The sequence below is a fragment of the Ovis aries genome, chromosome 11 (assembly GCF_016772045.2).
Source record: "Ovis aries strain OAR_USU_Benz2616 breed Rambouillet chromosome 11, ARS-UI_Ramb_v3.0, whole genome shotgun sequence".
Lineage (NCBI taxonomy): Eukaryota > Metazoa > Chordata > Mammalia > Artiodactyla > Bovidae > Ovis > Ovis aries.
The window spans coordinates 39,451,085-39,739,442 of record NC_056064.1 but is presented as its reverse complement, the minus strand read 5'-3'; the positions used below and the strand labels follow the sequence as shown (position 1 = coordinate 39,739,442).

Here is a 288,358-nt window from a genome sequence, read left to right as displayed (position 1 = left end):
GCAGGAGGCTGGTGAAAGCTGGAGGAGCTTAGAGTGGCTGAGGCGCAGAGTTCAAGGCAGGGACAAACGTACACAGAGAACACCACAGCAGTAGTGGCGTAGTAGTCCAGATCCAGTAGTCCCTAAGAAGCAAGGCCTGATCCTAGGGGTGATGGGGAGCCACTGAAGGTGCCCGACAAGGGGAATACTACATTCAGATTTGACTTTTCCATAGAATGGGCAGGATGAACACCCCTAGTCCTTCTGAGGAAGCTAGAGGAGCAAGGGCCTGTGGGAAGTCAGAAATTTCCAGGGAGGAGAGGCTGAGCCAGACCCACAGAAGAGGGTTGAGGTAGTGGAGGTGGCTTTGGAGAGTAGCATCAGCAAAGAAGAAACGGCAGTGGGAGTTGGACAACTCTGCAGCGTCCTGGGACCTCATCTCCCGTCCCTGTGGCAAGCTGCCTTTACCCCATGCAAGGAAGGTGTGGGGTATGACAAGGGGTAGGAGAGGGGCTCTGAGCCTGCTGAGAGATATGAGGCCCAAGAAGGGGATCTGCTGCTGGGCAGGAATCCCCCAGGAGGCGGAGGCAGTGAGGGACCTCATGTGGCCTGAGTCTGAGCTTCGTGCCCAGGGAATGGGGGCCCAGCACCCCCAGACTCATCCTCCATGCACGGAACCCCCTCTCTGAGAGCCACTCAAAGGAAAACCTGTGACCCAACCCCCCATCCCAAGTCCTCCTCCCCAGACTGAAATTTGTGCAGAAGGCAGGAGGAGGGGTTTGAGGGCTCCAGGCTTGACCTGAGACCTTAGAACTTAACTGCTTTAGGAGATTCTCTGGAGAAAGGCTCCAGTACCCCAAACCCTCTAAGTCAGTTAGGCATTAACACAGGGAGCATTTATTGAACACCAACTCTATACAACCTGTGTGAAGCCCCAGACTACTGAGATATAAGGTAAGTAGCCACCACTGTCAAGTCAAGGACACATAGGTGAATGGTTTGTCCTAACAGTGGGTGGTAAGTACTGAAGTTGCCAGGAGGAGATCCAGGAAGACACCCAGGAGGAGGTGTCCAAGCAGGACCGCTCTTGGTGAGGAATGAGAATGAATTTGAAGAAAAAAGAGACTCAGAGACTAGAGCCCATTAGGGAAGGGCCCAGAAGCCAGAAGGCAAAGGTTATGGGGCACAGGTCATTGTACTTTTGGAGCAAGGGAACAATCCTGCGGGGGCTGGCTTTGCAGGAGGGCTAGTGGGTCTCCTCATGGCCCTCTGTCCCAGATTAGGGAGATGTGCAGCAAGGGTCCGACTCAGGACTTTCAGATCAGGCCTGGTGCTATGGGCAGGTGCCCACCTATCTTTGGATGGGGCCTGGGCCCAGCACATGGGAGCCCAGGGTGCAGGCAAAGGAAGTCAAAGAAAATCCTAGTGGTGAGCTGGAGGTCAGGACAGGAGGTCAGCACGGAGGATGGGGGCTACACCTCACTGGTCCTCCCCCGCCCCCTCCCCGGTGGCACCACAAGGCACGCAGCCGCATATCACCCGTGCCAGCCCTCACCTCCCGGCAACGTCGCCGCATTCTCAGCCACGCCATCTGGCGTGCCCGCCGCTCCCCAGAACACTGCGGCGGGCGGGGGGAGGGGGCAGGTGCCCACCCCAGAGCCAGAAAGACGCGGCAGGTTCCCCTCCCCCACGTCCTGTCAGACTGGAGGTGGACAGGGGGCTGGGAGGGGGCGGCAGGCTCTGCGGGCCTTGGGACTGAGGGGAGAGTCACCGCGCGGGCAGTGCCAGCCTGCCCCCTCCCCTGCCTCCTTCCCCACAGCACACTCAGTGCCAGGAGCACGGGCCCTCCGAGGATCCCCGCATTCCTGCCCTTCACCTCAAATCAGAGCAGACAGCCCCTCCTTGCGCTGCTCCGGCCCTCACTCTTCACCTGCCGACCACCTCCGCCTGGGAGGCCCCGGAGATGCAGTGAAATGGCTGGGGGGATGGACACCTGGGCTCTCACTCACTTGCTCCCCACGGTTGGCCCTTTGGTGGGAAATCAAGTGCCCTTCCCCAGCACACTTGCCCCCACCGGTCTTATTTGGAGCATGGTGATGTTGGTGGCAAGTGTCTGGCTAGGTGTCCTTCTGGGTGTCTGAATGGAATGGAGGTTTACAGATTTATGTGTGGGTTTTTTTTTTTTTTTGGTGTAGCAGGGGGCGTAATGAGAGCAGCTTTATAAAACATTCTCCAGTCCTCTGAGCAAGATTCCCTAGACTGCTCAGGAATGACCCATCCCCTCCAGCTCTCTCCCCTCTACACCCCCAAGGCCCCACCCCCCCAACCCAGGACCTACGCCTGCACAAAATGGCCGCCACCCCTCTGAGGCAGCCATTTTAGGTGCCCAGACAGTGGCCTCCCCTGGGATGGGGCTATGTCTCCATGGGAACCTCAGACCCTCAGCTTCCGGCTCCCTGGATGGGGGTGGGTAACAGAAATGGGAATCTTCCAGGCCTGCCTGAGATGCCTACCCTTCCGCTTTCCCTCTCAGAGACCCAGAGGGGACCAGGCCCCTCACCAACTCCCTTCCCCCAATGCCAGGGGGAGGAACAGATGGCATCTCTGGGTGTCCTTCTTCTTCCATCTCCTTCCTTCCATTTCTGGCTCTTTCTGTCTCTCTATCACCGCATCTCTGAGTCTCTGGGTGCACGGAGAGGAGCACGGGCGTCCCTGTCTGTTCATGCTTGTTCGTGTGTATGTGGACACGTGTGTTTTATACCTCTTTCAAGCTCATGTCTAAGGCGGAGGGCCCATCCCACACCTCCCTCTGTTCCAATTTTCCCCTGTTTTTTATTGTATCTTCTAAAAAAAAAGTTGAAATGTGTCGAGTGAGAAAAACTTGTTCCATTTTTCTGAAGGAAGAAAAGACAGGGGCAGCAAACAGACTGAGAGGAATGAACTTTTCCATACCCCCAGGCACATCCCCCCAACCCCTCAGGCCTCATTCTCCTGGGGTGGGGGGCCCTGAAGCAGGATGAGGTCATTCCTGAAAGGAGATAGGGGAGGGATGGAAGCCCTCCAAAGGGCTCTGCTGGAGTAGAAAGCAGAGCTGGTAGGGGCCTGTGAGGCTTAACCCAGGCTTCAGTGTCCAAAGGAGAGGGCAGGGGGTATCTTTCAACCCCAAGGAAGCATTAATTCATGCACTCATCCATTCATTCACACATTAATTCAACAAAAACTCAGTTCCCATGTAGACAAAGCAGTCTGAATATGTATGCATCAGGGGGTATGTGCAAGAAATTATTAGTGTAAAGCATATTACAGTTTAAAAAGTGCTTTAAGGAAAAGGAGAACTGGTATTTACTGAAGGTGCACTCTATTGCTAGCCCCATGCTCAACTCAATACACCCATTATCCTATTTCGTGCTAACAACAGCCCTATGAAGTGTAGCATAATTGTCCCCATTTTACAGATGGGGAAATCAAGACTGAGAGCTGTTATGCAACTTGTTCAAGGCATTCAGCATTCTTTAAGGACGGTAAGTAGGGTTGGCCAGGAATTGGAGCCCAAAGCGTATGCATGGAATCAAAATGCCATATGACTGAGGGACTCAAGAAGGGCGGTGGGTCTGGATTGAAGACCCCCAGCCTCAGTGAAGAAATAGGAAAGCCTTGGAGGCTGTACCCAGAAGTGGACAGGGGCCTGGCCAGCACTGCCGAATCTCTGCCCCACCTGAGGTCTGTCCTTTGGCCCCCTCTGCCATGTCCAGAGTGACCCCAGATCATGTGCCTTCCCAGGACCAGGATGAATGAATGGAGGAAGACTTGACATGGGCTTCTCATCCTTGGGGCGCCCTGAGGCAGACTGTGGGACTATAGAAGGAGCTCTAGGTTGGGAGTCAAGTCCCTGGGTTCTAGATCCAGTTCTGTGTTCCACTGCGTGGTCCTGGGCAAGTCAGTCCCCCACTATGGGCCTCAGTATAAGGACATTTGGATTGCCTGCTGGTTCAGACGGTAAAGAATCCGCCTGCAATGCAGGAGATCTGAGTTCAGTCCCTGGGTTAGGAAGATCCCCTGGAGGAGGGAATTGCAACCCACTCCAGTATTCTTGCCTGGGAAATCCCATGGAAAGAGGAGCCTGGTGAGCTACAGTCCAGGAATCCAAAGAGTCAGACTCAACTCAGTGACTAACACTCTCACTTTCACAGAAGGACGCTTTGAGGTGCCTTCTGGTACCTGGTCAAGTGCCTCTGAGCCTCACACAGTGGCAGCCCCCTTCTCCCAAAGCTTCCTTAGCCACTGTGTACGCCTCTGTTTAGAACCTAATTCATTCTACCAGACACCGAATCAGTGTCTTCTCAGCCCAAGACCCCTTTTTGAAGTCCTAGAAGGAGAAAAGTATTCCTGTGCAGACTGAGAACAAGACCCCTGCCTTTGCCCCACCCAGTGCTTGGCACGTGTTTGCCATCAGAGTGAGTGTGGTCAAGTATAATTGAAGTTGTCTTAGCATATGGAAGCTGGAGGATGGGGAGGGATAGGATATGTGGGTCTGAAACCCACTAGGAATTTCTGAATAAAGGTGTAGACCAGGGTCTCTCTACACCTGATTGTGACTGCCTGCTTACACATACGACTCTATCTGAGTAGGGGTGTGTATCCATTTTTTGTACACAGAGTGAGGAACAGGTGTGTGTGTGCCTGTGTGTGTAAAGCTTCCTCCCTCAATCCATGCATCTGTGTCTGGCCTAGGGAATCTGGGTTGAAAGGTGAGCTGTAAGATAAGACAGTAATTTCCTACTTTCCTCACCAAGGCGCCTGTTTGACCTACCTCCCCCTGGTCACTGGTGGACTGCTGGAGTTGGCTTCTCCACTTTCAGGATTTTTTGAAGGGGGAGGGGAATGCTTGCATCTCCTCCAGGAAGTTCCCCCAGCCCAGCCCCCTCCTCCCTCAAACAACCAAGTCAGAGGCCAGGAGAGAGACAGACTGGTGGAAAGGCTACTTGTCTTGCAGGGGGAGGGTATGTGGGGCTGGGAATTGGAGGGAGAGGAGGGAGAGGTTTCTGGGTTAGGAATCCAGACCCAACCCTCTCCCCCACCCCCAGACGGTGGGTACATAGTCTTATCCCAGGGGCTGCTTTCCATCCGGATCCCAACCTACATGTGCTCCCAAACACCCAAGAAAATCTTTCCCATCGGCTGACTCCACAGATACACACACATGTCCCCACAGACACACACACACACACACACACACACGCCCATGCAGAGGCACAGACATCCAGGCAAGTCTTTCCTTTTCTCTGTCTTTCCCTTGGTTTGAATTTCGTTCAGCCACATATGTTGTGTGTGCGTGAGGGTGGGTGGGGGAGGGGCAGACAGGGATGAGGGATGGCACGGTGCCAACATCTACCTATGGGGCTTAGGCCAGGGACGCCCCCCACGCCCACCCCGGGAAGAGGCCTCAGCTGTCCCTTTGTGGTCAAGCGGATCCTCCTGGGGGGGTGTGGGGGCAAGCATAGAGGTCCCCTCTCCAGACCCTAGGTTCTGGTTCCTGACCCACCTTTGGGGGCCTGCAAGGAAAGAAATGGACAGAGCAGGGCCCGGGGGGGAGCATAGAATTGGGAACATCAAAACCCCCCAATTTCCAGCCTCGCCACCCCATTGTTCCCATGTGGGGGACTCTACAACCAAGGGGGGCAACTCCTCCTGCCTCCCTCTCAATCCCTGCTTTCCCTGCGTTGGGCGGGGACGGGAGGGCGGCAGAGATATTTATTTATTTCCTTTATTTATTTAATTTTTTTTTTTTTTTTTGGAGTAGAGAGTGACAGATGGCGGCGGGTCCCGGGGGAGCCGGCTCTCCCCCAATGCAGACGCATGCCAATCACCGTCTCTCATGTGATAGCTGCTGCCCGTGACGTGCCAAGCCCATATGGCCTGGCATAGAGGCTGGTACCCCGCCTGGTAGAGATGCCACACTCGCTCCGCGGTTCGCATGGCGCTCTGAAGACGCCGGCGCCTGCCGCCTTGAGGAGCCGCTGCCCCCGCTCCCTGAAGATGGGGGAACAATGAAATAAGCGAGAAGATTCCTCTTCTCCCCCCTCTCTCTCTTGCCCCCCTCCCCCCCCTCCCCTCCCCTCTCCCCTTGACTCCTCTCCGAGGTAAGTTGTCCGAAAGGGAGCTAGATCTGACCCGCTGGTTGGGGGGGTGGGCAGCTTCTTCGGCCGACAAGACGGTCCCCAAATCCCCCCTTCCTGGGATGATGCCCCCTCATGGGGTGGGCATCGGAGGAGCCCCGGGTTTCCTCTCGCATAAGGGGCTGCAGCTCAGGGGGCTGCGGAGGGAGGCGTCTCTGCCCGCCTTGGGCTTGGGGAGGAGGGGGAAGCAGGGTCATGGGGGGCGTGAAGAGCCAGAGATGGGAACCCCCTATGGTTGTCCCGGAGGAACCTTCGGCCTTTCCCTACCACCGGAAAAAAAGAGACAGAGAGAAGCAAACAAACAAATTTGGATTTTTTTTTTTTCCTATCAATCTCGAAATACAACGAGATCTGAAGAGACGTGTGGGAGGGAGGCAGTTTAAAGGGGGGAAGGGGGTCCCCGACCGCAGGGGAGACGGACGGGGCTCGCTTCTCTGCGTCTCCTCCCACGCCAGGGTTTCTCAGTCCTCGCCGCCCGGAGCCGGCTCCGGGAGCTGGGGACGCCGGGCTAGAGGAAACGGTCCTCCCGCCTCTGGAACTGGGGCTGCGGGGGTGGGGGCCGAGCCGAGGGCGGCGCGCGGCCAAGTTGCAAATTGGATTAGGGAGCGTGGGGGTGAGAGCCACGGGAGGGTGAGGGAGCAGGGCGGAGGGGCCCGGGCCGCTGGAGCCGCCGAGCAGGGCAGCTGTCCCCACCGGCGGCCGCCCAGCCTTCCCCCAATGCCGGGAGAGAACAGGCTTTCCGGGCGATCGTGCCGCCTCCCCCCGGCGAAGAGATCTGCCCCCTAAAGCCTCAGCTCCGTCCCCAGCCACACCCGGAGATGACCCGGCGCGGGGAGCGGCCCCTCGTTCAGGCGAGGGGTGGAGCCGGGGCCCAGCGCTGGGGAAAGGGCCTGGGCCGAGATCCCGGGCGCGCGGCCGGGGCAGGGCTGGGCAGGCTCGGGGTGGGGCAGGCGGAGGAAGTGGGCATCCAGGGCCCCCCGGGCAAGAACCCGCGCTGGACTCGGGGGTGGAGGCGAGTGGAGGGGGCGCGGCGTGAACCCAGCGCGCCCCTAACTCTGTGTCCCCTGTCTCCCTTTCCCGCCCGCCGGGCGTCCTCAGGCACCATGCTGACCCGCCTGTTCAGCGAGCCCGGTCTCCTCTCGGACGTGCCCAAGTTCGCCAGCTGGGGCGACGGCGACGACGACGAGCCGAGGAGCGACAAGGGCGACGCACCGCCGCCACCTCCGCCTCAGCCGGGGCCCGGGGCTCCGGGGCCCGCCCGGGCCGCCAAGCCCGTCCCTCTCCGTTCCGACGAGGTGCCGGAGGCCGCGCTGGCCGAGGTCAAGGAGGAAGGCGAGCTGGGGGGCGAGGAGGAGGAGGAAGAGGAGGAAGAGGAAGGGCTGGACGAGGCCGAGGGCGAGCGGCCCAAGAAGCGCGGCCCCAAGAAGCGCAAGATGACCAAGGCGCGCCTGGAGCGCTCCAAGCTGCGGCGGCAGAAGGCGAACGCGCGGGAGCGCAACCGCATGCACGACCTGAACGCGGCGCTGGACAACCTGCGGAAGGTGGTGCCCTGCTACTCCAAGACCCAGAAGTTGTCCAAGATCGAGACGCTGCGCCTCGCTAAGAACTACATCTGGGCGCTCTCGGAGATCCTGCGCTCGGGCAAGCGGCCCGACCTGGTGTCCTACGTGCAGACGCTGTGCAAGGGCCTGTCGCAGCCCACCACCAACCTGGTGGCCGGCTGCCTGCAGCTCAACTCGCGCAACTTCCTCACCGAGCAGGGCGCCGACGGCACGGGCCGCTTCCACGGCTCGGGCGGTCCGTTCGCCATGCACCCCTACCCGTACCCGTGCTCGCGCCTGGCGGGCGCACAGTGCCAGGCGGCGGGCGGCCTGGGCAGCGGCGCGGCGCACGCCCTGCGGACCCACGGCTACTGCGCCGCCTATGAGACGCTGTACGCGGCGGCGGGCGGCGGCGGCGCGAGCCCGGACTACAACAGCTCCGAGTACGAGGGCCCGCTCAGCCCCCCACTCTGCCTCAATGGCAACTTCTCGCTCAAGCAGGACTCGTCGCCCGACCACGAGAAGAGCTACCATTACTCTATGCACTACTCGGCGCTGCCCGGCTCGCGGCCCACGGGCCACGGGCTGGTCTTTGGTTCGTCGGCTGTGCGCGGGGGCGTCCACTCGGAGAATCTCTTATCATACGATATGCACCTTCACCACGACCGGGGCCCCATGTACGAGGAGCTCAATGCGTTTTTCCATAACTGAGACCTCGCGCCTGCCCCTCCTTTTTTTTTTTTTTTTTGCCTTTGCCCGCACCCCTGCCCCCAACCTCCCCACCCACCCAGCGCAGGGGCATCCCCACCTACCCCGGCGCGGGGTGCGGGGAGCGGGCAGTCGGTTCTGCCGCTCTCCTGGGCAGCGCGGTCCTCTTATCTGTGGGTGCCCGTCCTAGGGGCCTCGCTTCCCCCAGGGGACTCGCCTTCTCTCTCCCCAAGGGGTTCTCTCCTCCTCTTTCCCAGGGAGTACTTCTACAGGGACCCTCTTCGGGCACTCTCTGGAGACCCCTCCCCCATTCCCAATTCCTGCACTGTCTCCTCTTCCCCTTTCCCCCTGCAGGCCCAAAGGCTTTGGTAAGGGGGGCAGCTGAGTTGTGGTATACTGTTTTCCTCCTATTATTATTATTATTATTGAAACAGTCACCGAGCTGCTGAGGAGCCGGGCGCCCCCTCTTTCTTGAAAAGGGCATAAGTCTGGGCTCCAAGCCTGGACCTGGAAGCCCTTATCCCCAACCCCTAGTCTCAGCGTTTTGTGAATTTAATTTTGGCGGGAGGGAACGTGGATTGAGAGGAAAGAGAGAGGCCAAGATAATTTGTAACTAGAGTCCATTCCCCCCTTTTTCCTTTTTTAAACAAACATACATACAAAAAAAAAAAATAAATCTGAGGCGACGGAGGCCGAACGCAGAGTCCGGATCAGAAAAAAACGCAGTAAGAACTTTTAGAAGCAATAAAAGGCAAAAAATACTACTACCAATAATAAAAAGACACAAATATCTATGCAAGGAGGTTCTGACTGAGCCTAGCGGCCCGGCCCGGCCCCGGAATGCCCCTCCGGGCCCGCGGGCCGCGCCGCCCAAGCGCGGATCTGTGCACTTTGGTGAAGTGGGGGCCGGCGCTGCCCCCTCCCCTCCCCAGGTTCTTACAATCAGAGACTCCGAGATTTGGGGCCCCAGTGCCACTGCCCTCCCCCGCCCTGTCCCCGTTGTGCGTCATGCTGTTTTTTAAAAATCTGTTTCCAAATTTGTATGGAATGGCAAACTGTTGGGGGGTCGGTTTGGGGAGGGAGGGTTTGCATGAAAGACACACACGCACACCACACCGCACGCACACGCAGGCCCAGAGCTGGCGTCGGGGGGCAGAGGGAGGAGAGCTCGCTGCCCCCCAACCCCCCTCAGGCAGCTCTATCCCTTCCCGGGACAAGGGTGGAGACCCAGACCTGAAGGCAGCCCCGCCTCTGCCCGACTGTGCCTCTTTGGGCCTCAGGCGCCCGGCGATTTCCGGTGGCTGGAGAGGGAGTTTTTGTCCTAGGCATCCTCTTGGCTCTGGCTGACAGGTGGGCAGGGAGAGGGCTGGGGACTCCTTCTGGAGGTTTCCCAAAATAAAAGGGGCAAAAGGAGAACCTCTCCCCACCGGAGGCAGGAGATCAGACATCCAAACACACGATGCAAAAATGCAAACCCACAGGCGAAACACCCACACACTCACACGCAATTTTACCTTCCTCTTGTAGAGAAGATGAAACTCCCGTCGGACACCCGAAGTGCATTGCGTGTTTCTGTTCAGTTTAATGACGATTAATAAATATTTATGTAAATGAGATGCAAAGCCGGACCGGTTTTTCACGGTGGCCTCGTTTCATTCCGGGCATTGAGCTGGGATTCAGCGTGATGAAAAAACAGTCAATGACTGTGTGGTGGCCAGGTAGAGGAACCCTGGAAATTCCTGGGTAGGATTCCCACACTACAAACCCCCTCACACCCACCCACTGGGCACCGAAACAGCTGCACTTGCTGCCCCTCACAGACCTTACACAGACTTACAAACGCCCCCCAGCACAAAGCATTGCGCTAATCTCATTACACTCCTTCAGTTCCCCAACATGCACACGCACCTCTTTTGAAAACAAAGTATCTTTTCATCACTGAAAAATAACTAAGATGAGAGCAGTCAGTCATTTTACAATCTTTTGCCCACTGTTGCAAAAAACAAACAAACAAACGAGTGTGTAGAACTCAAGAGACAACCATTTGAGCCAGACAGGGATGCTTGTAAATAGAAAAACTATCAGGTTATGAGGATGAAATATTAATGGAAGAAGTCTTTCCAGTCTTAAATTTAAAATTTCAGTGGACTCAAGGGAATCAGCCATTTTCAGCCTCAAGAATATTGAAATTTGTAGAGGTGTTGATGGAGTTGATGGAACACCCCCGGAGTTCTGTGAGGGGGCCTGAGTCTAGGAGCTCACCAGGTAGATAGAGTGGAGCTTGACATAGCCACTAGCTTCCCCTGACCAGACAGCGAGAAGCCTTCTGATACACACCGGGACAACCCCCTTCCTGCCTGGTGCTGCTCCCGGTAAAAGGAAGCCCTCAGGCAGACGGCCCAAGCTACTTCCTCCTCTCAGGCAAGGTAACCTCAGGGTTCTCTGTCTCTGAGCCTCAGGAGCAGAAGCTGCTCTGAACTGACTTCCTCCGCAAAGAACAGCACCCCCCCCCCCACTCCAATCCAGACGCCAGTGCTCACTGGACTATTTGGAGAGGGGTCTAAGTTCCAAACACCGGCCATCCCAAAGCCTGAACACACTTAGGAGTGCCACAACGGGACTGTTTCTGACTCTGCTTATTTAAATTATTTTTTCAAAAACACTTCTGCTCGTTTTAGAGCTGAAATGGAGGTTGTAGTGTTGAGTTTGGGGCTTGAAGTCAGGCATACTGAGGCTTTTAAAGGTTGGCCCCAAGACCCCAAAATGAAAGCACCCTGACAAAGGAGGAAAGGGAAAGGCGCTTGAAGGACTCACTAGGCGCGAAAGGGTCCATCGGATTATACTCTGTGACCTTGAACTCCGCGGCTCGCATAAAAGACCAACCCGAGAAGGCTGGAGGCGGAGCTGCGACCGGGCCGGGAGCTGTCCACTCCCCGGTGCTGACTCCCGTCCAGGCTCTCGCTGTCCCTCCCCAGAGGGAGGCCGAGCTTCCCTGGCCCCGGGGAGCGCCACACAGCGTGAGGCCCCTTCCCAATGCCCGGTATGCTGGAATTCTGGAAAGAATTCTCCCACAGTTTTTGGAGAATTTCACTGGAATCCTTTCAAAATTACACCTCCTTCTCTGGAATTCTCATAGGATTGCTTCTCTCTAGCGTGAGATTTAGAACTGGGCCTTTCGTTCTGAGGATTCACCCCTGTCGGTGGTCTAAGGGTGGGTGTCTTATAGACCTCAAAATCATCCCTACTTTGGGAAAGAAAGAAATCGGTTCACCTTCAACCTCCCTCATTTCTTACGTGGAGTATGGACCAAAGTGATCATCTCAGACCCAAATCTGGAGTCAGATCTGTTCATGGCATGGGGCATGGCCTGGCAGGAAGTGGGAGAGAAAAGGAACTCAGTACACATCCAGAGGCCTGAGTCTTATCCTGCTCTAAGAACAAGGTTAATTGGGTTTCTCTCTAAAAGCTAGTTTTCTAGAGCCTGCTCTGAAGTCCCAGTCTAGGCAGGATTCAAGTGGCTTGGGACCAGAGGCAAAAGATCCCTCTACTTGGCTCCCCTGGGCAGACCACAGACTCCAGAGCTCTTCACTCTTCCGGCTCCTCCAAGCAGCTTGATTCTGTTTTTGAAGCCGGATTCCAGCCCACTCCCAAGGATGCTGATGACTCTAGGGCCACTGTGTCTGTGGTTGTTACTTCTGGGGAGGGGTCACTTTGGGGAGGGGATCCCTAGTGCCTCCGCTTCCTGCGAATCCAGCTTACTCACAAGCTGCCCCTTTCCCAATTACTGACCCTTCCCCCACACTCTGCTCTCTAGATACAATTTGTCCGCCCATTGCCCCCCTCCCCAACACTCAGCTTCCCTGGTGAGACGGCGAGGTGAGCAGGAGAAGAAGATGCACGCCGACACGAGGCCCCAAACTCCCCCTCGTAGGTCTTTTCCTCTCCCGCTAGTGCGCGCACAGACAGTGAAGCTCCAGGAACAGAAGGACGTGTGTGTGTTGGGGCGGGGGCTGGGCGGGGGGAAGGGGTCAGAGCGGTGGGAGGGAGAAGGCAAGGGGAAAAGTTGCCGAGAGGACACCCTCCTCGCGCCTTAACCTGAGCAAAGGAATCTCCAAGCAGGAGCTAGTCGGCTCGGCTCAGCTCCTGGGGCTGGAGCTGAGATCAGTCTGGAGGGTGTCCTCCCCTTGGTTTTCTCACCCCTGTTCAAAGTTCAGAGTTTGGAAGCGACTGAGAAATAGAAGTGTCTCTGTGTCCAGGTCATTTGTATATCAGGGGAAAAAGAGAGGAAAGCACTGCTGATTGTCTCCTCTCTGTTTAACCCTATTCCACCCAGGATCTGAACACTGACCCCCCCCCCCCACCCAGTGAACCCCTAGCTCTGGTTTTATCACCCGAAGGGACAGCTCAAGAAATCACTGAGTACAATCCAGGGAAACTGAGCCCCACTGGCATCAGAGACAGGGAAGTCCTGACTCTCCCTAGATTCCGCAGGCTTGTGTTTACTTTTCTCTTCTTCCCTTTTATGGGAAGTCCACAAGCTGGGGGATGCAAGGATCTTTCACAGAAGTCAGAGATTTCATTCCCTCTTGGGCAACTTTGCTTCCTCCTCTTCCCTAAATCTTTAACTTGAAGTTACCTGCTCCTTGGAGAAATCTGTTGATTTGAGGGAACATTGGGACTGAGGGATGGTTCTAGATTCCACAGTTTAATTCTCAAGGAAGGTGGGAAGAAAGAGACGATGGAGGCCAGGCCTGACCAGCCTTGGTCTTGACCTCCACTCTCAGGTTCACTGTGTGACAACAGGGGTCAGTCCAGTATTCCTGCCCCTATGTGCTCAAAGGAGAAAGCTTTTTATTTTGCTGAGATGTTGGAGGGGGCAAATGGGCTCAGCCATCACAACAGGCTTCTCAGCTCACAGCCCAAGACATGGTCACTTTTGTTTCTTTAGTACTGGGTGCCCAGGCACTGGCCACACAGGCCCGTGACGACCTGGGATGTAAAAATAACCTAAAACACTGCTGCTTTTCCAGATCCTAAAGTGGCTTCTGCCTTTCTATTCCACATTCATTTAAAATTCTGGACCAAGTTTTCCAATTTGAGAAACAGTAAGAAAATGTGCAGACACCTTGGGAGGGTCATTTTGCTCTCTGAAGTTTTCTCCACCCTAAAGCACTAGGGTGGGAGCTCCTCACTTGCTCCAGAGTGCCAGCCTGAGAAGGCCCTGACCAAGTCTGGGCTCACAAGCAAGAAGGCAACCGTTTCCTGTGGGCAGATGCCAAGGGATGGGAAACTCAGCCCCTTAGTGCAGGGAGAGGAAGCTGGGGTGCTCAGAGGGGGAGAGAGCCAGGGAACCCCAGAGATGTTGCTGTGCCAAGGGAGCTGGGACACTGCGTTGGGTGGAGACGCTGCCCAGATGCGCGCCTGGGTGTGGCTCTGGCGCCGCCAGCTCGCCTGCCTGCTCCAGCGCAGGAACCCGGCACAGTCTCCCAGGGTTGACTGAGGCTGCAGGATTCCACGGCCGAGTGTATGCCTGTTGTTCCGTTTTTCGAACCTTTCTGGGCTTCTCTCCACCTCTGTCTGCGTCTCATTCCTCTTTTTGAAATTAATTGAATTAGGAACGGGTCTTTCTGGGGCGCTTCCGCTTCTCGCCTGAGGCTGCAGCTAGCCAGGAGGCCAAGGCTGAGAGGTCAGGTCCCGCCAGGGCCGAGAGAGCCCCCGAGCCCCTTTGGGGACCCGAGTGCCAGTTCCTACCCTCAGCCAAGTCTTCGCCAAGGGCACAGCTGGGCGGGGTCTGGGCAGTCCGCCCGGCTTGGGACATCTGTTCTCGCCAGAGTCGCATTAAAGGCGAGAGGTGGGGGGGGTGGGGGTGGGGGCTCAGAACCAACCCCTCATTCCCAGTTGATACCTGCTTTTTGGACCGCAGGCGGCGGCAGCAGGGGACACTGGACTCAGAGTTTTTTCTTTCCCCTTGGGAAATGCGAGCAAATCGTGAGGGGCAAGTGCGGATTTCTCTTTTCCTTCACCTCTCCTGCTTCTTAATCAGATGCCACATCTGGCCTCACTCCTGGGGGGCAACAGGGCACTCCGGCCTCGCGGGAGTTGCCCGGGAATCCCCAGAGGCGCCGGCGCCCAGGATACCACCGGCCGGCCGTGTGCGGAACGGATCCCGCTTGCAGCGAACTAGCGTTCGGCTGGGCTCTGAGGCAGAGGCCGGGCGCGGCGCGGGGGGTGGGTTAAAAACAACTCAATTAAAACATCGTAAACATTTGAATTTATACTGGGGGGAGGGATGCGCTTTTTTTTTTTTTAATCTGAGAACCACACAGCCCCTAAACAAAACCAAACAAAATCCTTAACTACTGATCATTTTGTAGAAAAAGACAGAAAAATTCCTCAGACACTTCTCCCTTGATGCTTCCACGAGAAAAATTCCCGACTGGCCAAGCCCGGCGCCTGGACACCTCTTTACTACCCCAGCGCCCTGGCGACGAGCCCAGGTCGCCCCCTGCCCACCCTTCGCCCGAGCGTTGGTGCCAGTCTGTGCCACTCAGCCGGTGCCCAGTGCCCGGTGCCAGGCGCGGGGGGGGGAAAGCGGGGAGGAGTCGAGGCTCCAGCTTAAATTCCATGGCATCTGTTCATTATTATACAGTGAGGATTTTTATATGGACAGCTAAATTAAAGACAGATTTTTGCCAGAATTGCAGATCCCATAAAAATGATGACACAGGATGGGGGCTTTTTCTTTAAAAAAGAAAGAAAGATTAAAAAACACAATCCAACAAACCACAACCCAAACCTGTGCCCTCTCCTCCAACATCGAGGAGTTTCTTTGCCCCCTTTGCCTGCCTTCTCTTCCTCCACCAGCATGAGCTGCCCCAGGAGAACCAAACCCCAGCGGCTCTTCATGCCCATCCTGCTCGCAGATGCCCAGTGACCAACCAGCTTGCTCCCACAGCCGCCGGGGTAAGGGTGGAGGGAAGACAGGCAGAGGTGGGATAGCCAGGTCAGATGTGGAGGGTCAGGATGGGAACTGTTGCTGGGAAAGAGTGCCAGAAAGGGGAGGAGTCAGTTGATCTGACCTTTCCACCTTCCTCATTCAAAGGGCATGCTGCATTTTGGGCTGGTTGCCAAGGTTGGGCTTTGTCTGGTGAGTACCAGACATGTGGGGTCCTCCATTCCAGGGCACCAGACAGAGCCCAGGTCTCCCCTCTTTAATGGAGAAGGTGATCCACGGATTGGGCACTGGACACAAATTGCCCTGGAGCGGGAGTTCAGGAATTTTTAATTTCAGCATTTCTAGAAGGCTGGAACCTACACCTTGGTAATATTCTAGAACTTGCAGGGATTTAGAAATTCTGAGTCCTGGGTTAGGACCCAGACTTCCCAGACTCGCTTGGCTCTGGTTGCACTGACTCTAGCTGCCGTCCTGAAGTTCGGATATGCTGCTGTGGGGCCCTGGGGGAGACTGGGAAAGTCTAAGGAGGGGAGGAAAACCAGCCGAGGAGGGGAGGGGTGAGGACCACTCCCCGGAGTTCAGACAGGTCCCCCAAAATTAGTGGGAGTCTTTCTTATTTCTCTTTCATTCATTTTTTTTTTTCAGGGAAGAAAAATAAATACCCGTGAAGTTCTGTGTCCTCCAGACAATCGTGCTGTCTGTATCTGTGTCCGTCTGTAACTGTCTGTGTGGCTGTCTGCTCATCTCCCTCAGATTTGGAGCTGACAGAATTCATATCAGAAGAGTGAGCGCAGGGACATCTGTGTGCAGAATGACTGTGCCTACTCGAACCTGCCAATCGCTCCTGGCACGAGCTGGGTAACAAATGCCTGTTACCTCGGAATGCTGGCGGGTGGGGGTGGGGTGGGGGAGGGCGCCTGGCGCCACCCGGCTGCCGAGCCCTGCCAAGGCCCCCTCCTGCCCTCAGCGGGCCCCGCCCCCTTCCCTGAGTTGAGGGTCCACGGAATTGGATTGCTCATTAATTAGCAGTGATTAGAAAATTTGGGTGTCTCTCAGCCCGGGCCGGCCGGCATCCTCGGCCTCCCTAACCTCGAGCCCCGCTCCCCTCCTGCCCTTTCTCCACGTTCTCCGGATTAACTCCGGGTTTCCACTGAGGGCAGGCAGGCGGCCAGCTGGGGATGGGGTGGCTCACGGAATGCAGAGAAAGGGGTCTCTGGAGGGAAGAATTCCGCCGAAGTTGCCAGGAGGAGTTTCCGTCGCGAAGTGTGAGGTTCTGTGGGGAGGGGGTTTGCATAGACGCGGCTGGGCGGTGGGGTGGGGTAGAGAGACCGTAGATCGAGGACGGAGGACTGAAGAGAGACAGGGCTGGGGAGATGCGGCAGGAGGGAAGGAACCGAGAGGCCGGGCAGCGCCGACCCGGTTCCCTCGGCGCCGGGAGTCTCCGAGACTCCGCCCAGCCTGCGGCCGCGACCCCGCGGGCCTCCGCAGACCCCGGGCCCAGGCCTCCGGCCGCGCTCCCGGATCCATCAGCCGGTTCTGCTGTCGGAGGTGGGGGAAGGGAGGGCGCCACAGCCGGTGCCAGCTTGGGGTGGGGGGTATTGCTAGGAGGGGCGGAGAGCACATCGAAAATTCCGAGACATCTGTTCACCCACGGAGGAGACACCGGGCGCAAGAAGGCTGGGCGCCCCCACCCCGCCGGCTCTGCCCGCGGTTCCAGGGGCAAGGGCGGGACTCCCGTCCCCACCTCACTCCCCACCAAGCTCAGCCAAGCCCCCTACCCCCAGCTATCAAAGCTGGCCTGCAGAGCGGGAGGAGGGGGCGCCAAGCTTGGGATCAGACTGGGGCTGTGGAATTCAGGAGCTGCCGTCCTACTGGGGGGTCCCCAGAAGGGGAGAGTCCGGGACCAGGGGAGGGCTGAGTAGGGGGGAGATCCTGAAAAGGAGGCGGGTCTGTCAGAATAGATCTCCACAGAGCACACACAGACCCCCCTCCCCCGCCCCCCCCCACACACACACACTCGGATATGGATGCTCCCATTCCTGAAAAAACACAAAACTGGTCCCCTTCACACTCAGTCAATCACTTACGCATTCAAGCAGTTTTACAGATATTTGGTCTGTGCTGGGGCTGGGCTAGATACTAGGGATACACCTTCTTACCCACCGGAAGCTGTGAGCACATTCAATACTCAAGTGCACAGGCCCAGTGCTGCTCTGACATTCACACAGATTCTTAGTGGGAGGGGCACCTGGAGGGAGGAGGTTCCAGGGGCAGCACCATCCTCCTCCTCATAAGCAGCTTTCCCAGGGGAAGCCAGGACAGGGTCTAGGAGCCCCAAAGCTGGGTGGGCTTGGGGGTTCCAGACTCACTGATGACAGGCACTTGTCATCTTCTTACCTACTCCTTATTGGCAAGAGTCCCTGCACCCAAATTTTCCCTGAGCCAGCTCCAACCCCATTTCCTATCAAACCTTGAAGACCACCTCTCTCTTTTCCTGCTTTGGCCTGGCACCTGCCCCTCCTCCAGGGCTGCCCTCACTGGGCCGACAGAGGCCAGGCCTCTCAGCTGGGAAATGTCCATGTGGTTGCTACTTAAAAACTGATTTATGAGGCCGTGGCGGCGGCGGAGGCTTGGCCTGCAGTCCTGGTAGTAATCAAGGGCATATGCCCATCTCGCCTGGCACTGCCCAGCTTGTGAGCCCAGCCCTGGCCTCTGCTCTCCTGCTGAGAAGGGAAAAACATGAAAGATATCAAGTCTTTTCTCTTTTCAAGTCATCTCTCTCCTCCTCCACTCTCTTCCTTTTCCTCCTCCTCCTCTTCCTCTTCTTCCCTTCCCTCTCTCCCTCCTCCCTTCATCCCTCCTCCTTCCCTCCCTCCCTCTCTCTTCCTTCTCTCCCAAGTGGCACGGACCAGCCTGTGTGCCGGGCTGGCGCTCACAGCTGCAGCCCATCTGCTATGATTGAATGATGACAGTGATGAGACAGGAGCTGGGGGGAATGAGAGGACATGGGGGCTGCCCTGCCACCCCTCACCCCTCCTTGTGCCAGCCCCCACAAGCTTCCTTGACCTCCAGAATGAGAGCATCCATTTGGCCTGTGAAGGGTGGGGAAATCCCGCCCCTCTCGGTAGTGAGGAAATCCCTTTTCCCCCAACTAGATTCCTAAGAAGAAAAAGGGAGACAAGAAAGAAGCAGAAGTGTAGGTAGAAAAAAGGCAAAGGGGTCAGGGTTGGAAGAGCAGTCTGGAAGAAATGCTCCACATGTCCACATTCAAACAGGCTTAAGCATTGCTGGGGCACCAGCACTGAGGAGGGTGGAGTGCTGAGGCTCCAACCTGGGTAGAGAGGCACTGATGTAGGTCCAGAGTCCAGATTTTTCAGGAATCCAGGAAAACATCCTCAATGGCCATCAATGAGCACTCTGTTCCCAAGACCATGAGGTTCCCCCCTGGACCCCAGAAAAAAATCCTGGCTCCTTCTCTTCAGGAGTAAAGCTGAATAGCTGGAAATATCACAGTCTTCCACAATGCCTAAAGTTTGGACCTGAGACTGTAGCAAGAAGGTCTAGTCAAATACGAAAGATTTCTCAACTGATCCTAGTATGAAACCAACATACAACGACAACATGGAAACTAACATATATTTGGAGTCTATTGTGTATCAGTAACTGACAAGCATACATGAGCTGACAATCATCTCGACCACCCTATGAGGTTGGGACTCTTGTTATACTACAATAAGGACACTGGGGCACATAGGCCCAGATTTTACCCTAGCTTCTGCTTCTTTTCCTTTGATAGGAAGAAAGAAACAATAATTAAGTCCAAAAATTTTAGGAATACAGCATCCTTTCTTCCCCACTTACTCCTCTCCTTCTGCCTCTCTTCTTCCTCTGTCTGCTCCTCACCCTCAGTTAAGTATCCACTCTCCAGTGAATATCCACACATGTGGCTTTCTCTTCCTGCCACTAGTGCAAATAGGTGTAAATACTCCCAAGGAGGCACCTGCTCTTCCCATCCCACCCACGGGGAAACCACAGAGGCAGATTTGATTGCCTCTGACTCCACCCATCCTCTTTGCTAGGGCAGCTGCTCCTCACATCCATAGTCCTGGTCCATGGGGTATTTCTGCTTGAAGCCCTGGGTGAAGGACGCCATTGTGAACAGCTGCAGGACCAGGCTGGACTTCCAGTCTAATCTGGGCCCCTGGGACGCTTGAGGGAAGCAATTTGCTCCACCTGGCATACTTCCCCTGACCTTTCCCTGTACACTGGAGTCTGTCTGGGTCATTCATGCCCTCTTTCATTTCTGCCATCAGCATCTCCACCCTCCCCCTTCCTCTTTCTCCAGTCTCTATCCTTTTTCCTTCCTTCCTTCATCCTTCTGTCCATATTCACAATTCTTTCTCTTCCCCTCTTTTTTCTCTCTCTCATCTTCTTCATTCTCTCTTGCCTAGATTATATCGTAAACATTTTGGCCCTTGAAACTCTTCCCTTCCAATCAGGAACCTGGACATTATTTGTGTGCCATAAATTTCATGACTAAGATGCTGCCGGTGGGAGATCCATTCTTACTAGACAGTTCCACTAGAGGGAAGTTTTTATCTCTTGAGAGGGAGATAGGAACCCATAAGCCAATCTTGTGGATAAGCATTAAGCAGTCACTAAATCCCTGCAATCCCCAGAACAAATCCAGATCAACATTGTTGTCCACTTGCCCAACACAAATTGGGATAAGGAATCATGTAGGGAGCTATTTGCAGGGTCATTATTGGCTTTCCCTGGGGTCTTTCTCCTTCCTCTACTATTTTATGATCCTCCAGGGCAAGAAGGCATCCTGAAAAGGACAAGTTGAGGTCAGCAGAAACCACGCATCCTGGATCCCTCACGTGTCATTGCACTTCTACCAAACTCTTCTCATTCTTGGCCCTGAAAGGCAAAGATAGATAAATACTTGAGCCTGATACTGCACTTGGGCAGGAATGGGGAGGCTGGGATCACCTTATGTTTATCATCTCCCTCTGCTAATCCCAGCGTTCACAATACTTTGGTTCCCCTGGTATCTTCTAAACTACCTCTGTCCCTTTCTCTTTCTCCCTTTCCCCTTATCGATGAATTTCTCTCTCCCTTCTTTTCTCTCTCCTCCATTTTTTCTTCTGGTCCATTTCCATCTCTTCTTTCTGTAAGGAGGTCAGTCCGGTTTCAGCACCACGGACAGAGGCCCAGGGTGGGTTTGCCTGACCCGGGCCAGAGCCCAGCCGGTCTACTGCCTGCTGGGATCTGTGCAAGTGGCGACTGCCCACGAGTTTCTTCCAGGGCGCGCGCGCGTGCATGCGTGTGTGCGTGTGACCGTGCCCAAGCCTGTGTGAACGCCTGTGTCTGTGCCTCTCTGGGGCGCACGCTTGTGGGCGTCTCCGGGTGCATCTGTGTGTTTGTATCTGTCTGTGCTGTGTCCCCGCCTGCTCCCTGTGTCCCTGGCTGAGAAAGGGGACGGGATGGGGACGCTCCGTTCTGGAGGTGGGGGAGGCAGCGGGTGGCTTGCTATCCCAGCCGGGCCTGGGGGCGTCATCCTTGCCCAGACGTGCGCCAGGCACCATGTGGCATGTGTGCCAGCCGGCACAGGCTGAGGGCACTCTGCCCGGCAATGGGGGGAGGTGGAGGGGGAAGCAGGGAGCTGGAGACAAGCAAGAAGAGGTGGGGAACTGAGCTCAGAATTCAACTCTGGGGCCAGGCCCTTTCCATCCTGCATGAACTCCACTCACAGTTACAGTAGTGAAGAAATGTACAAATTATTTGCCTTCATGAGTGCCTAGAGAAAGATAACCATCTCACACACACATATCCTGAAGCAAACGCACGGGAGGCAAAGCTTTTCTCGCTTGCACACATGTGCATATCCCCTGGCCCTTTTAGTACCAGGTCCTATACAAAGGCACACAAACTCCTTAGCCATTCTCAGCAGGAGGAGGCAAGAACCACCTCTTTGTGTCAAGAACGGGACCCCTCATCATGTAGGTGGGCACTTCCTTCCAGCGACACCAGGCAGTCACTATTAGTGTCTGGGAGCTCCTATAGCAACTGCTCCTCCCCCAACAAATGGTGCCCTGGGGTTGTCATCAAGGGCACCTGCCCTCTACACCCAGGTGAGTCTGGGAGGATAATGCTGCTTCTGTGCTTCAGCTGGGACAGAATGAGTGAGAGGGAGGGGAAAGACATCCAAATGGCAATTCCTTCCCATCAGTCATGCAGTCCTCATCCCCCTCCGAGAGGCTGGTGCATTGGAGACAGTCCTTGATGACTCATCTTGATTTCAATACTAACTCGCTCTGTGACCCTGGGCAGGTTATTTCTCAGTGAGATTTAAATATGACAGTTTATGTAAAAGGCTTAGCTCAAGAGAGCTGTCACTAAGTGGTCACTGTCAGTATTATTATATTAATACTATGGTTAAGCCAGATTGGTTGAAATAATGTAGCTAAAGCTTCCAGCACAGCGTCTGACCCTTAGTGGGTGTTCAATGAATACAAATATAGTACGGATTTAGTGGCAGAATTTGAGGAATTTAGGTAGTTAAAGGGAATTGAGAATGACAGTATTCTCTCTCCAAACTTGAGAGGCATGCACTCCCAAAGCACAGCAGGAGGAATGGAAGTTAGACCTGCAGAGAGGCTGAAGGGCAAGCTAGGAAGCAAAGGAGTAGGGTAGTGAGAGGGAATCCCCTTGTTGTGGGGCATCCAGATCTCTGCCCTTCCTAGATTTTCAGAAGCCTCTAGAGGGTCTCCATTCCAAGTCTGAATCCATTGTCCATGTGCCTTCCCTCTTGTTTCTTCTCTTAGCTTCACTGTCAATTGATGGCACCACCCAGTTAGTTGCTCAAGCCAGAATCCTGAAGTAATCCTTGAGTTCTCCTTACCTCTCAATCTCCATAGACTCTCACCAAGAACCACTGATGGACCCAAAGTCCAGATTCTTCTCTTCTTCCTCAGTGCTTCCCCGCTAAGCCAGGTCACATCACTTCTCATCTGAGTCTCTGCTCCTGTCTCCCACCTTGCCCCACTGCACTCTAATTTCCCAGAGAAGCTAGGGTAATCTTTTAAAAACATAAGCTGGGCCTTCTCCTCCTTGTCTTAAATTCTGCAACAGCTTCATAGCTCAGAGGGTAAAGAATCTGCCTGCAATGCAGGAGACCTGGGTTTGATCCCTGGGTTGGGAAGATTCCCTGGAGAAGGAAATGGTACCCCACTCCAGTATTCCTGCCTGGAGAACCCCATGGGCAGAGAAGCCTGGTAGGCTATATAGTCCATGGGGTCGCAAGAGTCGGACACAAGTAAATCACTGCCACCAACTTTCTTAGCACATAGAATGAAATCTAAACTCCTTACGTGCTGGGTCTGGTCCCTGGTCCCCTCCCCGTGTTGTTTTCTGCCTCTCGCTCTTCATGCTCCAGCCCCATTGGCCTTTCTTTTCACTCTGCAAGCACTGGAAAGGTCACTTTCCCACCCTAGGGTCTGGGCTGCTTTCTTGGCCTCATCCATCTCCTTGCCTCCTTTCCACTCTTTTTTGGGCCGGCTCCTTTTCACCCTTCAAGTCTCAATCTGTCCCCTCACTCACAAGAGAAACCTTTTTGGATGACTTTATCCAAAATGGTGCCCTGGCTATTCTCTAGTTCAGCATCCTGTTATTTCCTTTGCAGCACTTAACTCTTGACTTGGTTTTTGCCTGTCTCTCCTGTTGGCATGTAAACTCTCTGAGAGCAGGCTGGACTGAAGTATCTGTTCTGATCCCATGGGAAACTCTGGGCAGAGCATGTAATAGGTATTTAGCCAATGAGTTTGAATGGTTGAACTGATGAGGGCTTTGACATCTTCAAAGTGGGCAGGGAGGGTAAGCAGGTCCTATAGCCTGAGCTCCAGCCTGCCCCATTAGGGGCCTGCTTCATTAGGGGTCTGTCTCATTTCTCTTTCTTTCTCTCAGGGGACCTGTCTGCTGGCAGCCTCCTAATTATATTTTACTTGACTATAAATCTTTTTGTTAAATGTAATTGAAAGATACACCTTTCGAATCATCACATTAACCTAGCATCCACTCTAAGGCAGTAATTAAAGGCTTTCGAGGATCTCCCACTGGCTTGGGAAGAACTGGCTCAGACAGCATCCTCTGCCAATCCCAAATGTGTCAGCATCAGCCCTCCTGCTCCCAGAGAAGGTGGAAGCGCAGGACACACACTGCCCTCAGTTTAGTTTCAGGGGGCCTGAGATCTACAGCACTCCTCCTCCTCATTCTCTCCTGGGCTCCTGGCTCAGAGCTGTATCAGGTGAGGAAGGAAAGGGAAAGAGAAGGAACAAATGCTCTCCCAGTACCTTAAATGAGTCAGGTCCCAATCCATCTTTGCAGCTCCCTGAAGACAGGCTGAGAAAACTGATGCTGTGGAAGGCTCTGCAATACGGTAGGGATACAGTCCAAATTAAAAGGCCAAGTTCTTAGAACCTAACTCATAATATTGCCTCCTTTCAGAGTCCTGGTGGTGCCTTTTGTCTAGCCCCTCTCCCTTTCCAAGACTCTAGTTCCTCACCTGTTCTGGTTTCCTAAACCCCAAACTCTGGAGTCATCCTTGACAACGCCCTTTTACACCCCCATCTGATTCAACAGCAAATCTGTCTGCTCTGCCTTCAAAATAAATCCAGAATCTGAGCCCCTCTCATCTCCCCTCTGCTACCACCCTGGGCCAAGCTGCCATCCCCTCTCTCCTGGATGTGTACAGCTTCTGTCCTTGGTCTCCTTCAGTCTATTTTTGGTGTAGCAGCCAGAGTGATTGTTTTCTGTTTTAATTGAAAGACAGTTGTGTACAATATTACAATAGTTTCAAAGAATAGCATTAAAAAAAAAAGAAGTAGCTTTAGGGAATCTGTTGGTCCTGTGGTTAGGACTCCATGCTTTCACTGGAGGGTGCCCCAGTTCCACTGCTGGTCTGGTCTGAGAATTAAGATCCTGAACAAACCAAATAACAGCTTTATGAAGGTATGATTCACTTACTTAAAAGTATGCAAGTCAATAGTTTTTTAGTATATTAACAGAGCTATGTGACCACCACCACAATCAATTTTGAACATTTTCACTGCTCCCTAAAGAAACCTATACCCATTAGCAGGCACTCCCCATTTCCCACCTAAGCAACCAAAATAGAACATCACCTTCTCTAAGAAACTTTTCCTAGCTCCCCACACCCAAAACCGCACCTCCTTTCCCTTTCTTCCTTCTTTGCTTTGCTTTTCCTTTAGGGTGCAGTGCCACCTAAAGCACTACATATGTTACACATTTATTATGTTCATTGTCGAGTTTCCCCACTCCACATCATACACAAGGTCCCAGTGGGTGAGGGCCTTATTTATAGTAGCACTCCCAGCACCTAGGACCAGGTACATAGCACTCAGTAAACAAATGTTGCATGAGTGAATGAACTCAATGATTCAGACGCTGAGATCAGGAATTTCTAAAGTGCCATCCATTCTCTCTAGGGGCTGGCAGTGAAGACTCATCCAAAAAAAAAAAAAGACTCACTGGGGCCAGCTCTTGGTGACTGGATTTCTCTTTCTCCTCCCTCTTCCTTGCCTCCTTTTCTTTCCTGCCTCAGATGCTATTCCCTCCACCCTCTGGGCAATTAACACAAACTCCCTAAACTGTAGATTTGAACTTCCTCCTCCTCTCTGTCTGCTCTGACCAATCCCTGGCTCTTCCCTATCTCAGTCTTCAGACTCAATCCTGGAGAATATCAAATGGACAGTCTTTGGCAGGCTGTTGGGAGAATAGTCGGCTTCATTGCTTGAGTCTTTCAAGAGGGATGAACCCTCCAGTAAGTGTTCACTTACTGTGCACACAACTTGGGCCAGGCCCTGAGTTGAGAACTTTGGAGCAGTGCTTTCAGATATAACTTTCTGCAATGATGGAAATGCTCTATTTCTTAAAATTTATTTCAAGCATAGTTGATTTATAGTTATGTGCTAATTTCTGTGTATAGCAAAGCGATTGCTCAGTTATGGTTTATCACAGGATATTGAATAGAGTTCCGTGTACTATATGGTAGGACCTTTTTGGTTATCTATTCAATATATAATAGTTTGCACCTGCTAATCCCAAACTCCTGTGCCAGCCCTCCCCCACCTTCTTTCCCCACTGGCAACCAAATCTGTTCGCAGTGTCTATGAACCTATTTTGTAGATAAGCTCATTTGTATAATATTTTAGATTCCCCATATAAGCGACACCATATGATATCTGTCTTTCTGTTTATGACTTATACTTCACTTAGTGTGATAATCTCTAGGTCCATCCATGCTGCTGCAAATGGCATTATTTTATTTTTTTTCTTATGGGGGAGTAGTATTCCACTGTATACATGCACCACATCATCTTTATCCATTCATCTGTCGATGGACATTTAGGTTTCTTCCCATGTGTTGGCTATTGTACATGGTGCTGCTATGAACGTAGGGGTGCATGTATCTTGTCAAATTATCATTTAGTCTGGATTTATGGCCAGGAGTGGGATTGCTGGATCAAATGATAACTCTATTTTTAGTTTTTAAAGGAATCTCCATACTGTTTTCCATAGTGGTTATACCAATTTACATTCCCACAAACACCCTTTTCTCTATACCCTCTCCAGCCTTTGTTAGGAAATGTTCTTTCTTTGTTCTGTTCAATATGGTAGTCACCAGGCTCTTTGAGATTATTAACCACTTTAAATGTGGCTAAATGTGACTGAGGAAATAAATTTTAAATTAAATTAAATTTAATTTATTTTTTAAAAAATCTAAAGACCCGTTTTTTTCTAATTTTTTTTTATGGTCCATTTTTTAAAGTCTTTATTGAATGTGTTACAATATTGCTTTGGTTTTATGTTTTGGTTTTTTACCCATGAGGCATGTAGGATCTTAGCTCCCTGACCAGGGATCGAACCCCCATCCCCTGTGCTGGGAGGTGAAGTCTTAACCACAGAATCGCCAGGGAAGTCCCATAAATTTTATTTAATTTTAATTCATTTAAGTTTAAATAGTCACATGTGGCTAGTGGCTTCCAGTTGGGATTAAGCATGTTATTTTATTTAATCTTTACAATTATCTTGAGGAATAGGTATGGACGTCTCAATTTTACAAATGAAGAGTAGCTAAAAGTGGGTGGTGGTGGTGGTGGTTTAGTTGCTCGGTCGTGTCCAACTATTGCAACCCCATGGACTGTAGCCCGCCAGGCTCCTCCATCCATGGGATGGATTCTCTAGGCAAGAATACTGGAGTGGGGTGCCATTTCCTTCTCCAGAGGATCTTCCCAACCCAGGGATCAAACCCGGGTCTCCTGCATTGCATGCAGGTTCTTTATCAAGTGAGCTATAAGGGAAGTCCCACACTGGGGGGACCTACCCTTCAATCTAGATCACCTTTCCATGGCCTCACCCCCAACCATAGCACTTACTATCTTCTAATATTAATATTGGAGAAGGCAATGGCACCCCACTCCAGTACTCTTGCCTGGAAAATCCCATGGACGGAGGAGTCTCTTGGGCTACAGTCCATGGGGTTGCTAAGAGTCGGACATGACTGAGCGACTTCACTTTCACTTTTCACTTTCATGCATTGGAGAAGGAAATGGCAACCCACTCCAGTGTTCTTGCCTAGAGAATCCCAGGGATGGGGGAGCCAGGTGGGCTGCCATCTATGGGGCCACCCAGAGTCGGACACGACTGAAGCGACTTAGCAGCAGCTTAGCAGCAATATTAATATTAGAATGGCAAACCACTCCAATTTTCTTGCCTTGAGAACCCCATAAACAGTATGAAAAGGCAAAAGATATGACACCAGAAGATGAGCACCGCCAGGTTGGTGGGTAACCAATATGCTACTGAGGAAAAGTGGAGAAATAGCTCCAGAAAGAATGAAGAGGCAGAGCCAAAGCAGCAATGACACTCAGTTGCAGATGTGTCTGGTGGTGAAAATAAAATCTGATGCTGTAAAGAAAAACATTGCATAGGAACCTGGAATGTGAGGTCCACGAATCAAGGTAAATTGCACGTGGTCAAGCAGGAGATGGCAAGACTGAACATCAACATCTTAGGAATCAGTGGACTAAAATGGATGGGAATGGACAAATTTAATTCAGGTGACCATTTTTTCTACTGCTGGGGCAAGAATCCCTTAGAAGAAAAGAAGTAGCCCTCATAGTCAACAAAAGAGTCCAAAATGCAGTACTTGGGTGCAATCTCAAAAATGATAGAATGATCTTGGTTCTTTTCCAAGGCAAACCATTCAGCATCACAGTAATTCAAGTCTATGCCCCAACCACTAATGCTGAAGAAGCTGAAGTTGAATGGTTCTATGAATCAGATCTACAAGACCTTATAGAATTAACACACAAAAAAGATGTCCTTTTCATCATAGGGGACTGGAACACAAAAGTAGGAAGTCAAGAGATACCTGGAATAACAGGCAACTTTGGCCTTGGAGTACAAAATGAAGCAGGGCAAAGGCTAAGAGAGTTTTGCCAAGAGAACACACTGGTCATAGCAAACTCTCTCTTCCAACAACATAAGAGATGACTCTACACATGGATATCATCAGATGGTCTTTACCAAAATCAGATTGATTATATTCTTTGCAGCTGAAGATGGAGAAGCTGTATACAGTTAGTAAAAACAAGACCAGGAGCTGACTGTGGCTCAGATCATGAGCTCCTTAATGCAAAATTCAGGCTTAAATTGAAAAAAGTAATGGAAACTATTACTAAATCATGTATGACCTAAATAAAATCCTTTATGATTATGCAGTGGAGGTGACAAATAGATTCAAAGGATTAGATCTGGTAGACACAGTGCCTGAAGAACTATGGATGGAGTTTTGTGACATTGTTCAGGAGGCAGTGACCAAAACTATCCCAAAGAAAAAGAAATGCAAGAAGGCAAGTGGTTTTCTTAGGAGGCCTTACAAATAGCTGAGAAAAGAAGAGAAGCAAAGGGCAAGAAGAAAGGAAAAGATATACCCAACTGAATGCAGAGTTCCAGAGAACAGCAAGGAGAGATAAGAAAGACAAGTGAACAATGTAAAGAAATAGAGAAAGACAATAGAATGGGAAAGTCTAGAGATCTCTTCAAGAAAATAGGAGATACCAGTGGAACATTTCATGCAAAGATGGGCACAATAAAGGACAGAAATGGCAGGAACCTAACAGAGCAGAAGATATTAAGAAGAGATGGCAAGAATATATAGAACTATACTAAAAAGGGCTTAATGACCTGGATAATCACGATGGGGTAGTCACTCATTTAGAGCCAGACATCCTGGAGTGTGAAGTCAAGTGGGTCTTAGGAAACATTACTATGAACAAAGTTGAGGTGATGGAATTCCAGCTGAGCTATTTCAGATCTATAAGATGATGCTGTTAAAGTGCTGCACTCAATATGTCAGCAAATTTGGAAAACTCAGCACTGGCCACAGGACTGGAAAAGGTCAGTTTTTATTCCAATCCTAAAGAAAGGCAATGCCAAAGAATGTTCAAACTACTGTACAATTGCACTCATTCCACATGCGGCAAGGTAATGATCAAAATCCTTCAAGGTAGGCTTCACCAGTTATGTGAACCAAGAACTTCCAGATGTACAAGCTGGATTTAGAAAATGCACAGGAACCAGAGATCAAATTGCCAACTCCCACTGGATTATAGACAAAGCAGGGAAATTCCCGGAAAGCCTTTGACTGTGTGGATCACAACAAGCTGTGGAAAATTCTTGAAGAGATCAGAATACCAGACCACCTTACCTGTCTCCTGAGAAATCGATATGCAGGTCAAGAAGCAATAGTTAGAACCGGACATGGACTTTGAACAACAGACTAGTTCAGAATTGGGAAAGGAGTATGTCAAGGCTGTATATTGTTACTCTGCTTATTTAACTTCTATGCAGAGTACATCATGCAAAATGCTGGGCTGAAAGAATCCCTAGCTGCAATCAAGATTGCCAGGAGAAATATCAACAACCACAGATATGCAGATGATACAACTCTAATGGCTGAAAGGAAGGAAGAACTAAAAGAGCCTCTTGATGAGGGTGAAAGAGGAGGTTGAAAAAGCTGGCTTAAAACTCAACATTAAAAAAAAATGAAGATCATGGCATCCAGTCCCATCACTTCATGGCAAAGATGAGGAAAAAGTGGAAACAGTGACAGATTTTATTTTCTTGGGATCCAGAATCACTGTGGACGGTGACTGCAGCCATGAAATTAAAAGACACTTGCTCCTTGGAAGAAAACTATGACAAACTTAGTGTATTAAAAAGCAGAGACATCACATTGCCTACAAAGGTCTGTATAGTCAAAGCTATAATTTTTCTTGTAGTCATGTATGGATGTGAGAGTTGGACCATAACGAAGGCTGAGTGCTGAAGAACTGATGCTTTCAAATTGTGGTGCTAGAGACTCTTGAGAGTTCCTTGAACAGCAAGGCGATCACACCAGTCAATCCTAAAGGAAATAAATTATTAATATTCATTGGAAGGACTGATACTGAAGCTCCAATACTTTGGCTACCAGATGCAAAGAGCTGACTATATTGGAAAAGACCCTGATGTTGGCAAAGACTGAGAGCAGGAGAAAAAGGGGGCAACACAGAATGAGATGGTTGGATGGCATCATTGACTCAACAGACATGAGTTTGAGCAAATTACAGAGATGGTAAAGGACAGGGAAGCCTGGCATGCTGCAGTCCATGGAGTCACAAAGAGTCAGACGACTTAGGGACTGAACAACAGCAATATTAACATGAATATTATTTACTAATATATTATGCCTGTCTCCTCAGCCAGAATATGTTACCTGGAGCAAGGATCTTTGTCTGAAATATCCCAGAGCTTCAGGAAGTACCTGGCACATGGCAAGATATCAGTGAAAATCTGTTGGATAAGTGAGCGCACCTGCTCCAGGTACTTCTGCTTCTGAAGGAGTAGGACTGGATTCTCACTGGAGCCCCTTTGCTTCCAAAGTCGGAGTTCTTTCCCTTGAAGTCATTCTCTCTCTCTCTCTCTATTATTATGTATTCATTTCAGCTGCACTGGTCTTAGCTGCAGCTCACGGGAGATTCATTGTAGTACGATGGCCTCTTAGTTGCACCATGCTTGGGGGATCTAGCTCCCTGACCAGAGATGGAACCTGGTCCCCCCTGCACTGGGTGTGTGGTCTTACACACTGGACCACCAGGGAAGTCCTGCCATTTTCTCTTAAGTATTCTCTCCAGCTCCCTCCCAAAGTTCTCTTCCTTAGGGTGACCCTGGGCTGACCCAGGCGTTCCCTGCTCCTGTGATTTCTAGCCCAGGCAGAGACGTGGCTTCTTTTATATGCACTTGGCTATGATACCCATGAATTTTGCTAACTTTTTACCCAAATGCAGCGATCCTCCTCCCTCCAAGGCAGGAGCCTTGGATCTGTTTTTTAGGCTGTTGCGCCAGCAGGTCTCTCCTTTTTCTTTCTCCCTCATCAGACACTGCTGCTGCTGCTGCTGCTGCTGCTGCTGCTGCTGCTAAGTCGCTTCCGTCGTGTCCGACTCTGTGCAACCCCAGAGATGGCAGCCCACCAGGCTCCCCCATCCCTGGGATTCTCTAGGCAAGAACACTGGAGTGGGTTGCCATTTCCTTCTCCAATGCCTGAAAGTGAAAAGTGAAAGTGAAGTTGCTCAGTCGTGTCTGACTCTTAGCGACCCCATGGACTGCAGCCTTCCAGGCTCCTCTGTCCATGGGATTTTCCAGGCAAGAGTACTGGAGTGGGGTGCCATTGTCTTCTCCGTCAGACACTGCTACTCCTCCTGTTTGAGGAAGAGGGGCTGGACCAGGTGGCCTGGTCATTTCTTCCTCTCAGTGGGATACCCTGGGGAGCCTAGCTGCCTCCACCCCACCTCTGGGGATGCAGTGACGTGAAGGTACGTAGGTAGAACCTTCTCCATCCCCTGACTCCCACCCCAAGAGGAAGATGATGAGATACGTCCCCATGGCTGGATGCAGGGCCTCTTCTCTGAAACTGGCAATGGGTTATTCATGAGGCCTACTCTACTCTGGCTCATTGGAAACGACCCTGCTGCTGGGAAACATTGAGGGCAGGAGAAGGGGGTGACAGAGGATGAGATGGTTGGATGGCATCATTGACTCAATGGACATGAGCACACTCTGGGAGAGAGTGAAGGACAGAGAAGCCTGACGTGCTGCAGTCCATGGGGTCGCAGAGTCAGACGTGACTAAGTGACTGAACAACAGTGACCCCATTAGGAGAGACGGAAGTTAGACAGCAGGAAGGACTTCCCAAAAGTTAGGAAATGAAGTAAAGGCATGAAGCCTCTTTCCCACTTAAGGCCTAAGAGAATTAAATGCACTCATCTCCCAGTATACCCTCTTGTACATCTTCCTGAATGGCCAGTCACAGGTAAAAATGGCTGCCAGCTCTCCCCTCAGAGCGCCAGAGCTCATCCCTCTCCAGTTTCTCTTTTCTCCTCCTCCTCATCCCCTTTTCCACATCCCTCAGCTCAAGGCCACTTGCTGGGATAAAACAGAGGGCCAGCTCCCTGTGTATCCCAGGGAACAGTAAGACATGTCAAGAGGGAAGAGATGACTTCTGACATGTGGCTTAACCACCTTCTGGGAGTGAGGTGGGAGGGCTTTAGGCCAGTTCTAGCTCTTCCAGATCATAGCTGTCTTGTCCAGAGAAGTTGGTCAATCTCTCTGAGCCTCAGCTTTCTCATCTGTAAAATGGGATTAACAGTATTATCTCCATAGCCACAGCATTATATGAGTTGGAGATGGCTCATGGGAAGTTCCTGGCACAGAGTAGGCACTTAATTATAATTATTATTACTTAGGCTCCAAGAGGCCCTTGTCTTCTCACCATCGATGAGGGGAGGGCCTTCCCCTTCCCAATCTTGTTCTCCATTTAGACCAGAGCAACGATTTCCTTACTGGCTTCTCTGCCTCTAGTCTCACTCTATTCCAATCCAGTCTCTATACCCTGCCAGAATCCTTTTTCTAAAACTCAATTCAAACCCATCAATCCCTTCTGAAAATTCCTCTCAAGTTCCCCACTGCCTACCAGCACACAAGCAGCATAGTGGATTAAGAGCATGATCTCTGGGGCCAGACCTGGGGGTTGGGGGTTATCTGTTTATTTGTTTGTTTTTGGCTATGCTAGGTCTTCATTGTGGCATGCAGGCTTTCTCTAGCTACAGTGTGCAGGTTCAGTTGCCCTGCGGCGGGTGGGATCTTACCTCTCTGACTAGGGATCAAACCCACGTGCCCTGTAGAGGAAGCATGGAGTCCTAACTACTGGACCACCAGGGAAGTCTCAGAACTAGGTTTGCTGCTCAGCTCTGTTGCTTTCTAGCTGTGTCTCTTGGGCAAGTTATTTTTAATAACTCTGAGCCTCAGTTTACTCATCTTAAATATAAAATTACAGTACCTGCTTAGATGAAGAAACAAGGCAATAGGTATAAAGTGTTTGACCCACGGACGATGCTAACTCCACCTATTATAACAATGTGAAAAAGTCGTGACTCCTAAGAATGGCACGCATGGCTGTCTAAACCAGTTAGAAAAAAGGAAAGACTCCCGGTTTATAGGGCAGGAGTATCATGATGAAGCAGCGGGTCTGCCTGTCCAACCTTGCTTCTCCCCATCCTCCCCACGCACCCCACGTTTCCGTTGGCAACTGCGCTACCCTCCCCATGCTGAGGCTTCTTTCAGTGCCTTTGTCCCTGCTGCTCTGCTGTCTTGAATGCTCTTTCTCTCCTCACCTTCCTGGTAAACTCCTCCTCATCAGATAAGACCTCATTCAAGCCTACTGCCCTCTGCGAAGACTATCAAGGCCGCTGAGCAGGCTGGGTCATATTCTGGTGTTTCACCATTCTAGGCCTGACCTCTGCTCAGCACTGGGTTTAGAATCACATACTCCAGGACCAGGTTGCCTGGGTTGGAATTCTAGCTCTGTCACTTCTCAGCTGGGAGACCTCAGGCAACTTGCTTCACAAGTCTGGGCCTCAGTTTCCTGATCTGAAAAGTGGGGTAAGGATAGCAGTGCCTCTCTGATAATGGTGGGAGGAGCAAATGAGTCACTATGTATAAAGAATTTGCTCCCACATGTGGCGAAGAGTAAGTGCCCAGCAAGGGTAAGTTGTCATAATTATTTTTCTAGCCTTTCTTGCTTTTCGGGGCAAGGTTTGGTCTACATGCGGGTCTCCCTCGCTAGACTGTGAGCTCACAGGACAAAGGCAGGAAATGAATCATAGGCTGGTACAGAGTGGACATTTGGCACCTCCACTTGGATGGACAGTCACGAAGGCTCTCCTTCATCAAGAACTGTCTCGTTTGTCCCTTAGAGTAATTCTAAGCTGGGTACTAATATTCTTCCCATTTTACAGATGAGGAAATTGAGACCCAGAGGTAAATGCCTTAGAGCCCAAGTAAGTGAGAAGCAGCAGAGTCAAGATCTACTCTTGTACCCAGCTGACTCCAATCAACCCCTCCTTCTCCCACCCCTGAGCCTTAATTTCCTCATCTCTAAAATGGGGTGATGGCTATTCTTCCCATCTCTCAGGTTTATGGTGTGGGTCAACATAAGTAAATGTGAGATCTTGAGGAAGAATAGGTTGGGATCCCCGTTATCCCCGTTAGGAATGGGATAATGCTTTGTCTAGGATAAAAACAAGAACTTTTCTAGGGGTGAAACTGAGGAGTAGCTGAGTCAAAAGGCCCCAAAGCCCCAATTCACCTCTCTCCCTAGGGTTTGTCTGGAGCCTGGGGCCAATTCAACAACCTGGGCCCACTGCCAGCCCCTCCACCCCTTCCCCCCAACCCATTGCCACCGGAAGACAATGGTGGGCAGGCCCAGCCTTTGTGAGAGGGGTCAGGCCAGTTAATCGTGGGCTGGGCTGGGGAGGGCCCGTAGTGGGGACAGGGAGAAGGGAGAGGGGTACTACTCGTGGGGACAGACAACAGAGGGTCTGTGAGGGTCGGAGGATGTGGGAGGCCACGCGCCTCAGGAGCAAAAGCTTGAAATAGGCTTTGGGGAGCGTTTCCTCCGAATGTAGATTTGAGCTCCTATTAAACTTGCCAAAAATTTGTGTTAGCTAATGGATTCTTAATTCTGTCTAAAATGAGAGAGGGAAAATTATGCCATTCATCTTGTATTGGTTTGAAATTACATCTGACACCTAATCGATCATACTGTGGAACATTAACTCTTTGGAAAAGACCCAACTTTTCCTCTCTCCCTCGCTTCCAGTGCTCTCCAGCCGCCCCCACCCTCGATCCCTTCCTTTGTATTTCATTAACTAAGCAAAGCTCTGGCTGTCTCTGGGGGTGAAGGGTGGGAGTCGGGGAAAGGGTTCATTTGAATCAAAGCAGATAAGCAGGCCCCCAATCTTTTGCCCAAGACCAGAACCCCAGCTTCTAACCTTCAAGTGACCTCCTCTATCTGCCTGCGTTTTCCTGTGTGTCCTGAGATCTGGAAACACGGAATGGAAAGCACTGGGGTGTGGGGTGACCTCAGAGCCACCTTGGGGGCACCAGGGAGAGGCAGGGAGCCAGGCAGAGCTGAGCAAGCACCTGGGGCTGGGGCAGGGGCCGTGGCAGGGGGCTCACCTGCAACTTGCCTGGCAGATGGGTGAGGAGGAGGAGGGCAGATGACAATAGATTTGCCTCTGGGGATCCTGATAAGCTGTGACTGAAAACCCCAACCCCAGACCTGCTTTTCCAGGAGGAGGACTTTCTGGCAGCAGGGAGAACCCACTGGAGGCCGACAGACCTGGGCTAGGATCCTGGCTTCACTGCTGATGAGCTGTGTGACCTTGGGCAAGTTACATAATGCCTCTGAGTCTCAGTTTCCTTCTCTGTCAGAGCAGGATAATAACACTGGCACAGGGCTTGGGTGGGGACTGGATGAGACAATCCAGGTAAAACGGGATTTTTTTACCTGGATTATTTTACCCACCGCCTGGCACACAGTAGGTTCCCAATAAAGCCGACAGTCAGAATTCAGTTCACTTCTGCTTCCCCTCCTCCCTTCCCCATCCCCAACCCCATCCTTCTCTCCCACCTCCAACTCCCCAGCCCCTCCCTCAGGCAGACACTGCGCTGGGAAACCAGGTCAGGTCAGGTCATAAGGGCCAGTCAGTATCTCCTCCTAAGAGGACATCCAAAGGGGCCCCCAGGTCTCTGCAGGACTCCCAGACCTCTTCCTTCCCAAGCTCCTTTGTCTCCTCCAAAAGTTGCCAGGGTTGAGGCTTGCACGGAGAGCTCTCTTAGCCATCCCCTCCCTGCCAGGAAGGTAAGGTCTCTTGAGGAAGGGGCTCTCTGGGCAGTGAGACCAGGAGGAGGGGCACTCCAGCTGGGAGAGAGCCACTTGCTTCTGCTCAGGCATCTCTGAACTCTGTCTGTGGACTCCCAACAGCTCCTCCAAGGGTGTCCCTGATCCGGACACCCCATATTTATTGGGGCAGGGGTAGATTGGGTCAGGAGGGGGCTTGATCCCTCAAGAGGAAGGGAAGGCAAAGGGAGCCAGGTGGGTGTGAGAGAGGGGACGGGGCAGGACATGCCGCCACCTCTGTTCCCCAAGGGGTACCATGGCCTCTCCCTTCGGCTGACTTGGGCACTGTGGGAGGAAAAGGTTCCAGGCCCTTCCAAGTCAAGGGGTAATCATGGAAGGAACATAGCGTGCTGATGCTCCCTGGTGCAGGACAGCCTGGGGGGCTGAGATGCCCCTCTTGTGGAATCTGGGCTGTTGCTGGACCCTCTCAGTGTAGACTTCACTCCTGTTACACACCCACAAATATCAGAATAAATAACTGTGCAGATTAAGGGCACAGGCTGCCTTAAGTGACAGTCAAGGTCACACAAGAACTCATTAGCTCCTGTCAGGTACCTGCTCCAAAGACAGGAAGGAATGGCCTAGAATTCCCTCATGTGTTCTTGGGCTCTGTGGAGGAGCACCAAGGCAGGGACCAAGAGGGACCGGGGAAATCTCATCCAGTGCCCTCATTCTACAGAGGAGGAACCTAGGACTCAGAAAGGGGGTACAGCTGGCCAGGGCCGCAGGGCGAGGCAGGCAGCTGAGGATGCGGGCCTCTGGCTCTCAGTCCACTGCTCTTCCCCACCCACATCACGAGTCTGAAGGGACATTCTCCGGGTCACTTGTCCAGCAGAACCTACACTGTTTCTGGGGAGTGGGCTGGGGCTTTGGGAGTTAGTGAGGACAGGGCTGAGGGAGGCTTCCCCTGAAGAGTGGAGGGCGGAGGAGGCTGGGTGGGGGGTTCCTTAATTCCCTCTCCCACCCCAACACACACAAACACACAGAGGCAGAATTTTATTTCCAAATGTCCCTTCTCTGGGGAACTTGCTGTTTCCCAGGAGACGCCTGGTGGAGATGCCCCTTCCTGCCAGCCTCCCTGGCAGCCACTAGGCGGCTGTGGCTCCCTCTTCTGCCTAGAGACAACGACGAGGACGCCACAGTAAGGGTCCCACGTGGTCTGTATTAATAGACAGTGAAGCCCAGGCCTATAAGCGCCGAGGATGGAGCGGTCCAGCCAGGGGCAGGTGGGCAGCTAGTCAGTAGGTAGACTGAGGAAGCAGCTCACAGGGCCACACTGATCAAGGCCCTGGACAGCCTGGCACACCTTGATACATGTGCTGACCTGTCTCTGGTCACCAGAACGGAAAAAAATCCTCCCTGACATCTTTTTTTTTCCCCTAAATTGGGAATGTTTTTGACTGTGTTTTTACCTTGAATATGGAAGTAATACATGATTGTTATAGAAATAAGATTATCCCAATAAAACAAAATAAATAAAAGCTCCAGGCTCAAATTTCAGGATCTGTCTTTTCCTTTGAAGGAAGGTAAACAGCCTTTGGCTGAAGAGTCCAGGGCAAGAATCTGCTGTGTTTGGGAAGGGTGGGGGAAGCATCATGACACTGTGGACTGCTGTATAAACTTGAAGTAACTACCTTTGTATTGGAGAGGCTGACGTGTGTGTCTGTCTGTCTTCCCCCCAGATCAGTGGCTTCAGAGTAGAGCTCTTCCCACCTGCTCTGTGTTACTCCCACACTCCCACCTGCTAGGTGCCGCAGTGTGGTCACCCAAGACATATGAACTGGAAGAATAAATTAATGAACTCACCGATAAGGAAACACCCTCAGAAATAGACACTGCATTGCTAGAGTGGCTCAGGTCAGGTTCACAAACGAGACTGCCACAGGTCTGGAAAAACTGGCCTCCAATCCTTCACCAGCTTCCTCTTTCCCAGGGCTGAAGAAAGCTAAAGGTTGGAGTATAAGTTCTTGCATAAGAGATATTCTAGTTTGGGCCCTGGGATAGGACAGGGCCCAGGCACTAGAGGGAGACTGTCATGGTTTGCAGGAAAGAGGCCCCACTCAGAGAGGCGTGGACAGCCTGGTGTGAATTTAGAAATAAAGTCTACACTGGATTAAGCTCCTCAGCAGGAAGATCTGACAAGCTTCTGGGCTGATGAATGCATCCATGTGCCGGGAAGGTGGTGCACCCTAGTTCCACAGGGACCCTTCTGGACCTTGCCCTGGGTACCTCTTCATTTGCTTTCCGCCATTCTTTATAATAGACTGGTAAATGTAAAGAGAGAGAAAGAAATTAAGTCCATACCATGCCAGTGAGGTGGAGCGAAGTTTTGCCCCTCCACCCTGACAAGGAAGTAGCTCTGGTTGGCATGTTCCAGGTGTTCTTGCAATTAAAAAGGGATTTAAGCATAGGAGGTGGTGCTAGTGGTAAAAAACCTGCCTGCCAGTGCAGGGGATGTTAAGAGACACGGGTTCAAGGGAAACTTACCTCCTTCAAGGAGAAAGCAGGTATCCACCCAACACAGCAGCAGGGATGGGAAACCAGTCCTTCATCTCCTTTTCTCTTCCTTGCCAGAGAATTTAAGTAGGGCCTGGCCATCAACATATTATCCCATTCAGCCATCGACAACTGTCAGGGAAGTTTTAACCCCATTGGACAGATGAATAAACGAAGGCTAAGAAAGGTAAGGAAATGGCAACCCACTCCAGTGTTCTTGCCTGGAGAATCCCAGGTACGGGGGAGCCTGGTGAGCTGCGGTCTATGGGGTCGCACAGAGTCGGACACGGACGACTGAAGCGACTTAGCAGCTTAGCAGCAAGAAAGGTAAAGTGACTTGTCCAAATCACAAACCAAGTTGCTGAGCAAAGAAGACCCTCTAGTCTCAAGTTTGGCCCCCAGATGCTCTTTCCACTGAAGCCTCACCTCAGCACTTGGTTTCCTAGGGGCGAAGATTTCAGCCAGACCACCCCCTGCTAGATGTGGAAACAGGTCCTCTAGAGGCCCCTGGCCTTCCTTTGAGCTCAGATCCTTGAGTGTCCCGTGTGGTTTGTGCAGACCCTGTCCCCACTTCCCCTAAGAACAGTACGTAAGGCACCCAGGGAAATAGCTGATAAGGCATGTGCCGCCCTGTCTTGGCCCATGGATCAGTGCTCCTCGAAGATGTCACCTTTGCCATTTTGCCAAGGTTTGTTCTACCGAATTTCTCAGTCCATCACTGTGCTCCCTCCCCACCCAAACCATCTGTACCCTCCTGGGGAAGGGGCAAAACCTTTGCTGAGGGCAGGCCGGGAGGCCGGCGCGGCGTTGTTCTTTGCCCACAGAAGGCATCTTGGATCCTTGGACGGGAGTACAGAGCCGGACTCAGCTCCGCTCCTCGCCCTCCCCGCGCACCAGGGGGTAAAGGCCGGCCGGCTCTCCCTCCCCGCCCTGCCTGGCCTGTCGCAGCAGAGCACCGGCAGCCCGAGGAGCGACTGGGGGCAAAGGCCGAGGAAGGGGCCCGCAGATGCCGCCTCGGCCCCCCTTCCTTGGCCGGGGCCCCCACGGTGTCGGAGAGCAGGAGGAATCAATCAGGATAATGAAGCCGCAGCCTGCCACGCACCGCGGGGGCACTGAAGAGCCGGGGCCGGTGCCAAGTCCGCCAGACGGTTCGGAGGAGCCGAGTCCTGCGCGGCCCGGCGGCGGCGGCGGCGGCGGCGGCGAAGACGACGAAAGCCGGGAGTCGGCACGCGGAGGCCGGACGCAGCCCTGCGCAGGCCCCTGGCAACCGCGCCTTGGCAACCGGGACGCCCAAGAGAAATCTTAAAGCTGCAGCGCCTCTTTCCTCGCCGCCGCCGCCGCCGCCTCCGCCTTCTGGATCCCAGGAGAAAGGGTCGTGCCCTTGGTGGTGGAAGTCAAGCTCTGTGCCTCTGGGAATTTGGGGGTCCGAATCATACCCTCACTAGTCTGTTTGTTAAATTTAAATCGAGCCTATGCGCCCAAGCACGGGCTAGACACTGGGGAGGGGAATGGGCAGTGATTAAAAATTGAACGAGGTTCTGCCAAGAGGAGTTCACAGTCTAGCGCGCAAGGCAGACCAGACTGGCTGAGGCGAGCAAAGCCTTGTGTTACCCAGGATGAAGGGCTTCGCTGGAGGGCTGAGGGGCTGTTACAATATATTCTCACAGCACCTGCCTTGCTCCAAGCTATGAGTTAGCTGCTTTCTTGTTACCCACCCCCACCAGCTCTGTGAGATGGTATGATTATCCTTACCGATCCCATTTTAAAGATGAAGAATTAGAGGCCCAGAGAGGTGAAGGGACTTAGTAAAAATCTCATCGTACGTTTTGGACAATCTAGGACTGATTTACAGGACATCTTACCCTGGCCACTTTTCATTACATCATGATGTCTAGAAAGTTAGACTTGAGTGAGGACTTCCCCACACAAGTCGTGTAAGAAGTGAGGAGAATGGGTACCTGAAATCACACATGGCTACTTCTCCCTTCTGCTTCCCACTACCCTGACCCTGTCTGCCCTGTCCTCATGGGTAGACCTGTGTGTGGGCAGAGGGCTAGAAGCAGTGACCTCCAGATGTCCCTCTGGTTCTGTGATTTGATATTTCCTGCCTGAAGTCCAGGCATTGTGCCACCCCTCTGGGCAGCAGTAGTTGGCAGGGGGCTACAAACTGGGGGAGATTCCAGGCTTCTGAAACAAGGGGTCAAGGGTGATGGGGGAGGATTAAAGAGGAGGTAAAGGATCTTTGGCAAAAGAAAACCTGAGTCAATATCATTAGGAAGGCTGGGCCTCATCTTCCTGTCTCTTGCCCACCTATCTTTCTCTTTCTGCACATTCATTCAGGTAAGAAGTCTGTGCCAGGCCTGAGGTAGGCTCTGAAGCTGTCGGTGAGGCAAAAATCATGCCATCTTTGGAGCCAAGCTCATCTGTTTTTTTTTTTAATTATTATTAACTATTAATAATTTATTTTCCTTTTGGCTGTGCTGGGTTTTTGTTGCTGCATGTGGACTTCCTCTAGTTGTGGTGCCCGGGCTGCTCATTGTGGTGGCCTCTCCTGTTGCGGAGCATGGGCTCGAGATGCACATGCTTCAGTAGTTATGCCATGTGGGGTCTAGAGCGCAGGCTCAGTAGTTATGGCACAGCAGCAAGACCAGGGACTGAACTTATGTCCCCTGCACTGGCATGCTGATTCTTAACCACTGGGCCCCCAGGGAAGAAGTGCAAGCCCCTCTGGTTTTAGAGCCTGCTCTGTCCAGTGATCAGCTATGTGAGTTTGGCCAGAGGACTCACTCTCTCTGAGCCTTATACAGTTTCCTTATCTGTGGAGTAGAGGCATTACTATCTACCTGTCATAGTACCTTCACCATGAGACCTAAATGCAGTGAGAAAAATGTCTGTCTGGTGTCTGGCGCGAGGCAAATGCTCGTCAAATGGCACATTGAAAGCCATCTTTGCTTATTTGGTAGTCTAAAGATGTGTCCCCATCCTAATCCCTCAATCCTGTGACTGTGAATGTTACCTTATCTGGAAAAAGATAAGGTAACTTTTGCCACTGTGATTAAGCTAAGAATCTTGAAATAGAGCATCCTGGATCATGTGGGTGGGCACTAATGCCACAGTGTCATTATAAGAGAGAGGCACGGGAGACGACACACAGAGAGAGCAGAACGCAATGTGAGACAGAGGCAGAAATTGGAGTGATGCACCCACAACCAAAGGGAGGCCAGCAGCCACTGGAAGCTGAAAGAACAGACTCTCCCTGAGAGCCTACAGAGATAGCTCAGTCCAGCTTCCACCTTGATTTTGGCCCAGTGGAACTGCTGTTGAACCACTGGCCTCCAGAAATGTAAGCGAATGCATTTCTCTTATAAGTCACCAGGGTTGTGGGAATTTGTTACAGCAGTCTGGGGAAACCAATATACTTGCATTGGAGATTCCTTCTTGAACAAAACCCAGTACCTGCCCTCTAGGAGTCACATTCTAGTGGGAAATGAGAGAAGTACACAATGCATAGGGATGCCCAGAGCGTGGAAGAGTAAGGTAGGAAGGCTGTTGCAGTTGGAGAAGTTACCCAGGTGAAGGGCTAAAGCAGGAAAGCATACAAACAGAGGAAGCGGTGTGGGTAAAGGCATGGGGTAGGAGAAAACATTGCCATCAGGAAACTGCCCACGTTTGGAGTGGCTGGTGCGTGGGGATGCGGTGGCATGACAGAATTGCTGAGATGGGCGGCAGGGGGGAGAGAGCCAAGTAGCTTCCACCCCTGAATGGAATCAGCCCCTCTGTCCTGGACTGGCACTAGGCAGCAATCAGAGAACCCCAGACTGTCGGTAGTGGACAGAAGCCTTAGATTATCCAGTCCAGCCCTGCCATTTCATATGTAAGGAAAGTGAAGCCCAAAGAGAGAGTCCATGCAGGGAATAATCTAGAACAAGATGGCCACACTCTGGCCTCTCTCTCTCCTAATGGCATCCAGGATCCTGCTTCCCCAAACAGGGACTGAACCCATGCCCCCTGCAGCAGAAGAGCAGAGTCCTAACCACTGGACCATCAGGGAAGTCCCACTCTGGCCTCTGTGGAGCCTGGGTATCCCATGTCTGAGGGTCTCAGAGACACTGCCTGGTGGTCCCTCTATAGCCACGTCCAAAAAAGCACAGAGTCTTTGGTCTCTAAACAAAGAGGGGGTTATTTGCATGTAATTTACATGTTGCTAATTAGATGAGAGATGCAGATTCACTCAGCCCCTTTGCTTCATGTTCCCCTGTCCCATCTCACCCCTATTGAGTTCTTCACCCTCAACCATCTCTTGAACCTTAGTAACTTCTCCCATAATTCCAGTCCAGGCCCTCAAGTTCCCCTGTATTAAGTGCTTGGTCCTGCCTGGAAAAAGGCAGGACCTGGCGCGTCTTTAGTATCTTTGGCCTGGGTGGAGGATCTTGGAGCATGTTGCAGTAGAAAGGGAGGTGATGGGTTTTTTCAGCTCGAGTTTTTCTCTGAGAATGGGGAGTGGTGAGCTCTGACTCCCTGTAGCCCAGGGACCATCTAACTGGAGCTGCGGAGTGAGGAAGAAGGTGCTCCTTGGGGATCTGGTGGGCAGGTGCCAGCTGCATGCCCCAGGCCTGCCCCAAGCCTCTTGGCTGGCAGCCACACCAGCCCACAGAGGAGCTGGCTCCGTCTTTGAAGGAGGGGGGATCTTGGAGAAGGTCAGGGAGCATCCCTTGGCCTGGCGGCCTAACGTGGATAAGGTTGAGGTGACTGTGTGAGTTACTGTGGATCCTCCAGTGGAGACAGCGCATCCAGATTCTGGGGCTGCCATAACCCAGTGCAGAATATCACGAGGCACTGCGTGAACTAAGCACAGTGTCTCCCTGAGGGCAGGCACTCAATAGAGGCTTTCTGATAATGGGGGAGACAGGTCAGCAGGAAAGGGAGTTACAGAGAGGCGCAGATTCTGTCTCCCTCACTTCCCATCTGCCCCCTCTTCCCTCTGAAACCAAGGCTATGCCTAGAACCTCTCTCAGATCTCTGAGAGAGGTGAGATCTCCGAGCCTGTCACTGGTGGTCACCAGAGAAGGCACCACGCTGCAGCCATGACAGGTACAGAGGATGGGCTCAGGTACCCCCACCCCTGTCCTGGCAGAGTTGCTGTGGGGCCATGTCACCACTACGGCAGACTCAAGGTAGCTGCCAGGGGAATGTTAGTGCATTAGGATTCTTGGTAAAACCTGAGCCACAGCTCTGGCTAGCAACTTGCAAAAGCCAGCTTGCCCTGGTTAGAACAATGGACTGGATATGGGAAGAAGGACTCCTTGCACATGTGAATAATTTTTCTGCTCAGATGCGTAATGTACAAGGTACGTGTGTAGGTGCTAGGTGACATACAAGGCGTGTGTATAGGTGCCACAGGGAGACGCAGGAAGCATTCCGACCTGCATGCCTAGCTGTGTGTACATGTCCCAGGGTGCACAGGTGTATGCGGCATGTGAGTGTCTTCATGGGATGCCACCTTTCTCTCTGCTCTGCTCTGGGCCTTCACTTCTTGGTGTTTGGTAAAATGGGACATGAGGTAGGAATGCCAGTCTCACTGTCCCGAGCCCTGTTCCCTTGTGTAGAGCTTCTCTGCTTCCATTTGCCCATGACAGCAAGTAGTGAATCCCTTCCCAGTCCTGATCAGGGGAGAGGGAAGTTTCCAGCTCCTTACTGGCCTAGATGACTCCACCTCATACCGATTCCTTCTTTGACTAATGTGTCCAGTGACGCTCCCTCTTCTAGAGTCCAAATGAAGGGGAGAGGTGGGAGGAAGTGAGGTGATGCTATGGGAGTGGGGGTAGGAAGGGTGGATCAGATACTGTTCGATTTCGCCTGGGTCCCTCTGGAGCACTGCTGCTCATTTAAAATTCCGATTTAAAGCTGAGCGGCTCTTTAAATTTCCACATTAGCATGCCGCCCTGATGCCAGGCCAAGATGTTGGGATGGATTTGGCAGGAACGCCTCCAACAGCGGCAAGCAGCAGCATTTGCCAGCAATAAAACAACGCATGAATAAAAGAAGGCTGGCTTGGCAGCAGCAGCAGCCCAGGTAGCTGAGTGAATCAAGGAGGGGCCCTTGCGTTCAGAGGCTCAGAGGCATGAAGGCCCGCCCGGGCAGGGTAAGCATGAGTGTAGGCCTCTGCAGCTGTGTTGGCCCTCATTCTCAATCTGTGCCTGCGGTGGAATCTGGGGTGAGGGCCCAGGCAGGATGGGGGTTCCTACCCTGTGCCTGTCTCACCACCTCCCCCTCCACAGGATTATCTTCTTGGAGGGGACAGATGTTGCTTTTGATGAGGACACAAGGACTTGGCCCATAGCCTGACTTGTCCTACTTCATTAGGAGCCAAGAGAACAGGTAGGGTCAGAGAGCAACACTGCCTAGAATGGCTTCCAGATCCATGACCCCAGGTGCCCGCTGCTGAGGGGCATGGTCAGGTTAAGGGGGCTGGGTGAGAGGCTGCCATGGGGACCAGGTATTGGTCCTGTGTTGGGTGGGAGAGATGCTCTGGGCTAGGTGATTGGCTAGAATGAGGAGTGGCCTGGGAGAGCAAAGGGTTGCTGGGCTTGGTAACTCTAACTTTCTGCAGACTCAGGAATATTACTTGAGGTCAGATGGCAGGGGCAGCAAAGAGGTCAGATAAAGGCCTGGACTGAAAGCTGGCCACTCCTAGGGGCCATTTTGGCCACTCCTGCTTCCCAGGGTCTAGAGAGCTCAACTCCAGAGGACTTGAGGTTGTGGATCCTGTGTTCCTCTGTTCCAGTCACCTGGCTGAGGCTCACCACCAGCACCCCCGACCCCCGACATTGCAAGAACAAGCAGACTGTCCTGCTCTTATCATTCATCCCTGCCACTTGGTCAAACCATCCGCTTCCCTGAAGCCCAGGGGAAGAAGACGGAGGGGTGGGAGCTGATGGTCTCTACAGTCTCAGCTAAGGCAGAAAAGAGAGCTTTTATGCAGAGCACCCTTCCCCGGTGGAACTCCTCCTTCTGTCATGAGTGACTTCTGGCCCCAACATCCAGAGACGTTGTTAGGACCCTGAATTCTTTTAGTGTCTAGAAAAGCTGGAAAGCAGATAGGCAGAGCCAGGTTTCGGCAGAGCAAGGGCCCCATATCCAGGACCTGCCCTGGCCTGGCCTGGCCTGATAGCTTTTTCCAGGGAGAATGAGGTACCTGGCCTCCCAGGCACCTTGCTGCCTGTTCTACCCATTGCAGGAGTCAGCTCTGGGTGGGGGAGTAGCTAGGAAGCTGAGTTTAGGCCAGAAAGCTTTTTGTCCTTTTGTCATTTTTTTTCCCCCATTCATTCAACAAATATTTACTAAAGAGCTGCTTTATGCTAAGCACTGTGCTGGGCACTGGGAGCCACTGGTGAACACGGACACATATAGTCACTGTCCTTGCAGAACTTTCCATCTGGAGATGGAAATAGGATCATTATTCAAATGACTGCACCAATAAGTATGAAATAACTGTGCTAAATGCAATGAAAGAAGGATGTACAGTACATGAAAGTACATAGTCGGGGGACTTGGCTGAGTCTGAGGAGTTGAGGATGAGCTTGCAAAGGAGACAGAGAAAGAGCAGCCAGAGCGGTGGGAGACTGGCACTGACATCACAGACTCAGAGGAGGAGGTGGTCAACTGTGCCGAGAGAGGCTGCGAGCTCGCAGGACACCTATTTGCCCTGACTGTTCACCTGCTAGTTGCGAGTACAGGTATGGAAAGGCACTGGCGTGGTGCCTGGCTCACAGTTGGCGCTCTGTAATGTTAGCTCCCTCTCCCCCCTCCCTAAGCTGAGCCTCCTTCCAGGGACCCCCGATTTCTGGAACAAAGGAACTGCCTTGGCTTAGTCTCCTCTGTCAACTCAGGCCCCAAACCCCAGCCATCCAGTCCTCAGTGAAGGACTCTGGGTCTCTCCCTGCCTTTCCACATTAACCACTTTACATAGTGCTCTCCCATCCCCCAGCCCTTCTTCCTTTGCCCTGGTCTTCCATGAAGAGGGGCTGGGGTCTAGGTCTCTGAGAAAGATGGCATTCTGGCCCTGTGCTTCTGGGGCTGAGTCTGAGAAGAGAGTTGGAATCCTCAGCAGCTCTCAAAGCTGCCCGGGGTGAATCTGAGTGTCTTAGGTAGGGAGAGGGAGTAGTGGGGAGATGAGGAGGGGGGCTGCCCACCCAAGGCGGCGTAGAGCCCAGAGCCTTTTCCATTGCAGACACCCCATCTGTCTCCCACAGAAGGCTCGGGTTGGAGGAGGTGCCGAGAAGGGGGGTATAGAGGGTGAAATTGTACAGTCTGTAAGCGAGCACAATGGCAGGGGAAATGCTGACTGGGGATAAGGGTGGAGGGTCACAGTGGGGCACTGCCAAGAAGAACTAGAGGTCAGAGGTTGGGAATGGAGGTGGGGGGAAAGGACACCATGTGCTACTCTCCTTCAATAGCTTTGCTTTTGATTTAAAGCTCCCTACCCCACCAAGGAGAGGGCAAAGAATCACACTTTTCTGGCCAAAAAACTAAAGGTGTTCCTAAGCCCAGGGCCAGGCTGGACTCATGATGCCTCCCTCTTCCCAGCAGTCAGACCTTTGCCAAACTTTAAAATAATATTTTAGTTAAATCTGATAGCTTCCAAGGTGTTTCCTTTCACATTACGACTTTAACTGATCCTGCTAAAGTCCAGGGAGGTAAACGTTATTTTTGATCTACAGATAAAGCAACAAGGAGTTTAAAAGATGAAGTGAATCACTTGGATCACAGGACAATAGGAGAGGGGACCTAAACGCAGGTTTCCTGACGCTACCTGCAGCCTCTAGGCCACTCTTGGGCCTTCCGTGCTCTTCATTTTTGCCCATTATTGTACCGTTTCCCCTGCCAGGACAAGTCTGCCAGGTTTTCTAGTGGAGAGCTCAGAAGATCGTCCCTGAAAAATCCAGTTCTCACTGGACACACATCCACACGGCACCCTCTTCCTGGACACCAAAATCCAGACATTAGAAAACTGGACATCCCCAGAGGGATGACCCTGCCGTATACAGAAATACAAGAGTGCTCTAGCCGGGATGTGGTGAGGATAGAGGGGCAGGGCAGGGTGTGCCAGGTCAGGAAACATCCATTCCAGGTCCTGAGTGGACCCTTGGGAGTCCCTTTGGACACCCCCTCCCCACATTCCAAGTCCTAAATACTATACTTTTTCCTCCCTCTATACTTAAGAGAATACGATCTCACAGCTTTCCTACCCACTCCCCTCTGTTCTCCTACTCTTCCTTGTTTGGAAGTTCTTCCTCAGGTGTAACTTTATAAGGCTGCAGCTTATTCCTTCTAAAACAGGTGCCAAGGGAACCCAAGACAGGGCTTCAGCTATTAAATATAAATAGACAAGGGAGGGAAACTGAATATAGAGACAGATATTATATCTCTCAGTCCCTGTGAGTTATTAGGAAGAAGGCACCAGTGGTTGCTAAGCAACAGGTCTCCATAGAGGACAAGGCACCTAGAGGAAAAAGGCACCTAGAGGAAAAAGCCTCCTTTGACGGAATATTGGGGTGAGAGGGTAGGGAAGGTGGGGTTGAAGGGCTATAGCCTGGCAGGCAGGTTTTCTGGGGAACCGTGGGTCTGTCCTCCAAGACCAGCCCTAGTCCCCAGGCCTTAGCAAACTCCGCCTGTATAGCCTTCAGGATTGGTGGAAGGAGGAAGGCCTCAGGCACTCCTCCCTTCCTGCCAGGAGGAGGGAACCTGGTTTCCATAGCAACCCAGAAACAATCCTGGCCTTACTTTGCTATGGCTTCTCTATAACCCCCTCACGGAGCAGCACCTCTCCTACACCCCTTTCTCTGACCCCCAGCTTCTGATTTGAGAGGGGAGGGCACATACGAACGTTATGGGTGGGGATGCCACAAAGCTGGTCACACTTGGTTTATTAAGTGACTTATTAAGACTCTAAAGGGGGAGTGACTTTTAGGAGAAAGGACCTCCAGGTGTCCTCTGACCTCTGCACCTCCTAAGAGGTTGAAAAAAGCAGGGGCAAATGGTGGCATCCGATGCAAATTCTGGGCCCAGCTTTCCTTTCTAAAGGGCAAGTACAGACTGGGGTTGGAGGTCAGGAAGAAAGAAAAGGCAGGGTCTTTTTTTTTGCCCCTTGGCCCCCCAGGCCCCCATCCTCCGAGACCTGAAGTCCACTGTCGTCAAGCCGGGAGAATGGAGATACAGAACATTAACGTATGTCAAGTATAAGTGAGTGGCACCGAGGGGCATAATCTGTTTTTCTAATATGACCACAAGCAGAGTGTTAGAAGAATTAGGCCGACAGCTGCTGGTTTTCCCCCTCCCTTCCTACCCCCCCTCCTCGCGCTCCCTCTCCCTTCCTCCTCGGCGTTTGCACACACCAATGGCAGCCGAGCCCTGCTCGCGATTTCTCTTAATCTTCCTCCGCCATCCTGCGCTCTTTCCGCAGGCGGTGCTGCGAAGCCGGCAGAGCCCCGCGTCACACCTTACTGCTCTCTGAGATTGCTCCACAGAGAGCTCAAGGAGATGGCAATTCGGCGCTGATGCCGGCTGGCAGCAGTTGGGAGAGGGGAAGGAGGAGAGAGGGAGGAAAGAGGGGGGGGGGAAGTTGGCACGGATACCAAGTTTTTCCCTCGAGAGACGTGGTTGGGGGGGCGGGAAGTGGAGAAGAAGGAAGAAAATGACACAGAGAAAAGGAAATAAGGAAAAAGAGGCAGAGGAAGAGAATATTAAAGTTCTCTCATTCACAAGTGGGCGTCCTTGGCCCACCTCACTCATGACCCTCTACAAATCATACCACCTAGTTGGCCTTCCCACACTTCTCTCTCTCTCTTCCCGTCAGCCAACCTGGAAGTCAAAGCGGCCTAGGCATGTTGTGTGTAGTGGTGCAAGCGTGTGTGTGTGTGTGCGTGTGTGTACGCCTGTATGTTGTCTCTGTTTTGGATCGCAGTAGAATGCAGTATGTAAATGAGATGGTTATTACCGCAATGTTCATCAAGCTGAGCCGAGAAGACATTAATAGCCTGATGAATATGCATGTGAATTTGTTAATTAAGTTAATTATTCTGCTGAAAATGCATTCGTCTTCCAAGGACATTTTCCCAATGATTTTTACATGCTCTAGCCATTAGTCATGCTATATTTTATCAGGGAAATGAGTTTGCTTAAGTTGTAAAAAAAAAAAAAAAAAAGAGGGCGCAAGAAGAGAAATAGAGAAAGGAAGAGGGAAAAAATGAAAGAGGAAAGAGGAAAATGTGTTCAAGTTGAGAGTCGGAAGGCATCTGAGGCCAGCCTTAAGTTTGAGGCCCAGCTGGGCTTTTGAAGCCTGTGCTCGATTTATGGGTATCTCACTCTAAAATTTTTGCCCTTTTTTTTGATGACAAACTTTTTTTTTCCAGTGCCAAATTTCCAACACATTAATTAATTGTTGTAGCCAATTAACTGTAGTTGTGCAAATGAGTTTAGCACTAATTACCATGCAGTGCCTGTAATCACATAAAAAACTTGCTGAGAGAGAGAAAAGAGGAATGGGAAGGGAGTGGTGGCAGGAGAGGAGAGTACCTGGAGTGGAGGGGCAGCCGAGGGAAGGGCAGAAGCAGAGGTCTTGGGATTTCCTGGTTAGGTGCCATCTTGGCTTGAAGGGCAGGTGGCTGTTTCCACATTCCAGATCTCTGTAAAAAGTGGCCTCCTTTTGTCTAAGAACTTCTACCCAGGGAATTTCCTGACTGTCCAGTGGTTAGGACTCTATGCTTTCACAGCCAAGGGCCCAGGTTCAATCCCTGGTGGGGGAACTAAGGTCCTGTAAGCCTCACTGTGGGGCAAAACGACAAAAACAAACAAATTAAAAAAAAAAAAAACAACCACCAACTTCCACCCCCAAAAAAGGTTTAGAATGGATATCTCTGATTATTTCAAGAATGCAAAGTACTCCTTATAAATTCTGAAGCCCTCAGTGTTTATCCCCCATGGGTGGAATTGTTGGATAAGGATGGAGGGTGTGTTGGAAGATTTGCCATTTCTGATGGGCCAGGGGAGATGGAGAAGAATGATATGTGCTCTCAGCTTGGTTCCTGAGCTGTAAGTAGACAGGGAAAGTTGTTATAAGTCCACCACAGCCACTGGAATAGGCCAGGGGAGCAATGGTAACAGCAACTGTAAAAAAAAAAAAAATCCGGTCCCAGCAGGAGGTGGGAGGAGGCAGCCTTTGGCCAGACACAGCTCCCAGGAGGAAAGCCAAGCTTTCTCTCCTGAAAGCTGGCATCTCTGCCATTCATCACGTTTGGGCTGACTCTAGGTTTCCACCTGTCAGCTTCTGCCAGTGCCCAGAGGCTTAGGGATAGACCAAATGATTCTCTAGCTCCTTCTGACTTAGCTGTCCATGATTTGGAAAGAAACAGCAGTGGTAAAGGGAGGACTAAATGTGAACTGGCTTTTATTTTAGGCAGATAAAGACTTGCTTTTTTTTAATTGAATGAGTGATGCTTGTAGTTGCCAAGGCCACTATGTACAGAGAAGAGGGGGAGAATTTTCTTAGTTTCTTCCTTCTTGGACAGAGTCCTTATAATTTCCTCCTTCGTGGCCTTGAGCCGCTCTTCACGGTGCTTGTGGGCTTCCTTGGTCTTCAACCTGTGGGCCTCAGCCTGGTCCACCAGAAGCTTCTTGTAAGCCTAGTCTGCCTTCAGCTTGCAGATATGTTCCACAAGAATCTGCTTGGTTTTTAACATTACCCTTCACTTTAAGGTACAGGCTGTGATACATGTAGTGGTCAATCGTCTTAGGTTCACAGTATCTTCTGAGAAGCCGGCACAGAATTCTCAGCTTCCTCATCCAGGAGCACTGGCAGTACCCTTTCCCTTACCTATGCCTATGTGCATCCCATTCCAGTGGGTCAAGGTGTCTTTCTAGCATCGAGCCTGGGAATGGACCATCATAGTCTTCCAGATCATCAGCCCATCTTTGATCAGCTTCTAGAACTGCTGATGTGAGGCGGCACTGGTGATTTCATTAGTCTTATTGGGGCCTAATCAGACCTTCTTTTTGCCACAGTGGAGGATGCTGAAGGCAATCCTCTTCTGAAGCCTGAACACACTTTTGGTTGCAGCCGCAGAGGCAAAATGATGAACTGGCGTTTTTTTTATTCCACTCTGCTTCCCTCGTACCATGTCCCAGACACTGAGCCTGCCCAAGGTGTATGTGTCTGTGTGTAAATGACCTATAGTTCCCCACCACACTAAAAAAAAAAAAAAAAAAAAATTAAAATGCTATTTCTCCCTTACTATTAAAATGCTATTTCTGCCCTCCACCTGTCACCCCAGAATAGAAAGCTCACTTGTCATGGGACTCAGTTTCCTCAGACCTCATCAGAGACACTCAACTTCACATTTCCAAGGACAGCCTTGGCTATTTATCCTCTGATACATACCCAAAGGCTGAGTTTTCCCTTTCCCATTCCAGGTCCCAGGTCTGTGGAAAGACTGCTCACAGGCTTCATCCACTTCAGCCTTGAAGTGTCAAAGGGGAAATGATTTCAAATGCACAAGCTATGTTGCCCCCTGCTTCAGGATATGGGCACTTGGCGTGATCAGTTGTGTCCCAGTCTTTGTGACTTGTGGAGTGTAGCCTGCCAGGGTCCTCTACCCATGGGATTTTCCAGACAAGAATACTGGGTTGGGTTGCCATTTCCTGCTTTAGGAATCCCAACCCAGGGACTGAACCTGCGTCTCTTGCATTTCCTGCATTGGCAGGCAGATTCTTTATCTTCATGGCACTGCTCTTATAACCTATGAATCAAAGTTAGCAGTGAAGACCTGACTGACCCAGGCTGCTCCAGTGTTCTTCCTGCCTCTGACATCTCTCTTTTGGTTCTGCCCACATTGTCTTCCCAGCAACCTTAGTCAAGGTCTGAGAAAGCCTGCTGTAGTAGAAAGAGCCCTATTGTCTTGAGTCCCAAGCTCTTCTTTTGCCATTTAACAGCATGTGAGTGTGGGATAATCACTTATGAGCCTCAATTTTCCCTGTCTATGAGATGGAAGTAATAGTAGGTGCCATGACTGAAGGGTTAAGAAACTTAATAATCATGAATATAAAACAACACTCAGGACACCAAGAATAGGCTTTTTCATTAGTTGCTAAGTGAGTACAAAGTCAGAGCACAAAGTGTTCCTTTTTTCAAAAAACTTTTAATTTTATTGGAGTATAGCTGATTTACAATGTTGTATTCAGTATTCTTTAACAGACTAATGATTAAACATGGTACATCTGTGGTACTTCCATATCTTGAAATAAAATAAACTACTGATATATTAAAAAACTCGGATGGATCTCCAGAGGATTATGCTGAATGAAAAAAATTCAATCCCCAAAAGTTACACAGTGTATGATTCCATTTTCAAATGACAAAATTTTAGAAGTGGAGGATATATTAGGGGTTGTCAAGGGTTAAGAAAGGGGTGACATAGAAGCGTGATCATTAAAAGGGTAACATGAATCCTTGTGGTGCTGGAACTGTGGTAGCAGATTTAAGAATTTACAGAGGTAATAAAATTGCATAGAACTTAATATATACACATATACAGGTAAAACCAGGGAAGTATGACTAAGACTGGTGGATTGAAATAATGGCAATATTCTGGTTGTGATGTTATGCTACAGTTTTACAAAATATTACTACTGGGTCAAAGTGGGCAAAATGTATAAGGGAACTCCCTGTATTACTTTTACAACTGCAATTACCTTAATTTTTAAAAAGGATATGATAGATTATTAATGTTTCTGCTGGGTATAGGAGAGAGAAGGGCCTGCCCTTGTGTTCCCACTGCAGAATTCCAAAGAGGAACATTAAAAAATATTATTCTCATTGCATCAATAAAATGATTATAACTATGGGGAATGGGGTATTTGTATCTGTTGTACCAGTAATTCCACTCCCTTGAATTTACTTTAAAAATTACAGGAAGTTTTTCACAAGAAAAAAAAGAATTCTGTAACTATTATGGTGATGGATGTTAACTAGACTCCCTGTGATGATAATTTTGCAATATATACAAATACTAAACCATTATGTTGTAATCTGAAACTAATAAAATGTTACATATCAATTCTACCTCAATAAAACATGAACAAAAAACCCACAAAGTTTTATGTGATAGGATGTTCATCATGGTATCATCTGTAACAGTAAACATATCTAAATGATTAAAATAGTGGATGAGCTTTATAATTCATGACATATCCAGGTGATGACATAGTCTATAGACTTTAAACATACTTAAAAATATAATACACCAAGTACAATGCCAGGTAGTTCTTCATTTTACTGAGATGTTCTGGGTATTTAAAAGAGCTAATATAGGTAAATGCACTTACAAACTATAAAGTGTTTGGCAAGTGCTCTGTGTTGCTGTCTTTTTATTTTGGCTGTGCTGCACAGCATGTAGGATCTTAGTTCCCTGACCAGGGATGGAACACACATGCCCCCTGCAGTAGAAGCATGGAGTCCTAACCACTGGACCACCAGGGATTTCCATTCCTGTGTTGTTATCTTACTGGCTGTCTCTCCCAGTTCCATTCTAGATGAAGTTGTACAGAGGCAGGACACCACCCGAGGAACTCCTAGCTGAAGTCATGGGTATGGGGAAACTGACTTCTTCTGGAGTGTGACTCAAAGAACTGGGGCTACTTCCTTTCCAGGAGTCTGCCACCCTGTTTCAAATCATCAATAAAACTATGGACATTACCCCCAGCATTTGCACAAACTCACATTTGGCTATAATTCCAGGGGATGCATAAGAGTCTGAAGAAATGTCAGCCCTGATGACTCTGAAAAAGTAGTAGACTCTACTGTATCAACTGCTAGTGACTGAGCACCTACTCAGTATCAGGCACTTTCTGAGGTACTTTACACCTATTATTTCACTAAATTCTCCTCACCATCTTAAAAGGTTATCTGCATTTCACAGACAAGGAAACTAGGCCTAAAAGAGGTTAAGGGATTTACCAAGGTAGCACAGCTAGTAAACAGCAGCACTAGCTTTGGAGCTCAAGGCTGTCAGCCCGTAAACTTAACAATCTTACAAACTTACACCACACATACTAGGTTTAGAACTGAGGAGGAAACTGCACTGAGGTACATGTCTGGAGGAGCCCCAGAAAATTACCCCTGTTCTTCCAACGTCCCTTGGGTAAATACAGACTTAAAACCATCCAAGGCGAAAGAAAAGTCTCTAAAGAGAAGTAGGTCCATTCTGAAGTCTTATATCCCATGAGTAAGTTTTTCCATATATCTAGCCTCTATCGTCTCTGCTAAAATCCTATCCCTTTACCTCTCTTGTTTCCAGTGGGGATGGTGAATATATGACATGACGCCCCTCCATGAAAGGTCCTGGGACCAGAGGGGATAGAGGAGTTTCTCTTTCCCCAGGACTGTTGAGGCCTTAGTTCCCTGGGATCTTCCCCAATGTATCAAACCAAACAATGAGCAGGAGAAAATGGATTAGGAAACTAGACCAAGGAGATGAGCTTGGAGGGTGGCCTGGGACTCCCTCAGAACCTTAGTGCTGCGCTCGGGTGAAGTTAAGGTGGGCTGTTTTACCCACCAGGCTCAGCAGCCAGTTTCATGTTTGACATCTACTCAGCCGTGGAGGTCCAGCCAGCGTCGTTCATGCCAGAGCCTCTTGTTTGACTCAATATGACATCTCTATAGAAAGGAGGGGTCCAGGGGATTCTGCCACTCTGCATTTATTCCTCCTGTGTCAATACTACTTTGCTGTACTTGCTCAGGAGCAGCCAGTCCACTGGGGAGGGCGGCACTTAGAGATACCCAGGGAAGAGAATAATCTTGTGAGGAGAAGCCTGGGATCCTAAGACTCTTCTCTCAACATGACAGTCAGGAAGGAAACTGGGGCCTGAGTCCAGACATAGATTGGGAAGAAGAGGTGTCTTCCATCCCTCTGTCTTTCCTTCCCTCCTCCATGCACTCTTCTACCCTGCTGGGACCTAGGCACGCCCACTGCTCACTTTGGCTTCCCTTGGCCCACCTCTCTTATGGACAGGAGAGAGTTAAAGAGATGGTATGGGCAAGCCATAAATTTCCCATCAGTGTGGGGAGGGGAGGACTGTTGGCAGGGAGGGGGGTAAGCTGGGGGGGCGGGGTGGGGAGAGCTGGGAAAAAGCCAGGAGGTTGTCTCTAGGTAACAATAAACACTGCAAGCAAGGAGCAGCTGTTACACTTACTCTCCCTGCATCACAATGCTGAAATAACACTAATAAACCAGTGTGTCCAATGCACAGGCATATACACACTCAGGGCCAAATCCTGCTGTACCCCTAGAGCTGCCCTTTGCTTCAGGTCAGGGGCCTTGGTGCCAGTGGACATACTTGTCTTGGCCTTGCTATACTTATGTGAAAGATGAGGACTGGTGAGTCAGTCTCAGAGCCAGAGTGGCATTCTCAAAAGAAAGAGGGTTTCAGAGGCTGGGGATTCTGGGTTCAGAACCGGAGGGCTTTCACTGATGGGAAGAGGTCAAATGGGGTAAATCTTGGCTGGGAGTTGGGAGGAGCAGAGGAGAGTGACAGAGAAAAAAGTGTAGCGAACAGACAACTACTTACCGTGTCTTCTCAGACTGGAGGGCAGGAGGTAGCCAGAAGTGGAGTCAGCTAAACGGAGGTGGAAGTTGAAGGAGGGTTGAGGAGAAAGAAGGTTTAAGAGGTGGTATTGGGGAGTGATCCTTGTATCTCCTGAGGTTGAACTCCCCACACCTGCCTACACCCACCTGGTACGCCAAGCCTCCCTCTTACAGCACCACTTTCATAGCAGAGCCAGGTGATATGTCAGTTCAGTACAGGGTTGAGCTTTATTATGGGTGTTCCAGCAGGGGTCCCTGGGTTTCTGATGCTGCCAGGAGGAGCTGGGGGAGTGGAACTGGTCACATCTCCCTACACAAAGAGCAGCTGGCCTGACCCTTTGTCCAGTCAAAACTGTCTCTGGATTCCAAGGAGCATCCCAGCAGAGGGGGCCCTCATCCCTGCTGGACAGCAGAGCTGCCATCAGTGACAAGAATAGAAATAGGCAAATGAAAACTTAGGTTCTCTCAGAGAACTCCCCTCCACTTCTTCTCTGAGGTTAGGAGGAAGATGCTTATTAAGTGTCTAGATACACTGGTATCCAAGATCCCTATTTCCTTTCGCTGAAACAGGGAGGCCCCTGGGACTGTGGTCTGGGGTATGGCTAGTTCTCCTGGTCCTCTTTCTGGCCCTGTGCTGCTGATGTGACCTTAAACATAGTATTTTATCATCCCCCTGATTCAGAAAGTCTGGAGAAGATGCACATCGGCTACTTGGCCTGTAAGGGAAGAGAAAATCAGCACCTTTGAAGACCACAGTTTCTGTTTCCAGCAAAGAAAGTATAAGACCAAGTGGTAATCCTTCCAGGTTCCGGTCTTAAAATAGTGTCCCTCTACTTAAAAAAAAATTTTTTGGGGGGTGTCAGCTGGGTGCCCAGAGCTGTGGCAGGCAAGAGAGGACAGGGAACAGTAGCTGTGACTGCCCAGGAGTGCTGAGCTGCCCAGCACATTACCCTGTGTGTAGCCCAGGGATACAGTAGAGTAAGACTAGCCTCTCCTATCCTTTCCTCACTGAGAAGCCTCTCCCTGGGAATGCTCAGCATTCCCTGCCATCTTCTCTCCCTTTTCCCTCTCTTCTTTCTTAGCTGGGATCTCTCCTTGCCCGACAATCCAGATGAGAGACCTCTATCCACAGAGCACAGAGTTGGGGAGAAATGGGGCAAAAGGGAGTTCTAACAGGCCTGGATGCCTTCTCCTCTTATTGTTATGAGTCATCAGAACCTTGAGCTCAGCTGAGCTGCCAGCAGCCTTCTCCCTCCCTAGAGCCACTCCAGCCGGGCAGACAGGCACCTACAGGACCCAAGAGCCCGCCATCTTCCTACTTCCAGGGCCACAGTCCCCGTCTTCATCCCTAGGAATCTGCACCACAGACACACTGAGATGAGTTAGAAAGAAGTGTGAGAGACCCCAGCGTGTGCTCTGTGCTGTAGCAGAGAGCCAGCTGCCTGTACGGCAGAGCAGGATCACCAGCCAGGAAACCTGGCACAGCATGGGCACAGAGCCTTGTCACCATGTGAGAGGGTGTGTGAGACAGGATGGGGTAAGGAGGCTTTTTCAGGAGCAGGCATCTCCTCCTGGCACCCTCTCTGGTCACTGTCTCTTCTCCATGGCTTATCTCCCCAGGTATTGATGGACATCATGGCACTGCCACCTCTGAAATGTCTTCCTTCACCTCCTCCATGTCTTTGGGAGTTCTGCATGATAACCTTCGAGGTGTCAAGGTGGGAGGGTCAGACATCCAGCTCTCTTACCAACCAGTGGGACACACTGACGGAGAAGGAGGAAAGGAGCCCCAACAGAGTAAAAGTTAAACCTGGACCAACACAGAGTCCCTCAGCAACCCCTCTTCTCTAGAGTGCAGGGGATACTGGGTACTGCTACATCTGCTTTCACTTACTTCAAGTCTATCCCTCTTTCCCAGCAAAAGCTCAGGGTTACTTCTGGATTCCAGAGCAGGCTCCAGGCTCTGACTCCAAGGCTGTAGATGTCATACCCTTGGTTAAATATTGAGAGTGTGAGGCAGGGCTAGTGGAGATTGAGGGGAGAGAAGTCTTGTTCCTGAGAGAAACATCAAGAATCTATCAATAATTGAATGGTTTAAGGGCCTTTTAGCTCCTTCAGTATACCTCTAATCCTGGAGTAGGGGTAGACAAAGGGTGAGAAAGAAGGCCTTCAGAAAGCCTGACACCTCTTGTCTTTCTCCATGGAATGCTCTTCTATTGCTCTGTTTCCCTAAATAAGAGCCATCTAATAAATCCCCTCAACAACACTCAGTATGAATAGCCTGCTTTAAGTTAGGTAGCAACACCCCAACCAAAGGTGGGACTATAGGCCTCAGTTTCCAAATTCCCCCTCTCTATCTTCCCTCTTTCTGGCTTCTCCCTGACCTCCGCCACACCTCTTCCTGCAGGTTCTTGGAAGCAGGGGCAATGCAAGGCAGCCTTCTCATCTTGTTGGTAGTAGAAAGGGCAGAGAATCAGACAGCCAAGGAGATGGCTCTGAGGGTCTAAGAAAAGGGCAGAATGAGCCTGGGGGCACTTAGAAAGGCACATCTGGGTCTTTCCTAGGGACTTTGGGGATATTAAATGTTGAGTGTACTGAGATGAGAACATATTTCTGGGAGTAGGGGATACGTGTTGGGGGCTTGGAGAGTGTGACAAAGTCTCTAAAACTCACACAGCTTTCCAAGCTCTCTGCCCATCCTTGTCCAGACCTCAACTTAGTCCCATGAAGCACAGAACAAACAATGTTGAATTTTTTTTTAATGTTGACTTTTTTAAGGAAGGAAGGAGATGCCAGGAAATACCCTCTTTGGCAACGTAGTGGGCAAGTCACTTCTCTCCATAAGTCCTTCTTAACTCTAGCATCTGAACAGTGAAGGAGGTGGGGGTGGGGACAGCTGGAAACATGCCCCTCTCTCCAGTGTTCATCAATACCTTATAGAATTGGACGGGGCTTCACTAAGAGCTTTGGGCCATCAGTTCAGTTCAGTCGCTCCAACTCTTTGCGACCCCATGAATCGCAGCACACCAGGCCTCCCTGTCCATCACCAACTCCCGGAGTTCACTCAAACTCATGTTCATCGAGTCAGTGATGCCATCCACCCATCTCATCCTCTGTCGTCCCCTTTTCCTCCGGCCCCCAATCCCTCCCAGCATCAGGGTCTTTTCCCATGAGTCACCTCTTTGCATGAGGTGGCCAAAGTACTGGAGTTTCAGCTTTAGCATCATTCCTTCCAAAGAACACCCAGGGCTGATCTCCTGTAGAATGGACTGGTTGGATATCCTTGCAGTCCAAGGGACTCTCAAGAGTCTTCTCCAACACCACAGTTCAAAAGCATCAATTCTTCGGCACTCAGCTTTCTTCACAGTCCAACTCTCACATCCATACATGACCACTGGAAAAACCATAGCCTTGACTAGACGGACCTTTGTTGGCAAAGTATGGTGCTGCACAAATACAGGGGCATTTCTGACTCAGCTTTCAGGGCCTTAAGTTTTAATTCTCTCTTCTTGGCCTAGACATAGGACAAGACCACGCCTTGCTATATTTTGGGGCATAATTTTCTCTACCAGTTTTTACTGCAGTAGAAAAATCTGTCATAAGATCTCAGAAAAAGCTCAATATTTAGTCGCCATTGGGGAATCTATATCTTGGTTAAGGAACTGGGGAAGTTGATGTATTTCCTCCCCTGTGCCTTTTAGAATACAGTAAAATCTCATGGGAGTGGGTAGTTCTGGAGGATCTGTCTACAAGAAAGCAAGGGAATGGAGATGCCTTCTGGAACAGACTGTAAGAGGGAAATGTCCCCCCAGTAATGCACCCACCTTACTCCCTTAAGTTACTTTCAAAACTCAGGGGTCAGAGACAGGAGACTCCAAGAAACGGAAAATAATACGCTGCCAAACCTTTCCCCTTGACTTTGCTCCCAATACCCTACCTACCTACATTTTCTGGTGTTCCCAGGAATTCCCCAAATCCAGGAACAAAAGTAACTCCAGGACAAGATTCAACTGTTTCCCTTCTCTGGGTCTCTGTTTCCACATCTGTAAAACGAAAGGTTTGAAAAGATGAGCTCCAAGTTCTCTTCCTTACAACAGTAAGGGTCTATGATTCATATCCCAAGGCATCAGCCCTCATTTGCATGTAATTTCCATGGCACTTATTTTATGTCTAAACGCACAGAAATATCTCTGAATCCTGCCCCTCTCCTCCCTCTTACCAGAGTCTCCGGGTCTTTGGTCCTTAGCTCTTATCTTCACCCTTCAAGGACCTCAAAGCTCTGTCCTCACCTTCCTTTCACAGTTTTACAGCACTCACTGGGACAAGCTCAACTGCACAAAACTCGGGAACAAGAAAATAGCCTTACCTAATATTCCTGGCTGCAATATGGGGGCTCAGAAGTGAGTCAACTGGTGAGGTTCCATCCTTTTTGAAGGTCCTGGCAATTGGGGGGAAATCCCAGTGCCTCTCCTCCTCCTCCACCTTGCTATTCTCCATGCCAGAACGCAAAGTGGCCAGTGATTGATGGGCCTGGGTTCCTGGTAACCGCACCCAGTGGCCCAATCCTCCTCCCCTACCCAATCTCTCCCCTGTCCCTATTCAGAGATCAGATTGTCTCATGTTGGTCCCTGCGGTCCCATTAATTAAAAATACATCCAATTAAATGGCAGGTGAAAACGTGCTATTGGAGCTCTCCACCCCCCTGCCCCAGCTTGGTCCCCCCACCCCCCTTTTAAGGCTCAGCTGTGCTTTGAGCTGAGAAAAAAAAAGAGAGAGAGAGGAAGAAAGAGGGAGAGAGAAGAGGAAGACATAGAGGTGGGGGTATGGGGGAAAGCTATTTGAACCTCTGCCAGGGTAGCATGTGCCAGCCTGGGAGGGTGGCACTGTGCCCTGGTGTCTAATTTCTGGAGGTGTGAGTAGGTTCAGTCAGCTGGGTACCCACTTCCACTTCCCTTAAAGGGGCAGAGGGAAGTCAAAGGTTGCGGCTAGCTTTACTGCCCTCCTTCTGGGTTCGGTGAATGAAAGGTAGAAGTGTAAATGGTAGATGGCCCTTAAGACAGGGTGTGATGTTCAGGGGTTGCAAGAGGCTGAGGCTTCTATTCTTGGTATACTGCTCTTCCCCAAACTGCAAAGAAGATAACGAGAAGCATGGTGGGACCCAGGTGGCAGGACATGGCAATGCTCCCAAGCCAGGCTGTACCTACCCCTGCCCACAGGAAAGCTGAGAAAAAAATGGAGGGAGGGAGGAAGGAAGGAGCCATGATTTGGGTGGGAGCAGACGAGTCAAATAGGATAAAATATACCAGCATGGACATTTGCGTGGGCAGCACCTTATAAGTAAGAGGCTCTGGAGGGACCTACTTGTTCTTTCGCTGTACAAAAAGAAGCAGAAGTAGTACAAAGTCACCTCAATCTGGCAGGCTGTGGGTAGGGCATCTTTTCTCCTTCACATTTATGGTGTCCCCAGCATTTTGTAAGGCATTTGTCCTGTCCTCCACCCCTCTAAACCCTTCCGGCCCCAAGCAAGGCAAAGTTAATAGGCACTGAGAGCTGTTGGGTGAGGAGCTACAAAAAAAAGAGTAACCAAAAGTGGTACTCAGAATCCAGGCAGTACTGGGAGTATCTGCCAACTGAGGGCCCCCTCCTGGCCTCCCTGGCAGTCTCAGTACCTCCTCACTTCACTTTAACGCTAATTGGAGATTTTAATCTGCGCTGCTGCTCTGCTCGGGGTGCTGGGGGGAGCGCCAGCTGTGCAGCAATTCCAGCAGCACCGACTGTTTAATCAAGCTGTCCTCCTGGGGAGGGACCCTCGGGCATGGGGGTAGGAGGGAGGAGGAGAACCTCTGTCATCTCCCTTAGCCTGTTCAGCATAGAAGGGTTTCCTGGAGACTGAGGACCAAATGTGGGAGACCTTATCCCCACAAGGGCTCCATGGCCCTTGGATCCTTAGTGGAGCCAATACACATATGGGAGCACCATGAGGCTTAAGGGCCGAAGCAGTCCCCATCCCATCCTGCTTTCTGACACCTTTTTTGGCACAGAGCCCCAGAGTGTCCTGGGTGTCCTTTAGGCACGCAGGCTGTAAATATCTTTCAGATCATCTGAGCTCTGCAGGTTTGTGCTGGGAGAAGTGATGGGGGCATAGAAGGTTGAACTTTGCTACTCTCTCAGTCTTCTCAGTCTCTCCCTTTCTCTTAAGAGAGCTAACTCTTTAAGAGCTACTTCTCTTGAAACAATTATCATAAGAGACTTTTTTTTTTTTTCTCTCTGAAAACCCAGATACCTCCAAACTCTGGGCTGGAAAGTGACTGTCTAGAGGCTGACGACAGGTGGAGCTTGTTACACCCCTAAAGAAAGAAACACCTGTACAAGGTGTTTGGTGCCTAAAACTAGGAGGCTTCTGAGGTTTGACTGGGAATCGACATGTCAGTCCACTAGGAAGAGCATTCAGGGTTTCAGGCCATTTTTAAAGGAAGATCAAGTGCAAGAACAATGAACTATTCTTCTGGCTCCTTGGGCCTCTGAACTCAGGCTCTCTGGGTATTTTTCTCACCTCTGTCTCAGGGAAAGAGTGTGGTGCCCCCTTCTCCCTTCACCCAAATGCTATCTGCTAAGGGGCAGGAGTTTTAATTGGTCAGCAGCGCCCTCGTGTGGCAAAAACCAAGGCTATAGCAGCCCAAGTGGCCCAGAAGCTTTGAGGGATCAGACATCCAGACTGACAGAGGGGTAGGCACGGTACTCTAGGTACCCAGTACTTCCAGAGACATTTCCTACTTTCGAACACCTAACTCTCCATCCATCCCACCCTAACTGCCTCACCTCCAATTCAAGGTATGTGCCTACCAGGGGAGGGGGCACCTTACCCAGAGCTGGCATTTGCTTAGGCCTACTGCTTACACTGTCTGGATTGCAGGGGTGAAGAGCCATTGCTGACAGAGGAGATCTAAGGTCAAAAGGGTAAGCTGATATCAACTACAATGGCAGGAGAGGCTCTGGAACCCCTGCCAACTCCCTACAGGTGCCAGACAAGAGCTGCCTTCTGAGCTGGAGACTGAGTATTACTTACTGATGGGTTCTGCCCTACAGTGATCCATTTGCTACTCCCTGGATGTGTCTGAAAATGAACAGGGACAGACTCTTAAGAGTCTGAGATCCTTGTCCTCAGGAATGGACACAAGATAAGAACCTTTCCTTCAAAAGATTCAAGTTATTCCCCAAGGTTCCAGGCCATAGGGAAGAATGCACATTTGGGACTTCAGGCTTCCAGCCCTAAGAGAAGGGCTGCCTGTCATTAGACCCTAACACTATCCATTTACTGTTCCCTTCTTCCCTCACCCACTAAATGGGAGAAATGGTTTTGAATTACAGAAAAGAGGATGGTATCTAACATTAGGAATGCCGCTCTAAAAATTAGGGCTGGAAGTCACCAAGCCAGAGAGCTAAGTAAACATGGCCTTCCCCTTGTTTGGAGATATTTAACAATAGAGAGAAATATTTCCAGAGAGAAATATGATCCTGTTTGGGGTTGAAGGGTAGGGAGAGGAGAGGACCTACCTCGCCAGAAGAAGGGTAGGGGTAGGCACTGTAGGTTGGTGCCCGGCTCAGTTCTGGGCACTGAGGATGGGAATAAGCAGGCTGGCAGACCTCTACTTCTGGTGTCCTGCACAGTGTGTGGACAGGGGGCATGGCCCATCAAACCTGGGAAGGATGTGGAGAAATTGATGAGAAGTAGTAAAAAGGGACATCAATGTCCTATCCTCAGAAGAAAGAGAAAATAGCTTTTGAGGGAAAAAGAAGTCAGGGCTATATGTGAATGACATAGTGGATGAGTGAGGCAGGTGTTGTAGAGAGGCTGAGAGTAACAAATATTAGCATCACGTTATTGAGTAATAGCTGATCAATAAATAAGAACAGGGATGAAATGACCACTAATGTCAATAAAGGGGGTTACCCATTCTAGCCAGGAGGGAGGAACTGCTAATCAGAAGGTAGGACACTGGACTTCCCTGGTGATCCAGTGGCTGAGAATCTGCCTGCCAATGCAGGGCACATGAGTTCGAACCTTGGTCTGGGAGGATTCCACATATGGTGGGGCAACCAAGCCTGTGTGCCACAACTACCGAGCCTGTGCTCTAGAGCCTGCATTCCCAACTAGAGAGGAGAACCCCAACTAGAGAAATCTGATGCACAGCAACAAAGACCCAGCACAGCAATAAATAAATAAATAAATTTTTATTTTAAAAAGAAGGTAGGACACCATGGTAGAGTAAAAAAAAAAATTTAAAGATCTCCTAAGGCAATAGAAATAAAAGCGAAAATAAACAAATGGGACCTAATCAAACTTATAACCTTTTGCACAACAAAGGAAACAATAAACAAAATGAAAAGACAACCTACAGACTGGGAGAAATTATTTGCAAATGATGTGACCAACAAAGGCTTAATTTCCAAAATATACAAACAGCTCATACAACTCAGTGACAAAAAAACAACTCAGTCCAAAAATGGGCAGAAGACCTAAATAACCATTTCTCCAAAGAAGACATATAGATGGTCTACTGACATGTCTCTATTGATACATGAAAAGATGGTCAACATTACTAATTATTAGAGAAATGCAAATCAAAACTACAATGAGAGACTTCCCTGGTGGTCCAGTAGTTAAGAATCTGCCTGCCAATGCAGGGGTCATGGGTTCGATCCCCAGTCTGGGAAGATTCCATATACCATGGGGCAATTAATTAATGTGTCACAGCTACTTAAGTCTTCATGCTCTAGAGCCTGTGCTCTGCAACAAGAGGAGCCACTGAAATGGGAAGTCTGTGCACTGCAACTGAGAGAAACTCCCGCTCGCCACAACTAGAGGAAGCCTGTGAGCCACAACAAAGATCCAGGGTAGCCAAAAAAAATTAATTAATTTTTAAAAAACCTACAATGAGGTACCACCTCATACTGGTCAGAATGACCATCATTAAAAAGTCTAAAAATAACAAATTCTGGAGGGTGTAGAGAAAAGGGAACCCTCCCAACACTGTTGGTGGAAATGTAAATTGGTGCAGCCAAGATGGAAAACAGTATGGAGGTTCCTTTAAAAACTAAAACCAGAGTTATCATTTGATCCAGCAGTCCCATTCTTGGGCATATATCCAGACAAAACTATGATCTGAAAAGATGCATACACCCCTGTAAGTTCATAGTAGCACTATTTACAATAGCCAACACATGGAAACAACCTAAATGTCCATCAACATATGAGTGAATAAAGAGGATGTGGGACACATATACAATGGAATACTGCTGCTGCTGCTGCTAAGTCGCTTCAGTTGTGTCCGACTCTGTGCGACCCCATAGACGGCAGCCCAACAGGCTCCCCCATCCCTGGGATTCTCCAGGCAAGAACACTGGAGTGGGTTGCCATTTCCTTCTCCAATGCATGAAAGTGAAAAGTGAAAGTGAAGTCGCTCAGTCGTGTCCGACTCTTCGAGACCCCATGGACTGCAGTCCACCAGGCTGCAGAAGGCATCCATGGGGTTCTCCAGGCAAGAGTACTGGAGTGGGGTGCCATGGAATACTACTCACCCACAAAAAAGAATAAAACAATGCCACTTGCAGCAACATGGATGGACCTAGAGATTATCACACTAAGCGAAGTAAGTTAGAAACAGAAAGTCAAACACTAAATGATATCACTTATATGTGGAATCTAGAGTACAGACTTGCCATTGCCCAAGGGGAAGGGAGAGAGATGGATTGAGAGTTTGGGACTAGCAGATGCAAATTGTTAAATACAGAAGGATTAAACAAGATCCTATTGCATAGTACAGGGAACTATATTTAATATCCTATAATAAACCATAATGGATAAGAATTTTTTAAAAAAGCTAAGGTAACTCCCCTGGAGATCTTTGGGACTAAGAACTTCCCTGAGACTGTATGTGTGTGTATATAAGTGTTAATCCCTTATAAAAGCAGCCCAGTGACCTCTGATTAGCTTAAGATCCCTACCTGGCTCGAAACTCTTGTGAAAGAGAGTGAATTTGCCAGGACTCCGGATGTCAGGTAACTAATGGACATTACCAAATTCCTCAGGGGCCATTCCTCCTCCTGCTGCTGTCACCTGTAAAAGAAAATGACATGTAACATTAGACATGAGATAAGGGGCCAGACACCAAAAAGGGTATATGCTCTTTCACTCAAGGAGCATGGTCCTAGTAGGTAAAGTGATGACGATGATCACCACTCTACTTTACAGAGCTGAGAAGGATTCAGATGAACCTTAAGTACATGCCCAAGGACAGTTTTAAGTTTTCTAAGATTCCTAACTCCAGGCAAGTAGCTCCCAGTCTAGTAAAGTAAAAACTATGCTTCCTATAATTAAGAGAGAAATTGGGAATTCAACATAAAAGGAAGCTCTGAAACCCAGAATTATAAAGGGCAATGAAGGTTCGACATGAATGCAAAGTTAATGCAAGAAAGTGACTCAAAAGAGGATAACTAGCTTTAGATTAGATAATCAGATTGTTCTGAAGGCTCTCTTGTCTAAAACATCTTGAAGAAAGGCTCAGGACTTCCTATGACACAGAAAGGAGGTTTGTGGGACAGTAGATTTGACACAGTTTGGGCAGGTAGGTTTGTATATTCCCTATGTAGGGATGAATCTGCATGGGGACCAACTTCACATTTCTCCTGTCTATCAACCACGGTATGATGGAGAAAATGTAAAGATACGTACTGGGATCTATTTGTCATCAGCAATCGAAACTCATTTTGCAACCCCCATGCCTCTCTGACCTATACCTATAACCTAGACCTAGATCTATCTCTAAGCTGCCTTTCTCCTAAGATTTTGCTTCCAGTTTAGGAACTAGTTAGCATTCCCCTCCTGGCTCAGCAGCTCCCAGACTCATATACCCAGAAAATAAGCACTGGAAGGGACATCTGGGAGAGGTCCAAAGAGGGGAAGGGAGTCTCAGCACCAGAGTGAGATGACTTTAGAAACTTCCATGCCTGTCAGCCCAGTGAGCACACTATTCAGGACTTAGGTCACTGTGGAGCACACCACCTTCCTTCCGCTCCACCAAAGAAGAAAACCAACAATCCAAAACTAAAAAATAAGGGAGAGACTAGAGCTCCCCTAGCCCCCAATTTGCCTGTAATCTCAGAGTATCTTATTTTACTAAGAGTTCTATAATCCCTTCTTTCATTCAGCAGCTCCCCTTAGTTTCCCAGCAACTGAGATGTTTTCTTTCTCTTTTCCTTCTGATTATTTTCAATATGCTTTATTATAATGCAAAGGAGCATGAGTTGAAATTTAGGGTAAATTCCTCACAAAATCTCTGAGGATCTTTTCATACTATGCAACCCCTGGATGATGGCTGGCAACAAGCTCCCTGAATTTGGGGTAACTCTGAGGCATCAGGATCTTTGGTTATGACTTGCCACTTGCTTCCCAACGAGCCAGAGTTCTTGACTCTAAATAAAAATTAGTCATACAATTTGCATGTCATTGGGTCTTTGAGGTAAAAACATATAAAGCTTCCCAGTTTTTCTACTAAGTTTTTAACCTAACTTTCTTCCTCAATCTGTCCTTCCCCTCCTGACCTGCCCCTCAAATCTCACAGCCTTACTTTCTTGAGGAAGCATAGGACTGTCAGGAACTGATGATCTTAAAATTGGAGGCTCTATACTCAATAGGTTAAGATCCTAGACTCTTGGCTTCTAGTCTTGGCTGGCTGCCGCTAACTCACTGTGAGACTGTGGACAAGGCATTTCCCTTCCCTAAGCCTCAGTTTCTTTCTCCATAAATTGGGAAGTTGAATTAGATGGTCTTTAGTTTCCTTTCTAGCTCTGGTCATCTATGATTCTATCAGGAAGAAGACATACTGTCCTTCCATCAGGAAGTGAAATATTCCTGCCCTTCGTACTTTTCTCTCAGGGCTACAGCATAGAGAAGCTCCTCTGTAGATACCTGCCTTCTCAAACTGGCTTAAATTAAGGGACAAACAAGTGAGTTCCAGCAGGAGGCCAAACTCCTTTCATTATGAAGAAATGTTAAAAAGGTAATCTAATTCTAACCCTGAATCTTGACAAAGCAGATTAGACAAGGTGGGTATGGGGCACAAAAAAAGCATGACACCCACCCTGCCCCCAACACACAACTTACGACTGTTTAAGAGTCTGAGCACACATTTGGCCTTGCCCTAGGGAACTCTGTATAACCAGTGACTGCTTAAGCCAATACAACTGTGTGTGGATGGAAGAAAGCAAGGACATGTGTAAATACTTCCAGAGCATAGGTGTAGATGTCCAATCAATACACATACACTCATCCTGTTCTCTCTTACTTAAGCCTATATGTGCTGTTTGAGAAGCTATTGTGGGAGGGGACACCGCATCCTGGTCTTTCCCCTCCCCAAAGTCAGAAAGGAAGAGACAGTGAGGCAGGAGCTACTTGGCTTCCTATAAATTGTTTTGTCCTTCCTCACAGCTGCAATCAGAAGCTAAGGGCTCCCGCAGGCCTTGTTCTGATCTGCTGCAGGCGATGGAGGGTTTTTGAAACCGAGAGGACTTGGCTGCAGCCCCGTTTCAGCTGCCATTGGGGCTGGCTAATGGGCTCATTCTGGAAGACCCCCGCCTGCTGCACTAAAGAGTCCCCCGCCGACCCCCTCCCCAGTCCCAACCCAATTAATAAATGGGGGCTCCCACTTTATGGCTCTGGGAGAAGGAACCAGAGATACAAATGACCCCCAGGGAGGGAGAGAAAAAGGCCTTCCAAGAATCAAGCCAGAGAATTGTGCATCCACAGGCACATGCTGCCACAGGCTAGTCATATCTCATTTTCAAAGCATTAACGGGGAAGAAACTGGCAAAAAACTGTATTTTCTTTCCCAGATCCAGAGTGGGATAGCATTCTTGAAGTCTGAGGGTACACCCCAGGCATCAGCTCTCTTTCACCTGGTTCTCCAATCTGAAAAAAGGCAGAGTACAGGTGACCATCTGGGCACATAGCACACACTCAACTATTTTCCAGGGGCTATCTCTCCTACTAAACTCTGCAATACTGAACACAGACATATCCCATCAATATTTGGTTAATAAACATTTTCTACTTCTTAAAAACAAAGCAGCTACCTCTTTCCAAAATCTCATCACCATGAACAGTATAAATATGTCCTGAGGTTATCGACCTTAGCCTATCTTTTTAATTTCTCTCCTCACATCCAAACTATCATCAAGCCTAGCTAATTCTACTGACCCCCTCCCTTTCTTCTCCTTCCCCTTGTCTTACTCTAGTTGCCGCTCTTAGGGCCTTACATCTGGACAAGAACAATAATATCCTAGCAAGTTTTTCTGCTTCCATGACCTAGTATAGCTGCAAGTCCTGAACATTGTGTTCATCTCATCATGCTCTATTCTGTTACTGCTTACCAAATCAAATTCAAATTCCTCATTCAGGCCACCAAGATTGTTCCTTCATTTCCTAATATTTTTTCCTTTATTATCCTGACTACTCCATTCATAGCCCTCTGCACAAAACACAAAGAAACTTTCTATAAGTTTTCTCTCTCCAATCACCTTCCTCCCTCTGTTTCATGTCCTCTATCTTCACTACCTTCAAAGAATCTTTTCTGGTTAACTCTGCATTTTTCCCATTATTTCTTTGCTTTGCTTCCATCTGTACTAGGTTATTGTTTTATTTTATAACCTGCATCAGTGTGTTCACTTATAAACACCAATCTCTCCACTTCCCACTCAAGTTTAAGAGTCATCTCTCACTAGATCCAGAAGCTTCCAAAGATGAGACCCTCCCATAATCTTCCCCAGAAGTTGCCCTGTACTCAGGACGTGATCCAGCTAATGATATTATTGCTTCCCATAGAAGCAACCCTCATGGTATAACTCTTGGAATATCATATCAAACAACTACATCAAATACAAACTTATTTTTGTACAATGTCAACTCTCAGGCTGCCATATGCCATTATCAACATTGAACTTGGTACTGTCTTTCCAAAATTACAAATTGTTTCATGACTTCAAAGTGTGTTGCAAAACAAAACAAAAATATTGAAAAAAAAAAAGTACAGTAACCATAGAACTTTATCTTCTTAATGCATAGTATATATACTGCTTTCTTTGAAGCCCCCTTAGGATGAGAAGTCCCATTTTGTTCCCTAAGGTTAATCCTATATTCTCAGGTCATGACCTGATTTTCTAGAATGCAAATCAATCCCAGAGGCAACAGTAAGGTTGTTTCCTACCAGCCTTGCCTGTAGCTGGTCTCTGACCATCACATTTTTAGAAGGTCCCTTGGAATAGAGAAGTTATTCATGAGTCGTCTCAACTACTTAGGAAGTACTTCCTGAGAATAACTTCACTTCCAAATACTGACACCACTTCCTCTGGTTTAGCCCTGTGTGATTTTGTTGTTATGTCGCTAAGTTATGTTATGTCACTAAGTCGTATCTGACTCTTTGCAACTCCATGGACCACAGCATACCAGGCTCCCCTGTCCTGTGATTTGACAGGAAAAAGTGACCTGCTACCTCCTTTTATCTCCTACATATTGCTCAGAATAATAAGGATTTGCCTTTTATCCTTTCCATTCTTTAGCCTCAAGGTGCTTAATAGTCTAGATAATAAAAGCAAAGGTACTGTGATACCTAGTATATAGTAGGTTCCAGACAACGTTAGTCACCATTTTCTCCCTTCTTACTCCCAACACTTTCTCAACCTTTCTGGGTCTGTTTTTTCACTGCCTAACGATGCCACTAAACTAGACAAATTAATGCCCTTTTGTAGCTCTAGCATTCTCTGACTCAAATTCATATATTCTGGTTTGTTTGCTCTTCTATGCATCATCCTCGCTTGTATCTAAAATGAAGGGGAGAGGAATAATATTATAGTTTCCAGGTTGACCTAAAACATATACAACCACCTGCAGGGGAATGTTAGTACTCCAAGAATACAAATAATTTTTAGCTTGGTATATCCATATCATTTCCTCCTTAATCCTGGAATATTCTCTTGAACTACGTAGATAGCAGTGCTAAGCAAAAGGTCCTAGATATAAATTATTTGCTTAATATAATCTAGTTTCCCGAGTGAAACTGTCTGCATAGCATCCCCCAGTTTAAGGGTTTCAGGCCGATCCTCCAACCATAAAGGTAACACTACTGTAATCAAGGGGACGCTTTACTCTCTAATGGGGCCTCCTTGAAATAAACTGTGAATCTTTAATGCAATTATTCCCTTTCACTACCCCAACCACAATTTTACCTACCACTCTCATATCTTATCTCTTCTTTATAAGCAATTATACACTGTTTCTTTCTGCAGCCCCATTACCAGACTTCTCCAGTTCTCCCTTCTTTCCTTTATTTCCATTTCCTTCTCATATTGCTTCATTTTATATGAGAACTTTGGTCCCCTAACAGAAATTGTAAATACTAATTCAAGGCCAAACCTAGAAGCTCCTGAATTTATAAAAGGGATCAGACTCCTAAGTTTTCTCTAGCTCTCTGAATTCAGCCTCTTTTGTCCAGTGTCAAAAGCATTCAAAATTGCATTAGCCTCGGTGGAGAGGGTTATCCGTCCACAAGCTGATCCTAACCAAGGGTGTCCCTCATCAAACACAAGAAGAGGGATCCTTTCCTTAGACAATCCATCAGAAAGGCTCCTAAAAGACAAGACACTTAGCTGGGCTCTTCACTTTGCTCTGCTACACTGTAGCCTTTTAAAGGTCTCTCCATGCTGCTTCCCTCAGGGGTGATTTTGGACTTGGATAAAATGTCCTTCACTCTTTTGGAACTATCAACATGATCTTCAAGTTACAACCATACCAGAGCACAACATCCCCAAAACCAACTATTTTCAGGTCCGAAGGAACTTATGTCTAAATGAGTTTATTTCATGGTTATACCTTCTCATTCCAGAGAACTATTGTGTGGCTGAGGGCTGCATACGGCTTTATTAACAACTACCCACTTCAGTTCAGTTCAGCTCAGTCGCTAAGTCGTGTCCGACTCTTTGCGACCCCATGAGTCACAGCATGCCAGGCCTCCCTGTCCATCACCAACTCCCGGAGTTCACTCAGACTCACGTCCATCCAGTCAGTGATGCCATCCAGCCATCTCATCCTCTGTCGTCCCCTTCTCCTCCTACCCCCAATCTCTCCCAGCATCAGAGTCTTTTCCAATGAGTCAACTCTTTGCATGAAGTGGCCAAAATACCCACTTAGAGAGTATTACAGACTAACTGTACATCAATCTCTCTTTCAGCCTTGGACTACTAATTCTTGAGATAAGAGATATGAGAGCAATCCAGCGGTCAAGTGTTTTGGCAACCTAGTGGTTAATCATCAGGGCATCAAAGCAATCCTCATGTGCTCTCTCTTTCACCAAGCTTTACTTCCTAGAGACACCATCTGCAACTGAGCTACTAGCAAAAGCAAGTTTCAGTATATAAGGGAAGAGAATGAAGGTTGACCAGTTAAAGAATTTCTTGTACTCCACAACACAAAGTACTGCAATAATTATAAAGCTCCTTTCATAGCTCTTAGCAATAAGAAAGTTATTTTGCTTTTTCTTTCACCTTTCACCCCATTAAGTTTGTCTCCTGAATTGCTTCTCACTACCCTTCAAAACTACAAAGCAGCAGTAATTCTAAATTCCTTGCAGGATTAAGCAATCAATATCTCTGGCAGGACTAAAGCATGAGAATTGGGAAGTGAGTGGAGAAAAGAAAGATAGGAAATGCAGTGGATGGACAGGAGATGGAGAGCTAGCTGCACATGAGAGGTGTGGTAGAGTACCACAAGTGATTCCTTTAGGTGTCATACTTCCCCCACTGGCTTGGAGTAAACTCTCACTTGAGTTTATATAGGAACTATATAGGCTATATAGGAACACTAGAAATGCCACACCTGGACAGAAAAATTAAAGTGTCCAGGAATGCTCACCTTGCCTCTCAGGACAACCAGAAGACTTAGCAGTTCATTTCTCCTTTGGAATGTTTGACTATTTACTTGCTTGAGGAACTCCCCACATCCATTTCCCCTAGCCCTTCAGGATGACTAAGTTGTGAACAGAGAAGTAATTCAAAACCTTAAAAAAAAAAAGTGTCAAGCTACGGGGCAATCTTTAATAACAACGAAAATCCCAGTTCAGCAAAAACTGTTAACTTACTTGAGGCATTAACCTTACCATACAGTTAAGGATGCCTATCTTGGAAAAGATAGTGCCTAAGAAATTTAGGTACTGAACAGTATGGTTCCTACTTAGAAATAGCCTTGAGTGTGATGGAGAAAAAAAGTCCAGCTTAGATAGGGCCTCAGCTTTCGGCCAAGAATTGAAAATGGTCACTGCTACGAAGTAGAAATAATATTCTCTATTAGGTTGAAGTTCACACTCCTAGTCATGAACTTGCAGTATAAAAAGACTGAAAATGAATTCCTTTTCTCTGGAGACTAACAAGAAACACAAGACTCCAGGAACTGGAACAATCTTGAGCTCTCCATTCTCCTTGGGTAAAGATATGACAGCCCACAGGCAAGGGAACATCATACTTAAACTGTGGGGATTCAAAAATACACTGGCAATCCTCATCATCACCAGTTTTTGAATTATATTTCTTCCTAATTTTCTTGTTCTGCTGTACTCCTTAATCTTGTGATTGCTTATTCCACACACAACTTCCTGATACCTATGTCCCCTCTTCTTGTCTCCTGATAGTTTTTTTCCTGTCCTGTCTACTTATGTCCTAACTAGCAGGACTGCAGCAGACATTACAAGGGAAAGTTTAGTCTTCTGTATCTTAAACCATGACAGAGAAGGGAAAGCAATTTTCTCCTCAGTTGGAGACAGGAAAAGCTTTGGAAATGACAGGAATTTTACCCCTATCAACAATTTTGACTTACTTCCTGGATTGGCAATGTATCAGGAAATCTCAACAGAGCTGGGAACACTAATCCATCCCCATGCTGATCCTACTCATGGTAACAGAGGAACTGGTGTGGGGATGAGGGTCTCTGATTGAAGAGACTATTTTTTGGTCTAAACAGCCCCATACCAACTTCTTTTGATGATGGTTGAGCTCAAACCCACTTACCTCTCCTTTCAGAAGGAGTCAGGGTACATGAAGCTCAACTCTTTTGACAGCCTGGCACCATCATTACTTTTGTACAATGGTTTTCTACTTTAGAAAATCACATCTTATGGTTTCCCCCAATTCTTGTTTTCTAGTTCCCAGTATAATGTTTTGAAGCACCTCTTCAAACCCTAAGAACTTCTTCTTCTGGTAGTCTATGAGTCTACAGAGATTCTGAGACAAAGCACCCCTAGGATTAAGTGGAGGAAAAATGCCCTTTATACATATAATTAGATCTGCTCAAAGGGTACAAATTAAGAAGTAAATGCAATGGAGCAAAAGTGGTATAGTAACAGGAAATATTTAATTTTCCAATCTCCACTTTCCATTTTTATAAACTGAAAGAAAAAATTTAATATATTACAAAATATCTGTACATAAACAAAGTAAACCCAATGGGAGGCAAAACAGAGAGAGAAAGGAATACAGTGTCAGTAACCTAATCGGGAGAATGAGGTCGCAACTGACACTTTTCTGATGCAGCATTCTCTCTCAAAACCTGCTGGTAACCATTTTAGTACTGTAACTATATATGCATATTACACACACACACACACACACACACACACATACACACACACACACACAAGTGGTTTGGGTGATGTCTATGGCATAAGCTACAAGAAGTCCTACTTACAAGTTTGTGCTAACTGCCCTGCTTTTAAACTTATAGATTTGATGTTTTCTTCAAATTCTTATCATTCCAATGGACAGTTGAAGAAGAAACTAAAGAAACTGGGTCAAGCAAATTTGTTTTCAAAACCACAAAAATGATCATGGTCAAACCAGTTTTGCCTCTCACTTGTGAACAGAGTCAGATTTCTCATCTGTTCAAAATAATATGTTTCATGGACTTAATATCTCCCATGGTTCAATAATCAAAACCACTTCTGAATATAATTAATTTGGTTTGTAATTTTCTAATACCCAAGTAGAAATTCTGCCAAACCTTTACTTCCATCACATTTATAGATAACATAGCTGAAAAATTAACCAATACCTTTTCTTCCTCCACACAAGATATTCCAGGATATTTGAGTTTCTTTGTCCCTTTGCCTTTAGAAATAGTCAAAATTGCCAAATCTTTTCTTTTCAAAGGTTAGACTCCCAAATTGGGGGTGGGGGTTGAAATGGGATCATACATACACACAAACACACACCACACACATACACACTCACCCCATTACCTAATAGAAGGGATAGGGGAATGGAGACTTAAGTATATTATTTAGAATATTTGGCATAATTAAAAATAAGGGTTGGGGAGGGAAAAACATTATTGGTGACTGCTGATAACCAAAATACAATTAAAATACATAGAGATTTTATTCATATTCGATGGAAAACCAATTTTTCTCACTGGTACTTTTGAAAGGATCCAGGCTTAAGTTCTCTAGTCAAAAATGGGAGAGTTGGGCCCAATGTCTTTAATTCAAATATTCTAAAATACAAAGGCCCATGTCTGAGGACTAAGAAGTCAACAGACAAAAGGTTCAGATGAACTTTAATGCAATTTACCAACAGCATGTCAGTGAGCCTAGCAAATCTAACTGGACTCACCGGTAAGAAAAGCCATCAATGCCAAAATGGCTAAAGTTTCTCTTTTTAATCAATGATTGGCCCTGAGGGCAAGGCCAGACCAAAACCCAGAGGATAATAAAGAAATACACACACCAGATATCTGCCTATTTCAGTAACAGGGGAAAATAGTCTTCATGTAAGTATCAGAAGAGGATTCTTCTTTCTTTACATTTTTTTTTTTTATTAACGCATCTCTCTCTCACAAGTATTGTTTATTTTTTAATATATGAACTTGGCATTGAAACATAAAACTTTACTTGAGTTCTGTAAACTCTTCTCCAAGATGCTGAAACACATTTTGCCTTTTCTTTGTAAAGGGGGGCTAACCTACATTCCACAAGCATCTAGGTCTGTGCAGATAATTTCTATAAATGTGTATGTTTTAAAAACACATTATATGCTGGTACTCACACACAACTGGAAGCCAGAATGAGAAACCTCCCAGGTTATCCCACCCTGAAAGCCTTCCCCTCTTTCATTTTCTGATAATAAAGCAAAATTCTTGCCATGAAGTTATAATTTAACCCCTTTTACCAAAACCAAATCTCTCTAGAGGAAAATCTTTAAAAGAATTGACAGGATATTCATGCTGATATGTGTGTATGTCAATACTGTTCTTTCTTATGGGATACTCTTTTAAAATTACTTTTTTTAAAAAAGGTCTCAGGTAGTGATATATCTTCAGAAAAATATTCACCCTATACTAAGTTACATTTCCATGTATTTTCAGGATGTATTTTTTTTTCCTCTTTGACAATATTACAATGCTCTGTTTCAAAGGTTTTTTTTTTACATAAAAAAATATGTGTAAACAGTATGCTAACTGATGTTACTAACCCTCCAGGTATGGAGGGATCATCTCTAACCCTACCTCAGCAGCAATGTCCTAGGCTGTTCGCATCTACAAATCAACTTCACCATCAGAACATGGTTTAAAAAAAAAAATTTAGAATTGAAGATTTACAGAGAACAATATAGGAGTTTGAATTTCCTTTCCTTTATTTCAAAAAAAGTAAAGAATTATCCCAGGTTCTTGGGCATCTCAACAATTAATTTTTTTTCCAAACAAATGCCTCAAAAAGAGAGCGGTAGAGAGAAAGAGAAAGTCTATAAAGATGGGATAAAAAAGGTAAAGAGATGGGATAAAGTCTACCTACTTGCCCAAGAATGCCACTTTCTACAACCTGCTTCATGTGCAGGGAGGGGGGTGGGGGCATGTCTTTTCTCAAAGTGGAGCAAACTTTAAGAATAAGCAATTTATTTGGAAAAAAGGTATGTTCAAGATGCTCAATGGGTAAAAAAAAAAGAGTTCACTTGAAAGCAAAAATGTGAGATGGTGGAGAGGAAGGAAACATTTATTTAAACCAGCCAGTCACTCTGTTTCCCTTAAAGCAAAAGCCTAAGAGCAGCTCAAATTCTGTGAACACTATTCTCTTAAAAAATAAAAAAACAAAAAGGAAAGAAACCAAAAAACCTAAATTCAAAGGAAACCATTAAAAAAAAAAACTTTAAGAACCTCTCCTGAGCCATCTCAAAATTGAAACTGTTTCCTTCTTCTGCTCAAGAAGCACAGGAAATGAACTAATTAAACATTTACTTTTCAATTTAATAACCCTCTCCATATTCTCTACTTGTATTTACTAGGTAGAGTTGAAGTAAATATTCTGACTATATCCCATCCAGGAGGAACTGGTGCCAATATCACTATTTTATAAGTCGCTTGCTAGGAGCAAGTGAGCAAGGAATACAACAGATAGCTTTGCAATAGCCAAATGCAGATGATTACCTCGCTCTGGCAAATTATTTCATTAAAGGTTCAGAGGACTGGATGGAAGAATGGATAGGGTAGGGATCTTTCAGGACTCTGAAGTTTCTAGGTTAGTAAGGAACTCCTCTCCCTCTTCCCCCTCTTGGAGGGACTCTTGTAGGCCCCCGATACACTTTGCCATAAGCAGAAGACTGAGCTGAGGACCCCCAGTTAAGGCTTGCTCCTGAGCTGCTGGTCCCAGTGGTTCCTGGCCCCAGCTCCCCATAGTTTTGCAATTTGGTCTCTGCATGTACCACAGAGTTGCTGCTTCCCTCAGCCTTCAGGAATGGTTGCCCGACCACTGAGTGTAATGCTAAGGGGACCCTGGCAAAACGGAGGTCCTGGTCCCCTGGGAACTGCACTGACCCTGTGCCCTGGTAACTGCTGGACTCCCCAAGGTGGCTCACAGAGCCCGAGAAGGTCCTGTTCTTCACCAGGGTCTGGGCCAAAGATTCTGTCAAGGCTGGACCAGAGTTGCGTTCATCAGTGTCAGTGGCACTGAACCCTGTTTCAGGCCCGTCAGTGTTTCCGTAAGTCCTGTTAGGATGGGGTCGGGTGGAGTAATCCATTGATCTCAAGGCCTGGTGCTCATGTGGCAGGTGGCCAGGAGGCTCTGCTTCAGGCTGGGATAAAAGTTGCAGCAAGGCGGCTGTCACGGCTGGGTTCAACTCCTGGGGGGCGCTGGAAAGATCGCCTTCAACCAGAGGGGGTGGAGGTGGCGGCGGTGGAGGTCCGGGGGGCTCAGGGGGCCTCTTCTCTGGTGGAAGAATGTGAGGAGGACATGCTGTGGAAGGGTTACTTCTTTTAAACACCATCTTAAAAATCACATGTGATTATAAACACAAACACACACACACACACTGCCCAACATAAACAAATATCAATACAAGTAACCAAATATATATATAAAGCAAAAAACCTTGGGATCAGGAAATCGCAATTTATAAATAAAATCAAGCGATTAAAAGTAAAACAGTTGCATTTTGGATCTAACAGCTGGTGTTAAAATCATGTATTTCAAACGATTGTCCTGATTTTTGTCTGAGATCTCCTCCATTTCCTTCCTTAAGGAACTGTTCTAATATGTAGGCTGTTGGTAGCCTCCCCACCCCTTTTTGCTGTTGGATCAAAACATTAATGAAAATAAAGTAGAAAGAAGGAAGATGAGAGGAACAATACATATGCTGTGGTCACATATCTAGGACATAATATTGCTGTACAACAGGAAACTTTGTATGGACTTAGCTAACACATTTTACAGAATGTTTGATGATATCAGGTTAACACGTAAAATAAAGCTAGAAGAATATACAGGTGAGATGAAATTAGTAAAAACCTTTCATTACCATCATGTATACATATACACTTGCTTCTCCCAGTTTGAGCTCCTTCTCCCCATAATCACAGTCTGAGGAAAACCACCGTACTGTCATTCAGCTTCCTATGTACAGTAATTATAAAAAGTCACTACAGCAATGTCATGCAGAATGGGCTGTTGATAAACATTTGTTTATCTTGGAGACAGTGAGAAGAGTATTTAGAAATGTATTGAACTAATACTATACTCTGTCTTTCCAAAGGTCTTACTAGAATCATTCCCTAGACATTTTGTTACCCACAACTGGATTAATTTGCCTAACCATGGCAATCATTGTCTGATAATGAACTCCTGCCAAGGCAAGAGACTAGAAATGTAAAATGGTGTGAGTTTGAGGACACACAAAACCAAGTAGTCAGAAGCATGCCTTTAGAGTTGGGAGTTACCTTGCTGAAGAAAAAACTGTTTGGGGATATCTTTCAAATGACTGATTTTTCTGTTCCCTAATGAAGCATATTTTTAAATGTTCATATAATCAATTCTTTATTATGAGACAGTGATATAAAGTCATTACTCAGGCAAGCCAAAAGTAGTTTTTATAACAATTAGGTATTTTGGTAGCATATATACCACAATTCTATTTTGCAAAAACAATCAGTAAAGTAAGCATACCCTTAGTGGGCAGATGAAAGTATTCTGAAAATACTACAAAATTGTTGAGCAGTGGAGGATAAGGTCAGGTGCTATATGTAAATACAATTAGGGTGACCAAGAGTCCCAATTGCCTGAGACTGAACAAGGTTCCCAGGTTTAAAACTTTTGGTTTTAAAACCAGGACAGTACAAGGACAAGTTGATCATCCTATATACAGTACCCACTCAATTTTTTGTTAACAGACTGGCTGGCTGACTAGATGGTAGAGAAAGCTAAATTAAAGGATGAAAAATTAGCTATAGAAAACTCACAACTTGAAAAGTAGACATCCAAAAACAGGAGAGCTAACTGGACTACAAAAATCTATAGATTTCAGAGTTTTTCACTATCAACACTACACATCTCACTACATAAGAACATCACAGTACCAGTTATTTTAAAAACTATTTTTGGTCCATACATGAAGTGGAACACCAGTTTTTTTGGTTTTTTGTTTGTTTGTTTGTTTTAACTAAGGGCAAACAACTTTAAAAATGCCTAACTGCAAAAATGGACAAAGCTAAACTTATTTTCTTCCATCTATACTACATTTCATATTCAAACTTTGCCTTTCATACAAATAGTTTTAGTTGTATTTCAATAGAACTAATTCTTGAGCTCACATTCTTTCACATTTATGAGAGGATGAAAACTACTTCAAAATAGCAAAGGCAGACTGGTTGCAAAGAACTATTAAAGGCTAATAAAACATCTTAAGAGTTAAAAATAAAGATCACATTAAAAAAAACATAGTTATAAGATTTAAAGTGTTAACAATATTGCCAACCCTTAACAGTCTGTACCAGTGGTCAGAGGGATCAATGAAATATACAAATAACTGAAAATTTCACTTTAGTAATTAGATTCAACCATAACCATTTCTCAACAAGTACAGAATAGCTAAGTGAAGTGAAGTCGCTCAGTCGTGTCCGACTCTTTGTGACCCCATGGACTGTAGCCCACCAGGCTTCTCCGTCCATGGGATTTTCCAGGCAAGAATACTGGAGTGGGTTACCATTTCCTTCTCCACAGAATAGCTAAATAGTAGCCAAAGTGATAGATTTTTACTTTCTCTGGCTAACTCAGTCTGCCCTCTGGTGGAAGTGCTGATGAACAGCAAAACAGCCACATAAGAGGTAGCAGGAGCAAGATAGGCACAGGAGAGTCACCAACTGGATAATTCAGAAGTGACTGGAATAATTAGAGATGGCATTTTTACTCTCCTCTGAAAAGTAAATCCAGTAATTTCTGGCCATGAGCTAGGCCTAAACTTTAGTTCATTTTCACCATTTGGCTGATAGCTTGACTTAATTACTGGGCGAATTTCTTTCAATCACTATGCCATTTAACTTGAGTAACTTCTTTCAGTTATTGATCATAATTTTTTTTTTTGGTTGGTGAGGGGGTGGGTGGTGGTACAAGGGAGGAGAGTATGAGAGATGAGACAAACAGACCTGCTTTAATTCTAGATTTGCTTTCTCTGTTATTCCACATCCCAGAGTCTCTTAAAAACTATTGAAATTGTTATGACAAAATAGCAAAGTGAATTAAGAAACACATTCATTAAGAAAGTACAGGAATTCTAGTTCTGTCTCTGCCAATAATATGGTGACAGTAGTGGGACCATAGATAGGCTTATTTAAATTCCCTAGATTGCAGTTTCCTTATCCATAAAGTAAAGAGGGTAATTTATTTGTTATCTTTTTTTTTAAAACTTTACATACAATAACTTATTTGATCCTGTACCAGTGGAAATAAGGCATATACTCTGCACCAACCAATTTGAAACGTGAATGCAACACCCTAAAAATTGAAGGTTAGTGTACTCCAACAGCCCTTGTACATCTTCTCATTTCCCCAATTCATGGGGTCTTCATGGACAGCAAAAATTTCCAAGGAGTTGAAAGCACTTACAAATAAGTAAAGATTTTAGAAATAAAGACTGTGAATCAGAATTGACTAGAAAATTTAAACTTCTTTTCCCTCTAATAAATTGCATGCTGTGCTTATGTAAGATCAAGTTATACATATTTCCTTTTTTCGATTTAAAAAAAAAATAATAATGTTCAGTTTCTAATCTGGGGTCCATTCACTTATCCTTCAGGAACACAGATTTAAAGAAATCATTTTTATATGCTATTTTTTGGAAAGGAAATGTACGGTGTTAATTACCTGCTTAGAAATCTTCTCAAATCATTCTTTGGGAGATTAACAGTGATATTTTATTAGGGCTTTCTTGACTGTATGTTTCCAGGAACTCAGTACCTAGCATCCACTGTTCTAGAGTACAAGTGGCTATTTGTACAATCTGATAATGATTTGCTTGGAAGGCAGATTTTCAAGTGCTAGTACTAGTTGACCACCACACACACAGTGGTTCAAGATGCATCACTAGCTATGGCTGTGGTTTTCTTGTGTGAGAACACAGGGACTTTACTTACCTACTTCCTAGGAAATGGAAAAATGGAAAAACAATCAGTATACAAAAGGTGCTTTAAGAAGCTTTGAGACTTAAATAAAAGAAGTTGGGCAAGAAATACATCACTTGGTGCTATGTTCTTCTGTAGACTAAGTTACAGAAAAACTGAAACTGAGGCCACTGATGTGAAAAAGAAAACATTAGAGACTTTTAAGAGGATCAACAGCACCTGAGCTCAATGAGATTCATGACCGGTCTGTTTACCTGCTGCCTCCTCCTGTGGCATTGTGGGAGTTCTTCGGGGCCCCTGTGGCCCACTGTTCTTGTCACTGTTGCTTTCCTCCAGGTTGCCTGCTGGCTCCTGGGTTTTCATCAGTTGACTCAAAAGAACTGCCAACATATTCTGCATGTCAGCTGGTGTGCTTGAAGCTTCAGGGGTTGTCTGTTCTGCTGAAGGTTGGACCGCTGGGGCAGGGGCTATCTCCTTCAAAGATTCCTCTGGGGCTGTGGGCTCTGAGTCCTGCTGTTGGGAAGTGGCAGCCGTTAGGGCACTGATGGATTGGTTCAGGGCCTCCAGCTGCTGTTGCATCTCTGGGTTGGAGTGGATGTTAAGCAGCTGCGCCATTTGAGGGATGCTCAGGTCCGTTTGGCTCTGCAGCAGGTTCAGTAACACTGCCAATTCACTTTGATTCAACTGCTGTGTGATATCACCGAGGCCTGTGGAGAGACAGTGGAACCAATATAAGAGGATGAGGCAAGGCAAGGCAAGGACCTTTGCCGTCTTCAACTGACAAGAGCAACTTACAATATCCAATGAATGAAGTTTCATTTTGAATATCTCATTTTTCATGCCTCCAATTGTGAAACATTTGTTACTCTTTATATTTTCACTTAAAAATACAGGGACTAATTAAAATATCTCTGTATTGTGAGTAAAAGTGACTTTATCTATATTCTTCAAGGTCAGTGATTTTCAGCCCTTACTGTACATCAGGAGAGATTTAAAATTCAGAAGCCTTAGGTCCTATCCCTAGAAATCTGGCAATTGTTCGGAGGTGTTTATGTTTAAAGCTTTTTAGATGATTATAATGTGTAGCCAGTGTTGAAAGCCACTGTTTTAAATAGATAATGAAGGAAAAGTGAGCCAAGGAAGGAAGCTGTAATTCAGAAAAAACAGTTGTACCACAGGAGAGCTACTTTGTTGCTTATAAAAATTCATTATTACACAGTTTTGGATATATTTAGATCAAATAACAGTCCACAGAACTAACTGCATTTAGCGACTATGATTTAACATGATTAAATTCTAAGGTCTTATCAAATCTAACACAGACAGGGCTCTAATTATATGTTAGTGAGCCATGGGTAAACTAATCTTTAAATTCAGCTTACCTAATTTCACTAATTTATGCCACACACTGAATTGAGATATTAGTTTTCAGGATAGGGAAATAATCTATTTTAAGTTTTCTAGACCACACGTATAAAACTGGGCTTATCTCCTTTTCCCCTTACATAATGAGGATACCAAACTCTCTACTAATTTTTCAGTGGCTAAAAATTAAAACACACACACAGACACAAATCCTTACACTTGACCTTCAAAATCTGCCAAGTGCTTAATAAAAGCACTGACCTATTGCATCCCCAGCCCCAGGTTCCACCTTGCCAGGAGCAGGCTGAGGTGGTGCTGGGCTGCTGTTCTTTACAGGCTCAGCACTTGTCCCTGAGATAGTTTCTTTTCGAGAGGCTTTGGGTGGAGGTGGCTCTTCTACCAAAACACCACTTTGTCGCTGCCGTCGCCGTTTCTTACTCCATAATTCATGGCAATCCTGCCAGTGGGGGAGGCTGGAAAAAGACAAAAGGGGAAATGTGTGTGGGAATGTGCACTACTGAGTGAATGGAGGAACAAGAGATTAAAATGGGAAGGCAAAGAGCAAGGGGAAATGGAAAGGATAAAGAAAATATTAAAATAAGCAGAAAAGTTAGTAAACAGCAGCAGCGTAAATAGAATCACGGCATATGGTAGTCTGAAGAACTAAAGATCCAAATGCCCAAAGGATTTCTTTCTACAGTGAGAAATGAAGATCTTGCTAATAACAGAGACACACCTGCTCTATAAAAATGTCCATATTCCAGTCAAATGGTTAAGTTTTATAACTGTTTGTGCTTAGCATAACAAAAATTAAGGAGACTTTTTTTTTCTTGGTCAAATTTTAATAGGGAATAAACAGAACAAAGGTGACTGCCTTCTTAATATTTACAAAAAGCCCAGGCAAGGTAGTAATTTAAATCTTGGAACCACATGAGCACATTGTAATTAAACCATCTCTGTGTAAAATCAGTTTATGTGTTACTTGGTCTCTAAGGACCAAAAAACTGGTTCTTTTTTCTTTCTGCCCACTGAATTTCCATGACCGAATATTTTCATTTGTGAGGTTTAATACATTTCTGGACTTTCCAATACTCAATAAATTCCAGTAAGTTAAATCTTACCACAACACAGATTACCACAGCCAAAATTTCCAATTTTTGCTAAAAAGCTTACATACTTCAGCCACATTCAATGCATCAAAATTCAAACACAATAAATGAATTAAGATATTTCTTTGGATTATCAGATTTGTAGTTATTACCTGTTCATATACTAACATCTCATACATTTAAGATACAGTATTCCTATAAGAAAGAAGTGCCCGTAAACTCGGACGTGAAAGTTATAATGCTGTCAGTGAAAGTCCAAAGGTTTCTATCAGAATGTGAGATGGGGAGTGTAGAACCTCTGAGGATCCCATACAATAGAGAAAATTAACAAAATTCTGATAGAAGAAAGACACATTCAGAGACCATGTTTTCTATATAAAAATTCAGGACATATGGCCTGACAGATAAACTACTGGTTCGATCCCTGGTCAGAAAACTAGATCTCACATGCCACAACCAGAAGTTCTCATGCCACAACTAAAGATCCCACATGCCACAACTAAGACCTGGTGCAGCCAAACAAATAAATATTTTAAAAAATAAATACATAAAATTAGGACTGTTCTTGCACATATGGGGTAACATGATCATTGCAGATATAAGGAATTAAAAAAGATGAAATGTTTAAAAACCTCTCTATGTGGTTGGCCACTGCAGCTTCTTTTTTAAAAAATCTATTATTTTTAGTTTCTCAGGCTTAGAGTCACTACAAGGCCACCAGCACTTACTCTGGAGGATCCATTTTGCTGAGCTCAACATCTTTAAGGAAATCACTCTGTAGAGTCTGTTCAGCTGTACAACGTTTGCTAGGATCTAACGTCAGCATGTGGTCGAGTAAATCAAGTGCTGCTGAAGGAATGCTGTGGAAAGGAAGAGCAAAAGAACAAGTTCACAATGACTCCAGTTCTTAAGCCTGTAACTTTATGCCAAAGGTCTCTGAATTTCCAACTCCATGTAAAAAACCATGGGAAGGGAGTTGGAACCTGGCTAAACAAGAAAGCAGATTTGCTTCCACACAGGATTCAAGAAATGCAATAGTACCACAGGTAGAAAACATGAAGCCTTGAATGCAAGACTATGATGAAACTCATAATGCTCAAAAATAAAATGTTTTCCTACAGTGTGTTGGCATAATAAACTGGGATAGCACTAATTCCCCAGGACAGGAAAAAGCTAAGTCCAAACAACAGCCAAACACATAAACAAATAGATGTACATATTTGTCAAACTCACAAAGAGAATTCTTCTCGTAGGCGCCTTCTATATTGCTTCTTCGGTTTCATTGTATTGAAGTAGGGCAGCTTGATAACATCAGGCCACACAGCTGGACAAGGGCTACCACAGAGTCGACTGAAAACAAAGCAAAAAGCAAGAACAAGGAAGTGAGTGAGCATTATAAATTTTAGCAGTTCTAGAAGCAGAAATGATTACCTGCTCAGGTATGGGGGCTTTTGGCTTATTAAACTAAAAGGCATGCAGAGAGGTAAAACCTGACCTCACTGCTTTAAGGACAGAAGAGTTGGTTAAAAAATAGTAATGAGAAAATACTGGCACAATAGTCTAAAATGATTCACACATTTGGCTTTGTAAAACATGTTCTTAATGTCCCACATAGATTTTCATTACCAGTTTTGTTCTGTTCAGTTAGCATTAATTTCAAAGAGCTGAACTGGTCCTATAACATCCTTGCTGAACTAGCAGAGGAGAGCTTAAGACTGGAATTCTGATGGAAAACTGAGTTTACTGCATAACACATAATGGGTTATACACTACCTTTTTAAAAAAGTGTATATTAGCTTGTCATATTCTTCTCTTTAATCTTATTGCAAAACAAAACAAAAAACAAAATTCAAATTCCATCCCAATCCCAGACCTTACCCAAACCCTCTATTAAAGGCTCTTTTTTATAACTATCTGTTTACATGATGCATCACTTACTAAACTCTGAGTTCTTTGAAGGCAGGGACCTATTTCTGAATCCTAAAGTTAAACAGTGATAGGAATTTGTTAGAGAATAGGCTCAGTGAATGTTTGCCGAATAAAGTTGATCTTAATCTAACCTAAATAAGAATAAACAACTACTCTGAAAACAGCATGCTTTTACATGAAGAACTAATAAAAACTATGCAAATTAAGTAACTGAAATACACTTACTTTTATATATATAAGTATGTATATGTGTGTGTGTATATGTGTATGTATATATATATACATATACATACATACACACTTTTTGTATACAGCCCATGACAAAATATATGGTAAACCTGACTGAAGAGAAACTTACTTGGACATAAGGAGCATAAAATCATTTAGTAGAATGAATGAAAAGTATTAGAAATTAGAGGATGAGATTACTGATCAACCTTGGGCACTCAGAGCACATACACAGCTATACCTGATCAGTTCTAGCTGAGCCAGTTCCAGATTGGCTTGAAAAATAGGCTTCTTTGTGAATAGTTCCCCAAGAATGCATCTAGAAAGAATAAAATTGAGAGGTCAGAAGAGAAATCCCTGGAGCTTATTTAAAGTGTATTTCAATTAACTTCAATAGTGTATCAGGTTGCATCTAATATACTAAAAAAGCCCAAAACTAAGGGCCTGACTTTCATAAAAGAAAATAATTCTTATGGTGAAAATAATATTAAAGATTAAGATTTGCTGGTAGATCAAATTTTTGCCACCTATAAAAGACAGTCTATAAGTAGAAACAAGAAGTCAAGGGACTTTCCTGGTAGTCCAGTGGTTAAGACTCTGTGCTTCCAATGTAGGGGGCATGTGCTTAATCCCTGGTGGGGGAGCTAAGATCCTACGTGTCACATGGTGTGGTAAAAAAATAAAGAAAAAAGGAGTCAAGAGTCCTTTTCTACCAATTCCACTGTAAATTTAAGGAAATAGCTAAACACTAAAAAACTCCTCACTTCAATTTTACAAAGATGCTGAGCAATTCCAATAAGAATAATATTAGCCTTTTTCTTCATCTACTCTGCAGAATGGGCACTATATACAGCCCTCTTGACATTATATTTGTAAAGTTCATTGTCATCAGTTAGAATCAGTTTCAACAGGACTTTCAAATATGCTTAAATTCTTTCACCATTTTGAAAAGGCCTTTCAAAACTATATTGACATATTTACACAGTCTCCAAGTATCTCTCGATAAATTATTTATTAATTATAAAAGGAAAACTAGTAACTATTTAGTAGTAAAGAAAACAACACCTTAGCTAAGTGACCAAAGTAACATCGCCAGAAAAAGGTAAGCAGGGTTCATGTGAGTACAAATGTAATACCATGAAAAGAACACTTCTGAAATATGAAAGAATGAAATTCTGCCATCTGCAACATGGATGGACCTAGAAGGTATTATGCTTAAGTGAAATAATTCAGACAAATACAGTATATTACCATTTATATGTATAATCTAAAACATAAAACGAATGAAAGAATGTAACAAAGAAGGAACAAACTCACAGATACAGGGAAAAAACTAATGATTACCAGTGGGGAGAAGAAACTGGAAAAGAGCAATCTAGGGGTAGGAGACTATGTATAAAATAAATAAGCTACAAGGACAGGAATACAGTCAATATTTTACAGTAACTTGAAATGGAATATAATCTACAAAAATTCTGAATCATTATGTTGTATACCTGCAACTAATATTTTAAATTAACAAAACTTAAATTTCAGCCAAAATCAAAACCGAAAAAAGCCAAGTAACTGTTCCAGATTAAGAATGAAAACTAAATGTAATATGTGCTACTAAACTGGATCCTCTATTACATGAGGTATCGTTGCCAGGACATCATGAGCGTACTGACAAAATTAGTGTGTGAATATACAGAACTACTGGAGAAGGAAATGGCAACCCATTCCAGCGTTCTTCCCTGGGAAATACCATGGACAGAGGAGCCTGGCGGGCTACAGTCTGTGGGGTCACAAGAGTTAGACATGATTTAGCAACTACACCACCACCACTACCATATAAAATTACTTTCAAATGGTTCTGGAAAAAAGATATATATATATAGTACACATATACAAATATACATTTTATTCTATGAATATACTGTATGTTATATTACATATAAGTACATATATATATTATATATACATACAACACACACACATATATAGGTATAAAATATATGAATATAAAAGAAATGTAGGGTTTCCCTGGTGGCTCAGTGGCAAAAAAATCTGCCTGCTGATCAACGCAGGAGTCACAGGTTCAATTTCTGATCTGAGAAGATCCCACATGCTGCAGAGCAACTAAGCCTTTGCACCACGATCACTGACACTGTGCTCTAGAGTCTGGGAGCCGCAAGTACTGAAGCCCATTAGAAACCACCACAATGAGAAGCCTGAGCACTGCAACTAGAGACTAGCCCCCGCTAGTCACAACTAGAGAAAAGCCCATGCACCAAGAAGTCCCAGCATAGCCAAAAATAAATAAATAAAATTATTTAAAGAAGGAAATGTGGCAAGTTAAAAATCAGTAAAACTAACATAAATAATCTTAAAATAATTATGTTGAGTAAAAGCTGCCAATGTGAAAAAAGAACATGTACATTATGCTTTTGTTTACCACAAAATTCTAGAAATATAAATCAATCTAAAGAGCGAGCAGAAGAGTGGGTGTGGGGAATGGGATGATGTGGACAGTAAAGAGGGACTACAAAGGAACACATGGATAATTTTGCAGCACATTACTTTGGTTGTGGTGATGGTTTTACCAATGTCAAAACTTAAATTATACACGTTAAATATATGCAGTTTATTATAAATCTCAATTGAAAGGTTAAAAAAAATAGTAAATCTGAATAAAGACTATACTAACATTCTTCGTACTATCCTAGTATCTTTTCTAATTATTTCAAAATAAATTTAAAACATGAAAAAAATTACGCCAATACTCTATACTTTTTTATACCTGAAATATTTTTTCAAAATGTGAGGGAAGAAAAAAACAAAAAAAAGGACAACAAATCTCTTTTCTGGCCTGTGTTCTGAAATGAGATTTATTTACAAATACTTCTGAAACCAGTGTTTACAGTCAGCCCTCCATATCTGTAGGTACCATATCCACAGATTAAACCAACCATGAACTAAAAATATTCAGAAAATAAATTCCAGAAAGTTTCAAAAAATCAAAACTTAAATTTGCCACACTGGTAACTACTGGAGCATTTACAGTGTTTAGGTATTATAAATAATCAGAGGTTATTGAAAATACAGTGGAGGATATGTGGGAGGCTGTGTGTAGGCTATATGTAAACACTATACTATTTAATATAACACACTTGAGCATCTTGTAAACACTACACTATTTAATATAACACACTTGAGCATCCCCAGGATTTTGTGTGCAGGGGGTCCTAGAACCAACCCTGCTGTGGGCACAGAGGGATGACTATAATACAGTTTAACTTTGAAATTCTTTAGCTTGACAAAATTTAAGAAAGCAAACAAATGTAGCTTTTAAAGTTTTCAGCAACTTTCTTTTAGCATTTGTTAACCTCAAATTCTTACTTCCAATAGTCTCTCAAACCTTATCCATAGAAAAAAAAGCATAAGCAAAATTTGTTTCTAATATTAACTGCCAAATCAAATTCCAAATACAGTGTTATCACAACAGGTAAAATAAAACACAGAAAGAACAACCCTGCTGAGTTTACAGACTCTAGGTACAATGTGTTGTACTAGTCTGTGTGGTTTCTCCCTTGATTTTCACCCTGAACTGCTCTGTTCCATCGATTAATTCTGCCAAGAACATCCCACAAAAACATCTTCAGAGAGACTACCACAATCAACAAAGTATTAAGTGCACATCAAAAGTCAAGCAAAATCTCAGTTCAATGAGTCACTGAGCTTTTAAAGAAAGCATAATTTTCTACAATTTTAATTTGCAACTGTGTTTTTGTGTTTTCAGTTTCTAGTCCTTCAGTGAGGAAGACATTGTTATGTAATCAACACTTGGCTACTGCATTGAGGTGGTAGATTGCACAGAAATAATACTAACAGAGCTATGAACTTTCCCTGTGCATCTTAATGGGGCGTTAACTTTACAGCCTAGCTGTGACAATTTAAAAGCTAATACTGTTAAAGCAAATAGTCCAGAACACAAACACACCCAGCTTGAGTCAGTAAAATTTAACTAAAGCTTCATTTGAGTTGGGTAGGCTACTACAGAAATTAACCTCTTTCTCCATCACCCTTTTCAATTTTGAAATAAAAGCCCCGTAGTTCTCCTCTGAACGAATGACATTAATAGAGGAGAGAAAGGATGGAAAAAAGTGATATGCTCCCTGTTTAGTGTATGTGTCAGAATCCTAAAGTATGGAGGTCAAGGTCAGTGTGCATAAATAATACAGCTTAAGAAACAATTAACTAACATGACCCATTTAAAATGTTTATGCCCCTAACATACAAACTGTGGTCTCTAAATATAATTTTCTACTAAAAGGACACCTTAAGAGAAATGGCCGATTCCAGGTCTGTGGCAGGAAATGAACTAGATGAGACTAGAACCAGAAAACAATAGAGGCTATCAATTCCACTATGGTTGAGTCAAAAGGTCCCAAGAATTAACCTGAATAAACTCCCAATGACTGAAGTCTAGACAGTTTGAAGAGGAATAAGGATGATAACTCTAATGAATTAAAACATGTCAAATATGTTTAAATCCATGAGTTCATAATGAGACTAAAAACCAAACCCCAAACAACCTCTTCTTTGGTCATTTTTGGAGGATAACAGTAAGCTATCTTATTATTTTGAAAACTAGTAAATAAAATGAAAGATTTAAACTGTTAATAAAACCCTTTAAAAAACTTTTTTTTTGGCCCCACCCAGGTGGCTTGTGGAATTTCAGCTCCCCAACTAGGGGCTGAACCCATGCTCTCACCAGTGAAAATGTGGAGTCTTAACCACTGGACTGCCAGGTAACTTCCTAATTAAGCCTTTTCAATATCATTTGTACCCAAGGTTAGCCAAATAGATAACCTTTCTCTATTCCAAGAAAGAATGAAATGATTAGAATATCATACCACAAAAATCCCAAATGAATTGATGGATGCAGACCACTAATAGCTAACAACACTTCCAAACGAGACAATTATATATTATTACATAAAGTGGTGTGTGTACATGTAATTCCACTCCAATAGGGATGAATATTTTATTAGACATTGTTTAGAACTGCCTGTGTAAGAGGATAATAAAAGTTGACTAATTTGCAATGAATTTTTAATTGTTTTTAAATTTTCTACAGATAATGCACCCAGTTATTGCCTGTACTCTGGACAAGAGGCTCCCACCGCTTTCTACCCCCAACTAGGATATACAAGTAACTATGTGATCTGTCAGAAGTATATAAAACCACCTGTAAAATAGTTTCAGGGTCAGTGGGTATTGGGAATCAGACCTGCACTTACCTACAATTTATAGGAAATAAAAATAGAGAACTATGCAAAAAAAACCACCATGAAGATGTAATAATCAGCAAAGTCTAGATGGTGAGAAACTCTATAGGACAAGTAAACCAATTTCTTCTAAAAAAAAAAAAATTATAAGGAGGGGGGACCTAAGAGAGATGCAGGGGGAATCTATAATTAAAAGATGAGATATCAATTGCAGTCTATGAATCTTATTTGAAACTATGTGTCTGATATGAAGAAATATTTCACAGATTTCTTTGAACTCTGGCTAAAAGTTGATCCCTATCCTTCTGAACTTAAAGAAGAGCTGCAAAAAAACAAATGGAGAGATAAAACATGATACAAGTTCATCAGTATGTGAGTTACAAACAAAAAAAAGATGAAAGGAATCTTACCCACAGCTCCAAACATCTATCGCTGGTGTATAACGCTCCTCTCCCAGCAGAAGTTCTGGAGGTCGGTACCACAGAGTAATAACTTTGTTTGTATAAGGACGGCTGAAAAATAAAATACAATCATGATATAAATTTATAATGGTTTCTGATGAAAAATACTTATATAATTAAATGCAAATTAAAACAGCTGTCAATTGGAGATGGGATCATCAAAACAGCTCCATAGCAACCCAACAGTTCAAAAGTAAACTGGACAGAAGATGATGAAGAAATAACTTCCATTCCAATTTGGGTTGATTTATTTCAGTCTAAAGCAGGTTCAAGAATTCAGAAAGAATTAAGTGTCTGAAATCTAGGTGGTAACACATTTAGAAAATTATGGAACTCTTCAGTTACTGCAATTTACAGAATACTAGCATATCCAAGAATAAAAAGGACTTTTTCCTATTTCCCATATGTAATTTTGATGAATGACTCACCTCTCTTCAGAATTATAGAGCCGAGCAAGTCCAAAATCTGCTAGTTTGATCTGACCACTGTAAAACAAAAATAATTATTTTCATAAGTAACAACAGGAGCTTCCAAATTACACTTAAAAAGCCAAGTGCTGGAACTTCCCTGACAGTCCAGCAGTTAAGACTCAGAGTTTCTGCTTCAGGGGGCACAGGTTCAATTCCTGATCGGGGAACTAAGATCCCACATGCAACAAGATGAGACCAAAAATATAAAAGTTAAGTGCTAATTTAGGAGTTAAAGAATTACAAAAATGAATTTTAACCTTTTAGTTCTGCTCTTAATGGTAACTCTCCCAGATTAAGTTTCTTTGACCACACCACTCCGCAAAGCCTAAGGGAGTTTTTTTTAAGACTACTATTATGTTTTTGGATTTGATTCCTTAACTAAATATTTCTTTTATTTCTTGGCAAACAAAAGTGACTAGAACCTGCTAGATTAAATACTTACGGTTGGGAAAAAATTGAATGGGCTATTTCAGATTAAGGGAGATTTAAGAGGCCTAACAACTAAATCCAATTCATAATCCCTGACTGATTCTGGTTTGAACAAATTAGCTCCACAAAAGACTGTTTTTTTATTCTGGCCACACCATGGGGCTTGCTGGATCTTAGTTCCCCGACCAGGGATTGAATCTGGGCAACAACAGCAAAAGTGCCAAGTCCTAACCACTGGACTTCCAGGAAATCCCTACAAAAGATATTTTTGACATAACTGAAAAAATATAAACTATGGACTGTTAGAAAATAATATATAATAATTTTGTCAGAGATTTAGAGTCAAACATCCTGATGTAATTTACTTTAAAATAAGTAAGGCAGAAAAGTAAGGGAGCAACTACAGCAAAATGTTAATTGTTATATAATGTTAATGTTAAAGAGACCACATCCATGTTTCACTCTGCTAAATATCCTTCCTTTGACATTGAATCAAGTAATATTTTAATAAAATGCAACACAAAATTCTGGGAAACTATTTAAACTATAATTAACTATTGGATTAATCATACCTATCTCAATTTTTGTGTACAGTTTGTGTTACCTCTTGGGGAATGAAAAGCCAGTTGACTTTTTTTAAAGGACTGGGGATATCTCAGGTGTTTGATAGCTCAGATCTAGCAGAAAAATGAGATAGAAGAGGGGGGGAAAGGCTATTCTATGAGGTGCTCCTCAAAATCTGAGCAATAGGACAAAATATTAAAGCCAGGTAACTACTACCAACAAAATTTTACATTAAATCAACTCAACATTCCTAGTAAAGATTATGGGCACCTTACCCACTTGTCCCATACCTCATCACATTTTAAGTTCAATTTATAAGCAATTTTTGAGAAAAGCAAAAAGGAAAGAAATAGCTGTCTTGAGTCCTATATTGAGACAAAAAGGGTTCCTCAAATTCCTTGGCATCCTTACTTTGACCCCAAGACTCAAGGGAAGTTCTACTATGGTACGACTTAAAAGTTAAAATGGCAATAGAGGCACTTTCTCGGTGATCCAGTGGTTTAAGAATCAGCCTGCCAGTGCAGGGAACACGGGTTTAATACTTGCTCTGGGATGATTCCATTTGCAGCAGAGCAACTAAGCCTGTGCACCACAACTACTAAGCCCACACTCCGCAACCAGAGAAGCCACCACAGTGAGAAGCCTGCACAGCGCAGCTAGACAGTAGCCACTGCACAGTGCAACTAGAGAAAGTCCAGGTGTAGCAACAAAGACCCAGTACAGCTAAATAAATGAATAAAATCAACAATTAATTAAATTTAAATAAATAAAAATTTTAAAAAGATGGTGGAAATGATAAAATATATTTAAAAAAAAGCAATAGATATATGGCTATGGAAAACCAGGCTAGACCTAAATATTACCAGAACCTATTTATTTCCTAATCCATCCCCACACCCTCTTACTCTCAGTAGATAACCTTCTTCACTGGAAACATGTCATCTGTTAGGTGGGAGCTATTTAACATTGTTTTACCTATACTTATTTACACCTCTAACTTTGTTTTCTCCTTTTCCTTCAATTACAGAAAAAATGTGTCAATCTCTTTTCCTGTTCAAGGATAATCCATACTACCACCTCTGGCTTTGATGCCATCTCCTCTAAAATCTCAATCCTTTAAATTACTTTGGTTCTTTCCTGAATCATCAACTTTCCCCTCTTTACTGACTTTCATTTTCCTTAGCATTTAAACATGCTCAAAGCTCTGCATCCTTCATAAAAAATTAACAAAAACAATTAAAGTCACAATCACCTTCCCACTAATCATGCTACCCACCCACTTACCCCACATTTTCACCACTCACCTTTTTTATTCTCTTCTTGGGTCCTAAAACCTATTTATATCATCTATAACCACTCATTCCTTAAACCTGCTAATTTTGCATTCATGATATTTCCTTATTTTCTTCTGATCTATCTGACCAGTTTCTCAGGTTTCATCTTCTCATATCTTTTCTATGCTTGGTAACTCCTGAATCTACACTGCTAGTTTGAAACTCACATGTGATCATATGCCTACTTGGTATCACTACCCTGGATATATTATAGTACCCTGAATATATTATAGTATGGGGTTTCCCCTTTCACCTCACGCATTCTGTTCTTCTTGTATTCCCTATATTGACCACTGTGCCACCCATCTAGATGTTTCTCAAGTGAGAAATCTTTGAGTACACTGATTGATTCCCCACCATTCACTCTCTCAAGTCTACTGATCTACCAAGTCCATGCTGTCCATCCTCTACTAGCAACGCCTTAGTTAGTTTAAGTTCAGACCATTTCTTATGACGTTTTTAATAAGTCTATGTGCCCCCAGTCCACACCCTATATAGTGACCATTCAGTGATTTTTCTAAAGCAGAAGACTAATTGGTCTCTCCTATAGCTAAAATAATTTGGTTTCATTTATAGTTGTGTAATTAAGATAAACATCACGAAGCCCAACCCCCCTCTCCTCCCTCTCTCATCAACTGTTTTCCCTTCTTCATCCAGCTGAGGACTCCTCTCTATGCCATCTCACTCAAAAGTCTCTGTGTAGACACTGAATGGGCAAGAGCAGAGGCTGGTTGGATCAGACTAGACTATGAGACTCCTGCAGCCTGCTTAGAAAACTGAAAAGAAAATTCACTTTAGTCTAGAAGCTCACCAGCTTCCTGAACTTGGGAAGTTAGGGACAGAGAGGGGCTGGACCCACCAGAATGGACACCAAGCAGGACTGCAATTATTTCCTGGCCTGACACATCCCTCAACAGAAGAGCAAAAGGAACAGACGAAAGTATGTTAAAACTATAGTCCAGCAAACTGAAAGATGATAACCATCATCATTAAAGTTTTTGATGCATTATTACTGTATATATAACTGGTTTTTAAAGTGCAGCTTTAATAAGAATTGTGGTGGGTCACAGATATAGTGATAGAAAGGAATCTTTTAATATCACGTTTTATCTCATAAAGGTATTTAAGTATAAATAATAATTTTACAGTAATTTGGACAATTAATGAAATGCATTAATTATATAACTTGAAAACAAAAAATTAACCAGCACCTCTGAATGGCTGTCTCTTATAAATAAAATTTAAATTGGCTTCTTGCAACTGTCCAGCTTCATCTCGCCATTATGTGTTTCACTCTTCTTGCCCTAGCAATACTGACTCCTTTTTCAGTTTTTCAAACATGCTATGTTATTTTCACATTTATGTGCTTTTGTAAATTTTGTGAATCTGTAAATGTGAATTTGTAAATTCAATCTCTTTTGCCTAGAAATGTAACCCTCTGTTGTCATTCTTTCTGGTAAATTCCTGTTCATTCCTTGAAATCACATCTTCCCAGATGCTCCCAAGTCTGGGGGTGGGGGGGAGTTTAATAAATGTTTACATAAATAAGCAATTTGTTCAGCCTCCCTACTAAATGCAACTCTCCAGGGACCAACCAACATGGGACTTTAGGTGCTAAAACCAGGACAGTCCTGGGCAACCCTGAAGAGTTGGCCACCCAACTCCACAAAGATAGGAAACATGTCATAGTCATTCTATATTCCCATCTATTAATAGATAATGTTTGTTAAACAGAACTGAACAGAAATATTTAATACAAACGGTGCACTGGACAAGTTCAGTTCAGTTCAGTTGCTCAGTTGTGTCCGACTCTTTGCGACCCCAGGAACTGCAGCACACCAGGCCTCCCGGTCCATCACCAACTCCTAGAGTTTACCCAAACTCATGTCCATTGAGTCGGTGATGCCATCCAACCATCTCATCCTCTGTCGTCCCCTTCTCCTCCTGCCCTCAATCTTTCCCAGCATCAGGGTCTTTTCATAGGAGTCAGCTCTTTGCATCAGGTGGCCAAAGTACTGGAGTTACAGCTTCAACATCAGTCCTTCCAATGAAAACCCAGGGCTGATCTCCTTTAGGATGGACTGGTTGGATCTCCTTGCATCAGACAAAGATGGTTATGAACAGCCTAATTACGTATAGAACCAACACTGGCCTTATTTCAATGGTTCCAGACTTGCTTTTTATTCCTCAATATGTAGGGCTATTACTCAAGGCTACTGTGAGTAACAAAGGATATCACCAATTCACTTTAAGCAAATAGCCAAAGAGGAAGGAAGCAGATGATAAAAACTTCTGAAGGATTAACACTGTTCTTTACCAAATTCCTGTCCGTCTATACTATTAAAACCCAGGAGTAAGTGCTGGCAGTGGAGGAGAAGGGGATGACAGAGGATGAGATGGTGGGATGGCATCACTGACTCAATGGACATGAGTTTGGGTGAACTCTGGGAGTTGGTGACAGACAGGAAGGCCTGGGGTGCTGCAATTCATGGGGTTGCAAAGAGTCAGACATGACTGAGCGACTGAACTGAACTGAACTGAAGTGCTGGCAGAAAGGTCAGTCCCCAACTACATCTGTGTTTACTCTGAAATTTGATAACTAAGAAAGTCTCAAAAGCAGCTATAAGAGCAGGTTTCTCTCAATGAAACAAAGGAGAATTTCTTTAACTCAATGTGTGTGGGAATCTGCCTAGGACCACAAAAGTATTAATGACTATGGCAAAAGCTCTCTGAATATTCCTGTAGGATGTGAGTGATTCTCTAAAATGTTTGCATTTAAAAAAACCTTTACAAATAAAATAAAAAATACCTTTATAATCCTATCTCCTTTAGCTCCTTACCAAGACTGAGTCTGAGACTCTGCTGATAAAAGTATCCCATCACAAATTGTTCCTAAGGTACAGACATCAGATGTACATAAACACAAACACTGCATTATTGGGTCTATCTATAACTCTTTAATTAATTAGCTGAAACTACGTGTGTCATGGACGGAGAAACCTGGTAGGCTGTAGTCCATGGGGTTGCTAAGAGTCGGACACGACTGAGTGACTTCACTTTGACTTTTCACTTTCAATGCATTGGAGAAGGAAATGGCAATGCACTCCAGTACTCTTGCCTAGAGAATCCCAGGGATGGGGGAGCCTGGTGGGCTGCCGTCTATGGGGTCGCACAGAGTCGGACACGACTGAAGCGACTTAGCAACAGCAACAGCAGCAGAAGGGTGTCAGAAGAGAGGGAGAAAATGCTTAACCTCATATGGTTACTATGTTACCTGTTGTTCAGCAAAATGTTAGAACACTTAATATCCCGATGCAGGAAATTCTTTTTGTGACAGTAATCCAATCCTTCCATTAGCTGTTTCATGAATGACTTGATATGGTCCTCAGAAAAGTGCACCAAACCAGATTCCAGAAGTCCCATTAAGTCATGGTCCATATATTCAAATACAAGGTAAAAGGCTCCTACACAGGATGAAAGAAAAAATTTAGAAAAGAGAAAAAGGATGCTGAAATAACGATGCCTTAATTTTTATATAATTTTTGAGTTGCCCATAAGCTCTCTAGAAAAAGATGTTTAATTCTATATACGAAAAAACTAAAACTCCAGCAATTGAGTAACTTGCCCATTTTAATAATAAATAAAACTACTATTTGAATTAATCTTCTGACCTACAGTCTGGTGCTCTTTGGACTACTTACGTCTTGAAGGGGACAACTCCCCCAGTTAGGTTGTATAACTAGTCTTTTATGATCTAAATCAGTTGGCAAATTACAGACTGCTTGGGGAAAATCCCTTCTGTCTACTGCTGTAAATAAAAGTTTTATTTGTAACACACAACCATGCCCATTTGTTACACACTGTCTGAGACTACTTTTGTAGAAGTCTTTACAGAAGTGCTAACAGCACTCACATAATATGCCAGGGGTACAGACTATTAATGAAATTTATAGTATTTAAGAATTGAAAGAAAAATGAATCATCCAATTCAACATCCTACATTTAAAAGTAGGTAAAAGGCTAAGAGAATTGTAAAAGATTTGAAATCCACATTATCTTTACACTTTCAGCATGGTGCATGATAGAGGCAAATTCTGTAACATAAGAAACACTAGACCTTCTATCCAGTCTAAAATTCTTCTCTCAGTAACATAAAGGCATGGATTCTTAGTCTAGAGGGTAGGCTTCAAGGACTCTGAAATAGCATATAACATTTTAAATTTTTTTGAAGAATGAATCCATGAGCTATTTTAAAAGGTCCACAACTGTCAAAAAGTTAACAACCACTGGATTAAAGGTATACCTTAGCTTTAGTTAAGCCCTCCTACAAAAAAAGAAAACTAAAATTGCAAAAGAGGAGTGGATAAAGGATACAAAGGGACAACTCAAGAAAGAGAAAAATAAGCAAAATTCATAGACAAGGGAAAAAACTGAACTGCAATCCAAAATAATGGTATCACTCATACTTCACCTCAGATGACAGTTTTTTAAAAAGATAAATTCAACATTATGGAGGATTAAGTGAGATAGGACTCACTGGTGGGACATAAATTATTATGCAATCTACAATTCAATATGAAAATTCCTTTCACCAAATAATTCTATTTCTAGGAAACTATATTAAGAAATAAATCAAAATGCAAAGATTTATGCAAAGATGCTCAATGCAGTGCTATTATAATATTTTTTTTAACTGACAACTAACTGCTCAACAAGGACTGGTGAAATTAAAATTTGGATTCATTTATCTTCACGTATAGTCATTGAAACATGTTAATGATACAGGAAATTACTTATGACAAGTTATAAAACACTAAATACACCTTGATCTCAGTTATGTTAAAATAAATACAATATCCATGAAGTACCAGAAAGAAATATGCCAAAATATTAGTACTATATAGTGATCTTCTATGGATGGTAGTATACTGGAAGGGAGTGGGAGAGAAGTGATTGCCATTTCCCTTTTCTTATTCATCTATATTTTCATTTCTTCCACAATAGGTATGCATCACATCCATTCATTCACTTATTTTTTTGTAATTAAAAAGAAATTTATTTTTTGGCCATTCCACAAAGCATGTTAGTTTCCCTAACCATGGATTGAACCTGCGCCCACTTCAGTGAAAGCATGGAGTCCCAAGGAAGTCCTCAATTATTTTATGATTTGTTTTTTTAAGAAAAAGAATTTGAACAGTATATAGTAAATTACTTATACAGTACAGAATGATATGGATAAAAGCAAGCACCTGTCCAAAAGCAACCAATTAACATTTTCTTATGCATCTTTACTCTATATTATTTTTATAATCAGAAAAGGTTAAAAAACACACCCAGAAATATACCTAGTATACTTAATTCTATTCCAATCTAACTTTCATAAATTTATCTAAGCAGAATTTCCTTTTCTTTAAAACTACTTCTACCAAACTCAAGAGATACTACTCCCTTAATGCTAGTACCTCTGAGGCTCTGTAAAGAAGTACAACTTAACTTTAACCAATACCCTTCTAATTTTATGTATTTCAATCATATTTTCTCTTAATATCCCAGGGTATATTCACATATGCCATCTCTTTACAGCTGCCCATTTCTAAACCTTCAGATTTATTTTAACAGAAGTTGGCTGGATGTCATAGATAGACTACAACAATTTTACTGCCCAAAGACAAGTTACAAATCCAGGAAAACCACAATGTGACCTGAAGAAAATTGTTTTAGAAATACCTGCCTTTTAAACTGTTAGCACAAAGCTACGTTTAAAAAAAAAAAAAAGATGCATATAAATGAAGGAGGGCTTCCCAGTAGCTCAGCCAGTAAAGAATCCAACTGCAATGCAAAAGATCCTGGTTCTGGGTCAGGAAGATCCCCTGGAGAAGGGCTAGGCTACCCACTCCAGTATTCCTGGGCTTCCCTGGTGGCTTCAGATGGTAAAGAATCTGCCTGCAATGTGGGAGACCTGGATTTAAACCCTAGATTGGGAAGATCCCCTGGAGGAGGGCATGGCAACCCACTCCAGCATTCTTGCCTGGAGAATCCCCATGAATACAGTAACCTGGCGGGCTATAGTCCATGAGGTGGCAAAGAGTTGGACATGATTGAGTGACTAAGCACAGCATAAATGAAGGAAGGATGAAAAATTGAGAATAACTGTCTAATCTGGGTTTTAACTTTCATTACTATTATTATAATTTGTGAAAAACAAAACAAAACAAAAAGAACACTTCAAAATGTTGCTGGAGGAAAATCTTACATTTTTTTATGTGCTCGCCTTATTAGGTGTTACAGGACTCTAATTGCAATGATGAACAATCATTTCAAAGTGTAAGAGTACACTGATGAGGATGGACGGACATTTTATAAAATATGCACTGTTCAGCATAAGAGCAATGTAATAACATCTTAATTTTGATATGAATTAAAGAAGCTGGATTTGTTTAGTACAACCTGTTAAAAAACACAAACGTGCAAACAAGCTAAGAAAGGGAAATAAAACGTATCAATCTACCATACAGAAACATGATTCTTTGCTAGTACCTTTGTCCTTCTTGAAATCCAGTGCATCCTGCTTATCTGTGACAATTTCCTTCATGTTAACAACACTTCGGTGGATCAGCTGACGAAGGATTTTGATCTCACGAATGGCTGTGATTGGGAAGCCCTCTTTTTCATTGTCCAGTCTCACCTTCTTCAGGGCCACTAGCTCTCCTGTTACAGCAAATTCAAACAGTTTTATCATAATTAGCATTTTCTGGCCACCATCATCAATCAACCAATATATGCTCTTGCTCTGATAAACACAATGCCTACTTTAATGCTACATGCAAGATATTTTATATTGTTTTTTTTTTTTTAAATCCCCAGGTTCCCTTTCTTATCTTTGATTTTTAAATGACTTTAAAATTTTAATTCAATATTCAATTAGGCCTAAAAATTTTGGATTATTAAAATATACCAAAAATTCAACTACTTCATTTTATTTTCAAAGACTAACTCCTTACCAAACAAAGAACAACTTACAAATTTTATTTTTACCTTTTCTTAAATCTCCCAAAACATTTTCAATGGACAACCAGAAGGAAGGTTTTTAGAGGGTAATAATCATATTATGCTTTTGGAAAATTCTGGTCTATTTGTAACTTTTGGAGACCAAATTAGAACTCAAAGTTTACTTTTGCTAAATCCACTTAAAGCAGCAGTACCACTAAATTTTTAACCTTCTGACATCTAGAATTTTTTGGCATTATTTACCTGTGTCTTTGTCCTTGGCTTTATATACCTGGCCATAAGTTCCCTCTCCAATAATCCCAATAATGTCAAACTTGTCCACACAGCGTTTCCCCCAGTCACTTTCTGTTTGTCTTCTTTCTCCGTAACGCGGACAACAAATTCTAAAAAAGGCAAAACAAAAAATAAAACAACCAAAAAAGTTGCTCTAAAAATTTAAGTGTTTTTTTTCTTTTTTTCCTGCATCACACAGCTTGTGGAATCTTGTTTCCCAACCAGGGATCAAACCCATGACCTTCAGTGGATGCCTGGAGTACTAACCAACCATGCCAAGGAATTCCCTAAGTGTATTCAAAAAGAACAAAACAGAATTCTTTTATGATGGTTTCTCTGATTCCTGGGTCTTTTATCAGTTTCTTTATTAAAAAGGCAGGAATCAAATAATATAAAATAAATAGTAAACAGTCTGTCACAGTGGCTAAGATTTTTCCTTTTTTTTTTGCCTCAGGAAGACATAAGATCAAGTAATAGGATTGCTGCTTACTTTCTAACTTCTTACTGGCTTCCTCAACTATAGAATGGGAAAATAATCCGTACATCCGTACATAGGGTTACTATAAAAGTAAAATTTAAAACTTTGGCAATAATATATGTTCAATAAATGGCAACCGTTTTTTTTACTAAGAGAAGGCAGCTAACAATCAGAAGATCAAACTCAGATTCTACTACATTATGACATGGCAACTCATGTAGTTCAGGGGGAAAAAACCCCGCATCTATTAATTCCTCATTAATATGTACATGGTTGACATCCTCTGAATAAAACGATTTTTTTCTTCTTTAATACTCTAAGTAGTATGAACTCAAAAGATACTGTGGGATCAATGTTCATGGCAAACTTGAACTTGGGAAATTATTACTTTTCTAAAAAACATGACAAAGTATCTGGGGATGTAGATCAAAGAATTTTATCTGTGAAAATAAAAAGAGCTACATTAGGCCCAATCCTCTATGATCCTAATGGTGTAGGTTATGGTCCAAAGGTAGGGATGGATCCAGCCCAAAACTCACTTTGGTCTCTTTTTGTATGGTTGCTGAGGTGGTGTGATTGCCTTTGGTTCTGGAGAGTCTGGGGGAGATGGATCCCCACCAGGGAGCTCTGGAGGGAGAGGGAGGTCTGTGAGTAGGTGACGTGGTCTTTGTTCTTTCTCTTTCTTCACAGGTTTTGAAGGTAGAGTTTCTTTCGGACTAAACAACAGAGAGGAAAAAAAGAAAAAGATCACAATTACTTAAAGAATGTGCAAATAAAACTCAAAGATTGTAATGTCTGGTTAGTAAAAGATTACAAAGATTTTACTTTTAAAGGGAAAGCCCCTATAATATAACATAAAGAAATGGAGTTTAGTCACAGTTAAAGAGACTTGGATTTTGCAAAAAGAAATCTATAGTATATTAAAAAAAAAAACAGAACTGGGATATTATCTGTGGAAACTTTAATAAACTTTTAATGTCCTCCCGAAGAAGCTATCTGGATTTTTATTGAGATGAAATAAAATACAGGAAGTTATAATCTTAAATTTGCAAAGCACCATGGCAACCTGCGTAGTCACCAAACCTGCTCTAAAGATTTCAATAATGATGGAAAGCCCAACAGTGTAATACTATGTTACTAAAGTTGTGGAGAGAAACTTGGAAAAAGCAAAGAGTATTTTAGAGTGTTTTGTAAGAAATACAGCTAAGCTGGAAATCAAAATAAATGAAAAATTCACTGATTTATTCTACTGGTTGGGAAGAAAAGGCAATCATAATCAACCACCCAAAATGGATAAATAACCCTCAAACTAAGAATCTAAGGAGAACGAGTCCAAGAGACTATTTCAGAATCATTAAAGCACTGGTGGCTCAAATGGTAATGGTTAAAGAACCTTCCTGCCAATGCTGAAGACACGGGTTCAATCCCTGGGTTGGGAAGATCCCCTGGAGAAGGAAATGGCAACCCATGACAGTATTCTTGCCTGGGAAATTTCCTGGAAAAAGGAGCCTAATGGGCTACAGTTCTTGGGTTCACAAGAATCAGACACGACAATGACTAAACAACAACAAAGTACTGGCAGCAGAAAGCCTCTCCAACAAATTACAATAGTCAGTGGGGGAACAAAAGGGATGGCTTTTCTGGAATAGATTATAAAATTCAATTTTCAGATCCAATTTTTTAACCACCTCTACTTATGAGTAAAAGAAGGATTTTGTGCCATGCATGTCCTCAGAAAAAATAGGCAGCATACTAATTCATGTCTAGAAATAAAACCATGATAGTCTTTTGTATTCCATCACAGTACCAGAAGATTAAAAAGGATCTGAGAATCCTAACCACAGTAGGAACATCTTCTATTTTTTCAGCAAGTGGTTATTAAGAGAAAATTTTCATAAATACTTCCATAGAACCATAAACACATCTAAGGGATAATATAGACATCCCTTGCAACGTATCTTTTTAAAGCATACTGCTACCTTCAGTGTGTGAAATACAATCTCAAAAGCTACTACTTCCTATTATTTTTCATCATTTTAATCTCAAAAATCATATAAGATAACAGAATCTTGTTTGTACCATATTAACCAGAACTGGGGTAGTCAAGGTAGAGCAAAACCATCATCTGAAATTTTCTGTTAAATTACTGATAGTGATGAACAAACACCAACTTGCAGTAAGATTTTTCTACCGTGAAACAAAGTCTTAAAAGAGTTACCAGAAAACTCTTGGGTCAGGATGTCATATAGATTTTTAAAATTTCCCCAACTTTTAAGACATTTAGAAAAGAAAATTCCTAGTTTTTCAATTACTGTGTCAAAATACTTTTTATAAACTTCAATTAATGATTCAAAAATAAAGTCTAGCTTGGTTCTGTGTCACTAGAATTAAATTAACTGAATTCTTTCACCATCATTTCATGTAAGTTCATTCTATATTTTACATTTACATCTTATTTTCTCCAAAATTTACTTTATGAGTTCAAATATTATTTGCTATTGTGAAAATGTACATTGCTTCTGAAAAATTGTATTTCAGTCTGTTATTTCAAGAAAGAATGAGTGTTTGATGGGATATGTACTACCAGTTTAGAGCACACAAGTTAAACAGAGGTTAAATTTTGTTTCAACAAATTCCACATGTACCAAAAACCTTGCAATAATGATGCATAAAATAAAAATGATAAAATTCCAATGCTTAGCAATATTATGGTCTTTAGCCTTTAGTGTAGGGTACTCACTAAAATAAAGCTCTACATAGTTCTGAGAACATATGGTACATGCAGAAAGGGTCTAACATAGTGGAAGAAATATTGTTGGAGAAGGCAATGGCACCCCACTCCAGAACTCTTGCTTGGAAAATCCCATGGACAGAGGAGCCTAATAGGCTGCAGTCCATGGGACTGCTAAGAGTCAGACACGACTGAGCGACTTCCCTTTCACTTTTCACTTTCATGCATTGGAGAAGGAAATGGCAACCCACTCCAGTGTTCTGGCCTAGAGAATCCCAGGGACGGTGGAGCCTGGTGGGCTGCTGTCTCTGAGGTCACACAGAGTTGGACACAACTGAAGCGACTTAGCAGCAGCAGCAGCAAGTCATTACTTGAAGATTCAGTACCAGAAAGAACAGATTCACCCTATCAATATCAGTATTTCCTGCTTCTCCATTTATACCAGCAGATGGGTTCACTCATGGAGACAAGGTTGCATTAACGCCTGGGTATAATTTTTAAAAAAAAGTCAAATCCCAGAGTGCTCAAATTTTAGAATATGGATAGCCTCTTGAAATTTATGATGCTGAATTTATTCTGTAGGTACAATGTAAACACCTCTGAAAAGTCTTTACTGTTAATTAAAAAAAAAAAAGAATTTACATATGAACTACACAAAAAGAAAATTAACTTTATTTTGGGCCATGTCACACAGCTTGTAGGTTCTCAATTCCCTGACCAGGGATGGAACTTGGGCCCACAGCAGTGGAAGCTTGGAGTCCTAACCATTGAAAAGTCAGGGAATTCCCCAAAATTAATTTTTATAATCTTCAAAATTTAAAATAAACTACTTTAAATATCCCCATCCCTGATGGCTCAGTGAATAAAGAATCTGCCAGCAATGCAGCAGACATAGGAGTCATGGGTTCGATCCCTGGGTTGGGAAGATCCCCTGGAGGAAGAAATGGCAACACTAGTATTCTTGCTTGGGAAATCCCATGGATAGAGGAGACTGGGTGATTAAACATGCACTTTAAATATGGCCATTTATCTCATTCCTCTTAAAGAAGGTTGTTTAAAAAGTGATTTATTTTTATAAACTTTTATTAAAATTTGAATGAACACATTAAAAACATTCTATTAGCAGTCTAATAGAATAGAAATAGAAAACAAGCATTCTATTAGCAAAATCCTAAATTCAAACCTGAACGTTTAATAGGTCTTTTATACAAGAGTTCAGTATTTTAAAAATACAGCCTTTAAGAATCCTGTAGACTTAGACATAGCTGTTCATGGGGATATGCTTCTTTTAAGGAGATCATCCATATGCATGCGGCTAAATTGCTTCAGTTGTGTCCAACTCTGTGCGACCCTATGGACTGTAACTCCCCCTCCTCCAGGCTCTGTCCATGGGATTCTCCAGGCAAGAATACTGGAGTGGGTATTACTCTTTATTCTTTTATTTATTCTTTATTCAAGTCTGATAAAACTTCAGATGAACCAGGCTATCCAAAAAATAGAGAAGAAAACAACATTTTAAAAACTCTCTATGGTTAACTGAAAATTTAAAGAAGAGTATAGAGATGATTGGACTTCCCAGGTGGCTCAGTGGTAAAGAACCTGCCTGCCAATGCAGGAGACATAAGAGATGCAGGTTTGATCACTGGGTCAGGAAGATCCCCTGGAGGAGAGCATGGCAACCCACTCCAGTATTCTTGCCTGGAGAATCCCAAGGAGAGAGCCTGGAGGAGGGGGGAGTTACAGTCAATAGGGTCGCACAGTGTCGGACACAGCTGAAGCAATTTAGCCGCATGCATATGGATGATCTCCTTAAAAGAAGCATATCCCCATGAACAGCTATGTCTGTGAAGAATGCATTATATCAAAATGGATGTTTGGAAGCCTTTGCTTCTAGAAATCAAGAATTGTAGACTGTGAATCAGAAAGGTTTTTGCAAATATCATTAATTAAAATTCACTCTTCTATTATACTTCTGCTCAATATACATACTATACACACACACACATACACAGGCACACACACACATTTGAAAGAGAGATTAATTCTTTTCCCAAAAGGACAAATCCTCTAATGCAAGCTTTATATCATCCATGTGACAAATAATTTCTTAACTACATGCCCAATTTCATTTCACACAAGCCCTGACCCTGGTTCCTTCAGCAGTTTTACTTATTCATATAATCAATATTTAATGACTACATTCTATGTTTTATGTTTAAAGTACTATAGGCAATAAAAGGAGAAGGCAATGGCACCCCACTCTAGTACTCCTGCCTGGAAAAATCCCATGGACAGAGGAGCCTGGTAGGCTGCAGTCCATGGGGTCACTAAGAGTCGGACACGACTGAGTGACTTCTCTTTCACTGTTCACTTTCACGCAATGGAGAAGGAAATGGCAACCCACTCCAGTGTTCTTGCCTGGAGAATCCCAGGGACGGGGGAGCCTGGTGGGCTGCCGTCTCTAGGGTCGCACAGAGTCAGACACGACTGAAGTGACTTAGCAGCAGCAGGCAATAAAAAGATGTATAAGTCACATTCTCAACATTTAAGCTCCTGCAGTCTCCTATGAGATAAAGTACAGAGGAACAGAAGTTCCATTCACAACTTTCAGATTTCTTCCTAAAAAGTCTTCTTACATAAAATTATTTTTTCAGGACTTCCCTGGCAGTTCAATGGTTAAGATTCAGCGCTTCCTATGCAGCGGGCACAAGTTTGATCCCTGGTTGAGTAACTAGGGTCCCAAATGCCACACGGCCAAAAAAACCTTTTTTTAAATTAATAAACAAATGTTTTTCATGTGAAAGGTGCAGCTGTACATGGAAAGGGTGCACCAAATAAGTAAATGAAGACAAAAACAGAAAAGCCATCTTGAATTTTAAGTTAGTACATAGTGAAAAAATAAAATTGACATTGGAAGAAATCTTCACTTCCATTTTTCTACCTTTAATAAGGACTATTAAATGAAACAGTTATACTTTTGGAATCAGAATATGTAACAAAAATAATTTTTCTCACTTCTCTCTCACGAGTGTTCTTAAAGACAGCTACACATACTCAAATAATCACTGAATGATCTTACTTTACCCTTCATTTACAATCTGAAAGACAGAAATCTCTATGTGCCTTCTATCAAAATTGTTCCACCTCTGCAAATCTGCACTCTACCGTGACTCATGGTAGATAGGTTCAGTGTCTACTTGGTTAGCCAAGTAAACATTTCAAAAGGAAGATTCCTAGCCACACTGATATGATTCTAGCCACTATGTAAACTAATATTTAAACAAGGTTCCTGTGGAAAGATAGTGGCCTAGGTTCCCTCGGGATGACTTCTTTTTCAACAAAACTACAAAAATATATATTTTGTATCTATGATAAGTATATTGTGTACCTCAAACAAATTTTTCTACATAAATTTCAGGTTCTTTTCTTCTCCTTTGTAGTTCTCAGGATGTGGCAGAATTCATTAATACCTATTAATATTAGAAAGAGCATGTGGAATTTTTCTTTAAAATCATATTTACCACTATATATAGTAATGGAGCCATTCACTTAAATAGTCTCTTTTCCCATCATTTATTGCACTTGCACCTTCTAAAAAAGCACAGAGAATAGTCTGAAAAAATATAGACCTAAAGGGCTGAAATGTATCACTATTTAAACTACTGCTATCACCTGGAAAGTAATGGAAGCTTGGGAATTGGTCTGGGATGCACTGACTGATAATATTTATTTCTGTGCTTACGATGAAAACTTGTTGTATTAAGTGAAACTCATATTCTCTATAACAAGAGGGCAGAATCTCCATAGAAAAATAATAACCTGAAGACTGCCATGGTATATGTCACTGCTAAATCAAGTTTGTTTGGTTGTACTTGCCTAGCTAGGTCTGCCAAGAAATTAAACAAATATATTTCCCTAATGCCTTCCATGAAATCAGATTCATGCTTCAAATCATTTCAGGTCTCAATAGTCAGAGGATTCATTAAAATGAAAGCTCTTCTTATCACCACACTGTGAATTTATATTCTAATTAGCAAAGACTCTACATATTGTTCTTTTGCTTCTTAAGTATAATTTTTTTAAAGCATCAAGATGGAAAAAAGTCGATATAAAAGACATTTTTGGGACCACTTAGGATATTAATATTATTATTATTGATATGCTACTGATATTATTCAACAAATGAATGTTTTTTAGGGTGATAAAGGTATTGTGATTATACAGGAAAGTGTTCTTGTTAGGAGAGACATGCTAAACTATTCAAAAATGTCATAATGTCTATAGTTTAAAAAAATATGGCAAAAAATTAACAACTGGTCAATCTAGCTGAAGGGCATACAGGTGTTAATTTTTCTGCAGCTATGTAATACTGAAATTTTCAACATAAAAATTTAAGGAGAAAAACATGATTTTTAAAACTTTAAATCAAAATTATTGATAAATACTCTTGTGAGAAAAAGGATTACTAGACCTCAAACTGTAATTCTCTTTTCCTAATCATGTCATACATAAGGACTTTTTCCACTGAAAACCAAACATCACAGGTATTTCCTATTCATGAAAGCATTATAAACAGACATACATCAGAAGAATTTTGACAATGCCTTGAGAACAAAAACTACATTACACTTAGATCAAGAGGGTTAAAATTTCCCAATTAACTACAGGACTTACCTATCCATGTCATCATCTCCCAGTAATAAGGGTGGGAGGGGCAGAGGAGGCAACGTTGAAGTTTTTAGGTGTGGAATAGCAGCTGTTACAGATACTTGAGTCTTCACAGAAACCTGTACAGGGGGCTGAGAATTTGCCTGAGAGGACAGAGTAGATGTCCTTGGATGAACAGAGGGGGGCAAAGCTGAAGTACTTGAAGAAAGAACCTGACTAAATGTTGGCTGGGGAGGAGGCAGAGGTGGCTGCTGTGGAATAGCTGGCAGTGGAGGCAAAGGTGGCAAGGGGGGTGTCTGTGGTGGAGGGGTAGTAGTTGGTAAAGGAGGTGGAGAAGTAACTGTGGGAAGAGGTGGAAGGGTCTCCTTTTCAGATGTCTCTGTCTCTTTTGGAGTAACAATCTCCTCTTTCAGTGCTACAGGTTTAGAGTCTCTTGTTCCCTGTACTTTCGTATCTTTAAGAACAGGCTGCTTCTCAAAGTTCTCATCCAACTTCACTTTCCCTGTATCTAAAGAATTTTTGACCTCTGGGTTAAGATGTGTTACATTCACCAGTTCAGTATCTGGGGCAGATTTTTCCAATTTTACACCTCTGGGTAACTTTTTAGGCTCCAAGCCTGAATCCTTAGCCTCCACTGAACTGTTCTCTTTTCTAGGCAAAAATATAGGTGAACCCTTGGATTCCTTCCCATCCATTTTTGCTGCTGCAGCAGCTGCTGCTCTTTCCTTCTTTTTCCTACTGAGTTCAGCTCCCAAGCTGGAGTTCAATGGAAGCCTGACAGGTGAGATACTGGAATGTCGACTGCGTGACCCGGATCTCTTCTTTTTACTATGAGAAGATGAGTGTCTTGAATATGCAGGACTTCTACTTCTAGACTTCATTGATTTTCTACTGGAAAAAGAAAAAAAAATTAAATCGATAGACTATAGCAATATGGAAGAAAAAAGATTAGTTAAACTATGAAGAATTGTAACTAAAAAAACCCAGTTTGAGTACTTAGCAATCTTAAAAATAGATTGTTGTTGTTGTTCAGTCACTCAGTCCTGTCTGACTCTTTGTGACCCCATGGACTGCAGCACACCAGGCTTCCTTGTCCTTCACTATCTCCCAGAGTGTGCTCAAATTCATGCTCATTGAGTCGGTGATGCTATCTAATCATCTCATCCTCTGCCACCCTCTTCTCCTCCTGCCCTCAATATTCCCCAGCATCAGAGCCTTTTCCAATGAGCTGGCTCTTCGCATTAGGTGGCCGAAGTATTAGAGTTTCAGCTTTAGCATCAGTCCTTCCTATGAATATTCAGGGTTGATTTCTTTTAGGATTGACTGGTTTAATCGCCTTGCAGTCCATGGCACCCACTCTCAAGAGTCTTCTCCAGCACCACAATTCGAAAGCATCAATTCTTTGGCACTCAGCCTTCTTTATGGTCCAGCTCTCACATCCATACATGACTAATGGGAAAACCATACCTTCGACTATACAGACCTTTGTCGGCAAAGTGATGTCTTTGCTTTTTAATATGTTGTCTAAGTTTGTCATAGCTTTCCTTCCAAGGAGCAAGTGTCTTTTAATTTCACGGCTGCAGTCACCGTTTCCGAAGTGATTTTGGAGCCCAAGAAAATAAAATCTGTCACTGCTTCCATTTTTTTCCCCTTCTATTTGCCATGAAGTGATGGGACTGGATGGTACCATCAAATAATAATAATAATAATGTATCAATATTGGTTTATTAATTATAACAAATATAAGATATTAATATTAGGGGAAACTGAGTTTGAGGATATGAAAGAATTCTCTGTACTAGCTTCAGAATTTTTCTATAAATTTAGAAATGTTCTTTACTCTAAAAAATGGATTGGAAGGAAATAATCCTTCATGGTAACATATTTCAGTCATATAATCTAAAAATTATCCACTACTTATTCAAGTGAAAGAAGATGGATGGATATTTTTTCCCATATCCATATTCATGATTACTTTTAGAATTTTGGTTTAAATATCTGATAAAGTGAATACATGATCTTTAAAAGTCACACTTAATGCTAAACGTAGTAACTAGCACACTTCACTAAAACCTAAAATTTTAAACTAGAGAGCTATCTAATTGAGAAATCCCAGGAAAAGATTTTGTTCCTGAATCCTCAGTTTATAGTTAAGTTGTGCCTATACTAAACAAACTCCCAAGATACAAGCCTTAGGATTTACAAACTACATAAACTGGAGAAACAGTCTTGACAAAATAATTTATTAGACGTTCTTAAAACTATGATGACTTCTAGTACTTTTAAATATAAAATGATTTCCAATAAACATTTTAGAAATTCATAAAGCAAGGTATTATTGCATGCTCAACTTGTTTTCTCCATTATTAAGAAAGGATTGGAAAGTAAAATCTGGGACTCTAAAAGGCAGATTATTCTAAATTAAAATCCAAGCCCCTCTTAATTCTTTTTGCTTTTTAATGAAGTCAAATGTACTACCGGCCTTCTCAGGTAGTGCTAGTGGTAAAGAACTTGCCTGCCAATGCAGGAGACATAAGAGACGCAGGTTCAACCCTTGTGTCAAGAAGATCCCCTGGAGGAGGGCGTGGCAACCCACTCCAGTATTCTTGCCAGGAGAATCCCCATGGACAGAGGAGCCTGGGAGGCTAAAATCCATGGGGTCACAAAGAGTCGGACACAACTGAAGGAACTTAGCAGGCACACAATGTATCAAGTATGACTGGACAAAACATAATTTGCCCAATAGTCTAAAACAAATTGTTCCCATTTCAGATCTTCAATATCTCCCTTTTATGGTTGATCATTGGTTAAGACTGATGTGATTCAAAATGTTTCAAACCAAACAGCATATACATGGTAGGGGAAACAACTCACATGATGTTAGTCATGATTTTCTTATACCCATAATGCCTTTTGAAAATTTCTTCCAAAAGTTAATTAATATATAAAATAATCACTAGAATCAAACAACAACATTTATATGAACATGAGGATACAAGACAATGAAACTAGTTAAATGGATTCACTAAATACCCAGTTACTCTTAAGAAAACTAATACATCTGTAAATAAAGTGGCTAAAACAAGAGGCTTTCTCTAAATTACAGACTGGGTTGAAACTAACATTATCTTAGGAAAACACTAAGTAATGTCAGAAACATGCCCTACAACCCACTGTTTCTTTAATCTTTCAGCATGACTAAATCTTCCTAAAGAACTCTGCTACAAATCCTCTAACTTCTGAACAGAATCTTACTGTAATAGGACATTTGGATGGCTCTAAGTTACATAAATGTTAAAGCTGAGGTCCAGATCCACTCTTTAAGGGAAAAAGGGGGTAAAAAGGGGACAACAAATAGGTAAATTGTCTTCAAAGAGTGAACAAAACTGTCTTCAATAACAAATGTATTTTTTCCCTGAATTAAGTTAGGTTCCACCCATTTGAAATGAAATTGCTACTATTAATCACTACTAATTTGGTGGATGCAAAGATCTTCAAAGGTTCTCTCAAAGCATTTTCAGTCTTTAAAAATGATATCACTTGTTTAATTCTGACTATCTCTCTCAAGGCAAAATAAATAAATAAATAATAATAACCCAGAAGACTATAAATCTATATGTTCCCTACCCTAAGAAACTGAATGAGGAAAAATATGTACATATGCACATATCGCACACCTACAAACATGTAATGCTCTTTACCAGCCAACTAAAAGTGTGCGTGGGACTCCAGGATTATTATTTAGTGTTTATATTTGTGTCCTATAGGATCATGTTGTGTTTTCAATTCTTTCTTGATTGATTTTTACCATTACTGCACTAATTTCAACTAAGTGAGTATAAGCTTTGTGCAGTGGCAGTATCGTAGCCAATGAGGTTTATCCGAGGCATGATTATTGCTAATTGAAAACTTTTCTCAACTGAGTATAGGAAGAGAGAACTTGAGATTTGAACCCAAAAGGAATTATTGCAAAAGCAGCTTGTTTTTACTGAAACTTGTTTCAGCCTCAATGTGATTCTAAAATATTCTGAGACTATTTCTTAGGCATCCTTAAAAAAAGCTAAGCAATTTTACAAATAGTACACTTAAGACATCTACCTCACTGTATATAAATTGACTTCTCATTCCTCCAGAAAAAAAAAGTGAACTCTAGCTAACGGTGTACATGCTAAAGTGTTTATAGTGAAGTATACTGATGTACGCAACTTACTTTGAGATGAATCAAAACAAATGAAGATGGCTTGATGAAGAGATGGATAGAAATGATAAAATGTATATCAAGTATTAATTGTAGAATCTGGGTGGTACATATTTGAGTCCTGACTACAATAATAAAATGCAGGGGGAAAGCCTAAGGAACTTCATACTCTGACAGCTAGGAACTCTTTTAACTTGATGAATTCAAACTAGTTTATGAATAATCATAACTTTAAGTCAGCAAAAATTACTCACATTTACATATAAAAGACATGGCATGGATTTTTTTTCTAATTTCTCTACTAGTTTTCAACATTTTTCTCACTCACTGATAAAATTTACTGAGCAGGCACTGTACCTGACTATGCACTCATATTTACTAATTAAACCTCACAACTCTAGAACTAGGTAGTTATTACTCTCATTTCACACACAGAAAAATTAAATTATATGTCAAAGGTTACAAAACAAGATTAGGATTCCACTCAGATGTGACTCCTAAACTCAAGTTCTCCTTTTGTGGAAAATGATAAGACTACAAATAGGGAGGTACATACACCTCATCACTTAGGAACAAGAACAGTTTTCCATAGACAATTCACTCCAACTATTAAATTTTAAACTAACATGGCTTTATCACCAAAAATATCACAGTGAAGATACTATTAGCATTTTTTAAAAGAAAGATTCTGAAAACTGCTGTGGTCACAAGATAGTCAGTGGTGATGCTTGTAAAGAAAATCAAAGTATCCTTGGAACCAATTTCTGCCAGGTTATAACATAAAAGGGAAGAGCTCAGCTTAATTCCCACTAGAAACATCAAAGATAGGAGTCTTTTGTAAGTTATCAAAAAAACTGTCTATAAAGAAATAAACTTACAGGTTTGGAGACAGTGGATGGACAATGCAAATGGTAGATGACCTAGGAAAACAGCCTCAAATAACACAAATGAAATCTCCAATCAGGTCCAATAAAGCCTAAAGCACTAATTCCAAAGTGAATTTTGAAAAGTTAAGACAAAGCAACCGAAATAACTGGATAAACTCTGGGAGCCAGTATCAACTCCACGCATTCAGTAAGCAGAAGCCTATGATTTTTCTCACATAGGAGCTTACAGCTGAAGGTCCCAGCACTGGAAGTACCTACCTTTATTTAGCAGCTTTAGACATGTGAACTCTCCTCTTCAATTCTGGGTTAAGGGGAGACCAGTCTCACCTACATTATGACTAGCCAACAACAAAGTGTTCTAGACAATGCCAAACACTGGGGGCTTCCACAAAATGTTAACAGGTCTAATCCCCAGTTCCTCATAAGCCACAGTAGGAAAGAACGGACTGTTAGACAAATAGCTCACCTGGGAAGTGGGCTCCGGCTCAGAGAGCGCTTGCTCAGAAAAGGGCTGCTGGACCGCCTTCGACCGTAGGGACTGGGTGATCTCCCACTGTAAGAGCCACTCCTTTCATAGCTGGAAGAACGTCGCCGGCTATAGGGACTCACAGACCTCTGTCGTCTACTGTAGGGACTGGGTGACCGAGTGCTGGACTGGTAGGCGGAAGGCTCCTTGTAAGGTGGGCTGATTGACTGCCTTCTAGAGGTACTTCCCGGACTCTTCTTGTAGGAGTCATAATTGCTAGAGGTGTGAGATCTCGGGGGACTAAGGTCATAATCTTGGCCGTAAGAAGCTCCGGAGGGGCTATCATCTTGCTTGGGACTGTCGGACCACTTCCGGTGGGGACTCCTGGATCTCCGTTTAGGGCTGTCCACGGTTTTGTAACTTTTGGGTGTTTCCCTTTTCCGATGACTTTTACTTCGGTCTTTGTGTCCCGATTTCAACTCACGTTCTTTCCGGGTCTTCTCCTTATGGAGTTTGGATGACCTGGATTCCTTGTTGCTGCTTTTCGAGATCTGAGCCTTCCCGTGGTCATCATTCTCCTCATTTGAACGCTTTGAACTTCCTGATATCCGGTCCTTCGTCGAGCCCGACTTGCTGGAGGCTTCCAGGTTTTTTTCTTTCTCTGTCTGCTTAGTTTTTAATAAGTCGCGAGTACGTCGGTGCTGGTGGTGACGGTGTTTATGAAGGCGGTCACTGCGATCAGTCCCGCGACGTTCATCATTTTCCCTCCGGTCCAGTTTGAAAGCCAGGTCGTCAGAAAAGGTATCGGAATCAGAGCTAATGTCATCATATTCCACCAAAGGTTTGATAACTGTGCCCAAAGGTGCTGCTTCGGGTGTCACCAATCCCATGTCTTTGGAGTGCTTGGACTTATGCCGCTTGTGCTTCGACCCCAAGCGGTGACGCTCTCTGCTGTTGGAGCTGCCACCTCCCGATGACGGCTGCAAAGTTCCAGAAGCTCCCCCACTCCCGTCCTTCTTGCCCCCATGTCTCTCTGGATTGGGCATTCCCTTTCCCCTGGCCTCAAAAAGGGGAAAAAGTTCCCCAGCACTCCAAAAACTAACCCCCACCCTCCCCCCCAGCCCCACGCCTACCAAAGCGCCCCTACAAGGGGGTGGGGAGGGAAGGGACGGTAGTCCAGGCTCCTCCTCCCTCCCGTCTCCTCAGCACCCTCCTACATGAGGTGGGGGTGAAGGAGCCAGGGAAGAAATGAGAGTTCCTCAGCAGTGGAGTTGCGAGACAACGAGTAGCTGCTCGAATCTGTTTCTCCTCCTCCCCACGCCGAGCCAATCCTCAGGCCCAGACGCCGGGGAGGTCGAAGAAGTAGGAAGCCGACGGCTCGGTGCTGTGTGGCCGACTCTGGCTCTGGGGCCCTGTGAGGACTACGCGGGCCCTTCCCCTACCCGGTAGCCCGGCTCGGGGCGGCTTCCTGTCGCTGGGGTCCCGCGGCTTAGGTGCCTCACGCCCCCTTTGTCCCTCGCTCCTGAGGGAGCCCCTTTTCTAGCTTCCGCCTCACCTAAGTACCTCACACACTCGGCCCCTCACACAGACTCACAGTCACACACTAGGTTAAACCGAAACGGCACTAGGAGGAAGGCGGGGGGAGGGGGTAATCCCAAGAAATACCGCGAGAATCTTCAGTAATCTCGCGGTATTTCGTGCTTCCCTTTCACCTCTCGCCGCTGCTAGCTCAAACAACGCGAGAGCAGGTCTCCAGCCAGAGGAGTATTCCGCCAGATTCTCGCGATAAGAATGGGGCTCTTGAGCAAAACTTTATTAAAACGAACCAGGGAGAATTTTTTAATTTGAAACTTTATTGATAACTCATTGAACAAATACATAATCCGCTTCGGCGCAAACTAATTTTCGTGTGCGTGTGTGTGTCTGTGTGTGTGCGTGTGTGTGTGTGTGTGTGTGTGTGTGTGTGTGATGCTTAGTCGCTCAGTCTTGTCCGGTTCTTTGCGACCTCTTGGACTATATCCGGCCTCTGTCCTTGGGATTCTCCAGGCGAGAATACCGGAGCGGGTTGCCATTCCGGTCTCCAGGAGATGTTCCCCACCCAGGAATCGAACCGGGGTCTCATGCATTGCAAGTGTATCTTTAACGTCTGCACCACCAGGGAAGCCCCAATTTTTGCATACTCTATACAACTTCTTTAAGTATCAGCATGTTAATATTGTCAACTGGATAAAGGGCGAATGTGGTGCTATTTCAACCCAAGTCCGTAAGTATTAACAATTCTTGCAACTTGTTAGCCTATACAGCTACGTGCTAAATTATTACTGACTCCCATAGTACCCTGCAAAACACGATTTGCCTCATCCCTGTTTTAAAGATAAGGAAACCAGACTCAGATGCTCTCACTGCTAGGATCCCCGGTTCTATCAGTGGTGGAGGAACTAGGATCCCACAAGCCATGCATCAAGGCCAAAGAAAAAGGAAGACCTAACCACTTTTTAATCATCTGTAGAAGTAAAATTAATACTGTCAAGAAAAAAGAAAGAAAAAAAAAAAGTATACAATTTAGTACTTGAACGCAGGTGCGGTGACTTACTCATTGCTGCAAAAGGGCCTGGATGTGAAGGTCTCCACCAGTGTCTAACATTGATGGCAGATGGTAGGAAATTTAATGAGTCAATTAGACAAAGTGACTGGTCAGCTTTATTAAACATTGGCATGAGTTCAGCAAAATTACTCTGATCTTTTTTTTTAAACGAGATCAAGTATTTGACCTAGGATGCACCCACAACAAAATGGAAAAGTGGAGATGACAGAAGTAATTGTGATGTGTCAAATAAAACCTTGAAGAATAAAATTCATCATCCAAATTAATCCACCGTCATATCAGCAGTAGAAAATTTGAGTGATGGAGCTGAATTTTATTATTTCTTTGGTCAAGTAAATCCTTTGTTTTTAATTATTTTTATTTGGAGGATAATTGCCTTACAGTATTGTATTGGTTTCTGCCATACATCAACATGAGTCAGCCATAGGTATACATAGTCTCCTCCATCTTGAACCTCCCTCCAACCTTCCAACCTGTCCCACCGCTTATCATTCCAGCAGTAGAAACTTTATTTTTTCAATGTTAGGTTAGTTTCTGCTGTACAGCAAAGTGAATCAGTTATACATTTATATATGTGTGTGTGTGTGTTAGTCGCTCAGTCATGTCCAACTCTTTGCGACCCTGTGACTGTAGCCCGCCAGGCTCCCCTGTCCATGGGGATTCTCCAGGCAAGAATACTGGAGTGGATTGCCATTCCCTTCTTCAGAGGATCTTCCTGACTCAGGGATACAACCCTGGTCTCCTGCACTGCAGGCAGATTCTTTACCGTTTGAGCTACAGGGAAGTCCACGTTTACATGTATTTACTTTTTTAGATTTCCTTCCCACTTAGGCTACCAGCCACCACTGATCACTCAATAGGGTTCCCTGTGCTATATGGTCAGAGAAGGCAATGGCAACCCACTCCAGTACTCTTGCCTGGCAAATCCCATGGATGGAGGAGCCTGGTAGGCTGCAGTCCATGGGATTGCTAGGAGTCAGACATGACTGAGCGACTTCACTTTCACTTTTCACTGTCATGCATTGGAGGAGGAAATGGCAACCCACTCCAGTGTTCTTGCCTGGAGAATCCCAGGGACAGGGAAGCCTGGTGGCCTGCTGTCTCATCTCTGGGGTCGCAGAGTCGGACACGACTGAAGTGACTTAGCAGCAGCAGCAGCAGCAGCAGCAGCAGCAGCAGCAGCAGCAGCAGCAGCAGCAGCGCTACATGGTAGGTTCTCATTAGTTATCTATTTATACATAGGAGTGTATCTTTTGGAGAAGAAAATGGCAACCCATTCCAGTATTTTGCTTGGAGAATTCCACGGACAGAGTAGCCTGGTAGGCTACAGTTCACAAGGTCACAAAGAGTCGGACATGACTTAGCAACTAAACCACTACCACCACAGTGTATATATTGTTGTTCAGTCACTCAGTTGTGTCTGACTCTTTGTGACCCTGTGGACTGCAGCATGCCAGGCTTCCCTGTCCATCATCTCACGGAGCTTGCTCAAACTCATGTCCATCAGGTCAGTGATGCCATCAAACCATTTCATTCTCTGTCGTCCCCTTCTCCTCCTACCTTCAATCTTTCCCAGCATCAGGGTCTTTTCCAATCAGTCCACTCTTCACATCAGGTGGCCAAAGAATCGAAGCTTCAGCTTCATCATCTGTCCTTCCAATGAATATTCAGGGTTGATTTCCTTTAGAATTGACTGGTTTGATCTCCTTGTAGTCCAAGGGACTCTCAAGAGTCTTCTCCAACACCACAGCTCAAAAGCATCAATTCTTTGGCACTCAGCCTTCTCTATGATCCAGCTTTCACATCCATACATGACTACTGGAAAAACCATAGCTTTGACTATACGGACCTTTGTTGGCAAACTGATGTCTCTGCTTTTTAATACGCTGTCTAGGTTGGTCATAGCTTTTCTTCCAAGGAGCAAGTGTCTTAATTTCATGGCTGCAGTCACCATCTGCTGTGATTTTGGAGCCCAAGAAAATAAAGTCTGTCATGTTTCCATTGTTCCCCCCATCTATTTGCCATGAAGTGATGGGACCAGATGCAACGATCTTATTTTTTTGAATGTTGAGTTTTAAGCAAGCTTTTTCATTCTCCTTTCACCTTCATCAAGAGGCTCTTTACTTCCTCTTTGCTTTCTGCCATAAGGGTGGTGTCATCTGCATATCTGAGGTTACTGATATTTCTCCTGGCAATCTTGATTCCATCTTGGGATTCATCCAGCCCAACATTTCACATGATGTACTCTGCATAGAAGTTAAATAAGCAGGGTTACAATATACAGCCTTGACATACTCCTTTCCCAATTTGGAACCAGTCTGTTGTTCCATGTTTGGTTCTAACTGTTGCTTCTTGACCTGCATACTGGTGTCTCAGGAGGTAGGTAAGTTGGTCTGGTAGTCCCAACTCTTTCAGAATTTTCCACAATTTGTTTTGATCCACACAGTCAAAGGCTTTAGCATAGTCAATGAAGCAGATGTTTTTCTGGAATTCTCTTGCTTTTTCCTGTGATCCATCAGATGTTGGCAAGTTGATCTCTGGTTCCTCTGCCTTTCCTAAATCCAACCGGAACATCTGGAAGTTCTCGGTTCACATATTGTTGAAGCCTAACTTGAACACTAACTTGCTAGTGTGTGAAATGAGTGCAGTTCTGTGGTAGTTTGAACATTCTTTGGTATTGCCTTTCTTTGAGTTTGGAATGAAAACTGACATTTTCCAGTCCTGTGGCCACTGCTGAATTTTCCAAACTTGTTGGCATATTGACTGCAGCACATTCACAGCATCATCTTTCAGGATTTGAAATAGCTTAGCTGAAATTCCATCACCTCCACTAGCTTTGTTCATAGTGATGTTTCCTAGGCCCACTTGACTTCACACTCCAGGATGTCTGGCTCTAGGTGAGTGACCACACCTTCATGGTTATCTGGGTCATGAGATATTTTTTGTGTTGTTCTTCTGTATATTCTTGCAACTTTTTCTTGATATCTTCTGCTTCTGTTAGGTCCATACCATTTCTCTTTTACTGTGCCCATCTTTGCATGAAATGTTCCCTTTGTATCTCTAATTTTCTTGAAAAGATCTCTGTCTTTCCCATTCTATTGTTTTCCTCTATTTCTTTGAATTGATCACTTAGGAAGGCTTTCTTCGCTCTCCTTGCTATTCTTTGGAACTCTGCATTCAGATGGGTATATCTTTCTTTTTCTCCTTGCCTTTCGCTTCTCTTCTTTTCCCATATATTTGTAAGGCTTCATCAGACAACCATTTTGCCTTTTTTTGCATTTCTTCTTCTTGGAAATGGTTTTGATCACCGCCTCCTGTACAATATTACAAACCTCTGTCCATAGTTCTTCAGGCACTCTTGTCTATCAGAATATCGATCCCAGCCTTTCCCCCACCCTTTCCCCCTTGCGAGTCGTAAGTCTGTTCTCTACATCTGTGGCTCTATTTCTGTTTTGCCAATAAGTTCATCTGTACCATTTTTCTTGAGTCCACATATAAACAATGTTATACAATATTTGTTTTTCTCTTTCTGACTTATTTCACTCTGTATGACAATCTCTAGGTCCAGCCATGATTCTGCAAATGGCATTGTTTCATTCCTTTTTATGTCTGAGTAATATTTCATTGTATATGAACCACATCTTAGTCCTTCCTCTGTGAAAGGATGTTAAGTTGCTTCCATTTTATTTTAAATTAATTTTATTGGTATGTAGTTGCTTTACAGAAACTTCCTAAAATATTTTATTTATCTACGTATTTGGCTGCCTCGGGTCTTAGTTGCGGCACTTGGGGTCTTCATTGCATCATGCAGGATCTTTTGTGGAAGCGGTCAGACTCTCTAGTTGCACCACAATGGGCTTAGTTTCTCTATGCCATGTGGGATTTTAGTTCCCAGACCAGGGTCAAACCCTTGCCCCCTGCATTGTAAGGTGGGTCCTTAAACATTGGAACACCAGGGAAGTCCCAAATCCTTTCTTAATTATCTGTTTCCTGTTGAAGCAGACTAGAAAAACCCCTAATGAATGAATAATTAATGAAGCTTGTTATTTTTTATAATACCTTCCATTTCTACAGCACTTTTCAATTTTCCACAGAAGTCTTTTAAACCTGTCAATAAATACCAATTAAACAAATAAATAACCTGATGAGGTGACCAGGATGAGTATTATTATATGCAACTCCTAAAGGCTGAAATTGAGACTCAGAAGGAGTTGGAGCACATTTACACTAGTAGTAAATGACAGGAGAAGGGACAGCTCTTTCTGTAATCCTAAGCACTGCATTTTTCCCCCCTCTTTTTTGGCCACACTGAGGGACTTTCAAGGGATCTTTGTTCCATTCCATATATAATAGTTTGCATCTGCTAATTCCAAACTCCCAGTCAAACCACCCTCACCCATCCTCCCATTGGCAACCACAAGTCTGTTTTCTATGTCTGTGAGCCTGTTTCTGTTTCACAGATAAGTTCATTTGTGTCATATTTTTTTTTCTTTTGCCACACCTTGCAGCATGTGGGATCTAAGTTCCCCAAACAGGGATCCAACTTGTGTCCTCTGCAGAGGAAGCGAAGAGTCATAATCTCTGTACCACCAGGGGAGTCCCTGTGTGGTATTTTAGATTCCACATATAAATGATATCATATGGTATTTGTCTTTCTCTTTCTGACTCATTTTGCTTAGTATGATAATTCTAGGTCCGTCCATGTAGCTGCAAATGACATTGTCGTTTGTTGTTGTTCACTCACTCAATCGTGTCTGACTTTTTGTGACCCCAGGGACTGCAGCATGCCAGATTTTCCTGCCCTTCACAGTCTTCCAGAACTTGCTCAAACTCATGTTCATTGAAACTGTGATGTTGTCCAACCGTCTCATCCTCTGTCGTCCCCTTCTCCTCCTGTCTTCAGTCTTTCTCAGCATCAGAGTTTATTCCAATGAGTTGGCTCTTCACATCAGGTGGCCAGGGTATTGGAGCTTCAGCTTCAGCATCAGTCCTTACAATGAATATTCAGGGTTGATTTCCTTTAGGACTGACTAGTTTGATCTCCTTGCTGTCCAAGGGACTCTCAAGAGTCTTCTCCAACACCACAGTTCGAAAGCATCAGTTCTTCGGGACTCAGCCTTCTTTATGGTCCAGCTATCACATCCACACATGACTACTGGAAAAACCATAGCTTTGACTATACGGACCTTTGTCGGCAAACTGATGTCTTTGCTTTTTATACACTGTCTAGGTTTGTAACTCAGATTCGAAAACTCAGCAACGGCCACAGGACTGGAAAAGATCAGTTTTTGTTCCATTCCCAAAGAAGGGCAATGCCAAAGAATGTTCAAACTTCCATACAATTGCACTCATTTCACATGCCAGCAAGGTCGTGATCAAAATCCTCCAAGCTAGGCTTCAATAGTGTGTGAACCAAGAACTTCCAGATGTATAAGCTGGATTCAGAAAAGGCAGAAGAACCAGAGATCAACTTGCCAACATCTGATGGATCATAGAAAAAGCAAGAGAATTCCAGAAAAACATCTGCTTCATTGACCATGCTAAAACTGTTGACTATGTAGATCACAACAAACTGTGGAAAATTCTGAAAGAGACGGGAATACCAGACCAACTTACCTGCTTTCTGAGAAATCTGTGGTGGTGGTGGTTTAGTTGCTCAGTTGTGTCCAACTCTTTGTGACCCCATGGACTATAGCCTGCCAGGCTCCTCTGTCCATGGGATTTTTCAGACAAGAATACTGGAATGGGTTGCCATTTCCTTCTCCAGGGAGAAATCTGTATGTAGGTCAAGAAGTAACAGTTAGAACCGAACATGACAGACTGGTTCCAAATCAGAAAAGGACTATATCAAGGCTATATATTGTCACACTACTTATTTAACTTCTATGCAGAGTACATCATGTGAAAAGCAGGGCCGGATGAATCCCAAGCTGGAATCAAGATTACCAAAAGAAATATCAATAACCTCAGATATGCAGATGATACCACCCTTATGGCAGGAAGCAAAGAAGAACTAAAGAGCCTCTTGATGAAGGTGAAAGAGGATAATGAAAAAGTTGGCTTAAAACTCAACATTAAAAAACTAAGATCATGGCATCTGGTCCCATCGCTTCATGGAAAATAGATGGGGAAACAACGGAAACAGTGACAGACTTTATTTTATTGGGCTCCAAAATCACTGCAGATAGTGACTGCAACCATGAAATTAAAGACACTTGCTCCTTGGAAGAAAAGCTGTGACAACTTAGACAGCATATTACAAAGCAGAGACATTACTTTGCCAACAAAGGTCCCTATAGTCAAAGCTATAGTTTTCCAGTAGTCATGTATGGATGTGAGAGCTGGACCATAAAGAAGGCTGAGTGCCAAAGAATTGATGCTTTTGAGCTGTGGTGTTGGAGAAGACTCTTGAGAGTCCCTTGGACTACAAGGAGATCAAACCAGTCAATCCTAAAGGAAATCAACCCTGAATATTCATTGGAAGGACTGATGATGAAGCTGAAGCTCCAATAGTTTTGCTACCTGTTGCGAAGAGCCAGCTCATTGGAAAAGACCCTGATGCTGGGAAAGATTGAAGGCAGGAGGAGAAGGGGATGACAGAGGGATGAGATGGTTGGATGGCATCACCAGTTGGCATCATCAATGGACATGAGTTTGAGCAAGCTCAGGAAGATACTGAAGGACTGGGAAGCCTGGCATGCTGTACTTGATGGGGTCACCAAAAGTCAGACATGACTGAGCTACTGAACAAGAAAAGTTTGTCATAGCTTTTCTTCCAAGGAGCGAACGTCTTTAAATTTCATAGCTGTTGTCACCATCCACAGTGATTTTGGAGCCCACGAAAATACAATGGCATCATTCCATCACACACACGCACACACCCCACACGTCTTGTTGTTATCCATTCATCTGTCAATGGACATTTAGGTTGTTTCCATATTTTGGCTACTGTGAATAGTGCTGCTATGTCCAGATACATGTCCAGGAGTGGGACTGCTGGATCAGATAGGAACTCTAGTTTTTTGAGGATCCTCCTTACTGTTTTCTATAGTGGCTGCACCAATTTACTTTCCCACCAACAGAGTAGGAGGATTCCCTTTTCTTTAAGTCTCGACAGGATTTGTTATTTGTTGCCTTTCTAATGATGCCCATTCTGACCAGTGTGAGGTGGCACCTCATTGTAGTTGGGGTTTTTTAAACATTTATGTATTTATTTATCTTGTTATTTGATTGTGGTGGGTCTTTGTTGTTGCATGTGGGCTTTCTTTAGTTGTGGTGAGTGGGGACTACTCTTGTTTTAGTGTGAGGACTTCTCATTGCAGTGGCTTTCTTGCTACAGAACACAGGCTTTGTGCAGTCTGCCTGTGGGTTTCAGTCATTGTGGCTCTTGGGCTCTAGAGAGCAGGCTCAGTAGCTGTGGTGCATGGGCTCAGTTGCTCCACAGCATGTGGGATCCTCCTGGACCAAGGATTGAACTAGTGTCCCTTTGCACTGCAAGGTGGATTCTTAACTGCTGACCCATCAGGGAAGCCACTCATTGTAGTTTTGACTTGCATGTTTCTCTAATAATTAGCCATGTTGAACATATCTTTCTGTGCCTGCCTGTCGGCCATCTGTGTGTCTTCTTTGGAGAAATGTCTCTTTAGTCTTCTGCCCATTTTTGCTTGGGTTGTCTTTTCGTTATTGAGTTGTATGAGCCATTTATATATTTTGGAAATTAAGCCCTTCTCAGTCTCCTCATTCTCAAATGCTTTCCTCCCAGTCTATAGGTTGTTTTTTTATTTTATGGTTTCCTTTGTTGTACAAAAGTTCGCAAGTTCGATTAGGTCCCCTTTTAAAAATTTTTTGTTTTTATTTCTATTGCCTTGGGAGACCGACCTAAGAAAACATTGGTACAATTTATGTCAGAGAATGTTTCGCCTGTGTTCTATTCTAGGAGTTTTATGATGTTAGATCTTTAAGCCTTTCAGCCATTTTGACTCTCTAAATTTTTAAATACAAAACATACTATAAACTGCTGATATTGGTCCAACAAATGGTGAGGACTGTGCCTTTGTAGAATAAGGATTGCTTCACTCTACAGGAAAACTTTGAACTCAGAAATTCCAGGGCTACATGATTTGTTTGTTTCATGATCTCCCAGGGCAGGGAGTCAGGGTAACTCTGGGAAGCCCAAGTGGCCAGTCAGGTGATGACTGTAGTTTCCCTGTAAGTCCCCCAAAGCAAGTCAGAAAGCTTCTCTTTAGGCTCTACACAAGAAGAAATACTTAACTAAAGTTATAATAATTTCCCCTCACCCCAAGTCCAATTTGTTAGTTTAGATTTTGGTTTTAAGAGCCTTTGAAGTCTCCCTCAAAGCTTACTCATTTAAAATCTGTCCATGGTCCTCTTCTTGGTATGTGTATACCTTGAATTACTTTTTGTATTTAATGACATGTCTGTCCTATATTTTGACTTTTTGTTTTATTAAAATCTGTTTATTTTTATTTTTGACTGTGTCGGGTCTTAGTTGCAGCATGGTGATCTTTGTTGCAGTGCTCAGGCTGAGTTGCCCTGTGGCATGTGAGATTTAGTTCCCTCACCCACTGGGGATCAAACCCATGTCTCCTGTCTTGAGAGGCAAATTCTTAATCACTGGACCACCAGGGATCTTTAGAGTACAAATTTTCAACAATGTCATTTCATCTGCATTTTCAGATGAAAAATAGTAACTTCTCATTCTATTTTGTGACTAAAATTTGGTAAAGTTTAGTCTGTTTTCAAGTTTTATATGGTTTAACAATTCCTAGCTACACTAGTACAGTATTTATTGTTCATTTGAATAAAGAGCTTGCATGAGAAACTGTAGCTGTGTATTCAACAGTCATGCTTTGGACATGAGTAAATTAACAAAATATTTTTGAGTGCCTACAGTTTCAGTGACCAGTCATATTTTCAGAACTCTGAATCAGGTGAACCCATCAAGGGCTAGGGCTGTGTCGTCAAGTGTATATTACCAGCTTCTAATACACAGGTATTAGGACTCCACAGATGCTTGTTGAAACAGCATTTTAGTTTAGTTTTTGTTTTTATATTTTGGCTGCACTGGGCTGTTTGTGGAATCTTAGTTCCTAAACCAGGGATTAAACCTGGGCCCTTGGCAGTGAAAGCATGGACTCTTTAACTACTGGCCCACCAGGGAATTCCCACAGCATTTTAAACATGAACTATCTTTGGAAATTCTTAGTTGGATAAATTCTCTCTGTACTTCTTCAATGTTAATATTGCTAGATTTATATTCTATAATATTTGGAACATACTTTTGTACTAAAAAATGTAATTATTTAAAATTAAAATTTAACTGAGTGTTGTTTTTAAAAAATCTGACAACCCTGTCAATTTGCCTCTACATATGCATTGAGTCTCTGACATCTGTCAGGAACTAGGCTAGGCAATATCACTAGACTAGACAGTAGTGAAAGAAATAGACCCAGTGCAGCCGCCCTCCTAGATTTGATAGTTTAGCAGGGAAGACAGACATTGAATACATCATCATGTACTTAATTAAGTACTGAAATAGTATAACAGAGGACCTTATTAAGTCAGGGTTTAGAGAAAGTTTGCATCTCTAGTCCAGATCAAGAGACATTTACTTTGAGAACTATATAAGAGGGCCTCAGTGAGATGAGGGGTAATGGAGAAGGGGAAAGCCTTCCTGCAGCTAAAAAGGCCTGTTCAAGGACCTTGGGAGAGAAAGGAGTGAAGGAATTGTCTGCAGGTGGAAGGTCAGTGTGGTTGGGATTTGGCAAGGGGAGAAGAGCTAGATTGAGAGAGGAATGTTAGGACCAGTAAAAGATTTGCCTACTAAGCCCAGGTACAATGCTAGGTAGTGTGGATTTCGAAATAAGAAGCAATTACTGCCTCAAAAAACTCTCTGTGTAGTGACTGAAAGGAATGAGGGTAAGAGGAATAGACAAGAAGTAAATTTTAATTCTACTTTCAAGGAGCATGGTTATACATATCTTTGTCGAAATAAACATGTCACAAATAAAGATTTGTTCTTATCTGTCTGTTCATCTGAACTGTAGTTACCAGCAGGAATTGTTTTGGAGGATGTTTGCATATCATTTTTGAAATATGGGGGAAAAGTCTGAGACTAAAGAGCCACTGGAAATCCATTGCTAAATATCCTTACAGCAAATTAGGTAAAATTTCAGCAGTTATTCTCAAGGATGTATTTCAAAAAAAAATTATAATAATAATAAAGAAAAAAAAAAAAGAGTAACCTTAACTATTTTAAGAACTTCCACCCAGAGCTAGTAGAATTGTATTTTAGTCTGGTTCTTGTTCCAATGGGCAGGAACTTCTAAATTCTCAGCATTAATCCAGATTTCTCTTCGTGAAAATTTACTGATACAAGAGACAGGACCACACATTCTTTGTGATTTGTAGTGTAGAGTGTGAGCTAACCTGCTTGCTTTTACTGACTACAAAAAAAATACAATCCATTGTGAACACCTTTGGGATCCTAAATATAATCGATGACTACTGAATATTCATTGGAAGGGCTGATGCTGAAGCTGAAGCTCCAATATTTTGGCCACCTGACTGACGCGAAGACTCCACTCATTGAAAAAGACCCTGATGCTAGGAAGGGTTGAGGGCAGGAGGAGAAGGGGAGGATAGAGGATGAGATGGTTGGATAGCATCACCGACTGGATGGACATGAGTTTGAGCAAGTTCTGGGAGTTGGTGATGGACAGGCAGTTCATGGGGTCTTTAAGAGTCGGACACGACTGAGCGACTCACCTGAACTCATGACTGTTGCAAACAAGTTTTTCTTAACTCAAAATCTTCCACGTCCTCAGAAATATTGAAAATGCTCAAGAAAAATATTTCTGAAATTAAAAAGGAAATTCGGTAATGGAAATTAAGTGTACTGGGCTACTTTGGGACGTCGTGTTACAAAGACCCAACGTCTAGTATCTCAATAAAGGGAAAGTTTTAATAAAATATTCCTAACAGCAATATTCTTCGAAAAGCTAGCATTTCAGTAAAGACAGCTGGGGCTTTTACTTTGCAAACTGCTTGAAAGCCAAATCGAAAGTGCCAACTTCCACAGAGGTGTTGAACACTAGCACTACACAAGCTCCACGCCTAGCTCTGAGAAGTCGGAGACAAACCAGAGAGCAGGCAGGGTGGGGATAATCTCGCGAGAAGCAACGTATAAATCATTTTTCGCGATATTTGGTGCCCAGCCCCTTTCCCCCTTCTCTCTCTCGCAGGATCACGGTTAATCTCGCGATCTTTTGGAAGTTCCGTTGGGGAAGATGGCGGCGGCCGCGAGCACCCTTCTCTTCTTGCCGCCGGGGACTTCAGACTGAGTCTTCCCTGGAAGAGTGGGACTGCAGGTTCCCTGCGTCCCGGGAGCCCGAACCAACTTGGTTCCTCCATTACTGGTGGGGAAGGGCATATCCTCTTGTGTAGGACTTAGGCCCTCCCCGCCGTCAGGATGAAGGCTCAGGGGGAGACCGAGGGTGAGTGACTGAGGGGGAGATCAGGGGGCGGGACACAGCTGGGGGAGCCAATGCCTCCGCGGGGGCCACTCTCCCGAGGGCTCAGGATCTAGGAGGCGGGATATGTCTGAGTTTTAGATTCTGACTGCCTTCCTTGGTGATGGAGAGCTTCGACTTTGGGGAGATGGGGGCTCCCAACTTGAGTGTGAAGGTTTCCTATTTGGCAAGGGGCAACATTTGGGCCTCAGGGCATTTTTTAGCCTAAAGAGATGGGAGACCGGGCAAGTGAACGTAAAACTTTCTTCTTCAAAAGAGAAATCTGAATGATGACATAAAACAATAATAGGACGCTATATATCAAAGTACTGTAAGATGTTTTGTCGTGAATGAAATGATTAGGTCCTTATGGTATTAAAAGCCAGTAGTTTTAAAAAATGTCACAGCGTTCATATCTTGTAGTATTGTATATTTTTAAAATGCTTTTAATTTCAGTCTTTAAATATCTGAACTAAAAACTGTTGAAAAACACTTTTCTGTGTAACTTTATATTCTCTAAAGTTCCACATTTCAGCTTAGATGCTCCGTTAGCATTTTGGACATAGTTCTGTTGATACAGGATTATTTTTTTGTCTTCTCCAATGTGCTCTGAGCTTTGTAGAGCAGGATCTTGCCTTACTCATCATTGTATAGTCCTGGGCCCATAATGTTGTGTTGTTGTGTTAGTCACTCAGTCGTTTCCGACTCTGTGACCCCACGGACTGCAGCCCACCAGGCTCCTTCACCTATGGAATTCTCCAGGCAAGAACACTGAAGTGAGTTGCCGTTTCCTTCTCCGGGCACATAATAGTTGCTCAAAAAAACGTTTCACTGAAGCATTTTTGTAAAGATTTATCGTCGGCCGCCTTAAGGGAGAGAAGGGAGGTGTGTTTGAAGGAGAAAGAAAAAAGGGTGCAGACGAATGACTAGTGTAAGTGGAATCTTAGTGAGGCAGGAATTTTGTCTAGTTTGCTCACTGCTGTATCTCTGAGATGTAAAATAGTGCCTGAGTGAATGTCTGAAATATGGGAATTGCCAAACATTTCTCCAGAATTATAAACTGAATGAAACAGCCCCAAGAACAGTTTTCCAGAAGATGAAGGCCTTGGAGGGAGGAGTTGAATCTCGATCTGAAGATGTCACTACTTCATCTTTGATTGCTGACATTCTATTCATCTTTCAAGACATCTTTTCTGTAACATCCCTAAACTAATTACACACTTTTCCTCCTTTGAATTTTGATAGTAATGTGTTTCTATTTTTAAGAGCATATCTCATTTTGCTTTGTATGATGGTTATTTTCACATTAACTTATCCACACCCCCTCACAGATGTCATCTCAGGCATATTGTATTTTTGCACTGCTGGTCTCCAGCACAGTCCTTGCTCATGTTAAGCAGTTAAAAGAATTACAGGAGTGTTGGAGGTTATAGGAGGTTCCTTCAAACACTATCTGGGATCCATTCTTTTCTACCTTTCTCTTACCTTTGCCTGAAACTCATCCTTTAGTCACTTGACATTTCCTTTGTTCATATAGTTTGAATTCGAACAGGAAATAGCTGAATGGCAAATGAAGCTTGTTTTCTTGATAATACTTACAAATTGATCTCTTAAAATTATGTGAAAAAATTAAGAAAGTCTTTATTTTCACATTGAAAACCAACTAACTATAGTAAGGCCATGTTCAAATGTATGCTCTGCATATGTCATGCAAAGGATTTCATGCCTATCATGAAATTATTTTGTCATTAAATAGTAGTCTTGATCCTCAGGACTGGAGGTGGTTCTTTTTTTGCTTCTCATTAAGTCTGAAGAGAAAGCAGTCCCCTTCTATAGTGTTGTTAGATTAGGCCCATAATTTCTGTCTACTTGTTATTAGAAATGAATTCTTTGTGTATTTTGAAGTAAATGATATTGGATAAGATTTTAACTTGAGTTCGTACCAGGATGAAGTATGGGAGTTTTGTTTGCAAGAAAAACTGTGGAAGGTCTTGAAAGAAGAGTTGCTAATAATTTTTTCTGATTTATATCTTAGAGTCGGAAAAGCTGAGTAAGATGAGTTCTCTCTTGGAACGGCTCCATGCAAAATTTAACCAAAATAGACCTTGGAGTGAAACCATTAAGCTTGTGCGTCAAGTCATGGTGAGGACTATGGTGAACTGGATAAAGTGTTGTGCTTAGAAAATTATTTGATAAGCTAAGTTACCTATGTAGACTTTTTCTAGCTAGTCATTATGGTGTGTCTTCAGTTTTATTTCTCATAACATGATGGCTTTCAACTTTTAAGTCTACCTAAGAAGAAGATATGTTAATAGAATTGTGTTAATCATGAGTTATAGTAAGCTGGGATATTTTAGGCAAAAGTTGTAAGAAACACTTACAGAGCGTAATTAGTTTCCTAGTGACCTAGTGTTTAGGATTCCCAGCTTTCATTACTGTAACCTTGGATTCAATCCCTGGTTGAGGAACTAAGATCCCACAAGTCCCACAGTGCTGCCAAAAAAAAAAAAAAAAAAGATACATGTGATAGCCTGATATAGAGAAACATTTACTTTTTACTTCCTGTCAAGCTCCTTGATTCTAATGTGTTAATACTTTCATTGTATCTATACTGGTAGAAGAGTTTGCAATCATTTTTATTAACTTCACTTGTTTACTCTGTGACTTCCTCTACAGTACTTTCTCCTTCCTGAGGCATTCACCAGTATGGGGAGCCCTTAGTTAAGTGGTATACAGGGAGTGGGGTGAGTGTATAGCACAGCACTAGTAAAAGAATTGAATTTGCTGTCAGAAAAAGCTTTATTTTAATCTTGACTCCACTACTACCTGTGTAACCTTGGACAAATTGCTTGTTTTTTCCTACCCTCAATTTCCTCATCTAGGAGGTAGAGACACCAGTTTGAGTAAGATGAGCAACACCAGTTTGCTTTTTCGCACAGTTTTGCTGTAAAGATCAAATGAGATAATGAACACCAAAATGTCATGTTGCTTAGAGATTTCCATAACTAAGTTCTACAGACATCTTCTGGCTCAGGATTGTATACATAAAAAAGATTTGTAGTTTTTTTTTTTTAAGTTTCAATGAGAATTTTTCCAGTCTGGGTATTCAGAGGTTGTCATTTTTGTACTAGAAGGCAGCCATATTCTAGTTTGAGATACCACCTCTAAATGATATTGTCATTAGAGAAACATCATGAGCTAGAGGACTCCAGGTGGCTACTACGACCCTCTCTTGGGTTACCAGTTCTTGGTTTGGTCACCAAAGTTTCCATTGTCTACTTGTCACTTTTGCAGATTCAGAAACCTGCTTTTATTGGTATGTAAAAGATTTTGAAGAATTTTCAACAACTCTGTGTGTGCATGCTAAGTCTCTTCAGTCATGTCCAACTCTTTACGACCCTATGGACTGTAGCCCACTAGGCTCCTCTGTCCATGGGATTCTCCAGGCAAGAATACTGGCGTGGGTTGCCATGCCCTCCTCCAGGGGATCTTTTAAACCCAGGGATTGAATCCATGTCTCCTGTGGCTCCTGCACTGCCGGCAGATTCTTTACTGCTGATCCACTGGGGAAGCCATTTTAAAACTGACATACTAACAAAATCTCAGTAGATTAATATGAAAGTCAGAATGCCAGTTTATTAATGAGGGTTTGTCTTTCCAGTTACCAAAATACTGGTATCCATTGCCTAGAGCAATAGACACAGTCCTTGTCTATTTAAGGTATAAAGGAATCTGGATTATTAATTAAGCAGATGTTTGGGAGCATGGAATTAGAGCCAAGAAAGATGGATTTAGGGCGTGGAAAAGCCTCAAAACCTATCCTTGTATCATAAAACTGCTGACACTTCTGGGGACTAGAATGTTGTACAGAGAGAAACTGCTTCCTTGGATAGGTTTAGAAAAATTATGCTAAATTTTTATTCTTTGGATTTTTGGATTATGTATCTTGTTTCCTAGAGTCAGTCTGTTGGGTGGGCCAAAAATTTCATTCTGGTTTTTCTGTAACATCTTATGGAAAAATCCAAATGAACTTTTTAGCTGGCCCAGTAGTTTAACTAAGGTTTGGTTGTATTTCTTAGATTACATGCATATCACCTTATTAGGTTTGGGAATTGTCAAGTTTGAGCCACCCCATTGTGAGTCTTAGGATATAGTCATCTTCTGCAGGAGGCTGATTTCATTTATTACATTTTGATTCTTCTAATTTTTCCCTGAAAATTATTTTAGATCTGGAAATACCTTTGTTGTAGACTTTTTTTTTTTGGTTGCACTGTGTCATGTGGGATCTTAATCCCACAGCCAGGGATTGAACCCACGTCCCCTGCTTTGGAAGCATGAAGTCTTAACCACTGGACCACCAGAGAAGTCCTAGATGTGAAAATATCTTTTTCTCCTTTCATGGATACGGATATGGTGTATCTATGTATTCTGTAGATTAACCTTTCCTCTTTTGGATAGATGGACAAAATAACAATTAAAAATTTATAGATTATCTAGAATATATAAGAAATACAGAGTATATAGACTACTTCATAATCTGTAGACTATCCTGAAATATTATTTCTAGAATAATATATGTGTTTACCAAAAACTATTGGCTTGGTTAATTTTTACCTCAAATGTTTTCCTATTTTAATATAGGAGAAGAGAGTTGTAATGAGTTCTGGAGGGCACCAACATTTGGTCAGCTGTTTGGAGACATTGCAGAAAGCTCTCAAAGGTTTGTAAACATTGTTGAAATATGCTAACTTCTTAAAAACGCTCCAGTTTAGGAAAGACTTTTATACTTATACTAGAAATATAAATTGAGATAGGTGGGTGTCACTCTTGATTTCATTATGAAGTTGAGATGAACTTTTACCTGAACTTTTTTTTTTAACCTGAACTTTTGAAACATCTATTTTTTATTCTATTTTGAAGGCTGGTAGAGACTCAAAAAATAATTGATGAAGGGTAACTAAGATAGCATATTGGAGGGGAAAATTTTTTTCCTTTACATGTTCTCTCCTAATTAACTCAATAAGAAGATGGTCTTTTTGACTCTAAGACTTTTACAGTATTTATTAACGGTGTTTTCATAAGAAAATGAAAAGAGGAAAGAAAAAAATGTTTTTAGGAAAGCAAACATGAAATTTAAGTCATGAGCTTGATTATTCAAGCTTATAATTACTACTTCTGTCTGGTTTTGAAGGAAAATGAAAGTAAAAACAGACAAACAGGTTTTACACTGATTATCACAAATGAGCTGGGATTGAATCCATACCCGCTTTACCACTAGATGACCAGCAAGTCCCTAAGTATGTCTTCTTTAAAGATAACTTGTCCCAAATGAGTAAAGAAAAAGAGAAAGGAGAAAGGTCCAGTTTTTTTCATATAGATCTTTTTTTTGGACCCTTGTTGCTTAGGCTGCAGCTAAACCTTATCAGTGAGCTTTGTGCAGATTATAAGCATTAGAACTATAGATGAGCTTTGTGCAGATTACAAGTATTTGGACTACTGAATGTGTTTATGGCTTTGGAAGGACAGATATACTCCTCAGGATGTTTCTGTCTTTGAAGAATACTATTTAAGTTATTTGGAGTATGCTTTGTGATTTCCTTTTTTTCACCCTTTTGTAGTAACATCTTTACCAGCAATGACCGACCGTTTGGAGTCTATAGCAAGACAGAATGGGTAAGTAGTATATCTGTAGGCAGAAATATTTAACTTAGTGTTGACTTTGGGTGGCTTTATTTATGTGTCTTCTATTAATTTTTGTTTTGATTTGTTCCTGCTAGACTGGGCTCTCATCTCAGTGCCAGTGGCACTGAATGTTACATCACGTCAGATATGTTCTATGTGGAAGTGCAGTTAGATCCTGCAGGACAGCTTTGTGATGTAAAAGTGGCTCACCATGGGGAGAATCCTGTGGTATGTGTTGATATTTCACTGGAATCTGTGGGGTTTACTTAGGGACATTAATTTTTAAAGAAATTGTTGGGGTTTGAAATAGCTTGGGTTTAGGTTTTTTCACGAGCCACTGTAGAGATGATGTGATGGGCTACAACATCAATAGCTGTAGAGTGGAATTTAGAATACTCTGGGTCCATCTCTGACATCATCCAAAGGCTTTGACAAGAAGAAACACCAGAGGAACTTTTTCCAATTCATATCAACAAACATGAGCCGCAGTTGAACAATAGGTGCTGGGGATACAAATAATTTAAATTCCTATCCTCAAAGAACTTATAATCAAGAAGGACAGATAATCTTGTATATAGCTAATGTCTCTGAAAAGCCCTGTAATAGACAGGAATGTAAAAGGTGTATAACCAGACAATTGGATATGAATTCCAAGGATGGCTTTAAAGAGAGGTCCTAATGTTTTAAACAAGCAACTGAAAGTTGATTCCTTTATAAACTATTTCAATATATTTGATTTTTAATTTCCTGACCCAACCCCATGGTTTACCAAGTAGGAAGAAGATGTCTTTGATATCTTAATATAAGGACCTTCTATAGTTTTAATGTTTCTGTTATAAAGCATGTGTTATTAATAAAAAAGAAAAAAACTTTTGATGTCTTCAAGCATCTTAAAGTAGTTTAGAGTTTTAACATAATTTCTTTAATTTCAGAGCTGTCCAGAGCTTGTACAGCAGCTAAGGTGAGCAGCTGACATTTACATTCCCTTTTATTGGCAGACAGTGCTGTTCTTTATAGTTACATTTTGAGAATGGTCAGAATTTACTTTTCTAAGGAACAACTTTATTTTCTTGGGTCAAGATTTTTCAAAGTCTGTACTTGATCACTTTTAGAATTGACTTAGCTTTTTTTTTTTTTAACACTCTATTGCATCTGTCCTAGGATTTCCCAACCTTGACAGTATTGCCATTTTGGGTTGGGAGATTCTTTGCTCTAGGGGGTTGCCCAGTTCATTCTTGGATGTTAAACAGCATCCCTGGTTTCTCCCAGCTAGTTAGGATCTATGATAACCTCCTGATCTGTGACTTTGATTATCTATGATAATCAAAAATATCTCCAGATATTGTCAGACGTCCTTTGGAGGACAAAATCACTCCTGGTTGAGAACTACTGAGTTAACCTTAGGAATTCTCTGTGGAACAAAATAAACAGAACCTAATTATTGAATTAGAGAAAGCTTGAGAAAATTGAGTCTATACTATGGAAAGAACTTTTTTTCACTTTGAGAAAAATTGTTTTATATTTAAGGTTTATGGGTCCCAAATCATAGTAAAGTGCTAGGCTTGAAGACAGTCTCTTTTAGTAATTGATGTTTTTTTGTCATTGGCTTATCTTTTCTCCTTTAATTGAGTGGAGATTTCCATGCTTAAATTTAAACCCAGAATTAACTCTGGAAATTTGAGAAAGTTGTTACATCAATTTTATGTTTTAAATATAGTGAAGTTATCAGATACGGAGGAGTCTTAAGGGTTTAACATTGAGAAATAAGTTTTACACTCAGCTTTCCAGTGATCACTTTAATGTCCTTACAGCCAAATACACCAGATTTGAATGAGCTTTGAAAAATTGCAATGCAACATAAGAAATAACCTTTTATGATTTCATTTACTCAATAAGTCTGGCAAAGATGTATTATCAGAATAGTCCAGGAAACCAGTATTTCTGGTTCTAATGTAGAATAGGAGACTGTACCAGTTTATGAACTGATGGTGTTCTAAAGTTAATTTGTAAGCATGTTTGGAAGTGGGAACCTTAGAAAGAATATTAGTCTTTACCAGGTATTTTTAATCACTCTGTATAGATGATGATTTTAAGGTAAGGAATATATTTCGCTGTTGCTCTTGTTTCTTTTTAGTGTCTTCATGGCACTTTGGGCAATAAGTATTCAATAAATGCCTGATCAAGTATCTGACATTGTCAGAGCAGTACAGTTTTCAACAGACATTTTTTTTTTAAGTTTGAAAAAGGATATAGAGACTTAGAATTGTTGAGTTGTGTTGGATTCCTGCCTATAAAAGCTTATTTGACTAAGAATCCACCTCTGAATGTTAGGTTTTAGGATGCCAGAATTCCTGGTACTAGTTTCTTTTTCCTGGGGTAATTTGTTATAGGAACATTTTAAAATATATCATTTGCCTCCACACTACCTATTCTGCCTTTGCTTAGGTCTCCCATCTCTCTTCCACTGTTCATTTCCTTTCTCTGCTCTTATTGTATACATGAAAGTGTCCTATCTTCCTAATTTATTTACTTCCTTTTTCTCTCTAAAAGATTTTTTTTTCCTCATGACATCCAGTCATCTCAGTTACAAATTAAGAGGGGAAGTGATTTAAACTAAGTCTCATTACTTAAGAACAAATTAGTATGTGAGGTAACAGGTCTTTTTGACTATCTTTTATACTGTTTATTAGCACCTTCTCCCAAAAAATGGAGCAGAGAAAGGAGAATATTGTATTTTCTTTTGCAACTTTTGACCGATTCTAGAAAACTTATGGGGGGGGGAATTAAAGCAAATTATTAAGATTAGTTTTATATAGCCTTGATTTTGGGGACTTTGCTGAGAAGATTGAGTAGTAATTGTATGTTTTATTCTCTTCCCTCTCTCCTCTTCCCTGAACATCTCACAGGGAAAAAAATTTTGATGAATTTTCTAAGCACCTTAAGGGTCTTGTTAATCTTTATAACCTTCCAGGGGACAAGTAAGTATTTTTGCTTTTGTTTGAAAAATTAGTATAAATCTATAAATCATTTTGTTCTTAGAAATTTGCCAAGTCTTCTGCCCTAGCTCATTTCTGATTTCTATTCATACTGACAGTCTATAACTTAGCTTCTAACTTAATGTCTTTTAAAGGTATTTTAAATAAACAGTATCTGGATTAATGATTATAGTGCTAGAAGGTAGCAAGGTATAATCCTTGAGGTATCTTCAGCATATTGATTTCTAGGCTGAAAGAAATTGTCGTGGGACTGGTTTTATATTTTTAACCTACCTGGGATTCTGCTTACTTGCTTGGTCTTTTAAGTAGAGATAAAAATTAGTTTTGGTAGATCACTAATGATTTAAAAAAAAAATTTTTTTTTTTTTTAAAGATCTAAGTTGCCTCCAAGGTAGATTTGCTCTCTAGGCTTTCACTGTTTGTGTTTATGTATATTTGTTAACTAATTCTTGTTCTGTTTACTTTCTAGCAAATTGAAGACTAAAATGTACTTGGCTCTCCAATCCTTAGAACAAGATCTATCTAAAATGGCAGTTATGTACTGGTAAGACTGGCTAAAGTATCAGTTCTCTTTGACCTTGTTCTTAAAGTTGTTTTGTCTATGGTTTACTAGGCTTCTGTTATTTAAAAAATATGTATTATAGATGTATGTTACTATGCATCTGTATTTTACCTGTACTGTACATCTTGTCCATATCCTTTCACTTCCCAAATGATTGCATTTCATTTTCTGAATATCAGTATCCCTAAGTTGTTGGTTGGTATTCCATAGGTTTTATAAGAAGACTTGTGAAACCTGGCCTCCCTTCTGATAAATAGTATAGTTGTAATTTTTGTTCACCATATTATACACTGGTGTATTCTCAGAAATAATCCCTTCACCTTGAGGGTGAAATATAATTGTTAAATGCCCAAGATAAAGTCATTAGGATAGAATTAAAAGATGTGTAAGGGCTGAACTCATTATCACATTGTATACTAATATCTTCAGGGCTTAAATGTAAATAAACATAGATCATTTGTCTTGCAGGAAAGCAACCAATGCTGGTCCCTTGGATAAGATTCTTCATGGAAGTGTTGGCTATCTCACTCCAAGAAGTGGGGGTATGTGATGCTATTTTGCTTTAGAAAAAAACCTAATTTTTAGTTGAAAGATTACTGCTTAAAATTTCATCTTGGTTTTATAAGCAGAAGGTGAAAATTACTAGTCATTTGTGATGGTTTTCTTTTTGTTTAATTGAAACGTAGTTGATTTTCAATGTTGTATTAGTTTCTAGTATATGGTAAACTGATTTAGTTTTACATACTTTTATTCTTTTTCCCATTCTTTTTCCTAATAGTATTTATTACAAGATACTGAATGTAGTTCCCTGTGCTATACAGTAGGACACTGTTGTATAAGTTTGTATCTGCCAATCCCAGACTCCACATTTACCCCTCTCTCATTTGTGTATTTTTCAGTGGTTTCTAAGGTGTCAATACTTGCCCTCCCGTAGTTTTCTTATTTTTTAATTGTGAAGTAAATTGTTGCTGCTAGAAATAATACTTACGCTTCTGTCATATTTCACAAGCTGCTTTGGATCATGAGTTCTCATATTTTAAACTATTTTCTTGTATATAGGTTTATAGGAAGGGAATATTTTTCTTTATTTGTAAGTTACCTGATAAAGTAGTGATAAGTTATATTTTTCATAGGTCATTTAATGAACTTGAAGTATTATGCCTCTCCTTCTGACCTGCTGGATGATAAGACAACATCCCCTATCATTTTGCATGAGAATAATGGTAAGACTTTAACTATAAAGTAACTAAAGGTTTTGCTCAGTGTTTAAAAAATATTTTTAAAAAGTTGAATGCCCAGACCTGCCTGTACTTTATGGTTTGCTACTCCCAAGTGAATATGCCATACCTATCAAAGTTTTCCATTTCTACCAGAGTTTGCTTCTGATACAGACATACACATTCATACATATATACACATGTATATATACATCTGTTGTCGTCTAGTTGCTCAGTCATGCTCGGCTCTTTTGTGACTCCATGGACTGTAGCCTGCCAGGCTCCTCGTCCATAGGATATACATACATAATAAGAAAGCCTAATTGGTCCTTTCGAATGAGTAAATGAGTGAATGAGAAAATGTAAATGATCTGACTTGAAATTTGCTTTAATCATTACTTTAAAGGTAAAGAAGTTAACCAACTTACTAAAGAACTAAAATAATGGATCTTACTTTCTATTTGCACTTTTTTGGGGGTGCACCACATGGCTTGCTGGATCTTAGTTCTTTGACGAGAGATGGAACCCCATGCCCTCTGGAGTGAAGGCTCAGGGTTCTAACCATGGACTGCCAGGGAATTCCTGTATTTGCATTTCAGTAGACTAAAACCTAATGAAAAATGGCCTAATACCTCATTTTGCTCCCCTTTTAACTTCAATCATTGACTGTCTATAGTCATAATTCTATTTAAATGCATTCTGAAGTTGGAGAAAATAAGTTAATATTGGTAATCAGTCTTTAAATGTTTTTTTCCTTATACTGCATTGTTTCCTATATTTTGTATTATTTACTAACAGAATTATTGGTTTGTTAGAAAGGTACTTGTAGCATTTCTAGGTTATATAGGTATAGAATCTGATAATTAAGGCTGACAAATTACACAGAAGCTAGCTTTTTTTTTTTTTATGTTAAGATCCTTATAATTTGTGTTACTCTGGAGAATACCTTTTTTTTTCTTTTTCCCAGTTCCTCGATCTTTGGGCATGAATGCATCAGTGACAATTGAAGGAACGTCTGCTATGTATAAACTCCCAATTGCACCATTAATTATGGGATCACATCCAGTTGACAACAAATGGTAAGTGAAATATAATTCTAGGGTAGCAAAGTCCATTTTTTTCAACTTTAAGCCCAGTAAGAAACAAGTATTACTTTGACTTGGCTCTTCCCACACTTGACTTTCTAGGGGTGGGCTTTTTGTTTTATCCATTTGATTTCTCTTTTCGGTATTTGCATGCTCCTCTTTGAAGTCTGCTCATAGAACATAGCTTTATCGTGAGAGAGAAGAGAACTGTGCTACTTCCACTGGCTTAGTGGTTTAGTGGTTGTTCTGTGGGATTTTCTTATGGGACTTTATGTTGATCTGGAGCTATGTTGGAGTAATATTAATAACTACAGAATGTGTTTCAGGATAGATGTTCAATAAGATACTTTAGGGTTAACAAATAGGATATTTTGGAATTGGGGGAAGGAAGTTCAAAGAGTGAAGTTTGATAGCCTTTGTATGTGTTTATATGATACAAATGTGTCTTGAGTGTTGAGATTTTTCATTTTTACATCAATTCAGTATCCCAATCCTCCACGTTTTTTTTTTTTTTTGAAGGACTCCCTCCTTCTCCTTAGTTACCAGTGCCAACAGTGTTGATCTTCCTGCTTGTTTCTTCTTGAAATTTCCCCAGCCACTTCCAGTATCTAGAGCATTTGTTCAGAAAATTCAGAACTGCACAGGTGAGTTTTAAGAAGCATCAGAAGCTAACAACTGTTACAAAAGTGAAAGCAAACTTCAAGTTCACATTATCTTAGCCCTCTTTCAGTCTTGACTTCAAAAAACTAGTGATAGGTATAGATATCATGGTGTTTTGAACTACTCAATGCTTATTAGTAAGTACTTTTTGAATAAATGGGTGAATGAAGGGAAAACTGAGCTGTCAACATTTTCATTTTACTGTGATTATATTGATCTTTGCTGTTCCAGGAATTCCATTGTTTGAAACTCAGCCAACTTATGTACCCCTCTATGAACTGATCACTCAATTTGAACTGTCAAAGGATCCTGACCCCTTACCTTTGAATCACAACATGCGATTTTATGCTGTAAGTAAGGCCTTATGGATTGTTGTAGATTATGCTTGGACCCAAGATCAGAATCTTCCTTTTATAGGATACCTGAGATCAGAAGACATTCTTTTGGCTTACCGGATCATGTCCTGTTTTCTCAGTCAGGCAGGAAATTACAGGTATCTTTGAAATGTACTGAAAAAGAACATAACTTCCAAGTTAGGAAACAGTGTACATTGAATTGTTGAAATTTCAAATGAAAGTCTCTTAATGGTATTCTAAACTTTTATAAGCTTATAAGTAGGTATTAAGAATTCTTGCTGTTTAATCCTTTCAAGTGCTGTGAACTTCTGATCTACAGAGTACTTACAGAGAAGAAAAGTACTGGAATGAGTGAATTAAGGATGGTTTTAAAACCACATCTGAACTTGAATTTATTTGAATGTTTGACAGTAGTCTAAAGTAACAGTTCCTTAATTCTGGCTCCATTATAACTGTATAGGATGTTATTAAAAATAAAAATTTTGCACTTACTGTTCAGGGACCCTTTTTATACAGATTTCTGAGGTAATTTTTATGTTAGCTAGGTTAGGAAACCACTGGCAGAACATTTACAAAAAAGGGGTCTTTTCAGCCGAGTGAGTGATTGGCATTTAACGTCAGCTGACTAGTAATTGACTGTGGAGCTTTACTGTTCAGCAAGAAATTGCTGATTTTTGAGGAGTAGGGTGTTTGTTTGTTTTTTTTTTTTTTTCAGGATAGTTTGTGGTTGGAGTACAGTGGCTGAGTAAATAGCATTTGTTCCCTTTGTTCTTTTTCCCCAGGCTCTTCCAGGTCAACAGCACTGCTATTTCCTCAACAAGGATGCTCCTCTTCCAGATGGTAGAAGTCTACAGGGAACCCTTGTTAGCAAAATCACCTTTCAGCACCCTGGCCGGGTTCCTCTTATCCTGAATCTGATCAGACACCAAGTGGCCTATAACACCCTGATAGGAAGCTGTGTCAAAAGAACTATTCTGAAGGAAGGTACTGCCTTTTCTTTTGCTATATTTACCAGTAAATGGTACTGATTACTCTAGTAGTTCTCTAATTTGGTGGCTCATCATATCACCTGTGGAGCTTCCAGAACTACAAATATTTGGTTTCCATACCAAATGAACTTAATTAGAATCTCTGTGGGAGGAGTTGGGAATCTAGTTTAAGCTCTGTGGATAATTTTGATGGAAGCAATCTGTACATTGGCATATGGAAACTACTGAGTTTTTTTGCAATGGACTTACTGTTTTTCTGCATGCAGTGGTGTAATTGGGTACCTAGGGCCCTGAATCTTGCAGCAGATATATAAGGTATAATTTGAGATTTTGTAGGAAGAGAGTTCTTGACACCTAAATTTTAGGTTGTTAGGCAGTGCTTCTCACGTTTTAATCATGAGTATATTTTCTCCACCTTCTTTGGAGAATTTTGTCATACAGCTTAAAAATAGGTGAGACCTGTGCTTTTTCTTTCTCTCCCAGGATTCTGGAATGCTGATGTTTTTCACAGTTTGCTCTTAGAAATCTTGATATGAATTTTGGCTGCTCTAAGTTGATCATAGTTAATTTTTTACATTAGTTGTAAACATTTCGGTGATAGAACTGTGCCAAATGGTAGGCAAGAAGAAACCCAGAAGGTAAACCAGGACATATATTTTATGGGAATGAGAATTGTTCCAGAAACGAAAAATTTTGGAAAGTTGAAGTAATGACACAGAGCATGTGCAAGTATCCTTATGACCCTTCTGTTTCATGTATCTCAATCCTAGGAGATTATCCACATAGCTTTAGAGCATTTAAAAATGAGTTTTTGTGAGATAGTTATAAAGTTAGTCCTACAGAGGTGCATACTTTTTCCAAGAAAGTATATAATTCTTGTCTCTGGGCTTTCAGCATGTTTGGCTTAGAAACCAATGATGATAGTTATATGTAAGTGTATTTCGCATAAATATATCATTTTAGATTGTATTCTCTACACCCATGTTTACCACACTATGGAATGCATAGCTAACAGCTGTATACTAGTAGAAAGCAGGGTTTATGACAGTGATTCTGATGTCTGCTTATCGAATAGAATGAGAAGCTCCTCTTGGCCACATTTATTTTCAGCATTGATTTTCAAGGCAGGATGTTTATATCTGCCAAGGACTCTATCAATTTAGGGATTAAATATCTTCATTAAAAAAAACTGAAGTTTACTTTGTTTAAGAGTATTTATAACATAAACTGTTAGATTCTTAGGAATCTGATTTCTTCAATCACCTGTGAGTGCCAGTGGGTTTTATATTTTTAAAAAAATATGTGGGATTTAGTTTCGGTGAGGGAGAGAAAGGATTTCATAATTAATGATTACTATTTACATATCTCAAGTCTTTTTATCTGGTTGATTATTTTATGATCCTTTTCTTTGCCTTTTAGATTCTCCAGGGCTTCTCCAATTTGAAGTGTGTCCCCTCTCGGAGTCTCGTTTCAGCGTGTCTTTTCAGCACCCTGTGAATGACTCCCTGGTGTGTGGTGAGTTATGTGGGTGGCTAGCACCTCTCTCAGGGTAGCAGTTTGGTCCTTTTATCTCTTCTTGAAAAGTCAGAAACTGAAGCCAAACCCATCCTAAACACCTCCTATATGTTTTGTTTTTCAGTGGTAATGGATGTGCAGGACTCAACACATGTGAGCTGTAAACTCTACAAGGGGCTGTCAGATGCACTCATTTGCACAGATGACTTCATTGCCAAAGTTGTTCAAAGGTAGCACTGGCCCTTTTTCATCAGAGTACCATTAAGAGGTGTATAAAGAATGCTGTTTTCAGTAATAAATGAATTAGAAATTTAGGAGGAAGGCATTTAGTCACTGCTTTGAATTCACACATCTCTGCTTTTGGAACTAGAAGCAATATGAGTTTTTGATTTTATAAATCTCATGAGCGTAATAGGAAGTAAAGTAGGTAACTTCAGACCCAGTGTTAGGGCTCTTTTATGAGGGAGAGAGCTGAAAAAAGATGTAGATCTTTTTTTCACTTTTCCTCTGTGTCATTTTTGTAAAAAAACACATGTAATACGTCAGACAGCAGTATGTGGGAAGATACTTTAGCCATTCAACTTGCTGGAAGCATTAATATGTAATTTCAAGATTTTTTAGAGCAGGTATGAGTGGTCTGTTTAGTAAATAAAAATAAATTTTATTGACACATAAGACATGCCTGTAAATGAACACGTGCCTGTCCTTTATATACTGTCTACGGTAGCTTTTGAGCTAAGATGGCAGAGTAGTTGGACAGAAACCATATAATCTTAAAAAGTCGTCGTATTACTATCTGGTCTTTTAAGAAAGGTTGTTGACATAGTCTAGAGCAAATTGTTTTCAAACATGTTTATAAACATAAATTTATCTGTAACATAAAAAGTGCTTTGCTTTAAAATAAAAAGGATTTCCTGCCAGTGGTGGTACTTTTCACAGTATAGCTTTGGGGTGATTTAAGCTATTTAAGTATAGAATTTGATGGGTCAAGAGATTTTTCTAGTGGTTCATCAATTAAGATAAATTGTATATACCGTTACACCATTAATCATATGTGACGTCCCCAAAGGAGGGCATTTTCTTACTGAGGTCATTATTACCAGTTTTATTTTAGTTCAGTATGGTATCTAATTATTTGGACTTTTGTTTATAATTGGTTTGTTTTTGGTGGCATGTCAAAGGAGGTTGATGATTGCCTCCTGGTCCAGACTTTTTTTTTTTTTTTTGTGGCTGCTCTGTGTGGCTTGCAAGATATCAGTTCCCCATCCAAGGATTGAACCTGGGCCCGCAGCAGTGAAAGCTTGGAGTCCTAACCACTAGACCACCAGGGAATTCCTTCCAGATTCTTTTTATTTATTCATTCATTCATATAAAATATTTATTTGGCTGTGCCAGCTCTTAGTTGTGGCATGTGGATCTTTTGTTGTGGCATGTGGGATCTAGTTCCTTACCAGGGATCAAAATCAGGCATCCTACGTTGGGAGTCTGGAGTCTTAGCCACTGGACCATCAGGGAAGTCTTCCTCCAGATTCTTGGGTATATCCAAAGCTCTGGCATTTTACAGAACTGCTCCTGCCTTACAGGGTATCTGCCTTACCTGAAAACTGTTTATTGCAAATCTTTACTTAAGACAAAAGTAAAGCCTTTATCTCAAATGAAAAATTGGTTTAAGCAGCAGCTAGTGCATTGTTCATTTTGTTTTTTCCATCTTATTTTACAGATGTATGTCGATTCCTGTGACGATGAGGGCTATTCGGAGGAAAGCTGAAACCATTCAGGCCGACACCCCAGCACTGTCCCTCATTGCAGAGACAGTTGAAGACATGGTGAAAAAGAACCTGCCCCCGGCTAGCAGCCCAGGGTATGGCATGACCACAGGCAACAACCCAATGAGTGGTACCACTACACCAACCAACACCTTTCCGGGGGGTCCCATTACCACCTTGTTTAATATGAGCATGAGCATCAAAGATCGGCATGAGTCGGTGGGCCATGGGGAGGACTTCAGCAAGGTATCTCAGAACCCAATTCTTACCAGTTTGTTGCAAATCACAGGGAACGGGGGGTCTACCATTGGCTCGAGTCCGACCCCTCCTCATCACACGCCGCCACCTGTCTCTTCGATGGCCGGCAACACCAAGAACCACCCGATGCTCATGAACCTTCTTAAAGATAATCCTGCCCAGGATTTCTCAACCCTTTATGGAAGCAGCCCTTTAGAAAGGCAGAACTCCTCTTCCGGCTCACCCCGGATGGAAATGTGCTCGGGAAGCAACAAGACAAAGAAGAAGAAGTCATCAAGATTACCACCTGACAAACCAAAGCACCAGACTGAAGATGACTTTCAGAGGGAGCTATTTTCAATGGATGTTGACTCACAAAACCCTATCTTTGATGTCAACATGACAGCTGACACGCTGGATACGCCACACATCACTCCAGCTCCAAGCCAGTGTAGTACTCCCCCAACAACTTACCCGCAACCAGTACCTCACCCCCAACCCAGTATTCAAAGGATGGTCCGACTATCCAGTTCAGACAGCATTGGCCCAGATGTAACTGATATCCTTTCAGACATTGCAGAAGAAGCTTCTAAGCTTCCCAGCACTAGTGACGATTGTCCACCCATTGGCACCCCTGTTCGAGATTCTTCAAGCTCTGGGCATTCTCAGAGTGCCCTCTTTGACCCTGATGTCTTTCAAGCCAATAATAATGAAAATCCATACACTGATCCAGCTGACCTTATTGCAGATGCTGCTGGCAGCCCCAGTAGTGACTCACCTACCAATCATTTTTTTCCTGATGGAGTAGATTTCAATCCTGATTTGTTGAACAGCCAGAGCCAAAGTGGTTTTGGAGAAGAATATTTTGATGAAAGCAGCCAAAGTGGAGATAATGATGATTTCAAAGGATTTGCATCTCAGGCACTAAATACTTTGGGGGTGCCAATGCTTGGAGGTGATAATGGGGAGACTAAGTTTAAAGGCAATAGCCAAGCTGACACGGTTGATTTCAGTATTATAGCAGTGGCTGGTAAGGCTTTGGGTCCTACAGATCTTATGGAGCATCACAGTGGTAGCCAGAGTCCTTTATTGACCACTGGGGACTTAGGGAAAGAAAAGACTCAAAAGAGAGTAAAGGAAGGCAATGGTGCCAGTAATAGTAGTCTGTCAGGGACAGGATTAGACAGCAAACCAGGGAAGCGCAGTCGAACCCCTTCTAATGATGGCAAAAGCAAAGATAAGCCTCCAAAGCGGAAGAAGGCAGACACTGAGGGAAAGTCTCCATCTCACAGTTCTTCTAACCGACCTTTCACCCCACCTACTAGTACAGGTGGATCCAAATCTCCAGGCAGTTCAGGACGATCTCAGACTCCCCCAGGTGTGGCCACACCACCCATTCCCAAAATTACTATTCAGATTCCTAAGGGAACTGTGATGGTGGGCAAGCCCTCTTCTCACAGTCAGTATACCAGCAGTGGTTCTGTGTCTTCCTCAGGAAGTAAAAGCCACCATAGCCATTCTTCCTTATCTTCTGCTTCCAACTCAGGCAAGATGAAAAGCAGTAAATCAGAAGGTTCATCAAGTTCTAAGTTAAGTAGCAGTATATATTCTAGCCAAGGGTCTTCTGGATCTAGCCAGTCCAAAAATTCATCCCAGTCTGGGGGAAAGCCAGGCTCCTCTCCTATTACCAAGCATGGACTGAGCAGTGGCTCCAGCAGCACCAAGATGAAACCTCAAGGGAAGCCATCATCACTTATGAATCCTTCTTTAAGTAAACCAAACATATCCCCTTCCCATTCAAGGCCACCTGGAGGCTCTGATAAGCTTGCCTCTCCAATGAAGCCTGTTCCTGGGACTCCCCCATCCTCTAAAGCCAAGTCCCCTATCAGTTCAGGTTCTGGTGGTTCTCACATGTCTGGAACTAGTTCAAGCACCGGCATGAAGTCATCTTCAGGGTTAGGATCCTCAGGCTCATTGTCTCAGAAAACTCCCCCATCATCTAACTCTTGTACAGCATCTTCCTCTTCCTTTTCCTCAAGTGGCTCTTCCATGTCATCCTCTCAGAACCAGCATGGGAGTTCCAAAGGGAAATCTCCCAGCAGAAATAAGAAGCCGTCTTTAACAGCTGTCATAGATAAACTGAAGCATGGGGTTGTCACCAGTGGCCCTGGGGGTGAAGACCCAATGGACGGCCAAATGGGGGTGAGCACAAATTCTAGCCATCCTGTGTCCTCCAAACATAACATGTCTGGAGGAGAGTTCCAGGGCAAGCGTGAGAAAAGTGATAAAGACAAATCAAAGGTTTCCACCTCGGGGGGCTCAGTGGATTCATCTAAGAAGACCTCAGAGTCTAAAAATGTGGGGAGCACGGGTGTGGCAAAAATTATCATCAGCAAGCATGATGGGGGATCCCCCAGCATTAAAGCCAAAGTGACTTTGCAGAAACCTGGGGAAGGTGGTGGAGAAGGGCTTAGGCCTCAGATGGCCTCTTCCAAAAACTATGGCTCTCCACTCATCAGTGGTTCCACTCCAAAGCATGAGCGTGGCTCTCCCAGCCATAGTAAGTCACCAGCATATACCCCCCAGAATCTGGACAGTGAAAGTGAGTCAGGCTCCTCCATAGCAGAGAAATCTTATCAGAACAGTCCTAGCTCAGATGATGGCATCCGACCTCTTCCAGAATACAGCACAGAGAAGCATAAGAAGCACAAAAAAGAAAAGAAGAAAGTAAAAGACAAAGATAGGGACCGGGACAAAGACCGAGACAAGAAAAAGTCTCATAGCATCAAGCCAGAGAGTTGGTCTAAATCACCCATCTCTTCAGACCAGTCCTTGTCTATGACAAGTAACACAATCTTATCTACAGACAGGCCCTCAAGGCTCAGCCCTGACTTTATGATTGGGGAGGAAGATGACGATCTTATGGATGTGGCCCTGATTGGCAACTAGGAACCTATTTAAAGCAAAAATATGGCCAGAGAAGAACTAAGTGTATAGGCAAATCACCATAAGGAGTGAGTCAGACAGGTCTGATTTTGTATTTAAGAATCTTAAATGGCATGGCTTTGACACCAAGTGGGATGAATTTTGAAAGGCATAGCCGGACCCTACTAAAGAGACCATAGGGTTTGATTCTGGTTACCACAAATCACTTGTTCCTTTGCCAGGAAAAAAAAAAAAAGTTTTAAAATATTTGCTTATGAAAGGGAGGGGGTGGGAAGGGCTTAGGGAGAGGGAAGGGTGGGAAACAGTTTTGTGGGAAATATTCATATATATTTTTTCTCCCTTTTTCCATTTTTAGGCCATGTTTTAAACTCATTTTAGTGCATGTATTTGAAGGGCTGGGCAGAAAATGAAAAAGCAATACATTCCTTGATGCATATGCATGAAGGTTGTTCACCTTTGGGTAGTTGTCCATTGAGGCAGGGGCAAATGAAGGACTTGGGTCATTTTGGACACTTAAGTAATGTTTGGTGTCTGTTTCTTAGAGGAGTGATTGGGGAGGGAAGATGATTTTAGCTATTTATTTGTAACATTTTAACCCTTTATCTGTTTGCTTTTATACAGTGTTTTTTCTAATTCTATGAGGTTCAGGGTTCAAAATGATGGGAGGCAAGGAGGCTTATTTGCTGGTAGGGAGCTTGTGGCTTATGCTGGTAATGTAGTATCAAGCTGAAGCAGATCAGTCAGAGCCCACCTTTGGAGTCAAGTAGAAAACCAAAATGGTGTTTTTGTTATAGGAGGTTTTTCGTAGGGTTCAGACATCATAGGAATATTAGGAGTTATCTTTCTGTGGAGATATTGATTTATAGTTTCTTTTTCCTTTAAAGAAAGCTCGGCTGGCTTTTTGGGATGTAAACATGTTTTCAAATGCAGTAAAGTTTAAAAGTGGGATAGCCTCCCTGACCCAGTGGCATGAAAACCATTACAGAATTCATAGTTCTCCTATTTCTACAATGTGCCAAAAGTCCACGTCCCAGCATTTTGTTTCTAGGAGAACTGATGCCATTCCTAAGAACTGGGCTCCTTGTTTCCCTTCATCACAAGGATAAGGAGTCCAGACTTTAATCACTCCACTGTATGCTCCCTTAGATAAAACAGTAAAAAATCTGCAGCCATAGTTCACTTAAAACAGTTTTCAAGCTCACTTGAAGTAATGGGGGCCTGGAATGCTAGGTGGGCATGAAGATAAACCCTTGCTACTATGTAGCAACACAATTGGACCTTTTTGGAAGAACAGGTCTGAGTCTGGATTCTGGGGGACATCAATAAGAAGCCCTTCTCATACATATAGAAATCCAGGAGACCATTTGAGTGCAACACAAGTTCTCAGTATTTGGAGGGTCCTCTCAAAATTCTGCGGCCTTACTTTGATTTTGACACCTGCACTGTGCCATTCCTGATGATTCCATTCAGGATCTGTATCAGCAGGATGGGGCACGATCCCCAGCACAACTCTTCTGGATTAAAAAAAAAAAAGCCAGGTGATTCATTTGTGTGTGTGTGTGTCATAAGTGGAGTGACTTCATCAGATACTGAAGATTTCTATATTCAGCTCTTTCTGCAGGTTGGAGTTAGCATAGAGTTGGAAAATCAGCTTTGGCTTTCTTTCCTGACTGTCTCTGATTTCCTTTAGTGTTCTCCCTTTTCTGGTCATCAGCTCTCAACAACTCTGCCACTTTTGTGTCCCAAGGTAATAAGAAGTAGGAAACGAAACATTGCACAGTGGAGCAAGAAAAGTTATCGGTTACCGTATCAGAGTCAAATGTCTTGGGTGACACTAAGGAGGACATGGGCAAGGTGATACCAGAGTGCTTTATCTTGTGATGCTGATACAGTAGCAGCCTCTCAGACATACAACCAGGTTGGATTTCTCACAAGTTTCTCACCTAGTTTGGAATCTTATCCCATTGGTTTCTGCAGGAAAAAAAAAAAAGTTAAAATGGTTTTAAGTTTGGGTGGGGAAAGTATGGGGAATGTACTGCATAATATCAGGGGCTCAGCTCCCCCAAGTAGAGCCAACAAATACCAAAATGAGTAAACTGGGAAGCTTTTTCTCTCTTTCTGTCTTCATCCCAGATCAAAGAATTCCGAGTTAGGATCTGGATGAAGGATAAGCCCCTGAATTGTCGATGGGCACACCCCACACACTGACCCAGCATCTGAACTTGCTTAACAGGGAGCCGGGGCTAAACTGCTTCACCCTGCCTGAGAACCAGGGAGCACTGCATTTCTCCACAGGGTGGAGGAGAAGAGGCAGAATAAACCAAGCCTGGGACACCTCCCTCCTGTCTAGGTGTACTCATTCTTCTGTTTCAAAAGACGACAAGGACATGAAGTCAACTTCTACCTATCTTCTGCTGCTGGTGTCTTATGTATTCTTAGTTTGACCTGATTCCTCTTGTCTTTTGGCTTCATGTTAGGGGTTCTTGGTCAAAACCTGCTCTGATGTACATGAAGATTCCAGGTTCAAAAAATCAGTTTCTTTTAAAATAAGTATGGGGGGAGGCATGAAATGAAACAGGATATAATTGCCAAAACTAGGCTTGAGGTTGGTGGCTCTTGGAAGGATTTACCTTAAGGCCTAGGTCTGAAAATACAGGGCAGCACTATCATGAATTCTGAAAAGAAACCTTCCAGGGAGCCAGTGAGTCATAGTATCCAGCTGAGTCACTTAAAGCAGATTCCAGTATAGGAAACTCATTCACAATCCCTTGGCAGTCTCATTTTTTTAACCTTTTGTTCCTAAATCTCCCTCCCTCTTTATTTCTACCCTTAAAGTTTTTTTGAGGGGTAGGAAGTACCTAACATCTCAGAAGCTAGGTTGGGAAACATGCTCAGTTGTAGAAAAACTGAGCTTTAAATTTTGCGTTTTTAAAATGTACATCAGGAGCAGTTGGGGAGGGTCTTTTCTAAAAAAACTTTCAAATTTGATTTTCTGTGCATATGGCCGTTCTGTAAATACTTTGGGGTTTTTCATTTTTTTGAAAGTAGACAAAAATCTGTGGGATTTTTTTCCCAAAACATTACAAAAATGTGTTTATTTACATGCAAATAAATTTCTTTGATAAAAAGCATCATGCGTATGTGTAATAAATTTTTAACTTTTGAATGCTTTTGTTTATTCAGCTTTTAAAAAATCCAATCAAAAAAATTTAACAAAGTAAAAAAGTCTCCTGAGTAGTACTTGATAATGGGTTAACTGGAAAGGATAATTGAAATTAGAGAAAAACCTGTGGAAGTTTTCATCTGACTTGCTCAAGCCACTTTTACTATCTTTTGCAGGCCTCTGTCACCAAATTCATCAGTAGTTCTTAGAAAACTCTAAGATGCTACTGCTGCTAAGTCACTTCAGTCCTGTCGGACTCAGTGCGACCCCATAGACGGCAGCCCACCAGGCTCCCCCGTCCCTGGGATTCTCCAGGCAAGAACACTGGAGTGGCTTGCCATTTCCTTCTCCAGTGCATGAAAGTGAGAAGTAAAAGTGAAGTCGCTCAGTGTGTCTGACTCTTAGCGACCCCATGGACTGCAGCCCACCAGGTTCCTCTGTCCATGGGATTTTCCAGGCAAGAGTACTGGAGTGGGGTGCCATTGCCTTCTTCGAGGCTGTAAGATGAGATGCAACCATAAGGTTGTTTTTATTTGATGGACGTGAAGCAGTAACATTAACAATGTCTGGGACAAGAGGAGGCTGTAATATCTAGACCTGGGTGTCTGGGCTTGAGAATAAGTTTCTGAAGCTGGTTTCCTTGCTTAGGAAGTCCTTTCTAAGATTTAAAAAAAAAAAAAACAGTTAATTTTAAAAAAGTGCTTGGAAGGATAAGCCTTTCAGGTAAAATGTGCCCGTTGAAAAGATCTCTGCGCTTGTTCTTAAAGTAAGCTCATCTCTTAAATCTGACATTCATAATAAGCCAGTCACTGAAAGTGCAAAGGAAAAGTGGTAGGAAAACAAAATCATCTACTTCGGAATACAATTAGAAGTGGTCCAGCCAGGACTGCTAGAATTTGTGATATAGTTTCTAATATTTTATCTTTGGGATATAATTCTGTGGTTTTCCGCTCTAAAAGTAAACATTCCTTATTTCATAGAAATCAGATCATAAGTTTCGAGACCTGGAATTGCTAAAGTATACTATGACATACCATGACACAACCCAGCTTCTATGGAAAGAGAGAGAATGTTAACCACTGGGCAAGTTGTCCGTCCCACGCTCCCCCCACCCCGCTCCGCGCCGCGCCGCGCCGCGCCGCGCCGCCCCGCCTACTCGTTCAGACACGCTTGTTTCTCCCGCCAAAGTGGCGTCAGGATCAGGCTCTCACCAACCAGAGCGCTGATTGGAGGGCGGGTAAGCGCTAGAGCCCATTGGGTGCCAGCGGCGGTCGGGCGGCGGAGGGGCGGGGGAAGCCAAGGCCTTTCTGTCTCACCCGCCCCCACCTCCACCAAAGCGCGCCCATCCCCCAGCTAAAGAAATGGTCGTCCAGCTTCTGCACTGCATCCCCTGACCACAAGGCACAAGGTGCGGCCTCGCTGCTCGTCCCCAGAGCAGACGGCAACGCAACTGTGCCCCCGAATCCATGCACAGGGAGATCCACGCCCCACAGCGGCCCCCCAAGCCTCACTGCAACACCCGGTAATGCAATCCACGGAGGCGGGGGAGGCGGCAGCAGCGGCGGCAACAGCGGCGGCGGCGAAAGCAGCAGCAGCACTGCCCCAATCTAGAAACTACCAGAAAGGAGGAAAATGGCTCCGAGCAGGGACCGCCTGCTACACTTTGGGTTCAAGGCGACAGTGAGTGATAGGGGAAGGGAGCTGGGTGGCTGGGAAGGACATGTGTACCAACACGGGCTACTGGGAAGCGACAAGACTTAAGGGGCTGGGAGGACAAGACAGACAGCTCAAGTGCTTGGTGGGTTGGTGCGTGCTGTCTGTCGCGGAGGGGAGAGGTGGGGGCTCGGGTGCTGTGTGCAGTTGTCCTGCTTTCTTCTCTCTCACCGGTCGGCGAGCACGCGCGCACTCGCACCCGCCCCACAGCCCCTCCCATAGACAAATACACACAGACACATAGGCACTTCCCTGCCTCTCCTTCTCGCGGTGGGCTTGTCTGCCTTGGAGGCGAGAGCGGGCTCGCGCCGCCGCCACCGCCGCCGCGCTCCCGTAGCTCTTGGGCTGACGGCCGCGGGCTCTGCCCGGGGATGGGGGAGGGGTGGCCCTGCGCCGCGGCGCGCTCCTCCTCCTCCCCCTCCCCACGCTGTTCCGAGGCCCGGGCGGCTCTGCCCAATGAGGAGCGGCGTTGCTGGCAGGTGGGGAGTGTTTTTGTTTTGGGTTGAAGTTGAGGCTGAGAAGAGAGAAGAGCTAGCGACGAGCAGTCGTCGCCACTACAGCGGCAGGAGGAGGAGGAGGCCCTGCTGGAGTCGAGAGGTCTCTCCTCCCCGCCGACGGCCCCATCCCGCTGGTCCTCTGCCTCGTCTCGGTACCGGAACTCCGGGGCCTGCCCGGGGCCCCCAGTCTTGCACGCCGCAGCGCCCGGCCCCGGCCGCACCCGCCGGCCCCATGAGGAGGGACGTGAACGGAGTGACCAAGAGCAGGTTTGAGGTGTGCGCTTGGGGCGGGGGTGGCGGGGGACGGGTGCTAGGGTCCCGTGAGGAAGACTATTTGCGCTCTCATGCCCCGGAAAATTCGCTCCGCACCGAATCTCCTCTCGCCTGGCGCCGTCACCCACTGGCCTCTGGGGCTGCCACACTTCTCTCCCGTTTCTCGCCACCCAAAAGCTCAGTGCAGCCCGGCTTCCCTTGTCCTCCCGGCTGGTCGCCTCCTGCGTCTTCCACTCGAGGGCCCCGACGGGGGATTAGCTCTGGCGCCCTAATTCCCCCTCCCCCCAATACCATTCAGCTTTCCATTCTTCACACAACCCTTGGCTTGCCTCCCTTCACCCGGCAGAAAAAGCATCACAGCTGCGATCGAGCGGAGGGACCTCGTTTCCTTTCTTTCTGCCACTTTATTCTTGAAGCGAGGGGGAAATTATGGGCCTAGGACTTTTTCTCTGAGTTTGAGAGGCTGGTTAAACTAGGGGAGTAGGGGTGGTAGACTGAGATGATAGAAACGTCCACGGGTTTTCGGTGCTCTGTGGTCTGGGTATTGTTCTGGTACTTCCTCTTCTTTCCCGTGTGGTCCGTACTTCTGTAGCTCATTGTTTCTGGGAACTCTTAGATGTGTACAGGCTTTGAGGTTGGGACGAAGGTCTGAGAGACTTAAGAAAATCCTTTCAAGTCCCTTTGTCTCTGAGAACTTTTCCTCTGACAAGGAGAGATTTATAGTAATGGAATTACGGAATGGATGAAGAAATAAAACATCTGAAAGTGTCTCTAGGGAGTAGGCAGTGTTGGGAAATGATTCCTTTGGGAAGTGAAGTATTGTAACTACAGGTGAATTACTATAGTATAGTAATATACGGGGAGGTTTGTTGAGTGGACAAGAAAGAAACAACAGCAAGAAGAGTAAATGTTACTTGGCCTTTTTGGACAGAGAATCAGGCTGACCTGGAATTACTCACATTCAGTGTACATCTCACTTGATGTTTTTCTTCATTTTCATTCGAAGGATGAAATTGTAATACAGACAAAAGTTTCAGGAAACTTGCCAACTAAGCGTAGAGGATGAAATCGCTACCTAAGGGTCTTCAGTTTAATCTTTTCCTTGATCTCTTTTTATGCTTATGGAGAAAATACTTTAATTTACCCACAAAGGTCAAGACAGGAAGTGTTTGGGGAGAGTTTAAATTCAGAGCTACAACGTTACTACAGCTCCAGGAGTGGAGAAAATCAAATAGTTTATGTTTGTGTTTACTTTAATAGAACTTTATGTTGCCCTGATGTAGAGAGACCCAGAAAGCTTAATTTATGATGGTTTCATATTCAGTACTACTATGAAAGTCCAGACTGTCGTTAGAATTACCAAATAGACATTTAACAGTTAACAGAAATCTTCAAAGGGAAACCCAAATACCGAAGAATTGAGTGGAGATAGCCTTTTGCCATTGCAGTCAGCTCTTTATCATTTTGCTATTCACTTTTAGGTTGTGTGAGTAATTGTTGGAAAGAGTTCTTTTGTAGTTTGTGCTTTAAAATTGTACCACTATATCCTGTTTTTATACTTATATTTTAATTTGTAGTTTATCTGTACTGGTGGTTCTAAACTAATAAAATGTATTGCTTTATTAAGCATATCTGTTTGTGTTGATTGGTATTAACTGGGAACCAAAGTTTTCTGAAAATGTCTGAGAAGAACAATAAGAATGAGGGAGGGAACACCACTCCTTCTACAGTGTTTGTGATTAAAATATGTTTGTAAACAAAAAGCTACTCTTACTGTGATGTGAAGTGTTAATTTTTTTGTTGTTCATTCTCCAAGTCTGTATCTGACTTTTCATGACCCCATGTAAGTGTTCATGCTGGAATACAAATGAGAAGGGACTGCAAATGAGTTTCATTATCTGAGTATTTTTTAAAATCATGTACCCCTTAATGACCTAATTCACAAGTAATAAAACAATAAACTATTTGGTCTTTCATAAAATAATACACTTATTGCTAATTCATTGAAAACATTTAAAATATTTACTTTCAGTGGATAAAAGATGTAGATAAGATAAACAGGCTTTCAATGTCTAAAAATTTACATCACATTTTTTAAATTTCTCAAAATCTCAGAAGGTTTTTAAAAGACTGATAATTTATAATTGTAAGTAGGTAGCTTTGAGGATTTTTCTGAGTGTAGGTAATGTCTGTAGCAAATATATAACAACTAATTTCAACTTAGGTATGGTTAATACAAAACATGAAAGATTATTTTGCTTGGCCACTTTTTTGGGGGGGATAACTAAAACTTTTTTGTTTAATTATTTGAAGTCTTTTTATAAGGAATCTTTTTGTGTATTATGCTTTTGGGTGTTGTAAGTGCTGGCCACACACTTTAAATCTCACACTCAGAACAGTAAAAAGCAAAACAAAATATTTTTTTAAGTTAAATCAGGGGAGAAGGGTACCTATTAGGCATCTATATAGCATCCTGTGAAATAGCCAAGTAGATGACTGTTGGATAAAAGAGTTTAGAAAAAATATGCAGATGTGAAAATTGTCTTTGTTGTGTCACTTTGGCATTAGATCAACACAGTAATAACCCTTATAAGTTAAAATAATATATACTAAATTGTTTTAGTCTTTTATTTGAAACTCATTCAAATACTTGTATGTTACTTGTTGTAGTACACTTTGTTTTGTGGCAACTTTTGATAATTTCCTTTCAAATTTAAAAATGATTGTTCAGTGTATCCTGTATGTCAGGTGCACTGAGCTAGATGTTTTTACCTCTGTTACTTCTAATTTTCACAATTCTATTTTGAGGAAAGCTAGGGCCTGACAAGTATTCAAGTTGCACAGCTAGTACATTGGGAAGCCAAGATTCCAATCTGCATTTTTTTTTTTACTCCACTCTATCATTCTGGTCTGTTTTTAGCATTACATAGCATACAAGCTCATAAAATGTGAAAAAGAGCTTTTCTAAAGTTCTTTATCCAGCATATTTTATTTTGCTTTTGCTATTGAGATAATATAGCTGTCCTTCATTTTAAGTACTGTAACTAGTACTATCTTAACATAGTGACATTAATGACAGACACATGTCTGGCTAGCCCTTGAATCCAAGTTTAGATTTTTTTCAGTTAAGCCTCTCCACTTTATCGTACTCTTACTTAGCTCCATTATAAGAATGTAGTAGTATTGGAGGAAAATACTATCTTATTTGGATTTATTAAAAAGTATAACCTAAGGAAAGTATAGTAGTAACGTTCACTGACATTCTCATACTATTTTTCAATTTAATCAATGCCTAGAGAAGTTAAGAGTCACATAGTTAGGAAGTGATAAGTTCCAGTTTGGGTATTTTGAAACACTGGGCATTATTTTATTTTTTTTCATTACACATCGCTGCTGCTCTGATAAATCTATAGTACTGAAGTTTGCTTGATTAGGTTGTAATATTTCTTTACCTGCTTCATTTTACTTCATTTTGTCCAAAATAAGAAAAATCATAAACTGTTTTGTGGCAGAAAGAACATACTGCATTGGGAGTTACCAGAACTTGACTTAGTTAATCTTGATTTTTGTCAACCAATTGACTATAGCATTGGTCATCTCTTTTCACTTCTCTGGTTTGGTCAGTTACCTCCTCTGTAAGAAAAAGAAGCTGAAATCAATTACTGAGGTTCCTTTTATTCCAGATCCTGTGAATCTAATTTTTTATTAAAAGCTGACCTTGGTCATTTCTTCTGAAATAGCCACTCCAGTATTTGTTAAAGTTTGTAGGCTCAGTCACACAGTTTAGTTAAGACTGCAGTAATGACCCTTTTTTCCCTTAAGGTTTTATCTTCTAATCTAAAGAACATTCTGCATAGTAAATAACCGTATTTCCCAAATTGGTACATGTGGAAAATGTTATATATATTTTCCAGTGGGTGAGAGTCACTTGTTTCACTCTATTTGAAAGGCCTTGCAATGAATGGGAGGAGAACTAGTAAAAATAAGGAATTTTGTTTTTAACACTTTAGAGATTAGTTTGAAAGCAATTACCTATTACCAAACATTACTATAGAAAATCGAAATTAGGAGTGTTCTTTTCAGGCTCATTCAGACAGTCTGTTCTTTTTCGAATAGTGTTACTGATGTTTCTTTATTTTGCAGTCATAGGTGCTTTTGAAAGCACAGTACATTGTGTCATGTACTTATATTGTGTTCACTCGTTACTTAAAAATAAACATATGTTTGTATCTTGCTACAGTATACATAAGATAAACAGCTAGGTACTGGCTGCTGCTGCTAAGTCGCTTCAGTTGTGTCTGACACTGTGTGACCGCATAGATGGCAGCCCACCAGGCTCCCCTATCCCTGGGATTCTCCAGGCAAGAACACTGGAGTGGGTTGCCATTTCCTTCTCCAATGCATGAAAGTGAAAAGTGAAAGTGAAGTTGTTCAGTCATGTCCGACTCCTAGCGACCCCATGGACTGCAGCCCACCAGGCTCCTCCGTCCATGGGATTTTCCAGGCAAGAGTACTGGAGTGGGTTGCCATTGCTAGGTACTGGAAATTATGCTTAATCCATTAAGTCATTAAATTTTTTAACTTGGCAGAAACTTTACAAAATGTATAGTTGATATTTAAGTCCTACATTATAAGATGTAATCTGTTTCTACATTGAAGATTTTCATTCATTCAAGCAGTATTTCTGTTAGAAGTATCCATACTTTTAAAGTCATGTCTTCATGTTCTAGGCCGTTTGTCAGTTTTTAGCTGTTGGTGTTGTTTTTTAATCTTAATTTTAAAAATCTTTCTATTTTCATCTTCAGAGTTGTATCTTTTCAAATTTTGGTATCATTTTTTTTTTTTTTTTTTTCAGATTAATGGGTGCTTTTTTTTAATTCCTAGCCCTTAGATTACTGTTTCTCAACTGGTGACAGATTGGAAACTAAATTAAAAATTTCAGTAATCTAACTAGTACTGTGGTTTTGCAAGGGTATTTTTAGATGTCCAAAATAAAATATTCCGTTATACTAGGAAAATCCAAGGGAGGGAGGAAGAAGAAAGAATGCCCTTAAACTGACCAAATTTAGCTGCTTGTGCAGAGTTGCCTTTACACTGTTTTCCTAGTTAATATCCCAGAATTCATAAATTCTTAGATCAGACCCCCACCCAAAAATCGCCTCAGAAAAATGAAGACATCCAACTGTGGTTTGTTTTTTTTCCCAACTGGTGGTTTTATATCTTAATGCACTGGGACCCATTTGATAAAAAGATTTTAACTTAATAATAGCCACTAACAGTAGGTGGTAGTATTGAACTACGCAGTAGTATTTGTGCTTGATTCATGTTGCTTAATTATATAACGTTAAAAAATATATGTATTTAAATGCAATAAATCCAAAACAGATTTGCATTAGCTCTTGAAGACTTTCTGTTAAAAGAGTGGCACTGCTGGCTAGTTATTTTCAGCACATATCAAATAACTATTTAGTAGGCATGTGATTTAAAGCTATAGGTAAGTAATCTCTTTATTCCCTAATTCTATTTCCTCTAATTTGATTTTATGGCATTTTGTTGTCTTTATTAAGCCTCATATTTGACAGTTGTAATCAGGTGGAAATATAATTAATTTAATCCATTTTGCTGTCTTTTAAGTTTCTATGAAGTAAAAGTCACCTATTTGTAAAACACGGTAGACAAGGATTTAGTCAGTTATGAAACAGATATTGGCTGTGTTTTCTGTCATTTTTGTCCTTGATCCCAGGAGTTTCTAGTAAAAACTAAAAAAGGGAAATAGAACACTGTGAAAATAAATAGTATATTGATCTTATGCATTACTTTGGTGCTAAGACACAAGTCATATCTAATAACAAGGAGGTGAAGATAGGCAATATATCAAATGCCTGCCCAGTTTTATATTATCAGATATACCACCTGTTATGATATTTGCTGATGAATGAAACTTTCTGATCAACCGAAGTATGCAGGCAGATATAATTTCACAAGCATTTAAAAGTAAAAAATGGAAACGCATTCTCAGTTTCTTACTTGTAATTTGCAATAGTAAGAATATGCCGTAAGGTAAGGTAAGGTGAAGTCGCTGTCACGTCCGACTCTTTGCGACCCCACAGACTGTAGCCTACGAGGCCCTTCCATCCGTGGGATTTTCCAGGCAAGAGTACTGGAGTGGGTTCCCATTTCCTTCTCCAGAGGATCTTCCTGACCCAGGGATTGAACCCAGGTTTGCATTGTAGGTGGATGCTTTACCATCTGATCCACCAGGGAAGTCTATGGCTATTCTTGGAGAAGGAAATGGCAACCCACCTCCAGTATTCTTGCCTGGAGAATCCCAGGGACAGCGGATCCTGGTGGGCTGCTGTCTATGGGGTCACATAGAGTCTGACATGACTGAAGTGACTTAGCAGCAGCATGGCTATTCTGAGTGGCTTTGAGTTTGTTTTACTGTATGCAAAATGAAAGAATTTATGTGACAGGAAGGACAGGCAGAAAGAAAGCAGTAAAATTTCTAGATTAGGGCAGGCTTTTAAATGTAGAATACCTCTTATCTTATGCTTCCCTCTAGGGAAGATCATTGCCAACTGCTTTTATTCTGAATTGCAGTTACCAACAAAGAACCAGATTTGTTTTATTTTTTTGTCTTTTTTTGCTTTGTTCAGATGGGTGGGGTGAAGAAAAAGAGAAGAGATTTACAGTTCCTTGAAAATTAACAATGTAATGTTAAGTATAAATGTTAGTTAGCTACACTTCTCTGTTGGAATATGTTATCCTTTTTTTGTCCTCTTATTTTTTGAGCCATATCATCTATATATTTTAACGTTCTAATTTTGAAATTAATTTGAGTAAGGAGAGAATGAAAACATTAAGATATCTTTAGGGTTTTATAGAAAGGAATAATTTCTTAACTAGGAAACACATGCATAAGTATTTTATATACACATATACATGTGTGTCTGTGTGCCTGAGGGTAGATTGTCTCTGTATCTCCATTGTCTAAATTCTAAGGTTCCTTCCAGCATGGAGATCATATGATTCTCTCTAAATAAGTCCCCCAGGTTGCTGTGAGTTGGAGATTAGATATTCAGTTTATTGCCAGTGTTCTTAACATTTGTTTCTATTACAGTAAACACAAAACAGCCTTTGTGACCTGCCCCTATATTTATTTATTAAATACTACTATATATAAATATTCTTTATTTTATGTACAATTTATTTCATTTTTGGCTTTGCTGAGTCTTTGTTGCTACATGGGCTTTTCTCTAGTTGAGGCCAGCAGGGGCTACTCTTCAGTTGCAGTGTGGGCTTCTCATTGCAGTGGCTTCTCTTGCCATGGAGCATGGACTTTAGAGCATGGGCTTCAGCAGTCTCAGCACGTGGGCTCAGTAGTTGTGGCTCCTAGACTCTAGGAGGAGGAGGGGATGACAGAGGATGAGATGGCTGGATGGCATCATCGACTCGATGCACATGAGTTTGGGTGAACTCCTGGAGTTGGTGATGGACAGGGAGGCCTGGCGTGCTGCGATTCATGGGGTCGCAAAGAGTCGGACGCGACTGAGCGACTGAACTGAACTGAGACTCTAGAGCACAGGCTTAATAGTTATGTCACTGGAGCTTGGTTGCTCTGCAGCATGTGGGGTCTTCTCAGATCAGGGATCAAACATGTGCCTCCTGCATTGGCAGGTGGATTCTTTACCACTGAGTCACCAGGGAAGCCCCTCTGAACCTATACGTGTATATCTGTTTACAGATATGGTGGTTGTTCAGTTGCCAAGTCTTGTCCGACTCCATTTCCCAGAGTTTGTCCAAGTTCATGTCTGGTGAATCGGTAGACCATCCAACCATCTCATCCTCTGTTGCCCTCTTCTCCTTTAGCCTTCAATCTTTCCCATTTTCAGGGTCTTTTCCAATGACTCTGCTGTGTGCATCAGGTGGCCAAAGTATTGAAGCTTCAGCTTTAGCATTAGTCCTTCCAAAGAGTGTTCAGGATTGATTTCCTTTAAGATTGACTGGTTTGATCTCCTTGTTTTCCAAGGGACTCTCAAGAGTCTTCTCTAGCACCACAGTTCGAAAGCATCAACTCTTTGTCGCTCTGCCTTCTTTATTGTCTGGCTTTCACATCCGTACATGACTACTGGAAAGATCATAGCCTTGACTATATGGACCTTTGTCTGCAAAGTGATGCCTTTGCTTTTTAACACACTGTCTGGGTTTGTCATAGCTTTCCTGCCAAGAAGCAATCATCTTCTAATTTCATGGCTGCAGGTCACTATCCACAGTGATTTTATAGCCTAAGAAGAGGAAATCTGTTGCTGCTTCTACCTCTTCCCCTTCTATTTACCGTAAAGTGATGGGACCAAATGCCATGATCTTAGTTTTTTGAATGTTCAGTTTTAAGCTGATTTTTTCACTCTCCTCCTTCACCCTCGTCAAGAGACTCTAGTTCCTTTTTGCTTTCTGCCATTAGAGTGGTATCATCTGCATATCTGAGGTTGATATTTCCTCATCAAGAGACTCTAGTTCCTTTTTGCTTTCTGCCATTGAGAGTGGTATCATCTGCATATCTGAGGTTGATATTTCTCCCGGCAGTCTTGATTCCAGCTTGTTTGTGCTTCATCCAGCCCAGCATTTTGCATGATGTGCTCTGCATATAAGTTATAGGATGACAGTAAACGGCCTTGTTGTACTCCTTTCTCAATCCTGAACCAGTTAATTGTTCCGTACAGGGTTCTAACTGTTGCTTCTTGACCCGCATACAGGTTGCTCAGGAGACAGGTAAGATGGTCTGGTATTCCCATCTCTTTAAGAGTTTTCCACAGTTTGTTATGATCCACACAGTCAAAGGCTTTAGTGTAGTCAGTGAAACAGAGGTAGATGTTTTTGTGGAATTCTCTTGCTTTCTGTATGATTCAGTGAATGTTGGCAATTTGATCTCTGGTTCCTGTGCCTTTTCTAAACCCAGCTTGAAAATCTGAAAGTTCTCAGTTCACATAATGCTGAAGCCTACCTCGAGGATTTTGAGCATAACCTTCCTAGCAGAGGAAATGAGTGTAATTGTCCAGTGGTTTGAACATTCTTTAGTACTGCCCTTCTTGGGAATTGGGATAAGGATTGACCTTTTCCAGTCATGTGGCCATTGCTGAGTTTTCCAAATTTGCTGACATATTGAGTGCAGCACTTTAATAGCATCAGATATGTTATACCTCTCTGAATGATTTTTGCCAAGGAGTGAGGAATAGGTATGATTGCGTGATATCCTGGAGTTTAGTGTGTTATGATTCAGTTTTTAATATTTTTGGAATTTATATATTTGTATAAAGAGAACTTATTTAAAAGCATTAGCTTTGAAGTCTGAGTTTGTACCCTGGCTTTGCCATTTACCATCTGTATGACCTTAGTGTGCGTGTGTGCTTGGTTGCTCAGTTGTGTCTGATTCTGTGACCCTGTGAACTGTGTCTCACCAGGCTCTTCTGTCCATGGGATTCTCCAGGCAAGATTATTGGAGTGGGTTGCCGTTTTCTCCTCCAGGGGATCTTCTTGACCCAGAGATCAAACCTGGGTCTCCTGCATTGGCAAGCGCATTCTTTACCACTGAGCCACATGGGAAGCCCTGTATGACCTAAGACAGGTCATTTAATCTCTCAAAGTCTCAAATTTTCAATATCTAAAAAATGGGTACAAAACCTACACACTGGATTATAAAGATTAAATTCTATGATGTTTTTATAACATTGAGCAAACATTGTACATGATCTATTGTATGATAAGGGCTCAAAAAATGATGCCTATTATTATATTACTTTCTGGAGTGAAAGTGGTTTTGAGTAGACTTTTTGTAAATCATTGTTTTAAATGCTTTAAAGGAATATACTATTTAAAGGAAAGAGTATTATAAAGGAAAGAACGTAACTAATGATTTCTTTTCATCTGATTCAATTTTATACGTTGGGTTTATTGGACTGGAACACATGAATTTTAATCAGTGTAGTTGAACCTATGAAGTTTAATCAGTAATAATTTGATGATGTTTATATGGAGTTTATACTGTAACCATTATTGTGTTCACTGTTAGGCAGATGTGGGTAAATGTCTCCTAAGATGAGAATCTGGAACCAAATTGTAAGTTGACATTTAAAACAGTCAGCTTTTACTCAAGAAACTGGTCATTCTTCTTTTTCTGGTTTGTAGAAAATAAAGCTATGGCATGACTGAACATGGAAAAGTAAGTAGAGATGCATTTATTTATTTATTTTTAAGAGCACTGCATTGCTAATACCCTTTCCCCACACTCATCAGGTTTTTGAAAGTTATTTACATGCCTTCATGTAAAGACACTTCCGTTGCAAAAATCACATCATAGCTTGTTTCTGCAGTCCATTTGTAGGAAGGAAACCTGATATATTTTGGAAGTGTCCTTGAATAAGTTGAAGCATTTATTTAATAATGTAACTTTCCTAACATCATGAATGGTAACTTCAGGAAGATAAGGGACTTAATATTCAGTATTCTTAGTCACAGCTGACTGGAGTTATACAAAAGCAGCTTCCCAAATCTAGATCTACACAACAGCAAAATATCCAGTTTTACCGAGGTTAACACATTCCTTAAGAAAGAATAATTGTATCTAGATTATTTGCCTCAAAAGGCATTAAAGGCCCTAAATGACATAAATTTCATCTGAGCACATCAGTTTCTGGTCCGGACAGAAAAATCTGGCCTAAATATGGAAGTCAAGAACTCAAGGGACTTTCTCTTTGCACTACTGTAAACCCACACTGCACACTGGGGAAAACTGCTTACTTCTCTGTCTTTACAGCTCTTAAATAAGGTTTCCAGTATCTGTTTCCCTACCTTATTACAAACTGGATTAATACAATGTTTTATGCCCATTATACCTCTGTTGAAACAAAAAAGATTAAACCTAAAACTCTTACTTTAAAAAAATTTTTATTTTTTTTTCGGCTGTACTGGGTCTTCGTTGCTGCACAAGCTTTTCTCTAGTTGCGGCGAGCAGGGGCTACTCTCGATGTGCAGGCTTCTGTAGATGTGGCTCAGTAGTTGTGGTTCCTGGGCTCTAGAGCACAGGCTGGATAGTTGTGGCACACGGGCTTAGTTGCTCCTTAGTTGCTCCTTGGCCTATAGGATCTTCCTGGACCAGAGGTTGAATCCGTGTCTCCTTCATTTGCAGAGGGATTCTTTACCACTGAGCCACCAGGGAAGCCCTAAAATAATACTTCGTGACTTCAATGGACAGCATTAAGGAGGAATAAATGAAACTGGATTTAATTTATGGCAACTGAATTGCACAGTAGAGAAATAAGTAGCAATCTGAATTAGACATTTAGACTCACCAGTGCAGTTTTTTGTGCAATACTAATCCCTTGAAAGAATACAAAGTTAATTTGTATTTACAACTTGAACTCCATAGGGAAATCAGTTTACATATCATGGATTTGCCATCATAAAACCAATAGCTCATTTCAGGTTTCTGTCCTGTCCTAGATGTTTCAGCCCTAGAAGCAAGGGCAATAGCTAATGTATAGCACCTAACATATGGTTATTTTACAACTTGTACATTTTACAACTGAAACACATTCAGTTATACTGACGAAACTATCATACCACGCTACAGCCTCTCAAACTACCAAGAACAAATATATCTGGGAACTCAACAAAGCTAATCTGACCCTGTCTGGGGCACAGAAATTCTCAGTCTAGAAAACCAGGGCATGCTGTTGGTAGAAGTTCTGTTTTGTTTAAATTTTATTTAGCATTAGTATGTGTTAAATACTGATAGGTGTTAGAAATGCAGAACTGCTCCAAAGCAACGTCTCTTCCTTAGGGAGTTTGTAATCTACATAGGAAGAAAACTGGATGAGAAAAATAATTTAGTGGGTTCTGGCAGTGTTAGCTATGTGGGAGAGTTAGAAGAAACAATTTTATTTTCTGGGAAACAGAGCAGTAGGATTACTAAAGAGAGCTAGTCAGAGTAACTGCTTTTTTCTAAAGCTGAACATTTCTCAGAAGTTTAAGCAGAAATTAATCAAGGTTAGAAAAAGAGTGGACATAGGGAGAGGGGAGGAGAGGGTGAGAGTGTACGGAGAAAGTAACAGGGAAACTTCCATTACAATATGTAAAATAGATAGGGAATTTGCTGTTTGTCTCAGGCAGCTCTGACAAGGGCTCTGTATCAATCTAGAAGGGTGGGATGGGGAGGGAGATGGGAGAGAGGTTCAAGAGGGAGGGAACATATGTATACCTATGGCTGATTCATGTTGATGTTTGACAGAAAACAACAAAATTCTGTAAAGCAGTTATCCTTCAATTAAAATTTTAATAACATTTTTAAAAGTAGAAAACTAATAACAGGAAAATGACACTTCCACCAGTAGTTCCAGGAATTCATTATATAGTAAGTAGTTCCATTTGTTTTTAAGGCAAATAATAAATATTTTTAAGGAATTTATAAAGGATTAAAAAATGCTGACCCTTGTATATGGAGGGCATCCTGCTAACTTCCCTTTAGTAGGACAGATATTTTGAACTATCTTAAGTAACAGCTTAACACAGTGTTTTACACATTAAAGAACATGTTCCCGTTTATGATTTCATTTGAACTTAGAAAAAAGTCTCGTGTAGTAGGTAGAGGATATTTTTCTGCTGTTTATCGAGAAGAAAGCAGATGCTTTAAAAGGCTGTCATTTTCCTCATTAAATAGCTAAGTATTTAAAAGCCAGAACTTTAATCCAGTTGACTTCTATATGTGCCTGGAGGGCATGCCAACTGAGAATGGGTTGTTTTGAAAAATTTCTCCATTGTTAGTTACTCTTTTGATCCATAGCAGGTATTTATAAGATGTTTGGTTAGGATTGACTAACACTTAAATTTGTGGCCAAAGAATTGAGCAGAGTTAATTTCATGTGAACTGAAAAGCGTGGGCATTGAACCTGTTCTTTGGTTTACTAGCCAACTTTAACTCTTTAACAACTGTGAACAAATATTCTGTATAAACCCTACCAAGTCTTAAATTCCTTTTAGATACCTATGTAATAAACAGTATACCACTGTTGAGTGAAAAATAATAAAAATTCAGGGTACAGTATTTTATGAATAAACATACATTTCTAGGTCAAAGATCAACTAGGCTTAATGGAATAAAAGAGTAATATCAGGAATAATACTGAGAAACAAAAAGAGTGTTTAAATTATTTATTTCAGTAATTTGAAAATTGCGTTTAAAATAATCCCATCCATAAAGTGCAAGGTGTTTTGGAGTTATGGCCAAGATCTTTCTGACCCTTCTCCAGGGGAACTTCCCAACCCAGGGATCGAACCCAGTTCTCCCACACTGAGGGGGATTCTTTATCAGTTGAGCCACCAGGAAAGCCCAGGAATACTGGAGTGCGTAGCCTATCCCTTCTTCAGGGGATCTTCCCAACCCAGAAATCGAACCGGGATCTCCTGCATTGCAGCTGAGCTACCAGGAAAGCCCCTCCTAACATCTGTCAAATACATGTTCATATGAAATGCGTGATATTTCATTACATTACCTTTCTAGTCTTGCAGTACTACACACCTACCTAGGATCCAGCTTTATTTTTCTAGGTTTTACATATTCTGACTGTTGTCAAATGACTTGTCAGTATTTCTAGTAACAGTATTATTTCAGAGATGAATTAACAGAATGAAAATGACAGGATTCAGTTCAGCATTAGGCTGGGATCCAGGGGAAAATATATATGCTCCACATTATCTTAACTGGAAATAATGTTTTTCTCTTGTGAAATTAGGCCTGGATACACATTCAGGTTGAAGGTGCATAGCCAGCCAAATAGTTTTTGTAAGCAGTTGTTTTGCTTAATGCCAGTGGTACTAGAAAGGAAATGATCAGATTTAAATCTTACGTATAATTTAACCAAAAATTCCCTGGTGGCGCTAGTGGCAAAGAACCCACCTGCCAGTGCAGGAGGTGCAAGAGACATGGGTTCGATCCATGGGTTAGGAAGATTCCCCTGGAGGAGGAAATGGCAGCCCACTCCAGTATTCTTGCCTAGGAAATCCCATGGACAGAGGAGCCTGGTGGGCTGCAGTCCATAGGGTCGCAAAGAGTTGTTCACGACTGAGTGACTAACAAAAAAAACAACCAAAAATAAGCTCAGTAAACCTTGTAGCTTTTATTTGCTACGGCTGAAGTTGGACTGCGGCTGATTAAATGACTGGCAGTCTCTGAAATGTACCATTATTTTAGACGAAGTCAGCTTGAGCATTATCTGCTTTGGCTGTCCTAAAGTAGCCTCAGGTTTCCTAGTTTAATGTGTTTCAGGGATGGGTCTTTCTTCTGCCCACTTCTGTTTTTGCAAAACAGAAGTTACAGGCCTTTGGTTTAATTTGGGACTGGTGTGTGTGTGTGTGTGTGTGCACGAGTGCTAAATTGTGTCCGACTTCTGCGACCCCATGGACTGTAGAGTGCCAGTCTCATCTGTCCATGGGATTTCCCAGGCAAGAATACTTCAGTGGGTTGCCATTTCCTACTCCAGGGTTTCTTCCAACCCAAGGATTGAACCCTTGTCTCTTGGGTCTCCAGCATTAGCAGGTGGATTCTTGACCACTGCGCCACCTTTGCTTTAGTATTTGTTCTTGGAAGAGAAGTTAAGTTATAATTAACTGTTCACTATAAAGGGAAGCCCTAGTAGCTCAGTGGTAATGAACCCATATGCCAGTCCAGGAGATGCAAGAGACATGGGTTCAATAATTTTATAAATGTATGTATCTATTATTATGTATGGACATGTTCACATTTTATGAATGAACAAAATTGTTGGACATATGGTTTAGAACCTTGCTTTTTCTCTTTTAAAAAATTATAGTAAGTTTAAAAAAAATTATAGTGTTTTAATTTATATAAATACATGCATAAATTTTTATTTAAAAGCTAAGACATTTCGAGTATGATAATTCCTTCTTATACTGCCCCTAATTCTGATCCTATTCACCTCTATAGATAAGGAGCAGATAAGCAACCAAGTATTACTTATAGCACAGAGAACTATATTCAGTATCGTGAGGTAAACCATAATGGAAAAGAATTTTAAAAAAAGAATGCATGTATATGTATAATGAATCATTTTACAGTGTATAGCAGTGACTAACACAATGTTGTATTAGTAAATCAACTATACTTCAATAAAAATTCATAAGAAAGAAGTTTTTCTTTCTTCTTGTTTATTTTATTCTCTGTTAAATTTTGAAAATTAGATTGTGTCTTTTTTTTTTTTCTTTTTCTTTCTAGGTATTCTTTGTATTGGATACTGACCCTTTATGTACCCATGTATTTGCAAAGGTTTTCATTGAATAGTCTTGTCAGTTTCCTCTTGGTGTTTATTTTGAAAAAGTGTCCCTTATCTCAAGATTGGGCTTCCCAGGTGGCCCAGTGGTGAAGAATTCACCTGCAGTGCAGGAGTCACCAGTTCACTCCCTTGGTCAGGAGGAGCCCTTTGAGAAGGAAATGGCAACCCACTCCATTATTCTTCCCTGGGAAATCCCATGGACAGAGTAGCCTGGCGGGCTATAGTCCATGGGGTCACAAGAGTCGGACACAACTTAGTGACTAGAGAATGACATCTCAAGATTTCCTTATATTCTTCCATGAAGATGAAAAGTGAAAGTGTTAGTTGCTCAGTCATCTCAGACTCATTGCAATCCCATGTAGTGTAGTTTTTAACCTACCTGGAGCTTGTTTATAAGGTAGAGTTTTCTGTTTGTTTTATAAGATAGAGTATTAACTGAACTTTGATAGCTAGTTGTCCCAACATGATTTAGTTCATCTTCTCCCCACTAGTTTTGAAGTGCCATTTTTATCATAAAATTAATTAAATGAATTCAAAGGCCTTTTTGGAACTGTGTTCTTTCATCTCTTTTTTATTGCCAGTACCACAGTTTTAATTAATGGGCTTTACATATTAATTTGAGGGAATTTATATCTTTATTATAATTTCCTTCTCATTTGTGAATATGATAAGGAGTTCTTCCTATAAGATCTTACCTGGTTTTTGTTCTTTTTATTTTTGCATACTTGTTGTTGATGTTACTACAAATGGGCTTTTTTTTTGGTTACATTTCTTTTCTTTTTTTTTTAATCCATGGGATTCTCCAGGCAAGAATACTGGAGTGGATTGCCATTTCCTTCTCCAGGGGATCTTCCCGACCCAGGGATCGAACCCGGCTCTCCCGCATTGGAGGGAGACGCTTTAACCTCTGAGCCACCAGGGAAGGGTTTTTTTAAACATTATTTAATCATTAATTCAGTCAACAAATATTTGAGCACTTTCTATGTGTTTGATATTGTTAGAGATGCTGAGAGTGTAAAAGTGAACAGAACACAAAATCCTGCCTAAATAGAGTTTAAAATTTAGTGAAGGGAAATTGACATGAAACATAAAAAAGTAAATGCATAATGTGTCTGATGCTGATAAATATTATGGACAGAAATGAGGGATAAGAAAAAGAGGAAGGAAGGGAGCTAGGCATGGTTCATATTTTATATAGAATGGTTAAGGAAGAGCTTGCTGGTGGTTAATATTTGAGCAGACTTAAGGGAACAATGGAGAAAATTGATACAGGCAAAGGAATGCAAAAAAGAAGATGGGAGTATTCTTGATATATTCTAGGAACAGAGTGAACAGGTCGGTCACTGTGGCCAGATCATGGAGAGGTTGGTTAACTGGTAGGGAAGAGGTCAGAGAGTTGTGAGTTAGGAGTAGAGGTGAGGGTTGGGAGGATGGGAGAGCAGGACAGATCATAAATGGACTTACTGACCATTTTGTCCTTTGGTTTCTATTCTAACAAGGGAAGTCATAGGGATTTTTGAGCAGAAGAATATTCAAGCTTCGAATGGATCACTTGCTTTGTAGAGAAGTAGTATATAACTGGTATTAAAGGTTCTTTGAGTAATTGAGAAAAGTAGTAGTGGTACCTTGTATGAAGTTGGTTGTGATGAAGATGTAAGAAGTAATTGAATCCTGGATATATATTAAAGGTAGAAATTATAGAATTTACTGCCATTAGGGAGCTATAAAGTTGTTGATTTTTGTATATTCATTTTTGTGTCCAGTTAGCATGCTTTGAGCTGCACAGTAGAAAACCCTTTTAATGGCTTAAAGAATTATCCCAAATTATGAGTCCAAAGCAAAGCTTTTCCCCAGGATTAAGAGCCTTGGTTTAGAGAGGTGGTTTTTCAAACTTCAATATGCTTTACAGTTACCTGGAAAACTGGCAAATTACCTGGGCCCGTGAATTTGCTTTTCTGAGTACCACGGACTTCCCTGGTGACCCACACAGTCAAGAATCTGTCGTCTTTGCAGGAGATCTGGGTCTGGTCCCTGGGTCAGAAAGATCCCCTGGAGAAGGAATAGCTAGTATTCTTACATTTACTTTTACAGGAAAATGAATATTCAGTATTCTTGCCTGGAGAGTTCCATGCACAGAGGAGCTTTGCAGGCTACAGTTGCAAAGAGTCGGACATGACTGAGCGACTAATGCTTCACTTTCACCACACTGGGTAACACAGTCTTGGAGCCTGATAAATTAGGACTTTCGGGTTTGAGCAAGACAGTGGGACCAGATCAACTGGGTTCAAATCTCAACTCTGCTATTTCCTGTCTGTATTTTAAAATCTCAGGTATATTGATCTCGAGGGGCTATTTTGTTGTTCATTTGTAACTTTATTGCATTATATGTAAGTGTATTAGTGACTTATATGTTAACAGATTTTTGAAATTATTTCTTTGTGGCCAAGTACATCATCAGTTTTTGTAAATATTCTGTGTTGGAACAAAGTAAAATTTTGTTTATTAAATGCTTGGTTAGGTTTGATGTAGGAGAAAGAAATCAGACACAAAATTTTTAAATGAGACTGCCTTTTAAAGGGCCCATTGCAGGAAGGAAGAAGTGCTTACCCATCAGACACTGGAGACCAGAATACCCCACTTTTTTAACATTTCTTAAAATTATAGTTTTTCTGTTTATGTCTAAATATAAAATTGTGATGGATCAACAGAAGAGTAAGGCCTCAGAACTCTTAAGTAAACAAAAGAATACTCTTAGGTAGATGAGGGAAACATCTAATGATGAACCCTAAGTACACACGGGACCTCATTTATGACTGACAAAATTTTAAAAGTGGGTTTAAACTTGGAAAACTTCAAGAGGAGTGATGACGATTTCAAAAGGGCTGATGACACTTTTGAAAGGGATCATGCATAGTGTTTATCCAGTAAAACATTAAGAATCTGTTATTAGGGCCTTAATGATTCCTAATTATGACATATAGTACTGTCAAATTATGGCAAAGGTATAATTTGTGCATTTTGACTGAGATCGCTATTTACAGTGGTGAGACATTGGAATACATGTCATCTCTGCACCTGTTTTTTAATAAGAAAATGGAGACAGTAGAATCTATCCAGGGTTGTTGTAAGAGTTAATTGATGTATTAAAAATGTTTACAAGGCTGCCAAGTATACAATATGCATTCATTAAATTTAAGTTACTGTTATTATTTGACTCTGTTCATTACACATATCTCAGATCAAGCTTTGATATTCAGACCCTCTAGGTTTTTATTAACGTTCTGTCTGTTTTGTCTCTTGGTTTCATTGGAAGAGTATTAAAGTTCTCCAGCCATCTCTATATGTGTTTATTTCTTCTTATAGCGTGGTTTCTGCTCCATATGTATGTTTATATTTTAAATAATTTTATTGTTTGTTTACTTACTTTTGGTTACCCTGGATCTTTGTTGCTGTGCGGGCTCCTCTCTAGTTGCAGTGTGTGGGCTGTTCTTCGCAGTGGCTTCTCTCGTGGAGCACAGGCTCTACCCGAGTAGGCTTCAGGAGTTGAGGCACACAGCCTCCAGAGCACAGGCTTGGTAGTCCCACAGGCTTAGTTGCTCTGTGGCATGTAGGATCTTCCCAGATTGGGGATTGAACTCGTGTTCCTGCATTGGCAGGTGAATTCTCAACCACTGCACCACCAGGGAAGTCCAAGGACTGATAGTTCTTTATGCTGTTTTTTTGCTCTTCCATGCTTTAAGAAAATCTGCCATTATTATTTCATCAAATTTTCAGTGATCTTTACAAAGTTCATGAAAATAATCTGGTTTATTACTCCTATAAGCAGAAGTACCTGTTTCACTTTTCTTCTGAAAGCGGATCCTTTTAAAAAGTCCTTTTACTATGGACTTGTGGATGATGAACTTACCTAATTATGTGTGGAAGCATCTTTTTTCTTTCCTTATTGCCTGGGTCGTCTAGGGTGGACTAGGTACAAAGTAGCAGTTATTTTCTCTGAGCACTTTAAAGATTTTTCTCCCTTGTCTCTTGACTTCTGTTTTTACTGAGGAGAAGTTTACTATGAATTTATTTTACCTTTCTTCAAAGACTTTGTTGAGTACACAGTTTTAAACTATATTTTTTATTGAGATAATTTACATTACAAGAATGTTCTCCTTTTTGTAGTATATAATTCAGTCGCAGATATTTGCTGACTATCACCACAGTCAATTCTGGGGAATTTTCTGCACCTGAGAAGGAAACTGACAACTTTTACGCATTACTCCCTATCTCCTATCACTCCCTTGTTCTAAGCAACCATTTATCTGCTTTTAGTCTCTTTAGATTTCTCTTTGCCAGACTTTCATTGCAATGGAATCATATGGTGTGTGGTCTTTTTTGACTGGCTTCTTTGCATAATGTTTTCAAGGTTCATCCATGTTTTAGCATGTTTACCTTTTGTTTGACTGTATAGTGAATGCATTGTATGAAAATACCACATTTTATTTCTCCATTCATTTATTAACAGATATAAGTATGTGTTTGAAACCTTTTTTCAGTTCTTTTGGGCATGTGCTTAGGAGTGGAATTGCTGGGTCGTACTGTAATTCTATATTTAACATTTTGAGGAACTGCCAAGCTATTTTCCACAGCAGCTGCCCATTTTACATTCCCACCAGCAATGTGCTATGGTTTAGCTTTCTCCATATTCTTACAGTTATTCTTTTCATTCCCCACCACTCCTCTTTTTCTCAAATTATAATGTCTTAGCGTATATGGGGTGTTATCTCATATAGGCTGGTTTATCTTTGTATTATATTTCCCTAATGAATGATGTTGAGCATCTTTCCATGTCCTTGTTGGCTATTTGTATATCTTCTTTGAACAACAATTTATTCATATTCTTTGTACAGTTTTTAATTGGTTTTTTTTTTGTATTTTTACTGTTGAATTGTGAGAGTTCTTTATTTTGAATACTAGACTTTTATCATATAGATGATTTGCAAATTATTTCTTTGCATGCTTTGTAATTTTTTGTTGAAAGCTAAACATTTTGAATGTTAAAATGTGACAACTCTGGAAATCACATTCTTTCCCCTCCTGGTTTTGATGCTGCTGCTTATTGTAGTAGTATTGTTTGTTTTGTTTAGTGTCTTTTTCTGAACTAATTCTGTTAACTCTGTATTCTTTGTTGCGTGTGGCCACTGAAATCTCTGTTCAGTTAGCTTAGTAGTCAGCTCATGATTATGCAGAGTTTTAAACACATGGAACCAGTCTTTGCTGAGGGGCTCTTTGTGCGTGTTAGAGCATGACTTCAGTACTCAGCCAGGCAGTTTACAGTTATGCCTTAGCCTTCACTTCCTGTTTCTGCAACGCCTCCAGATCAACCAGAAGTGACAGCTTAGGGTCTTCTCAGGTCTTTCCTGAGTGTGTGTGCAATCCTGGATGTGCATGTGATCTTCTGGATTCCCAGGAATATGTTGAAACTTTCAATACCCTTATGGGTATCTCATTCTCTAGCCCTTTCCCCTTAAGCTCTTTGGTTAGTCTATTGTCTTCTCCAGTTATCTGTTCCTTAGGCAGCAGTGACTAAACATTTGCCTGTAAATGTTTTGAACAAAGTAGAGTAATTTTTTTTAGCATTAGGCCCCTTTTAGTTCATGGGGTCATAAAGAGTCAGGCATGACTTAGTGGGTAATATCAAAAAACAACCCTTTTAGTCCAGTAAAATAAAGACAGACCTTTTGAGCTGGTCTTACAGGGAGCAACCAAACAGTCAAGACTTTGAAAATGAGATCTATTCTGGTTCCTCGTTTACCAGCAACACAGGCTCTTATTTTCAGGATATTGCTACTGCAGTTCTGGGGCTTGGAGTAACTTAAAATGCCACAAAGCTCTCTGTTCTTCGTGAAATCCAGGCTTTGTGCTTAAATATACAGTCCTTGGATTGTTGGAAGCCTTCGGTTAGTTCAAGAACATTTGATTTTGCCAGGTTTTGGTTACTTTTATGGAGAGGTGGGGGCTCCCTGGTGGCTCAGATGGTAAAGAATCAGCCTGTAATGTGGGAGACCTGGGTTGGGAAGATCCCCTAGAGGAGGGCATGGCAACCCACTCCAATATTCTTGCCTGGAGAATCCCCATGGATGGAGGAGCCTGGCCGGCTACAGTCCATGGGGTCACAAAGAGTCAGACATGACTGAGCGTCTAAGCACAGCACATAGAAAGGTGCGGTTTCAAAATTTCTTATTCCATCATTTTTGCTGATGTCTCTCTGAGTACACTTTTAATCTGAAGTTTTAGAAGAAGACCTGATTCTGGCTTCCTAATTTTGAAATATTTCAATTATACTAAAAATGTACTTTGTCAGTTTCTAATCTTTATTTTGTAGAAGAGTGACCACAACCACTAGTTTGGCCATATCGTGTCTAATCATGTCTACTAATTTTTTAACAGCTACTATCACTGATGATGATATATTAATACAGTGAATTTGAGTGGTTATTGTCTTTGTCAAATAGGAAGATATCTTGAGATATTAACTTAAATTCTATCCATTTCATTTGAATTCATCTCCTCAGTGTAAGCCAAATTATTTTCAGTTTTACATTTATAAGATGTATAACTAGCTTTTAAAAATCCTAGAGAATGCGGGCAAAAAACAGGACTGGTGATAATGACCCAACATATTGTAGAGGAAATTTGACAAGGAAAAATAAAATCTTAGTTATAAGATTAATTGTAGTCTGACAGTCTTGATATGTGGTTGCTGTGACTTTAGAATGAGTAGAACCTGAAATAGCAAGAAACCACAAATTTTCTTTACTTTTAGTTTAGAGAAACATTTAGCCTTTCAGTCAGTCAGTACAACAAAAATTTATGTTATGATTTGTTATGTGTATGGCACTGTGGTTAATCCACTTTCTAAAAGCTTAAAGTTTTATAGATTAGAAGACTGTCAACATAGTAAGACAAAATTTAAGATCTATAATAGAATTATAAACAGAGGTGCTGGATAATAGGCAAGTAGGAAATACCTAAAGCTTGTTGGAATTTCTGAAGAGGTTTCAAGTAAAGCATCCTTTATCTTTGCCGAAGTTCTGAACAAATGGGAGAAAACAAGGGTGGCGCGTAGGTTCAAAATACCACTTTTATTACTAACAGAGACCAGGTTGAAGGATACAGCTTTCAGTATGTGAGCCAAACTGTGCCTTTTAACTGAAGTCCTTTAGGGAGACCCCCACTTCCAGGCTGTGCTTTATTGACTCAAGCTTCTCTATGCAAGGGAGAGTCTGGCCCTGAGTAAGTGGTGAATCCTTGCTCCACAGCTTGAAAAAGTAGAAGCACAGAGATGAACCAAGTTTGCTCTTCATTTTTGTGAGATTAAGTAGTCACATAGGTTTAGATGATTTACCCTGTGTCTGTAAGTAAAGAAGTACAGAGAAGTCAGGAGTGAGTTTATAGAAGATTCTTCCTCTGGAAAACCTCAAGTGGGAAAAAGGCATTCCCCTCTAGGAGAGAGAATCAGTGAAGCTTTCCTGAAGGATATGAAATTGGAGAATATTTTAAAAATGAATCAATTTCTAGGTAAAAGATATAAAACCATAGAGATGAGAAAGTATAGGCTCTGTTTGAAAAAGAGGTAGTAGTCTAATTTAACAGAGCATTTGAGTTTTTGGTTTCAATTGTGTTATCCTTTGGGAGTTATTATCAAACATAAACACTTAGCCTTTGAAGAGTAGTTGGCTCTATTTCAAAGTTACTTGACTTAAAAGATTACAAAACCCATCCCTTTTAAGACAGCAAAGTAAAATTACTTTCAGGCTTTTTTGAAAATCATCTGAAGACAGGAATATAAGCTCCCATGTTTTAAAGGATGAGACATCTGTAATCCTACTTCTATAGGAAGAAGGAAAGCAAGGAAAATTAGTTAAAAAGTAAGTAACCTAACAGAGGAGAGGAAGGTCAAACTCTATAGAGGAGAATACTGGCAGGAGACAGATCATCATGATTTGTCTGCAGGACCCCTGAAAAACTCATAACATAAAAGTACTGTATATTACAGATGAAGGCTGAGAACAGGGGGCATTGGAAATCTTTAATGGGAGATGGACCTGAGCTGCTGCTGAGCTCGTGGTGCCACCACCTCCACACGCATCCCTTTCATCCTAATCAGTTGAACACCTGCCATCAACCTTACAGAAGTCAGGAGATTATTCTTTGAAGAAACAATGTGAGAAGTTCAGGACCTTGAAACCTAAACCCAGAGGAGAATGAAGCTAAGATGCCACAGCGAGCAGTGAGAGTTCCTGGTTTCCTTCCCTCACCTAGTTGCAGAATTCCATCAAGCAGGTGAGAGATTAGAATCTCCCTTCTAGCAGGAGAATGCCTGGAGAAGAGAGAGCTGAATTTAAAATTCTGCTTGTATATCAACTTTCTTATGCCTACCAGTGTTTATTTTTTTAATCTATAAACATATTTTTGCTTATTTTTTATGGCTCTTGGCAGGCATGACGTTCATGACCAAATTCTTCAAAGAACTGTCCATAAAACATACATTCTAGGATGTTTACAAAAGTCTTGGATTAGTAAAATGGGGAGAATAAAAGGTGGGGGGCTAACTAATAAAATGTTGCCAACATTTTTTTAAATGTTTCCTATATCATTGATATTTTAAAATGAAATACAGATTAATTTATACCAAATCTGAAGAGTGTAATTCTAGCATTTAAAAATGTAACCCATGTAGATTTATGAAAAATATCATTGTCCTAATTGTTTTTGTTTAGTCTTGAGTCATCACTGGTTTGGGAATATGAGATCAAGCATACTGCCAAAGAACAGAGTTACCAAGCTTGTGTGCTAGCTAATTTGTTCATACATCTAGTAATGACACTGGCCTGCTTTTTCCTCAATTTTCATTGATTTTAATTTTGATTCTTCTTTAATGTTTAAGAACAAATAACTGGGGCTCCCTGGTGGTCCAGTGGCTAAGACTCTGTGTTCCTAATGCAGGGGGCGTTGGTTTGATCCCTGGTCAGGGAACTAGATTGCACATGTCACAACCAAGAGTTCACATGCTGCAACTAAAAGACCCTGAATGTCACTAAGAGCCTGAGCTGCCAAATAAATAAAATAGTATTTCTTTAAAAGAAAAATAACTAAATGTAAACCTACTTTATTATAGTCTATGTGCATATGTGCTAAGTTGCTTCAGTCATGTCTGACTTTGCTACTCTGTGGACTGTAGCCTGCCAGGCTCCTCTGTCCATGGAATTCTCCAGGCAAGAGTACTGGAGTGTTTCCTTGTCCAGGGGATCTTCCTGACCCAGGGATTGAACCCACATCTCTTAGGTCTTCTGCTTTGGCAAGCTGGTTCTTTACCACTAGTGCCACCTGGGAAGCCCAGTATATTCTATACTTCTATGTAAATTGCATTTATTTATTTGTGTTGGTTCCCTCTTTGGTCTCCTCCTTCCTTCCTTTTTTTGTATCCAGCTTTATTGAGATATAGTTGACATATTTTAACACTATGTGAGTTTAAGGTGTACAACATGGTGATTTGATATATGTGTATTTTGCAAAACAGTTGCCACAATAAGGTTAGTTAACACAACCATCATCTCACATTGTTAATTATATTGTTTTGAGTGTATTTTTATTTTGTTATTTTGGCCCTGCCACACGGCATGAGATTTTAGTTCCCTGACCAGGGATCAAACCTGTGTCCCCTGAAGTGGAAACCCCTGGGCTGCTAGGAAAATCCCAATGATGTTTGTTTTGTGGGAGAACATTTAAGATCTCTCAGTACTTTTCAAGTGTACAGTACTTATGTACAGTAATGTTCAGTACAGTAACATATAGTAATGTTAACTGTAGTTATCACGCTATAGACTAGATTTGCAGAATTTATTCATTTTGTAACTGGTATTTGTACCCTTTGCCCTCCCTCTCCAATTTCCCCTACTTCATAGACCCCTGGCAGCCACCACAGATAAGTGAGATCATACCGTGTTTGTCTTTCTCTGATTTGACCTAGCATGATGCTTTCAAGGTTCATGCATGTTGTAAAAGGCAAGAAAAAGTTCCTGCTTTTTTATGTCTGAATAATATTCCATGGTGGGTATGTATATGTGTGTGTTTGTTTATATAAACACACCTATGTATGTGTGTATACATGTATACATGTGTGCATGTGTTTTCTTTATCCATTAATCTAAGTGACAGACACCTAGGTTGTTTCCGTATCTTGGCTACTGTGAAAAGCTGCAGTGAACGTGGAGTTGCAGATAAGTGTCTGAGGCAGAAATTTAATTTCCTTTGGATATACACCTAGAGTGGGGTGGCTGGATTATATGGCAGTTATGTTTTTAATTTTATGAGGAACCTCCATGTTGTTTTCCATGGTGGCTATACCAGTTTACATTCCTAAAACTTCACAAGTGTCCTCCTTTTCACCAGTACTTTTTATGTCATGTCTTTTTTTAACCGTGCCAAATGACATGTGAGATCTTAGTTCTCTGACCAGGGATTGAACCTGTGCCCCTTGCATTTGAAGAGCAGAGTCTTAACCAGTGAACCCCCAAGGAAGTCCCTCTCAGTTGTTTTGTCTATAGCAGTTCTAACAAATGTTGAGATGGTATCTCAATGTAGTTTTATGTTTCCGTCCCATTTTATAGGTTGCCTTTTCACTTTGTTGATTGTTTCTTCTGCTCTGCAGATGTTTTTTAGTTTGATTTAGTCCTGCTTGTTTTTTGCCTTCTTTTCTTATGCTTTTGGTGTCATTGCTAAGATAAGTGTTCAGGAGTGTTTTCACTATATTTTCTTCTAGGAGTTTTAGGCCTTATATAAGTCTTTAATTCATTTTGAGATAATTTTTGTGAGCCAATATAATATAGAGGTCTAATTTTATTCTTTCACATGTAAATATCTACTTTTCCCAGTACCATCTATTGAAGAGACTCTCTTTTCCCTGTTGAGTATTCTTGACTCTCTCCGAATATCTGTTGATCATATATTTATGGGTTTATTTCTGGGCTCTTGGTTTTGTTCTGTTGGTCTATATGTCTGTTTTTATGCCAATACCTAATGTTTTGAGTACTAATGCTTCTTAATGTAGTTTCAGATCAGGAAGTGTGATCCATCCAGCTTTGTTATTCTCCCTTACAATTGCTTTCGCTATTCAAGGTCTTTGTGGTTCCATATTAAATTTTAAGATTTATTTTCTATTTCTGTGAAAAATGTCACTGGAATTTTGATAGGGATTACATTGCCCATGTAGATCACTTTGGGTGGTATGGACATTTTAATATTAATTGTTCCAGTCCATAAAAATGGAAATGTTTCTATTTATTAATGTCCTCAATTTTTCTAATCAGTGTCTTATAGTTTTTATGTATAGATCTTTCAGCTCTGTGGTTAAATTTATTGCTTTGTATTTAAAAAAATTTTTAAATGGAAGTATAATTGATTTATAATGTTGTGCCATTCTCTGCTGTAGAGCGAAGTGACTCAGTTTTAAATATATACATTCTTTTTTCAATATTCTTTTCCGTTATGGTTTATCCCAAGAGATTGGATACAGTTCCCTGTGCTACAGAGTAGGACCTGTTATTTATCCTTTCTAAATGTAATAGTTTGCATTTATCAACTCCAAATTTCCAGTCCATCCCTCTCCCTTCCCGCTTCCACTTGGCAACCACAAGTTCTGATCTCTGTGTTTTATAGATAGGTTCAATCGTGTGATATTTTAGATTCCACATATGAGTAATATCTATGTGGTACTTGTCTTTCTTTTTCTGGTTTACTTCACTTAGTATGATAATCTCTAGTTGCATCCATGTTTCTGCAAATAGCATTATTTGTGGCTTTTTAATGAGTAGTATCTCATTGTATTACACCACATCTTCTTTATCTTTTCATCTCTTGATGGACATTTCAGTTGTTTCCATGCTTGAGCTATTGTGAATCGTAGTGCTATGAACAAAGGGATACGTTTATTTTTTGGAATTATAGTTTTATTTGATTATATGCACAGGAGTGGGATTGCTGGGTCATGTGATAATTAAATTATAGTTTTCTGACCCTCCATGCTTTTTTCCATTGTGGCCACACCAGCTTACATTCCTACTATCAGTGTAGGAGGGTTCCTTTTTCCTCACACCCTCTCCAGCATTTGTTGACTTTTTAAATGATGGTCATTCTAACTCCTATGAGGCTATACCTCATTGTATTTTTAAAAATTTTATTTATTTGGCTGCACCGGATTTTAGTTGCAGCGTGTTAGATTTTCGATCTTCATTGCAGCATGTGAGATCTTTAGTTTTGGCATGTGGGATCTAGTTCCCTGACCAGGGGTTGAACCTGAGCCCCCAGCATTGACTAAACTCTGGTGAGTACGGAGTCTTAGCCATTGGACCACCAGGGAAGTCCCCTCATTATACTTTTGATTTGCATTTTTCTAAAGTAATTAGTGATGTTGAACATCTTTGCATGTGTATACTGGTCACCTTTATGTCTTTGGAGAAATGTACATTAAGGTATTCTGCCCATTTTTCAATTGGATTTTTTCTTTGCTATTGAGTTGTATGAGCTGTTTGTTTATTTTGGAGATTAAGCCTCTGTTGATTGCATCATTTGCAGATATATTCTCCCATTCCATAGGTTGTCTTTTGTGTGTGTGTGTGTGTGTGTGTGTGTGTGTGTGTGTGTGTATTTATATATATATATGATTTCCTTTGTTGTGCAAAAGCTTATAAGTTTGATTAGGTCCCATTTGTTTTCATTTTTATTTGTATTGCCTTGGGAGACTCACCTAAGAAAAATTGGTATGATTCATGTCACACAATGTTTTGCCCATTTTTCCTTCTAGAAGTTTTATGATTTCATATCTTACTTTTGTGTCTTTAAGCCATTTCCAGGTTTTTTTTTAATGCATAGTGTGAGGGTGTGTTCTAACTTCATTAATTTAGATGCACCTGTCCAACTTACCCAGCACCACTTACAGTAGGGGCTTTTCCCCATTTTATATTCTTACCTCTTTTGTTAAAGATTGTTGACGATAGGTGTGTGAATTTATTTATGGGCTGTCTATTCCGTTCCATTGATCCATGTGTTTGTTTTTGTACCAGTACCACACTGTTTTGATGGGCTTCCCTGGTGGCTAAGACAGTAAAAAACCTGTCTGTAGTTAAGGAGACCCAGGTTTGATCCCTGGGTCTGAATGATCCCATGGAGAAGAGAATGGCTACCCACTCGTGTTCTTGCCTGGAGAATTTCATGGACAGAAAAGCCCAGTGGACCACAATCCATGGGGTCACAAAGAGTTGGAGAGGAACTGAGTGACTAACACTTTCACTTTCACACTGTTTTGCTCACAGTAGCTTTAGAGGATTGTCTGAAGTCTGGGAAGTTATTAGGTATTTTTTTAAATATTATTTTAAGTGGGATTGTTTAATATTCATCTAGTTTGTTCTTAGTGTATAGAAGCACAACTGATGTTTGTAAGTTGATTTTGTAACTTGCAGCTTTAATGGATTTATTAGGTCTGATATTATCTACAAACAAAGATATTTGTACTTCTTCCTTCTGATGTGGATGCCTTTTATTTCTTTCATACCTAATTGCTCTGGTTAGGACTTCTAGTACTATGTTCACTAGGAGTGATTAAAGTACTTTCCTTTTGTTTTTGATCCTGGGGGAAAGCTTTTAGCCTTTCACCATTGTGTCAGCTGTAGGCTTGTTGTATATGGCCTTTAATATGTTGAGGAACATTCCTTTAGTATCCAGTTTTTTCATGAAACAATGTTGGGTTTTGTCATTTTTTTTTCTGCATCTATTTAGATGGTCGTATTATTTTGGTCTTTCATTTTGTTAATGTGGTACACCACATTGATTAATTTGTATGCCTTGAACCATCCTTGTATCATAGGGATAAATCCCATTTAATCATGCTGTATGATTCTTTTAGTGTGGTATTGAATGTGGTTTGCTGTTATTTTACTGAGAATTTTTGCATCTAAATTTGTCAGGAATATAGGCCTATAGTTTTCCTGTAGTTTCCTTCTCTGGGTTTGGGTAATGCTGGCTTCATAAAATGAGTTTGGGAGTAATTTTTGTCTATTTAAACTTTTTACATCTTTATGATTCATTCTTGGAAGTGTTAAAAAAAACTGATGCACATTAAAATTTTGAAGAGTTTATTTGAGCAAACATTGGTTTGAATTTTGAGCACCAATCCAGAAGTGATTTGGATTTAGAAGTGCTCCATGCCCAAGAGCTATGGGCAAGGTTTTTATAAATAACACTCTGAAGCAAAGTGATCAGCTGTATCTTAAGCATTTGCCTTATTTGGGATTGTTCTTAAGTTTCATTTTCTTATATTCCAGTACACATACACTGGCTTAGATTTTGGTTGCTACGTCAGCCAGCAAGACTTTAGAGCCACCTCAGTCTAATTGCTTAGTTATTTTTAATAATAGTAAGTGGTCATGTTTCTAGGAATTACCCATTTCCTGTAATTGTTACACTATAATTGCTTAGTTGCATGACTCCAAAACCACTGCTCCAAAATCACTGCAGATGGTGATTGCAGCCATGAAATTAAAAGACGCTTGCTCCTTGGAAGAAAAGCTATGACAAACCTAGACAGCACATTAAAAAGCAGAGACATTACTTGGTCGACAAAGGTCCATCTAGTCAAGGCTACGGTTTTTCCAGTGGTCGTGTATGGCTGTGAGAGTTGGAACATAAAGAAAGCTGAACACCGAAGAATTGATGCTTTTGACCTGTGGTGTTGAAGAAGACTCTTGAGAGTCCCTTGGACTGCAGAGAGATCAAACCAGTCCATCCTAAAGGAAATTAGTCCTGAATATTCATTGGGAGGACTGATGATGAAGTTGAAGCTCCAGTACTCTGGCCACCTGATGCAAGAACTGACTCATTGAAAAAAAAAAAAAAACCGATGCTGGGAAGGATTGAAGATGGGAGCAGAAGGCAACGACAGAGGATGAGATGGTTGGATGGCATCACTGACTTGATGGGCATGAGTTTGAGCAAGCTCCAGGAGTTGGTGATGGACAGGGAAGCTTGGCATGCTGCAGTCCATGGGGTTGCAAAGAGTTGGACATGACTGAGCAGCTGAACTGACCATTTTTATTTCTATGGTATTAGCTGTGAAGTCTCCCCTTTATTTAGTTTTATTTTTTATTTACAATTTTGTTTTGAGTCCGCTCCTTTCCTTTGATTAGTCTACCTATAAGTTTGTCATTTTGATTATCTTTTTAACGAACCAAGTGTTCACTTTTTATATTGATTTCCTTTCTCTATTTCGTTTATTTCTGCTCTAATCTTTATTTTCTACTAACTCTGGGCTCAGTTTGTTCTTTTTTCTAGTTCCTTGGGGTGAAATGTTTTCTTTTTGGGATGGGGGATCTTTTTTTCTTTTTTTAATGTTGACATAGCTATAAACGCCTCTTAAGACTGCATCCCATAAATTTTGGTTTGTTGTGTTTTCCATTTTTGTCTGTCTCAAGATATTGTTTGATTTCTCTTTGGATTTCTTTTTTGACCTATTGGTTGTTGAGTAGTGAGTTGATCAATTTCCATGTATTTGTGAATTTTCTGATTTTCCTTCTGTTACTGACTTCTAGTTTCATGCCTGTGATATTGTGATTTATAACATTTAAATGTTTTGGTCTTCGTTCTTGATTCTTGACTCCCCAAACCTTTGTAATTTCCTAAGTGATAGGAGCAGTGGAAACATCTTTTGTTGTATATGTGGGCTTTTGTCCTTAGTTAAGAGCCATAAAATGGGCTTTTGTCCTTAGTTAAGAGCCATAAAAGTGAAATGGGTGTCTTTTTGTTACAACAGGCCCTTTTCAATCAAACTTGAATTTATGTTAATAAGGTGAATTTTTGAAAGCCCCTAGGTAACCGAATGATGCAGGCCAGTTGCTAGGGGAGCCAACCATGATAAAAGGATTGGAACTTTGTCCTCTTGGGAGGAGAGAGGAACTAAAATTGAACCAGTCACCAGCCACCATTGATCTAGTTAATTATGTCTGTGTATTATGACGTATGGAGCCTCCATTTAATAAACCCAAAAGGATGATGTTCAGAGATCTACCATGTTGGTGGGATCCATATGTCAGGAGGGTGGTCCACCCCACTGCTTATGGGGACAGAAGCTCCTGCACTCAGGACCCTTCCACCTTATGTACCTCTTCATCTAACTGTTCGTCTGAATTTTTTATAGAACTCTATAAACTGGCATAACATAAGTTAATGTTTCTCTAAGTTCTATGAACCAGTTCTAGCAAGTTATTTAAACCTGAGAAGTGAATTGCAGGAACCTTCAATTTATAGCCAGTTGTTTAGAAATACAGGTAACGTCCCTGGGCTTGCAATTGGTGTCTGCAGTGGGGGCAGTCGTGTAGGATCAAGCCCTTAACCTGTGGGAACTGATGCTGTTTCTTGGTAGATCGTGTCAGAATTTAGTTAAATTTGTAGGCAACCCATTCTGTGTCTGCTGAGAAATGGGATATTGCTTGGGTATTGGAAAATACTCGTCTGAGTGCCATTATGATCAGGAAAGATACTTGATACAGTTTCTCTCTTAACTAGTTTTGTCAAAATTTGTTTTCTGGCCTAACATATTTTCTGTCCTGGAGAATGTTCTGTGTATGTTTGAGAAGAATGTGTATTTTGCTGTTAATGGATGGACTGTTCTGTGTGTGTTTACTAGATTCATTTAGTCTAGGATGCTATTCAAATCTTGCTTCCTTATGGATTCTATGGAAGATCTATCTGTTGTTGACAGTGAGGTATTAAAATCTCCTGCTACTGTTGTTTTGCTGTTTGTTTCTCCTTTAGTTCTATTTGTTAAATATTTAGGTGCTCCGGTGTTAGGTTCATAAATATTTACGTTTGTATCTTATGGATGAATTGACCCCCTTTATCATTATATGACATTTTTTGACTCTGAGTTTCTTTATTTGTCTGCCTTTCAGTCAGTTCAGTCATGTCCGACTCTTTGCAACCACATGGACTGCAGCACGTCAGGCTTCCCTGTCCTTCACCAACTCCTGGAGCTTACTCAAACTCCTGTCCATCGAGTCAGTGATTCCATCCAACTATCTCATCCTCTGTCGCTCCCTTCTCATCCTGCCTTCAATGTTTCTCAGCATCAAGGTCTTTTCCAATGAATCAGTTGTTTGCATCAGGTGGCCAGAGTATTGGAGCTTCAACTTCATCGGTCCTTCCAATGAATATTCAGGACTGATTTCCTTTAGGATGGACTGGTTTGATCTTCTTTCAGTCCAAGGGACTTTCAGGAGTCTTCTCCAACACCACAGTTCAAAAGCATCAATTCTTTGGCCCTCAGCTTTCTTTATGTTCCAACTCTCACAGCCATATATGACCACTGGAAAGACCGTAGCCTTGACTAGACGGACCTTTGTTGACAAAATAACGTCTCTGCTTTTTAATATGCTGTCTACGTTGGTCATAACTTTCCTTCCAAGGGGCAAGCGTCTTTTAATTTCATGGCTGCAGTCACCATCTGCAGTGATTTTGGAGCCCCCAAAAATAAAGTCAGCCACTGTTTCCATTGTTTCCCCATCTATTTGCCATGAAGTGATGGGACCGGTTGCCTTCATCTTAGTTTTCTGAATGTTGAATTTTAAGCCAACTTTTTCACTCTTCTCTTCCACTTTCACCAAGAGGCTCTTTAGTTCTTCCTTGCTTTCTGCTGTAAGTGTGGTGTCATCTGCATATCTGAGGTTATTGGTATTTCTCCCGGCAATCTTGATACAACTTACGGACTAACACTCACTTTTCACTGACCTCCCCCACCCCAAGTGTGATAGGGAGGCCTAGGATCCTAAGCCTCTGCCCAAAAGATTCCAGAGCAGGAATTAACCTCCCCACACTCCATCCTTCCCTCCCTCTCCCAACCTTCCAAATCCCTCTAATTTGAATGATCCAGTGATCTATCCACCCCGAGGAATGAGCTCACTTTGCAAATAAGGATGGAACTGTTTGCCCTAAAACCTACCTATGTCATGTTTGCGACTCAGTGAAGCTTCTCAGGCTGAATTTAGCATTTGTTCACATCCAGATGTAGATAATCTATACAGCACTTTAACAGCATTATCTTTTAGGATTTGAAATAGCTCAACTGAAATTCCATCACCTCCACTAGCTTCGTTCATAGTGATGCTTCCTAAGCCCCACTTGACTTTAGATTCCAGGATGTCGGGCTCTAGGTGAGTGATCCCACCATCGTGGTTATCTGCCTTTAGTACCAACCTTAATGTCATCTAGTTAAACTCTTTCTCAATGAAAGAATCTGCTGTATGACATCCTTGATATTGTAAAGGCTGGCTGAACAGTAATGGGGAGATTATCACAGCTTTACACATTTATTAAGCCAAATCTGTCTTAACCACACTATCTCCATTTCTCCTAGGTTGGTTATCTTGAACAATATAGAGCTATTTGATCTTAAAGGACAATTCTTCAGGTATTCGATAGCAGCTATAATGTTCTTCCATTCATCATTTTGAATATTCCTCTAATCTTTGCCATTTTCCACAAAACTTAATTTTAGGCTCTCTCAATATCCCAGAATCCCTTTTCTAAATGATATTTAGGTGACTTCCTTTCTTGTTAAAATTATTGACAAGCACTCAGAATATACAGTTGTTTTGTCTCCTGGTCTGGTCCTCTGCTTTCATTAATATATCCTAAGATTATAGCTTATTTCCTTTTAAAATTTGTTACAGTAAATCACAAATAAATCATGATAAATTAAAATTCCCTGTTGTGTGTGCGTGAAGCTAGCTTTCTAGTTTCATATTTATATAACTAGTAGTTGCTCAATCTAAGACTTTTTCAAATTTACCGTTTAGTTTCCTCTTGATACTGTCCTTTTGAAATCATGTTGAACCCTCATTCTGTTACTGTTTACCCTAATGAGTTTCATGGTATCCAGAAATTTTGTTAAATATACTTATGACTTTATTTAAAATATCTAAAACTGTTGCATGGGACTTTTGGTTAAACATGGGCGTTTAACTTAATACATTATTTCCTTTCTTTTCAAATAGCACTGACATTACAATAAAAGAATAAAAAAGTATAAGATCACAGGGATAAAAATGACAAAAATATTTTAGAAGATAAAAAATTAGTAGAAGAGTGTTAAATGATGTAACCAAGTGGAAGGAGGTACACTCTGAGTTGTCTGCGGAGACTAGCTAGCAGGTTTACAAAACCTTCGAAAAGACTGAACACTTGGTAGTAAAAAGTGAAAATACAAGGATGAGGCTGGAGATTAAAAGTAGATAATAGCTGTAAAATGTCTTAAATGAAGTGGTTGAATCCTCCATAAACTATTTGCCTTTCTAGGAAACTGGGCATTATTTTTTCTCCAAGAAAATGGAGGCTGATATTCTGGATCCAGGTATATCAGATGCATGAAAAGGAAGGGACATGGAGCCAAACTTGCATATAGTTTCTTAATGTGATGAATAGAAGTAGACAGCCATGGATAACCTAACATTTGTGGACAGCCTCCAAGATGAGAGGGTGAACAAATAAAAGAGACAAGGTAGAGAGCAGAGAGGTGGGCCAGAGGGGAAGGGGTATTAATCTGTTAGAAATGAAATGTTGCATCTTCAAAACTCTTCTTTGAACACTCTTTTGAAACTCTTTCAATAAATAAGAAATAACTTTTGGAAGTAAAAAATGATACCCCCAAAAAAAATTAGTACAAAGATTGGAGGCAAAGTTGAAGCAGTTTCATAAAGACACAGATCATAGGTACTGATTATGATTTCAGTAAACTGAGGATACAGAAGTCGATAATAAAAATGTCCAGAAAGAGTACCTTGAAGTTACAGTCGTGTCTGACTCTTTGCGACCCTCTGGACTGTAGCCCGCCAGGCTCCCCTGTCCATGGGGATTCTTTAGGCACAAATACTAGAGTGGGTTGCCATGCCCTCCTCTAGGGAATCTTTCCAACTCAAAGATTGAGCCATCATCTCCCACATTGCTGGCAGATTCTTTGCTGTCTGAGCCACCATGGAAGCCCAAGAATACTGAAGTTGGTAGCCTAAACCCTTCTCCAGCGTATCTTCCTGACCCAGGAATCGAACCGGGGTGTCCTGAATTGTAGGCGGATTCTTAACAAGCTAGCTACCAGGAAGAAATTGTCTAAATGTGATAAGCATATTTTAAAAAACAGAGGTAAATATCAGAACTCACTACAAGATTTGTTAGGTATAGGGAGGATCCTACTGGTTTGCTAATGTTCTTTTGTCTTGGTTGACATTTTATATAAAAATTCAGTTGAGTTATATGGTATAGAGACTATATATATATATATAAATTAATAACAACCAGATATCTAGCTATATCTGACAGGCTTTGTTTAGCTGTCTTGTTCTTAACAGTGCCACTGTCTTGTTCATCAGTTCAGTTCAGTCACTTAGTCTTGTCCGACTCTTTGTGACTGCATGGACTGCAGCACACCAGGCCTCCCTGTCCATCACCAACTCCCGGAGTTTACCCAGACTCATGTCCGTTGAGTTGGTGATGCCATCCAACCGTCTCATCCTCTGTAGTCCCCTTTTCCTCCTGCCTTCAATCTTTCCCAGCATCAAGGTCTTTTCAAATGAGTCAACTCTTTGTATTACTTGGCTAAAGTATTGGAGTTTCAGATTCAACATCAGTCCTTCCAGTGAACACCCAGGACTGATCTCCTTTAGGATGGACTGGTTGGATCTCCTTGCTGTCCAAGGGACTCTCAAGAATCTTCTCCAACACTCCAGTTCAAAAGCATCAATTTAATATGCTGTCCAGGTTTGTCATAACTTTGCTTCCAAGGAGCAAGCATCTTTTAATTTCATGGCTGCAGTCACCATCTGCAGTGATTTTGGAGCCAAAAAAATAATGTCAGCCACCGTTTCCACTGTTTCCCCATCTATTTGCCATGAAGTGATGGGACCAGATGCCATGATCTTAATTTTCTGAATATTGAGTTTTAAACCAACTTTTTCACTCTCTTTCAGTTTCATCAAGAGGCTCTTTAGTTCTTCACTTTCTGCCATTAGGGTGGTGTCATCTGCACATCTAAGGTTATTGATATTTCTCCCGGCAATCTTGATTCCAGCTTGTGCTTCATCCAGCCCAGTGTTTCTCATGATGTACTCTGCATATAAGTTAAATAAGCAGGGTGACAATATACAAGCTTGACATACTCCTTTCCCAGTTTGGAACCAGTCTGTTGTTCCATGTCCAGTTCTAACTGTTGCTTCCTGACCTGCATACAGATTTCTCAAGAGGAAGGTCAGGTGGTCTGGTATTCTCATCTTTTTCAGAATTTTCCACAGTTTATTGTGATCCACACAGTCAAGGCCTTGGCATAGTCAATAAAGCAGAAATAGATGTTTTTTTTAAAATTCTCTTGCTTTTTCAATGATCCAGCAAATGTTGACAATTTGAACTCTGGTTCCCCTGCCTTTTCTACATCCAGTTTGAACATCTGGAAGTTTACGGTTCACGTACTGCTGAAACCTGGCTTGGAGAATTTTGAGCATTACTTTACCAGTGTGTGAGATGAGTGCAATTGTGTGGTAGTTTGAGCATTCTTTGGCATTGCCTTTCTTTGGGATTGGAATGAAAACTGACCTTTTCCAGTCCTGTGGCCACTTCTGAGTTTTCCAAATTTGCTGACATACTGAGTACAGCACTTTGACAGCATCATCTTTTAGGATTTGAAATAGTTCAACTGGAATTCCATCACCTCCACTAGCTTTGTTCGTAGTGATGCTTCCTAAGGCCCACTTGACTTCACATTCCAGGATATCTGGCTCTAGGTGAGTGATCACACCATTGTGATTATCTGGGTCATGAAGATCTTTTTTGTACAGTTCTTCTGTGTATTCTTGCCACCTCTTAATATCTTCTGCTTCTGTTAGGTCCCTACCATTTCTGTCCTTTATTGAGTCCATCTTTGCATGAAATGTTCCCTTGGTATCTCTACTTTTCTTGAAGAGATCGCTAGTCTTTCCCATTCTCTTATTTTCCTCTGTTTCTTTGCACTGATTCCTGAGGAAGGCTTTCTTACCTCTTCTTGCTATTCTTTGGAACTCTGCATTCAGATGCTTTTATCTTTCCTCTTCTCCTTTGCTCTTCACTTCTCCTTTTCACATCTATTTGTAGGACCTCCTCCATTTTGCTTTTTGGCATTTCTTTTTCTTGGGGATGGTCTTGATTCCTGTCTCCTGTACAGTATCATGAACCTCCATCCATAGTTCATCAGGCACTCTTATCTATCAGATCTAGTCCCTTAAATCTATTTCTCACTTCTGCTGTATAATCATAAGGGATTTGATTTAGGTCATACCTGAATGGTCTAGTGGTTTTCCCCACTTTCTTCAGTTTGTCTGAATTTGCCAATAAGGAGTTCATGATCTGAGCCACAGTCAGCTCCTGGTCTTGTTTTTGCTGACTGTAAAGAGCTTCTCCATCTTTGGCTGCAAAGAATCTAATCAGTCTGATTTCGGTGTTGGCCATCTGGTGATGTCCATGTGTAAAGTCGTCTTTTGTGTTGTTGAAAGAGGGTGTTTGCTATGACAAGTGCATTCTCTTGGCAAAACTCTATTAGCCTTTGCCCTGCTTCATTCTGTACTCCAAGGCCAAATTTGCCTGTTACTCCAGGTGTTTCTTGGCTTCCTACTTTTGCATTCCAGTCCCCTATAATGAAAAGGACGTCTTTTTTGGGTGTTAGTTCTAAAAGGTCTTGTAGGTCCTCACAGAACCGTTCGACCAGCTTCTTCAGTGTTACTGCTCGGGGCATAGACTTGGATTACCGTGATATTGAATGGTTTGCCTTGGAAACCAACAGAAATCATTCTGTCGTTTTTGAGATTGCATCCAAGTACTGCATTTCAGACTCTCTTGTTGAATATGATGGGTACTCCATTTCTTCTAAGGGATTCCTGCCCACAGTAGTAGATATAATGGCCATCTGAGTTAAATTCACCCATTCGAGTCCATTTTAGTTTGCTGATTGCTAGAATGTTGACGTTCACTCTTGCCATCTCCTGTTTGACCACTTCCAATTTGCCTTGATTCATGGACCTGACATTCCAGGTTCCTATGCAATATTGCTCTTCTACAGCATCGGACCTTGCTTCTGTCACCAGTCACATCCACAGCTGGGTGTTTTTGCTTTGGCTCCATCTCTTCATTCTTTCTGGAGTTATTTCTCCACTGATCTCCAGTAGTTCATATCAAGGTCTAATAGATTTCCTTGGTCTATTAACTTGGTATCACTCTTTCTTAATGCCTTTCTTACAAAGTTATTTCTTCCTTTTCCCTTTTAAAGAATCTTTCTAATTTAGCATATTGTTTCTTTTTGTTCCCTTTAAATCTAAAATATAATTTCTGGCATGCAGTTAGGATGTCTTGGGTACTGTGTACTTTGTTTCTTACATTATCTAAAACAGGGGAATACTTTTTCTACAAATAAGTAACATGGCTGTATTAAAATACCATTGCTTTGGAAATATTTCCATAGCAGTAAGATGATTTAGAATGTGTGTTTATGACTGAGTTGTAAAATTACTATCTGACATATGTCTTGGAAAATTCCACACATCCTGCCAGTTTTCAGTTTCTGGCACATTGACTAAAATTTGTACATGAGGAAATCAAACCCTACTTTCCCTTGATTTACCACCCCCACTGATAATATGAGATTCAGTTAAATGCTTGCTAATCCTGAGTCAGATCCCATCATGGCCTTTTTGTATCTACTAGTTCTTTTGTGTGTATGTAATGGGGTAGAGCTTCCAAAGAATCCTCTTGCCAATGCAGGAGACACGGGTTCAGTCCTTGGGTCAGGAAGACCCCAAGGAGGAGAAAGTGGCAACCCAAAGAACAGAATAGAAGTGTGTACTTATATTCTGAATATTGAATTGGTAGTGGATATTGATTTTGGTTAAATAAGCAGAAGTCAAGATAAAAGAAAATCTTGGACTATTTAATCAGATATTAGAAGGCATCCAAAGCAGAAAGTTTGACCTGTTAAGTAATGTATCTGTTTTCTAAATGTATCCCTTCGTTGGTGCTTTTATCTAGGGATTTCTTTCTTGGGATAAATTTAGTCATGAGATGGTAATGCACTGGCAGCAGTTTGCTTCTAAAAAGCAATTATATTTCTACTAAGGACAAGATGTTGGGTGGAGGAATTACATACTTATTTGGTTTTAGGTTTATTTAGCCATACAAAAATGTTTTTCCTCTTAAGATTTTGGCAAGAAAATCTAGCCAATTGGAAAAACATCTGGTGTTGGTTGAGTGAGGGAATGGCATAATCAGTAAAAATTACTTATAGGAAAAAATTGTTTAAAAAAACTCTGCAGCTTCAACTCTGGACTTCTCTATGGCAGTTCATCCTTAATCTCTCCCAGAAATTTTCTTCCCACCGAAAGATTTTACCTATGTTGGGCTACTTCTGTATATCTCTAATTTTATTCAAATCTTTGAAATTTAGATCACAAGTCATACACTTTTTAAATGGAGAACCTGTTTTCACAGCTTTTGCTATCTAACAACCACTCTGAAACTTAGTGGCTTGAAACAGTTATCCAGCCTGGCAGTTCTGCTAGTCACTCAAAAAGATCACTGGCAAGGCTGCAGTCCTCTGGTGGCTTGGCAGGGGCTTGAGCATCTAAGATGGCCTTACTTATAGTCTGAGATCTTGGTGTCACTGCCAGCTGGTACTCTTTCCACAAGGCCTGTCATCATGCAGAATGTTATCTTGGGCTTTCTAACATAGTAGCAGGAGTGTTTCAAGAAGGTAAAGTTTCCTCTAAGGCTTACTTGGAAATCAGTGTTATGTTCATGCACACACCGTTTTTTTGTTTGTTTTTTGTTTTGGTCAGATCAAAAATCACATGAACTCAGATGCAAAGGGTGGGAAAATAGACTCCACTTATTGAAGGGAGGTACAGCAAAACCCCATTGCAAAAGGGTATTGTAGCAAGGAGATAAGATTCTTTGGAGGCCCTTATTATAAGGTTCTACCATGGTCTGCCCTTTGGCTCCAGTGATTCACATTCTTGTCACATGCAAAGCATTCTCTCCCAAGACCTCCAAAATCTTATCCAAAGACAAATAACCTGTTAAAAAAAAAGTTTAAATAAACAATGGTGAATACCTGTAACTTATCAGTATCAAATTTAGAGGTGGATGAGGGTACTGATGCGAAGAACTGACTCTTTTGAAGAGATCCTGAGACTAGGAAAGATTGAAGGTGGGAGAACGGGATGACAGAGGATGAGATGATTGGATGATATCACCGACTCAATGGATATGAGTTTGAATAAACTTCAGGAGTTGGTGATGGAGTGGGAAGCCTGGCATGCTGCAGTCCATGAGGTCGCAAAGAGTCAAGACTCAGCTGAGCAACTGAACTGAACTGAGGGTACTTAACTGCAGTTCCTCTTGATCCAGAGACCTGTGAACTAAAAAGAAAAGTTATCTGCCCCATACACACAACATACACTGTTACTCACAGAGATAAAGTAATGGTAATATATAGTCCCCCAAAAAGGGGGAGTAACAGGAGGCAAGGGCTTCCCAGGTGGCACTAGTGTTAAGGAACCTGCCTGCCAGTGCAGGAGACATAAGAGACTCAGGTTCCTGGGTCAGGAAGATCCTTGGAGGAGGGCATGGCAACCCACTCCAGTATTTTTGCCTGGAGAATCTCAGGGACAACGGGGCTAGCCAAGCTATGGTCATAAGGTCATAAAGAGTCGTACACAACTGAAGCAACTTAGTATGCACACATGCTCACATCAGCCGTGAAATGTAGGAGACATGTTGTCAGGGTCACGTACTGCAGCTGAAACAGAGCAGAACCCTGTGGTCCTTCTCCTCCATGTCCTCTGCCTGCCTTTTGTCTGTAGAAAATCTTTAGCTGAAGAGTAAGTTTAACAGAGAATCAACAAAATGCAGAAGCAAAGGAAAACAAACAAAACCAATAATTGTTCAGTTGTTAAACAAAGTCAAGGGTCTTAAGTTCCTCTTCATGGGCGATAAAATCAAGATGGCATTGACGAGACCATTGCATAACCAATTTCAGGATGCCTGTCAGAGCTGCCTGTAGCCCCCTCCCTTGGCCTATAAACACACCTGAAACTCCCCTTCAAAAGCTCTTGCCCAGGCACTTCCCTGGTGGCCCAGTGGTTAAGAATCTGCCTTGTAACACAGGGGATGTGGGTTTGATCCTTGGTTGGGGAACAACATTGCACGTGCTGCAGGGCAACTAAGCTCGAGTGCCACAACTATTGAGCCTGCATGGTATAGCTGGAAAGAAGCTTGCACGCTGCAATGAAAGATCTCGTATGCGGCAACTAAACCTACCGCAACCCAAAAGTAAATATTTTTTAAAGTACCAGTGAACAACCCATCCCAAACTAAATAAATCAGATAGCCAAATAAATTGCATATCTGAGGCTGGGGTCTAATAATTCAATTAAGGAAAAAAAAAAAAAGCCTCTTGCCCACTGATTGTCAGTGGTAAGTTGGCCTTCTGACATGAGTCTACTCTGTCCCCTGGTTGCCTGCCTCTGAAATAAAGCATTTTCCTTTCCACCAACCTTGCCTCTCAAGTGTTGGCAAACAGTTGGATCTGACTTTTGGTAACACAGGAGCAGGAAGTGTGCCTTGATTGGGGCCCAGTTCTACTTCCTGGGAATGGTTCCCTAATCCACTGTTCTCTGTGATTCCTAGTACTGTGTCATGAGCTCTTAACACTGCTTTCTGAGAGGTTCTCCTTTTACATAAGAAATACCTTATGAAGCCAAGTAGCTTTCTCAGGGTGCTTCCTCCCTACAGAAAGTTGAGAGTCAAGAGGTCTCTTTTCATTTTAAATAGTCTCTGTCCCTTGTTGTAGTTGTACCCAGCAGGTACAACTTCCTTTAAAATTTCTGGGATTTTCTATGAATCTGATTTGTGTTATTCTATGTCCCAAAAGCTACATCATGATAACTCTTTTTAAGACAGACCTCTCCCTATTTTGGTTGTGTCTGTCTGCTGTGGCATATATTCCTTCTAGCTGCTTAGAGGCCATTGTGTCTGGTTGAGTCAGCTAGGCATGACTTTAAATTTTTCTGAATTAGAAGACAATTGCATAACCTTCGGTTAGGCAAAGTTCATATATATGATTTCAAAAGTATTATCTGTAAAAAAAAAAAAAGATAAATTGGACCTTATCAAAATTAAAAACACTCTTTTAAAAAAGTATTCTTTGAAAGATATAGATTAGATATAGATAAAGACACAGATATAGATTAAGATATAGAAATAACACAGAATGGGAGAAAGCATTTACAAGTCATAGAGTAGATAATGAATGTGTATTCAAAATATATTAACATAAAGAGCCCCTAAATCTAAGAATGGATGTGAGGGTTGGACTGTGAAGAAGGCTGAGTGCCGAAGAATTGATGCTTTTGAACTGTGGTGTTGGAGAAGACTCTTGAGAGTCCCTTGGACTGCAAGGAGATCAGCCCTGGGATTTCTTTGGAAGGAATGATGCTAAAGCTGAAACTCCAGTACTTTGGCCACCTCATGCGAAGAGTTGACTCATTTGAAAAGACTCTGATGCTGGGAGGGATTGGGGGCAGGAGGAGAAGGGGACGACCCAGGATGAGATGGCTGGATGGCATCACTGACTTGATGGACTTGAATCTTGAGTGAACTCTGGGAGTTGGTGATGGACAGGGAGGTCTGGCATGCTGTGATTCATGGGGTTGCAAAGAGTCGGACCCGACTGAGCGACTGAACTAAAATCTAAGAAATTAACTCAAAAGGGTAAATGATTTGAACACACATTTCAGCCAAGAAGTCATTTGAACGGCCAAAAACCACATGAAAAGATGCCCAAAAGCATTAGTAATTAGGGAGACACAAATTGGTACCATAATAACACCCCATTCAATTCAGTTCAGTTGCTCAGTCATGTCCGACTCTGCGACCTCATGAACTGCAGCACGCCAGGCCTCATTGTCCATCACCAACTCCCAGAGTTTACCCAAACTCATGTCCATTGAGTCGGTGATGCGATCTAACCATCTCACCTTGCTCTCCCCTTCTCCTCCTGCCTTCAATCTTTCCCAGCATCAGGGTCTTTTCAAATGAGTCAGCTCTTCGCATTAGGTGGTGCCAAGTATTGGAGTTTCAGCCTCAACATCAGTCTTTTCAATGAACACCCAGGACTGATTTCCTTTAGGATGGACTGGTTTGACCTCCTTGCAGTCCAAGGGACTCTCAAGAGTCTTCTCCAACACCACAGTTCAAAAGCATCAATTCTTCTGTGAGCCCTCTTTATAGTCCAACTCTCACATCCATACATGACAACTGCAAAAACCATAGCCTTGACTAGATGGACCTTTGTTGGCAAAGTAATGTCTCTGCTTTTTAATATGCTGTCTAGGTTGGTCATAACTTTCCTTCCAAGGAGTAAGCGTCTTTTAATTTCATGGCTGCAATCACCATCTGCAGTGATTTTAGAGCCCCCCAAAATAAATTAGACTAGCTGAAATAAAGTCAACATTAGACTTCCATAGAGGTCCAGTGCTTAAGACGCCTTGTTTCCATTGCAGGGTTCAATCCCTGTTTGGAGATCCCAAATGCCCTGGATGGTAAGATACGGACAGACCGGAAACCTTATACATTGCTGGTGGGAATATAAAATGGTACAGCTACTTTGGATAACAATTTAAAAGTTTAAAATAAACTTAACCATATGATACAAGCCATAAACTCTCCATTTTAGATTTTATCCAAGAGAAATGAGAACCTATTTCAACCCAAAGCAAATGTAACAATTCAAATGTTGTTAGCTAGGAATGAATAAACAAAATTTGTAATTTCATAGGCTGGAATACTATTCAACAATAAAAAGGAATGAACTACTAGTACATGCTACAACATAGATGAACTTCAAAAACATGTGGAATAAAAGAAGCCACGTCTAAAAAATTGCATTATTTTATGATTCTATTTTTTTTAATGCTCATTAAAGGAAAACCTACAGAGACAGAAAGCAGATGAGTAGTTACTTAAAGATTGATTGCTGATGGGCGTGAATGATATTTTGGGGATGATGGAATTCATCAAAACTGAATGGTAGTGATGGTTTGACAGCTTTCTAAATTTACTAAAAATTATTGAAGTGTACACTTAAAACCTTCCTGGTGGAAGGTTTTTAATGTTTCCCTGGTGGCTCAGATGGTAAAGCGTCTGCCTGCAATGCGATCCCTGGGTCGGGAAGATCCCCTGGAGAAGGCAATGGCAATCCACTCCAGCACTCTTGCCTGAAAAATCCCATGGACGGAGGAGCCTGATGGGCTACAGTCCATGGAGTCGCAAAGAGTTGGACATGACTGAGCGACTTCAATTTCACACTTAAAACCAGTGAATTTTATGCTATGTGAATTATGCCATAATAAAGCTGCTAAAATTTCTGTATACCGATGAAATATCATACCAGTGAAAACTTTGCAGTTATTACAACTATTTTTTAAGCAAAGGGATATAAGTTGAGTATCCAAACTTTTTTCTTCATGTGTTTTACTTGTTATATTTTATAATATTATTGTTATATTTTATAATATTATTCAGTCTGTTGCTGAAATAAATTCATGTCATTTGCATGTTATTTGATGAATTTAGAGTAACATCAATTTATTAAATTCCTTTTTCCCTCCCTTCCTCTCATCTCCCTTCAGAACCATATCCTTCCTTTGCCTTTGTCTCCCTTCCCCTCCCCACCACCACCAAGATACAAAGTGAAAAAATCATGGAGTTCTGCCGTGAATTTGCAGTCAAAAAATATTTCCTGATCTGTTTGGTTAAAAATGACATTCATTGGTTCAGGAATTTATAGGCATTGTGTTGTTTACTGACTGTACTGTGGTGAACTAAACGGACAAGGCCCCCTTCGTTATTATATCAGAGCTTACAGTCTGATGTATTGGACACCATACCAGCCCAGGGTGCTTTGGGATTTTATCTGAGAAGGCAACAGTCACATCCAGTTAGGATGATTGGAAAAGGTTTCATGACACAGATAACATGTCCAATGGGCATTAATCGATTTCTTTTGACAGAATAGGCAAGTTTGGTTGCACGGTTGCTCTAGAGAAGGTAGCATGAACAAAAAGCACAGAGCTTGTTTGAAGAGATGCACATGGTTCTTCATTTTTGTTTTAGTTCTGTTTTCCTCCTCTTGGTCATACTGTAATTGCTATCTGTAAATAAAAGTTGCTGCAATTTATAAAATGCACCATTATTTTATATATCACATACAAAAAAGCTTTTGATTTTGATTGTAAGATGCTTCCTAAATTCAGAAACTTTAAAATGTGAAAAAAGAATCTTAAAATTTTTTAATTGTGGAAAAATACATATAAAAATTGCCACCCTGTACTTTTTAAAGTGTGCAATACATTCAGTATTGTGTAACCGAATTAAATGACTTAAATATGATAGGAGTTTATTTTTCTCTCATATGTAAGTCCAAAAGTATGGTGTCTCTGTAGTCATCTGCAGGCTTTTTCTAGTTTTCTGCTTATCTCTAAACTGTAGTCTTCAGTTTCATGATACAACATGGAGTCCAGTCATCCTGACCACATTTCAAACAACATAATTGAGGAAGGAGTAAAGAAGGGGCACACCCTCTCTCATTAAGGACACTCTAAGCCTCTGATACTGTACCCATCACTTTTTCTTATATCCCATTGGTCAGAATGTAATAAGAGATAAAGTCTTTCCACACAGCCATGTGCTAGCTAAAAACTGGGAGTTCTGTTACTCTAGATGTGTAGAGAGGATATTGGGGGATACTAGTAATCTGTGCCAAAATGTGTATTAAATTTTTATTTCCTCTATAATGCTTGAATAATATAGGTCAGACCTTTTAATTTCTGGTTTTTGGAGTTGTTAGCTATACTTTAATCAGCAGGGGTCACTGTTGAAAAAGTGTTTCTTTTCCTATTTTCTTTATTAAACCCAGTTGCCATTTCCCACTCAGATCCTGGATTTAAAACCTCTTGAATTGGTTTCCTGTGTCTTTGTTGTGTGCTGAGCATTTAAATTCATTATGTTAGTAAACTAATTCCCAGAGTTTGCCAAAGATTTCAAAACTGATCAGGAAAGCTAAAATAATAGCCAAAAAATGCTTCTTCATTTTATTCAGGAGCTCTTTGTTATAATTACAGTTTATAAAAAGTAGTTTCACAATTATATTCCTCAACTAGGTAATTTATAGAAAAACAATTACAGTTTTACACAGAGCAGTAATAAATGTTAATGTATGACAAACCAAATCACTTAGATTTTTAAGAACCTGAATATATAAGAATGTCCTATCCCTATATACAAGGGATATATTTATGTCCCTTATATAAATATATAAGAATGTCCCTCCCTGTAACAGGAGGGCTATTACAGTATCTGTTTGTTTAGGGGATGGTGTCCTACCTTGAAACAAATAATTGAGAGAGAATACTAGAGAATACTATAGTTGCTCTCATGTTCCCACACCACCCCCATCCCCACATCCTTGTAATTGTTTGCAGATAGATTATTAAAATATGTAATTATATATCCTTGATGACTCAGACAGTGAAGAACTTGCCTGTAGTGCAGGAGATGTATGTTCAGTCCCTGAGTCTGGAAGATTGTCTAGAGAAGGGAATGGCAACCCACTCCAGTATTCTTGCCTGGAGAATTCTATGGACAGCAGAGCCTGGTAGCTATAGTCCATGGGATCACAAAGAGTTGGACATGACTGAGCAACTAACACTATATATCCACACATTAATATGAAACAAGATAACTAAGAATATCAGATGTTTGAACAGTGACTTCTCTAAAACTAATATCTAAAACCTTCACAAATTTTTCTGATTCCTGTATCCTTGGTCTAATTGGTTTTGACATCTTTATATGTTGTATGAGAAATCTAGAGTTTGGATTCAGCTAAAATAGTAAGATGTCTAAAACATACATTCTGTTGCTTCTCTGATAATGAACTAGAGTGGAAGCCATTTGGATTTCCTAGGAAACATCTAAAATTAATGTGTGTCTACCTCTAGGATTATTTTCTAAGTTCCATTGCTATGTCACTTTAAATAATAAAATATTCTGTGTGTTATAGGATCCTCAATCCATTTTTTCTGGTCCATTGGTTCTCAGACTTCAGGAAGCATCAGTATCACCTGGAGGGCTTGTTAAAATACTGGTTGCCTCTCTTTTCCCTCCACCACATCTGGCACTCTGTTTCTGATGCTGTAGGTCTGGGGTACAACCCAGTTCAGTTCAGTTCAGTTGCTCAGTCGTGTCCAACTCTTCACGACCCCATGAATCGCAGCACACCAGGCCTCCCTGTCCATCATCAACTCCTGGACTTCACTCAGACTCACGTCCATCGAGTCAGTGATGCCATCCAGCCATCTCATCCTCTGTCGTCCCCTTCTCCTCCTGCCCCTAATCCCTCAGCATCAGTCTTTTCCGATGAGTCAACTCTTCGCGTGAGGTGGCCAAAGTACTGGAGTTTTAGCTTTAGCATCATTCCTTCCAAAGAAATCTCAGGGCTGATCTCCTTCAGAATGGACTCGTTGGATCTCCTTGCAGTCCAAGGGACTCTCAAGAGTCTTCTCCGACACCACAGTTCAAAAGCATCAATTCTTCAAGAACTTGCATTTCTAACAAGGTCCTGTTTGATGCTGATGCTGTTATTTGACCACAGTTTGTGAACCACTGATCTTTGTCTACTTGGAGTAGGATACATGTATGCAGAAGGAAGAGGAGGGAAATACAAATCTGGACTGGTGTCTTATACACATGATCTTTCCCAGGTACTCCCAGAACACTATTCCTTTTCTTCTTTACTTTTTCATATACCTCATGTTCATATAGAGACAACAGCGTTTGGCCTATTTAGGCTGAAGGAGTGTAGTGAAGGTCACTGTCGTGTCCAAGTCTTTGTGACCCCATGGAGTACACGGTCCATGGAATTCTCCCAGCCAGAAGAGTGGAATGGGTAGCCGTTACCTTCTCCAGGGGATTTTCCCGACCCAGGAATCAAACTGGGGTCTCTTGCTTTGCAGGCAGATTCTTTACCAACTGAGCTACTAGGGAAGCCCATTTAGGCTAACTTAGGGGAAAAAATTGCTACTGGGTGTGATTTTTGTTCCTTTTTAAAAAAAATCTAGAATTGTACAAGTTGTGTGAACAATACATAGCAGATTTTTATTTTTTTATTGGTTTAATTATTGTCTATATTCAAGTGAGCAGAAAGTGCCTTGCTGGGTATTTAATTAAATACTTTGAATATACAAGATAAAGAGTTTAGCATTTCTACTACAAAAGTGATTATCTTTTATATTTTGTGGATTTGAGTTGGGCATAGTCTGTTATGTTTGGTGCTTTAGTGATATTTTATACTTACAAATTTAATTTTTTCCAAAGATCTCAAGCTTAAGATACATATTGTATGCTAAGAAGTCCCCCAGGCAGGTCTCAACTTTTGATACATTTAGCTGTCTTCCCAAGACATTGTTATTTATGTCATCAACCCTAGATGATTGAGGGTATACTTTATAACTCCTTCATGCATTCCTTCCCATAAGTGTACCAGAGAAGAATGATGATGGAACTTCCCCAGCAGTCCACTGGTTAAGACTCCATGCTTCTGCTGCAGGGGACACGTGTTGGATCCCTGCTGGGGGAAGCTAAAATCCTACGTGGTATGGCCCAAAAAAAACCGAATAATCATAATAGTCAAGAGTCTTAGAAAATTAGAAACAGTGAAATTTGAGATTTGTTTAGGAGGAAATGTAATGACTTCATTTTGAAAGACTGCTTTACCGAAAAGGAGTATGATTTTTTTCTTAGTAACTTAGTTAATGGATAGAGATTTTAGGGAAGCAGATTCTTCTTTGATGTCAGGTAATTTCCTGAAGCATGTGATTGTCAGTCGGTGGCTTTATTATAACATAGTGTATTTGCTGCACTGAAACTTGATAGATGATCCAGCTTTCCACCAGCAATTCTGTAGTTTCTTTAAAATTCCTTTTTTCTCCAGCTTCTTTTTTTCATTTCCACTGTCCCTTTAATCTTACAGAGATCTGTATCATCTTTTACTTCAACTATAATTTTAACATATTTCTAGCTTATCTCCTTGATGCCAGTCCAAATTTAGTATTTGCTTATTTCCATGTTCTTCATTGTAGAGCAGGAGACCCTTAAGTACAGAGAGAACATCTTACTGTCTTTGTATTTCATTGCCTAGAAAGGTGCCTAATACTTAAAGATGTTCAGTAAATGTTCACTTCGTGAAGTCAAGAGGCGTCTATGTAATACTTAATAGGAGGGACTGAACATACTCCTCAGTTTCAGTGATATGTGTGTTGTCTTTCCTGACTTTTTATTGGATATATAGGTATTTGATTTTTAATGTAGCTTACTAGACAAGCTTATAGTGGAAGAAATTGTGGGTCTATTTAAAAGTACCCTTTGTGAGTTATTTCATTAATTTGAATGACCCTTTGTGCATCCAGAATGCATATGGTTGTGGTTATGAAGCATGATTAGTTTTCTGCATGATTCATAAAACTTGAAAGAGAATGTTCCCTATCCTAGGTTTCTGAACAACTCCATGAACAAATAAATATGAGTTAGATATGAAAAATAACCTTGCCTTAAGGTTTTTCAAAGGGTCACTCTGTACTGATAAAATTTTAAGCAAGTAAGCTTTTTGTAGCTCAGTTTCCGTATATATAAAATGAAGATTAAGGGTCATAAGAAGGTTCAATATATTAATACATAAAAAAGACTAAAAATAGCACCTGGCACATAATGTCAACCTTCTGGCTGCTATTAGTTAATTTTTTTCTAAAGATAGAGAGCAAATTAAATGTCTCAGTTTCTGAAAATATGACTTTGGTTTATAACATCTGTTGTACTTATTCTCTTCTCTCCTAAGAGGATTACCTCTAAACTGGTGAAGTGAAGTGAAGTCGCTCAGTCGTGTCTGACTCTTTGTGACCCCATGGACTGTAGCCTACCAGGCCCCTCCGTCCATGGGATTTTCCAGCCAAGAGTACCAGAGTGGGTTGCCATTTCCTTCTCCAGGGGATCTTCCCGACCCAGGGATTGAACCTGGGTCTCCCACATTGTAGGCAGACACTTTACTGTCTGAGCTACCAGGTGGTAGTCTAAATTGTTGAGTTAAACATAATAAAATGTTAAGTAGCACTTGACACAATGATTTTGTTTTTGCAGATGTTCTCAAATAGCGATGAAGCTGTAATCAATAAAAAACTTCCCAAAGAACTCCTATTACGGTAAGTCTAACTTTATGGTGGTTTTCTTGTTGTGTATCACATTCACCTGTTTAGAATAATCTTAGAGTTTTTGTGCATTTTTGTGTATCTTTAGGATCTGGATTATCTGAATTTTAAAATTTATTGATGCCTTTATTAAACAGTCTTATCCTAGGAATTACAGCCTTTTAAAAATTTGCTTGAAACTTTCCTCTTTTACACTCGGGATTTTATTAGAGTAGCATAACTGAAAAAAGCACATTCTCTTTGCAAAATGTTGGAAGTTACTGTGCTCAGGGGCATCTTCTTGCTCGTAGCTGCTACTGCTGTCTAGCCCATAACCAGTCCCTGCTTCAGGATGAAAAATATCTCGCTCTAGTGCTGGTAGAGTATTTCTGGCATTCCTAAGTATTTGCATGCTGAGTCCTCCACTAGATTGCAAGATCTTTGGAAGCAGGGATTAAATACTAGGACTTAAACTTTGAAAATGTTAAGAAAAAAAAAAAAAGAACTGAATTGAACTTGAAATGGATTTTTTCCAAAAAAGTAAAAATACGAGCTGGTTGACTATAGTTGAAAGAACATCCTAGACTACCAGAGCCACTGGAAAATGCACTCTGAATATCTTGAGTATCCCATGAATTTCAGTGAAATTTTAGCTATCTTAAAGAAGAATATTTTGAAAACAGGTTATGTTCTTCATTGTTACCATAAACTGAGTACATTAAGACACACTTATTTTTAATATTGGGCTTCTCAGGTAGCGCTCCCTGCCAAGGCAGGAGACTCAAGAGACACAGGTTCCATCCTTGGGTTGGGAAGATTCCCTGGAGTGGGAAATGGCAACCCACTCTAGTACTCTTGCCTGGAAAATTCCATGGACAGAGGAGCCTAGCAGGCTGCAATCCATGGGGCAGCAAAGGGTCGGCTATGACTGAGCGATCATGCTGTGATCATACTGTGTTTTTGTTTTTATATTTTATTAGAGTTTTTCTGTTTTTGTCATGAAACTCTAGATTCCTTTCAGTGGTCTACGAGACCTCTCATGTTTTTGGCAGGGGAATAATATGATCTGGTTTATATTTTTAAAGAATTAGCCTGGGTACTATGTGCCAACCAGATTGGAAGATTGGAGTGGAAAGCAATAAGAAGGCTATTAAAGAAATCTAGGCAAGAAATGAGGGTAACACGGATAACATCTTCTGTAATTCTTTACATTGCACCATTGCCTGCCCTGGCCCTTTCTAGCTTTAGACACCATTTCTCATTACCCTCCCACTCCTTCTCCTCCTTTCTTTTTTTAGATGTAATTGACATATAATCTATTAGTTTCAGGTATACAACATAATGATTTGATATTTATATTGCAAAATGGTGGTCCAGTGGTTAAGACTCCATGCTTCCACTGCTGAGGGTACAGGTTCAATCCTGGTTGGGAACTAAGATCCTGGATCCCACATGGTGCAGCGAAAAAACAATAATAATATATGCAGCAAAAAAAAAAAAAAAATATATATATATATATATATATATATAAAATGATCACCACAGTAAATATAGTTAATATCCATCACAACCCATAGTTAAAAATTTGTTGGTTTTTTTGTTGTTATTGTTTTAGATGATGTATATTAATGAGATCTTACAGTATGTTTTTCTTTCTGACTTATTTCATGTAACATAAGTACCCTCAAAGTTCATGCAGGTTGTTGCCTATGGCAAGATTTCCTCTTTTTTGTGGGGGCGGAGGGGAGCTGAATAATATTCCATTGTACGTGTGTGTATCACATTTTCTTTATCCATTCATCCATCAGTGGAAACTTAGGTTGCTTCCATCTCTTCAGTTCAGTTCAGTTCACTCAGTCCATCCAACTCTTTGGGACCCCATGAACTGCAGCACGCCAGCCCTCCCTGTCCATCACCAATTCCCAGAGTTTACCCAAACTGATGTCCATTGAATCGGTGATGCCATCCAACCATCTCATCCTCTGTCGTCCCCTTCTCCTCCTGCCCTTCCTGCCTTCAGTCTTTCCCAGCATCAGGGTCTTTTCCAGTGAGTCAGCTCTTTGCATCAGGTGGCCAAAGTATTGGAGTTTCAGCTTCAACATCAGTCCTTCCAATGAACACCCAGGACTGAGCTCCTTTAGGATGGACTGGTTGGATCTCCTTGCAGTCCAAGGGACTCCCAAGAGTCTTCTCCAACATCACAGTTCAAAAGCATCAATTCTTTGGCACTTATTTATTTAGTTATTTATAATGGTATAGACTTGTGGATATGTGTTTTATTTTATGAGTCATATTGTTACTGTCATTACTTACTGGTCAGATTTTTTGTGTGGCTTCTAAATTTGTGGGTGTGTGTATTTGGAATTTCATACCATGTCTGTGTATTAGCTGTTTTAAAAAATACAGTTTAATAAGTAGCATAGACTATTTGGCTTGGTTAGATTTTTAAGTTACATATTACATTATTTGATCCAACATGTAACGTCTACAAGGGGAAAACTTGTGTTGCTAGGGCCAAATTCAGAGCCACAGCCAATTTACCAATGAATTAAGGAAGTGTTCTTGTTTTTTCTTAGCTGTAGCTTACTTTAACTTACTAATTTTCCTCCTTTCCTTTTGAAACAAAGTTTATTAGTAATGCTCCAGCAGGCTGGAATCCACTGCTTGCATAATGTGAAATTCAGTTAGAATTGACAGTACTTCCTTTCAGAGCAGAACCATGTGCATATCTTTAGGAGTACCTCTTAAAAAATGAATGTGTGTTTATAAGACAGAGACTCTTCTGTTTTCCAAGAGCTAATGTAAAGTGACTTGTTTCTCAGGATTCCTTCTGAGGATGATATTGATAACTTTAAAAATAACGTGAGTGGTAAGTAAGACTGTTTGAACCCACATATGCCCTTTTAGCTATGAAACAGAATGAAAATTTCAGACTGAAGATTATTATTATTTACAAGAATCTGAAACTTTCTTCATTAATTTTTCAACTCTTGGGGTGTTGACTCATAATTATCATGTAATATGTTATGTGTATGTATGAGTTGGTAGATGAATTTTCTGAAGTTAGATGGAAAGAATGAATTGGCTGGAGTTGTTTGTCTAAAGTAAATAATCATGCTGTATTGGGTCCCTTGGAGTACTCCTAAGTTTGATGATTTTCTGGGAGGACTCAAGGCTCAGCATATAGTCATACTTATAGCTATGATTTATTACAGGGAAAAGATACAAAGCAAAGTCCACCCGTATGTCTATCCAACATATTGTACTCTTTTCCTCCTACTAAATAAAACTTCGCTTGTTTCACTAAAAAAAAAAGGCTGAATGGAGTGAAATAGGAAACCAGGTTTTGCCTTTAAGAGTCCTTTCCCAGTGGAGTCACACAGGGTGTGCTTAATTCCTCCAAAAATAAGTTACAGCAAAAAAGTAAAATGTCTACCAAGGAAGCTTAATGGGGAATAGTGGAAAACCTCTGCAATCCAAATTCTCAAATGCCATCCAAGGTGCAACAGTGCAAGCAACATTTGAAAAAGGGCCTTTCTAATAAGGATAGGCCTGCTATGTTAACTCTTTTCTGTATACATGCTGTCTTATTATATTCTATCCCAGGAAGCTTACAACACTGATGATATCTAGTATTTTCATTCACTTTAATTGCCAAGAGTTCTTGGTGGATAGGGGAGTGTGTTTTCTTACTTTCAAGGGCATACTGGTTAGGAACATCAACTCTGAAATCTGAACACCTGCATTTTGTCATTTACTAGCTGTAAACTGAAGATTTTAATACCTACCTTTTAGGAAGGTACTAAAATCCTCCCTAGTGACTTAGTGGTAAAGACTTCGCCTGCCAATGCAGGAGAGGCAGGTTCAATCCCTGGATTGAGAAGGTCCCTTAGAGAAAGAAATGGTGAGTTACAGTCCATGGAGTCATGAAAGATTTGGACACGACTTGGCAACTAAACAACAATAAACAAGGATCAAAAGGGTTGATAAATATAAAGTACTTCCTAGAAAGCATGCCCAGCACATAGGAAGTGCAATAAAATGTCATGTATATTACTGTTAATTCTATTTTTTAGTCATAAACCATAAAATGATGTAACTAGATACTCATACTACCAAAAGTGATCATCTCTCACCTTTAAGATGCATTGGCAGAAAAAAAAAAAAAAAAGATGCATTGGCAGATGTTCCTGAATCAAAGAACAGATGTTTCTGAATCAAAGAAATTGCTCTTACTGACCATTTCGTTTTCTAGTCTTCTCAATTACCCAGAACAAATCAGAGAAACAGAAAGCAAGCTGGAAGATCAAATGTGCATTTTACTTGAAGGATACATGCCAGCTATTTCTCAGTTCCCATTTACTCATTATTTATTTTTTTCATTAAACACAGTTAACACAAATTCAATTATGAATATCCGTAAATAAAAATGGGATCGGAAGAGTTATGTTGATAGAAGGTCACTGAGTTTATTATTAGCAATCTGGCAATAAGAGAGAATATATAAAAACTAATTTTAAAAGCAAGCAAAAGCAGGGAACTTTTCTGGTGGTTCACTGTTTAAAGCTCTGAGCTTCCAGTTCAGGGGGCACCTGGTTGGAGAATTGAGATTCTGTGTGCTGCACGGTGTGACTTAAAAAAGGAAAGGAAATGAGAAAGAAAAAAAAAAAAGAAGAAAACCAACAAAAACAAACATGTAGGATTGAGAAGAGTAGTGGTTCCCAGATGGGAAAGATATAAAGGGGTTGGTCAACTGTATGGTGAATTAATGGAAAATAAATTTCGGGTGGTGAGCATGTGGTAGGGTATACAGAAGTAGAAATACAGTGTTTTACACATGAGGCTTACACAGTATTATTAATCAGTGTTATATCAATTAAAAATTAATAGTAACATTCAAAAATATTACAGTACAGGGTTGTTTATTTAATGAAAATAGGTTTTAGTCACTTAGTTACTCATGAGGATTTTACTGAATAGAATGATAATTGATGTTCTTTATGAAAGCCATGAGATACCAAAAAATAATTAAATTGTGTCCCCTTAAACCTTTGAGGGGGGCAGGAATTCATGTGATACATTTTGTTTCATACCGATTTTTAACACAGTAGTTACATACATGGCTCTATAAACATAAGCAAGTGTTTAGGCTGTTTTTTGCCATACCAGTATGCATGATGCATTTTCATTTAAGTTTGCTACTGCAGTTTCCTTGCTGAGAGAATAAAAGAAGTGTATTTTTATTCTACATTAGCAGAATGCTGAAGTTCAATAATTACTATAGGCCTCATTCTTGTCCTTTGTAGTCCTTCAACTTTCTTTCTTTTAAAGAATTTGTTTCTGTAGAGCAGTTTTAGGTTTACAGTGAAATGAGAGGAAGTTAGAGAGGTTTCTCATGTGCCCTCTTCACACATGCAGGCCTCCACCCCCATTATCAACATAACCCACCAGGATGTTTTTTGTTTGTTTGTTTGTTTGCCAAAGATGAACCTATATTAACACCTTACAATTATCTTAAGTCTGTAGTTTACCTTAAGGTTCACTCTTGGTGTTGTAGATTTTATGAGGTGAAATGAAGTCGCTTAGTCGTGTCCAACTCTTTGCGACCCCATGGACTGTAGCCTACCAGGCTTCTCCATCCGAGGATTTTCCAGGCAAGAGTACTGGAGTGGGTTGCCATTTCCTTCTCCATAGTTTTATGGGTTTGTAAAAATGTGTAAGAACATATCCATCATTACAATATCATACATAGTGTTTTTACTGCTGTAAAAATCCTTTCTGCTTTGCCTGTTTATCTCTCTCACTGTTCATCCTTGTTGTTGTTCAGTCACTCAGTCGCGTCCGACTTTTTGCGACTCCATGGACTGCAGCCTGGCTTCCCTGTCCTTCACCATCACCCACAGCTTGGTCAAACTCATTGAGTTGGTGATGCCATCCAGCCATTTCGTCCTCTCTCGTCCCCTTCTCCTCCTGCCTTCAGTCTTTCCCAGCACCAGAGTCTTATCCCAGGCAACCACTTTCTTTTTTATCTCCATAGTTTTGCGTTGTCTGGAATATTACATAGTTGGAATGTCCTTAAACCTTACTGTAGGAGACATGCAGAGTACCAAACATTATGTTGGATATAGAAATAAACAGGACTTTTTGTCCTCAAGAAACTCAGTGAGTAGTAGAAAAGACTGACAGGAAAATAATCAATCTAAAGGTATGATGGAGGTTTGCCTAGAGCAAAGCTCACGTGTAGGACATTACAGCCAACCTTAGAGAGTTCAGAAGATGCTTCCAAAGAAATGAGACATGAGCTGAGTCATAAAGGGGTAAGTAGTGATTAACTGGATGTTGCAGGAGAGTAAGAAAGAGCATTTCAGATGAGATTATTGTTTCCTTTTTGTGGACAGAGGCAAAGGGTTTTTGATTCAGGTATGCTACAAAGATTTGAAGCTCAAGCTCTTTTGCATAATATACAGTATTGTAGTTTAGGATTTTTTTCCCCTAAGGCTTGCCTGGCAAACAAAAACTCTTCTTTGTGATATTGTTTATATTGGAGAATTCGTGCACTTTGCATATACAGTCCATTAATAAATTGGATGCTGCCTGTCTCAAACTTCATCTCTTGCCTGGTTTGTGTGTTTCTTCATAATTGCCATTTGTTTGTTTGTTTGTTGGCTATGCCATGTGACATGCGGGATCTTAGTTCTCCAACCAGGGATGGAACCTGTACCCCCTGCAGTGGAAGCAAGTCCTAACCACTGGACCACCAGGGAAGTCCTGCCGTTTGCTGTTTTAGTATTTCCAAGCCTAACACTCCGTTGCCTGAAGGAACTACAACAGCAGTAACAAAATACTCTTGGGGAGTGAATTGGCTGTTTTATTTTAGTTCTGTTAGAGACTTCAGCTCTTGCTTGGCTCCAAATTTTCTTAGCCAGTAACAACTCTCCACTGTTGCCTTGTTGTCTTGATGAAAGTTACTCAGTTGTGTCCGACTCTTTGTGACCCCATGGACTACACAGTCCATGGAATTCTCCAGGCTAAAATACTGGACAGGGGAGCCGTTCCCTTCTCCAGGGGATCTTCCCAACCCAGGGATCGAACCCAGGTCTCTCATATTGTAGGCACATTATTTACCAGCTGAGACAGGAGGGAAACCCTGATATCTTGGTAGCGATGGGCTATTAATAAGATATGTATTGGGCACATTGCCTTTATATAGGTTATTTATGTATGTGGACACAAAGCTGTTTGTCTTTTGAGACTGAGAGCCACTTGACTATGTGAAGATACTATTTTTTTTTTTTTCAAGTCCTTTTTGTCTTCCTATCATTATACATCCTAGTACATGAACTCCCACCAGGCTCAGCTTGATGTTGTGGGGCCAGTTTTGAATCGCCCTAAAGTCATGACTCTGTCAAGATTGGGGCCATCTTGAGGACCAAGGAGCATGAGTATCCTGGGAATATAACCCTAGAAGAAAACATTATTTGGAAAATAATCTTTTAACAATCTCTTTGTTTCCTGAAGTTTGTGTTTTCTCTGTGTTAATTGTGTTATTGTTCAAGGCTTGGGTGCAGGAGTTAGCTTACAAAATACAAGATGACCCAATTAGATATATATAGCTGATACTAAGCCAGTGGTTATTATATGTATTTTTACTTCTTGCCACTCCCTTGAGTTTTAACATATTTTTTACTTCCTTTTTTCCCCTTTTTGTTTTTAAATTATTTTAGATTTACTGAAAAGATTCAGAAGTAGTTCAAAGAAATTCCATAAAACTTTTACTTGGATTCCTCAAATGTTAACTTTTGACATTATTTTTTTCTTTAACTATTTGGGTTAAGTTGCAAACCATACTTTTTACCCAAGACTTCACTGTGAATTTTCTTTTTTTGCTCCTTCTTGTTTATTTATTTATTTATTTATTTTATTTTTAGTTTTTTATTTTTTAAATTTTAAAATCTTTAATTCTTACATGCATTCCCAAACATGAACCCCCCTCCCACCTCCCTCCCCATAACATCTTTCTGGGTCATCCCCATGCACCAGCCCCAAGCATGCTGCATCCTGCGTCAGACATAGACTGGCGATTCAATTCACATGATAGTATACATGTTAGAATGTCATTCTCCCAAATCATCCCACCCTCTCCCTCTCCCTCTGAGTCCAAAAGTCCGTTATACACATCTGTGTCTCTTTCCCTGTCTTGCATACAGGGTCGTCATTGCCATCTTCCTAAATTCCATATATATGTGTTAGTATACTGTATTGGTGTTTTTCTTTCTGGCTTACTTCACTCTGTATAATCGGCTCCAGTTTCATCCATCTCATCAGAACTGATTCAAATGAATTCTTTTTAACCGCTGAGTAATACTCCATTGTGTATATGTACCACAGCTTTCTTATCCATTCATCTGCTGATGGACATCTAGGTTGTTTCCATGTCCTGGCTATCACTGTGAATTTTCTAAAATCAAAACTTTCTCATTTATAAACACAGTACAGTAATTGAAATTACTGTAATTTTGAAATACACGTTGATGTGATACTATTATGTCGTCTATAGACCTTAGGCGATGGCACCCCACTTCAGTACTCTTGCCTGGAAAATCCCATGGATGGAGGAGCCTGGTGGAGTGCAGTCCATGGGGTCGCTAAGAGTTGGACATGACTGAGCGACTTCACTTTGACTTTTCACTTTCATGCATTGGAGAAGAAATGACAAGCCGCTCCAGTGTTCTTGCCTGGAGAATCCCAGGGCCGGGGGAGCGTGGTAGGCTGCTGTCTATGGGGTCGCACAGAGTCGGACACGACTGAAGTGACTTAGCATTAGTATTAGCATAGACCTTGTCCCTATTTTACCAGTTATCCTATGCATGATCCTATTCTTTGTGTTCTTTGTAGTACAAGGCAAGAAAAAATATTTTTCTTTCTGATTCAGGTGGCAGTCCAAGATCACAGGTTGCATTTACTTGTCGCTTCTCTTCAGCTGGCTTTAATTTTGAATAGGCCTTCAGTCTTTCTTTGTCTTTTATAGCCATTGGCAATTTTGAAGATTCTTTGCAGAATGTCCTTCATGAGTAAATTCAGTTGGCACAATTTTGTAGGAATACCACAGAAGCGATACAGTATCCTTCTCATTGTTTGTGTGCTGTGCTGTGCTGATCGCTTCAGTCATGGCCGACTCTTTGTGACCCTATGGACTGTAGCCCGCCAGGCTCCTCTGTCCATGGGATTCTCCAGGCAAGAATGCTGAAGTGCATTGCCCTGCCCTCCTCCAGGGGATCTTCCTGGCCCAGGGATCAAGGCCACATCTCTTATGTCTCCTGCATTGGCAGGTGGGTTCTTTACCACTACTAGCACCACCTAGGAGGCTCCCTCGTTGTTCATATCATAAGCATAAGATGTCTCTGTCCCATTACTGTTGATGTTAACTGTGATCATCAGGTAAAGGTGGTCTCTGCCAGATTTCTCCACTATAATGTTACTGTTTTCCCCTTTCTCATTAGTAAGTGTCCTGTGGTGAAATACTTTGAGACTATGTGAATATCTTGTTTCTCATGAGACTTTAACTCAGTCAGTTAAAGTTTTTGTTTCTTGCTTGAAGCAGTTATTATTGTTGTGGTTACCAAACGGTGATTCTCTTAATTCCACCTTTACTTCTACATTTTACTAGTTGGAATTCTTTAGTAACATCTATATATGCTCATGAATTCCTGTTTTATTCAGTGTGTGGTAATTCCATTTGGATTCTTGTTTTCTGCTCAAAACATTTCAAATTTAGCCAGTGGGAGTCCCTTATGGTTATATTCTATGTTCTTTGAATATGTCCCATCATTCTTTGAATATATCCTTGTATTTCGGCACAAGATACTCTAGGATCTTCTTGTACTTTTCCTGACCCAGTCCTGGAATCAGACATTTTTGCAAGGAGCTCAGGGATGATTTTGAGTGGAGAATGGTATTTAGAAACGAAGATCTCTACCCTAGCTATGTTTATTGCTACTGGACATAATTGCTTGTAGATCTTCTCATCAGATGGAGCTAAGAAATACATGTTTGGAGATGGGTAGTGCATGAACTCATCTTTATGCAATTTTATATGTCTCTATATATAGATGAATAGATAAATTAAACATGACAATTCTGTTACATAACCAGTTTATACTAACACCTCCAATCCTAGTCTAATACCTTCAGGCTCATTTTAGCTCTCCTTTCCATATTTATGGGTGTAATATGACTGTTCTTCTCTAAGGGAGGAATATGACTCTGTCTACAATATAATTACTTATTTACTTAATCTTAGATTGCACATGAAATAACCCATTACACTCTGAAGAATCTAATTAGAGTTCATTATTTATAGTTTTTTGCTATGGGTTCGTTTGTTTTTGGTCTTTTGCCTGGTGATATACAGAAAATACAGAGTTCAAAAGTTACATTGGTTCTCTTTTTTTACATTATTCATTTAAAGTATTTTAGTTCATTTTATTCATCTCTGTGTATTCAGTTTGGAATTGTATTGAATGTATTTATTTGTTTGTTTTTAGCAGATAGGTAACTTGGCTGTCCCCAGACTACAAACTTTGTGTCCCATGTTGTGGGTGGCCCCTGAAATGCAAGTTCAGTTCTTCTAAATTTACCAGCTTGGAGTGTTTCCACCACAGGCAGTAGTCAGAGGTCTCTTGGGGGTTTGGACGGAATTTGTGTTCCCTAACATCATTCTAACTCCCTTTCTCTCCTCACTTCCTGTTGCCTATGGTTGCTCCAAACTCTGCTCTTGATTCCCCTTCACAGGTTTCTATTCAAGTTCTAAGAGCCCCAAGTACAACCTATCCTCAGAATAAAAGCCATGAAAAAAATAAAACACCTGGAGAGTCGCTTGTTCTCTTTTCCCCTTTAATAACTGCCTGCATTTGTTCATCTCTGTTGCCTTCAGATGGGTTTTTTTTTGTTTTTTTTTTTGTTTGTTTGTTTTTTATCTTTTGGCCATACCACAGGGCATGTGGGATCTTCGTTCCCCCACCAGGGATTGAACCTGTGCCCCCTACAGTAGAAGCACAGAGTTTTAACTGCTGGACCACCAGGGAAAGCCCAGATGGTTGTTTTTATGTTTTGTTCACAATTTGATGCTGTATTTAGAAAGTTAGTCCAGTGGAAACTTACTCAGCCATGACCAGAAGTAGAACCGAATTTTGTTTATTTCTGACTTTATAAAACAAACATGATCAGAGACTAGATAGATCTGTCCAACAGGAGATATGTCCCTCCTTCTGCCCCATCCCCATCTTTCTTTTTAAATCTTTAAAATGAGTTCTGACTGAAGAATGATTCTTGACTTTGACTTCTTTTGAGTATTAGATCTCAAACTCAGGCAAATGCCATCTTTGACATTCATTTTTTGTTAGTGGATATGGATTAACCAAAAAATTCCTCTTCATCTAGAGATTTGAATTTGTAAATTAATGAAAAAGCTTTGCTGTTATTCACTGTTGTTATCTCTCTACCCTGGTGTATTTCAGTCCATGATCAAGGGGTTAAAAACATGAAGGTGTAGTTGTGTGCAGTTTGCTTTAAAAATATCTGAATTGCACATCTTTTATAAATGTTTTTGAAAATCATAAATTATCACCTTTATATAATATTCATAAGAATCACCTGGAGAAATTGGTTTTTTAAAAAAATTCTGCAGATATCTGGGCTCCACACTCAGAAATTCTGAATACCTTCTGAATACTTTCTCCAGGACCACGCGCATCTTTTTTTTTTTAATATGGCAATAAGATCTACTTATAATTAGACCCTAACTTCTTCCACATTATATTTCAGAAACCTAGCCAAAATCTTTTTGCTTAAATGGGGAAAATGAGGCCTACTTTACTTAAACTTGGGTGGCCTAAAGCTAGGCCAGTTTTTCAACAGTCTCTTGATAAGACATGGGGAAAGCCTTTTATTGAAGCAGTCAAGTAGGATCCTTCAATAGTAACAGACCTTTCATTCTCCCTCAGTTTTCTTATCTCTTTGATCATAGCCATTCTGGTTACGGATAATAGGTATCCTCAAGAAGGAATTGTGTAAAGGGTTGCATTGTAAAGTACCAAGCCTGAAGATGATGAAAAGCAGTATAGTGTAGTTTTACTGTTCTTGCCTGTCATATAAAAATAGCAGTATCGTTTCACCTTGACTTATCCTACAAATGCATACTTAAAATTACAGTGATTTTTTTTTTTAGTTTAAATTAATGTTAACCATATTTAGAAGGGTAAATCCTCTCTGTGAGCCTCCTCTTCACCATCCTCCATTTCCCCAACCAGCCTCTCCCCTTCTCCAGCACCCAGTCACTGTAACTGAAACTCTAGCATCTTATCCCATCAGTCCCTATATTTGGGTTTCTAAAGGTAACTGTCTCTCCTGTCAACTACTAAGGATGAGTAGAAGTCAGAAGTTACTAAATAATAGCAGACATTTAGATAGACTGTGGAGTAGTTGAAGGGATTTAAGCACAGAGGCTTATCACATCCATCTTGGGCTTCCCTGATAGCTCAGTTGGTAAAGAATCTGCCTGCAATGCAGGAGATCTGGGTTTGATCCCTGGGTTGGGAAGATCCCCTAGAGAAGGGAAAGGCTACCCACTCCAGTATTCTGGCCTGAGAATTCCATGGGGTAACAAAGAGTTGGAGATGACTGAGTGACTTTCACTTCCAAGCACAGAAGCTTATCACATCTATCTTACTAGGAAGCCAAATCAGGACTGGAAAGTCCTAACTGTTGCCATAGAGGAGCACAGAGACTGTCTTCTTTCTCTCTTTAATGTAGCATAATGTCAAACCCAGGTGAAAAGCCAACTGAAGGGAATTTTGACATTAGAACCCCAGACAGTACATTCTAAGAATGGAATTATGATTGTTGGGGTATGTGCTTCAGAGAGTCTCCTAGGTCTACATTTGACCTCTAGCCTGAGGTTTCATGTCTGTCTATTATGCTTTATTTTGTGGAGAACCTTTCTGTTGAAAGGTTACTAAACCTAGTCTAACAAGGATCCATTATCTAAAATTTCTCTCCTGTGTCCCCGCCATGTGTAACATTATATTTATGCAAATTACTTAGGGATTACTGGTGATTTGGCAGAAATGGCATCTTGAGGAATCTCTACAAAAATGATAATATATAGTGGATGACAGGGAAAAGCAGCAGCATTAAGCAGTGTAAGAAGGTTTGTTACATTAGGTAAACTTACTGTTTTAGAAATTGAAGTACCTAGATTGATAGTGTATGTATTTATTTGGGAATGGAGTTTGTAATCAGTAGTTAAAAAGATGGAAATTTTATTTTATTAAAGAGAGTCATCAGGGCTGTAGCAGGGTCACCTCAAGGGATCAAGAAAGGCATTCACACTTTCCATCTATGGACAGATGTAGAAAATACGGTATATGTATGCATTGGAATATTATTCAGCTTTTAAAAAGTAAGGCAGTTCAGATACATGTAACAGCATGGATGAACCTTGAAGACATGAAATAAGCAGCCTGTAACAAAAAGGCAAATACTGGATGATTCCACTCATATAGAAGTGTGTGTAGTTAAATTCATAGAGAAACAAAGTAGAGTGGTGGTTGCCAGGAGCTGGGGGAAAGGGAAATGAGGCGTCCTTGTTCACTGTGTACAGAGTTTCAGCTTGGGAAAATGAGAAAGTTCTTGAGATGGCTAGTGGGGTGGTGGTTATGCAGCAGTGTGAATATACTTCATACCGTTGAACTGTACATTTAAAAGTGGCTAACTGGTAAGTTTCATGTTATGTATATTACCCAAATTTAAAAATAGTTTTAAAAAACTTTGTTTACAAAATATACATAACTTTCTGTCTGATATAATTATTAACTCAGTCTATTCCAAGTTCTAAACTGTGATTGACAGCCTCTAATCAGCAAATAGTTTGTTCTGTTACAGTAACTTGGAATAGAAAATGTAGCCTTCATCTCCAGATTGATGCTTCTTGACCTCCATTTTGTAACACTCCAGTATCTCCAGCTATTTCAAGGAATATCATCTTTAAAGTACATGCTATATTGTACCTTTTGCCACCTGCAGAAGAGCTTCGCTTGTTATTCAGATCAGAATGACCTTTAAAGGTATTCATGAGTAAAGAGACCTTGAAGCTCAAGTGACCCATTCACTTTATTCCCAGGATGCTCTGACCTGTTTTTATGGGTGGCTTATGGTATAGAGAGTTATCGTTCTTTAGGCAAGTTAATTATTTCAAATAATAATGCTTCAATAACATAAACTCTCTAAGAGAGTCTCTACAATAATACTAAACTGACTAAGACTGAAAAAATTTAGCTGGTGTTTCCTGACATTGATGTGTTACTGAGTTTTACAATTTCCCAAATTGGAATTAAATACATAGAGATTTAACATTTTATAGTTGCTAATTTTTAGGTGTTGCCAGTATTTTATTTTTTTCCCTTCATAACTGTAAAATTCTTTATAAAGATAACCCTCTCCTAGCCTCTTTCTTTTGATAATCATAGTGTGGAAATTGTCTTTTTACTTTAAAAAATGTATTAGAAATATTTTATCATCCTTCGATGTGAATGACTGAACTTGTACTTAAACATAACATTATCAGGTAAAAGGTGACTTTTTCCCCTATGTTTTATATGGGTAGTATAAATTGCTTCAGCTTTTTGTGTGATTATTAAAAGGATTTCTGTCTTTTTCTGCATGTGTTAACATAGCCAATTATTTATAGGCAAAAATCAAGAGAAACTCCTTTGTCATATAATGTATAGTAAAGTTTTTCTCCATCTCTTTTTAGGATATTTTCTTTTCTGGATGTTGTTACCTTGTGTCGCTGTGCTCAGGTCTCCAGGGTAAGAGTGGCTGACATGATGAGAAGAGCATTCCTTCCTGACATTAATGATAATCAGCTTCTGTAGCAGACGAACCATTTACTTCAGATGGTAGTTGTGTGTTATATTTCCAAGGATGTTTTTGCACCCATGGCATATCTAAACCCATGTTAATTCTGCAGTGGAATTCTACTATATATATTGTTTCTAACCTTAGTTTTTTGAAACTCTTGACTATTCCTATAATACGTACAGAGGAAGCATCTTCAAGGAAAAAGCATATTAAACATGCAAATTAAAAAGATTAGACTTTACTTAGAACTGTAATAATACAGTGTTTCATTATGTTTTCCTACTTCATTTTATGTATATACATGGAAACCTTTTGATATCTCCTGGTATTTTTTTCTCAAAAGGTTATAACTAGAATTTAATTTTTAAGAAATTATAGCACAAACCAAATTCCTTTCTCAAAGTCAGTTTCTGCATTATTCTTATTTACAAACTTTTGACAGTTGACATTACTGTGACAAAACAGTGAAATATCATAATCTTATTGTTGCCTCTAATACTAAGAATAGAATCTCTGTTGTGGGAAAATTACATTATGAACCATTCCTAGTCTCTTTTGTAATATAGATATATAATAATTAATCAAATGAGTGAATACATATAATTACCACCTTTTTATAAAATGGACAGTGGCTTTTTGATTGTTCAACAAATATTTATTGAGAACCTACTATATGCCAGGTATAGTTGTATGTGCTGAGTATGTAATATGGTTGGTTATATCAGAGTATTTATCTTTGTAAAGACAGATTTTCCTTCAAGTTTCCAACACCAATTTCCTCAGGGGAAAAAAAAAAAAGGCACAAAACTTAGCATAGAAAATTCATGTTATCTTGCTAACTTTAATATAATTTCTACATCCTAAAAGCCATACTGAAACTTTATCAGCTATTTAGGAAACAGGCAGTCATATTTTGATGATTTCTATTCATGACATTTCTGTTCCTGGTGTCTGAGTCGTTGCCTTAGTCATAGCTGGTACAAATGAGTTGGGATTTCTTTTCTGTCTACATTTGAAGCTGAGGTCATCACTGAGAAACAAAATGCCCAGACTGGTGTCTAAACCGCTTCAGTAGCAGAGTCTCATCTCAAGAGTGTTGATTTGAGTGAGTTTTAATTGTTGTTTTCATGTTCAGGTTCTTCTTCCTTCTTAACGTGTTTTAACTTAAAAGGAAGCATAGTGCCAGTCTTTGTTAAATCTGTACAGTTGGTTCATCAGTAGTTAGTCTGTTACTCTCCACACTTGAAGTATTTCGTTAATGTGCTTTTGAAAGAAAAAAACTCCGGAGAGAAACCTGTCATTCCTAATTTTAGTCTCAGTTTAGCATGTTTCCTCTTGCTGGAAAAAGTAGTGTGAGGAAATGAGAAATATCAAGCCAAACCAGAGGTATATTTAGCCTGTGAATCTAGCGAACGCATGATCTTTACAGGTTTTATTTCTTGTCTCCCATGGAGCCATTTAAGAACCCATTGGGGGCGTCCCTCGTGGAACAGTGATAAAGAATCCTCCTGCCAGTGCAGGAGACATGGGTTTGATCCCTGATCCAGGAAGATCCCACATGCCACAGAACAACTAAGCCTGTGTGCCACAACTGTTGAGCTGTGCTCAAGAGCCCGGGAAGCACAACTACTGCATCCTGTATGCCCTAGAGCCTGTACTCGGCACCAAGAGAAGCCACCACAGTGAGGAGCCCGCACACTGCAACTTAAAAGTGGCCCCCACTTGCAGCAACCAGGGAAAAGCCCACACAGCAACGAAGACCCGGCACAGCTGATAAAAGATAAATAAAATGTCTTAAAAAAGGAGGAAGAAAAAAAATAGAAAAATATGAAGCCACAAAATGAGACGTTGAAATCCTAAGAGAACCTTAAAGATTTCTAGACTAATAACTTTGTTTTCTCCTGTACCCCTGGCGTATGTCTTGTTGGTTGTATGACAGTTACCTGGGACTTAAAAGTGTACCTGCAGTTTCCTTTTTACAATTTCAGTATCGAATCTATGTTTTGAATTGTTGTAAAAGGAGATGATATTCTCAGTTTATGACTTAACAGGATTAACACTTTGCATACACTTTAAATTTAATAAGGAAAACTTTTAAAGGCTTTCTGATTAAAATACAATGCAGAATGATCCACAGCAAGTTAATTCTGTGGAGTCATTTTTCACCTTATCCTGAAAAGTTGAAAAGCTTTCTTGCCTCTCTTTAGCTAATTAAAGAAATGTATTACCATTGAATCAAGTTGAAAGGAAAGATGACCAATTGGAAAACATGCCTGAGTGAGCTAATTGGTAATGAGGAAAGCATTAAAGTCTCTGTCACGTATATAGAGAAATGATAGTGTCTTTTGTAAATCCCAGGTCACAGTTTCAGATCCAAACAAGTGATGCTATGGATTAGCATATTTTTATTGAACATGATATATGTATTGAACACAGTACATTCAGAGTCCATCTTCTTTTTTTGGTTTCTTCCTCACCTTGTTCCTAGAGCAACAGGCTTTTTCACCAGTTGGATCGTCTCATTTTGAAATTAGAAATTCCAGTTAGAAAACAGTCTCTGACTATGGTACTTATTACAACCTGTCCTTTCCCCAACCCCCTAATGTAAGATCTTTCACAGCTGCTAATTTCTGTACCCACTCATTTATGAGATAATCTACTTAGAGAATAAAACATGAATCAGAAATGAGACTCACCTTTTGGGAGTTAATGGTGGGGGTGCTGAGACATTTTTTTGGACAATTTCAATCATTAGTAGGTTGATTTTTGAACTTGAACTTTGCTGGCTTTTTCCCTTCATTTCAGCTTCTGCTCATTTTGTGTCTTTTTCTTCAAAATAGGCCTGGAATGTTCTAGCTTTGGATGGCAGTAACTGGCAGCGAATTGACCTGTTTGATTTCCAGAGGGATATTGAGGTATAATTATGTGGTGTGTGGCCCCATTTCTCTTGTTAGAATGTAATTACAGCATGGAACAAATTAGCCTCAGCTATATAAATCTCCTTTCCCTGGAGAGAGAAACTATTAATTTCAGTGCATCCGAATTTCATGAGAGTCTGCAGTGTTCCCCAAGAACTTGATCAGCTTTTGAGAATACGCAAAATTATTTTACTGAAATAATAGTAAATTATTTATTACCAAGTTTTTGTTTTTATTTTTGTTGTGGAAATATGGACCTGTGTTTGCTCTTTTTAGGAAGTCTTTATATCTGTTTATGGAAAAATAAGTGGAGTTAAGAACTTACTGAGGCATAATATTTGCATGAATTCTTCTTGATGAGCATTTTGGGTTCTAGGAGAGCCTGCAGATAGTTTTTCTTTAATTCTCCAGAAAAATGTATTGGATTACTTATGCTGTGGAGAAATTTTTTTTTCCCTTCTCATTTCTCCCTCATATTTCATCCTTTGGTATTTACCTGTTTTCTCAGATGGAGAATGGCTTAAGCTTATATTATTTTAACCTGAATTTTAACTCTGTGGTCCTTGGTTCTCTCATCTGGAGAGTGCAAATCATAGCTTCCTCACTGTGTTACAAGGATTAAGTAAGATTTAGGTTTAGATTTTTTTCAACTGGGTTGGGTTTTTGTTTTTGTTTTTAAAGTACTATTGGAGCTTAGTTGTCTTGAGGATTCATGTAAGAAGTTTAAGAAACCTCACATGAGCTTTCCATTATCTTCAGAAAGTATCATCAACATGGTGGATTTTTGTTTTTCCCAATTCTCTTTATCTTCATGGATGTAAATGTTTAAAGCAACATAACCCACAAAATCATTCAGCAAGCTTTTGTTAAGTGTTCATTGAGGCTCTGCTGTATTTAGAGTACTATAGTAAATGTACCAAAACAGTAATACAGTGACATAAGAGAACTACAGAGCACCGTTTCCTCAAATATAAAGTATCTTAAAGATGAACAAAATAAATAACAATATAGAGTTTAGGCATGTTTTAAATAGGCCAAGAAAGCTCATTTGATTTAATTAGGTTTTTTAAATGAGTTAGAAGCATTTTAAAAATGAGAATGTGTTCTTTTCAAAACCGATGTGGTGGCTTATCTTTTTGTATATCTATCTTCTCTTTTTTACAGGGCCGGGTAGTGGAGAATATTTCAAAAAGGTGTGGGGGCTTTTTACGAAAGTTAAGTCTTCGTGGGTGTCTTGGAGTAGGAGACAATGCTTTAAGGTAAAAACATAACTACCGATTAACTGATCTTACTGACTGAAGTAAAGAACAACACGAGACACAGCAGCATCTCACCCAGAAAAGGCTGGGATAGTTTTCATATTCTTAAGCTGTTCTGAACCCAAATACACATTCATTGCTTATCATTACAAATATCCAGTAGTGGGGTGTGTGGTTTGGGGAATAAAACAAGAACATGTGCTTCCCCCAAAAAACCAGTTTCCCCATATTATAAATGGTTCATTTGGAGCCTTGAGTAAAGTTTGTTTGTTTAATTCAAGCTCGGATAATTTTAACTTTGGTTGACAAAAAGATTGATATTTAAAAGTTTATGGTTGAACTTAATGACTTTTATACTAATATCCAGTTTTGCCATTTTGTATCTTCTATTATTTTTTTAATGCTGAGAATTGTGCACATTTTGCCTCAGACTCTTTACTGTTTCTTTCCTGTAAAGAACCTTTGCACAAAACTGTAGGAACATTGAAGTACTGAATCTCAATGGGTGTACAAAGACTACAGATGCGTAAGTATTTTATATTTTAGAAGGGTAAGTCATAGCCCATTGTGTCCTGCCTGTACTAGCTTTTAATGCAGGCTGCTAAATATATTTAGTAAATTTCATTTTGGTTTTATAGAGAAAAGATGTTTCAAGAAAGAGAAAGAGACTTTAGAAGTTAGAAATGGAACAAGAAGCTTATTTTGGAATTTGGCTCAAATTCTGCCTCGAAATTTAAAATAAAACTTAAGTTACTTGATATTATTTAGTAGTATTGCTAGTTCTGTTTTCTCTATACCCCCACTCTTTTATCTTATTCATTTTATCTTTTTGTGAAAAATTCCTAAACAGTGTAAATATGCATTTCTTTCTTTGCACTGAGTCTTCTTTGCTTTTGAGCAGCCTTTCTCTAGTTGTGGCAAGTGGGGGATACTCTTTGTTACAGTGTGGGCATTTCTCATTGTGGTGGCCTCTCATTGCAGAGCATAGGCTCTAGGCACGGGCTTCAGTAGTTGCAGCACGCAGGCTTGAGGGCTCTGGAATGAAGGCTCACTAGTTGTGGCACAAGAGTTTAGTAGCTCTGCAACATGTGTAATCTTCTCAGGCCAGGGATGGAACTCGTGTCCCCCGCATTGGCAGGCGGATTCTTATCTACTGCTCCACCAGAGAAGTCCCAATATGCATTACTAAAATAAGCATTTCTGGAAAACAAAAGCTTTTAACATAAGCACATTAAATTCATAAATCTAAATATCTTAAAATCATCAAATAACTACAGATAATGTTCAGAATTTTGCATGTTCTAATGACTTTAGCAGTATATTAAATATAGTTTAAAAGAAAAAAGATACAGACTTTAAAAATCAAGGGTGGAGACCTCTGTTTCTGGTAACAACAGTCACTGCCCTCCTGCTATAAACGGCTCTAAAACTGTACAAAACATAGAAAGCAAGCAGTCTGAAATGTTGGACAACATGCAGAGCAGAACTGAGAAACAAATGAGGTGAGCCTTACGATTGTCGTGGCCTTCTGCTTGGTGGCATTCTTGAGATAATGGTATAGGAGAAGGAATGCAAGCAGGGTGCAAAGTTCTGTCTGATTTGAAGAGAAAGAGATCAAAGTTCTGGGAGACCAGGATGAATAAATAGGTGTCTGGAAAGAGGGAAGCTACTCAAATAAAGACCGCAGAAATCTTTATAAATTTGGTTGAACAGTAAACTATATATGCACATATTGAGACCCCACAAAGCTGGGCAAAGAATATCTAAAACGGAAAGAACAATTGCTGGGAAACTGAACTGAAGAAGAATTGCCAGAACTTAAATAAGGCAGCCATAAAGAAGGCTGAGCGCCGAAGAATTGATGCTTTTGAACTGTGGTGTTGGAGAAGACTCTTGAGAGTCCCTTGGACTGCAAGGAGATCCAACCTGTCAATCCTAAAGAAAATCAATCCTGAATATTCATTGGAAGGACTGATGCTGAAGTTGTAGCTCCAGTACTTTGGCCACCTGATGTGAAGAGCTGACTCATTAGAAAAGACCCTGATGCTGGGAAAGATTGAAGGCAGGAGGAGAAGGGGACGACAGAGGATGACATGGTGGATGGCATCACTGACTCAATGGACATGAGTTTGAGTGAGCTCTGGGAGATGGTGAATGACAGAGAAGCCTGACATGCTGCAGTTCATGGGGTCACAAAGAGTTGAACATGACTGAGCAGCTGAACAGCAGCAGTATTGATAGATCTATGATATTTATAGTAATATATAAAATACGTTAGAACATACGAAAATAATAGCACAAAGGGTACAGCTGATATAAGAAAACAGTAAAGGAGAGACAGAAAAACAAACTTTACGAAAGCATGAAACAAACAGAAAAAGAATGGGATAGAAAATGCAACCATACCAATAATTTTACTAGGATTTCCTTGGTGGTCCAGTGACTAAGACTCCATGCTTTCAATGCAGGGGTTGCTGATTGGATCCCTGGTCAGGGAGCTGAGATTCTACATGCCATGCAGCATATCGCTGCACCCTCCCCCACCCCCCCAAAAAAAAAAAACTGATTAAAAAATAATTTTTATTAAATGTGGACAGACTGAACACTTCACCCAAAAGACAGATTGTCAATATGGGTTAAAAAACAAGACCCAGCTTGTGCTGTCTATAAGAGACAAGCTTTAGATTGAAATACACAAATAGGTTGAAAGTAAACAGATAGAAAAATGCATACTGTGCGGATAGAACACTCCACCCAATGATTACAGAATAAACATTCTTTACAAACATACTTGGAACATTCTCTAGGATAGAGCATAGATTGGGCTACTAAATAAGTCTTAATTTAAGAATTAAAATCATTCAAAATATATTCTTTGACCAGAACTAGAAAATTAAACTAGAGATTCTCAACAGAATCTTTGGAAATTCAGCATCATGCTTCTATGTAATTTTGAACTGAATGAAAAGCTACCAACATTTATGTGATGTGGCCAAGATAGTAATACAACTCTGCAATCCTGTGTCACAAAAGAGGAAAGAGAGAAAGCTCTTATCAGTAACAGCCTTCAACATTGAGCAATTAGAAAAGGACTTCCCTGGTGATCCACTGGTTAAGAATCTGCCTGCCAATGCAGGGGATGAGGGTTTGATCCCTGGTCTGTGAAGATTCCACCTACCGCAGACCAACTAAGCCCGTGTGCTGCAACTACTGAAGCCTGCTCACCCTAGAGCCCATGCTCCACAAGGGACACCACAGCAGTGAGAAGCCGACACACCACAGCGAAGAGTAGCCCCTGCTTGCCCCAAGTAAAGAAAGCCCACGTGCAGCAACGAAGACCCATCACACCCAAAAATAAATACATAATTTTTTTTAAAAAAAGTTAGCAAAAAGAGCAAAGCCCAAAGCAAGCAGAAGGAAAAATAAAGATTAGAATGGATATCAGTGAAACAAGAAACAAAAACAGTAACACAATTAATAATCATTGAAAAAAGTTTTTTTAATTGACAAACCTAGACCAAGAAAATAAGAGGGTAGACTCAAATTGTCAAAAGCAGACAAGATGAAATGTTTGTCAGGTAATATCATAAATTAATCAGACAACCTAGGTGGGATGGACCAGTTCCTGGGAAGGTACAGATTTACTCTCTAAATAAATCTACAGAAGTAAATACAATAATTTAAAATTGTCCCCCACAAAAAAACTGCACAGGCCCATATGACTTCACTGGTGAGTCCATCAAAAGAAGGAAGAATACTAATATTCAAACTCACTCATAAAAGGAAATAATTCATAACTTGTCCTATGCAGCCAGTATTTTTCTGATACCAAAGCCAAGCAAAAACATCACAATAAAAGGAAGTCTACTATATTCCTCAGACACAGAGGTGGAGAAATACTTAATAAAATATTAGCAAACTGAATCTAGCAACATATAAAAGGGTTGGATATTATCTAAGTGGGATTTATCCCAGAAATACATGGGGTTTAACATCTGAAAATCAATTAATGTAATTTTTCATAATAATTAGAATAAAGCAGAGAACAACAAACTTTTCTGTATAGGGCTGATAAGGAAATATTTTAGGCTCTGTTGGCCATGTAGTCTCTGTCAGTGTCAACCCTGCCAGTGTTTTACAAAGTGGCCACAGATAGTACGTTAACAAATGAACATGGCTCTGCTCCAGTGAAACTTTATTGCATGTTGCTGAGACTTTAATTTCATTTAATGTCACATGTCACAAAATAGTATCTTCTTTTGACTTTCTTTCAACCATTTAAAAATGCCAAAACCATTCTTGACTTCCTGGACATACAAAAATAAGCAGCTGCTGAGATTTACTGTCCTCTGGAATGAATAAAGGACAAAAACCACATGACCATTTTCATTGTGATGGGCAGCTTCTAAACTGGCCCCCAGATAATCACTGCCTCTTCTTGTTTGCACTTTTGTGTAATCTTTTCCCCTTGAGTGTACACTGGACATAGTGTCTCATTTTCTAACAATAGAATACTGCAAAAGAGATTGGGTATCACTTTGGAGACTAGGTTCCAGAAAGACTGTGTCTTCTATCTTGCTCTACTTTCTTCTCCAGCTGGGGAAGCATTCTGCCCTCTTGTGAGTAGCTCTGTGGAGAGGCCCATGTGGCAAGAAACTGAGGTCTCTGGCCAACAGCCAGCAAGAGCTTGAATTCTATCAAAAACCAAATGGGGAAGCTTGGAATTGGGTCATCTTAAGTCTGCCAACCTCCACTTAACCTAAATGAGCTTGGAAGGGAATCAGTATCTAGCTACCTTTGAGATGATTCCAGCTGTGGCTAGTATACCTTGATGGGAGCCTTGTGAGAGATCCTGAGTCCAAGTCACCCTGCTGTGCTGCCTGTGCATGTATTCCTGACTCATGAAAACTGAGATAATAAATAATTATTATTTTAAGCTGCTCAGTTTTAAGGTAATTTGCTATGCAATAGTAGAACTAACTAATGCTTCATTAGATGCAGTAAAAGCACATAACAAACTCTTAACACTCATTTATGATAAGTTTTCAGCAGGGAATCTCCTGGTGGTTCAAATGGTTAGGACTCAGTGCTTTCACTGTTCAATCCCTCATTGGGGAACTAAAATCCTGCAAGTTGAGTGGCACAGCCAAAAAAAAAAAAAGCAACAAAGAATAGAAAGGAGTTTCCTTAACAAGATCAAAAGCTTCCATGAAAAACCTACTGAGAATAAGAAATACCAGATTTCTACACTGAAAACCATTAAATTATGTATCAAGAATATATAGAGAAAGCAGAAGCAGAAGATATTAAGAAGAGGAGGCAAGAATACACAGAAGAACTATACAAAAAAGATCTTCACTTCCCAGATAATCACGATGGTATGATCACTCACCTAGAGTCAGACATCCTGGAATGTGAAGTCAAATGGGCTTTAGAAAGCATCACTACGAACAAAGCTAGTGGAAGTGATGGGATTCCAGTTGAGCTGTTTCAAATCCCAAAAGATGATGCTGTGAAAGTACTGCACTCAATATGCCAGCAAATTTGGAAAACTCAGCAGTGGCCACAGGACTGGGAAAGGTCAGTTTTCATTCCAATCCCAAAGAGAGGCAATGCCAAAGAATGCTCAAACTACCGCACAGTTGCACCCATCTCACACACTGGTAAAGTAATGCTCAAAATTCTCCAAGCCAGGTTTCAACGGGACATGAACCGTAAACTTCCAGATGTAGCTGGATTTAGAAAAGGCAGAGGAACCAGAGATCAAATTGCCAACATCCACTGGATCATGGAAAAAGCAAGAGAGTTCCAGAAAAACATCTATTTCTGCTTTATTGACTATGCCAAAGCCTTTGACTGTGTGGGTCACCACAAACTGTGGAATATTCTTCAAGAGATGGGAATACCAGACCACCTGACCTGCCTCTTGAGAAACCTGTATGCAGGTCAGGAAGAAACAGTTAGAACTGGACGTGAAACAGCAAACTGGTTCCAAATTGGGAAAGGAGTATGTCAAGGCTGTATATTGTCCCCCTGCTTATTTAACTTACATGCAGAGTACATCATGAGAAACCCTGGGCTGGAAGAAGCACAAGCTGGAATCAAGATTGCCGGGAGAAATATCAATAACCTCAGATAGCAGATGACACCACCCTTATGGCAGAAAGTAAAGAGGAACTAAAAGGCCTCTTGATAAAAGTGAAAGGGGAGAGTGAAAAAGTTGGCTTAAAGCTCAACATTCAGAAAACGAAGATCATGGCATCGGGTCCCATCACTTCATGGGAAATAGTTGGGGAAACAGTGTCAGACTTTATTTTTTGGGGATCCAAAATCACTGTAGATGGTGATTGCAGCCATGAAATTAAAAGATGCTTACTCCTTGGGAGAAAAGTTATGACCAAACTAGATAGCAAATTAAAAAGCAGAGACATTACTTTGCTAACAAAGGTCTGTCTAGTCAAGGCTATGGTTTTTCCGGTAGTCATGTATGGATGTGAGAGTTGGACTGTAAAGAAAGCTGAGCACCAAAGAATTGATGCTTTTGAACTGTGGTGTTGGAGAAGACTCTTGAGAGACCCTTGGACTGCAAGAAGATGAAAGCAGTCCATCCTAAAGGAAATCAGTCCTGAATGTTCATTGGAAGGACTGATGCTGAAGCTGAAACTCCAATACTTTGGCCACCTGATGTGAAGAAGTGACACATTTGAAAAGATCCTGATGCTGGGAAAGATTGAGGGCAGGAGGAGAAGGGGACGACAGAGATGAGATGGTTGGATGGCATCACTCACTCAATGGACATGCGTTTGAGTAAATTCTGGGAGTTGGTGATGGACGGGGAGGCCTGGCATGCTGCATCCATGGGATCACGAAGAGTTGGACACGACTGAGCAACTGAACTGAACTGAACTGAACTGATACAGAGAAAGTTCTTATAGTCAATAACAACAAGGCAATCCAGTTAAAAATAGGCCTGAGACTTCCCTGGTGGTCCAGTGGTCAAGACTCTGCACATCCATTGCATGGGGCACAGGTTTGATCTTTGGTCCGGGAATGAAGATCCCGCATGCCACACAGTGTGGCCCCCCCAAAAAAAATCAATTGAAAAGAAAAGCCCTAAGCACTTAGATAGACATTTCACCAAGGAAAGAGATGATTGGCTGTGTTCAAGAAAGGGTGTTCATTACTAAACTGCAGAAGGAAACCACAAGAGGAAGTTTGACAAAGGCATTTATGATACATTTGGGAAAAGTTGAACACAGACTGGTTGTCAGACATTAAGGAATTAAAATCCTTATATGTTAGAAATATGTCCTGAAATATTTACAGGTGAAATAATATGTCTGGGATTTCCTCTAAAAAAATTGGAACAAGAAAAAAAAGGAAGGAAATAGATGAAATAGCAATAGTAGAATATTGGTAAATGTCAGAGTTTAATGATGGTATATGTGCATTCTCTGTTATTTAGTCTTGGGAGTATATTTGAGATTTTCCATACCTGAAAAAAAAATTTAAATGAGGAACTTGACCACTGTGAAAAAAGAGCTTTTAACAAATTCATGAAGGAAAGCATGCAGTAATATTACATAACTTAGTTTCTTTCAGCCTAACACTGGTCCATCCTCAGTATACCTTGCAAAAATCTGATTGTTAATGCCATGCAGTGTTACCATGAACAGAAAGAGATTTAAGTGAAAGAGCAGAGACAGCTTTTGGTTTTCATGTATCACAACTTGCTAGCATGTTCTAGCTAGCTTTCTGGTGTTGTGAATTTACAAAATGCCTGTAAATCTCTTACCAGTGCAAATGTAGTTACTGTCAATAGCTATTAATGTTTCCAAATGTGAATCAAAAACGATCTCCCCCCCCCCACCCGCACCCCCCTGCCCCATGCAGATTCTTACACACAGCGCAACTTTTTTTATCCTTTGAGAACCTACCTCTTCCTCAACGTCAAAGGTCCCTGGATTTATAACTACTTTTTATTAATATTTGGTGTATGGAAATTTTATAGTTTTTGTAACACGTGAGAATCATGTATGAAATTCTAAGGATGTGTTCTTATTTGTTTATTGAAAATTGTGTATAATATGCGTAGTAGACTGTGTTCATATTTGTTTATTATTTTCTCCTTTTTCAGTACATGTACTAGCCTTAGCAAGTTCTGTTCCAAACTCAGGCACCTTGACTTGGCTTCCTGTACATCAATAACAAACATGTCTCTAAAAGCTCTGAGGTAAATTTCTTATAACAAGAATGTCCAATAATCAGAACAAATACTTATTTAAGTTGGAATTGAAGGAAACTTGTTTTATAGATATGTACTGTGGTTCAAAATTGACCCTTTGTTTTACCACTTGCCCAAATTATAGGACAAATTCAGGTGAAATGACTAGCAGTAACTAGGATTTCTGAACAGAATAGTAGTTTGTACATTAATGAAGTGCTTAGCACAGGATTCTGTATGTAGTAAGCACTCAGTAGGTTTTAATTGTTTTAATGTGATTGTAATTTTTAAAACTACATTATAAAAAGATATGTCTTAAAAGGAGGGTGAGGTACCCATTCTCCTTGTACTTTTATTTTTTTATCAGCCTTTTATAAATGATTATGGTCCCATGCATTAGTTACATTTATGAATAATAAGAATTAAACTGTTAAAAGAAGAAATTAAATTTAGTTAAGTAGAGTGTAAGTAATATGAAAATGTGGCTCCTTCTATACTTAAGAACACATGTATCTAAGGCTGATTGGTATAGTAAATAAGGTAGTATAACAGTGTTCATAGTTTATAGCACTTCATGTAAATGAGCTCATTTATTTGAAAATCTTGTGAGGTAGACACTTTTCAGATAAAATCTAAAACACTTCTGAATGCCAGTTATTGTGATTCAACCATGGGAGGTAACTGAATAAGATACTGTTTCTACCCTTAAGTTTCTCAGAGTCTAGAAGAAGAAAAAAGACACTTAAGTATGTTGTATTACAGAGGAATAAGTGTCAGGGTAAAAATGAATGCTTCAGTTTGAGGAGAAGATAGAAGGACTATTGCTAATCTTGGTCTGAGCGAGGCTCTGGCAGACTTCCTGAGGTGACTGCCTGAAGTCACACTATTAATGTTGAAGAATGAACTTCAACCAAGATCCCTGGCTTTATTTTATAAAACAAAGCAGTATTTTCCAAAGAATGCCCTAGAGCTTGGGATTCTTCTATAGTTTAAATGTGAAATCAAAAAATGAAATAGTATTTGATACAAGGCAGAGGTCTAATATCATATATCCAAAATCAGCCTGTGTAAAATATACCCTAGATATGTCCCAGAAAAGAGAATTTTGCAGATCCTGTGTAATTTTTAAAAGAAAATTTTCCATGTCCTCATTACTAATGCTTTGAAAAGTGCTTGAATTGTTTGATAGAAAAATTTGAGATTGAATCTGATTCTTCCTTAATTACTCTGTTAACTTGAATGAATGAATCACTTAATTTCCATTTCCTGTCTGAGACCGTTACAGTTGTGATAAGTGCAGAAAGAATATATTTTGAATATCTGGAAAACAACATTGTGTTTGAGCTTGTTAAGGTAGATTTGAGCTAGTCCTCCTGGTGGTGTCTCCCACGTGAACACTGCAAGCATTGATAAATGCACCTTTTGTTGTTATGGAGTAACCAATAAAATGAGACATTGGTGCCTTTGGAGTTGGATTTAGTCATATGTTTGTTTCATTTTGTTTTATTCCTAAGTGAGGGATGTCCACTGTTGGAGCAATTAAACATTTCCTGGTGTGACCAAGTAACCAAGGATGGTATCCAAGCTCTAGTGAGAGGCTGTGGAGGTCTTAAAGCCTTATTCTTAAAAGGCTGCACACAGGTAATAATAACTCCCTGTCTTAACTTTAGATTGATAGAGGCACCATGAGCTTGGTGGGCAGCCCAAGATGTTGGCTAGAGAGATACGTAGTTGTGTGTTACTGACCAAAAACCCATGCTTACCAAAAATTATTTTCCCTAGAGTGAAAAAGTAGAGGAGGGAATTCCTTGGACGCCACACTTCGGCTGCAGGGGGCATGTGTTCAGTCACTGGTGGAGGAACTAAGATCATGCATGCCATGCAGCATGGCCTTCCCACACCCCCACCCCGGCCCCCCAAAGAGGAGAAGAATTAACACCTGACCAAAGATAAAATTTTTGAGGAGAGGCAAAGATGAGGAGACAAAATCATATAGAACAGGTGCTGTTGGCAAGAAGGGTTTCATGTAATTTAATCTGAAAAGAAAACATGCTAGGTTATCACTGCCTGAGACTTTGAGCTGGATGTGCAAAGTTTATAGCAACCTACATTTTATAGTGTTGATGCTTATTTCCTGCCAGTCACATCACAAATCTAACATATTTTGTCATTAAAATTTTTAATATCTCAGTGTTTTAGAGTGGGGGGAAAAAGGAATTGACATGGTAACAGCATGTGAAAGGAAATGATCAAGAGTGGGTTTAGAAGTGACTGACAGAGTAGGGCTATGCTCTTATTCCCCCTTTTTTATATTAATGTTTGCTAAAACCAGGCCTTGGGTTCTGTTTTTTTTTAATGCCCTCATTCTTTCACCATAATGGGAGGATTTCCCATTGTTTGAAACAGAGCTTCGAAAGTATGACTGCCTTAAAACAACAGCTTGAAAGTCTGGTTATTTATGGAACCCTGAAAAATATTGATTGGGATGCATCATTATAGTCAAGTTACTTACCATCTGGTCTCAGCACTGTACTCATAGCAGTGATCTTCCAGCAGCAGATAAACTGCAGATTCCTTTCTCAGCTCCTGCTCCCAAAAGTTTGTTAAGGAACTTGACATGGAGTATAGAAATGTGAAAGTTACTTTAGTTTCAAAATCCTTCAGGAGAAAGCCATGAAGCATATTTAATTTATCAGAAGAAATATCCATGAACACTAGGCAGTGTTTATCTTTCCCTTGATTTGGTGATATGAATTTAATGTGGCCCAAACTGATGACAAAGACTAATAACTGTACTGATCATATGAATTGCACTTTCATATGGTCATTTGAAACTTGGTTAGCTACATTTAAAATGTATTGATGACTGTGTATACTCTGTGTGTGTATGTACACTCTTAAACCTTTAAGATTTTAAAGTTTTAAAATACTAAACAATATCAGTAATAGTTTTTTCTCTCTCTTTTTAATTTTTCTAGCTAGAAGATGAAGCTCTCAAGTACATAGGTGCACACTGTCCTGAACTGGTGACTTTGAACTTGCAGACTTGCTTAGTAAGCAGTCCTTCCAACCACTCTTTTGTGCTAGTAATTCATTTCAGTAATGTTATTATAAGAGTTTCAGTCATAATGACTAGCAGTTTGTCCACTTCATCCCTGAGGATTCAAGTAAACATCATGCTTTTTCACATGCTCAGCAGTGCTCACTCCTAGGGCCTTTGACGTAGATGAGATAGAGAGTAGCTTATACAGAATTCCAAGTAAGCTCAAGTATAACCTCACCCCTTTCTCTTCTACTTAGGAAAACTTACCTTTTAGAAGTAAATTATGCATAAACTTTGGCCTTTAAAATATTTTTGGTAAATTAATTGCAGTCACATCAATTTAAGATCTATCAGTGAGTCATGACTATTGGGGACCACTGATATAAGTAGATGACAAGCAAAGTATACCCTTTAAATTATTCTCTATCAACTTTTTTGTGTCTATCACAGACCCCCTGGCTTTTGCTCATAGAATTAACTGAAACCATTCAGGATCCTAGAGCAGTGACAGTACACCTTTAACTTTGCTCTCTTGCCTTAAAAATTACATATGTGTGTTACTTTGGAGTAAGAGCCTCTCATTGCAGTGAAAAAAGTTAGTGAGGGTTTTCCTTCTTTTTGGTAAACCTTCTGGTTATTATACTTTCTGTTTATTCTTTGGTCACTTGAGACTTAAGAGCACAGTGGTCATTTTAGGGTGACACATACAGGGCCATGTTTTGTGCAGTTTAAGCATCCTGTCCTTCCAGCCCTTAAGCTGCTACTGCTGCTAAGTCGCTTCAGTCGTGTCCAACTCTCTGCGACCCTGTAGACGGCAGGGATGGTGCTAAAAATAATCTGTTTAAGATGCTCCTAGAGACTGAGTTAAGGAGATGATATTTTGATTCCCATAGTTGCTAACTACCAGAAATTTGCCTACTTTCATTTATGAAACTAAAGTATTTGGCCTGAAAGAAAGATCTTACACAACTTTTGTAAACATGAAACTGTCATGTTACAGTGATGGGAAAAAACTTACACATCTTCAGATTTTACTTACGTACACATGCACAGATACTTTATGTTTATGTCACATACATATAAATGCATACACACCATTCCTACCATTTACCGTTTTAGTTTCATTTCCTCTACCCTTCTGGCATAAAGAACCAGCTCTGTCATGTGTTTATTTTACTGTTTACCTTCACCCAGATCTCAGGGCATGAGTCATTCCATCCGTCATTCCTGTGCAATGTGATGAAATGATTCTCAGCATTCATAAGACTTCTTGAAGTTTCTGCCCGAAACTGTTGAAGTGACCAAAGTATATACTTAATGCAGTCTCTTTTTCTTGACTAATATGAAAACATAAAAGTTTAGTAGATTTTTACTCTTTTTAAAAATCATGAGTATTGGTAATATGACTTTCTTCATCTTTTTTCCTCAGTAATCCCTTACAGACTTTAAAACATGAAGGAAAAAAAGGCAGCACAGCCCTCACAATACTTTCCTGTGGATATATGCCTTATCAACTCATTCTTATGACAAATCTTGTATCTGTCTTTGCATCCATTTTTCAGTTGTATGTTCTACAATACTGAGAGCATACTGATTTAAGCAGTGAATAATTAAAGTGTGAGGGTTTTTTGTTTGTTTTTTTTAGTTGTCCTTACAACCGAAGAATACTGCTTGATTAAACAGAAATGACAGGAAAGCTTTATTCTGAGGCTTAGCAAAATTAGTGAATCTATCAAGATAAGGATAAATTAAAATATTGATCATATCCAATACAAGATGTTTATACATGACATCTTTTTTTTTAATGTAACATCTTCTGTGTTCTTTTTCATTTTAAAATTAAAATAATAATTTGAAACATACAAAATTTGAGTTGGATACATCTGTTTCCATTAAATTAGGATAGTCTTTATATTATAAAACAAATTTAGAAATAAATGGATCTATGGTTGATGTTAGACTGTAGTAGCATCATCCACAAGTAACTTAGTATCAATTTTGAACTTGTAAATGTGTTTATACTGTTAAAATACTGCTGTTCTTATCTGTTTTCTAGGTTTTAAAATCATTTAATTGAACCTACACCAAGATGCACCCCATGCTGTTCCCAGTCCTGTTACTCCCATTAGGTTAAAAGAACCCCATTATAGCTTCTTCCCTTTGCACCAGCAATGAGCACAGATTCTCTTGAAAAGTAAATCAAAAGGAACTGGAAGGAAGAAAGAAAGTGTTCATTTTCTTTTAGGTCTGCTACGTGATTAATGTCAAATCCGCTTTTATTTCTTTTGGGCACTTACTTCACAGAGGTAACTTTTTTTTGTCTTTATCTTCTGCTAAGTTACTGATAACTATGGGTTTTTCCCTCTTGTTTTTTTAGCAAATCACAGATGAAGGTCTCATTACTATATGCAGAGGGTGCCATAAGTTACAGTCCCTCTGTGCCTCTGGCTGCTCCAACATCACAGATGCCATCCTGAACGCTTTAGGTCAGAACTGCCCTCGGCTTAGGTAAACATTTCTTGTTTATCTCAAAAAAAATCAGAGAAAAGGAGCAGCGGCCTCCACTCATGCTCATTCCTTGGAAACTTGAAATTTCTAAGGTAGACTCTACAAGGCCACTACTACGTTTTCAGATGCCCACCTACTTGCTTCCTACCTCACTTGATTACATATAATCGGCCTGAACCTGGGAGTAATAGTCCCATTTTCTACTTCTTGCTGTCCATACTAGAATATAACTAGTACTAAAATACCAACATTTTATCTCATTACTTGAGAAAATAAATAAAGGGATAATCTCTTATTAATGCTTTCATGTAATTTCTTTCTGAAGAAAATTTATAGAGGCCTATCTATTCTATTGTAGTAATGATGTCAGGTACATAGCGGGGAATATTTAAAGCAAAAAAACAACTCCTCTTTTGTACTGATGGTTTTAAAGCAAACTTTATTTCTCTGTGGCTCCTGTTCTCTACCTGAGTACAAGATTAGCTGAATATTTACTAAGAATGCTATGTTAGCAGACATGTGGTATCAAGCCCATATTGATTTTTGGTCTTTAAAACAAAGCTTATGTTGTACTTACATATTAAATGTGTCAGCCATTGTTTTAAATGACTTACAAATATTAATCATTTAATCATCGTAATGCCATGTAAGCACTGTTATTACCTCTATATTATAGATGAGAAAACCAGAGCACAAAGAGGTCAAATAAACGGTTCAAGGTCTCACAGTTAGTAATGGCAGGAATAAGTGTTCAGTCCCAGGCAGTCTAGCTCCAAAACCTACAAAACCACTTTTCTTACCTATAACAATCATTGTAAACCAATAAAAACTTTCTCAAAATTTTTTTGGAATGACCTGGCCATGGGCCTTTATATGGTTTGGTTTTGGTTGTTTTTTTTGTTTGTTTGTTTGTTTTTTTAACTTTTTTAGTAATTTGTAAGCAAACATACAGTGTTCTCCAGTACTGTCATACAGACACCACCAGACTTTGCACAGAAAAGAGCTACTACTTTTGATTCCCCAAGCCTGTGGTTGGTGTTTAGGGTTGTGTTCAGCAGTTCCTGAATAGGAGAGAGACTGCCAGCTTAGCTTCCTTCTCTGCTGGGCCTCCCTGGAAGTCTGTGGGAGGAGGCAGGAATCTTAAGGATATTTTTTTCATATATATGGAATTTCTTATTTGGGACACGCCTGTGATTAACCAGTCCCTTCATCGTATTTTTAAAAGCTGTTTAAATCTGAGTGAACCTACATGTGAAATAGGGAAAGAGAATAATTTACTTTAGCAGCAAGATTAACTGAAACAGAGTATTTATCTCCATTCCATTTGTTTTCTAGGAGCAGGCTGCCCTCTGGGGGTAAGCAGTATGCTATCATGAAGGCTTTTTAGTGCATTTATCATGCATTTTGGTATTAACTACAAGCTTCTATTATATTCTTCTGATTGCGTCACCCTGAAATATATTTACAGGATCACTTTTTGATGACTCCATGAAAGAGAATGGCAAGATCTGTATACAGACTTGCTTAGCTGTGAATGTCATTCTGTGTTACATAGATCTTAGGGAATAGGAGGTTGTTTTCTTAAATTCTTGCTCTTTTAATAGATCCAGTTTTCAGGGACCAAGGGGTTGACTTTCACTTTGTTTTTTTAACAGAATATTAGAAGTGGCAAGATGTTCTCAATTAACCGATGTAGGCTTTACCACTCTGGCCAGGGTAAGTGTTTTCTTCAGATTCTGTAGGCTTTGTTCAGGATTTTTAATTTCAGAAGAATGAGCAACATAGGGAAATGTAGGGGGTAGAAAATTGAGGTATGGGATGTGGGAGAATATATCTGTGGTTGGTGTTCCTGAGCATTCTTGGGCTGAAGCTTCAGGCAAATGCTCTGGAAAGGTAGACATGTGTTGGAGAGCATGACACTCCTTCAAGAGACTTGATTTTCCACTTTTTCATAAGATGCTAGGTTAAACTGAGCAGGCATTTCCTAGTGCTTTGTGAAAGAAATTTACTTGGTTATTTGGTATGTAACTGGTGAATGAATGTCGAAAAAAACATGTAAACCTAATCTAAATGGAGAGATTTTAAGAGATTTTCTGTATTCTCCACAAGATATTAATGCATGAAGGGGCTTTTAAGTCACTGTATAATAGTATTTAAAAGTATACCATCTTTGACCAGTGTAATACACCACGAGGAAGGGCATTTGCTTTCAGGGCAGATCAATGGAATACTAATGGGGGAGGGAACAAGAGGCAGTACTTGGCATAACTAGATTAGGACACAGATTCCCTTCCTAAACCTCCAAAGAAATCATTTTCACTGAATTGTTTTTGGTTGAAAGGATCTCTAAATCTCAGTGAATATTCAGGAAATTTATTCCTTTGGACTTCTAAGATATTAGACACTTTAAGTGTGGAATAATTGAGAAATTCACTATGATACAGTCCTTTTTAAAAAGTGTAAGTAATGGAGTAAGGTAGGAAATGGTATTAAAATGACACCAGTTCTGAAGCTCTTGAGATTTCATTGTTATATTTAATACTATTTCTTAGTTTTCTGACCTTAATTTTTTCCTATATTTTTAATGTTTTTTCTATAATGTTGGGTTGTTTGTATTTTGTAGAATTGCCATGAGCTTGAAAAGATGGACCTGGAAGAGTGTGTTCAGGTAAGATTGTGGGTTTTTACTTGTAAATACAGTATAATAGAAATGTACATAATACATGCATGTCGAAACATCCAATTCCCTACTGTCACATATTGTAGAGCCTACTGGCTCTCCATTTATTGAGGTGTCCTCCAGGCATACCAGGCACAGGTGCTCATGCAATTTGTGCTAGGAAAATACATGTCATTAGTAAGGTTGCCATTAAAAAGAAAGAAGGATCAGGCATTCAGATCATAAAGATATTAAGATATTTCTTTAGATCTACAGGGTTATGATACTAGTAAATAATTAAAGCCCCACAACACTGATAGATATCTGTCCCTTTTTAGCTTAATTGGACCCAGAACCTCATATGTCATTAATCCTAGAGACCCAACTCTGTGTGGAACCCTGTCCTTCAGGCAGGCAGACTTACTACCTTATTAACACTTTCTTTTAGGACCAATGTTAAGAGCTTCGAGTTTATTAGTTGGGTAGGGAGAAATTTTAAAGGGGGACTCCTGAAAAGAAGATAGAGGACTTCCCTGATGATCCAGTGGTAATGAATCTGCCTGCCAATCCAGGGGACATGGGTTTGATCCCTGGTCCAGGAAGGTTCCACATGCCACAGGGCATCTAAGCCCATGCGCCATAACTGCTGAAGCCTGTGTGCCCCAGAGCCTATGCTCCACAGCAAGAGAGGCCATTGCAGTGAGAATCCCGAGCACCGCAATGATAGTAACCCATGCTCACCAAAACTAGAGAAAGCCTGTGCACAGCAACGAGGCCCAGCACAGCCAAAATAAAAACTTAAAGCAGTGAAATTTTTTAATGGTAAAAATAAAGAAGAAAAGATTCTTCAATAACTATAGCAGCTATATATTCAGTAACTATATATACTCCAGGTAACTGTTTGTTACCTGGACACTACTTAGTACCTATTAATCCTTATTAAAATGTGTTCACACATGTCTCTTGCACATGCCTGTGTGTCCTTTCTGGTGTCCACTCTTTCTGAGTGATGCATACATGCTTGCCCACTATAATCCCCTACCCCCTGCCATTTCTTAGCCCCTGTGGAGTTATGTGAAAAGAAATGCTGATTTACTTTTCATCCTAAGATAATTATGAAAGACTGTTGTTTCTCAGGAGTTTTTCCTTATTGAATGTTTGTAGTTAACCCAGCAGCTTCTTTCTGCCATCCTTGAGGAAAATAACTGACATGCCAGTTACCAGTCCTGAGTTGTGGCATTGCTTATAAAAATATGGGTCAGATATCTAAAAACTTGAGGATGTTCCTACATTAATCTTTTTTCATGGAACAATGTCTGACTCACTTCTGTGATGGCTCTAGGGAGGTCAGACAAAGTCCAGTGGATAAAAGTTACGAGGGGACAAGTTTTCGTTTATTTCAAAAACAATTTTCAACAGACCTGTTCAAAGATGACTAGGTGAATTGAAGTCTAGCCTGGATAGATTCTCAAAAAACAGGTTCTGGTAGCTGATGGGATTTCAACTTTAAGATTCTGTTGTTTGATGATTATCAGGATATCAGTCTGGAAGTGTAGTCAAATGTGGTATGGCCCATGAGTTTTTTGCAGTTACACCTAAAATAAACTTATATGTTTCTTCCAGATAACAGATAGCACATTAATCCAACTTTCTATACACTGTCCTCGACTTCAAGTATTGGTGAGTTTGACTTTGGAAATTTTATGTATTTATTGGATTTACTCAAAACTGAGCTCTATTGGTATCTGGTTACCATCTTGGGAAAGTATATTTCTCCAAATTGTCAACCTACAGAAGACCACGGGAGGACTTGTCTAAAGGGAGAAAGATAGAAACGGGAAAAGTTAAATGTTTCCTCTGTCAATGCTTAGAGACTGAAAACTGACAAGAGATTTTCTCCCTCCTGCGTGAATTACACTCCAGCCTGAATGATGCTTAAGTTTCCAGAGATCCAAGAGATGAGATGGCCCCAAATACAGTCCGCTTCTCCCTGGGACTAAATGTTCCTGCAAAACAGAACCAGTCAAAGCTTTACGTTGAGGGTGTCTCTGCTCCTGCTTCCAGTAACACTGTGAGAAGGAATTCAGGTTGTCTGTTCTGTGTCTAGGCTCATTCTTGGTGTTCTGTGGCACATTAAACCATGTTTCAGTCAAGGGTTCTGGGTTTCACGTGGAGGAACCAGGGATTTAAGGAAAACTTGTAAAGTTAACAGGTGACCACATCTTACAGCTGTAAGAATCATCTTCAGGTAATAAACTATTCGGGCATGGCCTGCATCAGGTATTCAATATTGAGTCCAAATTTCAAAAAAATTTTTACAGGAAAAGCTTGAGCCCCGCCTTGTCCCAGTAAGAGAGGAAAAGTATTAATTAATAATTTGTATGTCAAGAGGGCTGTGGGAGATGTCTTATTTTGTTTATGAACTATTCCACAGTCATTATAGGAATTCACAAGATGTATTTAGAATCACCCGGAGAAATGTTGATCATTGATTATCAAAAGCAGAATCCCACCGACTCTGATAGGCATTCTTCATTTCACCACATGGCTCTAGTGATGGCTTGATACATTTCAGAATCAAACCAGAAAGCTCTTTTTCCTGATTACACCCAGGCCTCTGATTCAAAGAATGCCATTAAGTATTTCAGTGTCCTTCCCTGCTCTATTTGCCTGCAGAGTCTGTCTCACTGTGAGCTGATCACAGACGATGGAATTCGTCACCTGGGGAACGGGGCCTGTGCCCATGACCAGCTGGAGGTGATTGAACTGGACAACTGTCCCCTAATCACAGATGCGTCCCTGGAGCACTTGAAGAGCTGTCACAGCCTCGAGCGGATAGAACTCTATGACTGCCAGCAAATCACGCGGGCTGGAATCAAGAGACTCAGGGTAAAGATGGCAGCATCACCCTCTGGCTCTAGTTTCTCAGCACTCTTTCCTTTTTTCCCCCCTCCATTTCCTCTTCTAAGGTTTAGATTCCTGTGATATTTGTATTTACTTGGATTTTCAACAAAGAGAAAAAAATATGGCAGGCAAACCTAAGGGTAGATAGTTCTTTCCTATTGTTCCTGATGGAAGTTTAGCAGGATGAAAAGAAATCATGAAAAAATATTTACTTAAATGGGGTTTAAATTTTTTAATTGTATAGCCTTTCATATCAAACTCTTGTGCTGGGGATCTTTTTCTTTTTAAGACAGCAAATGGTGGTTGGATCACCGTTTTTTACCTTTTCTTTTTGCCCCATCCTTCTTAACAGACTCATGTATAGCCAAATCACTGAAAGACAGGTTGCCAGCAAAGAGGTTATAAAAGACTGGATGAATCTTGGTGTTGGATTGTTCTGCTCAACAGACATTTATTGGAACATCTGCTCCACACTGGTTGTGGGAAAGGCACTCTGCTTAATTTGGCCCTTACAACCAACCTTTAAAAATATCTGTGTTGGCCTTAATAGTATCTGAGTGCATAAAGGAGCAGCAGGTTTAAGTTGAAGTTCCAGTTGACCTCAGTTCCACCTCTCCCTTTAGACCTGGAGGACGGAGGATGTAACTGCAGTGGGAAGGCCTCGCATCCATATCTCTTCTTTACCGAAAGAGGAAAGCCACAGGTCATCCAGAGCTGCTTCTGTGGCCTATGGTCCCTAGGCCTGCCTGGCTGGATTCCACCCCAGCCAGGGATTCCACCTCTGAATCCTCAAGAATCACTTAGCACTCTTCTGCTGTAGCTATCTGTGTGCATGTCTAAACTCCTAAGTTCCCTAAGAGCAGGATCTCTATCTTGACCATTGTCCCTTTACAGAACTAGCACAATGCCTTGAACATAGTAGGAGTTTAGAAACCATTTATGTAGTAAATGTTAGAAGCATGTTAGTTAAAAGAGGATAATGGGTTTTTAAAGATATCAGAGGAAACATTGTCAATGATGGCTTAGAAAAAGTTAATTTTTAAGTTTATATAATTTCTTCCAGCTATGGGAATCCGACCAGGAATCCCTTTGGGACAGGTTAAGAGATTAGCATGACTTTTCCCCCCAGTTTTATTATTATAGAAGCAGCGACCAAAAGGTATATGAGCTGATATGGTCTTTGAGAATAACCTGCGATGGTATGAAGTAGAACCTGGGTCTCGACCTGCTGTCTGTGCTCAGCCTCTGTTCTGCCTTCATGTCCACTCAGTCCCTCTGGTTTTTCTGAAAAGCAACCTTGCTGTTTCTGTTGAAGGCCTCCCTCTTAGTAACGTTTCTGTCTTGTTGCAGACCCATTTACCCAATATTAAAGTCCACGCCTACTTCGCACCTGTCACTCCACCCCCGTCAGTAGGGGGCAGCAGACAGCGCTTCTGCAGATGCTGCATCATCCTATGACAGTGGAGGTGGCCAGCCTTGGTGAACTGAGCATTTAATGACACTTCTAGAGTTACCGTGGATCTCCATTGGAAGCAACCCCAGTGTTCTGGGCAAAGGTTACAAAGAGAGGGCGGCGTCCAGATCCCCAGAGCCACACATAAATATGCATACCCACTCTCACCCTGACCCAGTCTGTCTCTGTGACCAGGGGACTGAGTTCGTGCTGGCTTTATCATGTGGATTGGTAGAACTTAACCATTCCTGTTGGATGTGCCCAGAAGAAAATCATAACCAAGGTAGATGGAAGGGGGCATTCCAGCAAACCCAGTGTTACTGCTACTGTGGTTTCTTTATTTTGTTAAGGGGTTTCTTTGGCAATTTTGGAACAGCAACTGCAGCCCTCCAGGGTCAAGGAAAGCATAGAAAAACAATACATGTTGTATCAGGGACCAGAGGGAAAATTTCTTTGCATCCTATAAATGGTAGCCATCCATTGTGAGATGACTAAAGAGCTAATGTGCTTCCTTGTTCCCATGCCAACATGCTGAGCATGCTCACAAAGAAGGCTTGTCCATTCCTCCTCCTGTGTTGTAGTATTTGGCCCAGAGGTTTGCTAAATGGTTGCATTGAAATCACTGTGGTCCAGATGTGATGACTTATTCACTCAAATCGTCAGCCTCTGTAGCACACTGTGCACCTGTCTTTCATTCTCCGCTGCTCCCTCCTGCACTCTTGCTCAGTCTGTCATCTGTTCATAGTCTGCTCACTCACACTCAGTTGTTACTCTCTTGCTGCTGTTGTGTTTACAGTTTGCATTTTGGATGATTAGTTGGGGTTACCAAGCATTTTTAAAAGAGACATTATCAATAAATATTTTTTTAATTCTAAATTTTACCATTAGGGGACCCTGCCTGAATCTTTGCCAGTCAAGAAAAATTATGAGAAGAAGTTGAGCTAAGACTATTTTGATGAAAACAAACTTTGCCTTTTGGTTTTTGTTGTATCTTGTGATAAATGATAATATGCATGATACACCCAGTATTCCCCCCTGCACATTTTTCCTTCCATCTAACTTAATGAGGAGAGAGAAATGCATTATTAGGAAAGAGTGGAATGGCAAATCCCAAAGCTGAAACCGAAAGCCACTGCCACCAAAGTTCAAATATTGTGTATTGACCAAAATCTAGGTGTGATCAGTGGCATCTCTTGATTTGTGCCTGTGAGATTTGTCCTACTTTAGCAGGAATGCTGCTCGAGGAGTTGTGCGATTGAGCTGGGCTGTTTCTCTTTTTTTCCTCCCATCTCAGCTTATCAGGGATGCGAGAATGACCCTATAACAGCTGGTCAACTGTACATCAGTGTTTGGTATCATATCTAATGTTGGAGCCTCAAAGGACTAGAACCTTTTCAGAACCCATCAGCCATCTCTCTCTTGAGCTCCAGGCTTTCCATGAATGAAATATCAGAGAAGCCAGGTAAAGGCATTGGGGTGGCAGAAAGAGAACATTGAGAGGAAGTAGGGGGTTCAGTGTCTTGGGCAGCCTGGTCACCAGAACTTAGAGCAGAGTATTCAGTGCCCATGACTCAGAGTCAAGAAGAAGGTCCCCTCATCAAAAAAAAAAAAAAAAATCATAGAGGATGAGGGAAGTAAAATGAGTTTCTGAAGTATAAGAAGTAGATTTCTAAACATCAAGGTTAGAGACCTTGTGTGATTTTTTTAATAGGGTGACTTTTGGTTTTTTAGGACATTAATGTGCAGCCCACCACAATCTTAGGTCATCTTCTACATGATCCAAGCTGCTAAAAGGCTTGTTTTAATGCTGCAGGTGTTAGTAATACAAGCATATGTAAGAATAAAATGTGATTTACTTTTCCATAAGCAATTAGTTGAAAAGGTCCTAGGAATCTACTATCCACCATTAGTTAGCATGTTAAATTTATTTTAAATCTTATTTTATTATTACACCCTTTTAAAAGCTTAAGTTATGTGTATTTTTCATTTCCTTTCCCTTATCCTCTTTTCAGGTTACCGCATAAGGAATATATTTTTTTAAAGTGAAACCCACTCTCCTGGCTATATCCCACATATATACATATACACATTTCCACACACACTTCTAGATGTGGTTGAAAATATTCAGATCCCCAGGTAACTCACTCAGACAAAACTAATATATATATGTATGTGTGTATATGTATTTAGGGGGCAACAGCTCTAACGTACAAAGTTTAAAAAAAAAAAAATAGTGCCTGAATAAAACCTTGATTTATTAGTGAGTGTGGATTTTAATTTCCCAACAGTTGAAGTTCTTGAGGTACTTCTTTATTTAAGAAAGGAACAAACCTATTCACTAGTACATGAATGTCTTGAAAATGCTGTTTCTCTTCTCAAAGAGTGCACCCATGTGCAAGTCTCTCTGGGCTTGTGCGGGTGAGAACAGTGAGAGAATAAAGGCCCTGGAGTGTGCAGCACTGGTGTGTATATGGTCAGGCAGGAGCCTTGGTCTTTTCTCAAGAAAACTTGGGACCCATAAAGCTTGGAAGGACATGTATCTTTATGTCAATCTGAAACCTGTGTCAGTTGATACAGGACTTTGAGAACCCATGGTTAGTTTTGGTCAGGTGGAAAGGGGCCTGTCATTTGAACGTAATATTTCCTGACTCAACATTAGGAAAAACTTAGGTCCCTTTGTCTGATTCCGGAGTGTGCCTTCAATTAAAAAAAAAAAAAACAACAACAAAAAAAACCAGAGTGAAAAGTGAGAAGAGATTTGGGCAAAGAAAGAAGGTATCCTCAAAGTTATTACACATCCAGCTCATCTCTTTTCTAAGCATCCTTTTCCCCTTATGTTTTCTAGCATCATCAGTATCTTTTATATCTTCATTGACCCTACCTATGAAGGTGATTTCCAGCTTTTTTTTTTTTTTTTTCATAGACTTCTCCCATTTCCTTTCTATACCCATCCTTACCTTCTATTTAACGCTTCACTCCCAGTGATACTGCAAATTTATTTCCATGTCTTCAATCCGGCTTCCTATCTGAATTCTTGTCCTGATCTGGGCAACCTTGAATTCAGTAACCGTAAGGCAGCTCAGGCCATTTTTCACTGAGTGATCTTTGATGTTTGCTTACTGAATTTGAAATCAAACTGTCAGATATAAGGAATAAGGGAATCTGGCTTCTTCCCTTTTTTCCAATATTTGGAATATGAAAGCACGTTGTGCTTTTATGTAAAAAATATTTCTCATCTTATTCTGCTCTTTAGTGGATGTAAAAGTATTTCTTAAGTGGTTTTTATAAATTTCCACATCCATTAAGTTGATTTAGTAGACATGTAAGTCAGAAATTTTTCATATTCCTTATATCATCTTTTAGAGGGAAATCTGGTGAATATTTTTATGATGCTTTATTTCAGGCTTTCCAAACTGTTTAAATGGTTCAATATAGCTACAGTGCTGTAGCAGTCAAGTTCTTTTATTTCTTCTAATTGCCTTGTAAAATGCATTGTTACTGGTTTGATAACCCACAAATGCCATGGGAGGCTAAACAAAGTATGAGTTGGAACCTTAGTTTGAAATTGTTAGGAAGTGTAAGAGTATCCCGGGAAAGAAGAGTTGGTTTCCTGCCTGCCTATGGGCAGCGTATCCTTGGTGACTATGTTATTTAGAGCAAGGAACACTTGGTCATGGTGGACCCTTGTCCATTTAATGTTTATTGGGCTGAAAGTCAGATTGCTCATGACAGCTGCCACGAGAGAGGAAGGGTTTAAAGGAAATCGGTCTGTTCTGCTTTTCCCCCCTCCCTGTGTGCATGATTTAAGGTTAATTTTCTATCCCTGTTGTGCATCCTGGCTGACAGACTTCCTTCAGTGGTATGCTTTGAGCTTCTGGAACATTTTATTTAAAAATTGCCTTCTCTATCTGCCCACCAGTTCTAGGATCTTTAACCACCTCAAACCTAGGCCATGTGAATTAGTCAAGTCTTGTTTGAGAAGACAGACAGGGTGTTTCATTGGAGGTCGTGAGGCAGAACCCTCCCCCTTACAATGATCTTGGACCAAAGAACCCTAAAGTGGTAGGAGGGTGAGGGGAGTTAAAAAGTCTCAGCCTCTCACCTTTATTTCTATCATAAATGTTAAGTAGAAGATTGGAAGATACAGAAAGCTGTATACAACCATTTCAGTAGGGTATAATTAATCCAAGTAATTTGGCTTGTATTTGCTGTGTCCAGATGTCCAAACATAACATGTTGACATCTCCAGCAAGAGAGCATGCTGCTCTAACTTGCCCTCTCACTTGAAACTTTCTACCATTTGAGGCAAGTGAGTTTTCTGCATGAAGGGCTTCTGCAGCCCACCCACCCCCCTGCCCCATATCCCAGGGCAAGTCTACCTGTTTTGCCCATTTTTATCCTTAAGAACATCAGTTCCGCATCTCTGGAGCCTTTAATCCTTAGGAAAGTCAGTAAGAACTTCTCAGCTGAGTCTGAGTGAATCTTTGGAGCCCAAGAGAGTTATAGTTAATTTTCAGCAGGAAAAAAAAATTGTTGGACAAGTTTACATGGGTGTTAAGAAAAAATGCCATAATGCAATTCTTCCATCTCTGCCTCCTGTTTTTGTTGAGTAACCTTGGTAGAGGTTAGTTCCCAGGTGTTGAGACTCAGTGCTTCCTCAGGCAGGTTGGTTCACTGCCCTTTTAGGAAAAAGAACCATGAACAACCAAAACTATCAGTTGACCCTTTTTGTTTTCTGTATTTTTCAGTGTCTTGTTTTGAAGAATCAGGGTGGGGAAATGGTAGTTGCAATTCAAAGTAAAGGAGAAAATTGGTTCTGGAACTGGGGTACTTTTGCTTCAGGTACGAGCATCTGTTCTGAATATGTACAAACAACTGCCTCGCATGTGAGCAGATTTACTTTCCATCTAATGAACTCCATGCCCTTCTTCCTGGCAAGGAGGGCTTCTACTTTGCACACAGCAGACCAGTGTCACCCAGAGGGGGATCGGCACCACTGAACACCACCAGTGCTTCCCAGCAACTTCTGGGCGTGGTTTCTACCAGAGCAAGAGCACGTAGGAAGTAAATGAGAATCCCCATCTCAGGGAGAGATGAGGGAAGAGAGCTGTCCAGACACATGTATTCTCAACTGCCGTACCCCCAAGAACCCAGGAAAACCTTTGAAGTAATTTTTTTTTTTTTTCTAATTAAAGTGAAGGAAGAAAGCTTTGCCCCACTAAGTTTTGGCTTGCAGTGTCTTATACTGCTTGTTATTAATTCAGATCTGTCCCACACTGCTGCTCACATACATGTATGTGTTTGTTACCTTAGCCTAACCCTTCTCATCCCCTGATGTCATTATTCTTTGTTTTCTTTTTTTTTATGGCACTAGTGAATGAGAACCTAAAGTCTTAGAAAATCCGAACGTGAAAAAGGAGTCTCTAACTGGCATGGTTTGATTAATTCCTTTACCTTTCCCTGCCTAAAGACTTGAATGATTTTCTTTCCTAGTGCTATATAATAGACCTATAATAAGTGAAACCTTTGCTGCTACTTTTCTGGGTTTACATCAGTTTTTTAATTTTTTTTCCTCCCCTTCCCTTAAGAATAATTTCTTATCTGTGTTTCTCTGATGACTGTTAATTTCTAATAAGTACAGGAAGAGGTGAGCCTGAGATTTCTTCTCTCACTTCCCTCCTTACTCTGCCCCTGAAAAATACACTAACCGCTAACATATACAAGATCTGTGAGATGGGGCTCATCGTAAGATACTTGGGGATTTTTTTTTCCCTCACCATGCTGCAGCTCTCAGAGCTGGCCCCTGAGGATCTGTGACTACCCAGTCTGAAAAGTTGCTCTGGGGAGAGAAAGGCCTTAATTTTGCCTTTCTCCCTTCCTGTTTTATGATCACCCTTCAGATGCCTCCCATTCTGGCTGCCTCTTTTTTCCTCCTCCCAGGAATTTTTTTCCAGGTAACCTGCCTCGGTCATTTCCCAACTCCTCTCCTCACCTTTGCCCACCTTCCAGTGACCCTGAGAGCACAGCCCTGAGAAGCAGGCCTGTGCAGAGCTCAGAGAACTGTGAGGACTCCCCCTGCCTGTCAGACTCTGCCTGGGGACAGAGATGGATGGGTAAATGGTGCTGTGGGAGAAATTTTACCTTCAGATCAGGCTGTTTGACCCTTGCACTGCCCCGCCTCCACCCCCACTCCCTGAGGAAGGGGTAAAATGCAGAGAATGGCTGACTGGCAGGGTCTGATCCCCAGCATCGCTGTCTGGCCTAAGCCCTGTCCAGCCATTCGGCCTGCCCTGGAGTGAGAGCGTCGGTGTGTGGGAGCTGCTCTTGCTTGTTTCTCCACCAGGCCTGCCCCAACACTTAGCCAGTCCCTGGGGCCAACACAGTTCCTCTGTGGTGACTTAGCAGCTTCCATTAGCTGTCCAAGCAACTGTGTTTCCACCCAGTACTTTTGGCGCTTGAGATTGGGGGGTGGGGGGGAGGGAGGGTTATTTAAAATAAATAAAATCCAAGGTGGCAGTAGAGGATTCCTTTTGCTTTAAAAATCTTTGGACTAAAAAAAAAAAAAAAAAAGTTTTTTATATATAAATATATAAAGTAAATTGTTATGTAACTATTATTGTTTCCTGTATGTTCTAATTTCTGTTTTATGATGTAATTAAAGGAAATAAGCTGTGAAGACTTTTCATTTTGCTGCAGAAATAGCCTGACTTGTAGCTAAGATTCTTAACGTCCTTGAACCCTTGGTGTGTAAAGGCCCCCGAGGCTCAATCTTTTTGGCATCTTTATTTTTTTTTTTTTACTATCCTTTAATTAGTACTCTTCATTAATTTTTTTTAAGTATTTAGTATCTTTTCAATAGCCTTATTAATATACCACTCCACTTGTCTCTAAGAAGAATGGAAGACATAAATCAGAGTTTCTAAACAACATTTGTCTTAATTAATTTGATAGTTCAATCTGAGTCCCTTATCTGTGCAGAGCACTGCCCTTAGACTAAAAAGGAGTGAGGGAGTAGTGTAATGGTTAATCAAATAAATTCCATGTTGACCCCTCTATCTCAGTTCTTGGCCAGTTAACCCCTCTATCTCAGTTCTTTGTTGGTAAAGTAGGGACAACAGTACTTGTAGAGTTGTGAAGATTAAAAGCAATAATAGTGGCATACAGTAAACATGTTACCTGCTTTGATTTCTTCATTTCAGTATCTAGTCTGCTTGGAGGCTCCTAGCTTGAAAGATAAACAAAGGCTAAAGGCAGTGGTGCCCCTATCCTTCTGTGGAGAGAGGGACGAGAAGTAGAGCCGGATCAGCAGCCTCGATTTAGATCTCAGGGTGTCTGCCCTGCCCTGAAACACCCCTGGGGAGCCCTGTGGAATCATGAGCCTCACTTGAAATCACTCATGCTGCATGAGGTAAAGGCCTAGTCTGGATTGGTCATCTGGGGCCGACGGGGTCCCACACTCCCTTCCAGGGGCACAAGCAGATGCCTGCCTGCTTCCTTGTCCTTATTGAGGCAGCCTTGGCCTTTGTGGGAGGCAAGTTCTAGGTCTTTGAACTTCAATATGCAGATTCTCCCTTCCTGTCCTTTAATCCTGTTAATCAGTTCAGTCAGTGTTTAAAGTCTTCCTCCTGCCTACCCTCCCTAGCCAGAGGTCAGCAGGTTTAGGACTCACCAGAGATGATCAGTAAATGACAAATGGGGTAAATGATTAATAAAGGCATTTGGGTCTGTCTTCCACACCATGCACACATGGGTTTTTCTTTACAGTGTGTTTAAAATTTTCCATCAGAAAGTTTTAAGGGAAGGGGATTGGGGGAGGGGGGAAGGAATGGAATAAAACATGGTTTAATATCACTTACTAAAAAGTACCTAATTTAATATAAAGTTGGTTTTCTACATGGAAAAAAATACACAGAAAATTAAGTTTCAGGTAGATGATAAACCTAAAAATGAAACACAAAATTAAGATTTTAATTCAACTACATTACAAAATAAAGCTCTGTAACCTCACTGTTCAAGAATAGCTGTAGTTGAGCAGCTTGGGGCAAGAGTTCCTTATCCATGTTGCCAGGGTGTTGGCCTCACAGGCTTAGCCAGCTTAGCTCAGCTTGTCTCGAGTTCCAGCGACTTGCTGCTGAGCAGAAAGAAACATGAGCCTGGGGCCTGCTTGTAGAACACATGATGGTTTAGCTCTTCACCTGAACCCTGGTGAAGCATCTGAGGATTTTAACAAGGCTTCTGGTGAACATAGGACCCCAAAGAACCAGGCTGGCACCAGTCTCCTCCTCTTGAGCAGGGCACCTCTGGGCCTAGGTCAGAACCAGGTAGTAGCCATCTGGATTCTGCACTGAAAGCAGTTAAAGAAGAAGGGGCTCTAGTGAGATGAGAGATCCCCAACCTATTGTGCTGCTCCCAAACATCAAAGCAGCCTGTGGTACACCTGCCACATCAAGTGTTCTTCCAGGGCCCCTGAGTCCAGCTCTTCAGGACCTCCCTGGGTACAGGAGCACAGAGGAGGGAGAGAGGGCAGACAGTGAATAACCAGAACCACCAGCCTGCTGATCAGAAGTGCTCTGCTCCAGGTGATGTCCAGCAAGCACCTGCTCTTGTGACCCGTATGACTGTTGATGGGGTTGAGACTGTGGTGGGGAAAGCATGGGCTTTCCCTCCTAATAACTCCCTGAAACTCCGGCATTTTCCCCTCATGAGAATATTGTTACTTTTTACTGAGCAATGAGTAGCTTTTCTGAGCTATATGACTCCTTTTGACACAAAGCTGGCATGGAGCAGATGTTCACCACTTAGCCGGGGCACAGTACCCACGACACACCTTCAAGGAAACTTTCAATCTCATTTAAGAGACAATATAAGACAATCTTAACCTTTCTAGGGCCTGCCAGGCATGCAACCTCTCCCTCTGAAACCCCTACCTTTCTTCACCACAGCCACAAAGTATGATTCATCCTTAAGATTCTGAACCACCTGCAAGGGAGAAGGGGTCACTAAGAATTCTGTTCTTAGAGCCAAACAGGATAAGCTAGGGCAGAGACAGCGAGACTGGGCCCGAGGTTGGAAGAGTATTCTAGGCTTTGTGGGACCGTGCAGGGAACCACTGCCTACTTTACCTGGTCACTGAGGAGAATGAGGATGCCCCCGGGGCCCTGATGGAAAAGACGATGGATCTGATTGGCTGGGAGGGCCAGGAGTTCAGCCAGTTTCCCCAGGAGCTCTACAGCACTGAGTTCATCCAGAGAGAGCTCCTGATAAAAGCCTGGGGGTGTGGGCAGCACAGGGGCAGGAGTCAGTGGAGGGTGCCACTGCCCAGAGGGCAAAGTAACAGCTCATTGGGAGGCACCCAGATGGGGAGGAGTAAAGGAAAAAAGCTGGTAAATTCACTTCCATTTTCACTTCCCATTTCTTAACCTCTGGCAAAGCCTCAAATTGAGAGGAACCTCCAGTTTAAAGACTCGATGGGACTGAATGACTAAGCCCGAATACAATAACAAGATTATAGGGTTCTAATCCCTTGTGCTAATAGAATGACAAATTTGGATGGAATTTGTGGAATGAGAGTGTAGAGCATGGAGGAATAAACACAGGGAGACATACTGGAAGGAGAAGACTAGTCAACTCATGGAAGATGAGAATGCCAAGGGCATGCTGGGTCCCAGACCAGAAGAGGTTTCATGCAGCTACACCTGGCTTTCTTTTTTCTCAAGAGGCCAGAACCTCACCTGAGTCAGGGTTCTTAGGAGCCTCGTCGTCTTGCCTAGAGGTCTCCTGAGCGACATACAAGGTCAGCCGGTGTCGGATCGGCCTGGGCCAAGAGAAAAGTCTACATTCATACCTGAACTAACAGGTCCCAGTTTTAGCCCCTTTGGGAGAACCCACCTCCTCCCAGGTGTCTAGGGAGAGAGGTCACCAAGATTTAGTGAACACTGGACCCTGTGGAGAGAGGAGAGAAAAATCCACCTTTACCCCCAGAAACTGAGTGATGTACACGGGATGGGTACAGAAGTCACAGCAACCTAACAAGCCCAACTCTGCTAGCCTTGCTCTGACCTCAGGCAGCAGGTTGCCCTCAGTTTTCTTACTGTCCTCCTGAGTTTCTTACTTTGTAAAAAGACTTGGGGTTAAGTAGTTTTTCAGGTGCCTTCCATTTAAACATTCTATGAAATGACTGCAGCTGAGTTGGTAAGTGTAGCTACACTGGAAGGGCTTCCCAGGCAGCCCTAGTGGTAAAGAACTTGCCTGCTGTTGCAGGAGACAAGTTCGATCCCTGGGTTGGGGAAGATGCCCTGGAGAAGGGGCGTGGCAACCAAGTCCAATATTCTTGCCTGGAGAATCCCATGGACAGAGGAGCCTGGCAGGCTACAGGTCATAGGGTTGCAAAGAGTCAGAGGTGACTGAAGTGACTTAGCACGCGCACACTATAATGAAAAGGGAACCCTGGTCGGCAATGCCCAGCACCTGGCTTTGAGAGTATTGAAAAGGCGGATCCCGTCAGCAGCTCCACAGATCTGAATAAGGTCCTGGCGAGTAAGCTTCAGCAGATCAGTGCCTACAAAGTCAGACAGGGCTAGATTAGGGGAAGAGAGGCCAGGCATCAAGGATGGCAAGGGATACAACCCACTGTAATCCTAGTATATCCAGGCATGGGAGTCAGATTTGGATTCAAATTCCACCTCTGTCACCGACTAGCTATGTGCCCTTGGGCAAGTTATTTAACCTCTCTGAGCCCTGTTCTCAAGGGTAATGTATAAATTGTATGAGCTAATGCACAAGAAGAGAGTCTAGCAAGCATTGTGCTTTTTCAACAATTAGTTCTAAATAAAAGTTGAAGGACACAGAGCAAGCTAGGACAGACAGGCTTCCTGCCTGAGTGCCCTCAGTCCCCTGCATGTCTGGTCACTACCTGTGGACCAGATCCCAGCCTCACCAGTGAAACTGGCCAGCAACTGGCAGTAGCTGGAGAACCGGTGCCGATGCAACCACTGCTGTGTCTCTAGGATGGAGGCTCCGGGATTCAGACCCTGAGGCATAAAGAGTGGTCCAAGTAACACCATGGACCCAGGGGCTGACAACAAGGTGGAGGGGAAACATCCCTGCCCTTGGGGGTCCCAAGTCTGAGAAGGGAGGCTCATCCTGCGGGAGGGACATGCCCAATGCCATCAGGCAACCATTTTGCGATCTGTGGCCATGCCACATCTGTCCACCAGGGGGCAGGGCCACCCTATTATGGAAAAAGAGGGAGCTGCTGAGAAGGCTTTGGAAGAGTCGGGGGTGGGGGGAAGACTCACAGGAGCTAGGCTGCCCCCCAAGGTGTCCAAGGCAAATGATGGTGAGGAGCAGAGCCTATGGGGGAGCAGAGAGTCTGGCTCGGGAGAGCAGGATGGCCAGTCTCCTGCCCACGGTTCCCTAGGCCTGTCCTGGTGTCACCCACATGTTCCCCAGAAGCTCTCTCAGTGGCACCCCTGGGCCTGCCCCTCGCTGGCCTCCTGAGTTGAGGGCTTCTCTCTTCACTCTCACCCCAGGGGCTGATAGGAGGTGTTTATCCTGCCTCACCTCTCCGGGGACAGGAGCTTGCAGGAGTGGGGAGAGGTCAGAGCAAAAGGGCTCGGAGGCGGGTGGGCCCCTGAAATGGGCTCTGGCCACGGTGAACACTGCGGGGCAAACAAACAGCAAGGTTAGCCTGGACATTCAGGCATGCGGTGGTGACTGTTGGCAGGCCTCGAGCCAAACTTGGTCCCCGCCCCAGGAGCCCCTCACAGGTAGATCAAATTTCCACACAATGAAGAGAGTTAAACTAGCCTCAGGTCTGGCTGGGGGAGTCGGGGAAGGCTTCCTCGAGGAGCTAGAGCAGCAAGGGAGATGCTCCAGGACAAGGGAGCAAAAGGCGGGTGGTCGCAGCAGCAGGGCACAGGAGAGGCAGCCTGTGAGAGTCCGCTCCGGGGAACCGTCAACTGCAGGCACTACAGTCTGTCCTCGCAGGAAACGGGGACTCACTGGTGTGTATGTGGGGGTGCTGATGGTCCTGCAGCGGCCGCAATACCTGAAGCCTCAGTCTCCCCACATGTACACTGAGGATGTTTTCTCCCCCCGGCCCCCACTGACCAGCACACATACCTCCATGAAGACGGTGCTCTCACAGGCTGTCTGATACTTGTTTCTCTCATGCACGGGCTCTTTCTCAATCTTCTCCCAGTCAGTTTTCAGTTTCTGGTCAGCTCCTTTGGGCTGCAGGAGGGTGACAAGGAAACGTCATAGTTCCCCTCCTTACCTGCCCACTTCTCATTGACAGGAAGGGCTCTGAGAAAGAGACCAAGCCCCATCCGTCTGTGTACAGAGAAGAAAACAGTCCCAGGTTCAGGGCCTGCAGGCTGAGTGAGGGTCCACCACAAAGCCAAGTCAGATCCACACAGCCAGCAAGGCAGGGTGACAGCTCTGAGAGGGCGGGAGGGAGGGGAAAGGGCCCCGTGCTGCCCGTACCTTAAACACCTTGACGAGGCAGCCAGCTGAATGCAGGTGCTCCAGCGGAAGCTCCTTGTCACTGGGCTTGAAAGTGTCGATCTGGAGGCGGAAGGGGACGCCTTTCTCCCCACCTTTTTTCCGAGGAGTGAACTCAGTGCTGATGCAGTGAACCTGAGATGGGAAAGAAGGGTGACTATCCAGGTCCTGCCCACATTCAAGGGATCTCACCTGAAACCTGTTACCTGTCAGCCACAGCAACGTTCCATCCCCAACCAGTGTCTATTCTTAAGGCATAACTTATTAGGTTCTTTACCTGGTTCAAAATCCTTCAGTGGCTCCTTAAGACTATGAGAGGAGAAGCAAAGTCCCTGACTGTGGCATTCAAGCACCTTAAAGAGTCAAGCCTTTCTGCCTGGCTGCTCTTTCTCCCATCAATGAACCCACTGACCCACGCATCTAGCCTACTTATCACCCCAATACACCTGCATAGCTATCTCTAGAGTCCTCTACTGGGAAAGCTCTCTTTGCTCATACTTGAGCCCATACATTTCATTCCAGGGTAGGTACCAGTTCAAAATTTATCTAAATTGAGTGTCCTGTATTTTATTTGCTAAACCTAGCAGTCTACTCTAGGAAGACTTCCTGACCTGCACAACCACTACAGTGGTTGTGATTGCCATCCCGCAATCTTGTGAAGAACAGTTAAAGAATCTAACTTTACAGGTAGGGAAGCTGAGGCTCGTAGAGATTACATTATCCGGGCAAGGTCCATGCCAAGAAGTAGTGGAACTGAAATTGTGCCATATCCACCTGGCTCCTCGTCCAGGTGCTTAGAGTACAGAGGACATTCAAAAAAGGGACTTATATGTGAATTTTGACAATACTTTTTATTATAAAAGGAAATCTATTCAACATAGAAGATGCAGGGGGGCTTCCCTGGTAGCTCAGCTGGTAAAGAATCTGCCTGCAATGCAGGAGACCCTAGTTCAATCCCTGGGTCGGGAAGATCCCCTGGAGGAGGACATGGCAACCCACTCCAGTATTCTTGCCTGGCAGGCTACACAGTCCATCAGGTCGCAGAGTCAAGACTGAGCAACTAAGTACAATATAGCACTGAAAAAGTGCAAAGGATACGGGCATCTCCATCACCCCACCTCTCAGAGAGAGTACTGTTAACATTCAAGTATTGTTTCTATATTTTCTCTGCGCAAGAAAAAAACACAACTTTTATATACACACACACTTTTATTTTTGCAAAATAGAAATCAAACATTAAACACAAGTCTGCATTCTGCCTTTACGTATGTGAAAGCAGTTTCTCTTGTCATAAAATATTTCCGAAACATCATTTTAATGGCTACACAATTTCCATTATAAACTACTAAACACCTATTTCAAAGTCCACCCTTATCTGATGGACATTTTGATTAATATCTTTTAATATAAAAAATGGCAGGGGCATGAATAGCGGCTAAAGGTATGTTTGTGTACTTATTCAACACTGCATTTCTTGAGGTAGAACTACTGGGGAAATGAGTATGAACATTAAATTTAATAAAATTTGCCCACGTACCTACAAAACAGATGCATCAATTTGCATTCTCGGGACATGAGGTTGTCTGCTTCTCTAAAGCTTACCAAGAATAGTTTTAAGAGTCTTTGCCAGTGTGTATATGTGTGTGTGTGTGTGTATATATATATATATATATATATATAGTTGTTTAATCGCCAAGTCATGTCTCTCTGTGACACATGGACTGTAGCCCGCCATTGCTTTGTCCATGGGATTTCCCAGGCTAGAATACTGGAGTAGATTGCCATTTTCTTCTCCAGGGGATCTTCCTGACCCAGGGATTGAAGGCATCTCTCCTGCATTGGTAGGTGGGTTCTTTACCACTGAACCACCAAGGAAGCCGTGTGTGTGTGTGCATATATACATGTAGTTTTAATTAGCATTATTAACATTGTGTGAGTTTGAACTGTCTACATTTATTATCAATTTGTATCTTTCTTTATAAATTGCTTATATCCTTTGCCCATTTTTCTATTGAGCTTTCATCTACTTTTTCTTTTTAATATAGGAGAACTTTTATGTATTTAAAATATAACATTATATACGTTATATGTGGCAACTGTTTTTCCCGTTTGATATCTCTTTTTAATTTTGCCTATACTTTGAAGACCATTACTTTCTATGAAGCTAAATTCTGTCCTGTTTTGTCATTTCTTCCATCACCTTAATGTTTAACAAGTCCTTCCCTATGGTGACATTCAATCAACATTTGTCCACCTTTGTTCCTCGTGGTGCTTTCTGGAAGTGATTCATTCTTATTACCTCCTCTGACCTCCACCCAAGCTCACTTTTCTTTTCCATATAGGCTGCTGCCACCCCCATCCGACTTCCAGCCTCCTTCCTGTCCCAGCCTCAGACTCACCTGCAGGAAGAGAGAGGTCCTCTTGGTTGGGTCCCAATAAAACTCCACAGTGTTCAGTTGTGAGGGCAGCACTTGAGGTTCCAGCACCCCCATGGACAGTGGGACATCTGCAGGCACAGATTGGCAGGCAGGGAGCAGGGCTCAGCCACCTCCCGTCCACAGGGGCCCCTAAGCCAGACAGCAGCCCTGAAGGGCCCTGGACCCTCCCCAGGCACCTATGTCCAGGATGCGGTCCCCAGGCCGGATCCACCTCCACCCGTCCAGCTGCTGCTGCTCGCTGTACTACAGGCGCCGGTCGTGGAAAACCACCCGCACCACGCTCTGTGGGCACAGGAGGGCGCCGGGGCATTTGGGAGCCAGCTCCCACCTCTGGGACAGGCCAACCTTGCCAGCCTCCCCCTTACCTTCCCTCCCACCTGCAGGGGGCAAAAGGACTTAGAATAACTAGATCTGCGTCCAGAGGCCACCTGCCACTCCACAAGCAGTGAAACTGAGGAAGTAACCTAGAGCTTCCGTTTCCTCATCTGTAAAATGGAGGCGTTAATCCCTTTGCACTCAGCCACTCTTTCTTCGCAGCACTTAGCAGTTTGCGATTTGTAAATCAACTTGTAATCGTATCTAAATTGTTCAATGACCTGTTTGTCTCAGTAGAACGCAAGTCCCCTGAGGAAGGAAGCCACATCTGTCTCTTTACCTCTGAATCTCTAGTGCATAGAACAGTTTCTGGCAAAGAATGGGAGCTAAATAAAAACTTTTTTTTTTCCCTGAGAGATGGAATCATGTGTGTGAATAATGCTATGTAAATATATTTCTAAATCCTGGTTCTGCTACTTACTGGCTCTGTGTCCTTGAGAAAATACTTCACCTCACTGTGCCTGTTTCCTCAACAATTCCCGCCACCACTGAGCTGTTGTGAAGGTCAAATGAAAAGGTGGACGCGAGAGGGTTCTACTTGAGAATGACATCACTGTTATGACACTGGCTTCCTGCCGGAGGGAGAGTCACAGCAGGCCTTTGCCAGTTCTGGGAGTGGAGGCACTTGCCTTCAGCAGCCGGGGCTCCTGGGTGGCATCGACCAGTTTGGGGTTGCAAAGCATCCGTACCTCATAGGACTGGCCTAGGAGAAATTGAGGGGAAGTGGGCACCCCTCTCAGGGGCAGAGCGGCTGCCTGCCACCCCCAGCCCACCCCGGGTCCAGCCTCCCACTAGCACCCCGCTAGCCCCTCTCCATGCCCAGGCCCAGCGCACCCTGGTTCAGGTAGGTGAGGGTCTCCTCCTGCTGCTTCACGACCGGCGAGGTGGCCGCGCAGAGCATGTACTGTAACGCGGGGCAGGGCTGCTCCACTCGGAGGATGTTGGCCAGCTCTTCCTGCTTCAGGTAGGGTAAGGGCAAGGCCTCCCTGCCAGGGAGAGGAAGGCACAGCTGGCTTCTGCCCTGTCCACCCCCTCCTCCAAGAGGCTTTGACTCTTCCTGCCAGATTCTCCTTCCAGGGAGCCTACAGTTTGCTGAAGCAGGTACCCCTGCAGCAGCCAGGGCCTAAGGGGTCCCCATTCAGCTCCTCTGGCCTCCAGCAGACCTCCCAAAGGTGCAAATCCCCAACACGACAATATTTGCAAACATCTGCCATCAATTACTTATTTGCAACCGCAAGGCTTGCCTGACTGCCAGTGACCGCCCAACATGTGTCCTGAGCGGGTGGGTGGTTAGGGTGTTTCGAGATGTCCTGGGACCCACTAAATTCCAGGTACATTTGACCATTTCCCAGTGGGTTCGCAAAGAGTTGGATATGACTGAGCGTGCACGCACTGACCAACCACCCCCCAAGAGCAGGAAGCCCATCATCTCCAGCGTGAAACAGGTGGCCCTACCGTGCCCATCACAACTCAGACAGGGCCTTCCTGAGGGCTGGAGGGACATCATCTCCAGCGTGAAACAGGTGGCCCTACCGTGCCCATCGCAACTCAGACAGGGCCTTCCTGAGGGCTGGAGGGACATCATCTCCAGCTTGAAACAGGTGGCCCTACCATGCCCATCACAACTCAGACAGGGCCTTCCTGAGGGCTGGAGGGACATCATCTCCAGCGTGAAACAGATGGCCCTACCGTGCCCATCACAACTCAGACAGGGCCTTCCTGAGGGCTGGAGGGACATCATCTCCAGCGTGAAACAGATGGCCCTACCGTGCCCATCACAACTCAGACAGGGCCTTCCTGAGGGCTGGAGGGACATAATCTCCAGCGTGAAACAGATGGCCCTACCGTGCCTATCACAACTCGGATCAGGGCCTTCCTGAGGACTGGAGGGAGGGGTTCTGGCCCTTACCTGAGCAAGCTGCTTGGTGGCCCAGGGTACAGCTCCCCAGGGCTCGGCCACAGGTGCTCCGGCTGGTTGTGCCAAAATAGCATCTTGGAGAGTGAGCAGGACCAGCTGTGTCGCAGAGAGCTCAGCACAGGGTAGGGCTGAACCCCTTGAGCCATCCACCTGGGGCCCCAGGCTTTATACACAGGCAGGGACACACAGAAGGGTGGGGCAAGGCTTCGACCCCTTATTGGCTGAGCAACCAGGGCTCCAGGAAACTCAGGACCTGTTACGTAGCCCAAGCTGGGAGGGAATCGGGAAATGATGTCCCTAGGGCTCCCCACCAATCATTAACTCAAAGGGGAGACAGTTTTGCAGCAAAACCAGTCACAGGGATGGATATCCACTAACCCCACCTTCACCGTTCCCCAAGAGGCCCAGGAACCATGAGGGGCACCCTGGGGCTAAGAGATTAGCTCCAGATACATAAGCCAAATTGATTCCTGGAGACCCACTGCCTGGACCCCTCACAGGACGCTACAGGGGACAAGACAAACAGACACACTGCATCACGTGGACCTACAAAGGGCCTTTGCTCCCCCTGGCCTCCCCCCAGCCTCCCCCCATATAGGGGCAGTGATGGCCCAACACCTGTCCTGTCACTGGGGGCTGCCTAGCTAGGGGACTGGAGTTTACAGAATATAGTTCAGCTTGCTGTGGAAACAGCTCAGGGGGTGCTGATGGGAGGGAGAGCACACCTGTGAGGAGGGGGTGGGCCTGGGAGTGCCCCCTCCCCAGGGAGGTAGAAGGAGAGGAGGTCCAGCTGGGCTGGTCGAGCTGCCTCTCCTCTGCCCTGGGGCTGGGGGCAGACTGTGTTTACGGACGGCCCCCTTCCTCAGGCTCAGCCCCTGTTGTCACTGTGCACAGTCAGCCCTGGCCTGCTGCCCCCACCTCCCACTACTGTGTTTGGTGTAAACAGATAAGGGCGTTTCAGAGAGCAGGGACAGGGCTCCAAAGATGTGGCCTGACCTCATGCGACCCTAACTATCCAGGCTTTGTGATTCTGGCAGCCCCTCCTCAGAGGAAGGGAGAAGGAAAACCAAAGAGTATGCCACCCTCCCCGCCCCCACCCCACCCCACCCCACCCCACCCCCCAACCCCCCACACGAGCTGGGTTCCTCCAGGTATCTGGCCCCGGATCCTGTACCTACATTCTTCTCCTATGAAGCCAGACCGAAGGAGAAAAGGGGATGGGAACATTCCTGCCAATGGGGGCCAAAGAAACTTTGAGTCCCCAAGATCCCTGTTGAGACCCCTAAGACTTCAAGACTCACCCACTGCCCAAAGTTGGATTCAAAGCCAGAAGATCCCCACCATGGGACCCTCCAAGGTTGGACAGAGCAAGATACCAAGAAGGCCAGAGGCAGGGACTCGGCAGGGTCAGGAAGGGTCAGGAGGCAGGGCGTGGCCCTGGTCTGGGTGGAGCAGGATGAGGGAGTGGCAGTGGGGAAGGAAAGAGTAGGCGGTGGGAGGTGGTTGTTACAGAGGATGGAAGTAGAAAAGGCGGAGACTGGTGTGGGCCCTCAGAGGAGACCACCAGGAGCTGGTTTGGGGAGGGGGACGGCACCACAGGCATGCAGTATCTTAATTCCCCCTCGAGTGACTGAACCCGTGTGTGCTGTAATGGAAGCCTTAGCTGGACTGCCAGAGAAGTCCCAAAGCATGATATATTTTTTTAAGGTGGATTTTTTTTCACATCCAAACAGCTCTGTCATTGTCTAGGCATGGCATAACTCGATCCTAGTAATACCCTTGGAGTTATTCCTTACCCTAAGCCAAGGAAGTAACTAATTTTTTTTCTGTAAAAATTGCTAAGGAATAATTCACTGTCTTTCTCCGATAATCAAAATTTTTTTTGTTTTGTCTTTTATCCCAGGCAATGTTCTTACCTGAAGAGTTAGAGTGTAAAGCCTACTGCTCTGTCAGAGGAAGAGGGGCTGAGAAGAGTGTCCCTCATCCATTCACTGAACCTACCTTTTAGTAGTAAGTGAAAGTTGCTCAGTCGTGCCTGACTCTTTGAGACCCCAGGGACGGTAGACTGCTTGGCTCCTCTGTCCATGGAATTCTCCAGGCCAGAATACTGGAGTGGATAGCTGTTCCCTTCTCCAGGCAGGGACTCTTCCTGACCCAGGAACCGAAGTGGGGTCTCCTGCATTGCAGGTGGACTCTTTACCAGCTGAGCTACAATTATAAGCCAGTAGTAGCAGGGTGATTTCCTTTCCCAACAAACTGTTTCTGAGGCTTCCAGGTGCGCAACTCCACAAGGCATCATACTGAGCAGCAGCCCCCTAGAGTTTGAAGATGCACAGACCTATCTTTGAGTCCCCAGTCTTGTATTCCTGAGAGTTCTCACCATCAGGAAGTCTCACGTTGGAAAGGTATTCGGTTCATGTTTCAAAGTTACCGCCTCCTTTTTTTTTTAATAATATATTTTAAAATTATTTATTTATTTTTGGCTGCACTTTGTTGCTGGGTGTGGGCTTTCTCTAGTTGTGGAGACTGGGGACTACTCTTCGTTGCAATGCGCAAGCTTGTGCCGCTGGGGCTTAGTTGCCCTGAGGCATGACTCATGTCCCCTGCATTGGCACAAGGATTCTGAACCCTCTACCACCAAGGAAGTCCACTTCCTCCTTCTTAAAACCCTTCTGCCACACAGCCAGTTGGCATTTATGTTCTCCATGTGTCTCAGCCCTTCACCAAATTCCTTCACATCTGACATGCAGTTTTTCCTTTGTTCACTTTGCTTAATGTTTATTTCCCCATCAGAGTGGAAGTCCCTTGAAAGTAGAGACTAAGAGGTGGGTTAGTGTTTAGGTTTAAGACTGTTTCTCAAGACAGACCCTGAGTGCAAGCACAGCTGTGTGGCTTTGGGCAAGAAACTAAACCCTTCTGAGGTTCATGCTGCAACTATAAAAAGGGGATGATGAGAACCTCTACCCCACAGGGCTGGGTAATAATGAATGAGATAATAATTGAGCCCTCAGTAAATATAGGTGTTTTTTTATTTATTTGTTGTGGCCGCACTGCACAGTGTGTGGGATCAGGATCTCAAGCCCCTGACCAGGGACAGAACCCACATCGCCTAGAGTGGAAATGGGGAGTCTTAACCAATGGACTCCCAATATAGATGTCCTTTTCTCTGTATATTTCCAGTGCCTAGTCCATTATACAGGTTAATTTATTTAACACTTGAAAGCGTAGGTTTATTTATATAACACAGAAATGTAGAGGGTCTGCTTATTTAACAAACAGCTCTTTAGTGCTCAGTGTGACTTCAGAGCGCTTTTCCATCTACCTTCTAAGATAAATGCTATTTTTTTTCTATTATTCTATTATCACTGCCTCCCTCCCCCCAGTTATACAGATGGGGAAACTGAGGCTCCAAGAGATTAAGTAGCTACCTCAAGGTCACACAGCTAAGATAAGACACAGCCAGGGTTTGAACCCAGGCTGCCTGAACTACAATCCTTTCTCCTAATGACTGTACTGTATGACACACTCTGCCTGACAAATGTGTATGGAATTCTGAAACGAGCCTCCAAGCAACATTTCAACTTGAGGAGCTGGAGAGTAAAGTCTACTCCCCCTCCTGAAAAGAAAGGGGCTGATGTGGGGATCTGAATGATTCATGCATTCATTTATTCAACAGCTCTCAAAGAAGTATTGGAACCTGGATTCTGATGAGAAGAAGGACTTCTGACTTTTCTGAGCTTCAGCCTCTCCAGCTGCAAAATGGGGACAAAATACTTTCTGTTCCACTCCTGGCCCATGAGCTCTGAAGATGGGCAAATATGAATGATAGTGGCTGGGCTGCTGCGGTTGGTTTTGTAGAATGGGGGTGGGGGGGCTAATGATGGCAGAGAGACAGGATACAGGATTTTGATTTCCTCAGGTGTGGCTATGACTTGAGAATTCCCTTGGGATGAGTAGCAGTGAAGGCTGCAAGGAAACAGCTTTTCTGGGGTATTCGGTCTTCCAGGTCCCACTGCATGTTACAACCACCTCTTGAGGTAAGAAGGTCCCAATTACAGTCTGTGTAATTTGCCCAAGGTTATTAGCTAGTGGCCAATACTTTGGCCACCTGATGCGAAGAACTGACTCATTGGAAAAGAACCTGATGCTGGGAAAGATTTGAAGGCAGGAGGAGAAGGGGACGACAGAGGATGAAATGGCATCACTGACTCGATGGACGTGAGCTTGAGCAAGCTCTGGGAATTGACGATGGACAGGGAAGCCTGGCACACGTGCTGTGGTCCATGGAGTCGCAAAGAATCGGACATGACTGAGCAACTGAACTAAACTGATTAGCTAGTGAGAGTGGGCTGGACCCTGAGTCACCTCACTGCCATGCACCCAGGCCAAAACAGGACTCGTTCCTGGCCATCCCGTTAGAAGGCTCCTAGCCCACTACTCTGGCTCTGCTTCCATGTTGCTACCCCTGGGAGCCAGAGGGATCTTCCTACGACACAAGAATGACCATACCATCATCACTCTTGGTGACATTCTCAAGCTGGGCTATGAAAACCCCTGGGTAACCATGCCCATCTTCCAAGCATCAGTGGTACACAGCGGTTAATGCTTAAAATCATTAAAAAAATTTTTTTTGGCTGTGCTAGGTCTTCATCATGGCACTTGAGCTTTCTCTAGTTGGGATATATGGGCTTAGTTGCCTCATGGCATGTGGGGTCTTAGCTCCGTGACCAGGGATTGAATCCGAGTTCCCTGCATTGGAAGGTGGATTCTTAACCACTGGAGCATCAGGGAAAGTCCCTAAAATCATTTTTTAGTGGGAAAACTAATATGGATATTCTTGGAGTCAAAAGGAAGGCTTGCACAAACACTTAATTTAGAGCCATGTCTTTAAATTCCTTTCCAGTTCTGAGTGAACCACTTTGCCCACCTGCTCTCTCCTCACGCCCCATGATGCTTGTTCACCTGGGTTCCCATGAGTGAGTCTGAGGAGCCTATTTGTGCAGGAAAACCCATCTTCCTGGCCCAGCACCCACAGCCATTGGTCCACTTTCCTCTGCGTTTCCCTCTCACTCCCCCTCTCCCTTGCTTACAGTCCTGCAGCTTCCAGAACAGTCTGTTCTATTTCACAGCTGGGCTTTGCCCAGGCTGTTCCCTCTGCCTTCCAGCCCTCTTGATGGCCTCTATCAGCTCAGCTCAAGGCACATCTCTGTCCCCACTGCTCCCTACCCCCAAGTCTGTTCAGAGGGACCCCCTGTATTGTTGGCACTCTCTGAGTCAGGATTTACAAGAGGGCTTCAAACGCAGTAAACAGGCACCCCCGGAGCCCAGAGCCTCTCTAGGCACTTAGTAGGACCCCATGGTTTAGATGTCACAAATGCAGACTGTTAAAGGCCCCACCTACACCTGCTAAATCGCTTCAGTCATGTCTGACTCTTGGCGACCCTATGGACTGTAGCCTGCCAGGCTCCGCTATCCATGGGATTATCCCAGCAACAGTACTTGAGTGGGTTGCCATTTCCTGCTCCAGGGGATCTTCCCGACGCAGAGATCGAATCTGCCTCACTTGTGTCTCCAGCATTGGCAAGCAGGTCCTTTCACCACTGGCGCCCCCTGGAAAGCCCACTAAACACTCCTACCCGAAAGATATCCAGTGCTGTTTTCTGTGTAGCCTGCAGGGGGCGGTGTGGGTCCAGCCTGGCCCAGGGAACTCCAGCTGCTGTTTCAACGGTCTAGACACCCAGCCAGAAAATCTCTGCCCTGGAGGAGTTAATGAGCTGAACACTAAGGGAGGAGTTTCAGGCGGGCCCCATCCTGCCTGCCTCAACCTCTCTTTAACATCATCACCCTCATGCTTCTCTCACTTAATAAAGCCAGTCACCCTCTCCTCTAACACCCGGATCCTGTTCCTTCCACACTTCATCCTCCCTCTTTCCCACCAGCTCTCAGTAGCAGTCTGCACCCCAGTGTGTGCCCAGGGCCCCTCTGCAGCAAAAGATCCTCCCTTAAGAGTTTGGGGGCCCTCGGTGCTCATATCTCCAAAATTCTAACCCCTAACAGCTCCACCCCATCCACTGGGCTCCACCTCTTTGCTCACCCAAAAGTGATGACATTGCTGTTGCCTTGGTAACAGATGCTTTGTGGGTGGGTATGGGGAGACTTCAGGACATCAGAGGCATGGGAGAGGGTGATGGGCAAACTGGCATAGGGCCTGGGAGGGGCAGCCAGGGGTTATGACCTCCCCACCACAGGCTGCCATCAGCCTTATGTCCCCAGCCTCAAGGAGAACAGAGACCGAATAGAAGGGGCATCTTCTTGGAAAGAGAGGCATTCTTATTGGAGGAGAGGGAAACATCCCCCTCCTGTGAAAACAGGTCTCTGGGACAGTTCAGCCTGATGGGGTGCGGGAGGGGCTTCACATGCTGGAGCCCATGTTGTGCCCCTCCAAGGAGCCTAAGGCGCAGAGGGAGGGGGCAGCTCACTCAGGGCGTGTTAGGGACAGTGCCACAGGCAGTGGAAGGGTGGCTCTATGCCAGTGTCCCGAGCTCCAAGGGGTGGAGAGGCCCTCCTCCAGGCCCTGGGGACCTTGCTGTCCCAGAAGCCACAGCCAGGAAGTGTGTCAGGCACTTGCGTAAGAGCCTTCTATATTTCCATAAAATCATAATTACCGATGCCTGCCACGAGCCTTAGCTCATTAGAGCGGCATCTGCCTCTGGGGCCCATGGGGTGGGCTGGCAGGGGGATGTGAGGGAGATGGGACAAGGCCAGGCCTCTCACTGTGTTCTCTGCATTCCCAGCCCCACTGACCCTGGGCACTTTTCCTCATCCCCAGCTGGAGATGAGAACCCAGGCTTGGCCTCAACCATGACAAACTCCCCAACTTGGGAACCCTGATTCTAAAGCTGGAGGGAAAGGCCAGCCACTCGTGTGCTGAGCTTGGGCTGTCCTTGACAACCCATGAGGGCAGAGGCCAAAGCAGGGAGGGGCTTGAACTGAAGGTGTTTACAGGAGAAAATTGGTCAGTCCTTATGGAATAGTGGTCAAAGAATCTCAACCCCCCAGTGGAGGGCCCTGGCGTCTTTCAGGCTGGTGATTCTTAATCTTGGGGGATCTTAGATTCTCTGAGGAGCAGAGGAAAGCTCTGGACTCTCCTCCAGAAAATGCTTATCCTCCAGAAGTTGATATAACTTCGAGGGGTTCATGAACTCCCTGAAACTCAACTACAAACCCAAGGTTAATAAGAATCCTTAAAATTTTTTAAAAATACAGTAGTAACTATCATGTACTTTCTGGGTCCAATCATTTACTTATATTAATTTATATAATGCTCAAAAGAACACTAAGAGACCGACAATTATCCTCCGCATTTAATCCAACTCCCCGTTTCAAAATAATCTAGTCCAATTTATCCAATCTAAAGAGAAAGAAACTAAGGACCCTCCAGAGATGATGGACAGCTCTCTGCCCAAGATCACAGAGTAGGAAAAAAGGGCAGACCGTGGTGAGGACCAGGTTCTCTTAGTGTGCTGAACCTTGGCCATATGCAGATTTGAAGTCATCTGTCTATCCCATCATCCCCAGGCTCCTGAGAGCCCAGCAGCTGTGTTCATTCACTCAGCTCTCCTAGCAAGAGGCCTCCTGGTAGTTCTGTTATGACTTCCGGTCTGAGAGCCCTTTTGAGAGAGTGACTGCCACTCATCCTCCTGGAATGCCTTGCCCCTTGCTCCACCCGCCCCTCATTTCTGCCCTCCAAATCTAAGATGGACAGTGTGCCCCCAAGAGAAGCTAGCCCCGTTGCTCCCGCCCCAGCTCTGAGCCACTGCAGTGGGAATTGTCAGCACTGAGACAATGACTCAGACTTAGTTCATGAAAGATCATCGCTCTGAAACACGAAGGCTGTCAGCCAGAGAGGACATCCAGAGGTTATGGGATCCAGCCCCCTGCCTCCTCCATATTTGCTCTACCTTAGGCTTCTATTGCTGAGACCAGATGAGCCCCAGAGCCCACCGACTTCCCTGCCTTTCCTTGGTCCCCCATACCACTGATTCCCCTGAGAATTCTTTCCCATGTCTAGTCAGGGTCTCCTTCTGGGTTAGTTCTTCCATGACATAACAGGCTCCAAACAGCTGAGGAAAGTGAGGAAAGGAAGCTGTTTCTTCTCTCTGCCTCAGAAAAAGACCTAGGAAGAGACAAGTCCCCCGGAAAAAAGGAGAGAAAGAAGAAAATGAAAACTTTCTGTGTCTGTCTTTCCTAGGCTAAGTGGTATATTGCACTATCTCATTCATCCTCTGAACAATTAGCTGGGCAGAGTCTCCATTTTGCTGATGAAGAAATCAAAGCTTTAAAAGTTACCTACCCAAGGTCGAGTGAATTAGTGACTACCCAGTTATTGGACTCAAAGGAAGCCAGAGCCTCAGTTCTTTGGGGGGAAATAGAGGTACCTTCTCGGTGGCTCTAATGGTAAAGAATCTGCCTGCAGTGCAGGAGACCCGGGTTCAATCCCTGGGTTGGGAAGATCCCCTGAAGAAGGAAATGGCAACCCACTCCAGTATTCTTGCCTGAAGAATTCCATGGACAGATTAGCCTTATGGGCTATAGTCCACGGGGTCACAAAGAGTTGATCACAACTGAGCAACTAACACACACAGAGGTACATACATCCCTCAGGAGGTCTCCAAACACAGAAGAAGCTTGTTTGTTCCAGCTCAAGAGTGCTAGAGATAGAGGCCTGATGATACCATCTAAAGGTGCTCCAAGCATTCTTAAGTCTGGGTTGCCTAGGGAGAGGTTGTTGGGCTGATCTGTGCTGGGCTGGCGGGAAGAGGGTGGCCCTCAGAGGCGAACAGGAGAGGCTGATCACGAATGGGCTTTTGGGGAAACTGGACTGAGGGCTGAGGTCAGGTTCTGTGGAAACTCCTTTTAGGAAAGCGAGCACTCAGAGAGTCTGCCATGTGTGGATCTGGAGGGGGAGGAGACTAAGCCCCCACAGCCACAGACCCGCCTGTCTGCCCTTGTCCTACTTCTGCCACTGGCAAATAAATCTCTTTCCCTAGATGCTGTAACCTGAGCAGTGCTCCAACTCCAACGTGAGCTCATCTTCAAGAGGCGGGAGAGCACGTGAATGGCTGTGTGCACGGGGGGGTGGGGAGGAGGGACACAGGGTTCAGATCCTCCTCCAGGGCTGGCATAAAGGCAGGACCCTTCTGAGTGCTACAGAGATGAGGAGGAAGGAGACTTAGACCCAGAAGTCTCTCCACCCACACCCAGAGAAGGATTCCCTCAGTCTCCAACCTCCCTCCATTTTCTTGGACAGGCCCAGAGATGAAGGGCCAGAAGGGCCAGGAGGGGAGAGCAGAGAAGTTGAGGAAATGGCAGGTGAGCGACATGTATTAGCAGAGGTAGCTTCAGATCAAGTGGACAGAAGACTCTTTGGAGGGTCCACCTCTCCCTACCCCCATCTAACTTCACTTGTGGTAGGATCTTTAGGAGGGGGAATGTCTTGGAGAGGTTTGGGGACCTCAAGTGTGGGGACTGAGGCCTCCTCTCTGCTGAAGTCCAGACAACAGGATTGGAAAGCCATGTCGTTGGCCTGCTTTCCAGGACAGGGCTGGCCTTTGACACATGGTGTTAAGTTGTCTATTATCTGCAGAAGAAACCCCTACCGCACAGTCCAAGGATGTGTACATTTGGAGAGAAAGTCTCCAGGGCAGAGAGACATCCAGTTAATGGGGTAGAAGGATCCCCACTCTTCACTCTCAGGAAGTCCTACCTTCATCTCATTCTCGGCTCTCCTTCCGCAAATCCAACCTATTTCTATCCTCCTCTAACCCTTCCAGACTCTAATATGATCTCCTGAACCTTCCTTCAACCTTGTCATGCTCCCCCACCCCCATTCCGGATTTTTCAGTGTGAAACTGCCCCCTCCACTTCTTTTGCCCTCCAAGCTCCTCCCCATCTTGTCGAGCCCCCCCCCAAGCTCCGCCCAGCTCGCCCTCCTGGCCACCGCAGCAGCCAATAGCTTAGAACCTGATTTGCATAGCGGCGCGGGGGAGCGGCAGAGGGAAGGGGGAGGGACCAGGCGACCTCCTAAATCAAAGTTGGGAGGCGAGGACTGGGCGGAGGGGCCGCCGGGTGCCCGGCTGGGGCCGGCGGGGGGAGGGGAAGGGGAGGGGGTGGGGGGCGGGCGCAGAGGACAGCGGAGCGGGCCGGACACTGACAGCTCCATCGCTCCCTCCCTCGGTTCCTACCCGAGTCCCCACTTCCCTCCTCCCATCGCTCCGAGCAGCATCTTCTTCAGACCCCTGATCCTCACTCCTGGGGTCGTCCTGCTTCCTAGGCTCCGTATAATTGCCTCCTCTCACCCACCAACCCAGGAACTTTCTCCGCCCGCAGCCGGGAGTGGGGGTTGCTTTGCCTGGGCGGGTTTCTCCAGGGGTTCACTGGGTTGGGGGGCTGTCTCTAAGGGCTTCAGGTCCCGGAGAGACGCCTGCCACCCTTAGCCTGCTTCCAGGTGGGCTGCCGTCGGGTCTCGGCACCCTCTCTTCCCGTCTCCCCTAACCATGACCGAAATGAGCGAGAAGGAGAACGAACCGGATGACGCTGCCACCCACACCCCCCCGGGGACCGTCTCTGCCCTCCAGGAAACCAAGGTAACTCGAGAGGCGCGAGGCCTGGACCCCTGCCCTGTGCGCCCCCAGCCGGGGCATCCTCCTCCCGACTCAGTTGCCACTGTGGCCTCCGGTGCCCTGGAGTCACCGTGGAAGGGCCCGTGTGGTCCCTAACGCTCCGCGCGGCGACCCAGGGGCAGTAGGTTCGGATGAGGGACCGCAACAGCTCCCGTCACTCAAACACGACACGCCCTTGCGCGCGTGATGAGCGGAGCTCCCCCGCGACCCTCCAGGGAGGTTGTAACTCGGCTTTGTTGGAGGGAGTCGGCGCAGCGAAAGCGGAGGGAGTGTGTAGCGGTGTGTAGCGGGTGTGGGCCGGTGTACGCGCCCGAGTGTGCGCGCCAGGCGCACCTCTCCTGTATCCTCCAGGTCTCCGCCTGTAGCTCAGTCTGTCCCTCCCTCTCTGCCCGTGTCTCTCTGCCCGTGTCTCTACAACCTGTTTGTCTCTGCCTTAGTATCTCTCTGTGCGTCTCTCCCGGGTTCTCTGCGTGTTTATCTCAGAGTCTCTAGATGGCTCTCTCTGACCCGCCGCAGTCCGACATTCCCTCCTCCCAGCCCGGTTAGGCGACGTGAGCCCGCGGCCCCGGGGTGCGCAGCTTCCGAGTTCGCGCTGGGTGTTGCGGCAGCGCGGGCCATCAACGGGCGGGGACCCGCGGACTGTCGTTGCGGCTCCGGAGCAGAAAGACAGGCAGACCCACCCCCACCCTACCAGCGGGACGGGGGCTGGGTGGTAGTGGGGGCGTGGGGAGCGGGTAGAAGCAAAAAGGGAAGTCATCATAATTAATGAATGTCATAATTAACCCTAATTACTCCTGCGGGAGTCACAATGAATAAATTATTCCCCAGTGAAGTCAGGCGCAGCTCAGACTCCTGGCGCTGAAGGGGCTGGGGGCGGGGAGGGGGACGGAGAACACAACAGGGCTCACATTCTGCAACCCCCACCTCTGATCTATCTGCTGCCTCCCCAAGTTCTAGATGCTGACCCGCAAGAAGTTATGCGGGAAGCAACCTGAGCAGGGTCCCTGGGGATGGGGAGAGAGGGGGCAGTGCTCTCCGCCCCCTCCCCAGACTTCAGGCCAAGGTTACCCTTTCCTTTCCACCCTGGTAATTGGTTCCCACTTGGCTTCTGTTACCCAGATGAGGAGGGGGGCAGCCCAGACCAGAAATGGGTGCCATCTTGGGCTCCCCGTGGTATCACTAGTTCATCTATAGCTATTTCTCATGCCCATCCTCCTCCTAATTCTGTCTGGACTACTTCCCAGGATATGAGGTTAATTCAAGGTCAAGGTCATCCAGGGAATGACCAAGGAAAGATGAGTAAGGCCAGAGTGGATGGAGTCTGGCTGAGGCACCCCCAGGTAGGCTTCCCGTCCCTAAACTGGAGGGACCCAGTGGGTCTCCATGTCCAAGACTTCAGATTCACACTTGACCTCCTGCTTCCTTCTGAGAACTGGAAACCTTGGGCTCTCAGGCCACAGAGTTAACTCCCCTTCAGAGAGTCAAATCTACTGGGAGAAGAATGAGGTGTTGAGGTGGGAGGATATTGCTTGGAATAACTGTGACAGTTTCTTTCAAGCAGAGGGTCCCAGGAACAGACCCCATTCTGACCTCAGTTGCCTTCTTATCACCCTGGACAGAAACATACAACCTCCCTGCTTGCTTCCCAGAGCACTGGGGGCCTCTCAGGTCCTGCCCTGTTTCCCACACAACGGCCTGGCCACTCCGCCCCTCCTTAAGGGCTTTCTGAAGGCAGGCAGGAGTGCTGAGCAGCGCTGCCTCAGCAATCTGCAAGCTCAGCTGTGTGGGGAGGGGCCTGCCAGGGCCTGGCAGGTCTGTGCCTCCTTTCTCCCAGCCCAAGGACCACCTCATTCCATCACCTCTGGATCTGAGCCATGGGGATCTGAGGAGCAGGGAAGGAAGGGAGTGTATACCTGACCTGGTCCCTCTGTACCAGGTCAGTTGGATCCCTGCCCCTTTGCCCCCCTCCCTGTACCTCGCTTATGAAGGGCTCCGTAATAACAACACAGGCTGGGCTTTGGCTTTGGGGGAAAGGCACTCAGGAGAGCAGAGGTGGGCAGAGAGAATTCAGAACCTTTGCCAGCCTCCTTCCATCCCCCCATCTCAACTTGTCCAAGGAAGCTTCTGTCTTCAGACTGTAGGGGTGGAGGGGAAGGAAGGGAGAGGGTTGGTTGCTGCCCACCCAGCTCAGTTTGAGGCAGGTACGACAGAGGACGCTGGTGCCTGTTAGGCTGTGAAGCCAACATTCCAGACTTATTTATCAGTGTTTGGGGGTCCCTGGGAATTTCTTGCAGCCCAAATTCAGCCTCCTGCCCACTCTAAGCCTGGTGTTACTCCTAAACCTAAGGTACTCAGTGAGCTTCCTAGTGTCAGCATTGCCCTCTCTGGGTCCCCATCCCATCCTACTTCATGGGGTCTGCCATCACCCCTCTGCCATTCTTGGGAAAACCTTGTCATGCCAGCTCTGCCATCTGAGTCAGCTTGTGTCACGTCTGCCATTTGCCTGATACCTTTTCAGGAGCTGGTGGGAACTGAGGGAAGAAAGGACCATCCAGGGTGTGGAGAGCCGGGGAGGAGGCAGGCAGGCCAGGTCCTGCCTCCGAGGGGACTCAGAATGACAGGCCTGGTGGTCCAGGCTCCAAGCCAGACAAGCTCCTGGTGCTTTGGCGGTGATTGGGTGGGAGGTGGGGAGGAAATGGGATGCAGATGTGCCCGTTTGCCAGGGTATATGGCAACTTCTCCTGTCAGGGAATGGGTCCTGGGACAGTAGGGGCACCAAAAAGATAGTGGTGGGGAGGTCTTCCCTGGAAACTAAGAGTCCCAGGAGTGGAAATACCTGGCCAGGCTGAGTCCAGATGGGTTTGGGTGGCCAAGGCTGATGTCTCTGGAGTGGGCAGGCATTAAGCCATTTAGCAGAGATGCCTGCACCTGCCCTCCAGCCACAGCCTTTGACATCCGCCAGCCACCCCAGGTGTTATTCCTTCCTGCCTCTCTACCCTCCTGGGATCTGGGGCAGAGTCGGGACTGCCCCAGTGCTGGGGAACAGTCTGTTCCAGAGGCCTCTGGTCCCCTGCAGCGGTGGCTTCTGGCACTAAGGCCAAGCAGGGACCAGGAAAGGGCACAGGCTGGACAGAAGGGAAGCTTGAAACCTCATCCTGTGAGGATTACTTTGGAAGTAATGGCCTCAGAAGGGGGGAACATGATTGATGTCTTCAAATATTTGAAGAACTGATGTGCGGAAGCGGGAGTAGCCCTTTCTGGAGCCAAGGGAGGAACAAGGGCCGATAGGCAGGGAGGCAGGTTTCAGCTCTATATAGGGAAGCACTTTCCAGCGATTGCAGCTGCCCAAAGATGGAATGACTGTCCCAAGAGAGGGTGTTCTTGCCATCACAAGAGATGACCAACAGAGTCAGACGGCAGTTCCAAGGGGCTGTGGCCAGAGTGGTGCAGGTGGGCACTGCTCCAGGTGGCCACTCTTTCTAAGCTTACATCTCATGACAAGCCCGTGGCACAACTGAGGGGCAGAGGTGAGGGCCAAGGTAGAGGGCGCCTTACTCCTTGGGCTCAGTAGCCAAAGCCACTAGTTCAAGTCCCAGCTCTGCTCCTTAGCAGCTGAGGACACATGATGAGTGAGTAATTTAACCCCTCAGTTCCTCATCCTGAAAAGTGGGACAATAATTGTCACTACCTCAGAGGATGGTGGAAGGTTAATGAGATGCTACATATCCATTCCAGGACTCTGATAATAACCACCTCTCATTATGTTTATAAAGTTAGTTGTTTTGTTTTTTAATATTCATTTATTTTGGCTGCACTGGGTCTCCATTTTAGTTGCATCATTCAAACTCCTAGTTGCGGCATGTGGGATCTAGTTCCCCAACCAGGGATGGAGCCTGGGCCCCCTCCCTTAGCCACTGGACCACTAGGGAAGTCCCCCATACGTTTGGGTTTTTGCTTTGGGGTTTTCAGGTTCTTGCTTTCTGTCTTGCTTAGAAAGCACCTAACGCTGACTCCTTCCTCTTGGGGGTCGGGAAACTGAGGCTCAGAGAGAGGAAGTGAAGTGACTTGCCTTCAGCAGCAGGTTTCATTTTGCCCCCTACCCTCAGCTCGTCCTCCCAGAGGCCTCCTGTGCTCAGTGCTTACAGCCCCTGGGTAGAGCAGCGGTTGGTTCACCAGCCTCCAGGCCTGTCAGAGCCTCCAGAGCCACGTTTGGCCCATAGAACACATTTGTGTTCTAATTGATTGTCCCTCTGGGCCTCCACCTCTGCCCCAGCACCCTGGCATCTGGGGCCTGGGGCCCTGCTTCTCAGAGACACACAAAGAAGCCCACAGTGCTGGCCAGGAAACTGGATTTGGAAGGAGGTGGGCAACTCAACATGCCAGTCACCCCAGGGCTCTGTCTGGCCTTTCAGCTGGCACACCAGGACCCGCCTCGTGCCCAAACATTTCCCCCTCTGCTTCCCCTTTGTCCTGTGGCCTGCTGGCCTCCCCAGGGCTAGAGGGGTCTCCACTTCCATCCTCTTGGCATGGCTGCCAAGCTGGCAGCCATGGCACACAGGTTGCCTGGTATCCCAGCTCGGGAACCTGGGCGAAGTCTCCCCGCCCTATGTCCCCTCCCCCCATCTTTTTTTTTTTTTTTTTAATCATTGGTGAAAAGAAGTGGGCAGGAGAAAGGGCTCTGAACAGGAGGTGAGTGGGGCAAGGGTCTGGGTAGGGCGGTCCAGATTTCATTCCAGGCAAAATAAGGGTGTGTTTGGGTGAGCAGTAGAAATAGCTCTTTGTCATTGTTATTCCGACACTAAATCGTGTCCGACTCTTTGCGACCCCATGAACTGCAGCACACCAGGCTTCCTTGTCTTTCACCAATTCCAGGAGCTTGCTCAAACTCATATCCATTGAGTCAGTGATGCCATCCAACCATCTCATCCTCTGTGGCCCCCTTCTCCTCCTGCCCTCAATCTTTCCCAGCATCAGGGTCTTTTCCCATGAGTCAGCTCTTCACATCAGGTGGTCAATGTGCTCCGGCCTCATGCAGAATCCACCCTATGCTCCAGAACATGCACTCTGTTTAGGGTTCAAGCCACTTGCTCATCATTTATTCCACAAACATGGAATGAGCATCTTCTATGTGCTGAAGCCCATTATGGGGATTTGAAACAACTTTCCCTGCTCTCCAGGGGCTCACAACCTCCTGGAGGAGTGAGAAGTAAATGACAAAACATAAACCTGATCAGAGCTCTTTACTAAAAGGAATCCCTACAGAAGAGATAGCTCCCCCGAGGAAGAATAGTCACAGGAAACCCTGGAGGATAGAAAGCGAGACATAATTGGATAAGTCAGAGAAGAGGACAAGCATGTCAAACACTCAGAGGCATAAAATACAGATGAGTTCAAGTCATTATGTCTGAACTCAGGTGGAAGGCATGGGGTGGAAGGGTGGGTTTGGCCAAGTAGTAGTGCCCTGGCAGGCACAAAGGCCTTGACTGAGTCCTGAGGAGCCATGCATGGTTTTTGCATCATCAGGGGTCACCTTCCTGCTGCATGGAGAACAGGTGGGGATGGGCCAGGTGGAGGCAAAGAGTTATAGCCTTGAACAGACTGAGGGTGCCAGAGCCTGAACTAGGGCAGGGCTCTGGGGGTGCTGAGAGGTTGCAAGGGATGGGCTGGAGAGGTGTTTCAGGGGGAGAATCAACACTGAGGAAGAGGGTCCAGAGAGACCACTCCCCTCTTCCTGTGCAAGAACTGAGGACCTGGCATGTTTTGTTTGGCCCCCAAAGTATTATTTTGTTAACTCAAGTAAATGGCACACCCATTCAACGAAATTCCTGTGTGGCCATAGAAAAAGAATGCTGAAACTCTTTGTGTACTGGTATGGAATGATTTCCAAGATTTACTGTTAAGTGAAAAAAAGCAAGGTACAGGAGAAATAGTATACTACCATTTCTGCAAAGAAAAAAAGGGAATAAAATCTCTTGAATTTGTTTCTATTCAGTTTCACTTAAGAGTCTCAATTTCTTAACTGACTTTTTTTTTTTTTGGCCACGCGGCATGGGGGATTTTCCCAAGACCATCCCTCAACCGCCTCATCACCCCCAACCCCCATTCCCCACTGTGGAAACACAGTCTTTTTTTTTTTTTTTTTAATATTTATTTGGCTGCACCAGGTTGTAACTGTGGCATGTGGGATCTTTGATCCTTATTGCGGCAGACAGACTCTTTTAATTGTGGCATGCTGGATATAGTTCCCTGACCAGGGATCGAACCTGGTCCCCCTGCATTTGGAAGTTAGGTATCTCAGCCACTGGACCACCAGGAAGCTCCCTGGAAATGCAGTCCTAACCATTGAACCACAAGGGAAGTCCCTCTTAACTGACTTTAAATCTCATAAGTTCATTAAGCGGATTAATTTTTTTAATTAAAAAATCACATTTATATGGAACTTCCCTAGTGATCCAGTGGTTAAAACTGTATGCTCCAATGCAAGGGGCACAGGTTCGATCCCTGATGAGGAAACTAAGATTACACATGCAGTGTAAAATAAAATTACCAAAAAAAAAAAAACTTACATTTATAAAACAAGTCTAGATTTCTTTTTAAAAATTGAGAACCCTAGCAATGCTGAGCTGCTCATATAGACTAGCCTCAGCTGGTAGAGGAGACCAGCAGCTACTTGCTGGCCATACAGTTTGCCACAGTCCCCACCACTCCTAATTATGCCTGTCCAGTCAGAACTCCTTTGCTAGAGGAGTTTCCCTGCCTGGCTCTTGTGGGCACCTGGGGCGGTGACCTACCTTCGGGAACTTGGCAGCCTCTCTCTCAGGAGAAGCTTTGTATCACCTCTGGCTCTCACCTTCAGGCTGCTGCTGGCCAAGGAGAGAGCCCCGGGAGCCAGCTCCCTCCAGGCTCACCATCCCTCTTCCTCTCTCAGCTCCAGCGGTTCAAGCGCTCTCTTTCTCTCAAGACCATCCTCCGAAGTAAGAGCGTTGAGAACTTCTTATTTCGCTCCGGCTCTGAGCTTAAGTGCCCCACCGAGGTGCTGCTGACGCCCCCGACCCCGCTGCCCCCTCCTACCCCACCACCAGCCTCCGCAGACCGGGGCCTGCCCACCCCCACCCCATCCCCCTGCCCAGTCCCACGCCCCTTGGCACCACTCAAACCAGTGAGGCTGCACAGCTTCCAGGAACACGTCTTCAAGCGAGCCAACCCCTGTGAGCTGTGCCACCAGCTCATTGTGGGTAGGTGCTTGGGTGGCAACAGAAGGGGCCAGGGTGGGTGTGGGGAATGGGCCCATGCAATGGACTGCCTGATGTCGAGGCTCCAACTATTCATGGTCCCCAGACCTAACTTTGCCCCTCCACGTGGGCGGACACATAGCACCCTTGAGGGTGGGTGGGGTCTCAGGATTTACTAACAACTCAGGCTTCAGAGTCAGCTCCACCCTGACTGTACCGGGGTCCGCGCTCAGAGCTTGGCCCCAGGCTGGCATGAGGAAGCCCAATCCCTTGCTCCCCCCACGCCCTAACCTACCTCCTTTGCTCCATCCCCATGGATGTAGCCCATCTTGATTACCCCCTGTCACTGACCACCCCTCTTGTTCTTCCCAGGAAATTCCAAGCAGGGTTTGCGGTGTAAGACATGCAAAGTCAGCGTCCACCTCTGGTGCTCCGAGGAGATCTCCCACCAGCAATGCCCAGGCAAGACGGTGAGTGGGGACCACCTGGAGATGGCTGACTCATGCTCCCAGGCTTGGCTTCTGGGGCTCTGAGTGCCACTCAGGGCTGATTCCTCAGGTCGAGGGGTGCTTGGGCTTGGGGAAGGCCAGGCTCTCGGAGGCCGTGACCTCTCCATACCCTCTCTCTGCCTGCTTTTGCCACAGTCCTCCTCCTTCCGCCGCAACTTCAGCTCCCCACTCCTGGTACATGAGTCTCCACCAGCCTGTGCCGTGAGCAAGGAGTCCCCACCCACTGGTGAGTGTCCAGCATTGCCCCTCATCCCTGCTGTGTGAGGAGAGACCCACACACTCCTCAGATGGGCTTTGAGTTACGCTGGCACTGCCTGTTCTTGGCACTGCTACCACTCCCTTTTAATTTTTTTAGATTTCTCTTCATCTTCCCCTCCCCCTAATTCTTTGGATGTTCCTGTCCTGAATGTAGAGTTGATTCATCTGTTCATCCATCCATCCATCCATCCTTCAACAAAAGCGTTATAGAGCACCTGCTAGGCGCCAGGCACTGTGCTAGACACAGGAATGCAGTCTTAAAGAAGGTGGCGCTCATGGTCTAGTAAGGGAGCTAGACACGCAATAGTCACACAAGTCATCAGTTAGCCATTTGGTGAATGCCTGAAACCGAAGGATAGGAAACAAAGGGAGGATAAAAAGGCATCCACCTCATCCGCAGAGACAAAGAAGGCATCCAGGAGACCTGAAGGGAATAGGGAATTAACCTGAGGATCTGGGGAAGACCAGTGTGGACAGAAGGCAGGCCGGAAGCAGAAAGGGGCAGAAAAAGGACAATGAGGCTGGGAGTGAGCAGGTGAGATAGAACTCTGGGTGCGGGGCCTTAGGGTCCCTTTTAAGAGTGTTCTTTGAACTTTATTCTTTTTTTTTTTTCTTTTTTTTTTAAATTCTTTTTTTTTTAAGTTTAATTTATTGAAGTATAGTTGATTTACAACATTGTGTTAATTTCTGCTTTACAGAAAAGCGATTCAGTTATATACATTCTTTATATATATATACATTCTTTATATATATATACATTCTTTTTCATATTCTTTCACATTATGTTTTATCACAAGATATTGAATATAGTTCCCTGTGCTATTCAGTAGGACCTTGTTGTTTATCTGTTCTCTATATAACAGTTTGTATCTGCTAATCCCAAACTCCCAGAGCATCCCTCCCCCCACCCCTCCTCAGTAACCACAAGTCTTTGAATTTTATTCTAAGGTCAATTTTTGTGTTTTTACAAGAGCATTCTGGCTACTATGTGGATTGGAGGGGCTGGAGAGAAGCAGGGAGACCATGGGGAAGCTAGGATGGTTGCCAGTTTGGTAACTTGGATCAGGCTGGCAGTCATGGAGATGGAGAGAAGTGAGCAGATGCTAGACTTGTTTGGGAGGCAAGAAGAGGTGATGGAGTGAACATGGGCAGTGCAGAGGGCGAGGGGTCGAGGAGGCTTCAGGCTTGTGCCTGGGTACCATGGGAGGACATGGAGTTCTCAGTGCAATTAGGGAGACCTGGGAGGGGCAGGTGAGGGGCATGCAGAATTCATTTTAGGGCTGGCTGAGCAGGGCAGCCAGCAGGGCGGCCAGCAGGGCAGCCAGGTGCCTGGCCTTGATGGTGACTCCTCGGCAGGGGCCAGCGGGAAGGTAGACCCTGTGTACGAGACCCTGCGCTATGGCACCTCCCTGGCCCTGATGAACCGCTCCAGCTTCAGCAGCACCTCTGAGTCCCCCACAAGGAGCCTGGTATGGGGAACACCAAAGGGAGGGGGCAGGGGTCCCAGAGGGTCGGGGGCTGAGCCCTCCCCTCTCTGTATCCCCAGAGCGAGCGGGATGAGCTGACCGAGGATGGGGAGGGCAGCATCCGCAGCTCAGAGGAGGGCCCTGGCGACAGCGGTGAGTGGGGTTGGGGAGCAGGGGCAGGAGCGGAGCACAGGGGGGCCACCACCTGCAGCCTCACACTCTGGCCCCACCCTGGCATCTGCAGTATTCACAGCCCCAGCCGAGAGCGAAGGGTCAGGACCAGAGGAGAAGAGCCCAGGACAACAGGTGAGGTTGGGGTGGCACTGAGCCTTGGCCGGCCAGGTGGAAAGGGGACATCCTTCTCCTTGTCACTGATCCCTAGGTGGGTGAGAGCATGCTGAATAGGAGTCTCACTGTGCCATCATTTATCCTCAGTCTACAGGGATGGGCAATGCTAGGGTCAGTAGGCATGGGAGGCAGGGGTGTTACCCCCCCCAATGCTGACCCATGCCTGTTGAGCCCACTCCTACTCCCAAGGGTGGGCAGTTCCAGTGCAGCAGGCAGAGGAGGTGCCCCCTTCCCATCCCTGGCCCAGTCCCTCAGGGGTGTATGGGCACAGCAGACAGGAGACTCTGACCTCTCTCTGTCACTGTCCCATATCCTAGCCCCCGGGTAGGCAAAATCAGGGGAAGGGGAGAGTGGGTGGAGTAATAAAGGTGTCCTTCCCCCAGCCATGACCCTGAGCTTCTTCGCAGCCCGCCAGGCCTGCCCTCCGGAAGGATGTGGGGCCCATGTACTCCTACGTGGCGCTCTATAAGTTCCTGCCCCAGGAAAAGAATGACCTGGCTCTGCAGTGAGTCCCCCAGCTGCCCCGCCTCTCTCCCACCCCCACCCCGATCCCGGGGGCTGCCTGCCTCCAACCTCAGGGCCCTGTGCTCCCAGACCTTGCAACATGAGTGTGAGGGGGACTTTCAGGAGCCTCCGCCTGGCATGCTGGAGGCTACTGAGCCCCCAAATGAGACAGAGGGGCCAGAGTCCAAGAGGCTTGGTACTGATGCCAGGCCTCTGTCCTAGATAGTGCCTGTGTACCTATGGTCACACAGAGGCTATCGAGTGCCCTTGCAGGGGACCTGGGGGTCTAGGACTGTTGGGATGCAGGGTGGGCAGGTCCCTCCTGCCCCACATGCTACCCCCTCCCCCCCCACACTCTCTTGTCCCAGGCCTGGAGACCGGATCATGCTGGTGGATGACTCTAATGAGGACTGGTGGAAGGTGATGTGGCAGGGTGGGGAGCAGAGGGTGAGCGGTGGTAGGCACCCGACTAGCCCAGACCCATGGAGGGCACTTTCCCTAACACCCACCCCCCTTCCTCCACGACCTAACCAGGCCTAGGCGCACCCTCAGGTCTTGCCTTTACTTCTCCCCTCCATGCCCCAGTCTTGGCCCTCTGCCTACCTACCTTGTGCCCTTCCCAACCCAGAAGTCCCCCAACTAAGGGCTCAAACACAAATAACCCAGGATCTACAGGATGATGGCATTGGCTCTGAGTGGATATTAGGTCTAGAGAAAGCAGTTGGGGTTGGGGCAGCACAGCGCTCACTGCCAGCCTCATTCCAGGGCAAGATCGGCGACCGGGTTGGCTTCTTCCCAGCTAATTTTGTGCAGCGGGTGAGACCAGGCGAGAACGTTTGGCGCTGCTGCCAACCCTTCTCCGGGAACAAGGAACAAGGCTACATGAGCCTCAAGGAGAACCAGGTGAGGACCTGGGCCCTGCATGGCTGGAGAGGCTGGCGTAGGAGGCAGATAAGTGGCAGGAACGTGGGCGAGCACCCTGGAGGAGGAGGAGGCTTGGAGCCTGGGGGCAGGAGGGAGGGCAGATTAGAAGCAGTGGGACAGGGGACTTCCCTGGTGACCCAGTGGTTAGGATTCCAGAGTTTCACTACCATGGGCTAGGTTCAATCCCTGGTCGGGGAACTGAGATTCTCACTAAGAAAAGAGAGAAGAAGCAGCAGTGAGACTGCTGGGAACCGGGGCTGGTGGCCAACACAGGCATGGGCTCAGTTATGTTAGTTAGAGACAGCTGGGGGAAGAGCATTGGTGTAGGAGTCCAGAGGCTTAGGTCTGAACGTTATTGTCAACCACGGGCAAGTCCTTTCCCCACTGTTACCTCCTCTGGGAAACGGGGAGTTTGTCAGGGGCATTAGACCAGCTGATCTCAAAGGTCAGCCCCGAAGTGCTGCTCCGTGTCTGCTGTCCGCTTGGTTCTTGCTGCTGTGCCCTGGAGTCTCATGGGATCTGCTCCCATCACCCCTGCTCCAGCCGCATCTGATGCTGGTCCCATCATCCCTTGGGATAGGCCCCATGGGAGGCATCAGCAGGACTCGGGGCCAGGGAGGTAGGCAGTGCCAGGCCTCAGCGTTGTGTCTCTCCTGCTCAGATCTGTGTGGGTGTGGGCAGGAGCAAAGATGCTGACGGCTTCATCCGCGTCAGCAGTGGCAAGAAGCGGGGCCTGGTTCCAGCCGATGCCCTGACCGAGATCTGAGAGAAGCCAAGAGGACCCAGAAGCCGCCTCTGCCCGTGCCCAGCCCTCCTAGCTTCTGGCCCCTCGGGGGGTTCCCTCTGCTCCTCTCCCAGGGGCCATTCACCATGGCGTGGGAGCTTTCTGTACTGAGAAAGGTGTTATTTCTGGGGTCCTGGGGTGCCCTGAAGAGGTTGCAGCTCTGAGACTTGGGGGTGGGGAGGAGGAGAAAGTGGGAGGCAATGGCAAAACTCCAGGTGGGTCCCCCCGGTCCAGTTGCCATGCAGAGTCCACAGCCCTGAGAGGAAGTTCCTGAGGAACATCTGGGCTGCCTCTTCCAGAGAGCCTACCCCTGCCCACCACACCTTTGCATGCCTGACACCGCTCTCCTCACAGAGCCTCTGCTTGGGCCCTTGTATGTGTGACCCTGCAGCTGTCACTTTGGGAGTGGGGCCCTCCTGGGTCCCTCAGCCCCAGCTCCGGGTGGGGAGGGAGCTCAGGGCTGTGGGAGGACCCTGGTCTTATCACCTCTGTCACTCCATCAACTCTCAGGAAAGTTCTGTGGCTCTCTCTCCTGTTACTTGAAACTTGGGTGGACAGAAGAGGGGAGGGCTGAGGTCTGGGGAGAGTGTGGCAAATCAGAGGCTGTCCCCTCCAGTAGGACAGTCACCAGAGAGCAACCTCACTCTACCCTTGTTCACTGGGAGAGGACACATCCAAGAGCTGCCTGCACACAGAAACCCACCGGCCCACCTGATCAAAACAATCCCCATTTCACTGTCAGGACTCTGAACGCTCAGTTCCTGTCCCAGGCCTTGCCAGGCCTGCCCCAGGAACCCCACCCTCAGGACTGACCTTGCAATAGCCCTCCCTTACCCCCTCCCTCGGGGCTTTGTGGGGGACAGGGCTGCCGTTGCAGGGGGCCCTTTTTCTGGCTGCATCCGGTCCCTTTTCCAGGACACAGCCCTGGGAGGAAGCAGGAGTGGGAGACAGTGAATTCTGTTTGACCACCAGAAAGGGAAGGGGGTAGGCATGCTGGGGGAAGGGGTGTGTGGGGACACGCAAAGAGGACCCCTCCCTTGCAGGCTGGTTTTCTCTGGTGCCAACCTCCCTTTCCTCCCCAAGCTCTGAGCCTCCTCTTGTGCCCTTGATCGTGCCAGCCAATGCCACCCCCATCCTGGGCACAGTCACACCCTCCCATGTGGTGGGAGGGGCACACGCTCCTACCCACTGGCCCCTGCCCCACCTCTCCCTCGCAGAGGGGAAGGAACTCAAGCCACACTGCCCTGTTTGCTGCCATGAGGCCCCCCGCCAGCAATATCCCAGGGGCGGGCCCAATGCCCACTGTACATGAGGCTGCATGAGGAGTCTGCTGGGGCACTGCTGAGCCCCCAGACTCCTAATTAAATGTTTCTTGTCCCAACCTGGCTGTTCTATGTATCTATCAGCTTGGGTCAGAGGAAGGGAAGGGGTGGGCGGGGCCTGGGGGTGTGGTGGGTGTGGACCAAAATAGGAGAGAGTCTGAAGGTGGAGAGTGCGTTCATCTCTGAGAGGAGGGATACAGGGGCTGGGCTGGCCCTGACAGTGAGGGTCCCCACGCCTCCTCACTCCAGATCTGAGGAAATGGAGGAGGAGGTTTGGGGGACGCTGGAGGGAGAGAGAGTGGGGCTGCGGTCATTTTCTAGATCGATGTGGACCTGCGTCGCGCAGCGGGCGGGCATGCACCTCCGCGTTTCTGCCCACCCAGAGGTGCTTCCGGAGACCAGCCGAACCCAGGGTCTGGCGGCCTCAATATCCACCCGAGATCAGCCTCGCCCCCGCAGCCCCCTAAGCCCGAGGCAGATACGTTGGCGGACCGTGCGGCCCTGAGATGACTCAATCACGCCCATCATTGGGAGCCTGGCACAAGGGGGCCCCAGTGGCGCCCCTCCCGCCGCAGTGCCCGCCGCCCACCTGCTCGGCAGAGCCGCCTTTCCCCTCCGGCACGCCGGGCCGCGTCATCGCCCAGGCGAGCACGTCCTGGGCTATTTATAGACAGAGGGGCGCGCGCCGAGGGAGAGAGAGGCGGGCTGCGGAGGTGCCAGGGCAACCGCGTGCCGCCAGAATGCAGAACGGGTGGGGGGCCTGTTCCTCCGGATGGGCACCCATCCAGTTCTGCCCTCCAGACCCCCACCCCCAAATCAAGATGGGCCAGGTGAGACCAGTCCCTGGGTCCCCAACCATGCTTGCTTTGGTCCCTTTCATCCAGGAATGATGGGGGTGGGGAGGCAGCAGAGGAGCAGGAGGAAGGTGACTCCCCTTCCTAGGACCCTTGATGGTGGGATTGGATAAAAGGGTCACAG

At 43.1% G+C, this 288,358-nt stretch overlaps 6 protein-coding genes, 1 non-coding gene and 1 pseudogene across 37 annotated transcripts; 5 read left to right on the top strand and 3 right to left on the bottom strand.

Moving 5' to 3' along the window:
* Positions 1-5,924: 5,924 nt before the first annotated feature.
* Positions 5,925-10,018, top strand: NEUROD2 (neuronal differentiation 2). 2 transcript variants are annotated; one of them, XM_027975458.3, is made up of 2 exons: positions 5,925-6,119; positions 7,254-10,018. In XM_027975458.3, exon 2 carries the CDS (start codon positions 7,259-7,261, stop codon positions 8,405-8,407), a length of 1,149 nt encoding a protein of 382 aa, XP_027831259.1. In that variant the 5' UTR covers positions 5,925-6,119; positions 7,254-7,258; the 3' UTR covers positions 8,408-10,018. The 2 variants fall into 2 exon arrangements, with proteins under 2 accessions (XP_027831259.1, XP_042111857.1); XM_042255923.2 differs by lacking the exon at positions 5,925-6,119 and having other exon boundaries at positions 6,818-10,018.
* A 40,592-nt stretch (positions 10,019-50,610) lies between these two features.
* LOC114116971 (large ribosomal subunit protein eL19-like) lies at positions 50,611-51,871 on the bottom strand (annotated as a pseudogene).
* Positions 51,872-52,399: 528 nt separating this feature from the next.
* On the bottom strand, positions 52,400-117,328 carry CDK12 (cyclin dependent kinase 12). 26 transcript variants are annotated; one of them, XR_009595580.1, is made up of 19 exons: positions 115,703-117,328; positions 110,158-111,042; positions 103,292-103,468; positions 102,245-102,384; positions 101,531-101,701; positions 98,268-98,457; positions 92,625-92,681; positions 92,146-92,247; positions 86,707-86,784; positions 85,542-85,658; positions 85,037-85,168; positions 83,461-83,672; positions 82,089-82,541; positions 77,761-78,178; positions 65,865-65,976; positions 63,414-63,557; positions 60,226-60,345; positions 59,801-59,902; positions 52,400-59,253 (listed from the first exon to the last, which is right to left on the bottom strand). XR_009595580.1 is itself a non-coding variant. In XM_060395575.1 (15 exons), exons 1-15 carry the CDS (start codon positions 116,746-116,748, stop codon positions 65,973-65,975), a joined length of 4,182 nt encoding a protein of 1,393 aa, XP_060251558.1. In that variant the 5' UTR covers positions 116,749-117,328; the 3' UTR covers positions 64,079-65,972. The 26 variants fall into 26 exon arrangements, 9 of the variants coding, with proteins under 9 accessions (XP_060251558.1, XP_060251559.1, XP_060251560.1 ...); XR_009595579.1 differs by having other exon boundaries at positions 52,400-59,902; XR_001043573.5 differs by lacking the exon at positions 60,226-60,345.
* On the top strand, positions 113,993-114,135 carry LOC114117133 (U4 spliceosomal RNA). Its single transcript, XR_003590918.1, has one exon. It is a non-coding gene; the product is annotated as a U4 spliceosomal RNA (small nuclear RNA).
* A 12,261-nt stretch (positions 117,329-129,589) lies between the features above and the next one.
* Positions 129,590-152,980, top strand: MED1 (mediator complex subunit 1). The gene is made up of 17 exons (XM_004012840.5): positions 129,590-129,823; positions 131,874-131,980; positions 134,480-134,558; positions 135,457-135,511; positions 135,616-135,748; positions 136,453-136,481; positions 138,427-138,498; positions 138,986-139,060; positions 139,547-139,620; positions 140,212-140,301; positions 141,263-141,374; positions 141,900-142,024; positions 142,272-142,390; positions 143,179-143,380; positions 144,805-144,900; positions 145,025-145,130; positions 146,621-152,980. The coding sequence occupies exons 1-17, from the start codon at positions 129,799-129,801 to the stop codon at positions 149,850-149,852; spliced, it is 4,731 nt and encodes a 1,576-aa protein (XP_004012889.1). The 5' UTR covers positions 129,590-129,798; the 3' UTR covers positions 149,853-152,980.
* Positions 152,981-154,345: 1,365 nt separating this feature from the next.
* Positions 154,346-252,792, top strand: FBXL20 (F-box and leucine rich repeat protein 20). Of its 4 annotated transcripts, none has more exons than XM_012186029.3 (15): positions 154,346-154,692; positions 206,183-206,244; positions 221,042-221,096; positions 223,989-224,063; positions 225,231-225,325; positions 225,783-225,851; positions 233,463-233,558; positions 235,064-235,190; positions 236,528-236,602; positions 238,970-239,100; positions 240,756-240,816; positions 241,724-241,768; positions 243,383-243,439; positions 244,436-244,648; positions 246,014-252,792. In XM_012186029.3, the coding sequence occupies exons 1-15, from the start codon at positions 154,645-154,647 to the stop codon at positions 246,119-246,121; spliced, it is 1,317 nt and encodes a 438-aa protein (XP_012041419.1). In that variant the 5' UTR covers positions 154,346-154,644; the 3' UTR covers positions 246,122-252,792. The 4 variants fall into 4 exon arrangements, with proteins under 4 accessions (XP_012041419.1, XP_060251564.1, XP_004012887.2 ...); XM_060395581.1 differs by lacking the exon at positions 154,346-154,692 and adding an exon at positions 155,181-155,496 and having other exon boundaries at positions 247,411-252,792; XM_004012838.5 differs by lacking the exon at positions 154,346-154,692 and adding an exon at positions 155,181-155,496.
* Positions 252,793-253,957: 1,165 nt separating this feature from the next.
* LOC101103335 (transcription factor CP2-like protein 1) lies at positions 253,958-264,760 on the bottom strand. Its single transcript, XM_060395582.1, is given in 16 exon segments — positions 253,958-254,460; positions 255,044-255,095; positions 255,239-255,384; positions 255,848-255,930; positions 256,584-256,674; positions 257,053-257,146; positions 257,414-257,468; positions 257,679-257,776; positions 258,240-258,350; positions 258,603-258,755; positions 261,020-261,126; positions 261,235-261,340; positions 262,063-262,136; positions 262,268-262,419; positions 263,343-263,425; positions 264,653-264,760. Coding segments are annotated over 15 exon segments (1,443 nt in total). The 5' UTR covers positions 264,653-264,760; the 3' UTR covers positions 253,958-254,422.
* An 8,676-nt stretch (positions 264,761-273,436) lies between these two features.
* On the top strand, positions 273,437-287,439 carry STAC2 (SH3 and cysteine rich domain 2). 2 transcript variants are annotated; one of them, XM_060394878.1, is made up of 11 exons: positions 273,437-273,997; positions 280,962-281,007; positions 281,638-281,735; positions 281,910-282,000; positions 283,389-283,501; positions 283,579-283,651; positions 283,743-283,804; positions 284,254-284,351; positions 284,719-284,770; positions 285,116-285,253; positions 285,936-287,439. In XM_060394878.1, exons 1-11 carry the CDS (start codon positions 273,908-273,910, stop codon positions 286,038-286,040), a joined length of 966 nt encoding a protein of 321 aa, XP_060250861.1. In that variant the 5' UTR covers positions 273,437-273,907; the 3' UTR covers positions 286,041-287,439. The 2 variants fall into 2 exon arrangements, with proteins under 2 accessions (XP_060250861.1, XP_004013423.4); XM_004013374.5 differs by having other exon boundaries at positions 280,962-281,268.
* Positions 287,440-288,358: the final 919 nt, after the last annotated feature.

Excerpts from the sequence above, each read along its gene's own strand:
- NEUROD2 (XM_042255923.2), top strand. The coding sequence starts at position 6,974 with ATGACCCGGCGCGGGGAGCGGCCCCTCGTTCAGGCGAGGGGTGGAGCC.
- CDK12 (XM_004012841.6), bottom strand. The coding sequence starts at position 116,748 with ATGCCCAATCCAGAGAGACATGGGGGCAAGAAGGACGGGAGTGGGGGA. Across the intron at positions 111,043-115,702 it reads AGCCGGAGCCCACTTCCCAG|TAGAAAATCAATGAAGTCTA; the intron begins GTGAGCTATTTG and ends TTCTTTTTCCAG. Across the intron at positions 103,469-110,157 it reads GGAGATGATGACATGGATAG|TCCGAAAGAAACTCTACCTT; the intron begins GTAAGTCCTGTA and ends TCTGTTGTTTAG.
- MED1 (XM_004012840.5), top strand. The coding sequence starts at position 129,799 with ATGAAGGCTCAGGGGGAGACCGAGG. Across the intron at positions 129,824-131,873 it reads GGCTCAGGGGGAGACCGAGG|AGTCGGAAAAGCTGAGTAAG; the intron begins GTGAGTGACTGA and ends TTTATATCTTAG. Across the intron at positions 142,391-143,178 it reads ACAACATGCGATTTTATGCT|GCTCTTCCAGGTCAACAGCA; the intron begins GTAAGTAAGGCC and ends CTTTTTCCCCAG.
- FBXL20 (XM_004012838.5), top strand. The coding sequence starts at position 155,182 with ATGAGGAGCGGCGTTGCTGGCAGGTGGGGAGTGTTTTTGTTTTGGGTT. Across the intron at positions 239,101-240,755 it reads CAGAACTGCCCTCGGCTTAG|AATATTAGAAGTGGCAAGAT; the intron begins GTAAACATTTCT and ends TTTTTTTAACAG. Across the intron at positions 243,440-244,435 it reads GTCCTCGACTTCAAGTATTG|AGTCTGTCTCACTGTGAGCT; the intron begins GTGAGTTTGACT and ends ATTTGCCTGCAG.
- STAC2 (XM_004013374.5), top strand. The coding sequence starts at position 273,908 with ATGACCGAAATGAGCGAGAAGGAGAACGAACCGGATGACGCTGCCACC. Across the intron at positions 273,998-280,961 it reads CTGCCCTCCAGGAAACCAAG|CTCCAGCGGTTCAAGCGCTC; the intron begins GTAACTCGAGAG and ends TTCCTCTCTCAG. Across the intron at positions 283,652-283,742 it reads GGAGGGCCCTGGCGACAGCG|TATTCACAGCCCCAGCCGAG; the intron begins GTGAGTGGGGTT and ends TGGCATCTGCAG.